At 41.8% G+C, this 288,358-nt stretch overlaps 8 protein-coding genes across 9 annotated transcripts; 4 read left to right on the forward strand and 4 right to left on the reverse strand.

The window, feature by feature from the left end:
- The first annotated feature begins 9,133 nt into the window (after window positions 1-9,133).
- EXPH5 (exophilin 5) lies at window positions 9,134-40,880 on the forward strand. The gene is made up of 6 exons (XM_072354788.1): window positions 9,134-9,252; window positions 25,547-25,704; window positions 27,847-27,991; window positions 32,324-32,372; window positions 33,682-33,808; window positions 35,411-40,880. Exons 1-6 carry the CDS (start codon window positions 9,134-9,136, stop codon window positions 40,693-40,695), a joined length of 5,883 nt encoding a protein of 1,960 aa, XP_072210889.1. The 3' UTR covers window positions 40,696-40,880.
- A 6,521-nt stretch (window positions 40,881-47,401) lies between these two features.
- Window positions 47,402-64,624, forward strand: POGLUT3 (protein O-glucosyltransferase 3). Of its 2 annotated transcripts, none has more exons than XM_072326618.1 (8): window positions 47,402-47,694; window positions 52,173-52,370; window positions 53,318-53,604; window positions 54,031-54,247; window positions 55,700-55,896; window positions 56,684-56,878; window positions 57,921-58,025; window positions 58,792-64,624. In XM_072326618.1, the coding sequence occupies exons 1-8, from the start codon at window positions 47,502-47,504 to the stop codon at window positions 58,915-58,917; spliced, it is 1,518 nt and encodes a 505-aa protein (XP_072182719.1). In that variant the 5' UTR covers window positions 47,402-47,501; the 3' UTR covers window positions 58,918-64,624. The 2 variants fall into 2 exon arrangements, with proteins under 2 accessions (XP_072182719.1, XP_072182721.1); XM_072326620.1 differs by lacking the exon at window positions 47,402-47,694 and adding an exon at window positions 50,807-51,647.
- A 16,203-nt stretch (window positions 64,625-80,827) lies between these two features.
- ATM (ATM serine/threonine kinase) lies at window positions 80,828-137,618 on the reverse strand. The gene is made up of 63 exons (XM_072326625.1): window positions 137,498-137,618; window positions 135,717-135,809; window positions 135,519-135,631; window positions 134,203-134,348; window positions 133,627-133,791; window positions 131,561-131,726; window positions 131,085-131,323; window positions 130,165-130,328; window positions 129,619-129,782; window positions 128,274-128,645; window positions 127,528-127,722; window positions 127,095-127,190; window positions 125,881-126,106; window positions 123,854-123,985; window positions 122,982-123,107; window positions 122,772-122,861; window positions 121,625-121,796; window positions 120,825-121,024; window positions 120,371-120,453; window positions 120,108-120,263; window positions 119,536-119,611; window positions 119,252-119,382; window positions 117,779-117,899; window positions 116,210-116,386; window positions 115,292-115,461; window positions 114,758-115,004; window positions 114,083-114,201; window positions 112,898-113,024; window positions 111,891-112,090; window positions 110,768-110,942; window positions 109,986-110,150; window positions 109,594-109,726; window positions 108,514-108,609; window positions 107,008-107,179; window positions 106,456-106,597; window positions 105,686-105,862; window positions 105,045-105,219; window positions 103,701-103,788; window positions 103,421-103,576; window positions 102,351-102,456; window positions 101,638-101,726; window positions 101,445-101,547; window positions 100,079-100,227; window positions 99,496-99,600; window positions 98,861-98,980; window positions 97,748-97,982; window positions 96,261-96,428; window positions 95,042-95,161; window positions 93,996-94,213; window positions 92,723-92,930; window positions 91,689-91,802; window positions 91,120-91,278; window positions 89,924-90,062; window positions 89,382-89,464; window positions 87,944-88,084; window positions 86,786-86,902; window positions 85,128-85,277; window positions 84,665-84,830; window positions 83,582-83,668; window positions 83,386-83,500; window positions 83,123-83,186; window positions 82,325-82,461; window positions 80,828-82,195 (listed from the first exon to the last, which is right to left on the reverse strand). The coding sequence occupies exons 2-63, from the start codon at window positions 135,786-135,788 to the stop codon at window positions 82,012-82,014; spliced, it is 9,201 nt and encodes a 3,066-aa protein (XP_072182726.1). The 5' UTR covers window positions 135,789-135,809; window positions 137,498-137,618; the 3' UTR covers window positions 80,828-82,011.
- Window positions 137,619-137,661: 43 nt separating this feature from the next.
- Window positions 137,662-157,836, forward strand: NPAT (nuclear protein, coactivator of histone transcription). Its single transcript, XM_072326626.1, has 18 exons — window positions 137,662-137,817; window positions 140,502-140,620; window positions 142,107-142,167; window positions 143,355-143,427; window positions 143,883-143,923; window positions 144,982-145,212; window positions 145,683-145,767; window positions 146,043-146,175; window positions 146,762-146,853; window positions 146,937-147,024; window positions 147,597-147,693; window positions 148,170-148,295; window positions 149,081-150,766; window positions 151,881-151,996; window positions 152,096-152,204; window positions 154,046-154,103; window positions 154,534-155,689; window positions 156,568-157,836. The coding sequence occupies exons 1-18, from the start codon at window positions 137,781-137,783 to the stop codon at window positions 156,643-156,645; spliced, it is 4,386 nt and encodes a 1,461-aa protein (XP_072182727.1). The 5' UTR covers window positions 137,662-137,780; the 3' UTR covers window positions 156,646-157,836.
- Window positions 157,837-158,926: 1,090 nt separating this feature from the next.
- ACAT1 (acetyl-CoA acetyltransferase 1) lies at window positions 158,927-170,493 on the reverse strand. Its single transcript, XM_072326628.1, has 12 exons — window positions 170,376-170,493; window positions 170,063-170,110; window positions 167,899-168,016; window positions 166,908-167,003; window positions 166,266-166,366; window positions 164,357-164,500; window positions 163,104-163,254; window positions 162,333-162,428; window positions 161,600-161,713; window positions 161,121-161,185; window positions 160,402-160,559; window positions 158,927-159,305 (listed from the first exon to the last, which is right to left on the reverse strand). Exons 1-12 carry the CDS (start codon window positions 170,427-170,429, stop codon window positions 159,185-159,187), a joined length of 1,266 nt encoding a protein of 421 aa, XP_072182729.1. The 5' UTR covers window positions 170,430-170,493; the 3' UTR covers window positions 158,927-159,184.
- A 6,107-nt stretch (window positions 170,494-176,600) lies between these two features.
- On the reverse strand, window positions 176,601-204,747 carry CUL5 (cullin 5). Its single transcript, XM_072326629.1, has 19 exons — window positions 204,586-204,747; window positions 198,839-198,948; window positions 196,426-196,525; window positions 194,996-195,172; window positions 192,083-192,224; window positions 191,309-191,454; window positions 191,152-191,232; window positions 189,879-189,972; window positions 186,596-186,726; window positions 185,735-185,842; window positions 185,073-185,137; window positions 182,977-183,109; window positions 182,342-182,473; window positions 181,612-181,735; window positions 180,723-180,898; window positions 180,443-180,604; window positions 179,634-179,752; window positions 178,573-178,696; window positions 176,601-177,423 (listed from the first exon to the last, which is right to left on the reverse strand). The coding sequence occupies exons 1-19, from the start codon at window positions 204,607-204,609 to the stop codon at window positions 177,229-177,231; spliced, it is 2,343 nt and encodes a 780-aa protein (XP_072182730.1). The 5' UTR covers window positions 204,610-204,747; the 3' UTR covers window positions 176,601-177,228.
- Window positions 204,748-212,946: 8,199 nt separating this feature from the next.
- RAB39A (RAB39A, member RAS oncogene family) lies at window positions 212,947-225,429 on the reverse strand. Its single transcript, XM_072326719.1, has 2 exons — window positions 224,981-225,429; window positions 212,947-216,383 (listed from the first exon to the last, which is right to left on the reverse strand). The coding sequence occupies exons 1-2, from the start codon at window positions 225,301-225,303 to the stop codon at window positions 215,957-215,959; spliced, it is 750 nt and encodes a 249-aa protein (XP_072182820.1). The 5' UTR covers window positions 225,304-225,429; the 3' UTR covers window positions 212,947-215,956.
- Window positions 225,430-238,713: 13,284 nt separating this feature from the next.
- SLC35F2 (solute carrier family 35 member F2) lies at window positions 238,714-256,365 on the forward strand. Its single transcript, XM_072344073.1, has 8 exons — window positions 238,714-238,939; window positions 243,831-244,006; window positions 244,550-244,677; window positions 249,247-249,406; window positions 250,593-250,749; window positions 251,539-251,591; window positions 252,220-252,374; window positions 255,008-256,365. The coding sequence occupies exons 1-8, from the start codon at window positions 238,812-238,814 to the stop codon at window positions 255,218-255,220; spliced, it is 1,170 nt and encodes a 389-aa protein (XP_072200174.1). The 5' UTR covers window positions 238,714-238,811; the 3' UTR covers window positions 255,221-256,365.
- The last annotated feature ends 31,993 nt before the right edge of the window (window positions 256,366-288,358 follow it).

Here is a 288,358-nt window from a genome sequence, read left to right on the forward strand (position 1 = left end):
AGCGCTTGTACATAAGAATACCTATGATGCATAGGACTGGCATCAAAGGACCTGAAGGGTAGACAAGTCCTTGCAAATTATATTAGACAAAATAACCATGCTAAATGTGATGCAAAATCAGTATTGTGCAATTTTACTAATTTGTTAATGACGGTTGTCATTCTGATTGTGTGGCAATGATCCACCATCAAATCCAGCCAAGGAGATGAACGTATTTGTTTTGTGAGCATACTATTCTCAGATAAGTCTCCTTGCCTTTAAAGTCGGGTATTATTAAGGCTTTGCCTTCTTGTTTTTGTATTTTTCATTTGTTTTTGAGACAGAGACTTACATATTGTTCACATGATCTTGTAAATAAAACAAGAAGCTAAAACTGAATAAGTTATTTTGAAAGCTCTTGTGCCACTGAAGTGCTTTTACTAGCATTATGCTGATGGTAATTAAGAAGCTGAAACTCAACCTACTCTCACAGCATGATAAAACCTGTGCAATTTTTTCTTTCTTCTGATGAAACACAACAGTATAATACAGAATTTATGGCTGCTGCTTCAAGAAAACAAGATCATATGCAAATTATTCAGTGTATAACCATACCAGAAGTTAGCAGAAAACACTGCAGTTATATGAATTAATATACATGCAGCCTCTCATACCTTCCCTGTGGATTATTGATATCATTTCTCTTTTTTAATTATTCCTTTTTAAGTCAGCAGTGGGTTACAAACCACTTTCACTTCTAATACACACAAACTTGACGTTTCTTTCAGTATGAAATACAAAGTCTGCGAGTTTAATTAACAAAGTGGTAACAGGAAAGATACTAATGTAACTGATTCAATTGGAACAGGAGTTAATCCTACATCCCTTCAGGACCCAGTGTTTCTATAAGTCTGTACTAAATGTCTTATATACAGGTTGACACAATTAGAAAAATGCCAGCACAGATTTGATGGAGAGGTGAGGAGCAGAGAAGCTGAAGCATCCCTAGCAGCATTACAAGTTATTATCTTCAGTACTTGCCATTAAAGAACTCAGCAGAGCACACAGTTCTCCTTCACATGCTTACACAGACTATCCACAGGTGGCTGGATTTACTCCTGCCATCTAAAGCAGGCAAGATGTTGGGTAGATGAAAGCTAGCAATGGGACAGTAAACAGAACTGCTCTGCAGGAGGACTGCTTGCTCAGTGGAAACCTCATTCCACAAGAACAGGGTTCACAGTTTCTTTCTAAACTGCCTGTATTTCTCCATCTAGTTAAATCCTATTCTTTTACTGCCAGGTGCCCCAAGAGTCCCTTCAGCCACTCCCATAAAACCCAGTTCTTTTAATTTAGTTATGTTATTAATATGCAGAGTTGCTACTTTCATTCTTAATGTGCTTAAAAGAAGCCTTCCACCTTGACCTCTTTCTCTTTTGCACTAGAGTTGTCAAACAGAGAGTGGCTGTTTTCCGCTGCTTGATGGAATTCCCTTTCTCCTGTTTTTCAAGGTCTCTGTACTAGTTGCCCATGCAAATCAGTTAACTGTGAGGCCAGATTTAGGGTTAATTGAGCAAGGAGAGAAAAAAAGCACAAATCACAGGGCTTCGTTTAGTGCTAGCAAAGGCTCTGTGCTATATGTCATGGTCACAGTCATGCAAGTGCATGCCCCATTCCTTCAGTTCTTCACACTGAGATCAGGACTGGATTACACCTGAGCTATGCAGTAAATCTTCAGTGGATCCATTCAGATCGCTGTTCATTTTTATCACCTTCACTAGGTCTCTAATGTTTTGATCAGACTTTCCAAATCAACCTCCACTGTACTGTGGACCTCTTAGCATCTGGGTCCGTCACTGAGTATCTCTGCAAAACCGATACAGCAAAGCAAGTTTCAGAGTTGTCACTTAACACCCTGCTGAAGTTTTAAATATATTACACATATTAATTAAAGGGAACTTCATCCTGTGGAAGAAGAAAATAAACCTTCTTCTTTGATGTTATTTTAATTACAATTATTAAGAAAGGATTTATCAGTACTGCTCATATATTTAATTTAAAACTTGGATGAAAAAAAAAAAAAAGAAGTTACAAGAAGTCCTATTCAAAGTATAATCCACATTTATAAAATATCCTTTCTCATTAAGCACTGAGTATCCATTTCTAATTGAATTTATTTAAGTATCCTTGATGAGAGACTAAACAAAACTAAGTGACAAGCCTCATTAAATTCCTCTCAAAACATACAGCTATTGACTTCAATGAGAGCTGAATCTAACCCTAAATTAAGAGCTGAATTGCTCAAGATTAAAATGACTTGTTTCAAAGCCTGGGGACAGCTCATTCATTTTTCATTTTTACACCGTATTGGCATTCTTTTATTATGTGTACAAACAGGTGGGATGGGATTCCTCTCATCTAACTTTAGACATTCGTAACATACAATTCTGAGCCAGCTGTGCCCGTCTCCCTTCATATTCAGTGCAGAGAAACAGTCTCTTTTAAGGCATGATTCATCTGACCTATTTTAGATGTCTACTTTAGAATTAGACAAATTGTGTTCACAAGCGCATGCTTTCTTCACTAAAAATAAAGGTAAGTAGGCAAAATCATTTCAAGAGAGCTGGCTACATTACACGTGTTTGCATTTCATAAAATAAATACTTTCCTCAGCAAATGAAGTCATTTAGACTTCTTGCCAATGTATGTAGGAGAGAACTACATACCCAGAGTTGAACTGAAGCCCAAATGTGTCTTTTACCTGATCTCCCAGGTGGAACTCACCTGCTGTAAAAAAAGCAAGAGCAGAAAAAGTCTTTTTAAAGAATAATACTATTTATATTTCTCCGACATTCTGTAATTGTAGTTGACTAAATCAATATCCACTGGTATTTAAAAGGAGGATGTAAATGTGCTACTCCTCCAACTATCACTGCTAAAGATATTTATGCAAAGCCAGTTGAGTTAGAACTAGACAGTATTATCCTACACAAAGAATTTTGCTTTCTCCTATTAATCCTCCTGCAATAACAGCACTCCTGGAGTTCTGCACTAATGAGGATCACAGAACACAGACAGTCTGCTTCTTAGCTGGAACAGAAGGCACTTTCACTCCACAATTGATACTAATTTTCCCTGGTATGTTCTCAGAGGCGTTCTGATTTCTCTATAACACAGCTGGTGTATCTCATCCTCTGAAACAGAGCAAGTGAGTAAAACCGGAGCTTTCTCTGGAGTATTAATAACTGTACTTGCTTCAGGGTTTAGACAAAGTATGATGTGCATTTAGCTCAAACAATTTAATTAAACATATCACCAAGTTTTTTGGTTTATGCAACTTTATTTTAGATGGTGAGATTTTAATGCCATTTTACTTATTTTAATTTCCTTAATGAAAATGAAATTAAAGTGATTATTTTGATTCATTACCTTTCTTCATCACCATGTATTGGATATTCTGAGATACAAAGGAAACCAACCATAGTTCCTCATAGTTTCTCTCTCTTATGATCCAGTGAACTGCAAAATTGTTTTGCAGACTTAAATGTGACATATGTGCTACAAACAACTTAGATTCACCGAACCAGGGACTGGAATGGACCTCAAGAGATCACAGAATCATAGAATTGCTCAGGTTGGAAAAGACCTCAAAGATCATCAAGTCCAATCCCTTGCCAAAGCAGGTGCCGTACAATAGTTTGCACAGGTAAGCATCCAGACAGGTCTTGAATATCTCCATAGGAGACTCCACAATCTCTCTGGGCAACCTGTTTCAGTTCTTCTGCATGTTAGTGTGGAACTCCCTATGTTCAAGTTTTAGGCTATTAATACTTGTCCTATCACTATGCACCACTGACAAGAGCCTGGTCTTATCCATTTGCCTCCCATCTCCCTTCATTGTGTTTATAAATATTTATCAGATCCCCTCTCAGTCTTCTTTTTCCCAGGATGAACAGACCCTGGCCCAGCCTTTCTTCATCTGGGACATCTGCTGACACCCTTCAAAAGGTCCAAGTAAAACATCCCCTTTTTTGTAGCCACATTGACTCTCCCAAGGTAACCTGTATTAACTCAGGTAACCACTTATTCTGCCCATTACTACAATTTCTACATATTTACCCAGAGGCTTGATGCGTAACCCTGTCATTCCTTCAATTCTCTGAAAACTGTTTATGGCTGATCACTATTTGCTCCACTCTAGTGCTCAGGTATCAAGGATTACAGTGAGCAGTTATAGACTAAAGTAAGTCTTCTTAGAATCATTGGATGAAATAACTTCTGGTACCGGTAATTTGGTAGCATTTGCATTTCTAATTTGTCACATAATCCTTTGCACGGTCACTTCAGTTTTCGTCAGATCTTCTGAAAAAGGATTCTGCCATGTGGGTTTTCCTAGTTTCTTCCACCGTGAAAACAAATTTCTGCTCTGAAAAGACCTTCTGCTCCCTGTAATTCTCCTTTTATATCTTCTTCATCGAACAAGCCCTACACATTCTCTGATGAGCTTTATGATGTGTTTGAGGAAGCATGTCGTACTGGTTTAGAGTTGATCTTCCCCACTCTTTCTTGGTGTGTTTAGTTTTATTTTCATATGTCATCAGCCAAGTATTATGAATTTTTCTAGTTTCATTTGGATATGACTTCAGCGTTTTGAAGGTTACCTTCTTGTTTCTAACAACTCTTCTTTATTATTCAAACATTCCCTTTACCTTTACTTAAGCCTGTCTTAATAGGCTGCATGCACTAGCATATACCCTTAATATATTAAAGGCATAATTTTGTCGTGTCCCAGGTATTGGCCTCTGGTGATTATATTTATGTACATATTAAAAGAGGAGGAGAAGGTTATAGTTTCTTCCATGAGAGCAGATGTTATCTACAACACCAGTCAATCGACAGCTCTTTCAGTGAGGATACCAGATACTTATGTACCCCTTATGAAACAGAAGGATCCTATTCACAATCTTCTCTTGCCTCCAAAGGGTATCACAAGTGAACTAGTCCTTAATTGGATCCTAGAAGTAAGGGAAGGAGAAAGAAGAGCAGACACCCAGGCATGAGCAAAAAGCAAATAGAAAGGGTGCCACAGAGTCATTGTCCATAGCTGCAGAAAATACTAGGAAAGAAGCATAATGAAGTGTAAGGATCAGCCACTATTTCACAAATCTTTCTCATGACGTTCTCACACATTTAGTGAAGCACTGGCACAGGTTGCCCAGGGAAGGTGGTAGATGGCCCATCCCTGGAGATATTCAAGTCAGATGGATGAGGCTCTGAGCAACCTACTGAGCCATAGGTGTCACTGCTCATGGCAGGTGAGCTGGACAAGATGGCCTTTAAATGTCTTTTCCAACTCTAATGATTCTATGATTCTGTGTTGCCCTTTTCACCATCATAAGGGATCATCAGTTCTATTTCAGCAGGAATAACTCTGTACTTAAAAAAAAATGAGGATCTCATAAACTCAAATAGACAACATATGAGGTAGGATGGCATTAGCATGAGAGGCAACAGAAGCCAGGAGTACTTGAATGATGAGAACAGTAGGCTGAAGTCTAAAATGGGGGAGGAAGAGGCCCGTGCTGTATGTACTGGAGGAAAAGAAGATGAATGAGAAAATCTGTGAGAGGAAGTGCTTGAGGAAATTGTGAAACAGAGCAGTGTTCAGCCACACAAGCTGCAAGAGGTGACTTGTGAGTGTGGTGTGCCTGGAAGATCAGCTTTCCCTGTAGGAGCAGGCCTACTGCCTGTGGCAGTTTCAGGGCGAACAAAATGGCCTACGCTCCACAGCCTGCTCAGCCCAGCCCTGGCTCCCTGCTTGCCTCACAGGAGGTTGTGTAGTGCACAAACAGCTGTAATAGCATGAACAGCATTTGGATGTTGACATCCAGGCAATCTTCAAAGCATAGCACTTCACAGCTAAAATGCCTAAATGAAAGTCCAAAGTGCTTTTGAAGTTGGAGCGGAGGGCCCAGTTGTAGATCCTGCAGGACGCTCCTCATGTGACCATACAGTGTAACCAACCCACTTTGTCCTTGGAACTCGGTGGGACTTCTCATTGTTAACTTAACATGAAAACCTCAATTACCACTATAGCAGTAAACTGAAATATAAATGATGGGATTCTTAAGTAGAGAGGCACTGCTTTTGATTTTCAGAGTATTTTTTTTTTATCAAACTACTTTGGACCTAGGTTGGTGCTGGAAATAATTAATTCAAACACAATAAGCAGATTTAATACATTTTAAATAACAGACGCTTCATATTTAGTCTCCACATTGCCATGAAGCCTCTTCCACTTAATGCAAGGAGTTAATTAAACAAGCCTTCACTAATCTGCATGACAATTTACACGGTTATTAGTTCAACAGGATTAGACAAGACCTTACAGTTCTTCCAAGGCTCAAGGCCAATTGTGATGAGATGCAATCAGCCCTGCTGCACATTCCCCTGTATTCTCAACTACAGACCAGCATATAGAAACAGCCCCTCTGGCTCTATGGAGTCCTACACTTTGAAATCCTTCACTGAGAGTAAGTGGAGTTAACATCACCCATTAGTACAACAGTATTTGTAAAATGGAGTTTTTGAAGAATTTGGCCTATAATTAAGGTATGTGTGTCAGCATCCCTTTTAGTGGCACTAGCAATTAACATTACTAATAGACATGCCTGATATCTGTAGCTTCTCCTGTGCTATTTGACCCTCTGTTCCAGGTTGCTAACCACCATGCTGTGCGGCAGCATCTTTCCAGAAGCCCTAGTGTGCCTGTTCAGCGTTCATCTAAACAATCCCATTACTTGCTTATATATGAAATGAACATCGAATCATAAAATCGTAGTATCACCAAGGTTGGAAAAGACCTCCAAGATCATCCAGTTCACCATTGGACAGGTGGACACAGTACTCAAGGTATGTCCTCACCAGAGCTGAGTACAGAGGGATGGTCACTTCCCTGCTCCTGCTGGCAATACTATTGCTGATGCAAACCAGGATGCCATTGGCCTTCTTGGTCACCTGGCACACTGCTGGCTCATGTTCAGACAAACGTCAACCAACATCCCCAGATTCATTTCTTCTATACAGTCCTCCTGCCACTCTGCTCCAAGCCTGTAGCATTCTCTGGAGTTGTTGTGCCCAAAGTGCAGGATCCAGCACTTGGTCTTGTTGAATTTCATCTCACTGGCCTCAGCCCAGCTATCCCTCTGTAGGGCCTCGCTAACCCCAGGCAGATCAACACTTCCTGCCAACTTGGTGTCATCTGCAAACTTACTGAGAGTGCACTGAATGCCCTCATCAGCAATAAAGATACTGAACAGGACAGGCCCCGATACCAACCCCTGGGGAGCAACACTCATAACCAGTCACGAGCCGAATTTAACTCCCTTCGCCACCACTCTATGAGCCTGGCCATCCAGCCAGTTCTTTACCCAGCAAAGAGCCCGAGCCATGGGCTGCCAGCTTCTCCAGGAGAAGTGTCAATAGCTTTGCAGAAGTTTAGGTAGACGATGTCAGCAAAATGTAGGTACTTATGAAGAAAAAAAAAAAAAAAGGCCACAATATAACCAATAAGCTCACTTTTCAGGCAATGGTGGGCATTGATGTGACCACAGAGACCATAAGGAATGCCCACCATCTCTTCTGACAACTGTCTGAAATCTGCCCTGTGAGCCATACACTGCTGCTTTTGAACTGCAATGTTTGGATCAAGTTTATTGCAGTGGATCCACAGAAAAGACTGTCACCACGGTTCTTCTCAGCTCTGGGAGAAGCTGTGAAGCACCATGAGCAGCTGCTTCCCATCCCCTGCAGGTGCCAGATGGAAAGGGAGAGTGCAGCCCAACCCTCTGACTGGGAGAGTCCTGGGGGAAACTGAGCTTGGCCTCTTCTGATGGATCACAGCCACAGGAGGCACAGAAGAGAAAGGCTGTGGCTTGGCATTCCTTCTGTGCAGCTACCTTCCCTTTGAAAGCGGAAAAGAAAGGCCAAGATGGCTGGTACGATGACTGAGTGAGTAATGAAACAATCACTCGATGCTCAGCACAACAGAACAGGGAGGGTAGGATGCTTACCCTAGGAGAGAGGTCTGCACTCTGTTAATGCACCAGTGATGACTGTGGCTCTTGCATCTGCTGAAATAACAGGTTTGAACCTTACCAAGAAGCACATTCTATACCCTAGTAGAAATCCACTGTGTCTTTTCTCTGTGGGAGACATTTTCTCTCTGCATCTTCTAAACAGCATAACTCTCAACAGCTTCCATTACATTTCCATCCATTGTCTGATAGCCTTATTTTTGTTGTTTTGTCACCAGGAATTGGAAAGTTCCTCTTTGGGCTGACAAGTGATGCCAGAAGCTATCCCAAAACAAGGAGCCTTCTGGAACCTACTATCCCTGTTGTGCTCTGAGGACCTTATTTCCACCTGCACAGCATGACTTCCCAGTGGGGGAGTGTTCCTCTGCAGCCTCACGTCAGCCCACTGTACAGAGTGGGAAGGCAGCTGCATGCATCATGCTGTGTTGATGTTCCTACTGCCTGTTTTCCATAGCAGCAGGTGTGCCAGCTTTTCCTTATTCCTGCTATCATGTCTACAGTTTGATCCTGAACACAGCCCTTCTTCAACTAATGTGTTTCAAGGTCATTTTAGTACTATTGTTTTGTATCTGTGAGGCAGGGTATTGGAGGGGCTGGGTTGATGGTTGGACAGATGATTTTAATGTTCTTTTCCAACCTCAACGATTCCATTGATTCTACTTCCGCGAGCTGCTCATAACACGCAGGTTAAGAACTCCTTGGCCTGAAAACTTGCAGCACTGTTAACACAAACCGTCGACTCCGGCCGGAGCGAGTGCCCGGGGCGGCACGGCGTAGCCGGAACAAGAAGATCCTCGCGCACAGCCCCACGCCGTCCCGCCCGCGGGCACCGAGCAGCACCTCCGGCTGCAGAGCCGCCTCCTCCCCGCCTGACCGGGCCGGGCCGGGAGGGAGGGAGGCGCGCAGGGCGCGGCGGGGCGGTGCGGCAGAGAGCCGCGGTGCGGGCGCGGGGCGGCAGCCGTCCCGTTGGGCTCGGCCATGCGGGAGTCGCGCCGCGCTGCGAGGGGCTCCGCGCCGCCCGCCGTCCTCCGTCCGCCCGCACGGAGATAAGCCAAACCATGAGCGCGGCTCCACAGCGGCCGGACCTCAGTTTTTTAAGCGAGGAGGAAGCCAGGACGATTTTTCAGGTGCTGCAGAGGGACTCGGAGCTGCGGCGGGCGGAGAAGGACAGAGTGAGGTACTGCGGGGCACGTTGGCGGCGGCGCGGTCCCGGGGAACGGGCAGCGGCGCCTCGGGGCCCCGCGTGTGGTGGAAGGCGCGGCTGTGAGGCTGCGGGGCGGCGGGCTCTGCCTTTGGCGTCCTCGGTGTTCCCTCTGGTGGGGGAACGCCGTGCGCGGCGACGGGACGGTGCTGCGGGGCACTGCGGGACGGAGGGTGCGTTCAGGTGCACACGCCCTTGGACGAGCTGTGTAGAACAGCCGCATGCCGTCACTGGCGGTCTCTGTTGACAGTGAAAGCAAGGGTCAAGGAACAAATAAAAGATAGGCTTATCGCTTAGCGTTAGACGTTATCATTTCCTACTCCGTAGGAAGCTCCCGGCACCTCGCAGACTGTGTGCAGGTGAAAGGCATCGTCCTGTCACTTTATAGTCATGGAATAGTTGGAGTTGGAAGGGCCCTGTAAAGGCCATCTAGCCCAACTCGCAGTGAACAGGGACACTGCAGTACCTGCACGTGAAGGCACTTCTCACTAACAGCACGCTCATGTCAGCTCTAGAAGGAACACTGACACTGTTTCTGTCCAGTACGGTGTTTTTAGCTGTTTGAAGGCTCAAGAAGGAATAGCAAGCTCTTGCATTCAGGGCTTCCATCTGCTGCCAGCTCTGTGTTTGTGCCTCTGTCGGTTGCTGGCTGGGTGTCATGGCTCAGCCCCATGCAGCCTTCTGCTGGCTGCCCCACAGCAGGATGGGGAGAGAATCAGAACCAGGAAAAAGTGCAAGAATTCACAGCTTGAGATAAGGACAGTTTGATAAGAAAGGGAAAACAGAAGAGTAAAAGAATTCTAAAAGCCACAAATGATGCACAGCGCAGTTGCTCCTTACCCACTGACTGATGATGCTCATCCAGTCCCTGAGCAGCAGCTGCCCTACACCTCCACTCACTGCTCAGGCTGCTGCTATGGGGTATCCCTTTGTCCAGTTTGGATCTGGTGCCCTGGTTCTGTCTCCTCCCAGCTCTGTGGGCAACACCAGCCCCTCTCAGAAGGGGGAGAAGGGGGAGAAGCAGAGGAATCTGACTCAGTGTGAGCACTGCTCAGTAACAGCTGAAACATCACTGTGTTAGCATCATTACTGTCATCATAGATCCAAAACACAGCACCACACCAGGAAGAAAATCAACTCTATTCCAGCTGAAACCAAGACACTATTGACAAAAAGTGATCTCTCTTCATGCAAAGGCTGATTAAATCAGCGGATGGCATAAGAAGACATTTCTGGTGATGCTGTACTGAGATGGAGCCTACTTTAAATCACTGCTGAAGAGACACTGGGAGAGATAGGCGAAGCATTTATGGTTAAGGCGGCATACTGAAATCTGGGTTAAAGTCCTGGATCTGCCAAAGGCTTTGTAAGTGTCTTTGGGCAAGCTCTTAATAGCACTATAAAAGTACTTTCTTCCTCACTCCACTTGTCTACCTGGTCTCACATAGCCTTTAAGCTCTCCAGGCCAGGGGAGACCCATCATGAGCAGACTTTGTGGTGCTGCCACTATAATCTAAGTAATAACAGTGATGGCCCTGGAGGGCCTAGTCCTGCTGCTCTTATATGGCCACAATGAGCTTCAGAGACTCCAGATAAAATCACATTTGCTCCTCTCTATCTCATATGCCTGCCCCCTTGGCTCCAATTCATTCTTATTACTATTCTGATAATTCCCTTTGTGCACATCTCTTTCAGCTCTAAGATGTTAAAATAATGCCTGGGCACTGCTTCACCTCGCTCCTGTGATGCTTCTGAAGTGTAATTCTCAAGGGTTGATTTATGCCATGAATTCATGGGAGGTGATGTGCATTGAGAGGAGCGGTTTTATCAATACGATTTCCATGCATGGAGGAACCAAAGAGAGGTGTGCCCCACTCTGCTCTCGGGCATGTTTATGACAGAGCAACCAGGAGCTGGACAGAGCCAGGGACAGCATTAACAACAACCTGTGGGCTCAAGTCTGCTCAGTGGCCTCCTCTGCTTACAGTATTGCATATTCCTGTGCAGACTAATCTGTCTGACAGATAGAAGGAATGAAGAGTTTCCTCATGGGCCACAAATCAGATTCCAACAACTGTACTGCCCTTATGCACGCTGGCTGGTGTCAGACAAGTGAGCACATAGCTGGCTGCAGATCTCTTGAAGGATCAATGAAACACTGAAATCCATTCCCAAATACAACTCACTCCGGATTTAAAAGAAAAAAAAAGGCAGAAACAGACTTTTGTCTTTTTGCCAACAGCTTTTGCTGTTCTAAGTTCAAAAGATGGATGTAGGCTGGCTCACCTTGTCCAGCAAATGACAATTAGAGGAGCTGATTGTCGCACAAATACAAGTGTACTGCAGTGCAGCATGAAATGAAATGTGTACAGGGGCTACTTTATATGTCCTTTGATACAGCCCTCCCCAGATCCCTTTCTACAACTCTCCGAGGGCAGGAAGCAGAGGAAGGTGCTGGGCTGTGATCCTGGGAGCTGATGGCATGATGGGAACAGCACAAACCTGCACTGAGGAGGGTCAGACTGGGCATTAGGAAGCATTTCTGTACCATGAGGGTTGGTCAGACGCTGGGATAGGCTTCCTGGAAAGGTGGTTGATGCCCCACAGCTGTCAGTGTTTGAGAGGCATTTTGGATAATGCCCTCAACAATATGCTTTAGCTTTTGGTTAGCCCTGGTCAGGTAGTTGGATGAGGTGAGCTTGGAAGGTCCCTTCCAGCTGAACTATTCAGCTTTGTGGCCTTTGTGTGGAGCCATTTTTGCCATTTCTGCAGCTGTGGGCTCTGCACAAGACGCAGACCCTGCTTGGCGCTCTCAGTTCCCATCCCTCCATCACACCTTCTGGTCACCTCCAGCCCTTTCTCTGCTCCTTGGAACGTGGCAGGCCCCACACCTCTGCGTGAAGCTTTTAGGACCTCTCAGTTTTGCTTTCCCTTTTATTCAGAAATGGACTGAGACCTGTCGGATCTCTGTATGTCCTTGTTCCTGATGTCTAGCAGAGCTCCTGCTGTGTTCTGAGCCGTGGGTTCCCACGGCTGCCTTTTTTTTCTCGCCTGTTTTCTCCTTTCTAGTGCCCTCCCGTGGCCATGGTGAACAATAATACCTTTGAGTAGCTACTGCTAACAGACATAGCCGAGCTTCTCCCATGAAACAGGCTCAGAGAGGCTGCAGCAGCCAGCTTTGGTGTAACTCATGTGACTGTACACACACTGCCATGTACTCTGAAACTAATACAGAAAATTAATAGTAAGTACTTATTGCGTAATTCAAAACAAGCAAACAAAAACTATTAGTTTTGGGCTTGGGTAATGCCCAACTTCAGTATTATCATTGTTCATCAAATCCAGTCTTATTCAAAATGCTTCTTTGGAGGAAAATTCATGTATCATAAGCGTTAGTGGAGGAGGAAAAAATGAATGGAATATGTGATCTAATCACAGTATTAAAAACAGAAAACTAACTCTGTCACAAAAGACTGTTTTACTTAACGTGGTTAGTGAAACTGATGCCTGTGGAAGCAGGTTCCTTTGCCTACATGCTCTAATCACAGCCAGATGCCTACAAGGAGGCAGGGAGACATCCAGCTTCTTCATGGCATGGCATTATGTTCAGTTGGGTCCCTGGTAGTTCAGTTTCCATAAGTACACACCAAGTGCTTGCAGTAGATGCAGGTAATGATACCACGGATCAGTTTTCCACACACAGTGGAATAGGCTTGATAATTATGACATAAAAGCACTCCAGATCTCTTTTGACTTCTGGTTTCAAGGCTTGAGGGTTCACCCAGACAAAGTTCTCATGCTTTATTTTCCAGCTGCTGGGGACAGAAATTGAAGAAAAAGATCTGACAGCTGATATTTGCATGTGGAGCCCCAGGTCCCAAAAGGCTTAACAAACCTGTAGGTGCTTCTCTTTTCTGTCCTTTCTCCGAGAAGCCAATGGCAGGGTAACCAGGGAGGCTGTTTCCAGTCCCTTCAGGACAGCACTCACTAGCAGCTTGTGAAGGGACTGGCAGGTGATCACTCATAAAGACTCTGTAGCAGTAGGGCATCAAGCTATGGAATACAGAGGTGGAGCTGCTGCCTTTAATCTCTGGGGAGCTCCTCCCTCTGCAGCTTGTGGAGAGGCAGGCAGTGCCCGAGCAGGTGTTCTCCCAAATAGCCATGGGTTGCTGGTATCTCCGGCTGCCTGAGCAGGTGCTCAGGCTTGGCATGGAAATGCTCCAGTGCTACCACTGAAACAGCACAGAGATCCAGGAGAGCAACAACTGGGACGAGAGACACAAGGAGATGTGGAGCTAACTGCTTAGAAGAGGCAGCAGGTAGGGGACCGTGGCATGGTGTGGTGGTAGCTGGTTTACTTGTATTAGGAAAAAAAATAAATGAATAGTTGGGAGTTACAGCACATGGGATATGGGTTAACAGAGGATAGATGTGAGCAGGCGGAAGTGTTCTGTATTGTTTAATTGCTAACTTTTAGGAGATTCTTCTCTATTGTGTAATACACTCCAGTATGACTACGTATGGTTTTCTGTATCTTTAATTTATTAACCTGAGAAAAAGGGAAACGCTATTATCTTGACTATCAAATGAGACATTGATAATAACAGGCAACTGAGCAGGGAATTGAACCCAGCTCCCCAGTGAGCAGCTTCCTGGCTAGATCGTGTTTCTCGAACAAACTGTGCGTGTATTGTGTGAGAAGTGGTTTTGTGTGTGTTGGGTTGGGTTGTTTTCCAGAAGGAATGGAAAAAAAAATCATTTGCAGCCCCAGAGCATATTTCAGGCATCAGCTGCTGCTAATGAATTAAAATGGAATAGAGAAAAAAAGGAAAAGGAAATTGAGCTTTTGGTCGAGAATAGCTCTCAGTCCTTTTGCTTTAATTTGTTTTGCTTATTTCCAGGTTGGTTTATGTGATTTTTAATTTGCATGTGTAGCACAGGAGAGGTTTGTTTTCATTTTATCCTCCCATTTAAAGATGAAAGCAAAAGAAATTAATTGAGAGAAACATTCAGCATTACTCACTGCTCCTCTCTTGGTGACCCATCGACAGCATATATTCTTGGGGGAACGTTGATTCCCCTCCTTACTTTGTCCTAGATGGTCTGTACAACAAATTACTTGGATGCAGTTATTTTTACAAGAGCACAGCTGTTCTCGTTGCCCTATGGCACATCATTTACAGCATCCGTCCTTTGCTGCAGCTGATTCTTCATTGTATTCTCCTGGCTGATGTTTTCTCTCATGGGCCTATGATAGAAGGTGGCAATAAAACACTGCAAGGAAAATGTATTTTTCCTTTTGCTTTTGTTTGCTTTTGCCATACTCTTGACCTCAGAAGGCTTTTATTGCAAAGGTGCAGCTGTACTCAGCTTCAGTTATTCTGCACAGAATTTATTCTGTCTTGCTTAACGTTTTGAGAGTTCTGACACTTCATTCTTTAACCCAAGGGTAATTTTGGCATATTCACAGAGGTGGCCTCTCCGAGAGTCAGAATTACTTACTTGGTGAAAGATTTAGATTAGGGCCTCAACTTCTCAAACTTAGAAATAGTTTTTAGTATCAACCCTGAAGTACCCATAATCAGCATGGGTGGGAAGAGCAGGATACCATGGCACCAGCACTTAGGAATACTGTGGCTTCATTGGCGCTCCCTCCCTGAACAAGGCATTAATAAAGACATTCTTTCATAAGAGATACTCCGCCCTTGATGTTCCAGGGCATGATTGCCCTATTGTGTCCTGTTTGTGAAAGAGATGCTATTATTATTTACTCCCGATAATGTGCCACTGGCATGGTTAGTGGTTTGTAAACACTTATGAAAACAGGTCCTTGAAGCCCCGAAGGGAGAATACGCTACAAGTGTAAATAGAAGCAAAAGTGGCAGAAAAACATTGCAATTTAAAAATGCTTTCTCAGTTTGGTAAACAAAAAAGTGTCATAAATAATCCCACTTAGGGACTCCTCTTGTTTAAGAAGGGTTGATTGCCATAAACAAATACACGTGGTTAAGTTGCTTATCAAAATGCTTCTAATTTTTTTCCTTATGGCTGTTTTTGAGTGATATAATATGTTGCAGAGAAACTGAAAGAAGAGGAAGGTGGCTTTGCATGAGCTGAGGAAGGGCAGGTGTATTGCTGGCTGTGGTGGAGTGGCAGGGGAACAGCTGCCATTTTCTGTTGCACTTCTATAGATGTGCTCTATTTAACCCAGTGCCTGATAATTTGTTTCATGTTTAAAGAGGAGGGTTCAGTGCTGCCAAGTCTCTGTTCTCCTCCGTTCATAGGGAACTTATTTCATCATTGTGATAGGTTGATCCTTTCCTCCAGAGCTGTGCACTTGTTTGTGTTGTTGGGCAGGAGGCTTTTACAGTATGCGTGGTGGCAGAATTGGGCCCAGGATGACCATAAAAAGGTGCGTTACCTTTGGAGGAACCTGTCTGGTTGGGCATCTGTGTGTGTCTGCCTTCCTCATGCTGTCCAGGCGATGTTCCCTGGAAACCAGGGTTGCAGGATCAATGGGTGTCCCCATGGGGCCATCAGGGCGGAGCCTCACCACCAGGACCTTTCCCAGCCCGAAGCTGGGGCAGCCCCAGCCCGTTGCCAGGTAAGGCCACCACAACACAGCAGGGTCAGGATCAGGCCTGGTGATGCTGGCTGGGGTTGGCTATGGCCAGGCAGGCTGAGGCTGACATGGCCAGCAGGGTCCATGCAGTGATGTCAGCCTGGGGTTCAGGCTAGGATCAGCAGGGCCGTGGCCTTGCACAGCTGTGACATGTCTGGTCTGTGGCTCAGGCACAGCACAGTGGGACAACCTCCACTTAAATGCAGCTCTCAGGGGAAGGAGGGACAGCCCTGGCTGAGGCCTCTGGCTCACTTCACAGGAGCTTTTGTCTAGGCCACCAACTCTGCCCTTCCCGGCATTCAGGCAGCCAAACCCACAGGAGTGGGCAGGAAGGGCATGCTATGGGCTCTTCCATCCAGGCTCATTCACACAGAGGCCTTGTGCCAAAATATGCATTGTGCCAGGGTATGCATTGAGTCAAGAAGTATGCATTTTCAAGTGATAAAGTGTAAAAATGAAAAACAAAATGATGGCAATTATGATTATTACTGTGTAGACCACTTGCTGATGTCAGCTGGAATGCCAGGAAGAAGGCATTTGTTAAGACGGATGAGACTTAAGCCTGGGGTCACATTTAAGCTTGTGGGCAGGTAACTTCTAAGTCCAAGCTTAATTAAGAAAGTATAATTAATTTGGTTTTGTCCACCTGGATAAAATGACTAGGTCACAAGGATAAGTAGATCATGTGAGTGACAGCAGTGCGTGCTAGTGCAGAACAATCTGATTTGGTTAGTTTTTCCATGGAGCTGTGAACCAGTTAAGGACTCATGCACCTTGTAGGAAGGCTGTTGCTTCCTAGGTTAGAGTTCTGTTGTAGTAATTTTTCCATGTCCTTTGCAGCCTCTGTCTCTGCTGCAGTTCAAGTCACTGGTACTCCAAAAGGTAATGCCTGTGAAGTGTAACCTGCGCTGCCTGTTGTTGCCTTAAAGAAGGGGATGAATATCAGTCTATGGTGAGCAGCCCTGGAAGGACATCAGAAATGTTTTCAGGTTCTGACAGTTTGTATATTCTCAGTGCCCTGAACAGCTTCAGTTCCTTGTTTATGTTTCAGAAATATTAAATTGGATACACCAGACAGTGGAAAAAAGTGTTGCACAGGAACAGGGCCAAGTATTGCACTAGGAACCAGGTTCTTAGTTGCTGGGTATCTCCCCCAATACAGGCAGGTTATGTGTGTCACGTGAAAGATGACAAGATGTGCTGGAATACACACCTAAGGGTCTCAGTGGGGTCGTGCTGTCCATGGTGGAGCCTAATTGCTTAGTTTGATGGGTTCTGATGTATGTAAAGTGAAGTCTTGGGCATATCTAGACATGTAGCGCTTGCATCTCTTATGGTTGTGGCATTTGGAGAAATCTGACTAACAGTTGGGAGCAAAGACCATTGGGCTGAATGTCAAGACTTGAGCTGACATTCAGTAGTGTCAGATCATGGAATCATCATAGATACTGTACTGACATTTGTAGGATGTTGGATGCATCTGTCTCCTTTTCACTTTTGTTAGTGATTTATGGATAACAAGTTTAATCAACCTTTACAATCATTTTACTTTCTGAACCTAATTTTCAAATCAAGTTGAGTTTCACCAAATGGAGTTTGAGCCTTTGGCACAGATACCTCATTTTCTTCTGTCTTCTATAACCTTTGCAGGGCTTTACAGTCTAAGGACTGACCTCATTTCAGGCTTTTCCTGTTCTGGCTTTTATGATAAAAAAAGATTTAATTTCCTAGTGCTGACAGTCTGAAACTTTTTGCAATACACAAATTTCATGTATGAAATGTAGTAAATAAAGCAGGGGAAAACTGGGGACATTAGGAAGAGATTTGTGCATCTATGTGTTCATATTAGAAGTGTTTCTAATCCTTATTTGTGGCTACACTATTCTGTTAACACTGTTAAATGTAATAAGCTCTACTTAAATGCCTGCATTTTCAATTCCTACTTGGATCTGTACGCTTTTCATCAGTCTTACCTTAAAAATAATTAGATGTGTGTATTGGCACCACAGTTGCCAAATACATCAAAAACACCAAATAAAAGCTAAGAGTAAATGATGAAAAGTCCAGTCTGTTTTTACTTTATCTTATATAAATTACACACGATTTAGTTTGTGCTTGGAATAATCACCCAACTGTATTACTTCTGCTAGCTTTATCTATGGATTCCTAGTGAAGGGGGCCTGAGATCTTAGAGCTACAGCAGCATGGCTGGAGGTCTTGGTGTTCTGTTCCTTCCTTTATTGTAGCTTTGAATGAGCTTAAATATATATTTGTATCTACTTAAATATTTATATGATCTATGTGTCTATGTTTAAATTACTAAAAGAATTATATGTTTACTGAGATGTGAAAAATAAGGAGATTCTAAGCATTCGTAGCAAGGGCTGTGTAAGTATGTAATATATATCAGTGTTATATTTCCAGATGAAAACGTCCATTCTGTGAAATTTTAGAGTTTCCATCCATTCTTATGACCTCATTCCTTAACTTAAAGCAGTGTAAACAAGGCTTTTGTTGTGTCACAGTAACACATAAACAAGATATGCCCACATCATAACCTTCTGTATTACTTTTGTTGACCAGACTCTTGCTTCAGGTCTGTGAGACTCTGCACAATTGCCAAAGGTTGCAAAAGTGTCTTTTCAGATCCTTAGGCTTCAAGATTATCCCTGTGCCAGCAGACATCTAAGCCTAGGAAATACTTTTCTGAGAGAGGTCAGGAGCTGGAATGGGCTGCTGGAGGTGGTGTTGTCACCGTCCCTGAAGGTGTTCAAGAAACATTTAGATGTTCTACTGAGGGACATGGTTGAGTAGGAAATATTGGTGATAGGTGGACAGTCAGACTGGATGATCTTAGAGGTCTTTTCCAACCCTGGTGATTATTTGATTAGATCTGTAGTCTCCAAATTTTAGGGGCCTGCCCAGGTCCATCGTCCAGAAATTTGTTTGTAGAGGTGGAACCTTTGTCTTTGTTTGGAACCAAGTTCCATTATTCAGCATTCTCATCTGGACTGTTATTTTTGCCTTATTTTCTCTTCAGTTTTGAATGAAGAAAGTAATGCAGTAACACAAGGAACGGCATCTACATTGTCTTTGTAAGGCAGTTCAGATTTATAGCTGAGCTGTAAATTACTTGCAGAGATGGCTGTCTCTAAGCATGCTATCAATATTTGTAAAAGGTCCCACAATCAACAAGCAACTCTGCCCTGGAAGAGTAAATAGGTTGACTGTTAATCATTACCTTCAAATTAAACTGGGACATCTAAGAAAACCTCATTCCCAGCCTCCCACCCCGTCTACCCTTCCAGTCTTGGTACTGTCTCTTCAAGCAGATTTGTCTCAGATTTCCAGACATGGATGAGCCCCACTAATCTGACAGTGTGATGAAGTACATTGATAAATGTAGTTAAATAGTTCAGAGATCTAAGATTCACTGCACATGTGGGACGCGTGATATTACACAGCCTGTGTAAGGATGCCAGGACAGAAATTCAGGAGCCCAAAATGTACTCCTGTCATATAATGTCTTTGAGATGACTTCTATCCCTACTATCAAATCAGAAACGTTGCATGGAGAATTGTACCCATTGCACATATTAGCATCTATTAATGCTAATGGAAATTCCTATTAATGAAGTCATCTTGTTAGAGATATTAATTACTGCAATTCAGAAGCTATGTGACACGCTTTGAAGGATGATGGGTAACCTTCCTTTCCGTTGCATCATTAGTTTGTTTTGTTATTACCGCATAATATTGGCAGGTAGCTTCTGAGTGTTGGCAACATAATAAAGAAATACTCTTTACCTTGCCCATCTGATCTGGACCTGTCATTCACAGACACTATAAGTCATCTGTAAAATGTTCTCAGATTGGAGCTTCCCACAGTTCTGCACTTCACATAGAGGAAACAGCAAAGAATCAGTCCAACAGAGAATGGGGCCTTGTTGATGGCTGTGGCATTATGGTGGTATTTGACCTCATTCACTCTTGTTGACCAGCTGCCTAAAGGACTAAAAGCTTTTATATTCTAAGTATTTATAAACTCAATGAAAATACATAAACTTGCAGCTTTTTCTGTTTGTTCCAATGGGGCTGAAATAATATTTTCACTATAAACAGGGGGAAGCTGCTGAAATAATGGTTAAAAGCAACATTTTGAAGCTTTGTTACAGCTTGTTACGCCCACAGCTGCTGTGATCTCTATTAGCAGTGCTCTGTGCTTTGGAAACTTCACCTTACTAAGACAGTCATTGAACTCCTAATTTTGAGGTGTTGAGAACTTCTGATTGCTGAGCTGCCAGAGCAGAGGGAAGGAAGGTTTGTGGTCAGTATGTGAACCTTGTAACTGCAGCACCTGTAGAGGTTTTGTGGGTTTGTTTGGGGTTTTTTTTTGCTCCAAAGGTGCCATTCTGTGTTCTTGCCCTGGGGACAGACGCTGGAGGTGGAAATGGAGCATTGGATTTGGTGAAGGAGAACAGCAGCTAAAACAATTCATTGTCTGTAGTTTCATGTAGTAAATTAGCACTTTGGGAAAAAGAAGTAGAACTTCTAGTCCATGTACAGCGTGGCTTGAGTTAAAAAGTGGCAACACTTCCCTGCCTTTAATGCACATATTCCTGTCTGCATCTCTGACACATATAACCAGAGTAACGTATGGCTCTGATGTCTGTTGTCAGTGAATTGCTCTGGGGACAAAATGACATCTGCTGTTTGCATCTGTCTGCTTAGTTAACCTTACTTGCAGCTTGAAAAGGTACTATAGAGTGTGGGTATCCAGGTTGTGTGCACAAGTGGTGTTTGTGGCTATGGGACTCCTTCATAAAATGCACAGCCTGGGAGGAAAAACTACGAAGTTTCATTCCCTTTTTTCTCTCTCCCCACTTCCTTCTCTTGGTTTTGCACACTTTCAGCACCTAAATATTCAAGGATAATTGTAGGCTGCCATCAGTCAAACTGGGATTGAGAAGATACCCACATAGTTCAGTCCTTAAGGTGAACCTTGCTTGGTATTTGCAGTTCCTCCTCTCCATCCTGACGTGTCACCACTAGGTGACTCCCCAGCAGCTGCTGAAGGCAGTGAAAGTCGGTCTGTTGCGTTTGGTGGTATTTGGGTTAGGGATGGACAGGCACTCTTCAGTCTTCCTTGTTGTGGCTACTGCTCTTTGCCCTTCCGTATGCTCACTTTTACTGGTTGGGTACTCAGGCAGATGCGACTTCTGAAGGCAATTTAGTGTGTTCATAGGTGTTGTGAAATCAGTGCATAGTACGTAACAGCAGCAGTCATGAAAATGAAGAAAGCAAGTATTTGTGGGAAGAGAAGATACAACCTATCTGATTGATTTCCATCAGCCTGAGTTAGATTCAGATGTTACTGCCAATGCAGCATTTTGTTAATCCAAACAGAGGAGGCCTCGGTTTTCCAGAGAATGCCTAATTCTGCACGCATAAAGGGCACTGGAAAGAACAAGTGGCTCTTCAGTTAGATCTTTCTCTGCCATCTTGTCACGTGTGCAACCAAAACGTTGGAGTCAGTTTTCCTCTCTGATTCATGTACTTCTTTGTACTGTTTTACATGTAATAATAGAGGCTGTTTGCTTTATAGACATTAGCCAAGTAGCAGTAAGAAAGAAAAACAAACAAAAGATTGCTTTGATGAGAGGAAAAAAAAATGCACACACTACAGAGAAAGCAGCCTGCCTTGGAGAATAGGCCTACTGTCTGTCTGACGCATTAGGAAAGAGTATCTGGGCTCTCTGTGCTTGTTTCTCTTCCTGGCGGGATTAACTTGATACAGAAGCTTCTTTGGGACCTTGGAAACAGCGTGCTGGGGTTCTTTGCTATGACATGTGAAATGGTGGATAATTGTTTTGTTTCTTGTAGTTATTTCAGCTCTGTTAGTCTTTGATGTCAGTAATATTTCTTTCTCTCTTTTTTTCCTTTCTTTTTTTTTTTCTTTTTTTTTAAAAAAAAAAAAATAAGACAGCAGCTTCAAGGTATGTCTTTAAATTATATTTTTAGAACAGTAAAAAGAGCTGTAAATAAGCAAATATTCTTCCAGGGCTGTGTTAACAGCCATAGCTGTCCATAGCATTGAGTGGCCATATAAATGGTAGAGATGTGAGCTCAGCCATGTGGCCTTAATGCCTACAGCAGTGGGAAGGTGGGAAGTTGAAGTGAAACACTGGGAAGTAACTGCTTCCTCTGGCCCTGTTCTTTAGCATCTTAGCCTTTTCTCACTGGCAAAGTGAAGAATATAGACAAAATCAAGACACAGACTTATTTTAGGTGACTAAAATATGGTTTGCAGATGGGCTGTCCTGCTGTAGTGCTAGCTTGTGCTTTTGGCCCTGGTTTTATGCGCAGCCCTTTCAGCTTTGTCTTCCCAGACTGAGGACTTGGATCTGGGGACCAAACCCTGGTGTGTTTGCAGTCCTGGTTTGGTGACCGCCCTGGCTCTGCCCTCTCCTGGAGTGTATGGGAAGAGTCACTGGGGACAAATCTTGCTTCTGCTGAAACTAACAACTTCTGCTTTGACAAAAGTGGGATGGAATTCCCACTGCAAACAGCAGAAATGTCTGCAAATGTCTTATTTGACAGTCTGGTTTCACTGCCTTACACATTTGTCTTTTACTCTATGTCCAGCATGAGGATGGTAGAGAAAGAACTTTTCCTCTTACAGCAGCAATGACAGCTCCTTATTATCTTAACAGGGAGTGGCAGGACGGCTGTGGCTCGTTTGACAGTGTTCATGATAACTCACGTGGAAGTCTGATGCATGCACCCGTGTAGGTTAACTATTCCCTAGAGAAGTCTGCATAAGAAATACCGGGGCATACTTGAGCCAAGAAGGAAGAGATGTTTTGAAAAACACTGTGGAGGAATTGCTCTCAAGTGTCTCATTGGTGTAGATGTTGCGTAGGCTCACTGATGGGAAAAGTTAGAGAGGCGCAGCCGCTGAGCTCACACTGGATTGATGCCTGCTGTGGTTTGTGGCACGGGTTCCTGGATGTCACCTGGGACAGGAGCTGTCTTTAATCCTGTGGCAGCTTTCTGGTGGTGTTGCCAGCCCTGCAGGCTGCCCTCTCTCAGAGAACATGGCTTTGTGTGAAAGGACAAGGACGGACAGAGCAGACAGAGAAGTAGGGTTAATGCATTTGGTGCAGAGGGTGCTTAGGTGTTCTGGCACTCCTACAGCACAACATCTCAATATGTAATTTGCAATCCAAGTAACAATAGCACTGCCTCACAGGCAAGTTCATTGCAATTTTGAATGCAGATACCATCTCCTGCTATAATTGTTCCTCCAGACGGGCTTCCCTGGTAGTTCATGGCCACAAGGGGCGTGCAGACCTGGCAGAGCAGGTACAGGGTGCAACGGTGTGGTTTGGCTGGGAGTCAGTGCAAACGAGAAGTGTTTAATAGTCACACGAAACTACAATTACACATACGTTAATACTATTCTGTACTCTCATAACTATATATATATATATATATATATAGGGTTCCATATGTGGGTGTGCATCTGTGTGTAAATAAAATTGCACAGGCAATTCCAAGGGTTTATTTCATGAGCTTGTGATGACAGCAGCGTTCAAAAGCAGCACGTGCAGAGGTGATGAGCACAGATAGTGCCAAACCTGTGCCAGTAAAGATTTTACGATGTTTAAATGTTAATGTCAGACTTTGTGCAAAGCTTCTAATATGTTTTTTGGCAGTAGGTTCAGTCAGTGCGTGGTATGATGGATGCTAGAGTAAGTGAGTTTTTTAATGTTTTTCCTACTGTCTGGAATGCATACGTATAGAAATGATGCAAGATCTGGGGAGCTCTCCCGGGACAATGGTGTGGGAAGGATACTGATGCAGGGAGCTGGGTGCACTTGGGGCTGCTGCTGTCAGGTGTCACTGCTAAGCACAGTGTCACTCTTCTGCCTGCACAGAGGTGCACTTAGTGCCCTCTGTAGATCACTTTGTAGCCTTTTCCCTTGGAGAGGGGAACTGTGTTCTGGCTGCTGTAGAGAGCTGTAGGAGGGGTTGGATGTAGGAGATGGTCTCCACCTTTGGGACCTCAGCAGATCAGCCCCGCACACTCTCCAGGCACTTACTCCGGCTGCGGCCGCTCCCTGCATACCTCATGCCTGGCTCCAAGTGCTTCTGCTCCTCCTGAAGTCCCGAATCCCCTTTGCTAAGGCTGCGTGGGTGATGTCATGCAGTTGGCACAGGAGAGCACTTTGTTCATCTCCTCCTCCTGGTTCCTATTAGTGCGAGCTGTTTTCCATGCTGCAGATGGCGTTCACCGCGCTGAATCATTCCCACAGTGCAGCAGTGTCGGTGATGATTAACATCTTTGCCTTTGTAATAAGTTTATTTGAAATGTCAAGCACTTGTGCCTGTGCCTGTTGGTCTTCTTCAGGGGAAATACTCATTTAGCAAAAATGTCTCTGTCCTGCACGCCTATCCTTCAGAGGCCAGTGGATGAGCAGTAGGTGCTGGAATGGACAGTGCTCAATGTATCAGCTCCAGATGGATGCACATCCGCTTCCAGACGAGACCTTTAATTTTCAGTTTGTTTCTTGAAGCGGTGTTGTCTCCAAGAGGGAATGAGGGTTTTTATGTAAATTGATAACTGGAATAACATACGTTCCTGGATGTGGGCTTTACCCATGAGAATTGACATGAGCGCCGCAGTAGAACATTGGCATTACATCTGCTGTATTAATGGGCTGTGCACAGCGTTCTGCTCTGCTGCCATCAGAAAACACTGGGTGTAGATTTGACACATTTGCATTGGTACCTTAGGCACTTGTGTGATGCAATTTGAAAACAAGCAAATTGCACTATCCAGACTTCTTTGCAAGTGTGCGTTATTCTTTTATGTCCAGATAAGCGGTGCAGTCCTGTGATCTCCTGGTATAAAAACTGAGCCTGCTCCTGAGCCGCTTCTTCATTTGTAGCCACGTGTGTATAGCTTCTTCAGTTCTCCTGTCTTCTTGTTAGAGCATCCATAGCCGTCATTAGCTGCTTGCATGCATATCCAACACAGAGAGAGTCACTGTGCAGCAAGGGAAGGGGAGAATGGGACAAACTCGTTGGACATGTTGCACAAATACCTATTAGCTGAATTCAGTATTCGCTGTTCTCCTTTACAGAAAAAGTACATGGTATGCACCCACTGCCAGGGCCTCGTCGAGCTTCCTTGGGAAAATCAGAATAGTCTCCGTAATCCTTTTGCTTAAATGACTGAATAAACGTTGTAAGAATTGATTTGTTACAGTATTATTCATTTTAATTCAATTATTGCCTGGATCTAATCTTACTTTCAATTAGTTTTGTAATGCTTATGAATTATTACCCCGTTTTACAAGGAAGAAGGATGCACTTGGAGGCAGAGAATAATGCAGGCATATGAGTAGTCCAGTTTAGCCTGTCATGGTCTCATTGGTAAGCAGGAGCACTCTGCTCCCACTGAAGTCTTCCATGTGGTTGCTGTGAATGCATTTTGTCCTTCTGTGTCTGTTTTCAGACATGTTATAGGGAGAAATACACGGCAAGTACAGAAATGAACTGCGGGAAGAATTCTTAATCGTGCGTCTGCAATGTCTAAAATGGATTTAAAATAAATTGTTTTATTTTGTTTTTCTTTTCTAGAAAACTCCTGGAGGAAAAGAAATCTGAAGCAGGGCTGCAAGGAGTGACTGGAGAATGGTTCGAAGAAATACAAAGAAAAAAATTCCAGAATAACATTGATGTCAATACAATGCTAAAACCACCACTAGAGCATCAACTAAGGAACAGCAAAAAGAGCAGTAAGCTGCATTTTCCCTGTTCCTTCCTGTATCACAATGGGCACCAAACCGATGTCTTAAGCATTTAAGAATGTAGTAGTTAAGGAGTTTCTGGTGTTGCACTGAGGTTCTTTTCACATCAAAGTTTTGCCAAAAATACGTTTTCCAAAATGAATGTTTCTGTAAGCAGATTCTTAGAGAGTCTAAGGCAGAGCTGCGAGTCACAACAGCGAATCCCTGATACTCTCATCCCAGAGTTGCTGTTATTACAGTAAATTTTAGTGGTAGTTTCCCAATTGAAGTACTAATATTTGCTTCATACAAAATCTGTTTCAGCCTTCCCTTGTTTTCTTAAAGAAACCAGAAACCCCTACATGACATGTGGAATAAGTAGGTAATCCAGGTTGGGCTGGGAGGTTTGGCTGTACCGGCAGGGACTTTGCTGGTAGCACTGGGCTCAGGGCATGCTGTGTTGGTTACCAGGGTGGGTGGCACAGCCTGGTGGAAAATAATGGCCAGAGATCTCATTTTGCAGCTGCTGTTGCCCATCCAGAATGGACATGCACAAAACTCATGGTATCTTTACCAATCATGGCATCTGTACCATCTTTTTCATCTTCCCCCCAGATAGTTTTCATGCACAATATATGCTTTTATTGCATTCACCTTTTTGCACTTTCTGCACTGAGCCTCATAGCAAGTAGAAGCAGAATCATGTGAAAAGAAATATTTCAAATGAAAGGTGGAGTTCTAAACATTTTGCTGAAACTACAGCCCTCCACTGGACAGACTTCTCTCTCTTACCAGGTTGTCGATCTCTCAGCATCTCCCTTAGCCCACAGCTATAAGCTTTGCACTTTCAAAGGTGGTCTGATCGTTGCATTGGCTAACCAAGCAATGCATGATTGTTTTCCCCTGATATTCGACTTTGGAAGCTGCTGTTTCTATTTCAGACCTGTGGAAGGGGCTGTACGCCTCAAATGCTTCTCTGCTATTTGCGACCTTATTAGTTTAACAAAAGGTTCTGCTACCCACAGTCTTGCTTTGCCCACATCCCTAGACCAGTCTACATGCAGCAGAGCGCTGGTGTTGCTCTTCTGATGTCACATTCAGTGGCAAGTCCAGCAATGCCACCACAGGATTAGGCTCTGAAGGGGTAAAGGAATCTCCAGCATACGCAGGGATTGTCACTGAAGTGAAGGCTTACACACAGGATTTAAATCACATGACATGCATTATTTGCTTCATTTTGAACTAAGTCCAAAACACTGCCTCTTGCTGGTTTTGTTGGTGACACTTTGCTCCCGTTTCTGTTTTTGCTTTCTCCTGTGGTCATCGGATAAGCCATTTTCAGACCGTTGTGTTTTCTGAAAGACATGATGTTGTAAATGGGGAAGAGAAAGAGATGTGGTGCCTTATTTCCTTATGTGCTTTAGATTCCTGTGGCACATTTCAGCAGCAGACACTGCGGTTCCTTTCCCTAACCTGTGAGGATACTTCTTGCCATGGACGGGTCCTCCAGGCACACTGGGTTTATCAGCAATGGCTTGTTGCAGTTGAAGAAATCAGACTGTAACCTTTTCTGAAGAAACCATCTGTGGTATTTTGCATTTAAAAGCAGTTTCTTGTAGGTGATTTACAGCAGAAAATACACACTCCAGAGACTTAGAGTGGCCCAGGGAATCCTATTGGAACGCAGTGTATAATACACAGTACTGAATTCCCCATAAGTAGTTGCATTGCAGTCTATGAATTCATTGTACATTCAGGGCTCTAGCATTTCTTACACAAGCGAAAAGAAAGTGATTAATGATTGTGGGTGCTTCCATTTTCAAATGTCTCATTTGCTTTTATTTTAAAATGTTTCTGCTTTTCAAGTGGTTGAGTGCTGTTTGCTTCCTGAAAATCAGCCTCATTTATCTCGCACGTATCACCCAGAAACAGCAGTACTTTTTGAAACTTTAGACCTGCTTATCTTTCCTTTGGCTTTCTAGTTAGTCATTAGAAACCAGCACGTCCCATACAGAAATGTCAGTAAAACTGGATTTTTCTAGTAAAAGAAGTAAGCAAAAGAAAATTCAGAAAACCTAACTTTTAATGTGCATTTCAGTACTGTTTATAAGAAGGATTTGAGACCACTCTGATTTTTATAATATTGTTTAGATCATAAGGAATTCAAAATGTCATCTTCCACAAATCCTCAAGCACAGAAGAACACGTCCTCTTCCTTCCTGGGGTTCAGATCACCATTTGCTTGGCTTTTCTCCTTCAGAAAATCAAGGAAAAACCAGACTCAGAAGCAACCACGGTGAGCTATAATAAAAACGTGCTTTACTTCTGACTTTTAAATGTCTTAAAAATCTGTGAATTGTTCTATGTTTTGCCCAGGAAACTTGGTTAGAGGTAATTTTCCTATGTCCTGCAGGAAGGCTGACATATTTCTTGGTCATGTAACGAGCGATTGTCTGTTATGTGTTGGAAGAATTAAGGATTAAGTGGCAAGTAATAGCTAAAGTCTCTTGGCTGAATCTGTTTTGTTCGGGCTTTGCCATAGAGGTTCTGGGTGTAGTGCAGTCTGTGGACATAGTGGCTGGGTTCTGTTTAATTCCTTCTGCAGGACAAGGTGCACAGGGACCTGGTGCCCGAAGCAGTTCCCACTGTTTCTAGCCCAGAGGCAGCTTAGAGCTGGGCCTAGAGCTCCATCCAGACTAATAGGGCAGCTCCTGGTTCTTTTGTCTCTGGTGCTTCATCAGAGCTTTGGGTTCAGCTGGAGCTGGACAGAGGACCGGCATCAGCATCAGCAGTGCTGGTGCTGCAGGGCTGGGAGGAGCATCCTTCCCCCTCACATTCACAGGGCTAAAGCCATTGCTTAGAGGATATGGGGGCTACACTCAGAACTGTTAGACTGTTTTCTCCTTATTTTGTCCCACGTGGTCCCTTTCTCCAGGGGCCACCATGAGCCAAATGAAATGTTACTCTTTTTGTGTACATCTTAGTTAATTTAAGTTCAGGACTGGGAAAGATAGGTGAACAGGCTTCATGCAGTGCTTTCATATCCAAGTATGAAGCTGTGAGATCTTTGGCGCCTAGAGCTGATTCTCACTGAGGGTGTTGGACTGGTCTCTGGGTGGTACAGCACTGGGACAAGGAACTGCTCTGGTAAACAAGGAAGGAGAGCATCAGGAAATGGTGATCAGTGGGATGCACAGGCTTTGTAGCACAGCTTCATGCCACTGTGAGGTGTTTGGATCAAAGCAAGTAAAGAGAGGCTGAGTAAAGGCAACAAGGTTAGCTTTGTGGATGTTTACTGGTAACAGTTCTCCTACATAGCAACACAGCATAGGAAAAAAAATGCAAAACATTGGTAGTTTTATAGCAGACACCTGTACGTGTCACCTGCTCCCTCCTCCTTCCCGTGGCAGGGACCGCCCCGTGTGCTGGGACTTGGTGCGAGGCTGCGGGTGCCCACAGTCCTTCCTGCTGTGCCAGCAGGCTCCTGGCTCAGGGAGCTGGAGCTCTTTGTGCCAGCGTGCTGATGCAAAAGGGTTAGGCTGGAGCTAAGCACTGGGATTGTTTCTTAAAAATATAAGTCACGCCCACTCATTGCATCATCTCCTCTAATATATACTTATCTCGCTATTCTACAGAAAAGCTATCCTATCTTAGATTCGGATGCCTTTGGTTTCTTGCAGCGCACAGCTTGAAAAATAAACAAGTCAGTCCTGACGTGTAGCTGAGCCGATTGCCACATCTTCAAGCCACGCCTCTCTGTCGAAAACTTCCCCCACCCTCTTCTAGGTGTTGCCGTGGCATGTGGTTTGCTTGATGCATAGGCAGAGCGCTGAAATAATCTGCCTCTCGCCAGGTAGACTTATTCCAGGGAGTCAGAGAAATACAGCAGTAGGCAGCAGGGTCAGTCCTGTGGAGAAGTCTGCCTGGCAGAAGCTTGAGCTAACTTAGTGCTGTTCAGAGGGTCCTTCTTGTGCTGGAGAGAGAGACAGTTTCATCAGCCGTGGTGGTGTTTTGGTCTGAAAATGGTTATGGATGCTGTGGAAAAGACTGTGCTTATGTGGAGATACAGAAGATGCTAAAAAAAGGTTTGTAGCCGTAGTTTGAAGGCGCAAAATGTTTGATTGGATTTGGTTCAAGGGTGCTCATTGTTCTTGAATTCATTCTTACTTTCTTCTATTAGGTGTTATTCATGCTGGGAAAGAAATGCTATTTAATTGTGTTTTCAACAGTTTGGAGTTGTGTGTGTTGCGTGGCTGGCTTCTCAGGTAACACTGATAAGAAGAGTACAGAAGAAAATGGATTACAGTCTGACATTGCTAACTTGGGCATGGCCTGGGGAAGACAGGTGCCACAGTGAAAATAGCAATTTGCAGCAGGTTTCAATTCATGGATTTATATTACTGTTATCAGTAGTGGTAGTTTAGAGTCCTACATTGAATCTTACATTCTGTTATCATAACATACGTATATACACACATGTAAGTGAGAATGTTTAACAGATAACTTTGCTTTTCCAAAGTCACAAGTTGGGTTTTTTTGATAGCAAATATTTTTGAGCTTGAGCAGAATTTAACTCGTTTTCTGATTGTGAATAATGTTTACAAGTGTGTGTGTGTGCATCTGTGTGTGGGAAACAATGTAAACATTGCTTCATAGCCTTAACAAGGAGAGAGACTGAATTACCTTTTCCTAAAATTAAACAATGATTCTCTGGAAGGAAACAAAACTCGTAATTTTTGAAAGGCTGAAAGTTAAGAAAAAAAGAAGGGGCAGTTTAGGAGGTGGAGAGATTGGCATGGGGAAGAGATTGAAGTACCTTGTCTGTGTTGCTTGGTGTGGAGGAGCGCAAGGCAGGATGCACTGAGCAGTTATTTTTCAAGGAACAGCGACAACAAAGATGTGGAGGGGTTTAGAATAATGCAGGAGGTGAACATGACGATTAGGTTTTTGCCTAGGCTGGCTGCAGAGGGTTCTCACTGAAAGGCCGGCTTTGTGTGAGCTTCCTTGCACTGAGCAGTCACTTTGCGCCCAGCTCACGGAAGGGGAGTGAGCAGAGAGCAGCTCTGCACAGCAAAGCTGAAGGAGGGAGCTGCTGGCCAAACCTTTACATTTTTGTTGCACGTAGAATTAAAATGAAGGTGAGTCGCCAAGACAGAGGTTTGTATTCAGCTTGGTTTGCAGGAAACCACTGTAAAAATTCTGGAATACGTTTAGGTCAGGATTTGTAGTAGAAGCATTAGAACATATTTGATGTTGTTTTACTTTAAAGGGAGAGTTACGTACAGCTCTGAGTCCTGATTCTGTAACTTCACAGGGAGAGGTCCCCCACTGGACAAATGGCTGTTCACATTCAGGGTTCCAGGAAAAAATGGAGGACTCTCAGATTGGGATTGCCTGGTCCAAAGCCCTCTGAGATCACCGGCCTTGTTTCCATTGGTTTCAGTTGAACCCCACGGCAGAGAGGAATCTTGGTTTTAAAGTTCACAATTACAGAAGCAAAAACAAATTACACCTTTCAACTGTTCTTCCCTGCCCGCAAGCACATTGCAAACAAATGACAAAGCACTTGGGGAGGAAGGCTTGGCCACAGCGAGACTGCCAACAAGCCGGTTCCTACTTGCTGCTGAGGCACAATAAAACAGTCTGCCCGAGCACGAGGAGGTTTTAAAAGCCTCAGAACAAGGCTGTTCAAAAAGGCTTTGAGACAAACAGGAATGAGCAGAATCTTCGTTCCCTCCTTCACTTTCTCTCGAGAACTTCCTGGGAAAAAGTTTCTGTGAACAGGAGGGGCGGGCAGCGAGCAGCCTTGGGGCTTTTGTAGGGTCTGGGTGTGCTTGTTCATAAAGCAAGGATTTGAAGACCAGAATGGACTCAGTGAGGTTGAGTGTTCTGGTTTCTTTGGTTCTTTCTGTGCTGGTATGCCTGCAGAGCTGCATGCCCACAGCGTGCAGTGGGTGCTGCTGGGTGTGCTCTGCTACCTGCACTGCGCACTGAGCAGTCAGTTCCCTCACCGTCCTCAGGGAATGTATTTAAAATGGGTATATGAAGGCTGTTCTGGATGAACAAGTTCCAAGTTCGCACCAAAGCCGATGCTTGGCTGTGTGCCCTCCTTGGTAGGGCAGAGCTGCTGTAGTGGTGGGTTGGACATGTTGATCCCCAGAGGACCCTTCCAGCCCCTGCGATTTTGTGATTCATTACATGGGAAAATATGGAAGGGAAAAAGCAATACAAATTTAGATGCAAACCTGTTACCGATTTAGTCAACCCCAGCTGCTCGTGGTACCTACTACCTTACTGTTGTTTGGAGAAGGAAGTAGCAATATCCCGTTGTAATACTGGATGTGAACCATGACTGCGGCTGTTGGAAGCACTGAGCTATCAGAAGGTTGAGTTCATTCTTGGCCTCACAACCAGAACATTTGCAAACTGACAAGGCCAAACCAAATGGTAAATTTCCTCAGCCTTTCTTTGTCAGCAGGATTTTTTGGCAGAGGCTGGGTTCTTCATGAAGCAGTCTTTCTTACCAGTGCCTTTTGGTAGTTGCTAAAAGGAAACTGCTGCTTATTTACTACCAGTTCAAATGATACTGTGTTCCTTTCCTAAGCCAACTAAGTTCTTCTGCCTACAGATATGATGACTCTGCAAGCACAGCTCCAAAGGTGGAAGAAATGGCAATGGTGAGTAGCAGATTGACTTTATTCCCAGCAGTGTTTCAATCCCAGGCTTTTCAAATGCTAATGCTCTTTGTTTGGGCCGTTGGGATAATACCTGTTTAAGTAGTGTTCTCCCAGTTCTTGTTTTAAACACTGAGTAAAACGTGTTGTGAATCTGTTGGTGGCATTGAAATGAAACTTACCCTTTTGTCTGAATGTTCCATGTTAGAAGCACAACAGTCAAGCATGGAAAAAAAAAAAACCAAACAAATTTATACGTGATGTAATTTACGTGTTCTCTGTTGAAATAAACAGATTTCCTCCAAGAATGATATTTGTTATTTTAATTACTTTATTGCCCTACATTACTAACATGTCTTTCCTCCTCCTCAGTTGTATACTAAAACCACAGAGGGGACTAAGAATGCGTACACTATATAATCAAAGGTATAGAGGTAAATTAGCCACCACCCTTCTCTCAGACTTCAAAAACAAAGGGATAATCTTTAGTAATATGTGACGGAGACAGATCTCATAAAGATTCATAGAATCCTGACTATTGTCTAAATAGTTTCTAGTTTCTTACGGCTGAAATATTACAAGTATTGAAAGCTAAAAAGTAGCAAGGGGTTTAGTTTAAAAAATGGGCAGCTAAGATAAAGCAGCAGTTCAGCAGCTGTCTGCGCTGTTCTCACCTGAGAACATGAGCTGAGAGAATTGTGGATGAGGCACGAGCCTCTCCAGCTTGGCACAACAGCTGGACTCAGACCTATGTGGAACAGGGGAACAGGGAATCCTGCTTCTAAGGTCATTTATCACAGCCTTTCAAAATGGCTTTGGTGTAGTACTTAAACAGTGCAATAGATCAGATGTGGAAAGAGGATATCTGCAATCTGAAAATTGACTTTGGTAATTAATAATTAAATTTATTTAGGGAGATCAACTTGTAAATTTTATAATGTGTTGGTCAAGAAAAACATACTTAGGAAGTCTTAAGTGAAGAGATAAGATGCAGAAGGGATGCATGTGGAAAAAAATAAGTAAACAGCACCCCTAATTATTCATAGCTGGTGTATCCATAACATAATACAATATGAGGACCAGATGAGAAAATCTCCTTCTGTGTGAATAAGAGCCTCAAAAATGGATGCAATTTTACAACAACTTGGTTGTATATTTTAATAACACAGCACTAGATCTTAAAAAAGATTTTGGACCCACAAAGAATTTACTGACCTCTGTGCTTTGTGATGTGCTTTGTGATGTGACAGGATGCTTGGGATTTGAACCCGCACTTTGAACTAAAATCACGTTGCCTTACACTTTTTAACAGGCTGAAATGTGTAACGCCCCGATGTCAGCTGATACAAGTGGTCATTCTTTTAATGTAAAACAAGATCAAGTGGTGGAAGAGAGCACCCAGGAGTGGAACGAACAGCTAGAGAAGGAGTTTTTCAGTGGTAAGTGTACATGCTAACGTTGTTCTAGTATTACTGTTGCCAGAGGTGACTGGTGACTCGTTCCTGAGATTTTCTGCAAATACATAGGCTGCAAAGATATGGCTCGTTACTTTCTAGTGCAGTGGCTACTTTTTGCTGACTTTGTCTACTCTGACATAAACACCAGGATGGGTCACCTTTCCCTCTTAGGCTGTGTGTCATCCTGTACGGATTCAGTTCAGAAGAATCACATCTGATTGCGTACATTTCTCTCTACTTAGGCTACTGAAGTATTTGTTGCTTTCTTTAGATGTAGACATAGTTACGGGGGAAGAATTTCATCCCAGTTTCCTGCACGTGTGATTTTGTTGATGAGTGCGCATTTATGCATTTAAAGCCTCAAGCTACAGAAGCAAGAGGCACTAAGACCTTCGATTGCCTTTCTGGGAGCTCTCACAGAATTATCATTTCTTGCTAGTTCTTTTTTTTTTTCTGCTGAGAAGTGAGGCAAGATCAGAGCCAGTTTACAGGAGTACTGTCACCCAGAATGCCAACAAGAGCTCACAGCTGGGACTTAGTGTGATCGGGAAGCAGTGGGTGAGCTGGCAGTGCTGGAAGAAGACAGCACTGTGTGATGGACTGTGGTTCTCCTGAAACTCACATAGCCATCACTGCTCCTGGGCATCAGTCATAACTGTATAACTCCCTATCAGCCATAACTCCCTAAAGAATAATTCCTCTATTTTCTTGTACTAAACTGGCTCTGTTAGGACTCGTCTCTCTCCTGTGTTAAAGAGAAACTTAGAAAAACAGAATAAACTGTTCCTTTTTATTCCACCTGTAAATCCCTAGCAGCACTTTCTTGATGATTTGATATGATTAGCAGAGATTTGTATTGGCTGATCAGTCAATCTTTTTATTTGACTGGGTTAAGAAATGCTGTAACAAAACAGCCAAATCCATTTGGTTCTGTCTTATGCCTGTTGTGTTTTCAAAATTTAGAAAGAATACAGTCAGCAAATGCATAATTGTTTAGAAAAAAAAAACAAACAAACTTAAATATGTTGTTGTTTGTTAATCAGTATATCCAGTCATGAGACTAACTGAGCTGCATAGTGTTTAATCCCTGCTCACGAGACTCTCTGAAACTACAGTTTTGTCGCTATAATAGTCCTAACTATTTCCTTATTTTATTTGGAAAATGCCATTTTCAGTGTTTATTCTGGAGTAATTAATAAGCAACAGTTTATTGAAGAACTTCCCCATGTGAAACAAACTGGTCTTGCAAGGCTACAGAACATGCTTGTTGCATGGCTTGCAGAATTTTGTGTTCCCTTCCACGAAGACCATAACTGTACGTTGTGATCACACAGAGGGCTCCATGCTTACTTACAAGCATTGTGAAATCTTTCAGGGCTATTTGCTTACAGACTGGATTTGGGAAGTTTGCCCATACACACACATTTAGCTAGTGAGAAAGAACTTTAAATAGTTTCGGTTTTCTTCTAAATAGCATAAAGACTAACATTTACATAAAACCAGTTTTATGTAGTGCTTTTTAAACATAAATACTCAGAAGATTATTGCAGAAAGCAAAACCAAGTATTTGTTTCTCTCGTGCAGTTCTTAGTGATCTAGATGACCAGCTGGCCCAGGAGCAATCCCAAGATCCATTGGACAGGACAGTTTCTACTAGCAGCGCGTCAAATGTGCAGTGCAGTCAAGATGCCTTCCCTACTCTGCAGAGGCACACTGCTAATCGAGGGCAACTCAGAAATGACTGGAGTGACATACCCAGCACGTTTTTCCCAGATGGACTGAGAACAATAAGAGCCAAAGATGAGCACAAGATCGTCATCAGACCAAGGAAATTGCACAGTGCATATATAAACTGGCAACAGACAGCCTTTCAAGATGATTTTAAATACAGTGATCCAGCTGATGGAAATTCTCATCTACGAAGCAGCAGGCAGCCTTCCTTTTCTTTTGGGCGGTCTTCAGAAGGCAGCTTGTATCCTCCTTCCATAACACAGAACAGTGGATTTAGGCACAAGAGTTACATGGACAGGGGTACAGCTGGCAGAAGTTACTCAGTATGTTCCCTTCGGAGATGCCCATCATCAGTATCTTCTGACCAACTATCAGCATCTAGTTTACAGTATCCATTTGCAAGGGAGAACAGCAATGGCTTTGTACCAAGGTTTGGTCGACAAAACCCAAAGAGAATTCCATTATCTTCTATTGTATGGAACAATACACCAGACTCTCCTGGGCAAAGATCAACTCAAGAAAAGATGTTTAGAACCCAGTCACTGATGGAATTTCATGTTACAGACCATGGCAGATATCCTAGCTCTTTGCAAGAAAACGAGAAATATGCCTGTTACCACTCAAAACGCCACTACAGGAGATCTATTTCAAGCAGTAATTGCTTCAGTAGAATTAGTTGCCCTGACAAAGCCACTTCTCCATTGTCCTTTGATAACTGGGAAAATTATCCGTTCTACCAATCGGAAAGTAATCTCTCTAGATCTTACTGTAGAGATATTTCTTCTCATGGCAAGCTGTATGCAAACCACAAAAATTCTCCTTATGGAAAGACAGAGAGCTATCTTTCTTGGACCGATATTCCTCAGTACTACAATGATAATGTGTTTATTTCTCCTGATACCAGTTTTGAAGTGATGATGGCTAATTTGAATGACCAGCAGTTGGCATATACAAGAAATGCCAAGTTTGCTTCCCAGCACCTGCAGAATGATTTTCACATGTATTCTCCAGAAAATATGAATATTAAAACATTAACAAGAAGTGCAAGTAGAGCTTTTTCAGAATTCGCTGAAGGCCATCAGCCTTGGCTGAGCTGTAACCCTGTAGTTTCTTCTTCTGTTGTCAGAAGTGATGAGTCTGTCTCACCGAATTTGAAGGACCAAACAAAGCCTATAGGACTGAACAGGACTACAGTCGTTACCCAAAGAGGCACTAAGGCAGGAGTTACACAACTAGAAAAGGCTGAATGTAGGAAACTGCCCGATGAAGTGGACACCACAGGCATTCCCTTACAGTCTGATTCTCAACAAGCAGATGCAAACTACATCAATACCCAGAGTTTTCCCTCAAATAACTCTGCTTTTGCTATGCTGCAGAGCAGTGCATCTCTCTTTAACACACTGAGATCAAAGAGGCAAACCCAAATAAGTGCCAGAACAGACGCTGCAAAAATGGATGCATCGAGCAGCAATACAAGAAATGTACAAATGAAGGAAAATAATTGCACACCCAGCAGCATATTCAGTCAGTCTCCCTGTACTTTGCCAGCTAACAAGAGCAAAAAGGAATCTTTTCTTCCAAGCCAGAAAGAATGGGAACATAATCTGCACTATGTGAGAAGAGGAGAAAGTGCTAAACAGGATAATCAGAGTGCAGAAGCAGTTAACCAAGCTGCTCCAGAGGGACAGTCTGCACAGCTGAATGCTGCTTCTGCTCCATCCACTGAAAAGCTAGCAATCTGTCATGGCCTGTCCTGGCCCCCTGACCGGTCATCTGGTTCCTCACAAAGTTCACCACCAGCACTTTATCACGGAGCTGGAAAAACAGCTCCAGTGAGCAGAAGGGGCGCTGCCAAAAAGACTTCACAGAAAACACAACAAAATACAAGCACTTTAGTTACTAAGAACTGTAGCGAACTATTTGATGCTAGTTCCCCACAACAGGGAAATTCTGGAAATACTTCTACACGTAGTTTTGATGGAGATCCCAAGACCCCTGAACATAATTTAAATTATTTTTGCCTTGAAAAAGAAAATGGAAGGATAGGGAATCATTCACCTTGTACTGAAAGGCTTCACAAGCAAGATGGCTTGCTCAGACATACCAGTAGCTGCAGCATCACTGGTTCCCCAAGGAGAAGCAGCCTCAAATCCTCTGATCCACTTGTTATTTATTACACTTTACCAAGAAAATCAGCTAGCATTGCTGGTAGTATTATGTCAGATACACCCATCTCTTTCCCAAGAGAAAATAGAAGCGTGTATGATTGTTTAAGGACTGAAACTCCAAGTGGTGCATATCCCTCTTCTTGTCAAAGAGATGTGTCTTGTTTAGATTCGAAACATTCCTTCTTAAGGTCAGCACCATTAAATGTTGCTACAAGTAACAAAGAGAAACATTACTCCAATCCTTTAACCAGAAGTCCTAATGATTCCTCAAGCAGCAGCGCATCAGCTGAGCTGACAGACAGATGTGAACATCTAAGCAGAAGAGAATCCTCTGTGTTTTCAGACTGTAAGGAAAGGGGAAACTGTTTGCAGAAATATAAAACTACAAGCACGTTTACAGTATGTGTTGATGAAGATCATGTCAAGTACCATGAGCTAGTTTCGATTTATTACACGTTGCCACGGAGGCATTCCAAAACGTTTTGTAACCTCTTTAGGGATAATGCAGAAGATGCAGATTTATCTCTTCCCAGCGAAAATGTTCAGTCACCGAGAATACGAAAAAAGAAGAGTGAAGGTCACGTGAGTTTAGCAAATGTTTTTTTCCCCAGTACTTTGGAAAAAGAGGTGCCTTCCTGTTCTTCTGACCAAGCACCTTCAGCTCTGGTCACACCTCAGAATGTAGAATCTGTAGTTCACCATGAAGAAGAGAATTCCCACTTGTCTCCTGGTTCTGAGAAGGTATGTACTTCCAAGTCAGTGAGCACGGTAAATAGTAGGAATGACAGCTCAACAGATCTTTCATCAACAGGTCGTGTACTTTCTGACGTGGCAACAAAAGACATTTCTTTAGGTGGTCCACAATCCATTGCAATAGTGGCTAACTCAGGTAATGGCCTTTCTGATGTGTTAAACAACCAAAATACAGAAACGTGCCCAAAAGAAAGGAAGAAAATTTCTCAAACAGCCACACCACAAACATCCACTCTGCCAACCCCTCCCAAACCAGGCAGACCTTTAGAGAATCCCTTTTATTCTGCTTCAACAAGCAAGAATAGCACACAGAAGCGAAATTCTGCAAACTGCTCTCAGCCTGCTGCAGTAAGTGCAAATAAAAATCAGAACAGTTTGCTTCTCCACACAAGAGAGAAAGGTTCTCGTGGAAGGATCCATGCAGAGTGTGCTAATGTGCTACTACCGCCCAGGGAAGACAAAGGCAGGGGTAGTACCAAAGTGAAACAGGGAGTAAATTTCCCACCCCAAACCACCCCTCTGTGTAATAACAAAAGTAGCAGACTGCAGTTAAGAGCTGGCAGTTCAAAAAATAACTCAAATAACATAAGCTCCTGTAGCAAAATGCTTTCAGAATCTCAGAAGAAAGAGTTGGAGATAAGCACAGCTTCCAGTGCTGATGCATTTCTTCAGCTGGATGAAGAGGTTAGCACAGATACAGGTGAGTTAAAGAATTCTCAGGTTAGAAAAGAGCAAAACTTGCAGAGTACTCAAACGGATAAGGGCTGCAGTGGTTTGCAGGCACTGGGGAAGCACAGTGAGGGCAGTCTGGACGTTAACAGTAAAGACAAAGTCTTCAAGGTTACACAAGACCAAAAATTAACACAGAATGTAGAAAATGAGAACAAGCTTCTCTCCGACTGCACAAGAGACAAAATCAAAGATATAGAAAAGAGGAAAAACAGGCCTTCAATTAAAAACAAGCTGGCAGCTGTTTGCAAAACAAGTCGAAAGTTTTCAAGTAAAAATTTACCTCCCAAACCACACATAAGTAATATTTTTTCTCAGAATGATGGAAATGCCACTTGTTTAGAGGTGAGCATGTCCCCCAAGTCACTGAGTTCAGCAGGTTGCCACCAGTCACTTCTGCAGTCTGAAACTGAAAATCAGAATGACAGTCTGGACTCTGCCAAGAATTCACAAATACCAAAAACAGCTGAGGTTAGTAAGAATGAAAATGTGAGTGATCCTTCTTTACCTGTTAACAACTTAAATTGGAGGTCACTTAAAAGCTCGTACACCCAGAAGGAGGCCACCAGTTCCAAAAAACCTGCAGCAAAAGTGGAAAATAGGCCAGGTCTTACAACCCTATCTCCGGATAAAGCGTTAGCCACAAGAAATAAGAATTTCCAAACACCCAATCTCAGGTTAGAGAAAACAAGCCAGCCCATCTCACCCAGCACTACTGCACTGGACACAACAGATGATGATAAGAGAGCTAGCAGCAGTGCCTGCACTCCTCATTTACCCCTTTTAACTGACAAAAACTCAAACACATTTATAAGTAACTGCTTGCAGGCAGACATATTTCCAAAGCAGAACTTGACTTCTCAGGCAGTGCTTACTGAGCATCAGAAAACCTCTGGATCCAACAGCTTAAGAAATGCGAACTTGCATAGCCAGCTGTTGCACAAGGCTCGTGCGAAAAATCAGCATGAACGTCACTTTTCGGAGAGTATTTGTGCTCAAGATTCCCACGAGACCTTTGCCTCTGGAAGCAATATCCTGCCAAAAGACAGCGTACATGGGAAGAGATGTAAATCTTACTCAGAGGTGTTGTCCTGTGATGAAAATGAAAACTGGGCATTGGATGAGGAAAGGTGCTACAGTACGAGGAATCTGATGTATCCTTCTGTTGAGTTTGGTATATTTGGCAAAGAACAGCAATTGGCTTTCCTGGAAAATATCAAGCGGTCACTCACAGAAGGACGATTGTGGAGACCTTGTCTTCTTAACAACCCAAGTGCTTTCCGAGATGGAGAGACGCCTTCCATAACCAGAACAAAGTTTTTTAGCTCGAGTTCTGCTGGAAGCAAGGTGTCTTCTGCTGCTTCATCGCCCCAGGAGCTGCCTGACATCTACCAGGATGACCCAGCTGCATACTCAGACTCAGACTCTGATACCACCACGGATGATGAATATTACCTGGATGAGATAGATAAAGAATCAGAACTGTGACTGCCTGTGGTACATAGATGGCAAGAGAGCTCCTGGGCAGGCAGAAACATGTAGAATACTTTGAGCCAGTTCTAGTGCTGCTATAGAACAGCACCAAAACAGATAAATTCATACTCTAGCTACATTTTCTCACAAGTCTCAAGAGGAAAACAACAGGTTACATTGCTGTTAAGCATTCTGCCAGCTCTCCTAGTTTACCCAACCAAACATAATAGTGCTGATCCATTCCACCTTGCCAGCGCCCACACAAAATGCTCTAGAAGTGAGTAATTTCACAGTAAATTTCACTGCTGGAAAACTGTGAAACTGCTGACACAGATGAGCATGGAAATGCCTTTCAGATGTGCATGCTGGGAGATGTGCAGCTGACACAGCTTTGGCTGCAGTTCAGCTGCATTGCCAGGCTTCTGCCTTTGACTCAGGAACACGTTAATTTGGATTAATGACCAGGCACTTTAAACCGTGCAAAATGTAAAAAGATTGACCCTGTTTATTTCCCACACAAACCCAGTGGTTTGAATCTGAAGCTGTCCTAACACTGGGAGAACAAACTCAACAGATGGCCCTGGGGCTGCACCAAGCCAGGCTGCGCCTGGTGAGCCGGTGCCACTGCTGCACAGTATGCACTGGCCTTGTTTTCCTACCAAGTAAATGCCCTTCACCCTTTGCTGAATTAATACCTCTTCCTGGCAGCCCAGAATTCCCACTGCCACCACGGCACTTTCTGTCCTTTGAACCAAAAAGCTGCAGGTGGTTCCCTGTGGCTGTTGGTCAGCCGCACTGAGAGACGTGGTGATACTCAGAGCCACAGCGCGCCCGAGGCCGTTCCGTTCTCACTGAGCTTTGGTTTGTTTCTGTGTGAGATCACAGCAGCTCGCTGAGCCAGCAAATAGTATTTTTAAATAACTCTACATTTGTTACTACTTTAATAATTTTGCGTGTGGTCTAAAATGCGGTTCTGTATTTTTGATACGCTTTTTAATTCGATAAAACTTCAGCAGGTCTTAATTATATTTTTGTAACTGGAAGGAGTACTGATGTAATATATGATAAACAAGCAGTGCTTGTCTTGCTTAATGCTATACGAGAAACTAAAGGATGGAAATATTATTAAAAGTAATTGGTATCCTTATTTTTTTATATGTAAACTTCGTTGAAGAAGTGGGTCTCTAGCTCAAATGTGTACTGACACCTAAGTATTATTGCTTTTTACTGGGATAATTTGTCTTTTGTTGTACATAAAAGGACTAATATAAACTGTGTATTTATAGTCGGAGTTTATGATATGTCTGTCTTGGAAGAATGCAAGCATATGCTGACATATGCAGTATTGGAAGGCAGTAACTACTGTATCACCGTAATCTTGTGAAATGGCCTGTTCTGAGGAGGAATTATGTTTCTCTGTAAGTGGTTCTATGTGTTCAGGATCCTGTAGAATAAAAGAGTGAAGCCAGCTGAGTGCCAGATGGCACCTTTCTGCAAAATCTTAATCTAACAGCTGGGAAGACCAACCTATGTTAAGTTGGAGGATAATAACACATCTTACAAGAGAATAGTCGTACAGTTTTACTTGACTGGGAATGGATGGCTTATAACGTTTTTCTTTGTAAATATTTCCCACTTCTTCTGTAGAAGTTGGATTAAGTTCTCACCTTGTTGGCATAAAAGATGTGTTTTTCATTTGCTTTGCTGTTTGTGTACAGGAAATGAGGTGGCTTAATTTAATGTAAGTAAATATAGAAAAGTGGCTTCTGGTAATAAATCAGTTGTGCAATAATGCATCCTGTCAAGGAGCTGTAATTGAATACTGACAGCGAATGATGGTATTCTGTCAAGCAATTGTGTGAGAAGAGGGAGGAAAATCCTTTGAGTAGCCATTAGTTCCATTCAGTTCGGCAGAACCAGATTTTGATACTTTCATTCTTCCAAGCTTTTTCTTTGGCAAAAGTACAGATTCTATACATGCACATAATTTATAGGATTTTCATATCTCAAAAAACTTGTTTGCAATAAACTTTATTTAAATGAATGAATATATCAGTATTGTGCTTATTCTGTCACTGGGAACACTATGGACTATTTATCCATTCTGTGTCCAGGCCTGGGGCCCCCCGGCACTGAAAAGATGTGGAGCTGTTGGAGCAGGTCCAGAGGAGGGCTACAAAGATGATGAGAGGAGCACCTGTCCTGTGAAGAAAGGTTGAGGGATTTGAGCTTGTTTAGCCTGGAGAAGGCTCCAGGGAGACCTCATTTCTACCTTCCAATGCTTAAAGGGTGTGTATAAGCAGGAGGGGGAGAGACTTTTTATGCAGTTAAATACTGACAGGACAAGGGGAGATGACTGTAAGCTTAAGAAGGGAAATTTAGGTAAGATATTAGGCAAATATTCTTTACTCAGAAGGAAGTGAGGCATTGGCATAGGCTGCCCTGAGAGGCTGTGGATGCCTCATCCCTGGAGGCCCTCAAGGCCAGGCTGGACAGGGCCCTGGGCAGCCTGATCTGATTGGTGGCAGCCTTGCCCATGGTGGGAAGTTGGAGCTGAATGATCTTAAAGATTCCTTCCAACCTAAGCCATCCTATAATTTTATTATTGTTGGCAGAGTGTTGCTAGTTGCGGTTGCAGAGGTTTACAAGGGTAAACCATTGGTCCATCACACCACTGTAGACAAGGTATCTGGAAGGCAGTGGGCCCAGCATCACACGCACCGGGACGTGATGCTGCTGAGATGCACATCTTTGCCTGCCGTGGTGCTGGTTTGCAGCTCTCAGCAGCTCGTGAGCATTTCAGTTACCAACTGCCTTTAGCCTCCTGCCATTTGATGAGTCTCTGGTATACCCTTTTCCAACAGCAGTAGTATTGTTACAGAAGACATGTTAATGCCTTATAGAACTGTATGCCTGTAGCTTACCTTGAGGAGATGATACTCCATGTGGTGTTTGATGAGTAGTTTTACAAGGCAATGAGATCCATGCGAAAAACACTTCAGACAGAATTAGACCTTGCTGGAGACTTCCTGCCACGTGCAGCGTGATGGCGTGTGAGACTCACTGCTGACTATTGACCTTAATTACTACAGCCAGCCCGTGTGGTACCCAAGCTCCGTGACACCATCCCTCAGCCTGGTTTCGTAAAGAATCACAGCTTCTGTGCTACGGTTGTGTTTATGTCTTTATCTTGCTACACCCTTTACATCACTCATATTGCCAGAAGACCTGTGAACTTACCAACAAATCCGTGATGCTGGAAGGAAGGGGCAGAGAGCCCCTGGTTTCATCACAGCCACGCTCAGACTGGGAGGGAGCTCAGGTCTCTGGCTCAGTCTCCTGCTCACAGTCAGTCAGCTTTGCGGTCAGACCAGGCTGCTCAGGGCAACGTCCATCTGGAGCCTGAAACCTCTGTGGATGGAGACTGCACTGCCTTTCTGGGCAGCTTGGGCCAGAGTGTGCTTGTGAGGAAAACACTTCTTATATCTGGGTTTATCTTCAGTTTATGCTTGTTGTCTCCCATCCTCCTGTCCCACACCACTATGAAGAGCCTATGAAAGTGCCCTTCTTTCAGAGAAAGGTTGTCTCTGCTCCAGGGTGAACTACCCACATCCTCCGGCCTCTCCTCACAGAGTTGGAGCTCCAGCCCCTCCAGCTCAGTGGTCTCACTTGAATTTGATCCACTTAATTGATGTCTTTCACTGGGGAGCCCAAAAGTAGCTGCAGCATCCAGATGCACCGCAGCAAGTGCAGAGTTGAGGGGATGACCACTTCCCTCAGCCTCTCATCACACTGCTCTTGGCTGTTACTGCTGTGAGGACTGGCTGCTGGCCCATGTCCCACTCACTGCCTACTGGGGTCCCAGGGCCTTTCCCTCAGAGCTGTTTCCAGTCAGTCACTCCCAGTCTGTACCAGCACAAGTGTGCCTCCATCACAGTCAAGGCACCAGGAGGCCCTGACCCTTTCTCTGGACATTTCCTGCCCACAGACCAGGACCCCATTTGAGCCCACCTAGGATTATTAATCCCTAACACAGGGACACCATAGGATGTTGATTTCCACTGCCTTGCTCTGCCTGGCCATGTGCCTAGCCAAGTCAGGTCCCACCTGCAGGCAGATGTGGCCCTGCAGTGTCACAAGGCTGGGTCTGACTCCAGTTCACCTCACCAGGCCTGATCTTGACCTACAGATTGATGTCCCTATGAGAAGCCTGCCCTAGTTACCAGGCCTGATGCTGGGGATGAGCACCAGGGAGGGATGCCATGCCGTTGCTGTCATCCCCAGGGATCAGCCTGCTCTTGCCATTCCCTGACACTCAGGTGCTGGACTTTGTTGGATGTCACAGAATCACAGAATCACAGAATCACAGAATTATAGGGGTTGGAAGGGACCTCTAGAGATCATCGAGTCCAACCCCCCTGCCAAAGCAGGCTCCCTACACCACGTCACACAGGTAGGCGTCCAGGCGGGTCTTGAATATCTCCAGAGAAGGAGACTCCACCACCCCCCTGGGCAGCCTGTTCCAGTGCTCCGTCACCCTCACTGTAAAGAAGTTCTTGCGCACATTCGTGCGGAACTTCCTATGCTGGAGTTTCAGCCCATTTCCCCTAGTCCTGTCCCCACGCACTACTGAAAAGAGACCAGCCTCGCCACTATAGCTCCCACACCTCAGGTATTTATAAACCTGGATCAAGTCCCCTCTCAGCCTTCTTTTCTCAAGGCTAAACAGACCCAGTTCTCTAAGTCTCTCCTCGTAGGGGAGATGGTCCAGGCCAGCTGGTATCTCCAGCCTGCCTAGGTTCCTTGGAACAGCAGCCCTGTCCCTGAACATGCCAGCTGGTCCCAAGGTTTGGTGTCACCTGCAGACTCACTGACAAAGCATGCCACCATCCTATCCCCAGCCAGGTCCATGTGGGACGACTCGTTATCAGCCCCCAGGTAGAGATGACCCATCAGCCGCAGCCTCATAGCCCAAACAAGCATCCAGACAAATTTTTAACCATCCAGACCATAACATCCTATCTTGGATACAAAACAATTTTGTTAGCCAGTGAAGTCTGCTAAGCTGAGGGCCTCAGGTTGCCCCACGGAAGGTTCAGGATGGATATGAGGAAAAATTTCTTCTCAGAAAGAGTGGTGAGGCACTGACACAGGCTGCCCAGGGAGGTGGGGGAGTCGAGGTGTTCAAGAAACATGGAGATGAGGCACTGAGGGATGTGGTTAGTGGGCACAGAGGGGATGGGTTGATGGTTGGACAGATGATCTTAATGGTCTTTCCAACCTTAATGATTCTATGAAATTCAAGGTAAATGACATGTGCTGTCATTTCCTCACCCTCAGCCCCAGCCATTCCATTGCAGAGGTGGTTGGGTCAGGCCATAATGGTTAGCCCTCGGTCAGTACACACTGCTTCCAGCCACCACCTCTGCCCAGAAATGTGGTGGAGAGGGAAAGGAAAGCAGCAAGCAGGGAGGGACTGGTTGGCCAATAAGCAAATAACTCCAAGAAAACACTATGCGTGTTTTCTCCTGCCCACTGGGATCGTCATATTTGTTGTGCTGCTGGAGGTCTGCGGTTACCTGGGGTGATGGAGCTTGGGAGACCAGAGACAAAAGCAAGGAGGAAACCAGACTCAATAACTCCACTTTCAAAGAACCTGTTTGTCATGGTCTGTATGCATGGAGACTTGAGGTTCATTATATTCAAAAACAAGCAGCGCTCATTCGTGCTCTCACTGCTTTGCATCTGAAAAATCCAGGCTGGTACAGAAGCTTCACTTTTCAGCCTGGAGAAGAGAAGGTTGCGGGGTGACCTCATTGCAGCCTTTCAATACCTGAAGGGAACTTACTCCCAGGAGGGGAGCAAACTCTTCGAAAGGGCTGATAATAGCAGGACTAGGGGAAATGGTTTTAAGTTAAAAGAGGGAAGATTTAGGTTGGATGTTAGGGGGAAGTTCTTTACTAGGAGAGTGGTTAGGTCCTGGAACAGGCTGCCCAGGGAGGTTGTGGATGCCCCGTCCTTGGAGGTGTTCAAGACCAGGTTGGACGGGGCTCTGGGCAACCTGATCTAGTAAAGACGTATGTTTGGTGGCCCTGCTAGGCAGGGGGGTTGGAACTACATGATCCTTGAGGTCCCTTCCAACCCGGGTCATTCTGTGATTCTGTGATTCTGTGATTCTTCACTTACCTTCCTTATAGTCTTATGAGCCCCACATCCACTGGTACCTTCACTTTCTCACAGAATGGTTTGGGTTGGAAGGGACCTTTAAGATCATTCCAACCCCTTATTATAGGCAGGAACACCTCCCTACAGACCCAGTTGCTCCCAGCCCCATCCAGCCTGGCCTTGAATGCTTCCAGGGAAGCAAAGATGCTTCTGGTAAAAAAAAAAAAATGCAACTTTAGGAGGCAAAACCATCGGGAGTGTTTCCCGTTTCCACTGTGTTAAACTTACAGAACTGCTTTGTTTTGCGAAACTTCTAATATTCTAGACAGCGATGCCACTTCCCCTTCCAGCGCTGACGGGACACAACCGCAGCACGCGGAAGGGCAGAAGCCCGGGTCACGCTCCGGTGTGCCCTGCGGCTGCCTTACAGGAACGGCGGTGATGGAGCACAGCAGACAGCTGCTGCTTCTTCAGGGAGGGGCCGCGCTGCCATTCAGCCGCGGGCCTCGCCCGGCCCCGGCGCCCTCGGGCCGCCCCGCAGGGCGGGGAGCGGACGGGGGGAGCGGGCGGCGGTCGCCCGCGGGGAGCGGGTGCGGGGCCCGCCCGGCCGCGCAGGCCCGGAGGAGGCCCCGGCCCCGCTCCAGCGCGGCGCGGCCATGGGCAGCCGGGGCTGCGCGCTGCTGCTGCTGCTGGGCGCCGCTCTGCCGCTGCTGGGCTCGGCCGCCGTCAGTCCCGAGCGGAGCCTGGTGTGGGGCCCCGGGCTGGAAGCCGGGCTCGCCCTGCCCGTGCGCTACTTCTACATCCAGGCGGTCAGCGAGACCGGACGCAACTTCTCCCGCTCTCCCCCAGGTACCGTGCATGTGCGCGGGGCTGCGCCGCGGGATGCGCGCCCTGCCCGGGGCGGCGGATCCGCTCGGCCGCGAGGAAGCGTTCGGAGCCGCCCGGCCGGGACCCGCGGCGCTGCTCCTCCCGCGGCTCGCGGCAGTCCCGGAGCCGAGCACGGGAATCGCAGCGCCCCATGCAAAGTGCTAAAGCATTCTCCTCGCCCCTGCCCACGCTAAGCTCGCTTCGGCTTTCTGCTCCAGCAAGCGCAGCGCTCCGCTGTTCCAGCGCTGCTCCGTTAGCAAGGAGCGCTTCCCATCTCCCAGTCGTTCAGCCCGGCGCTGAGCCGGGTGGGAGTTTTGCTGGCCAAATGCTTTCTGCTTCAGGTTAACCTTCTCCCGAGGGCTGTCAGTTAGGGGAAAAAGGACTTTTTCATCTGGGGTTTTGTAGTAAAGATACCTGAGATGATGAGCAAGCAGAGGGTCAAGGTGCTAATCTGTACAGGGCAGAGCTAATTGCCATGCGTGGCCTCTTGTAGCCATGTGGGAGCCTAGTTCCTGCTCTTGGTTACGGTGTCAGAAGGCTGCTGCTGCTTGGAAGGTCAAGGAATAGGCCAAGTAATTGAAAACAGCCAGCATTTACCTGAAGATTTCTCACATGGTGGATAACACACAGCGCGGGGCTGTGCCATTGGTCTAGCAGCAGCCCAGGCCCCTGGCTCTGGCCCCTGTAGCAGCAGGGTGCTGGGCTGCAGCGTGGCTCTGTAGCAGTGCCCCAGGACCGCACTCTGACTGCCAGATCAGGGCTGATCTCAGCCGTGCAGGACTAGAGCAGCAGTTCCTGAAGGTTAAAAAGTGTGCAGCTCCACTCGCTCTCCCTACAAGAATGAGTGCTGCGAGAGAAGCGGCCATGAGAACCTCACCGTACCCTCCGTAGCCTGTGTTTGTGCTAATGGAGCCCCTGGGAAGGCTGTCAGGCTGGGTGCCATCTGGCACAGGGTGGTGGGTCTGCAGCCACCAGTCCCGGTGCATGCGGGATGGCTGCGGGGAGCAGCAGTGCCAGCCCCACAGCACTGCCAAGGAGCACTGAGGAGAGCGCCAGGGATCCATTAACACTGGTGGTGCCATTGGCCACACTCCAGCGCATGAGCACAGTTTACTTGTGGGGTTACAACTGTCAGTTCTCTAATGAATTCTAACGTTCAGGTTCTATTCCTAAAATGTCAGTAAGGATGATAATTAACTGTATTTGTTGAGGCATTTATTTTCCATATGAGCAAAATACATCTCAGATGTACCTCTGCTTTTATAGTTCAGTAATGCAGTGCAGTACTTAGAGGCATCAGCCCCATCATGTATTGAACACTGTAAATCAGAAACCAAAATCTTATTGCTTCCAGTGCATAATTTCTATTAAATACTCAATCTCTTACCCCTCTCCCTTCTTTTGGGTGAGACTGGCTTTTTCCTTTCCCGGTGAGCTTTGTTATCAGGTCTCTGTTCCCTTATCAAATGCTTGCTGCATCTAAACCACCAGCAGCTGAAAATAGTGTCTGCTTTGGGGCAGCTCTGTACTTGCTCAGGTCTCTTGACCATTCGGTATATAACCAGCATGGAACAAAGACAGTCATAGACATTTCCTGTTCATGGGGATGAGGAGATGAGCCAAGTAGTATTTCATTCGTGATTTCTCAGTATTGACTCATTTTTATGATAACTGCAAACTTTGTTTTCTCTGGAAGGAACTCTCTAATAGTTGGTTATAATACTTTATAGAAAGGACAGAAAAGAGGCAAAGACATAAAACCAACAGAAAACCATTTTTTTTCTGTGATCCTACTTCATGACACGCTCTGGGTTTCAAGGGTGCTTCATCCAAATAGTGCTTGCTGATAGTCACAGCGAGAGGATGCACAGCTGGGGGCATCTGCCTTTAAGGAAGTTGGAAGAGGTGGTTGCGAGTGGTAGTGGTGTGTAGGCAGAGCGTGTTACTCACGGGATCTGACCAGACTCAGAATGGGAGGGACTCTCATATGAAGACCTCTGGCAGCGTTAGGTTACATTTCTGTGTTTCTATTATCAAGTGTTGCATTACACAACTTAATTTTGCACAGAGCGAAAACGAACTGAAGGATACATCTAGGAAGAACCTGACTACTGAAAAGCAACTGCCCTGGGATTCTTTTGTTGGAACAAATACCAGCATGTTGAAATGTAGTTGAAGCAGTCAAGGAAAACATCTACTAAAAGCTATTAAAATTACGTGTACAGGTTGTGATTTTTAAAGCCCTGTTGTCAGAAGTTTCTAGGAGGGGAAAGACATCAAGTTCAAACATATTTCTTTGTAACCTCGTTCTTCTTACTACCTTGCACTGTGCATTCCCTGCTTGAGGCAGTAAGACACTAGAAACAGAGCAAACCTTTGGTTTAAAGGTTCATTTTTGGTCCATGATCATACCGGCATTCTTATATTTATCAGTGCAGTTCTGTCTTGCTGGAATGTAACTAGAGGCGAGATATCAAAAATACTTGCAAGGAAACTGTATTTTGCTTCTTGTTCTCTGATAATGAGGCAGTTTGCAGATGCACTGAATCAGACTGTGGTGCTCCCAAGCAGTGAGTCAGTCTGTATGAGTTCTGCTCACATAGCTACAAGCTGTAGGGATCCAAGGCTGTGACAGACGTATAGATCTAAACCAGTATAACATCCATAGGAATTGTTCTGGAGTTTAAGTCTGTTAGAGCTCCTTGAGCTACTTGCCCAAGGAAATTTCATGCCGTGTAACTTCACTGCTAGTTTATCTTCAGCTTGCCACTTAAGCAAGCAGGGAGTTGGCCTCTGGTCCTTCCTCTGAAAAGGGTGGACAGAGTATCTGGAGCAACCCTGCTGTGTGTGTTTCTCAGAAGAGACAAATGCACTTTTGGAAGCCATTCTGGGCAGATAAATGAGGGCTTATTTTGTGATGGAGCTGCTAGCTACCGAAGACACAAGATTCGGCATTCCTGCTCTGGTTGTGCTGCTCACCACACTGATATTCCAAGGAAGATTGAGTGCTTACTTCATAATGATTTTATTTGTTCAGTGTGTTGTTGGATGAAGATATCCTGACTTGGTTTGTGGTATGTTTAGCTGACATGGACTTTGAACAGTAAGAAAACTGAGGGATGATTACAAATAATTTCTATCTTATATTCTTCCATTTGAATGCGAAGCGGAGGAATGTGTTCAGTCTCAAGAGATTCTTCTGCTGGGAAACACTGACCACATGGTAATTTATAGAGGGATCCACTCCGACAGCTGTATCTGGAAGAATCTGGGTTACTCAGGGTAACTGCAGTGGGGAACCATGACATCTGTTGGCAGGAGACACACAGCTGAAATCACAGAGATTCAGTCTCATTTAATGCGGAGACTCTTGCACGTGAATTGATTTCATTCAGTTTCAAGACCTTATGTTGTAAGAAGGATATGATTGATCATTAAGTGACTGCTGTACTTACATCCTGCATGTAAGATGTACTTACATCCTACATGTGGATGTAAATTGCATTCAGATAAGGAATGTACAGAAATAAATGTAACATCTCAGTCTTTGGATGTTGTTGGGACATATTCAGATTTTAGTAACACCGTGATTTTACTTGGAATTTTCCAGTTTATTTTCTTTCTGTTTGCTCGTTTGTGGCAATAGTCATCACATCCAATGCTTAGACCATCCAATGTTGAAAATAAACTGTTCTCCTCTTTTTTGAAGGACACAACTGACAGTGACCATGTGTAGCAAGATTTACCTTTATGTGTGCTCCTGTTGTCCTCAAAACATTCCATGCCCAGTTAAAAAGTGAGGGTGCATTAATGATGAAATGCTGGTGATCTTTAAGCGCAGATCAGATGGCCAAGCAATATCTCTGCTCTCTCTTATCCCTGCTTTTCAGTCGCTGGGACTTTAAATATGCAAGACAGTCAGCTACAGCCCAAAGGTGAGCGATTTGTATCTGACTCCTGCATGCTGCAGCTACCTTTCCACAAGCTGGCAAGTATTCCTTTCTCCTGTTTGCTTTTAGCTTGCCTTTCTCTTTCTCTTATTCTAGAGAAGATGATTGTTCCTTAGAGCACTAACTGGAAAACATAAGATTAAACCTAATCTTCAAAATTGTAAAAACTACAAGCTTCAAAATAGAATCATTGAATTGCTCAGGTTGGAAAAGGCCTTCAAGATCATCAAGTCCAACCCCAACCTAACCATACTATCCTGTTAGCCTTTCTGTGTTGTAATCACTTTTAACTTTTTCTACAGGTTTTCCATTTGTTAGCCATGTCATGATCAAGAGAAATGGCTACAGTGGCATTCTGTCACTGGAGGTGAACTTTACCAACTTGGTATAATCAAAAAATTTCCAGTGCAAGGTTTAATTAAATGTATGGATTTGCTCTCACCTTTATTTCATATGTGGGAATGTAGTAGCTTAAAGTGCTTCTATCTGTTTTTATTTTCCCATTTTCAGGAAGAACACAATTCAAGGTGGTAATTAAAGCACTTTCTCCAAAAGAAATCGCCAGAATTTACACTCCTCACCCTCTGGATAGAAATGACGGCACGTTTCTTATGCGGTATCGGATGTACGGGAGTGTCAGGAAAGGGCTAAAGATTGAGATACTTTATGGTGATAAACATGTAGCTCAATCTCCCTACATTTTGAAAGGTAAGGGTTTTTTTTATGTAATGTAACGTACATGTCTCTCTGTGATTTCTAAATGCTGTGATCCTTCATAAAAACAAAGATAATATTCCTCTAACGTGGCTAATATTTAACTTTTTTTTCTCATAGCCCAGTTTAATTCAATGCAGGTCTGTACAATTACATAAAAAGTATTTAAAAGCAGGGAAGATAAAGCAAATTTCTCTCATTCCAGATCTGCTTCTTTAACTTACCACTCTGTATCTGAAACGGACAGCTGTTCAGCAAAGGATAATAGTGAAGTTAATTTCCTGCAGAGCCTTGTTTCTTTTTAACGCTTGTTCTTCTAGCCAGAACTTGGCTGTGTTTTATTATTGTAAAATGTCTTATGTACAGACTTAGAAGCACTTTCAAGCTGAAATCAAACAGTCTTGAATCCTTAAGGTAACGGTTTGTCTTCCTTATGCTGATGGATATTTACCAGCAGCTATCATACTATGATACAGGACAGAACATGTTTTGAGTAGAAGTCTATGAAATAAGGGCTTTTATTTCGTGCTCCATGAGGGTCCTGTGTAAGCAGTCCTACTTCAGAAAGGTGGGAAGGATGGCTGATGGTGCATTAATGAAAGTACCTTGTGGTGAGATGAAGACTGCTGTATCAGAGTTCGGATTTAGATGAAAATTGAAACTAAAACCCGTGCTTTAGTAGATATAGACAAATAGATCAATTCTAACTATTCTCTCTGGCTGGCAGGCAGCACAGGAATGGAGCTTCATATGGCTGATGATTTATGCCCTCAACAAGTAACAAAAAAATCTGCTGTTTTCACTTCTGAAACGGATGTTGCATTTTTCTCATTTCTAAAAAGTGTCAGCCACTCCAATTTCTAGATTCCTGTGCCCACGTGTTTGGGGAATTGTGATTGATTTAGAATCACAGATACAGACTCAGTACTTGTTTTCTGCAGGACCTGTTTATCATGAATATTGCGACTGCCCCGAAGAAGACCCTGAGATTTGGCAGAATGTTTTCTCTTGCCCATCCCAAGAGCCTCAGATTACAAAGGACTTCATTTCCTTTCCCACCATTGACCTTCAGCGAATGTTTAAAGAAATCCCATCGAAGTTCAGTCAAACAAGAGGTGCTATTGTTCATTACACTATTCTCAATAATCACATCTACCGCCGTTCCTTAGGGAAATACACAGACTTCAAAATGTTCTCTGATGAAATGTTACTGTCACTGGCAAGAAAGGTATCAGTTTTGATCACTTATGCGAAACTATAAATCATACCGTGATGTAACAGCACTGTATTTATTGTTATAACTTCAGATTTATCGGTGGTGTAGTGAGACTAATTTTTTTCGTCAAGCTGACAGGATCTCTGTAGGAATCGTACTAGAACTAATGTGTGGGGTCAGAGTTTGATGTTAATTAAATTGATAGAAAATCTGTAGGTGCTAAGACCCAACCCTGTAGGCTTCCTGACCTCTGAAAGTGTCCCATTCATACTTACGTGCTGGGCAGAAATCTGAAATTAGAATCTTAAGATCATCTAAATCTGTAAAATCTTTGTGTATTGATTCTTCATCACACTAGAGCTGGGGGTTCTACTCAAGAGTGGCAAATAGCAGTGTGATTGTACCTGTGTTCTTATACTTTCTGGGGTATACGTTTAGGTTCATCTCCCCAATGTGGAGTTTTATCTTAATGTTGGAGATTGGCCAGTTGAGTACCGAAAAGCCAATGATACGCCTGGGCCTATTCCCATCATCTCATGGTGTGGCTCTGTGGATTCAAGAGACATCGTCCTTCCAACGTATGACGTAACCCATTCGACTCTTGAAACCCTGCGTGGTGTCACAAATGATCTCCTTTCTATTCAAGGAAATACGGGTAAGTTAGAGATTGGATTTAAAAAGAGAGCTTTAATTCCATCAAAGAAGCAAGCTGCATTTAAATAATGCTTGTTGCAATCTTTAGTACTCATGTGTCTTGGGAGGTCTCTTAATAGAAGCAATGTAGTTTTCACAGAGTCTGTACGCTTCCAACACTGCTACAAAGCAGGTGATTAATACAGATTTAAAGCCAAAATGTAAGAAGTCCAGTTCATGGTAATGGTGAATTTCAACTTAGCAGTATCCAGAAGATAGCTACTGAAAGTGGCAAACTAGTGTTATGCTGCGACCTCTTTCAACTAAAAGAAAATGTATAAAAAATAGTTCAGCATGGAATATGTTGAATTGTTTCTCTAGCTTCAGAGGAAAAGTCAGCTGTACTGACAGGAGTCTTTTTCCCCAAGACATCCATGATTTCTTAGGGATGATGGAGTTGACATGAACAATAGTAAAACTTACGAGAGATGTTTCTTTTCATTTGGATAGTTCGTGATCTTTTCTTTATTACTTTGTTTCTAAACAAATCAATTTAGTTAGTTACATTGTCAGTTGGAAGCAGTCTGTGTTTACTGATTTAGTAGGGCCGTTCTTCCAGTTATGACAGCATGATGGTCCTACTCGACTCTGGTGTGTCTTTAAGGGAAGTCCCAGCAGATTAACGAAGGACGCATATTTAGTGTCTTTAAAAGAAAGAAGGAAGCAGATAGAAAGTCTTCCAGGCTTTGCTAAATATCTCAAGGACACAGTATGGACATTTTTTTTTTTTCCTTTGTAAACCATCGAGTGACTTCACAAAGACCTAATTAGATTGCTGGGTGACAAAAGTGGATTTCTCTAAAGAAAGTTTTGTTATTGTGTCAGTCAATTATTATTTTACTTACCTAATTTTAACTTGTTATATAGAAGACGAGCTCTTGGGATGAGTCCATAGGAGGGCCACCAAGATGATCAGGGGGCTGGAGCTTGTTTAGCTTGGAGAAGAGAAGGTTCCAGGGAAACCACATTGTGGCTTTCCAATACTTGAAGGGAGCATATAAACAGGAGGGGGAATGGTTGTTTACAAGGTTGGAGAAAGGGAAGAATAAGAAAAGGGAGAATGGTTTTAAACTGAGACAGGGAAGGTTTAGGTTGGGCATTAGGGGGAAGTTTTTCACCCAGAGGGTGGTGATGCACTGGAACAGGTTGCCCAGTGAGGCCGTGGATGCCCCATCCCTGGAGGCATTCAAGACCAAGCTGGAAGGGGCTCTGAACAGCCTGATCTGGTTGTTGGTGACCCTGCACATAGCAGGGAGTTGAAAGTAGATGAGCATTGGGGTCTTTTTCAACCCAGGCCATTCTACAATTCTATGAAACCTACTGTATAGAATTTGTATAACAAGTTCCTATTCATAGCACTAACCAGAACTATCTCATTACTGTTCATTTTCAACTTATCACTTGATGCTCATAGGCCCATTCTGGGACAGCAAAATTGAACAAGCTTTATTTAGAGGTCGAGACAGCCGGGAAGAACGTCTCTATCTTGTCAAGTTATCCAAGGAAAATCCAGAACTACTGGACGCTGGAATAACAGGGTATTTCTTCTTCAGAGAAAAAGAAAAGGAGTTGGGAAAGGTTCCGCTGATGGGCTTCTTTGACTTCTTCAAGGTAGTAAGCAAATTATAGTCTCAGATTAACTTTGCTCTCAGGTTCTTACTGGGTAATACAACAAGGCCTACTTTGGCTAATTCTATTCAGTATACTAAACAATTGTGCTGCACTGGGAACACTGGTCCTTGCAGGGTAGCCATATCACCCATAGTCAAGGTCATTGCCACTACCTTTTCTTCGTGGAGTTTCTTTGATAAAGTTCTTCAAGATTATTTTTTAAATAAATTGAGAAATTTTAGTGCTCACCATCAGGTTTTTTTTTACATGGAGTAAATATGAAAACAGTGGGCACGATTTGTGTATAAAAGGTAAAGGGGACAGTTCTGTGAAAAGTAATTACAACACATGGCAGCAGAGATTCTGTTCCAGAGATCAGCGTATCAGAAGTGCTGGAGCAGCCAAGAGCATCTGGCCAAGCATTGTGTTTGGGGTTGCTCTTAAAATAATGAGAATAAATAGTCTGTTTTGAAGTGTAGGTTAATATTAATTTACTTACTGCTCTACCCCTTGTTCTGCCAAAGGACACTTGAATAGAATACACATCAGGAAGTCCATGTGACACCAAGGTTCCTGACTGTAAGTCTTGGGCTGGAAACAAATCTTTTTACCATTATGTTACCAGAACACCATGAAAATACACCTGCATTACACTAAAGCAGATTTAAAGATGAGAACTAGCAAACACAACTGTGTCTTACCTAGATGAGGAACTTTTGTGTAGCCAGTGTTTCTGTTCTGTTGCAAAATGTTTCACTTTTTGTTTCCCTCTCTCTTCATATTGCAGTACAAATACCAGGTGAATGTTGATGGGACTGTAGCAGCTTACAGGTTTCCGTACCTCTTGCTGGGTGACAGCCTAGTACTGAAGCAAGATTCCCAATACTATGAACATTTTTATACTGTATTGAAACCATGGAAACATTATGTTCCAGTTAAGAGAAGCTTGGAGGACTTGCTAGAGAAAATAAAATGGGCTAAGGTAATTCTCATTACAAATTCAATAAGTGAATGTGTTACGGTTTATCTTATCCCTCTTTTTTATCTTAGTACTCTTTTCCACATATATATTTTACATAAGCTCTCTGCTGAGATCCTGGGATAAAAGTACATTTTGTTGTTATTAGAGGTGGTGAAGGCCATAAGACAAGTAACCATCTCTATTCAGGGATATACTTGCAAGTTAATTTTAGGTATGTATAGAAGGGCTTTTGTGAGTCAGAGCCTTTGTATACTGACTAATGTGAGTAATTAATAAGAAACGCCCAGAACTGTAGTTACTACTTAATTAGTTCTATCCCTTTTTTCAGGTTCTGACTAGAACAGCAGTTACTGCATGTTTGTTTGAATGTACAGGAGAGTCTCTGCTCTATATAATCACTGCTCAGAATGAAAGGTTGGCATTCTGTGTGAATGAAAATACCATTTGTATTCTAAGCTTAACTCTTAGGTTAAAAACATGGCAAAAAATCTTTTCTGACAGTACTGTATTACTTTGTAAAGAATCCGATGAGAATACTGTAAGTTCTGAAATGCACGCCTCAAAGACTTGAGAACAAGTACATAAATTGAAATGCATATATTGGCATTACGTACATCGCTTTTAAATGTAAGCCAGACATTTCCGAAAGGAAAACTTATTGCACTGCTTAAAGGAGGCTACAGCTGTTTGTCTTGTGTGTAACTAATACATGTGGGAGATGTCGGAGCTGCTTTTGAAGAGGTTTGTGGCTTCAGCAAAACAGTGGAGCAATAGTCGACTTTGTTTTCGAAACTGTACAATTAGCCATGAAAGGTGTCACCGATAGCCCTGAGCTACCAATGGGAGCCATAAAAGCCAGCCAGGATTCAAACAAAAAGGCAAAAAAAACCAACCAAATTTAAACAGTGTCGCTTTGTGGTGTAACAGCAAATGTAAAGAATCAGGTTTGAATAGCCCCTGTGATGAAATTACCTTTGCTGGCAGGGCTTCAAGTAACTCACTGATGGTTCTGGTGTGTTGCTGTTTGTTCTCAATTTTCTAGGAAAATGATGAAGAAGCACAAAAAATTGCTAAAGAAGGACAGTCGATGGCAAGAGAATTACTTCAGCCTCACAGACTTTACTGCTACTACTACAAAGTGCTCCAGGTTAGTACAGTAGATTGCTTTATTACCTTTCTCAACTGCTACCGCTACTGATGCTACGCATTCAGTCGTTACATCAGGAGCAGACATTGTTTATATTATTCACAGCAGATCAGTGTGAAGAACTTTGCCAAAGCCTGTCATTAATGAGGCAACCCGACATAATGGTTGTTTTGCACAATGAGAGGTTTATTTAATTTTTTGCCCCCATCCTCCCAGTCAGATCTGTTTTCAGCGTCACTTAGTACATGGTTTGTAATAGAGGTAGGACATAATCTGCACACAGCTTTCCATGGAAAGGAAATTCTGGAAATACAGCTTGTGGAGTGGTGAGGGATGAGTGTAGAGTCACTGGTTCCCTAGAAGATGCCAATCTCCAGTGAAACTTAAGTTTCTGTTCATTGGAAATACTAATTGCTTTTTCCTCCTTTGCTGTACAGAGTTGGAGCTCAGTTTCAGTGGTCACAGGCTGACACAACGTTTGGCATTGTTCAGTGTTATCTGCATGAAGTGGCTGGAGGCACAAATAATGACAGTATTCAAATTGGCATTAATCATAGGATATGGGGAAACATTAAAAGAGGTTTTCAGAGGCAATGTAGCCTATTAGTAGGTGTGTTAAAAAGACACCTTGTAAACAGATTGTAAACAATGACATAGGGACTGTGGATTAGGGCAAGCTTGTCAGTGGAAGGGAGGAGGGAAATTCTGTCTCATGAATTATAGGTTTGTGCTTTCAGCATTCTTAAATGTTGTTTACATCTTTCAGAAATATGCCGAACGCCAAGCCAGCCAACCTGAAATACGGGATGGAATGGAACTCGTACCTCAGCCCGATGACAGAGACTCAGTATGCAGTTGCCACAGGAAAAAGCCTTTAAGGGAAGATCTATAACTGTACCGGATGGAAAAAAATCACCCACTTACAATGCAAGAATTTAAATAGGATTTAAGCTGTGAAATCCAAGACACTTCCACACTAGCAGACAGTCTTAGTTACGTATTCTTATTGTATTTACATATCCTTTTTCACACTGACTCTGGTCTGCAGCGTTGGTTCCCACAGTTTTGCCTCCATGACCACCAGAAGGCAGATACCGAGCCTGTAATGGGGAGCACTCAGGGGACTTGGTTTCTGTACTGCATTATCATGGAAGAAGAGTGGAGTGCTGCTCGTGATCCAGATGGGATCCAGATACCAAAGTTTTGTGGGGAACTGGTCATCCAAAAGAGATCTCCCATGAGTCAGGGCAAGTTAATCTAAAGGAGCATTTGCAACATTCTGAAGCAGTATTATGATTTTTTCATAAAGTTTACCTCAGTTTTAGATTATTTCTTGTATACAGAACAATTTTCTAACTGGACATAGAAAAGTAATATCTCAGATTTACAGATATCAAATCTGGTGTTGCTTTGAGATCATTTTGTGGTATACGGTGTCACAGAATAGAGAACACAGCTTTATCAATTTCAGTGGAAAACTGAGAGGAGGGGGAAAGATCAGAGTAGTGTTTTTGTAAGCACAGAATAATGGAATCAAAGGGGTTGGAAGGGACCTCTGGAGATCATCTAGTTCAACACCTCCGTACCAAACCAGGTTCCCTAGAGTTGACTGCACACAGTTGCTCTGAATCACCAAAATTAAATTCTGCTTTAGACTGTGCAGCTATCAAAGCCATCACAGTCATGGTGCTCTGAGTGCCAACACATCATATTGAAGTCCTATTCCTTGCTATTGACCACGTCTCTGAATATAGGTACAGACCCATAGAAGGATTTAGCAACTTCAGGGACAGGTGGAATATTAGTACAGTTACAATCTACGCTATTCTAAGCTACTTGAGTATTCATGCAACTGAAATTTGTTAGTAAAGTTTTAGACTACTTACTTAGGTTTTACTTTGCTGTAGGGCCTGTGCCTAAGTCTTCAAATGGAGCTTATTCATTTTTCTTAATTTAGATAAAATCTACTTAATCTAATATGGAGAGCACTGAATGCAGTGAACAGCAGATAAGCTACCACTGTTTTGGTAGAAAAACCTGTGCTGCAATTTCTATGTCACAGTTGAGGGGTTAGAGTCCATATTAAGCAGTGGGGAAGATAACTTTGTTCTTCTTGATTTGATTCAATAATGAATTTCCAAAGTGCCTTAGGTCCAGACAGGAGGTGAGTTCATCGAGTCTTCCACTGAAACTGTGTAGCCACAAAGCTAATTATAGAAAATTCATAGGGCCTGAAGGAGCTGGTCATACTGCAGAGATAAAATGTACCTTCAGGTGGGATGAAGGAAGGATCCTTGTCCTGGATGCTGCTCCCAGTGGCTCTGCTGATATTTACCCAAGAAAACTGTCTATTTCAAAATGAATAGGAAAGACCTATGGCAAACTTTCCTACTCCCACTGTGGAGTTCACTGACCATCAAGTAACATCTGGCTTCCAGACTCAAAGTCAGCTTGTAGATTTCTGGTAAAAAAAGCACATAAAGTTGGTAATTCAATTAAATTCAGATTACTTTTGAAATGCAGAGCTGTGAAAGGCAGAAAACAAATACATGTGAGTTCAACTGGGCTGAAATCATCCAAGGAAGGTAAGTGCTGAAAGCCACCTGCATCACCAAGTCCAATACCTCTCACCTCATTTGTGAGTTTTCTTCCAGGAGGAAAACACAAAGATATTTGGTGTTTGCACAGTGACAAAACTGCAGTAAGAAAAACACAAGTTTTCAGAATGCCTTGGCTTTTAACTCTGTGGCATCCGTGTTCTTCCTTCTCAGCTACACTCATATAAGGCCTTATTTGAATACCTAGTTCTCTTTGTGCAAAAACAAGTGGAAACATGATTGTAGACTTATCTATTCGCTGAGATGTCTGGAGTTTAGTGCTGTATGCTTCATACGGGTTTCATTCTTGCATATGACACTGCAACACTACAAGTTATCTCATAAAACACATGAAAAAAGATCTGTTCTAGAACAGGAAGAAAAACAAGATTTTCTGCATGCTAAATGTGGAAAGAATCTCAGGTTTCTAAAGAAACTGTTCCTCAGTTATTTATTGCACTATTCTGGTTATGACAAAAGACCTGAAACATCTTGTTCTACCCATTGAGATACTGTTCTAGCTCTAGCACCATATATATAAACAGTAGTTGTATTTTTATTTGGCATGGCAATCAGCTCTAGGACTTCATCCTATAAATATATGCTCAGCTTATCTGACAGAAAATCTCTGCATCAGAATTCAGAAACACAGCTCCACTGCTAAGGTGACACTCAAAACTGGGTGCTCCTCCTTCCTTCTTTTCTTACAGTCATTTTGACTGTACTATATGATCTGAGATGATCCATTATCTGCACTTTTTATTCATCGTAATTTATGAAGTGTTGTGCTCAGGAAAGGCAATTATGCATACCAGACAGCTGAAGCAAGGAAAGTTTCCCCTTGCACACATATTTCAAAGCAAAAATCCCCAAATGATCTGTTTATATTCTAAAAGCAGGAGGGAATGGAAGGAGTCATGTTACATACATTAGGGTTCTTTGCAAACGCCTGGGTAGAAAAGTTTGCCTGGCTTGAAACATGAGTGTTTCAGACTGGAAGAAGAAGCAGATAAAACCTATATGGTCATGAATATATTGAAAAAAAGGTGAATATTTTGACCTTTCTTTTTTTTCCCCCTCAAAGACAGGGGGAAAAAATCCTCTAAATTCTCTACCAAGAACTCCCCGCCAAGCCAAGTTTTTGACAGAATAACTTAAAGACGTTTTATAGCTTAGAGACAAGCAATACCCTGACGAATAGGAATACATTCATCTTGCCAAAATTAAAAGCAGTAGAGACAGTAGGGTAGAACTTCCATTAAATGTGCTTTGTCATTTGAGAAAGTTCTGGTTCAATTTATAACTACTGATCTCCCAAAGATGAAGGTATGGCCTCTCTTGTTTTCATTGGTGGTACCGTATGCAGTTTAAACTGTAATGATGAGCAATCACACCAATTGCCCCTCCGGGCCAGGAAGATGTCAGATCTATTTTAGTTTGATGACAGGATGATATTTACTGGCCTGGTGTTACAGGAATTGCTAAGTATTCAGTAAAACCTGTTCATGCAAATAAAGTGTAACGCAGATGTTGCACAGTATTTTGAGCTGCATATATACACTGGATTTTCTGTTATTCTCCAGTAGTTCTTGTACAGCAGAAAGTAAATACCTACTGCACCCAACAGTAGCTTCATACAGTGAATATTCCAGAGAATTCATCCCTTTATATTGTCCTAATATGTCTAAACACCCACATTTGGAAATACCCAACATCAATTTCATCTTGAAATGAGAACCAGTAAATCACGATCTGTTGACCAAAGCAGAAATATGAATTCAGCACATTTTTAGACTGTTTTTTAAGATTTCCCTTGAGATAACTAATATATTTGTTTCATGACAGTATTGTTCTAGATCTGCCTTGTAGATTCATAATTAAAAAGCCCTATAATCAAAGGTTGCCTGATGGAATGTTAGATTCAAGCATCCAAGCTGACGCCTGACATTTATTACATTAGAAAGTAAATTATTTAGTTAGGGAGGAGAGCTGATAGGGAAAACATCCATCACCTGTTTGAGCATGTTTGAGGAGCTCGCAAAGAAATGACAATAAGGAAAAGAAGCGTTACATAAACCTAGGATATTATCAGCTCCTTTGCAGCTTCAGGTATTCAAAAGTGTTCTGAAAGGGCAGTGATGAAGTCCAAGAGGTTGTATGAATACATTTTAGTTCACCAGGTTTAAACAATAGAGTATGTCTGTGGATATATTTTTTAGCATTTCAATGAGGTTTGTGTTACAAGTGGTTGATAATGTAAGAAAAAATGTGCTGTGGATGGCTATGGCACTTATCTTGTAATTTACTGCCAGAATAAGGATAAAGGGATTGTTTTGTGGATCTTTTTGATGACAATGGGGACATTTGTAGGACATGCCTTAATCCAGTCCCATTATGTGACTAATGATAAGCAAGAGATGTATTAGCAAAACATGGCTGGACGGTCAAGGGAGGTGTTTCTTCTCCTCAGGTTGACAGATGTGAAACTTCAGCTGAAGTACCATCTTGTACTGGAGTCCCAGTACAAGAAATTCATTGATATAAGTTAGCAGATCCAGCCAAGGACCAACAGGATGACTGATAAAAGGGTTGTGGCACACAGTGAAGCTGAGAGACAGGGTTAATTCAGCCTTCGAAAGAGAAGGTTATTACCTTACTGAACTCCAGAGGGAGAACGCAGAGAAGGAAAGCCAGACTTTTCTAAGAGTTGCACAGCAGAAGGCCTGAAAACAAGATGTAAGCTGCAGCATGGGAAATTCCAGAACTATAAGGAAAAAATCTTCACATTGATGTCCCTACCAACTTACATCACTTTTTTTGTGTGTATTTGAATGTCACAGCAAGCCTTTGTGTAGTCATGTAACAGGAAGATAAAGGCATTCAACTCCCGAGTGTCTCCAAGAGGCAACGTAGCCTTCTCCTGCTGAGCCTTTGGACACTACTCATCTTTATGTTTGGTAATATTGTTTAAGTTGTGTAAACATTTTAGTACTGGCTTACAAGACTATAAATCGTATGCTTACATTATTACCATATATCATCCTATACCATATTCATGAGTTACACAGAGGATTTGACAAAAATAGGATACACTGAGTTGGCATTACATTGTTGTCTGAAATCACTGGACCTGACTTCTTGAGAAGCTGAGTATAGACTTTACACATAGGAGACAATGGCAGAAGTTTTGAGCGCGGTTATGAATGCTCAAAGTAATTAATTTAAGGAAAGGAAATATGAAGGTCCTTTTAAGTTAGGTGAACACTTAAATGCCATCATACTCAGTGTAGGTCACTGCTGAGTGAGAACGATCTACCACCATCCTACTCCCAGTGCTAAGAGAATCCCATCAGGATCCATCTGTATCGCATATTCACGATGCAGCACAGAGGTACCTGAGACAGCCCAGAATCCCAGAGGGGCCTATGCAAAGTAGGATAGACCATCACCTGGTTACTTTCCTGCTATAAACCAGCAGAATCGATTATTCTGGATGGAAGTTGGGTAAAAGCTGATCAATTCTAGCTCTACATGAAAGACCAGGATCTCCACTACAGTGAATGCCACTTACTTAGAGATTTGCTTAGCATGAGTGGACGTTATTGCTTACCTTTAGGCCAACAATAACCACACTTCCAGCTACTCTCTTTTTGTCCCATGATGTCCAGCCTAGCTGTTACACCTCTCATCACTGCTGAGAAGTAGTATTGTACAGCCAGGATAAACCAAAATGGTTACACAGAGTTAGCACCCTTCAAGGTCAGTATTTCATCTTCTGTGCTATTCACACTAAAGTCCTCACTGTTGCAACAGAAAGAGATTTGGGTGTTGTATCAACATGGAAATCTGCTGACCGAAGCAAATGGGATGGGCTGAAAGCTGGGTTTGCTCTCAAGTGATGACGGTTTTGCTCCTACTGTCAAAATCTTGAGCTGTTACTTCAGGAAAACATTAATTTTATCAGTATTGCTTATCTCACTGAATGAATTACGTCTAGATAAATGTTTAATAACACCAATAAAACCCTAAATCAAAGAAAACAAAACAAAACAAAAGCTCTGGTGGTAAAAGTTGTTACTCTTTTAAAGAAAGATAAGTGATACAGATACTTTGGTGCACACTTTGTACTGAAGACATGAACTGAACTTAAGCGAAATAAGTTCAAAGGGTTCCTACAGGGATAATCTGTTCTGTGTTACTCTACACTTAATAATGAACTCCAACACCAGTTAACTCACAACAATGAAATTAAGAGTCAGAGTTACACACTAAAATTTCATCATCTAACTTATAATATAAACAAGAGTCAAGAAAACATCTTTCTTCTGACATAACCATTCAAGCAAAATCTAAAGAGAGATCCAAAAAGAGATTTAACTGATTCAATTAGGTGTCCATAAAATGGTTTACTTCTGATATTAATTAAAGTGGTGCATCTAAAAAATGACAAGAACTTACATTGCAGATACAATCTACATCTCTGCCAATTAATTCTGCTTTTCTCTGCCCAAAGAATGTAGCTAATTCAATGGGGACCCACCAAACAGATCCAGCATGCCTTCTCACATCACAGTTATTTCATCTTATTTACATACTCTGACATTTTCTCTTTTTCCTTTACACTGCTCTTTTATCTATTAGGCAATCAACAGCCACACTGACTCAAAAGTTCCTGTAACAGAATCTGATGAGCAGGTGCAAATTTGAAATACCTCAGTTGTTCTCTATGACAATTATTTTTTCATTCTTAAAAAAATAATAATAAAATAAAGAGTCAATTAAAGGCAGTACAGAACATGCAGATATGTCAGATATGTGCAGGACAATCAAGGGATGAGGCCCAGCCAGCATGGGTTCAGAAGTAGTAGGTCGTGCCTGACCAAGCTCATCTCCTGTGACTAAATGACCCATCTGGTGGATGAGGGAAAGGTGATGAGTAGTATTTCCCAGGGGTTGGCACTGGGACCAGTCTTGTTTAATTGATGATCACGATGAGGGGATTGAGTGCACACTCAGTAAGTTTGCAGATAGCACCAAGTGTGCAGGAAGGGGGATCTGGACAGACTGGACTGATGGGCTGAGGCTGATTGTATGAAGTACAGTGAGAACAAGTGCAAAGTCCTTCACTTTAGTCACAAGAGTCCCATGCAACTCTATGGTCTTGGAGTTGAATGGCTAGAAAGCTGCATGGCAGGTAAGGATCCAGGGGTATTAGTTGAAAGCCATCTGAATATGAGCCACTAGTGTGTCCAGGTGATCAAGAAGGCCGAGGGCATCCTGGCTTATTATTGCTGACGCAATAGTGCAGCCAGAAGGAGCAGGGAGGGGATCGTTCCTCTGTACTCAGCTCTGGTGAGGCTGAACCTTGAGTACCGTGTTCAGTTTTGGGCCCCTCACTACAAGAAAGACATTGAGGTGTCAGAGCATGTCCAGATAAGGACAAGAAAGCTGTGTAGGGTCTGGAGCACAGGTGTTATAGGGAGGGGCTGAAGAAACTGGGATTGTTCAGTCTAGAGAAGAGGAGGTGCAGGGGAGACCTTATCACTATCTACAGCTGCCTGAAAAGAGGTTGAGGCCGGGTGGTCTCTTCTCCCACATAACAGTAACAGGACAAGAGGTAATGGCTTTAAGTTGCACCACGGGAGATTCAGGTTGGATATTAAGAAAAATTACTTCTCAGAAAGAGTTGAGAGGTGTTGAAACAGGCTGTCCAGCAAGGTGATGGAGTCACTGCCCCTGGAGGTGTTCAAGAAACGTGGGGATGTGGCACTGAGGGATGTGGTTTAGTGGGTGTGGTGGTGATAAGTTGATAGTTGGACTAGATGATCTTAGAGGTTTTTTCATCCTTAATGGTTCTATGATTCTATGACTTTGTAATGTACAGTAAATGTTTGGCAATACTTAAATGTGCGTACTATGTATGTAAGATGTGCGATAATTCAAAGAATTCCTTATGAAATAGTATCTAAATTCTGATTACCTACAAGAAAGGAAATGTTTCTATGAAAGAAATGAAAAAGACCTTCCAAAGGATCCAAAAAACATGCTTTTTTTTTTTTTTTCCTGACTATTAGCAGTACTATTTATGTAGTGCCTCATTCATTGTAGTGAAGACAGTGGCTGTTACTGTACCTTTCACTCAGCATTGTTTTATTCTAATCATAGAAACACATACTAGCAATTGGATCTTTTATTTCAAAATGAACAGATCCACAGGAAAAAACTTAAACTGAACTGTAAAACTTCAAATAATCAACTCAGACAGGCAATCTGTCTGCTGAAGATCCCCATTTGAAGAAAGTCTCCTCTAGGGAGAGTTACTATCTTATGCCTATTCACACAACAAAGTGAAATGAGATCTTTCTGAAGTCCTACATGAAGGCACAGCTGTATATTCTGTTGCCAAAGTCAACCATATACTTGAATTTGATGAGCTGTAGGTGCTTTCTCCTATCCAGTTGCAAGATAAATTGCTCCAAAACCAAAACATTATATATATCATAAGCAAACACCTTCAGCCTTCTCTAGGAACTGTGGCCCACTGTCAAGTATGTTTGTTCCAGTGGTTTAATATAAATTACACCTAGCTTTGATGACACGCACTAATGTGCAATAGCTGCCAAACTGGATCTATTAAGTAGGTTACTAGGTGCAGTTGACATGGTTCCTTGATGGATTATCTTGTTAAGGAAGGCATTATAAAATCAAATGGGGAGTGCAAACAGTATTCACATAGAAAGGTCAATTTCCGGTCCCATTTGAGTAAATAGCATAGAACTTTTGTTCAGTGCATTTATATTTGTAAAAGCAAAAATAAGGTCTGCAAGGTTACGTGCTCCAATGAAAACTCCGAGGGAAAAGAATTTGTTGTTAAGAAATAAGTGAAAAAAGAGGCTCTGATATCTTTGCATTTGAGATGCAGGACATCTTCTGGCTATGCAGCAAGCTATCTCCAGTGACTGAGTACCTTGTAAAGTCATTCCCCAAACCAGTACCCTTGAATCACACCATCATTTGTCAAGAGTAGATGACAGCCTAAAGAAGTAAGAAGTGATATACAAGCTAATAAAGGATTAAATTTTTCTTCCTGCAACTCAGCAGTTTTGCTATAAATATTTTCTGATAAAATAAATATATTCTGTTAGGGCTCAAAGACTTAAAGTGGGCTTCCTAAGAAAGAAGACTGAACAAATTAGGGCTGTTGTTCACATAAGAAAGACTGTAATTCAATTAATTCAAAACTTATGAAGGTTTCTTTTATCTCTAGCTTGAAAAAATAATCAGCTCATGAAGAATAATTTCTCCACTAACTGCTGAAACAGGCTTTCATTTGAAATTATGAGCAAAGAAAGAAATCCTGAGCGGCAAGCTGTCAAATTACATTCTGACATCAGAGGAACACTTACTCCTGGCATGGGCTTCACAAACACTTGCTCTGTTAGCATCTCGAGGCCTAACAGCCATGGCAACTCCCCCGGCATTTCACTGTTCCCAGGTGGAATTCACTCACAGAAGAAAAACCAGCTCCTGCACTTTCAGCTAGGTTAGCACCCAGTATGGGTCCTCTCCGTTCTTTGAATGAATGTCACATGCTTATAATACATCTATAGCAATACATTTATATAATAATGTATGTATATTTATATTCTTCCTATATCATCAAATTAATACTTGTCTGGATTCAGTTTTGCATTTTAATTTAATATGAAATTACAAATAGTTACTTTCTGGAGTGCTGATGAAGGCCTCTGGCAAGACCTGGCTCTTCAAACTGGCCTGAGCACCTATTGAACACTATCTTGTGAGGTAGCAAATGTGGGTCTTCTTTCAAAGGGAATTCTACGCCTGGCACAGCTTTTTGATCACTGTTTCAAAGTCTTGGTCTTGAAACCAAGTCATAATGACATCAGTAAATCTAGGGTGGGTTCTTCCAGTCCTTTATGTCTTCTTCACCCAAGGATTTTGAAGCTTACTAAGTGAAAGACTTGATTAGCTGAGAACCTCCTGGCTTAACCAGGGAATGTATTCATTCCTTCTTTTGAGTCTGATTGTGATGGCACTCACTATATTTTACAGATTTAAATACTTTAGTTACATTTTACACTTGATGAATAATGTAGGTTAATATGCTTCATGATCAGAACAATTAACAAATCAAAATTAAATAGAGCCTCCAGTTTATCCAACTCATTTTAAAATCTCCATCACCCGGAACAGTATGAATACAGAAGTAATCTATCAGGTCTTCGTGTTATTGACAAAGAAAGTCAAAGTAGTATGGAAGTTGCTACAATATGTAACTGATCATGAGATGGACTGTGCTATTCAAAAATAAAGGGACTGATTAGCTCATCTGAAAATATCTGATTTACGCAAAATGAGAGGGAGGATACCAACCAGTGTTTTGCATCTTGAATGTTTATTATTTCATGATAATTTAAGTCATTAGGTTATATGGTACTAGAAGCAGCACACTAAGTATCAGATTGGCAGAAAAAAAGAGAAAGAAGAAAAAACAATGCCTTTTTACTTCTTCTGTTGACAAAGAGTCAACAGGAAAGTAAGCAAAAGCCCTAAGCACTGTCATCTCGCTTTGGTACGTGTTTAAAGAGGGAAGGAGAAATGGCAGTTCTGCCCTCCATGTTACCCAACAGTGCTCAGCATTCCACCCATTTCTTTGTAGTCTGTCTTTTGAAGAGCAACAAGCACACGCTTCATAGAATCACAGATTCATTAAGATTGGAGAAGACCACTACGATCCAACCATCAGCCCATCCCCACCATGCCCACTGACCACCTCCCTCAGAGCCACATCTCCATATTTCTTGAACCCCTCCAGGGACACTGACTGCACCACCTCCCTGGGCAGCCTGTGTCACTGCCTCACCACTCTTTGTGAGAAGGAATCCAACCTGAACCTCCCCTGTTGCACCTTAAGGCCTTTCCTTCTCACCCTATCACTGCTACCTGAGACAAGAGTGCTTTGTTTTCTGAAACAGTTGTCTTTCCTTAGCCCCACAGCTTTAAAAACCTCACTTTTGTGAAGAAATTCCATTGAGTCTCTCTGCATTTCCTTTCCCATCTGAGCCCTGTCATGCATCTGCCCCAGGGACACAGGGTGCTGTTAAGCCCTCTCCCAGTTGGCTCATGTTGGACCTACTGTTCCTATCTTGCATCTCAAGGAACCAAAGCTCTCTCTTCTTATTCTCCACTTATAAGAGAAATTGGTACTACTGTGAGCTGAACCTTTAGTTTGAAATGAAGTAATAAAGCTCTTAATTCCCCTGCCAGAAACCACTGTTCTTACAGGCTTAGTGTCCAGAGGGAAGTTTTACCCAATGACAGGGAACCAAAGCAGGCAAGCATAGGCCTCAGGTCTTGCAGCCCCTAACCCTGGAATGAGGGGCATGGAGAGGCATGGAGGGAGTGGGAGAAATCTCGAGGGCCCCAAGGAGGGGGTGGGAGGAGAGGGCCCAGAGGAGTGCACTGGGAATCCTTTCCCAGTGCTTTGAACTGGTCTTACCGAGGGAAGCACTTTGTCATGTAGGGGTATGACTTTCTGCTTCTAAAAATACCTCTCCAACAGAGTGAGGAGGTAGAAACAAGCACTGTGCAGAAAGAAATATGAGTTCAGAAAGGCAGTGAGGCACTGGGATAGTTTTCCATATTCTTGATGAAGGGTATTAAGAATTTTGGGGGAAGTGTCGTGTCTGATAAGCAAGAATCAGAGAATCATATCATCAAGGTTGTAAAGACTGCCAGGATCATCTGCTCAGCCATCAACCCATGCCTGTAGTCACAGCTCTGGACCATGTCTGTCAATGCCACATCCTCACGTTCCTTAAAGCCTCCAAGGATGGTGACTCCATCACCTCCCTGGGCAGCATGTGCCAATGCCTCAACACTCTTTCTGAGAAGAATTTTTTCCTAATATCCAACCTGAACCTCCTCTGGTGCAACTTAAGGCCATTACTTCTCATCCTATCAATGTTACCTGGGAGAAGAGGCTGACTGTCACCTCATCACACCCTCCTTTCAAGCAGTGGTTGGGAATGATGAAGTCTCCTCTGAGCCTCCTCTTCTTCAGGCTGAACAATCCCAGTTCTGTTCTCACAAGTCTGATGGGTGAGTAGAGGGATAATCCTGTGATTTTTCTGTAAATTTTGAACTTTTAATATAGGACAAACGTCTTTAAAGGAACCATCTTTTGTATATTCAAAACAACAGATAGAGATGAAAGGTGGAAGCCCCAGGTTTAAATTCTAGCTTTCCCTCTTAGGGCTTTTTAAAATGGATTTGTTGTTTCTGTTCTTATATACAGAAGAATCACAATCACGTCTTATTAAGGGAGCAAAGTGAGTGTGAAAATAAAATAAAGGTGCTGACTGGGGTTTTGCCTGAGAGGTGGATATTTTGATGGATGGTGACAGGCAGTGCTCCAGGCCTCAGCACGGTCAGTCACCAACCAGGAATACTCAGCATGGATGCAATCCAAGTAGCATTTGGGAATTGTTTTCTGTAGTTAATTTTTCACCTTTTTCTACAGAAATGTTTACACCTTGCAAACAATCCTTTCTCCTCACATAAATGTCTTGATCTGTTGGTTGCTTTTCCCTCACAGAATGAGGGTTATGTAAATATCACCACTTACGAGCTTGTTCGTCACTCACCAAAATGTGTAATCTCATTCGCAATAATGGAAACTGAGTTCATGTGTCAAAAAAGGAAGAGACCATAAGAAATCTAATTACAGCCTGTTATTAATTCTGTAGGGGCAGAAATGATGATGGCTTTTTCTTTTAACCAGAGGCTGTTTTTTGAGTTACTACAGAGGTAATAAAAGTACATTTTATTTTTATGAGAATTGTAACTGTAACATTTAGACTCCTAGAAGTCCTTCCAACCCACAGATACTGTGCCACTGATAAGGCAGATTTGCTCATTATTGGATACCTTTTCAGCCCAGGTTTTAAATCCATCAGGAAATTCTTTCATTTCCATTTTAAGCACTTTCTGTTGCTGCTTAGCTTTATTGCTGGTTTTAATAAGATTTTTTATTTTTCCTTAGCCCTTTCGTGCACTACACTAAGGAAGATGTATCCCAATTATGCTATCAATAAATCTGTATATTATTCTCATACTTCTATTTCAACCCTTCTGCTGTTCAGAAAAGAGGCACTCCTGCTGTGATTAGTTTGAGTGATATAAACCTCAGCCATTGGGTGTGACTGCAGACGGGGTCAGCACCACATCCAGCTCCATTTACCACAAGTCAGATTTGATTAGAAAGTACCTTTATGGTACTTTTATGTTCTTTTACGGGTAGGTTATCCATGTTCTTTCGCTTTTTACTTGCAGAACTCCTGGCTATCAGCTTAAGCTCTGAAGAATAATTCATACATCCAGGTAGTCTAAGCAGTAGACCTGATGATACAGCTTGGGTGAGAAAAGATTTTGAGCACTGTCCTGCTTCGTGAGTAAGGCTCAACAGTCCCAATCTGGATGAAGGATGAATTCCTGGAATCAGCTGCCTATTGACAGTGTCCCTTCTGTTCATGGAAGAGCAGGTTCCCAAGTGGGTGTGCTTTTACGTGTCCTAATTACAATGATTGTCTCAATTTTTCAGATAAAATGAAGTCAATGAAGTGCTTACAAAGTCTTCATCATCTCTTATGATGATGAGATTGTTCCAGTTATCAGTTTGTTTCTTCATGTTTCTTTACTGTCCTGTTTCTCATTAACAGTTCAAAGACACTAAAGAAATGGTTTACAGTGACACTTGGAACTGCAAGTCATGTGTCTATCCAAACTAGTTTGGTTGTACATGTTGTGGTGGAAGCCCATGGTAATGACTTGCTTGCAGTTAGGAACAACCTTTAAAAAGTTGGTCTTTCATTTCACTTTGTGCCAGCTTCTAACAAGTACAGCAGGCATTAGAATAACTTACTGAATTGTTGGTAGTTGTGGGACAGAATACATTGAGTCTATGTCCTGGTGAGAACTGTCTGGAACTGCTCACTCTGTCTTTTATTTGTAATTTACTTGGCATTATATCCACTGCTCAGAACTCACTGACAAGGAACAAGGAAGACAAGTAAACAATACTGTGATGTACTGCTCAGATGTGCTTCAGAACTACTCACAGTTCCACCAATGGACACAGGTTAGGAGTGGGTTGCACACCCTGCTGTCTGTGGTGGAATGCCCATTGCAGTGATGTCAGCTACGGAGGGACAGCCCATGTCAGGACCCTCAAGAGTTCTGAAGTATTAGAAGAAAACATGTATTTTCAAGCATCGTGAGTGGCTGATGATGGCTAGGAAGGGATTCAAGAAAGGATTTGGAGATGATGACCATATCTTAAGAAATAATAAAGTAGATGTTGGGTAAGATTTAAACCACATTTTTTAGGAGTAGTTCTGAAGCTGGAGAAGAACTCAGAACCAGCGTGGTAAGTTGAGGGGTTTGTGTATTTTGATACAACAGAGAACTGTTAGGCTCTACAGGAGCAGTTCCTTGTGTTCTGAAATGCTCTAACCCTCAGAGATAAAAGCTGCACTTAGTGCTGTGTTGCTGCTCAAGTTGCTCAGTACAGTGCAGAGCTGGGCACCTCTGTTGCTAAATGGTGTTGTAAAACAAGGCTCATTACAGTAATATAAATTAAACGGTGTTTTTGAGTGCCCCCAGTCTTCTCAAAGTCATGCAGTTATGGATACATTGTGGAGATGAAAGCAACTGGAACTATGATCCACAGGAAAACAAAGCTGAGCATCAAAGTGAAAACATGAAGAGCTGTCTTAGAAGTAAGTATAACGGGCTGGAATTCGTTTCTTGTGAGCCACTTGAAAGCTGTTAGAGAATTATAAGAATATTTATGGGTCAGGTTGACTTCCTTTGCGCATTCCTGAGATGATAAATATGTATTAAGCAGTGTTGCCTGCTTGCTAGGAACCTCATTATGTTTTGCATATTCTCTAGTGTCCCTAGAAAAGGACTCAAACCTGATCAAGAGCCTGTTTTGGCAAGTACTACCCTATAATTGAAATAGAGCATCCACAGTAGCATTCTGTTTCTGACTTCGTTTCTCAGTAAGATGGAAGCACTGCAGGTCAGTAGTTTCCAACTGGTGGGCAGTTTTGCCAGGTGTTGCAGCAGGTGCTTTCCTCAAATTCAGACAAGGTACTTGAAGCATCATTTTGCAGTACTTGATATTCATGGCATTTTCATTCTGGATGCACAAAATAGCTACAGAATGAAAACGAAATGTTTTTGCATGAATTAACTGCTTTCAGCTGAACAAGTCAAGGTGGATAGAACTAGATTCCCGAATCCACAATCCCTGCAGTGCTGAGCATTTCTCCATCTTTCCAACTCAGAGATGTGCGTGTGGTCTGCTCTTACTGAGAGCAGAGCTCAGGTTATTTCAGTGTTAGTTTTTCTGCTGATTTCAGAGGATCCTTATTTTTGTGGCAGATTTATCCCACCTATCTCAAGCCACTCTGCAGAGAGACATTAGCAAGAATCATAGCTTTAAGTCCTGGTGTAGAACAACAGGAAGGAACTGTTTACTCCATCTGGCTGTTAATATTTTGACTGCTGTGGGATTGCTATGGGGAAGTGCCTTTCTGTCTCTGTTAGCTACAGAGTGAGCTGATGGTATAGACTTCTGTGCTCAGAGAGGTTTGAGAAATAATATGGAAATGCTTAAACATTTGTTAACTTCAGAAGTCTTGGTACACATAACTGCTTAGACTTAGGCACAAAATACTTGCCATGTGGTATTTGATTTTTAACTAAGACCAAGGTAACAAATCAATTTGTTATATACAAGATAATCTCATTAAGTAAGAGCATGGAATTAACAGTGCCAGCTTTTTTCTCGTTTACAAAGTGATAGAAACATGGCAAAACATAAAGAGGAAAAACATGCTTTAATTTGTTACATCCTGTCAATTCATCTTGTATTCACTGCGATGTACTTACGGAAATACCTAATAATTTTTTCACATGTCTTTTCCAAGGGATGAGGGAAGTAGATGTGATCACTTTCGTTAAAATAATTTCCATCAGGAAAGACCGAGTCTTGGTACCGAGAGAGAACACGTGGTGTATTTAGCAGTGACTCCTCCAGTTTTCAATCTTCTCCCCATTTCTATCATGAAAGAAGTTGAGTCAAATGATTGCAGTCACACACTGGTCTGCTTTAAAGAAATGCAGGGGATGTGTTAGTGATATTGAAATACATAGGGGTGCCTCCCCTCTAATTCACTGAAGAATTTATTATGAATTCCCACATATATTGAATTCTTTCGTAAGTTTATTACAAATTCTTGGTCTTTTGAAGAATGCATCTGTTCAAAAAAAGCAAACTCCATCATCATCTAATGCAAATATTCCTCTACCCCAAAGACTGTGTGTAACTTACTCATAGAGCTGCTGCAAACATGCCTGCCAAAACCCAGCAGACTCTACAAAATGGAACCACTGGCAGCTGCTGCAAGAGGAGGCTTTTGGAAATAGCTGGGCGGATGCTGGAGGCAGCTGGGCAGGCGTACAGACAGTGACTTTTGGAGCCTCCTGGCAGAGTAAGTAGAGAAAAGCAAGCTATTTCTTCCCAATGGCTGTTTTTCCTCACAGTTTCCCCATGTGCCATCTGGACATGCTCTGTGAAAAAAGTGTCATGGATGAGATCCTTATCGACATTTGTCATTGGAGATGCATCCTCATGTATTCCTTGCAGCTTCATAACTGAATAACCCTGAACGAGAACTTGTTGAATAGCTCTGCAAAAGCCATGAAACAGATTCTTAACCTGGATTAGGATTTTGTAACTTACTGAAGGAAAAATCCAGTAAGATGTTCCTTTATTGTTTTGTTGTTGTTGACGTGGTTTTGTTAAGCAGGGTCGTAATAGAACCGTGTAGGAACTAAAATAAATGCTGTAATTAAGCTTATTTTGTTGTCAATTGTATCTTTTGAAGAACGTTGGCAATTTCATAAGAGCAAACGTTGCACTTTCGTTGTCTGTACATTTAGTACTACCAGTACTAGGAGATGTGTGTCATCTTGCATGTGGCAAAAAGGACCACAAAGGCCAGGCATCCGCTTGTAGGAGTGAGCCTATGTATCTTTCAGAAAAAACACCTGGTCCCCATCATTGCACAGTGATAAATCACCTTGGTACAGTAAAACAAACAGAGCCTTCCACAAAAGGAAGCCCTAATTCTCTTCCTGATAAAACATTTCTTCAGGAAATTTTCATTAGTTCATAGAAAGGCTTTGGAAGACCAACAGCGAAATAATGAGTTCTTCATTGATGGGATCTGTTAAATGCATTGCAGCAGCCAGTGTTCGAAGTAAATGACTTACACTATACACTGGGCATGCTGTGACAGCCTCTTCTTACAGGTAAGAAATCCATTAAATTCCTTGGTGTACAGATCACTTGGCTACAGACACATTCGTACCTCTAAAGATTAGTTGGACAACACAACAGAACAGAGATGCAGATTTTATCTTTTTAAGCCATCAGATTAAATTATTAGCATGATTTTACATACATACCCTTTTTTAAGCACTGCTTAATTTAAAGCAGCTTCAAGCGTGCCTTCAGTTAAGCAACAAGCAACTCTTTTACGGCAGAAGAATATAAAAAGACCCCTCAGCTACATCCTGAAACCACTGGGACAAGGACTGAAGGCAAGAGTTGGCAAGGACTGAAGGAATGGTGCAAACAGGGAGCCCACAAGATGACTTCCATGTTCCAGTGCAACCCTTGCTAATTTGGAACTGAACGATGACGGAACACTGTTGCTTTGTGTTATCATGGTATATCCTGAGGAGAGCCGCAGACTCAAAGGTCCTTGTTATCTTTCCATATATAAGATCTACCTTCACACAATACCTCATTTATTACCATTGCCTTGCGAGACCTTGCATGTAAATGACAGAATTCAGATGAACAGATAAGAGATCGTTGTAAACAGCTGGTGTGTCACATGGTGGTTTGCACCCGCAGTGGTTTTCACAGACCTAAATAAAAAGGTTTAGAACTGGTTTAATTATGCTGGTAGGGCTGCTCTGTGCTGATAGGGCATCAGTCAGCTCTCCTTCTGTGTTTAACATAGCCAAGGGGCTCTTCATGTGCCTGATGTAATAGGCATTGAGCAACGTGTAGGTGCGTTCACACGCATTACCGACTGATTGGAGGAGTGAGTCAATACAACACAACAAAATCAAAGAGCTGGATTCTGTTCTCGTTGACACATAATTGAAAGTGATGTAATTTAGGATTCATGCTGCTGTCTGGGAAAACAGAAGCCCAACAATCTGTGCTTAGAAGCCAAGCATAGTCTCATCTTATGAGAAATTATTTAACATCTGAGCAATATTAGGTAAAAAGGAGAGCAATGTTGGCTGGTTGGATGTTTAGTCTTAAGGACAGTTTATTCCAGCTTCATTTCTGTAACACAAAAGGCGTTCTCTCCTGATTTGATCATTTTTAAAGCAGTAATTTGAAGATAGCGTTAGAAGATTTGAGGCAGGTAACAGCAGTGCTTGTTTAAAAACCTAAATATCTTGGCTTGCATTTCCTCTCTCTTGCTTAGATTCCCAGTTTCTTAAGTTACACGGTGGTCCACGTCAGCTCCCGGATTCCAAACCACAGTGGAATAAAAATTCTCATTCCCTTTCCTCATAGAATCATAGAATGGTCTGGGTTGAAAAAGACCACAATGATCATCTACTTTCAACCCTCCTGCTATGTGCAGGGCTGCCAACCACCAGACCAGGCTGCCCAGAGCCACATCCAGCCTGGCCTTGAATGCCTCCAGGGATGGGGCATCCACAGCTTCCTTGGGCAACCTGTTCCAGTGCATCACCACCCTCTGAATGGAAAACTTCCTCCATCCTTGGTCTGAATGGCTGCTAGACAAAAAGGAAATGCAGACCCATGTGAAGGCAAGCAGAGAAAGAGACAGTAATGAAGCTGGTTAAATATTGCTTCACGTTTTTATGTCTGATTAGAGTAACTGACTTTTAATTGTATAAACTGATATTAATTCCACATTAAAGATCTGCATAATTTAAGAGTTATTTCAGACACCTTGGAAAGCTCCATGGAATGGTAACTTTAAAAGAGGAGTACCTGTTTAGTTCTGAAATGCCAAACACCTGAACAGAGCTCAGGAGTGCCGTAAGGGTCTCCCCTCCATGTAAGCACTTCATCTGGGAATTTCCTGTGAGAAATACTTATCTGTTTTGTTTCTTTACATATCTCCTGCAGTCGGCACAGAGCACTTCTGGATGAAGGTTCCAAAGCTGTCATTCGACAGTTGCCCCACAGACCTGAGAAACCCCTACAAATACATTCCTTGTCTTCTATGTTGTAATCATGAAACAAACTGGGAATCCTAAGTCTGTGGGCTTGTACGAGGGGCGGGTGAGAACTGAAAAGAGCAAAATCTCTTAGTATAGTTTTTTAAATGATTTTTTAAAGATGGAAACATTAAAAGTAGGTACCTCAGCTTCACCCCTTTTACATCACTTACTTCACTTCCAGAGCACACGATTTACAGTCTTTAAGTTCAGTTTCCTCTGTTTTTGGGAAACACTGGGGGGGCAGAGTGGGAATGTAAAATAGGAGCTTTGTGTCAACAAATGAAGATATTGAGAATTTCTACAAGGCAAATCCTCGCACTCTACAGCAGAATTTCCCCTTACTGGTCTGTAGAAGCGTACTTTGGCAACAGGGAGTTGGCTTCTTGATAACTACCACTCAGGATATGTGGTCTAGAAGGACAGTCAGACTGCATAGGACCCAGCACTGGGGACTGAAAGACTTTCTTCTGCAGCTATTAGAAAAGCACGTGGCCTCTCCCTCCACCCCCTCCTTCTCCCAGAGGAATATGCCCAGCATAACGTTAGCTCCTTTTTAATCACACACACAAAATGACACAAAGAAAAGCCCCAAACAACTGCCCATCTGTGACAAACTCAGTCAAGTTCTGAAAGTTAACCATCTAGAAACAAGCACCACTGAGCACCCTAACCCTGCTCCAGCCTCGAAGTGGCAGGAAGGCAGTGCATCATCACCAAGGAGTCCGCACAACAGCACAAGACTTCTTCACAGCTCAATCCAAACAGATGAACTGATTCAAAAGGGGGATCTTTTAAAGGAATTTGCATTCCCTTAGTTCCTGAAAACATGAAGCCTAGCATTTTAGTGTGCTCAGGAAGTAGCAGTGATGTAATGAGTGTACTTTATAAATTCAGAATCCCACAGCAGCGAACAGCAGTGACCCAATGTCTCGCTCCAATTTACAGGAGGGAGGCAAGATTCTTTTGATATATTATGCCCGGCGTGAGATTAAGAAGAAAACATTCAAATGTTGTTCCGACCAGTTTATTAGAAATAATAGTCGGCTGAGGGGATGGGGAAGGGAGAGCGGCGAATACCAAAATTAGGGTGATGGGGACAGGAAAGTGGGCGATAGGAAAGGTAGAAAAAAGGCAAGAATTGTGTAAAAGCAGGGATAGTCACCACCTGGATGCAGCAGCGTCCTGTTGCATGTTGCTTCGTTGGTCCGAGGAAAAAGGGCGTAGGGAAGAGCAGCAGCAGAGTGGCAGGTCACAAGCAGCAGATCCGTACAGTGCAGAGCAGGTGGTGGAAGGAGCAGCGGGGTCTCACGGAGCAGAATCTCAAGCAGCGCTTCGAGCAGCAAGCCCAGGAGAGTCCGTTGGTAGCAGTAGGCGAAGTTCTTCAGCATGCAGGCATGAAGGTGTCACGTAGTGAGGCATCTGATGTCAGAAAAACCTTAATTCATGGTGTGTCCATGCTCTTTTTATCCCTCTTCTTCTCTGCCTGCTGACTTTCCTGGGGGCTTGCATAAGAGTCACATGAGTACCTCTGAGATGGCCACCTTCCTTGAGATAAGCCCACACAAAAAGACCACTTTACGGCCATTCATCTGCATCTTATCTCCCTTTTGTAGCCCCTGGACTTGGGTCCATCTGTTACTCTCAGACAAAGGATTTCTCAATCCCTGACCAGGGCTGGTCTGGACTTGTCCATCTTCAGCAAACTTTGAGGCAATAGTGTACAAAGCATGGCCTCTTACACCCAACTCATCCAGGTACTGCAAAAACTACTTTCAGTTGTCGTTATCCATAAGAACAAGTGATATTTTCAGGTGTGCACTCACACAGATGGACATCCCAGTTTTACCTAAGTAGGAAGCAGCTCCCCAGGCAACCAGTCTGACGTGATTCCTATCCACGGAACGCTGACTGTGGAAAATTTCAGCCAGGTTGTATCTTCCAACCTGGATTACGTGCCGACACCCACACTGTTACACCGTGCACTGCTGAGGATATTTGTCCAACAGAAGTTACATCAGAAATGACCAATTTTAATCAGACAGTGTCTTCAACAGATCAGCACCCGTTGCAAAGCTCACCTCTGGATTGAATCACTGCTCATTTTTCTTAGAAGTGATCTTTTCTAGATGTGCTTCAAATTACTAAGATCATTTCCAGGAAAAGAATAATACTAAAATGCAACATAACGTGTTCTCCTGTGCCTGTAGCTTACTAATACAGTAAATGAGGCCCTCAGCTACCAGTCCTCCACCTTATCTTGAAAAGTAACATTTCTGCCAATGGTTAAGTTGTTCAGAATTAAAGAGCAGTCTTTGTTGGCTACCATTTGGCTACAGAAGGCTTTGCACAGGTCACACGACAATCTAGATACTAAACAGCAAGCCAACAGCACTGTAGAGGAACAAATGCATTGTTTCCTCTGAAGTTAGACTTTTCACAGACAACTGAATTAATATTAATGGTTTCAGTGTTTGTTTCAAACAATGAGGCTAAATTGCAGCCCAGCAAGATGAAAGTATTCCCTTTCAAGTGGAGCATCCGTAACTCCTGAAGGAAGGACAGGATCTGCCAAATGCTTTAATGCAACATTTGTTCGTGTGATCCGTGAGAGCTCCAACATTAGAAAATAAAAAAGCCCAAAGAACTTCTGCTGTCAGAAACATGAGAAAGAAACTTCAGGAAACGTGCCTGGATCTTCTTTAATCCCTGCTTAACAGTAAGACCTGTCCAAGAGCTCGTTATTCAGCCCTTTCCTAAGTTCCATTTCCAGAGACCAAATGGCGGCGCTCTGTAACTCCCCAGTGAAAAGGCACAGGGCACTTCTGGTTCCAAAGATCAACAGGACTTTATGTCAGCATCATGAAAACAAACGATCCTTCTCACTATGTTAACATTAACACAGAAAAACAAAGAGACGGCATAAAAACTCGAGAAAATACAATGCAATGAAATGTAGATGAGACCAGAAAGTCTTCGCCCAGGCTGCTGTACAAACAGGCCAGGTGGAAAGTAGGATGACGTGAGAGAACACAAAACTTCGTTCTCAATTCTAAACATAGGGATGATTCAGAAAGGTTTATTGGACGTACCAATGAGACTGTTGTTTGAGGAGACTCTTCTGTTGCCAGTATGCACTGATGAGCCTTTTTATTTCTTTCTATTTCAGAAGCAGCGATGCCATTTGTAAAAATAAGTGCAGCTACTGTTGTTTTCTGTACTCAAAACACAACGTCAGTGCTCCTGAAGGTACTCCAGGTACAGAATGACTGTCATAGAGGGACACCTTGTGTGCCAGCATAGAGTCAGCCTGTTTTACCACAGGACTTAATTACAAAAACAAATCTATGTACATGTATTTTACAGTATTATAGTAACGCTATAGCAAAATAGAAAAGTGATTTATAAAAACAAAATACAATCATAATTTCACCAGGAAAAAAGCAGCAGTACTGCACTTGGCTCAAGGGTCACATCCCATTTAACTAAGCTAAAAAGAACAGTCAGAATTTCCAGCTCATTAAACAGGAAGTTCTCTTGTTTTCTGTTACACTTCCACCAACTATTACTGTGGCGTTATCTTTAATGTATGTCCCCTTTCCCTCACCTCTGAAATGCACTCCACTCACTTATTTCATCATTCCTGCTTTTCAGATTGTCCATTTTGTACAGCCATGTTACTAGGCCAAATTATTACCTACAAAACCTGATACTGATCAGCTAGACAAGTGATAATCTTCAGGCTTTAAGAACATTATGTATGAGCAAGGTCCCTGCAAGCCACAGAGAACAGCAAAGCACTGCTTGCTTTTAGGCTGTATTGCAAAGATAAGTGCAGGAAGAAAATAAGGATTTCTTGCTAACAAGTTAATGAAAAAAATACCACCCAAAACCATCCACCTAATACTGATACATTTACAGTTGACCTGATCAATAAGGAAATACAGATCTGAAATGCTAAGACATTTGCTGCCGAAAAAGCTCCTTCCCAAACACCTTTGGATCCTTCCAAGTCACACCCAGGGTTTCCAGCCAGGAAAGAGGCGGCTCAGGTTTTTAGGGTCCATGGCCTGCTGTATGAGCAGGTTCACCTGCCCTCCCACGCTGAGCACTGTTCCCTCCTCAACGCCCTTCAGCTTCTCCTGAAGTCTCATCAGAACACGCTCAGCCACCTTGTTAAAGCTCTGGTCATCACTGCTGGCAGAAAAAAGGGAAACAGCAGCACTAGATACAGATTCTGAACAGAACGAGTAATGCTCATTTATAAAGCCGCAAAGCACAGCAACAGTGCAGTTGGCAGACCAAAAACAAAAGTAAATCTGGCACCTGGCTTTCCTTTTACATGATCGTGCATCAGCACCGAGAGTAGAGCTCATGTCAGTCTCATCCTCTGGTCTCTGCTGCAGATATAAAGCTTTCAAGGGATTCATGGTCCAGTCAAAAAGGGGATCGTAGAGTAGCACCTACATCATAAATAAGCATCCATTTAATTTCAGCTGTTAATTACATCTAGTTCAGTGCCCTAACAGAAAGGAAACATTCAGTTGATGCTCATGCTAACTATAATATCCATAATATCATGACTTATTGGGGAGGAGGAGAAAAAAACTGCTTAACAGACAGTGCAACAATAAAACCACATCTGATCACGCCAAGCATCTGTTCTTCATACTTGACTCAGTTTTGACATTCAGTCCCATCATAGCAACAAAGAGATCTTCTTTTTTCATACATTTCTAGGCACTAAATATCATTATTAATTTTTGATGCACAGTACTGGCTTCTTAAGAGTTGAATTCTTTTCTTTGTGACTTATGCAGAGTATTTACTTCAGTTGGCAGCACTCGTGCAAAGAACACAGCTCTGTGACTAGAAGACAGTCACAAGTATTTTAGATACAGAAGGGGGGAATCTATTTGTCTGTAACAAATAGTCCCAGAGAAAATGCAGACTGGGCTTGATTTTACTGAATTAGCATGAATTAAATCCGATCAACTATACCGAATGCAAATTCAACTAAGCAAACAAAAACCATACAAGTGTTTGGTGCAGTAACCTGTTCAAAGACCAGAAATTGAAGATACTGTGGCAGCTTAATCTTGGAAAGAATGAAAAAACAGTTACCTCCACAATAGTCAGCAAAGCTTCCTGAGAATTTCTCATCACAGCCATTGTTTTCTCACAGCATCTAGAAAATATTTTACTGTATTATTAAACAGTCACATGAATAACAGTGTGTCATTTAGAGCACTTAGATTTGGATATCATCAACAGAAATCTAGGTCTCCACTCAAGCACTGGGACTATTAAACTTAAGACAACCACAGTGCCAGATCTGCTCTGCTGCCTTCTTGCCCCACACAAAGATGCAACACAGGACCACTCACCTCCTGAAGACTCCTTCGACTCCAGTAATGCCCATTCCATCCACAATATCCCTGGTTAATCTAAATGGAACAGTCTCTGGTGTGGGAAGGATTTTACCTTGCTCAAAAGCAACTCCTAAATTAAAGATTAAAAACATGTTTAAAATCAAAAAATAAATAAATTAAAAAAGAAAAACAAAGGTAACTTTCCACTTACCCAGATCTATATGCACCAGTTCTGCAGTTTGTTCATCTATCAGGATATTCTGAACGTGTCTGTCTCCAAGCCCAAGGATGTAGCCCACTGAAAGAAAAAGGCAAGTCTTGAAACCATAAGCACATGCCACAAAAACCAAGGAAAATTTTACAACACGCTATAAGAATCGCTTTAACACACATAACAAATTAAGTGAGATTAATTCTTCCCCCATGTAAACATATGATTCCACTAAATAACAAAAGCCACTTCATAGATTTCCTATAAAATTCTGTCATCTAAATTCTGCTAAAGTGTAGATTTACTTAATTTTTCAGCAAAAAAGGGAGTGTATCATAGAATCATAGAGCACCATGGGCTGGAAGGGACCTCAGTGACCCTCTAGGTCCAATCCCTTCCTGCAGGCAGGTTTGTCAACCACTAAATCAGGCACCAGCTGAGGCAGCCCAGGGCCCCATCCAACCTGGCCTTGAGCACCTCCAAGAATGGGGCACCCGCAGCTCTGTGGGCACTTGTGCCAGTGCATCACTGCCCTCTCAGTGAAATATGTTCCCCTGACAGCTAATTAAGTGCTTATACCCTTAAGTGTATAAGCAATATGCTAATATCTAAAGCAGGGTATATTGCAAGGTATGCAATATGCTAACCAATCTTCCAGAGATTCAAAACAGAACTAATCACCCAGAAGTAATCCAGAACCTCTGTACACACACTTCCTTACTGAGACAGGGAACTCAAAGAAAAATGCCAAATTTAACAGTATAAGAAAAGTAAAAGATTAAAATATTTCAGGGTACAGATGAAATGAAAAAAACCCTTAAGCACAACAACAGAATTGTTGTTTAAAGACCACCTGAACATGAACACATAAATATTCTACAGTACAAATAAACAAAGAGGGAAAGGGGAGTAACCAGCAGTTTTAGTTAGAAGAATAGTGCTGGTGCTCTTGCTGGCATTTTTTGCCCCCTCCAACTCCCCTTTTCTGACACGTGACAAAACCAGAAAAGCCATTACCTCTGAAATGGTAAAACATTCTCATTGCATAATCAAAAAAGCCATGTTAGCAGATCAGTGTGATACCTATAGAAGACGTAGCCACGCTACGAGTGTACGCCAATCGTTTCTCAAACCACACAGCTGGATCCCGGAACTTTTCCATGCAGAAGTAACGAAACACGGGTTGAAAATTGTCACAGACCTTCATGAAGATGTTGTATTTCTCTTCAGAATGTTTCTTCTGTGCATCCTTTAAGCATCAAAAAAGTTTTCTGTGTTATCGATTGCTTTGGAAGGAAATACATTCCTCTTTTTTACTCTTTCCCCCACCCCTCAAATGCTGTTCCCACCTCCTTCTCTGAGCTATGAATGAATGTCTTTTAACAGCAAGCATTAATACACCCAGCTGTCTGCTTCACCGAGCACTAAAGGAGCTGGACCACTTCATGTTGTCTTCTGGCAATTAAGATAGTAATTCACCTCCGCTGCACTCTAACATCATATTCTCTGTGTGGCAGAATATTTTTATTTAATTATTTTGACTCACCATCATTATCTTCTGGCACTGTAAACCGGAGTAATCATGAGGCCTGTATCTCTTGTGGGCTCCCTTGTCAGTGTTCACAAGGAACTCCCCAATGGGGGTCGTTCCTGAGCACCATTCCAGCACACCGCTCTTCTGAGAAAGGGGAACGACCTGCACAAACAAAACCAGCGCTGCATGGGGGAGAGTTACACACACACCACAACTATACATCCTGCAGAGCAAGGTGGATGGATGCTTGCATTTGTTTAAAGAGACACAAAACCAAACATACGGCTGACCACAACATATGATCTTAATACAGAAGTAAACACATAAAATGAACACCAAACTTTTCTAGCAAATACCTGCACATTTTTCTCCTTAGCCCAGAGAAGCCTTCACTACATATTTCAGTACAACTTAACTACTCTGCCCAGTTTCCACGTTCGGATCAGTGTTCTAGAAGATGAAATGGGCCTTGAGAACCAACAGGCTGCTGGCCTCAGAGAAATAGTCCCAGCATGTTCCCTTCAATTTTCTTTCCTTATGGGAGTCTCCTTATCTCATTATACAACCCCCTCTTTCTTCCTCTTTGTTCCTGTTCCTTTTTAAACACGTAAAGCCATACATCTGTATTGAAGATTATTTTACAAATGTGAATCAAACTCCACCTGTGAACTCCTGGACTATGCTGGCAGTTCAGATACCTTCCCTGAGAGATTCTGGGATGCACGATTCTCACTTGTCAAAGACAAGAACTTAGACTTCTAGTGTACTTATTCAGGGTTCACCTCCACAGCTACCGCTATAATCCCTAACATATAAAAAAAGGAAATGGAGGAGAATTTCTGATGAAATGCTCTTTCTGCATTTACACTTAGAATTCATTGCCGTATTCTCAATTCCAACAGAAACAGATCTGCAATTCAAATCCCACCGGAACAGATTCCATACAGAACTTCTGGATTCTACTTCAAGGAACACTGAATGGCTAAAACTAACAAGCATTTGTGAATAAACTTGTATGCTCAAGTTTAATAACTTACAATTCAAAGGCTGCAAATGACTTAATTTCAGTTAGAAGTTCATATAAAGAAAGCTCTGAACAGTATCACTAGATACAACGAGCAGCAGCTTTCTAAGGGCTGGAAATAAAATGGTCTGTGATAATAAATTTATTTTGCACTTTAAGGCATAGGGACAGTTTTAACAACTGTATGGGAAACTGCTGATCACAGCCTGAACCTCTGATTAACCATCTGAGGCAAGCAATGAGTCAGCTGCAGGAGCACAGGTGAAGGTAATTCAGCTCTGCTACCGGAAGGGGTGGAGCTTGGCTCCACCTCTCCCAGATCTCATTTAAGGGCAGACCACCACTAAGGCAGGATTTCTTTCTCTGGAAATTGCTCCTTTGTGGAGTTTACTGTTACCCTTCAGCATCGGTGAGCATTTTCCATTTATCATAGATTATCTTTCTATCATGATAATCTTTCACACAAAACATCTGTATAACCTCTGCTTATCTAGTTACTGTATAACTGTACAACAACATATAAATATATATAAATATAGTTTATATTATCAAAAATAACAAAAAAAGGTCAAAAAGGGGAGGAAAATATACTTTATCATTTATCAGCAGTATTTTTTCCTCTGCTGCAGCAGTTGCCCAGGGTTACCTTGTATCTTCGGATGGTTAATTTTCTCTTCCTCGTTTCAGTGTTCTGCTGGAGCAACATATTACACATCTGGAAAACCTGCTGCATAACAGCATCTTGTCTCAGATCATCACGGCCCTTTTACATAAATAAGGAAAAAAAGAGTTAAAGAGCACTTTTTTCAGCATCCAACTTCTCGTTCTGCCACTCAGAATCATCATTAACTCAATCAGCTCCCTTTTCACAAATGCTATTCAATTAAGGTTTCAAACAACCTGTGTACCTTAAGGTACTCTTTTTTACAGTAGCTGCTTCTCTATATGCAGCAACCTGACATGCAGATGGGTACCATCAGTTGGTACTGCCCTTCTGAGTAGACAAGGTATGCCTGGAGATTCCCAGTTCTCCTTAAAACTTCTATAACTATCCAACTCTGAACCACCAATCAGAATTCTCACAGCAGCTCCTGAACGTTTACAGGGGCATCAGGGCCAGGCAGAGTAAAACCAAGGAAATGGCTGCAAGTTGTACCAGAAGAGGTTTAGACTGGACATAAGAAAGAACTTTTCCTCTCAGAGAGTGGTCAGGCACTGGAATGGCTGCTCAGGGAGGTGGTGGAGTCACCATCCTTGGCAGTGTTCAAGAGGCGCCTGGATGAGGAACTATGAGATATCGTTTAGTGGCTTGTGGTAGTAATGGTAATGGGAGGGAGGTTGGACTGGATGATCTTGTAGGTCCTTTCCAACCTTGTGATTCTAGGATTCTGAGTTCACTGAGAAATTGTTCAGATATGTAGGTGTCCCCACATGTTTCATGTTGTCCCTGAATCGTAATTATTTTTAGATGGGTGTTTAAAAAAACCAAGAGATGGAGTACACAAAATGTTGATGGTTTTTATTCGATGTGTGCTCCAGGCCAGTAATTCACACATGGCTGCATGAGTCAGCAGGCCTGGTAACAGCCAGGAAATCTATTTTATGCTATTGTATATTACATGCATTTTTTGAAAGATATTTACAAAAATATTGAATGTTACAAGATGTTCTGTGATTTCCTTTACTAAAGCATCATTAAAGAGGGAAAACTGAACCATGTGAAGTTAGCTTTTGGCACACAAGTGATACTAGAGAAAAATGACACAATGATTTAAATATTGCCACTACAACAGACAGAGCCTACCTTCACCAGCTGCCTCCTTTCTTTACCATCGGATCCTACACAATTTATTATTTTTGGCAGATTCAGACCTCCTGCTAAGTGAAATTCTGGCTTAAAAGACCTTATTGTCACCAAGTCTTCATATCTTCCTGTAGGATCCACCTGAAATTATAAAGTGGTTTAACATTAATAGAAGTAATACCTGCATTTGTCTTAGAGAAAATATTAATGAGATATTTGCAAACCACATTTTAAATATTACTATAAGTGTTCTGTTGTGTACAAGGAAAATACCCATAAAAGCTACAAAAATATGCTGAGCAGAGGCATGAGAGTGATTCCCGCTGGTTTGCCTCACTGGATGTGGTGCTGTAGACTTCTCAACAAACAATGACACAACTTCATCTAGTGCCAACTAGCATTCTCCCAGAAAATATTCATGTGTGGTCAGAGGACATCAGGCTTACACTGGGCTGCAAATGGATCCCATCTATGATTCTCAAACTGTCCCTATCTGTATGATATGTATCTTCAACCACCCTGCATATCCTCATGTTACAAAGCAACCCTACTCAGTTAGCTGTAAGGAAATTTGGATACATTACAGATCTCTTACTATTTCAAATCATTTTAACAGGGGAGGAATAAAAACAAAGAAAATAACAATTTCACCTTACAGATGAGCAACACCGGGGACCAAGAGGGCCCTACAGACACATGTGATTTAGTGTGAGTGGTAGTTTTGGACCTCTGAAATCGAACAGCCTCAGACAGTTCCCTGGCCTGCCTGTTCAGCTGTATAGACACAGCCAGAAGGACTTTAACACAGGGAAGTTTAGCTTCAAATTTAAATTTCAGATGGTTGGCCCAAAAAGCAATTCCATACTCCTGAAACTGCTAGGTTTCCTAGGTAGAGGAAATATGCCCACAAGTTTGGTATCTAAGGATACATGCCAGTACAACCATCAATTTACGCTAATGAGAATGGATCGTTCACCATTACTGAATGCTAAAGCATATAAACTAGTCCATTGGGAACAGTAGAAGAGGCAGACCTATAACACCTCACACTTTCTGAACACTGAATTCTGCCCTAAAACTCTGAGCTAGCTCCTACAGAATATGAGATTCAGATTCCCACATCTTAACTGTGGTTTAGGGACCTCATCACCCCTTTTGATGATCAAAGACAAACCAGTGCTAACAGTGGCAAAATCATGTTCATAAAAGAAGCCCATATCTAGTAAAGCTAAGACTTTGGGTCAAGGTCTTGTAAAGGCCTTCTAATGAGAAGTATCTCAGCTGGCATCTCCCACCTCACAGGGAACTATCCCAGATAAACTGACTTGTAAAGAACTCCAAAATTTGGTAAAGAGATGCACAGCCTGACTGTCATAAAAACTTGAAGGTAATCCTAAGATATAATATTATAACATATAATTATTCCAATTTCAGTCACCTTAATTTCCATGGTAGGAACAACAACATCCTCCAGGTTCTTCAGTTTAATAATTGGCTGGTCAGCTGGAATACTTATTCCTCCTGTAATTAAATGGAATTCATACCTTTACATTTAGAATTATAAACATACATTTAAGTTCACAAAAAGCAGCTTATGCTGCTTTTGGGACCCAAAATCCCACTGCATTCTTCTGAGCTGACGAAGATGACCAGAGGACAACTGGAGCTTTCCAGAGTTTAATATTCACAAAGTCCAAATCTTACCATGCAAACAATGCCTACAACTTTTAATCCAAGCTCAATTCTACATTTAGAAAAAGCACGGCAAGATCACAGAATGACCCAGGTTGGAAGGGACCTCAAGGATCATGAAGCTCCAACCCGCCTGGCCTGGCAGGGCCACCAAACTTCCACATGTTAGCACACTACCTCCTTTAACAAAATATCAGTATTTAGATTTTTATTTATTGAAGAATATGTACAACCATATATCTTCACTACTGAAAATGAAAATCATGGAATCATTTTTTCAAGACTTACCTCTTTGGGCTTTCCATGGAGAAGCATCTACATTCGCTAATGTGATGTAAGCATCACAAAGCGCTTCTACATCTCTAACCATGTGAGCTCTCCTCTTTCTTATGATGTTGATTATATTTCTAGCAGCCTCCATTCTGTCCTTAAATATAAAAATCAGATATTGCAAATGACATTTTGTTCAATTAAATGCACAATATCATGCAGCTACTTATGTACAATTGAGATCAAGTGTATGAAAACATAGAAAATTGCAGTAACTGACAGCTCTTTTGATATGAGCTTTTTATCTCTCAGATAAAGAGAAAAACTGAATATTATTGAGGGTAGAAATAGAGTAAATTTGTCCAGTCAAAGTGCAAGAAAACTGCAAAAATTCTTCAGAAAAGAAAGGGACAAGTCATTTTGGACGTTCTTTCCTCATCTTCCTGCTTCCATTGCTTAATCCCAAATGAAGCAGAAGCCTGAATACAAGGGAAGAAATATGACCATGTGTCCCTTCTGTACCTAACGCTGTCAGACTTAGTTACACCTGCTCCTAAGGGTGGGATGGCAAAAGAAAAGAAAGACACATACAAATGTGGTGAAAATTTGTATCAGGCGAGGGGTAAGTGGGTAATGACAAACAATCATGCCAGATTATAGTGAAGGGGGAGAGAAGGGGCATTAATCCAGACACGAGTTGATTCCATAAGCCGGTACCAGCAAAAATTAAGCAATCACAATATTAGTATGAAGCTGCAGTTCAGTATTACATATCATCAAGGCTTTTAACATTAACGTCATAGAAAGAAACAAAAGTACACTATGTAAGGCTAAACACTTGGAACAGATGTTACCACTTAAAGCAGAAAGATGCTCCATTCTGCATCTACTTTCAACAACAGATGTACTCAAGAACCTACTTAAATAACATAAAGGACATCTATCACAAAACGCTATGCAATAACTGGGGGTATTTGTTGCAGGAAATGTTAACCTTGCTTTATCTAACCTTAATAAGAACCTACTTCAACATTAATTACCAATTCATACACAAAGGAAGTTGTACTGTCACAAAAAAATACTTTTTTCCTCTCAGTTTTTCTTAACAAAAGTGAGCTGCTGAGCGCTACAATAAAATACTCCTTAAATCAAATAACAGAGATAGAATATTTATTACAGGACCGAATGTGACTAATAGAATTTTTCATAGTTACCACATCAAGCTGTGAAATTTCTTTTGGTGCATTTTTGATTAACTTATTTATTCTTTTTGCATCTGTTTTTGTCAGGAGTTCATCTTTGTTAGCATTTGCCAAGGCCAGTATGATAAACAGAGAGTGATGTGGGTGATCCAATGAAATCCTAGACATCAGCTGTCAGGGAAAAGCAAAAAGATTCCATTATTGAAAAGTGTATGGAAGAAAGAAAATTAATTAATTAACAGCATTCGTTTTTTAAGCTTCTAAAACTCTACACAAGAAATAAAGAATGAAAATATGAAGACATTACCTCCAGAATTGTAATGCATTCATAATGCATTTCTATATCTGCATAAGACTAGTTTTATACAACAACAAAACCAACAACGTAGCAATGTAAGAATCCCCAATCTTCTCCCTTCTAGATACCTCCCCATACTGAGTTTTCATCACTCATTTCAGTCAGCACTTATCACATCCATAACTCACTGGGCTACGACTGCACAAAGGAAGATGCATACTGTTGAGGAGAATTTACCACGACGCCAATCAAAATATCTTCAGAAACAAAAAAGATGAATTACATTATGCAGAACTTCGTGAAATCCTAGACCACCCATCATCTTGGTTCCCATTCGAGCAGCCAGCTGGTACATCAGAGGCAAAAACTTGTAAGAAGGGATTTTCTCTGCGTTTTTCTGTAGTGGAGAAAACGCAGTTAAAAAGTTGCATTAAACAACATGAAGTATTGTAATCATCATATATCAGGGAAGGGGGAGACATCTTGGTTTTGCTTGTTATATTTAAACCAAGTAATTATTGCTGTATGATGATACGGCAATTCAGTGAGAACCACAGCACCTTGGTTCATGTTCCTAGGCCTTGGTGACAAACAGTATTGGCTGTTCTATTAGAGTAGAGCATTAGTTCAGAATACCCCCAAATCTAGATTCACTAATTAAAAAAAACTTACAACTTATAATCTATCTTAAGACAATAAATAATTGGGTGTTAAAAATACAATTAAAGGAAAACTTACTGTTCTTCAAAGTTATCTGTAAGACAAAAGGAAGCAACAAATTCTGCAGTTGTAAATCCAGATCATTCATGTAAGAACAAAGAGATAACCTGCATCACTGCAGAAATTACAGAACCAACCAAAAAACAACCTTAACAGTCCTTGGTTAGTGTGTCTTACAGATAGCCTAGAAGAACATCCTTTCACCCAGTATGAAGTATTAAGTATGTACAGTACATATCTCTAGAACAACATACAGCCGTTGAAGAAAGAAAGACATAAGTAGTATACAAGATATGTAAGAAGCAACACTGGCAACAGTGAAGAATCATTGGATATGTTTCATCCTACAGCCTTGTCAAATTAAAATGCTTCATTAAGTTGAAATAAAATTGAAATGCAGTGAAAATGACAGCTGTCACTGATAAGCAACTCACTGATGAGCAATGATGACCAGAAAAGGCAAATTTTGATGGAAAAGTTAAGGAAATAGAAAGAGAAGCACACAGCACAGCAACATTCATCTTCTAGAAACAGGAACAGAAGAAAGATGGATAATGAACATAAGAGCATAATAAGGAAAAACAGTGGGGGATGTACCTTCATCATTTCATTGACTCTGTCAACTCCAGAATTTTCAAGCCACAGGGAACAGAGTCGGAAGATCCACATATCATGTTCCTCTCCACTTAGCAGACAGCTGATATAGTTCTCCACTGCTTTGCACAAGAAACGCTGGCGATCCTCAGTTAGGGCATGGATGGCACATTCATCCAGCTCAAGTTCTCGCTGAACCTTCACTGTATATCTATGTGAACAAACATTGTTTTTAAACAAGAAATTAATTCTCAATGAACTGACTGGGCTGTCCCTAGTTCTGCTGCTTACCAATTCATTTTATTTTTTTAACTTGTTTCATATGTACAGACACAATAATATAAACATCTGTGAAATGAAATGGTGGAAGCTATTCCTTTGGTGCCTGTCCAAACAAACCCATCACTCTAAGTAAATACTTTATGTCTTTTTTCTTTCTGATGATTTAATCTCAATCCTGGTATGAATGTGAATCACAGAATCATAGAATTACCCAGGTTGGAAAAGACCTTGAAGATCATCAAGTCCAACCGCAGCCTAACCAGTACCCTAACTCTAAAAACCCTCCACTAAATCATATCCCTGAGTACCGCATTCAAACGGCTCTTAAACACATCCAGGGATGGCGATTCAACCACCTCCCTGGGGAGCCCATTCCAGTACCTAACCACCCTTTCTGTAAAGAAGTTCTTCCTAAGAATGGCCTGTGTTGAAAAGAACCACAATTATCATCTGCTTTCAACGCCTCTGCTACCTGCAGGGTTGCCAACCACCAGACCAGGCTGCCCAGAGCCACATCCAGCCTAGAATATTCAGTACAGATCATTTGTGCATCAACTCCACTTTCCAACTGCTGAAGTTAGATTTCATCACCTGCTTGCAACTGCTCTCACTAATTCTTTTAATAGTTCTACATTAAGATGAATCATAAACTTTCACCAAATGTTTGATGGAAAAAATATGTCAAACTCACTTATTTTTACTCTGTAACATTTTCTCTGTCAAATGGGGAATAAATGTGAATTCTGGCTCATGATCATCCATACTTTTTAACCACTGCAAAGGTCGTTGGCTTAGTTTTGGCCCATGCCAACAAGAACCTTCCTAGACAATGTCCAAACACAGTTCAGTAACTACAGGTAGTGAGGATTACAGATTAAGGCACTGCTGTAGAGATGAGAGTCATGCTGTACCACTTGCCCAGATGGATAGAGAATTAGTGAATACGAAACCTTTAATGGCTCTGAAGTAACCACCTCTCAGTCTGAATGCTCACCTATTGGTCTGAACTCTACGCTCCCTCAGGAGGCCAACCTCCTCCTTGGCCTTCTTCAGTAATGCCTGCTTATTTTCAAACTCCGAGGATTTCATGTAATTCTCAATTCGCTGGTACTGATTATCAGAGAAACGAGCCAAAGACAGGAAAGCCTTTGTCTTTCCTTTCTTCAGTTCATCACTGTTGTCTCCACGGTGGCTTGCAGCAATTTCCACAGCCTAGAAGGAAAGTTACAATAATGGTAAGGCTGATAATGAGATACACAGTTGGCTACTGCACAGCACCTGACCAAACTACTATAACAGAATGGAAGGTACTCCTGGAGGTCGTCTTATCCAAACCCTTCAAGCAGGGTTCAAGCAGGGCCACGTGCTTCTCTGACCTAACGGTGTTAGTTAAGGATGCCTCTGATTGAAGATACATACATACAAAATAAAATCTATCAGGCTACTTTCACAACACAATCTATTTTTAGTGTAACTATGCATGAAGTTTTGCAACCTTGTAAACATAGTAAGAAAAAAATAGAAAACAGTCAAAAAGTGCCAAAAAGAGAAGGAAATGTTATGTGAAAGTCACTGATACAAATTACCAGAGTGATGAAACAATGTAGAAGGTGAAAGAGAAAGGCAGTTTTGCAGATTAGAAATAAAGAAAGGTGGGCACATTCGACACCTGGAATGAAACTGCTACAAATACAATCCCCATACAGTAAATACAACCCAGAGAGTGACCTGTCCTGAGGGTGAAAAGATGGGAATGGGGTGGAAGGAAAAAGGCGAACTTTAGAAGTCATTATCTCTTTTAAGACAATATGAATAGATGTTTCACTGTACATTCTAAAAACCATACTGTGAATACTTCATACGATTACAGTGTTACATAGTGCTATCTGAAACTATAAAGTTTGCTTTGTTTACAACTAAGAAACTCTGCTTTCAACCCAGAATAATAAAGGCTGAATTGTAAGATGTACTTGACATTTTAACAAAATATTTTACAACAGCATTATCTCAAAGACTGAGCACAGCAAAGACTGAACGAACCTTCTCTAAGTATTTCTGCATGATGACTGTAGGGTTTTCCAAACATGTTTCTGCTAACCAGGTTCCGCATAGCCTCAGACACTCTGTATACATCAGTTTCAGGCGAGGATCATTCTCTACCTTTACGAAAGCAAATTTGGGGAGAAAAAAAAGAAAAAAGAAAGGCATCAAATGAAGAAAACACGGACATATTAGGTAGACAATTTACAAAGTTTTTAACTCCTCTAAACATAATTCAGTCACTTAGGCCTATTACATGCAAGCACTTACACTGTCATTTACTCTCCATATACACAGCAGTCAGTAAGTTAAATCACATCAGAACAGTACATACGTCAAAGTATCTGACAGATTGAACAATGAAAATCTCAATAAAATAATAACAAAAACGAATAAAAATGAAATGAATTCAGAGTGTGTTTCCAGAACAGTTATTTCTAATATACCCATTTAATTTGAATTACCACTGTGCACAGTGTAGGGAGGACCAGGTGTTGTGATAGCCACATGTGATCATTACACTTTTCTGACATACATCTATATGGAAACTTGGTTAAAAAGTGCTCTGAAAAGATGATGGATTGGATTTCCAATGTACTTGCCTGCAGACTGGAAGCTCAGCTTTAATTCTACAGCAGGACAAGTTTCCAAAATAGTACAGGATACATATTAAAGACCACCTGACTGAGATGATAACACTGACTGTAACAAGCTGATGTGTATCACAGACCGTATATATAACTACACAATAACGACAAAGGATAAAACAAAGGATAAAATCTTTATCCTGTAACAAAGATGTACAGTATTCCCAACATAATATACTTAAATAGTTCTGCTTGGATATTATTCCATTTAATAAATGGCACAGAACAAGAAGATATACTTCTATCAGACAACATTGTACAAAACATGTTCACTTGCTTTAATGAAGGGAAATTGATATTAATTAATTGATGCCTGAATTTGAATAGCTATAAATCTCACAGTGGTGGCACTGGAAGCTGAATTCTGACACTTGCCACTCCTATGGATTCCCTTTGAAATCCCTGGTTACAATTTGCAATACAGATCTTTTTTTTTCCTTCACACATCCAGAAACTGAAAAGTAGATTTTGTAATACTGCAGACAGCCTTCTTTTTTTATTCCAAGAGAAAACCACGGATCTGATTTTAAATAAGTTAATTTCCGTAAGATCTCAAATTGTATAGCACGTACCTGAAACCAATTTGCATCTAATTTTTTTATCAACTCTTTCAGAATATTCAGTGCAAGGCTCTCTTCCTTTTTAGCCCAGAAAACCTGAGCTTCTTCTAGTTGCCATTCAGAAACCCCATATTGTGTTGGGTTGTGTTGTTTGATGTGAAACATAGCTCTTTCTGGAAGCTGGGGAAAAAAAAGTTAATCAACAATTCTTTAGGTCAAATACATGGATCTGATAGCAAATTTTGTTTCTACGCTTCATCTTAATTTGTTCTTTATGTGCAGCATATTCTGTCTATCTAATGCTAAGTACATATTTTGAGGAAAGAAACAAAGCAACAAAGCAATCTTTCCACAAACTTGAACAAAATCCCAGCTTGCAATGAAAACAGAATACAGAATTGAACTTCACAGACTCCCAAATTAATAACATGAATGTTTTAAACGTCACACAGTCTGAAAGGCACAAAAGTACGTCCCCAAAGTTGTTCGTGACCTATAACACTGAATAGACTGGAATGACAGTGTTTTCAGGCATGCACTGGCTCAGTATGTCAGAAGCTTTTAAACCCCCCCAGACAAAACATCTCAATTTTAATCCTTTTTTTTTTTTTTTTTTTTCTGTAACTAAAAATCAAAGTAAAAACCGTGCACTTCTATTTAGGCTCATACAGGACACTCCTCAGCAAAGTGTTAGTAGCTGGGTAGGTAAAAGATTTAAAAAAAAACATTGAGAAGATAATTTCCCAAACAGTTCTAGAGGCACTGAGTAAACAGCTCTATTTCATGAAGTCAAAGAGTTCTACTAATTAAACACTATTCACTGACAGATTTAGAAACATTCTGAACGCAAATTTTAATGTCCTTCCCCATACCAGTTAGTCACTTTCACAGGTTACGCATTTAGCTGGAACTACTTCCTACAGAAATTTCCTACATTCAAGGATACAGATGCTCTATAAATTATGGTTGAGTTACTATTCCAGATGCATTGGCTAGAATGAGCCAGAGTTGACTCTGGATCTTAAATGTTTTCAGCATGAGCAGCTACAGAAACCACCATTACTGCAAAGCCCATTAAACCATTCACAGAGATATTTCACACAGTACAATGGTGCTGCCAGCATATAAATCCTCAAAGATAACACTAAATAAACAGATGCAATAGTGTTCTTTCAGCAGCCTTCATCTGGAAAACCAGAACAATATTTTGCAAGTGAAAATGGATATATAAAACTCTACAAAAGAAAAGTAATGGAGTCATAAGAGAATTCTTTGATAAAAAATCATTTTAGTATTATCTTCTTCAGGAAGTGGCTTGTGGCTATGAGCAAAAATAAGAAAAAATGCCAATAAATACACCAAGTAAGTTCTACATATTTTAAGCCTCCAAAAACTCAATGGATGAACTTAGAATACAGTTTAGAGCTGCTGAAAAATCAGCTTATTTTACAAACTGAAAAACAACCCATTCATCACTAACTTTTCCTGTAATTTGTTACCTGGGTATTATTAGCAGTTCTTGCCAATTTAGAGAGCTCCACCAGATGTTTGGTGAGAATGTCTTTAATACATTCTTTTTTGGCACTTTCATTCTCCTTTTCAAGCAAGATCTCCAAAATTACAGTGCGCAGAGCCATGATAGGTTCCTGGAAATGGAAGTCACTGTCCTCAAGAAGCTGGGACTGTCTCTGCCATTTCAAATAAATATCATTCAGTTGTTGAGTTGTAGCAGGTCTGCAGCCGTTACCAAAATGGAAAAGACCTGTTATTAATTCTTGTTCTAAATACTTGTGAAATGCAAGATGAGTAACAACAGCAAAGTTCACAATCTACAGTTCAAAACCAAGAAACAGCCCGTAAAACCCAACTGTAAATACTGTTGATTAAGTTGTTTTGAAAACCATCGGCAAAGGCAATCACATGCACACAGGACTACTTGAAGAACTCCCATTTTGCTCCACAGGTCACACACAGATTAAAATAAGAACAAATTCAAATTCTGTGACATTGCAGCAGTACAGGTTTTCATTGCATGAATGATTTTCTAAGTTCATTAAGTACAAATACAAAGGTTCTTAGTAATCCCAACACACCAAATCACAGTAGAATGTCTGTAAACAACCAAACTCATACAACTACGGCAGAAAAAAGTGTGATATTAATGGCACTATTAAAAAGCAATTGTAAGAATTTATCTGGAATGCTGATGGCAATACTGAACCATGACAAAAGTGGTTCAAATTGAAGCAAATTTCAATAGAATCATAGGGAGAGAATACTCGGTTATTTCAGCACACCAGAGGCTGGGAGGCACGGCTGCTGCCCTGAGGTGCACCAGGGAACTCAAAACAAAGGAAAGAAAGTAGCTACATTAAAATACAATATGGGCACAGTACCAAATAGTTAAAACTAGACCAGAAATAAATTCAGTCTGGAAACAGAAAGTATCTGCATTTGTGTTCCCATTCTAAAGCTAACATCCATAACTTATTTAGGCGGAGTGTGAAAAGTTTAGGAATAAAATCTGGTGAGGTCATTTTGTTTGTTACCAGACCTGATTATCAAATTTCAGAAAACTGAAAAAGCAGTACAAAACAAAGCTGTAAAGGTACCTGGAAAATAGCAGACCTATATTTTCCAGCTCTCCAATGAGCTGTAATCTGCAAAGACTTGGATATAACGTATACACAGACTCGAGACTGCCTTTGCACAGCTCTTCTACTTCATTCACCCTGTAGATGTAACAGAGAAATACCAATATACATATATAAATATACATATTTTTGTAACAGTTTTAAGTATCTACAAAGAATTCCAAATTACCATGACATTTCAATATAGTGAACAGAAATTAAACAGCAAGTATAATTTTGTAGTACCATCAAAGTTAAGAAAAAAACAAAAAAGTTTGATAATGAATATGAAAAATATAAACAAAGCATATAAAATAGCTGACCCAAAAAAACCAGTAAGAACCTAAATCTATTTCAGAGGACTGCTAAATAAAGGATGCATACTACTGGAAAAATATCTCTAATTAACACTCAAATTACATATGCACAGGTTAAAAACACAGAAATTAATTCACAGTCCAGAAGAACTGATTTTATTCTATGAATGAGTATCAATTTAAAGCCACAGAACCTTGTTATAGTATTTACAAAGAACCTGTGGCTACAAACACACACATACACACACACGTGCACACATATTCTCTCCATCTTTTTTTTGTTTGCTTTGTTTTTACCTTGCAACCTTAAGAGTGTCATAAAAGGTAGAAAATTCTTTATCTCGTAGAGACTGAAGAGCATCATACAATGATTCATGGTACCCTGATCCACCTGTCTCACTCCTTTAAAAAAAAAAGAAAAATAACATAAAATTAAGGGGAAATCTGTGCAAAGGAGTCAACTTTGTCTTTATAATGAATATTCTATGAGAACATTATCTGTGGCTGGGTGAACTGCTGTTTCACGTTACAAAAAATTATAATGTAACCTTCTCAATTCTCAAAAACAACGGAGTTCATATTATGTTCACAGCACTATACAAATCTGGGAATGCCTGATTGACTGGGCAGCCTGGTCTGGTGGTTGGTGACCCTGCACATAGCAGGGGGGTTGAAACCAGATGATCCTTTTCAACACGGGCCATTCTATTATTCTGTGAAAAGGAAAATCACTTCCCCAGTTTTACTGGCCACACTATTTCTGATACAAGCCAGGGTGCAATTAGCCTTCATGGCTAATTATATTCAAACATCTTCTGTTTGCATGGAACTGAAACTACTGTCTTCCAGTCAAGAAAGTGAAAAAAGTAAGTTGATTTACTTGACAGATGAGATGCTGTCCCACTGCATATTCCTCCATGCTGCCTGGTAGCGTATTTCCTGTAGCTCTGCACACCACTCAGTGTTTTCATGTTCCAGTCCTTTTAAATACATGGAAAGAGTGTGGCAAAGCCCAAAATTCTGCAAAGCCTGCAATTAACAAAGATAATGAACGTTGCTTTTCCTCCTTAGACAATCTGAATTGTTTTTTAAAAGGATGTGTTTTACCTTTGGTAACAAAGAATCCTTTGCTGGTAAGGCAGAACCATAAATACTTCTCGACTCAGCACAAAAAGCTTTAAATAGGATAGCTATTAGTCACACTGTTAACACCGGCAAACTTGTAAAATGGTTTATTACTACTGTCACTGGCATTCTTTGAAATACATTTTTCATGATGTATTTGAAATGAACCATCTGCTCACATTTCTCCATTCCATTATTCCTGGGTATTAAGCCAAAATTCGCTTTACTGCTTTTTCCTGGGGAAGAAGCTTCCTACAACTGTTTAATTCCTATCCACCTGAAGGCCATGATGATGTTATAATTGTGATCACTTATCCACATCATATGTTTAGCCAACATGAATTGGCTAACGCTGTGGAAGATTAATAGTGACACTAAATAATTAGAAAATAACACAGCAAAAGTAAATGAAGCATAATGCAGGCATGCTCATGTTACTACAGAAGTGGTGCAAACATTTTTAGGACAAAAAAAAAGTAACATATTTTAACACATCAAAACAGGACAACATCAATTCCATTTATTGATTTTGTACAAAATACAATTTTCAGTAAGACAGTAGCCATAATGTATAGGTTTAAAGAATCAGATGGAAAAAATAACCAATTACTTTTTATATTCCATCATTTTAGAAGCTGCACAAAATTTGTATAAAATAAGATGTATTTTGAAATATTTGACAAAGTTCATGATCTGAGATAGAGATTATGGTCAAGTGACAAAAGGACAATAAGCATGGGTGTTTTCAGGATAAATACTGATCTGTCTTACTTTATATAGCTTGGCTACCTACAACAACAGAGGATCTCGATCACCAAAGAGGCCTCTTTAAGTCATCATATCACAGTATCATAGTATCGTGCGAGTTGGAAGGGACCTTAGAGATCATTGAGTCCAACTCCCGGGTTTCGAGCCCTCTGTGTAGCGAAGTGGCACTTCTACCCCTGCGCCACAGGGGGGATTCGAACCCGGGCCCTCCAGTGCCGCAGGCAGCAGCTTAAACCACTGCGCCACTGGGGGCACACCTAGATTGTCCTAAAACAATCTTATTTTTAGTATGAACGACCGAGTACAGCAGATATCAATTCCTACATTCATTTCCTATTAAAAAATAAAATTACCTCTATTATCCCTGCTTGGCGAGTAGATGGAGCGAGGGTTGCCTCGAGGTCATATGTCAAAAGAGCTTTATCCCATACTGCTTCATGCTCATATGTTCTTATCCTATTGTAAGTTAAAGTTTTAAATTTAAGTTCCTTACTGAGAAATGAAACCAATTACTTTAAGGAATGAAAGATCATTAACAAATAATACCGTGCTAATGGCTGTAACATTCTTCCTCCACCACAACCATAGAGACTGTCAGGCTCTCCAATACTTTTATATATGTCCATGAGAAGGTCCTAAAAAGTACACCATAAAATAAAGAGTTACATTTTTTGGAACTAGTTCAGGTGATCTTTATACATACCATGTACTTTCATAAAGACAGATCCCTTCCATGTAGTATGTTGTTACCCTTGCTTAATTGGCTTTTATGCAATATCTCAGTAATACCAGCACTGAAAGAAAAATCTGTTGCATAGCAAAGCTTGGAACTAGGTAAAGCTCTAGAATAATGAGCTAAGGAAGGAAGTATAATCAACAAGGATTTTATTAAGTAAGACTTGTATGAGCTCATGCTTTTGCCATTACTACAACTACACTAGCTCACTGATTTTTAATTAGAATTCCTCTATGACAAAACAGAAATGCTCTATTTGGCTGCTTACCACCATAAGGTCAGCTCTTTTGGGGAACAAAGTCTGCTTTGCTGTCATTGAACATTTGCCATCTAGTGAGTGTTTCATGTAAACAAACACTGCATTTAACGTGCCTGCCAAGGCCATTGAGTTCACTCTGAGCACAGGTAGAACTTTCAAACATAGCTTTTCAAGTTCAACTTGACTAGCTGTTAGCTCAGATGAGACTTAATACTAACAAATTTATACAAGAAGGCTCAAAGATTACTAAGCACAGACATATACCTGTAAACTTATGCCAGTTTCTTTACTCTTTTCATTCAAAATAGCAATAGTTGATTTTTCACTTTCTTCTTCAAATGTCAAACTTTTAGCTGCTTTAAAAGAAGACCTACAAGAAATGTTTGAACTGGTGAAGATCAGTGATCAAGTGATCAAGATCAAAATTTTCACACAAAGAATTAAATGATAAAAGAACACGTCAGAATTATGGCACATACACGAAATGCAAGAGCACTTCTGTTGTCTTTCCAGGTTATTTAAAACAGCTCTTACCAGAATAGAAAATAGATCAACTGAATTGCGAATATCATCATCAAGGGTGGTTTTTTTTTGCTTGGTTGGCTGGTTTTTTTGTTTTGTTTTTGTTTTTCGGAAGCACGTAATGTCTAATTTTTATTAAATCAAATTGCTAATTTGCTTTTGTGACTGCCTGAAGCAAGAACACTCTCTTCTGTGAAAAACAACCATAGAACATATTAATACCATACTCTCATTATATGTTCTGACTTAAGAGTTATCTGTGGGCAGAACCAAGCTAGCAAATTAGTTCCATACTTGGATCTTGCAGAAGTCAAAGATAATTGTGCATTATGTAAGAGTTCCCTCTATGGGGATCAGTAAAGGATCAGTTCTACGCTAGAAATTACGAATGAAGTTAAAACTACAAAATACTGGTCAGAATTCTGTAGTTTCTTTCTCCTCTTGGTTCACTTTTGAACATAATTTAACCACTGGTACACTATTAATTACTAGAAAGAAAACCTGAATAGTGCTGTATTTAAAAAGCAAGATTAAATCAAGTACTAGCTTTAGCCAACTTCCTCCAGAACACACATAAACACTTCCTGCTTAGTAATTACAATTACAGTGATTTCAAGTGTGCCACATCTAGCAAACTTGCATGGTTGGGATCACTTCAAAGGACTGGCAGAGGTATTTTAAAAGTCAGTACAAAAGACTGAGCATTTATTTTAAAGCTTTAGTGACTTTTCATGTAATAAAGCAATACTGGAAAACACAAAACACGATCAATCTTACTGACATTTCAATAAACCGCATTTCTCAAGGCTTACCTTTCTTGCTGTTTGTCTATATTTATCTTGTCTGCGTAGATTTCTGCATAGAGCAGGGCTGTGAAGTGAGCAGCACAAGACTGTGCTGCTACAGCAACCTCAAGATAATTCAGATCTAGCCAGAAGCTGTCATCAAAAACTGTACCTGAAACAGATCTGATTTTAAGAAAAGCCTTTAACACTACTGCAAGAGGCAATGTGTTTCTTTCTTAATCTAGACCATCAACAGATCTTAAGACATAATTAAAGCCGAGCAACACTTTGAAAAGCCATAAGTCACCTTTTTTGCCTCCTTAAGTAATCAACAACAGCAAGCATGGTTCGTCGAGATACTTTATCCAAACTTCTAGGAACATGGGTTTCTTGCTCTAGGATACATATTCCAAAAGAGAGAAAATAATCAACTTGTTTCTTAAGTATCCTTCACATTGCATTTATTCTCCAAGATCATTTGCACAGAATCACATTTGAAGAGACCTCTACCATTTTTTCACTCCTGTCCCTGAACTAACTGGAAGTTTATAAAAACTTATAGCCTGTCTTCAAAAGCAAGCAAGGATACTGATCTAGTCTTTATGGCCACGCTAGGCAGAATCTTTAAAATCAGCCTTAAATATATATACTACCATTAAGCTCATTTACAGAAATCTTAGTGTAAACTGAAACTTTCCCTTCACCTCTCCAGCAACCTGAAGCTTGTGTGACTTGCCTGTAAATACATTGTACAGACTCATTTCTTTAATGAAGGAGGAAATTGAAAGATATGGCAGAGTAGCTATTGAACAAAAAAAAGAACATTAACATGAAATTACTGTGTCCGTGTCAAGTAAGGACCAGGCTCAGCTAAAAGAAATACATGACTTCAGATCCCGAAAATCAGTTCAGTCATATTAGACCATTCCCACAGTCCAATAATGGAGATCTCTTTAGACAGATTTCTGCTCACTGCAACAACAATCTAATTTGAAAGGACAGTCGCCAGCTTGATTAGAAGGTACATTACAGTGAGACAAAGCAATTCAAAGTTATATCCCCAGGCTGAAAGAAAGACCAATAAATCTCAGCCTATTTCAATCTACCGGAATAGTACCTTCTTTCAATTGAAACTTACTGCCTTACTCAAACTCAGCTACAGCTCTTTTGGATTACAGCTTCCTTTCAATCAGCTGGAACAGAAAAGGCCCCTTTAATGTATAGGGAGGCCAACAGCAACATCAGGTGGATGTTCAAGCAAGAGTTAATTTTTTTCTAAGGGGAAAATCTGTGAGAAAATTGCCTTTATTCATGTTTTTTTTGGGGGGGAAGGCAGAAAATGAACTGCCACCTAGCGATATTAAGACAGTTCAAGTTTCAGTCTAGCAGCTCATCCCATCTGAATTCAACAAGTAAAAAATATTACTCAGTTGAGAATAAGGGAAGGAGCTATAGAGAAGAAACAACTTGGGTCTTGCCAATGAAAAAAATTCAAAATCACAGATATCTCTACTGATCAAATAATTGGACAAAAGTTCTTAGAATTCTGTCTGCCTACAAGTGTGCATCACGTATTTGAAGTCAGAAGATGGTAACTTTTTCAAGACTAGAATGCCTCTTTTCATCTGAAAGAAAAATATTGTGACGTTACCTGAGTCGGAATTTGGTGGTGTAGCAGACCTACTAGATGAGGCAAATCTGCAACAGGCAGTAAAAAACTTCCGTACATGAACTGACAAAATATTTCGCCAAGATTCATTTGAATCATGAAGAAGGATATCATGAATCAGGTATGGAAGCAAAGTTTGGCTCAAGTCCGTTTTCACCTAGAATACAATTAAGCACAGTAGTTGCTAAGAAAAGGAACCATAAGCCCTTTTTTCTCAGGTTATAACCAAACTCAAGAGCCTAAAGGCCTTTCTTACTTTCTTACTGAAAACTGAAATGTATTGACTCAGACACAAGACTGAAAACTATTCAAAACAAATACAAAATGCTTAAAAAAGAATAGGAAGTACACAAAAATACGCAAGCCTCAATAGGGCTATACTACCCTTCCATTAATATAATCATGTAGAGATGTAGAGATGATCTGATTATGATTCTCTCCCAAATCTTGTATTTCAAGAATGTATTTAATGAGTATCTACAGTATCTGACCATCTAATATCCAATTTACTGTTAAGAAAAAGTAGCAACATAATAGTAGAAATTACTATTTGATATCTAGTTGAGTAATCACATGATTTTGTGCATCACCACCCACAAAGGTCTGTGTATCATTCAGCTCACCTCACACAGTGGCTTCATTAACTGAAGAACTTCATTTTGTACGCCTCCACTGTCCAGTATTGAACGGGTTAAATTCTTGATCCAGGTTTCATGACTTTCCCCCACAGGAATCCAAAGGTTTGTGTCATCCAAAATTTCTGAAGAAGCCTCTGAATCATTAGCTGGCACTGCCAAAACCTGTAAGGAAAAAATATATACTGCTAATATAAATAAATGCACCATTTAAAAACAAAAAATCTGCAATCTGCAGAGATGAAAACATATTAAATATGGACTATGCATGAATTACTTTGAACACGTTTGTACATGCAAGTGTAAAATTACACAAGGAAATCTGAAAGCATTAAAAATAAAACTTAAACGATATCAAGGCCATATTAGATGCTACATTTACACAGCTACAATTACACAACCTTTTTTCTGACCTACTTTCCACCAAGATTTTGTGTCCAACAGTGGAATCCTGAGAAAGAACGTATTAGATTACAAAGCAGGTAATGAGAAAATGTTTGTCTAGTAACGAAAGCATGCAGCTTTCTCATATCATATTGGTAATTTCCTACATAAAGAAACCCCAAATGCTAAAATAGAAATGAAAAATAGGAGATGCCCAAAAGCAACAGCATTTGCAATCAGCAGATGAAAAGACCAGGCCTTGGATTCAATAAAGTCAATTTCAAAAAATATTTTCACATTTTCTCTTTTTTATATTTATTTCTATGCTTTCTCTACCCTTATGACATATAAATAAGGTGTATCAAATAAAGTACCTTCTTCTTAGGCATTCTGAAAGGCTGTAGATAGATTAACATTGGATCGCCTTTATTTTTGTAAACTTCCCAAAAGTCACTGCCAGAATTGGTAGCTAATATGTTTTTCAAACAGGAAACAGCAGCAGCTCTAACACCAATACTGAAACGACAGCAGAGAATATTATGATTAATAACTTCTTTTAGCTGTTTTACTTTCAAAGTCACCTTAGTAAATATGCAAGTCAAAGAATTTCATAATCTAACAACATGTGTGTCTAATGACAAAATGCTTGTGAATGTGATATGCCATCCCACATTTTGCTTTAAAGAAAAGCCTCAGGATAAACACTACAACATAACTAACCTCTTCTGCACAGAAGAGAATCTAACTAAAGAATCCTAAGTAGAGAATTTCCAACTTAACTGAGTATGTAATGTAAGCCTTGAGGAAGCACATGATTGGGTATTAACAGGCATGATCCAAGCACATTTGCAGATGCAAACAATATGTAACTTAACAGCCCCTACTAAACTTTGAACTAAATAAACAAAATAAATAAAGACACTCACCAATTGTCTGTTAAAGCAGTATTTATTTGCGTTAACATTATGAAGACCCATTGAAGCTTTCTGTCTTCAAGCAATTCCACCACTTTAGAATCCAGTGCACTTTCAGCATGCTGAAGAGCTATGGTGGAGAAATCCATGGGACCTATTTCTCCCAAGCAACCTCCAACAGCCTCTGCAATGAAGGTAGTTTTGTATTCTTACATACACTAACACAAAGTATTGTCGTAAAAAGTTGAGACAACTCAATCAGTATAAACCATTTCCAGAACTGAGACAAAAGCTGCATTTATAAATAGACACTTGAGGAGCTGTGTGATTAAAATCACATGTGTACAAGTTTCACAGCTTAAGACTCATCAGTAACATAGTTGTCTTTTCTAACTCAATTTTTGGATAGTATATATGGCTCTGAATTTTCTCTAATTTTGAATTTGGTTTAAATAAGGCACAGATTTTATTTTTGCTTGTGCCCAAATTACTAAAAGCAAAAGGTCACAATTGCAGCCACCAGGAGAACCCAATTTTCATTCACAAAGAGGATGATAAACAATCGCCTGCAATCGCAATAAGAATTACTACCTCCATTGTATTTTAAAATGATGCATCAATGTGTTTGTCAATTTATAGAAACACGTGACTGCATACAAGGAAAAAAATGACCCTAAAATCTTTGACAAAATAAAAAGGGATACTAATTTCCATCAGAAGGGAACAAAAATGTATTTCTTGCTCTTTCCTTCATACTCATCATGCTTCTTGAAAACACTTCATCTTCTACAACACTGCTTTTAACAACCAGAACACATAAAGAAAGAACTGAAGGTATAGGGTTGCATTTAACAAATCATCTAAGGAAAGATGGCACAGGAAAGCCCGAAAGATACAGCTTGCAGAGGTGCTGAAGAATGCTGTATGATACTGAAGAAAATGTGAGCTGCAATTACTCAGCATTTGTCACTTGTTAGTCTTTTGGGCTAAAATATACCTCACAACAAAAGTTCTCATTACATGTATACACTGCTGTTCTACACATCAAAACTAAGGAAACACTCCTTTCATGGAGGTACATCCCACTGGAAGAAAAGGGGATTTGGATTTTAGCTTCAGTCAAAACGCTTTTGGTGCTCAATGTAAATGGCAAGGATCATTTTAGTGATTCACAAGAGGCTTTAAAATGGACAACAATTTTAATTTTCTCTAAAATATGCCTTCCGTATTTTCAGTTCTCTTCCATCCTTCTTGCTGTTTTTCAGTCTATTAATTAACCCATATACAGGCAGACGTCTCTACTGAATACAGATGAAGCTGAGATCAAAACTGATGAGAGTTTACATTATTTGCAAAGCTGTTACATACAGTGACTGAAAATAAGACAGACCATTCTAACAAGGGTGACTTCTAACAGCTAAGGCAAAACAGCAGTGGGAAGAAATGTTGAGAACTGCTACTGTTTCAAGTCGGCTTGCAATGACAGCCCTAGGAGATCTGTGGGACTAATGAACTTACCCAGAACTGCTTTTTCACCTGCATGATTAACTGCCATCTTGGACAGCTGCAGTAAGCTCACCACAAGCTTCACCATTACAGAATCTTCTGGTTTTTCTATCATTCATATGGAAAAATAAGACAAGAAAAACATCAAAATGTCATTTTTCTTGTTCTTTAACTGCTGTCATGTAATTTAAACTGGCCTTCTACTGGAGTGTTAATGGCTGCTCCCTATTCAGCATTTCAAAGACCTCTTACTACTCAATCACTTTCCAAACTTACAAGGCCTAGATCCTAGATTATTCAGGCTCTCCTCTGATGCAAGTAGTTCCATGAAAGCTTGTTGCCCTGTTACTCCCTTTTCAAGCAGAATTTTGAGACTAAAACAGTAAATGATATTCAAGACGTAGAGACATAACAACGTTAGGTCAGAATACTGTTGTTCCTCAGATTTTACTCTGCCTTTATATACAGTGAATTACATCAGCTTTTTTGTTTTGTTTTGTTTTCCAGTGAGTGAATAAAACTAGCAGACGCAGACTTGATGTAGAGAAGAAAAACGAAATGACCTTGTTACAAACATCTGAAATCCAAAACAGAAAAGAGTCAGGACTGGACTGAGAGCTGAAACAGAACACTGGGATATAGCAAACTAAATCCAATCATTTTAAAAATTCTGTGAGGTTTACTATCTAACACACTAGGTCTTTCCAAAATCTAGCTTCATTACGTTTAAAGGAGCAGGGAGATTTATATATAACTAAGTTGAGCAGCCATAAAACAATAAATCTATGCTACACACTACCCCAGTCATTCACAATCATATGTGATCCCACCCCAAGAGCTGGATGGGCATTTTACCCTGTTAGTCTCATAATACTTCATTTAACATGTATAATACACTTTGCAAGAGGTGTTTCAGATCCTCTATCAATGATCTGTAAATATTCTATTTTACATGTGAAATTATAATGAAGTCACATTGTTAAACATACAAAAACTAGGACAAATAATTCACTGTCAAATTAGAATAGTTCTATTACTACACATCCAAAACCAGACACAAAAGAAATAAAACCCATAATCAAATATCTGTACCCTGAAAAATTTTCAGGAGGTCCTTCATCTGATCCTTATATCGCTCCAGTTGTTTGCGTAAATCATACAGTCCTTCAAGTCGTGTTAAGGGCAGTGAATCACAAACACTAACTGAGAGAAAGCGATTAATTTCCTGAAAAACAACATTTTGTTTTAAGTTCATTTAACACAGAAATAAAAACTTTAAGTAATGTTTCTCAGCAGTGCACAATATAGAAATTAATGCATGCAAGATAAGAATGGAGACCCACAGTCTCTTACAGTTTCTGAAACAGGCAATAAAAAAAATAACTCACATCTACTTTACATCTGTCTCAACTACACATACAGCTCAAAAACCACTTTACGAAGAAAAGTTTGTATTGAAAAGATATAATTTAAAATGCAGTTACCTCCAAAAGAGAATATGGTCCTTTACTGTATTTTATCCTCAGCTGACTTGTTCGCAACTCTTCAAAAGCAGGATGTTCAGGAAAAGGATCTAAGCGTTTGATTGCTTGGTAGAGATATTCATTATCCTTATTGTCTATCACCAGGTACTTCAACAAGCCTAAGACCTGAATGTAAAAAGCAAATGAAAAGCGGAAAAAAAAAAAAAGAAAAGAGAGATAAATTTGAGCCATATTTCTTACCTAGGTTACAAAGTCTGCATTTCCCTCAGATCCAATAAACTGCAAACTGTACAAAAAACTGCTAAGATTATCTATTTACATTATTAAAAACTGTAACATTTTTAGAGGCATACAATCACACATACTCTGAAAAGGAGCTTTTGCTATTGCCTGTTGCCTGACATCAAAGAACTTATTACCACAGCCTGCAGCTTTATCCTGCCTTTTGATGATGCTGATTTCAAGTATCGATCAGCACAATCATCACAATATTGGCTATGATTCAGCAACATGTTGCATCCAGTCATTCTGATCTAACTGGGTCACAGAATCAGTAACCCGAAATCCTGAGAAACACCTAAAAATAATGATTTACTGCCCAAACCATTGAATTGTGGCAGAATGTTTCGTAATAGATCGATAATTTAAATAAATACTTGTATGATGGACCATATAATCCTTTGTGAAAATGCTATTTTGTGCTGTACTATACTAACTACTCACTACCTACCTAACTGACAATGGACAAGGGATAAATACAAACAACAGCAACTCGAACTTACCTGTGGCTGAATCTTAGGCTGGTCCACAGCAAGAGGTATTAGTGTTCCTACAATAACATGAAGGTGGCTCTCCAGAGCGTCATTGCAACATGTAACTGCAGTGTGGCAAACACGCTGAAGAAGATCACAACAGAGTGTAAAGCTGCGCATGGATACATCTCTAAAGACAAGGGGTCTGCCACAGGAAACAAAAAGTGAAATCAAAGAAACAAAATTGTCACTGTCTCAAGTAATGATCCTTCATACAATAGGAAGGAAGAGAGGAAAAGGAGTAATACAAATAATCTTTAGGGGAGCGACCGATTCTAAACTTAAAGCTTAACAATTCAACAAGCTCTAACCAAGTTAGAAGTTGACTGGCTCACTGTAGTAAATGGAGTAAAGTACATGAAGAAAAATACACAATCAAAAGGAAAAAAATAATCAAAAAGGCTTTCAATTATTTGCCAGAACCATTTTGACAGAAACAGAACATTGTGGAAAACATACCCTCTGTGTTCTTCTCTATTTCACATAACCATTAGTTTAAAAAAAAAAAAAAAAGAAAGAACAAAAAAAAAAAGAGTTGGGTTTCAAAGGACATCTTGATATTATCTAGAAAATCTCTCTCTTGAAAAATAAGAATCCTTGTTCAAACCATAAGGCTGATGAAGAATAAGTTCTCCCTATCTGAAGACAAGCTAAAACAACATATACTGACATTCACTTACTTATAAGTGAGAATATAAACGTTAATATTCTTTAGAAATCCAGAAGACATTTGAAATGTGCTTTCTTTGCACTTAACTCCACAATTTGGATTTTTCTCCCACATCCTTTACATTCCCAAACACTCTTTTCACCACCAGAACCTCTTAACAGCTTTGATTTCTACAGTTTGACAGCCAATTATAGTTCAGAAATTCTGCAATATAGCAAACATTTAAATACAAGGATTGCACAAAGCTGTCCATATTTTATTAAGAGTTTTAGTCTTGAATTCCAAATTGTCAAAGAAAAGCAGTGTAAATTTGAGAGATTTCAATTCTTTCTATAAGTGAATTAACATCTAAGAGCAATACAGACATGAAAGGTTACAAGAACAAGGGAGCACAGACAACAAAGGTGTGATAACCACACTTACCTGCTGCTGATGTGGTGAATCAGGGTATAAATCACATCTCGGAGGACAAAAGCCCACGCTCCTCCTAAACCATCTTTTATTTCTTTGAGTAACAGACTAACAAAGAAATGATAAATTACAAGAACTCTGTGCTTCTTGTATATATTGTTTGTATCCGATGCATGCTTACAAAGGGCTAGCAGAATTTTCTGGAATGAATCCTAGAAATAAATAGAACTATTATGAATCATAATTCATAATGCCAAAAGAATTATACTTCATAGCAAGAAAAAAAACTAAGCGAGAGGGATATAAATATATATACACAACAAATTCCACTGGTTGGCAGCACTAATTTCTGTGCTCATACATTTTAGACAAATACACTTCAGAAAGTTGTTTTCTTTATTTTCTTTTTAGATTGTTGATGGATTGGCAAAGTAAGCTGAGCTTTTACAGCATGTGCAGTAAAACAGCACAATCTCTGAAAAGATACATTTCTGAGGAACTCTGCTAGAAGACAGGAGGATTTTTAAGATTTATTACAAGGGATGTGTAATTCTATATACCTTCCTATGTACTACTAATAATTAAAAAATAAAATGTCTAAAACTACAACTATTTCATTGTCAGTAAGGGAAGCTAATTTTAATATTTCAATTGTAGACAACAATTAGATACAACTGTCTAAAAATCATTACTTTAGAATGTTCTTCAAACACGTGTCAAAGAAATAATTTGCATCTAAATAGTGTCTGGTATGCACGAATGTCTCAGACCTCCAAAGTAACTCCAGTTATTCACTACTGTATAGGGTACAATTATACTTCAACCCTGGAATTTTAGTATGGTTATCACTTCCTTGTACTCAGAACTGGTCGGTTCCTTTGCAGAAGGAGAACAGAGAAGTTCCTAAGATTGGATTTTACCTCAACTATACACAGTGAAAGTGTCAGGTTAAACTAAAAAGTTTCCAGAAGAAGAATTTTATACTGTAAAGGAAAAATTAGACATTGTGACATACTTACAGGGCTTTTAGAAAGAACTGCAACGAGACTTTTGAGTTTGCTTTTATGACAGTTGCTAATGTGGTCCAGGGTTGCCTTAATCACGTAAGAAGGAAAATGAGGAGGATTAGGAGCAGGATCCAGTTCCCTGAGTGAGTAAACAAGAGGCGTTTGGTTTTTTTCCAAGAATCAAACCTTGTTTGTTAAATGAAATAAATCTCATGGAATAGATGCGTAACTCCTAGAAGATCTGCTCTGCTTTCAGTAAGTCAGAAGCTCCAAAAACATCTTATTTTGAACTGCCCGTTGCCCCTGTATGGCAGCATTCTAGATCTCTTCTTTTTTTTTGCAACGCTCCCTTATTATTTCTTGAAAGATTATACTGAAGATTATACTGCTAAGAAACCAATCATTATTCTTATCTATGGTACTTTGTAGGAAAATCGAATTGCAAGTCATGGGGTGAAGCTTCTGCATTTCTAGTTCTGGGAACAATTTGCCTGAAACAAACAAAAAAAAAATGACCACAAGAACCAAACAATTAAAGTCTCATAAAAATTAAGACACTTTTGACACTTGATTATTGCTATTAGCTAGGAATTAGTTTATTTGGCATAGCTTAAGCAATTTCTTTTCCAAAGGCAAGAGCAGCTGCAGCCATTTGAGGGAGCTTTTAAGACAAAGTCCGCTTTCACTTCTCACTGGCTACTAAACATTTAGCCCTATACAGGAAGGACATTAAAACCTGACTGATTTTACAGACAGTAAAATTCTACAGCGTCCAAGATTAAACTGATCTAAACAGGCATTGCCATAGTCCAGAGCTCACCAACATACAATGAACTTCTCTTGCCTACTTATTCAATCTTTCAATTAACCAAACTATTACACAGAAATTCTCCTTACTGCTGCTGGGGAATAACTATTTGGAAATTATGCACACAGCACATCATTACAACTGAAAATAAAGTCCCTTAATTCTCAAATTCAGAGTTATCAGAGAATCATACAATCACTGAGGTTGGAAAAAATCATCCAAGATCATCCAGTCCAACCACTCTCTACGATCTATAGATAATCCCTCACTAACTCATGTCTCTCAGTACAACAACTAAATGTTTCCTGAACTCAAAATACCTGAAGGGCAGATTTTAATGCACAATGTTATACAAATGTACAGCATTCTGAAAATCTACATATACATACCTAATGTATTTACTTAGATGAGATCCCTCTTCTGCCTTAGTGTTTGGTGGATCATGTAAGGTCATGAGCAGCTCAACCACAATCTCTGATAAATTATTATGAGATAAATTGTCGATTTGCTAGAGGGGAAAAACAGTGTTTTAGTAAGAAAAAAATGCAGTTAAAGTAATTCAAAATTTCTTGGAAATATGTCTAGGAAATATCTTCTTGGAAATATCTTCTTGTCTGGATTCTCTATTTACTAAAACATCAAAGTCAGTTCAGAAACAACTACTGCTCAGGTCTTATTTATGACAGTCAGAGACACAACAGTCAGCTTTTATTATATATATATAATTATTACATTATATATATGTATATATACATATATGTAATTAAATACTAAACCACCCTGAATTCATCTGTTACGTGTGTGTGTGTATATACATATATATATATATATATGTATATATATATATATATATATGTACATACATCCACACACACTTCAAGCCCACTGAAAGATGCTAATGAATATCTACTTGAAACATTTAGGATATAAATTCAACTCACTTGCTTTTATCACAGCAATAATCTTCTAAATTTAAACTATGTCCATTTTTACAGACTGTATAAAAACTTATTTCAGGCCTGTTCAAAGTCATACATCCCAATTTACACATTCCAAACAGATACCTGTTTCCCTAAGCAGTTTTCATCCTTGAGCACATCGTAGACTTTAGAAGCTGTCTCTCTTTGCTCTGCAGCTTCCCTCTGACCATGGCTTTGATTGGCAAAATGTGGGAGGATATTCACAAGTATCTTGGGAAAACAGTCCGCCAGAACTTGTCTCCAGTCTTTTCCAATCTTGCTACCAAGTGATTTCACATCTTCAAACTGACTTCTAATCACCAGGTGTGGAACCAAAGCTTTATAACAAGACCTACATGCAGCAAATACATTTTAAAAATCTCCTTGAATTACACTTGTGAAAAAAATCTCAAGCACAACATAGCAGCTATCATTTCTCTACTGGATCCCTCTATAATTAAACCTACAATAAATGTCTTGCTATTGATATACAAAAAATCTTTGTAGTGTAACTATGGTATGCAGTATACTTGGAACACAAGCTGTCAGTACCTTTTCCAACAATAAATGTAAATACATTTAGAAATACAAAGTCCTCTGCCATAATCTAGATAAACCATTTTTGTATAGAAAACTTACCTGTAAAATTCCTCAAGACCAGTACAGTTCAGAAGAACATAAGGAAAGGCAGACAGGCTATATCCACTGTCCTTTATTTTCAGCCACTCCACCACCAAATAGTCTAAGTGTGCTGTCATGAAGTCTTCTATATTCTTATAGCCAAAAATGTCAGATACTTTCTTCAAAACCTGTGCATTAAATAAGATACAGTAGTATGCATAGTACACAATATTATGGCATTCTGAAAGCACTACACCTCCTTGTCTTTCCCCTGCTTTTAAATGCATATTTGCTTAACTCAGTTCCTGTTTAGCACAGGCTATTTTTACTTCATTTTTTTAATTGCTGTATCTCTGAAAGAGGTAAACAGGAATTACATCTACACCGTGAGAAGTAGCATGCAAAAAAAAGGACAAAGACGTATACATTTTGCTGGATAAAGTCTGCACATAGTAGTGGTAATGAATAGGAAAGACAGGATAAAAAAGTGAAAACAGATACACACAAAAACCCAAAAACCAACCAGAGTGATAAACTGCAGTAGAAACAGTGACAATTTCAGCACACCTTTGTGACAGCAACACAAGAACTCACCAAGACACAAACCTTCTTCTAATACACTGCGTTTTCTTTACGTATTTTCCATTTTGGAAAATTCACTTTACTTTCACTGGGTAGAAAGATTTGCTTAAATGGGTGCTAAAATCTCCAATAAACAAAAATCTACCAGTATTTCAGATCTGTGCTTTTAAGGTAGATCACTACACAGATCACTAGATATAATTACAAATTTATTCAGATTTTTAAGTATCACGTTAGTCATACACCGCAATGGAAAATTTAACAACTTCTAAGACTAACAAAAGCATTTTGTACCACTACAATACTGCTTTCCTTAATTTACAACCTAAATACAACATGGAAGTTTTTACTTGCCTTTTTCACAAGGTGAGGTTCTAATCCATTCTCTTTCATAGACTGGCAAATAGCAAACAAAGCTTGCTTTTCACATACAGGACTGCAGCATAGAACCATGGTTATAAGCATCAGCAAAACTGCTTTTCTATTACATTGTTTGTCCAAAACATCTTCGGGGACTGCATCACCACTGAACTTCAAATAAGAAATAATGACAAAATAACAAAAATTCTGTTAAAGAAATCTCCAAATTAATAAATGAGGATAAATAACTTTTAAAGGGCACTGACATAAACACTTCAGAAAATCTTGCCTTGGTTGCTTAAAAATTACTTTCCTCAGCTGTCTGCTGCACTCCTCAGCAGGCAGGAGGAACCAGTAGTTGCTGTCTCCCACATCTCAGCACACATGCTTGTACCTCATATACTCCAGTTCATATTTAAGCACCAGTAACTCAAAATAAGGCAACATACTTCACACAGAAATGACTGAAGCATTAAGTCTCCTTATGTTTACCTGCAATATTTACTGCCTCCAAAACAGACACTGCAGCAAGATTTTCCTTGCATTTTTTAAAATCATTCCCCTAAAAATAACATGCATATTACCATGTAACAAAAAGCACAAACAACTGATGCATTTCAGAACTGTCTTGTTATTCAAATGCAATTCTTCACTCCTAATGCACAGTGTCGACAAGTGACACACACTGAATAAAAGCAACATTAATCTGCAAGCAACAGACAGCAGTTAATGAGAGATGACAGCAAGCTGAGGTGACAGAGCAGGGAGTTAAGGCAAAAGACAAATCAGATGAAACAGTGACAAGTTAGAGCAACTGAGAGCTGGTGGCAAGAATACAAAGAGGTTGAATGAGATAACAGAGGGATGAGGCCTCAGCAGCAAGTCCAAGATACAGGACAGCAAGTCAAACCAACAGAGAGAAAGCACAACCAAGGGAATAACATGCAGAAAGATGACAGAGAAACAAACAAAAATATGGAAAACATAGATGGCTTGGCATGATAGCAAGGAAGAGAGAAAACTAAAAACACCAATAACAAAAATAATAGAGGAATTCCTCAGTGGCATAAACCACTGTATTTCTAGATTCTACAACAGATATTTTTTTTCTGAATATTTCATTTTCTTAAGCAAATTTTCATTTTGTGGAAATCGCTGCTCTAGTACCTCTGGAAACATGATTTTACTGAAATCTACCACTCTTTTTTTTTACTGCATAACTGCATAATTTGAATTTACTTTGCCTCTTACTCACTACTTGTGCTGCCTAGAATATTATGGCTCCCTTTCTCTTCGATTCTTAAGTGTTACAGTAGTGAAAACTGCAACAACAAATAGTATAACAGAGTCTAGAACACTGAAAGAACCTAGAAACTTCTCATGTGGGCTAAACAGCGACTGTCTGTATGTATAAACAGTTTCTTGTCCACCACCATTTAAAAATCTCAGACTACCAAACATCTGGAAGAATGAATATTCTCAGAAAACTGAACATATCTATTTCAGAAATTAGCTTATTCATAACATGAACATTTGGCAAAGCTAACTACAAGGACTTGTTACCGGATTTCCCATTCCTTCTTGAACTCTGAGATATACATTCTCAAAAGCCTTTTGCTGCAGCTCCAAGGGAAGAGGTTTTGACAATCCAGAAGAATCTCTCTGTTTCACATCTTGAAACAAACTTAAAAAAAAATAAATATATATATATATTAGCATAACATATAGTTTACAGAATTACTGCATATAATGAATAGATTCTCCCTTTCTGAATGCTCTAATATTTTTCTTAACTTTCTTATACAGCAGTCCTTCTATTCTATCCCTCAAACATCAGTACCAGTAAGAACAACTGCTGGGCACAAATGGTGGTGAAAACCTTGAAAACCAAGCTTCCTCATGTCTGTCAGTGAAGAAATCCACACTTCAATTGCCTGCCACAGTAGAACCCTCCATGTCATGAAGTAAGTTGGAAATACAATTACTAAACAAATGTATAAAGAGATTCTCAAATAATTCTTAAATTCTCACTTCTATTTGCAACAAAAATTGCAACACAACAGTAGATTTGACCAAAAGGAATTCTAACCACTTCTAAACAAACAAAAGCAGATACCTAAGAAAGACTACCACATGCTCGCCTTATACATATTGAATAAATGGAATTGAACCATTGAATAAATGGTTATACTTGACCACAGAGGACCTATGCAGGTCAAAGGTTAGAGGTTGTTGACTATATTTAGTATCCCTCAATTATTTCCTCCTTCATGAATTTCGAACCCTTGTAAACTTCTGGCATCCAGACATATGAATGCAGTAGGATAACATTTGGAATAGGTGAATGTTGCACAAAGATGTAAACCATATATTCTTGGAATCTTCAGGGTGTTAGCTCTACTTGATGTCCTCCACTCTCTAAACTGGAAAAGACTGCCAAATTGGCTGACTGCGGTTGGACTTGATGATCTTCAAGGCCTTTTCCAACCTGGGTAATTCTATGATTCTATGATTCTATGATTCTAATTTAATTTTGTTCTACTTCTGTAGTTTTGTAATACGTCGTGCAATTCAACTCTTCTGGAGCAGGAGTGTTCCAATTTGTACAGTGAACAGATGTATGCAAAGTATTTCTTACTTTTGAACATTCCTTCTATACTACTTCCATTATTTTTGAGATATGGAGAAAAAACCATACATGGTACTCAAAATACAAGATCCTTTGAAGTAATCTTTATGCCTAAGAATGTAATCTATTCATAAACTATTTCATATTTGAGTTTTTTATAATAAAACCAGAGTAAAATTTACAATTATATACACATTTTTATACATATGCACAAATATATATGCGTACATTGGAAACAGAGATAACATTTGAACACCTTAACAAAGTAATTTGGTAGGATTCTATTTCTCTCAAGATCAGAGCCCCAGAACTACTGAAAACAGCAGCTATACAGTAGCAGAAGTAAGAGCCAGTTAAGTGAAATTCACTGTTCCAAACAACAACGATAACAAAATCTACATAATCACCTGGTAATTGACTTTGCAGCAAGAAGAGAAACTTGATGGTGACTATCTGCGAGAAAATGTGGGAAAACCTCGCTCACAGGAAGATCTTCATTTTTTATATTAAGGATAGCCCACTTCGAATAAGGATCAGCCTGAAGAAAATACACAGAATACTAAACATACATGGAAGGTCTTACAATGAAATGTACACAAATAAATGCAAAAAAACCTTCTAGATACTGTTTTCAAGTACATCTTAATTATGTACTTCACATGTTAATATATTTCAGTAAAGCTGGGATTACCTCAAGCAGGGCTTTCATGCAGTTTAAAAGTGCCACTCTTACTCGTGCCGTGCATCTCTTTCCTTGAGCTAACTTCCTAAAATGGGAAAAATTTGAATAACTGAAGAAGTCACCAATAATGTTTAGTAAAAGTCTAACAGGTTTCTTTCTGCTGCCTGTAGTTCACAGCTTTGTGCTCAGTAGACATGTTTGGCAGGATTTGATGATTTTATTGGTAATCTACAATTATGGTTGTTGAAGGTATCACTTGTTATGGCTACTTATCCAATTTGGACACAGTTCAGGGACACGGTTCAGTGGGCATGACTGTGATGGTTGATGATCGGACTAGATGATCTTAGAGGTCTTTTCCAACCTTAATAATTCTATGAATTCAGAGCACATTCTTTATTAAATACAAATATCCTAAGATTATAAAACTTTTAGATAAAAATGATGCAGAAATTATGAAAAGTTAAACTCTGGATAAATTAAATACATGTGGATTCATAGGATACCGATAGCAAGAAACACAATAGCACCACAAAAATGTTATGTCCAACAGAATTCTACATTAAATAGATAAAACATACCAGAAGGCTCCAACTACTGTCAAAAATCGCCCTTGTGCATTCCTTGCCTCTTCAGTATGTGCACTGGACTGGGCCAAACTTACTGCTATAGGTAGCAAATTATTTAGAATTACTTTGCAAACATCTTGGTCTCGGCGGTACAGAGAGCATACATCGCTGTGAAAGTAAGAAAACAAAAAAACTTGAACCACTAAACAGCCCTCAAACCCTCTAGCTGTTGAACTAGAATAACTGTAGTGCATGCTAAACAATTTCTCTCTTACGAAAGAGGTGTAAGAAGCTTAAGAACTTCATCCACAGGCAGGAGGTTTTCTTCAACAGGGAGCTCCTTCAAGAGCAACAAGTACTGGGGAACAAAAAAAAGGATAAGAAGTAGGTAAAAAAACAAAAACTATTACACACTTTCAGAAACTCTTATACAAAAACCTGGAGTAAGGATAAGTAATGTCAGCTCTTACATGCTAGAATCTGATCATCATTATCTATTTAACAAGTGATTAATGATAAAAGCAAGATATTTATATTGATCACCTTTTAATATTCTAGCTTACAACAAATTCTAACTGCTCATTCCCCCATCCCAGTGAACTTCAAAACATCAGAAGACAACATTTTAAGGTCTTCTCAGACAACTGAAGACAAGAGAAAGGCCACCAAGAATATACAACTTAGAAAACAGCACAAGAACAGAAGTTCTGTAACAAATCTTATACTCACCATCTGCAGATGCAAAGGCTTAGCACTATCAAAGATGCTGCCATCAGTGAGCATTAACAGCTTCCTTCGTATATCAGAGGCTCGGAAGCTCACTGTCTGAATTTGGACAGTAGTTGCACAAATACATAAGAATCTCAGAATTTCAAGTTGAAGTAAATCCTGCTTTGTCAACTGTTCTTCAGCTAATGGGCTCACAGCACCTGAAAACAAGACATGCATGTAAGAAATGCCTCTCCAAGGTTAATAAAAAAGATATACAATCTTATAAAGTTTATAAAAATAATTTATTTTCTCCAAATACACAGAGTACTAGCAACCTTTAAATTTTCTTTGTTATTGAGCAGATGACTGCATCAGTAACTAGCTTCTTGAATGTTTCCTACCTCTAAGCCCGCCTCCCAGATTGGAGGCTTTCAATACTATGTGATCATACATGTGGCTGATTTTCCTATCAGCACTACAAAGAATGCAACAGAACCATCTGTAGCTTTGTACTGCGTTGTTAGCCATTACTTAGGATACATTTTAAACCACAGACTCGAAACTTCCCTAACACTGAAACTATGACAACTGCCACTATATTGATATCTGTGTCTGAATTTATAATATAACCTCAAAGAAACAGCTACAAATGTCATTTTTGTGTAGAAAATGCAGAGTTCTAATTTTCTGCAAGCCCAAGCTCTTTAGAGCTATTTACTGAATTTCTGGAGATGATATTTCTAAGAACACGGTGGGAAAGACAGACAAGCTCTTTGTGGCAGTAATGCAGTAATTTAACATCATTAGAGAAAGCTTACCTGTTACATTCTGCATTTCACCAGACTCATTTGTATCACTGATGTCAGTCACTGAATGATCATCAAATAGATCATCAGATACCTGGTTATCTGTTTCCATTATACTCTCCTCGGGGTCATTCCCCACTAGGTCCACTTCTCCTAACTCACTTGGTTTTCCAGTAAAAGTCATCTGACAAAAATATCACGTTATTTTAAAGTTGGCTTTTAATGACATGACACAGGCATAAAGTAATGAAAGATAGTACAGCCTCCCAGTTAATTCAAACAGATCAAGAAAAAAAGGGATACAGTAAAGTGATGAATTTCACCCCTTGCGGTAAATCTGTCTTACAGCAAATGAGATGTTTGATTTGAACCACTTTCTTTAGGACACAAGCTTTCTAACACAAAAGCTCATCTTTGTGAGGGGGACAGTGACACTCGGTATTTGAAAAAGAATCCTCCAGAACACTCACAAACTTCCCACCGTTCCTCATAGTTACACAGAAGGGAAGGCAGAGGACCTTTTTGAAAACAGAGTAGCAGTAGTAACTACTCCCTCTACTAGATGAAAGTTAAAAGAAGATTCTCAGCTCCCCCTCACCTGAAAAACAGCATTTTCCCTACCTCAACCGGACTACTTACTATTTGCCAAAAACCGAAGTTTCAAGAGTTGTACTAAATGCAGTGACACACCACCCTATCACTCTTGTCAGTGAGAAAGGAGAGATAGTGAAAATATAAAGATATAGATATCTTTAGTAAAAACACCTTTATAGTGTTTTAAGGCACATAAATACATCAAACTATAAAAAGAAGCTTTCAAGATTTTAACTTGCATTGAAATTAAATGCTGTGTTTTACAGTAATTCGTGTTCAAAATACACAAATGCTAAATAGAAATGTTTCCAGTTACGAATCTCCATACAATTCAATATATTGAATTATGATTTAGAAGAGGGTTATTAGGGTACTATGGTTAGGCTGCAGTTGGACTTGATGATCTTTGAGGTATTTTTCACCTAATTAATTCTATGATTCTATGATTTTAGTTTATTTTTTCAATAAATAGTATGTCATTTTCTTTGCCCCCAAATTCCTACACCACAACAGATATTCCTCTCATAGAAGAGCACACATTTAAAAACATAGAGAATGTACTTACCAGATTTCTGCAAATATCTAGAAGATCATTAATAAATTTTGATGTTAATAAACGCAGGAATAAATTAGACACCATCTTATTAGCACTGTTCTGTAAGAAAATAAGATGTATAGGTAGGTTAATTTTGTTATTTCAAGTACCATTCACGTGACATCCAACTTTGTGATCTCATTAATGAAGAAAGAAGCACGCATTACTTTAGAGCTTTACCTTGGTACAATTGCACAAACACTTTGTACACAGCACTATCAAAGTTCTCAGTGAGCTGATCTGGGCGTCCTCATTTAGTTTTTTGCTTGAGTTAGAAATGCTTTCTCCAACGTAATGAACGAGGGACTAGTAAAAATACAGCAGTTAAAATACATCAGTTAAATTCCTTTATATGTTGGCAGATACACAGCACACACATAAAGATGCAAAGGACATGATTCGTGATTCCCATGCATCATTCATACAGCTTTGATACTTAGAGCCTGCATCAGCTGAGTATGGGAATATTTTTTGCTCTTTTCATTTTAACTATGTTTCACTCATTCTGCTGCAGAAATGACAAAAAGATGGCATAAACCAGCCTGAAACACTGATATATTCGGCACAAAAGAAAAATACCTCTTCATAATATAAGACTTTGGATTTTTGTATCTGAGAAACCACCTCAGATAATAACAAAAAATAATAATAGCTGTCTTCACACTGACACAAACCATCAAGTGATCTTAAAAATATCCCTGCATAAAAGACCTAAAAAATGAAATGCTTTGTTTCAATCCTAAATGGTCCTTTGTCTGCATGACCACAATTACTTTACCTTTTTTAAAGGGGATTACACAGGAAGGTATCAATGCTTAGAATTCTCTCCACTGTAAAACCAATATATTGGTATATTAACAGAAGTTCATTGACTGCTCATTTGCAGCAGCAGCAACATATTTAAACCTCTCTCAAATGCTTTTTATTTTATTTTTTTAAAGCAGAATTGAGGGGAAATACCAAATGTGTTGACATGAACAGAACTTTAAAATGATTTCATATTTAATGGTTTATTTCACTTTAAGTTGCTCCCAAACACAATTGTTGCTTACCTTAGCTTTCTGGAACAACTCTGATTTACATGCGTCCTCTTCTGTAAGTACACCAGTGTAGCAATAGCAGCCAAGAACACCAATCAAGAGACCGACACATCGGACAAGGTGTTCCGCAGCAACGAGCTTAGACTAAATCAAATACACAGTGTAAGTACCAGAGGTTCAATACAAAACGTTTCCAACAAAACACACAATTATTTAGTCTCTTTTTAACACTTGTACATATATGCCATACATAAATATTCCACCAGAATTAATGAAGCTTTGCATACTAGTGTTTGGCATCTTGCAGTTGCCTTATCTCCATAGCAAGTCCTTTTGGCCTCTCATGTTATTATTCTCTGAATGTCCGTTGGCCCTTATGCTTCTCCCCTTCACAACAGTTACAATTCTCCCACTCCTTTATGTTTCATAATAATAATGCTTTCATCACCCACATGTTTTGCTTAGCTGTTTTACCTTTCACTAGGATAACAATAACCCGTTCAGGAACTGCAACACATTCCTACTGCTGGCTCTTACTATCTTAGTAACTTTTTAAGTTCTACTTAGCACTTGCCATGTCAACAAATAAATGTTACAGAGAGATGTGTATGTATGCAAGCCTACTGGCAAAAATATTTTGCAGAACTATTGTACTTATCTAAATTATTTGAATCAATAGTAGTAGGAGAAACAACAAAAAAATATTTTTAATTTCTCTGGACTAGAAATCTAAGAGGACTGATACCACATTCCTAAAAAGGTACCTAAAAAAGATAGGTAAATGCATGTGTACACACCACTTTTATACATGCAAACCCAAGAATAAGTTTGACAACACTCAACTGAAGTGCCTCATTTCAGGCCTTGGCACTGCCTCTTTTGTATCATCAAATATCACAGGACTTTAACACTGAGTTGCAAAGGAACAGCACTGTATCAAAATCAAAGCTGGCCTGTAAAAGGAATTGGAAGTTTAAAAAGTTTGCTGCTCTTGTTTTCATCAGTTTTTCACCACTATGTGTCGGTTCTTCTCCAAGTTCTGACTTTTCTGCAAAGGAGAGATTCTGCTGTTTCAAGAAGTGGAGACTACAAAATGAATTACAGCATAATTAGTTCAGGTTCAAGAGGACCTTAGGAGGTTTCCAGTTCAGTCTCCTCCTCATAGCAGGTCAGAGCTGAGGCCAGACCAGGCTGCTCAGGGCTTCACCCAGTAAGGGCTTGAAAAACTCCAAGGATGGAGACTACTCAAGCTCTCTAGGCAAACAGTGCCCTGCCTCACTGTCCTTATTCAGGTAACATTGTCCACGTATCCACTGTGAACTTCTTGTTTCAGTTTACGCCTGAAGTGCCTCACTATGAAAAGTTTGGCTGTCTTCTAGATAACATCATGGACATTGGCAGACTTCCTCCAAACCTGTTAGTGCCTCCAGAGCCACCTCCGTCCCTGCTGAAGAAGCCCAGCTCCCTCTTCATCTCCTCAAAAGTCAAGTGCCCTGGATAACCTCAGCAGCCTCTACTGAACAAACCAAGGAGGCCCAAATCTGGATGTAGTATTCCAAATACAGTCTGAGGAGGATAATCCTTATATGTAACGTAAGCCTTACGTGCCCTTGTTAATTTAGCCTGTATTTGCAGCTTTCTATTCAAGTACACTTTTACACTGCTGTCCTTTTTTTCTTTTCTTTTTTTTTTAAACAAAATCAAGTTGAGATCCCTATGGCTCAGGCTATCTTGGCAGATGGGTTGCATTATAGGGGCACAGAAATTGAAGCAAATGTTTCGAAACACTTGAAAAACCAGGCTAACAATGATTAATGTAGCAACTTTAGACACACTTCCCCTGTGTTATTATGAAAACCATGGATATTTTGCCAATGATGTACAGAAAAAAAAAAATTCTCCATTTCATAGTACTGAAAACAGTTTTAAAATCCTTGTAGTTCATATTTAGCAGCAAAATGAGCGAAAATCTTCTTTTCCTTGAAAACATAATGTTCGAGAGCACTACTGTAAGGATGTAACAGTAATTTCTAACTCACCTTAGGAGCATAGCTACTTAAAAGCTTTTCTGACATTGCTAAAAGACAGCACTCCAGTGTTTCCCTAAGACTTTGGTTGATGACAAGTCTTGAACCAGTCACATTTTTATCTGCAACATTTACTGCAAAGTTAGTGAAAATATCCATTTCATCAAATGTTGTCTGCAGATACAGCTCTTCAACATCCAAAAAACTGCTTTCTTCTTTCCCCTGTAAATGCTGCGCACTTGAAGAGGAGACATTGGTTTTACTTTAGCAGCCAGTATATGACATACAAACAAGCTTCTAAAGCTATCAATTAAACACAAGAAATAAACAAAAGCAAAATAAAATACTTTAACTTCTTGCATTCCCTAACTCTCTTAATCTTTAATTTCTGATATGACTTTCACTGTGGAACAAATACAACTTTATCCCTGCCTGAAGAAACGATAATGAAAAACAATGTTTGAACACATGCTGTAAGTTCTACTGCAGTTCACATATCAACATCTGTTCGTGTTAAGATGGCTGAAGTCAACCTACTGTAAATAACTGCAACACACATTCATAAAAATCCTGAAAATAATAGTTTTAAATTCTGTATGTAGAAGTCTTCTCTTTCATTACAAGTTATATACACTTTAATTTCATTAAGACAAAACTGGATATAGTCCAGGAACTTCAATCTATCAGTGGAAGATGTAGTAGCCTTCACAAAATGACTCCAAGAAACTCAAGGAGCTTGTGACTAAGGCCACATATGTAGGTGGAATATCACAAGGACATGTGGGAAGTATTCACCTAACCTTTACAGATTTTCTGATCATGAAGATTCCTAAGATATATGCCTTCCTTTAGAACGGAAGGTTATATGAAAATATGTCAACAATCACGAATATACAAAGTTAAAAATTATTTGAAGAAAATACAATAGGAATGAGTTAAAAATACCTTAACAGAGTTACGTGTAAAGAACCAAATATTTAGCTGTATTGGTGAAGAGAAATGAGAAATTTTTTCCTTGTAAGACATTTTGCACAGTACCTGAACCTTTGACTTTGTTAGCAAAAGATTATTTCAACATCTACTTACAGCATCTTAATCAATTCAAAAGGTTCAGTATGATTTATAAAGACGTTGTGCAGAAAGACACAAAATAACTCAAGGAATTAATGCATCTTTCACTGCCTCTGCTTGCTTAAGTATTTACAATGATTGATTTCAAAACATACCATTTAGCATCATTTTGGAAAAATGTCATGGCGGCTCTACTGTTCTTCACTGTAAGGCTCACAAGAATTTTTTGTAATGTAAGATGAGGGAAATCACTGACAAAAAAAAGAAAAAAAGAAAGAAAATTCTGCATTTTCATCGAATCAGACACGTTCTTGCATTCCTGAAGAGTGCACAAACATTAACCAGATTCACTGCATACCCTCAAAGAAGCTTAAGCTTTCACTTAAAATTTCTAACACATGCCTTGTGCATCTGCTACGCTACATACAAATGACCATATCATGTCCCTATATCCTCCAGCAAGCTTAAAACCCCTCAGACTCTACTAACATATAACCTTTACACAATTGCGTAAATCCACTTTCCCCTGGCCACTCTTCCGCATTACAAAATGAACTTAAATATAGAAGTATGCCACAAAGGCCTTACCTGCAGAGCACAGGAGGCAACTCTGAACATTCTTCCATTTCTTCCTCCAAATTGCAAGAAAGTACCCATTTCATTATTGCCTCCTTTAAGACACAATCCAAATTTCTTTCACAGTTATTCTGTTCCATCCCTACATCCAAATGTTCTGGCACTGAATAAGCAGACATTGCTAATGCTAAACAACATACTGCAGAACTGCAACGGAAAAAGAATGTGGCATTTTTGAGAAAAAAACGAACAAACAAGAGGGTATTTGTTGATCAACACTCTAGAGCAAAGTCAGTATTTCTGCATGCCTGGGGAGCATCAAGTGCACCAATAATAAGCATGCATACCAGAAAACTCCATTATTACAACCTGCATTTTCAAATATCATGTTTTCATGTTACAGATATATTTTAAAGACTGTTTCAGGGCAACAATTTCAGAATCCAAATATATTTAGAAGAAAAGATACTTTTTAACTTAAAAAAAAAATAAAAATCAACCACATCTCTTTCAATCAGAGTTTATTTTTAAGTAGATTTAATATTTGAAGATGCTTGACTCCCCTATGCCACCTCTGCTTATAGATTTATGCTTGTATTTATGTCAGTTTCAAACGCTTCAAGCACCAATGCAGACATTTCTCAACAATTGCAGCCACAGCAACAACAACAATAATATTTTGAATAATTGAGTGATTTTGGTAATATAGTAAAAAGCAGTGAGAATCACACACAAAATATTACTGCTTCTCATTTTACCTTGAAGGTTTGCATGCAGGTCCTGAAAATATCTTCCAGAGTTCTTTATCAGTCGCAACAAGATTCCCTTGAATCATAGCTCCAAGTAATCCAAAGATCTCTGTTTCAATTTGCTGAAAACTTATACTACGAATAGTAAGAGACCAAATTTTTGACCATGTTCTCTGGAGTTCTAACTTGTGGGTGCTCTTCAAATCAGTTTTCTGACTTTGGCACAAAGCTACCTCTGTAAGACACTTCAGCACATAGGGGGTCCTTTCTCCTCGTCGCTGATGAGGCAGTAACTGGTGCAGGATATTGAGCAGCAGAGGTAACTCACGGTTAGGAAAACTCATGGGATATTTTGATAGTAACCGAGCTGTAATCTGTAACCTTGGAAATAAAATGTGAAGGATGTAGCATGAAACACACAAATTTGCATCTTCAAAAGTAAATGCACAATGTATTCTTTGATTGTCATTCCACACTTATATTTTCCAGCAGTTCTACTGCTTTTACTTTTAACATCTGCCTATCTAGCCTTACTATCAATAGAAGTTTCTTACAAGCTGACTTCACTGGTTTCTGACCATGAGGTAGGCACATTTCAACCAAGAATATTACTTTTGCACTTCTGCCTGTCATACACTCTGATCCAGGAGGTGACTTCAATGACGAAACTACATAATACCACCATCCATACAGGTAAGAACAATAAAATTCATCAAATGAACAAAAGCCGGAATGGTAAGTTTTGGAAGAGTCTTGCTCATAGCAATGAATGCAACTCTACAGTACTCAACAGTATTTCTTGGACACTGCTACCTCTCTACTCAGAACGGTGTGCTTTCAGTCCTAAACAGTCACTTTGTCTCAACACTGAGCAATAAATGCACACCCACTCAGCTCAGAGCCCAGTTCACATGCAGCTACACTGTACTAGTATCTTAAAGAGTTTTTAGGCTCAGAATAGCCAAACTGTTCATGGTTGCTGTTCAGTAACACAGTCAGCTTAAGGCAGTAAATCTCAACTTCATTCCCTAATCCTCATGGGCTGTATGACACATATAACATTTACATGAAGACTGACACAAAAGACAGGTAAAAAAATAAGAGGCAATAATACCTTATACTTTGTAATGCAATTTAACAGAACTCATTTGTTATTTCTTATGTAACCAAAGATAGTAAGTTTTTAAAGCTAGACTACCAAAACTCATTACTTTCCAAATGCTGTGAGAATCAAAGCTTACTGTAACCACAGCATGTGCAGACAACTAATCTGAAAGCACAGAGAATTCAAGAAAACAATGTAATTAATTCAGAAGTCTGTCAAGGCATTTACTTCACATAAAGATGTTATTACCAAGGTACGACATAAAAATCCTTCTGTGATCTTTGCAGGTTGTCTCGAATTACCTCCCAGCCAAGCTCAATCCTTCTGCGCTTGCTTGGTGCTGTGTCACCATCTGACTGTGTAATGGTGTACGACTGGGTAATTTCCAGAACTTTGGTATCCTCTGTAAACACCTTTATGAAAAGAAATTTAGAAGTGCACAAATTGAAGAAAGTATTTACAGGAAAAATGAAATGTTAAACTGAACCAGCCCTTTTTTTTTTTTTTTTTACCATGTTTAAAGACTTCTAAGAGGCAATAAGTAGTTTTATTTATCATTGTTTACTACAACTAAACTTATGCTTATGTTCTAACAAGCAACACTAGTGAAATTTAGTATAATTGAGGAATTCCATCACTTATATACAGCACAAAGGCTAAAAACTAACACACCATGAGCTACTAATAATTCAGGAAATGATTTTGAGTGAATGTTAAAATCTACATTGCTTTAAAAAGCAAAATTTATGACGTAAGTATACTTATCAAAATCATATTCGGTTAAAAATAGATTACCTGATGACAAATATCAGCCATTAACTCAATCAGATTTTCCTTTACAGCAACAGAACGGGAGCCTGAAGAATACTTTCCTCTACTACCTATGACGTTTATTTCATTCACCAGCAGATCAAACATGTTATGTAAGATACTTTGCCACTTTGCTGAGTTATATGCACCTGTTATATGCAAAAACAATGAAAAGATGACAACGTGTACCATCCACTTCATACAGTACATAAGCCCATCTACATGATACAAAATACAGCCAAAATCCCAGTAGAGCATACAAACCTTGCTAACAAACACAGGCCTACAGAATAACCCTTATAATGGGGGATAAAGTAAAAAATGTAAAAGAAAGTTAAAAGATAATTTAATCACTATATCAAGTAATAAGCACAGAGAAGAATTTTGAAATATACAATTATTTATCTAGCTGGCCAGAATAAAACTATATATAATGTGTAAGTTTGGAGTAATTATAAATTCTTTGCCAATTACAGTCAGAAATAACCACCTCATACAGAAATGTTGCTGTCACTGAAATAGGCCATGACAGGCAAACACAAATTACTGATTGATGTTCTCTGACCAGTATTATACACTAAGTCAGACTTACTAAAACTACAGCAGTCATTTCCTAATAGTCATGAGCATATTACAATGTGTATGGCAATTTAAACTCAATCTAACCTAACATTCTTCTTATCCAAAGACCTTGTGCTTTACTTCAGTAATTATTATAACTTCCATGTAAGAACAATCAAACTTTACAGGACTTATGCACTTCAAAAACTCATTTTCATTGTAATCTACAGTACAAAACTGCTGGCAAGCCACTGTCATTTTCATTAATATTTGCAAGACTCAGTAACAGAACTCAGAAAGTTAACACTACAATCCGAGCAATCACAGAGAGCTTTTAATTGTACCTTTTTCTTCAGACTTTGCACCTCTTGGATGATGAATATGTACTTGAAGAAGAAATAACTCAATTATTGATTCCTTCAAGGAATCTTTTGGCCTATATTGAGTCCATATATAAAGCACTGTAGGCAAAATTTCTTCCCCAATTTTACAAATCCGTTTGCGACAGTTTACAGCAAATGCATTAAAGAAGATATTCATTGCTGCAATAATATGATCCAGACCTGCAATATTTCTCTCCTGCCTGCAATACAAACCAAACATTCCAACTTCAGAAGAAATAGTCACTTTTTTTTTCAAGACAATTGCTAAAATGTAAATACTAGCATGCAGTTCTATTCTGAATATTATTTGCCCAGCAAATGCAAAAGTTATGAGTGAGGAGTTTACTAAAACAGCATTCAAGTTTAATCCCAAATACTTTAAACAGATATTATCTAAAAGCAGGAGTTAGCATAAAAATCAAGCACTTGCAACATACCTCACATACTGCATTGCTGTTGAAAAAAAGCTGAACACATCAGATCTCAACTCATCAGTTTGGAAGCAATATCCTGTCATCAGTGTGTGAATTATCCTTGCCACCAAGACTCTGTTCATCTTCCCAGAAGGTGTGAGGTAAAATTTTCCATACAGGATCAGCAGATCTACACATACATGGTGTGAATATGTTATAAATGCACAATTATATACAGATACATATATATTTAAGAGTACATAAAATGCCTGAAACAAAATATTACATTAAATATATAGAAGTCATCATTTTCAGTTCAGCTGCGTGTCATTATTCAGTGTTATTCAAGTTAACCAGGAGAAAAAAAAAACAACAAAGGAGAAACCATGTGTGGACCTCTGAACTGGGAGTAAAGTCAATTCATTCCAAGTTGCAACCTGCTTTGTGTTACACTGTGTCACAGATTGGAGTGACAGAGCTCTCGATACACAGGCAGGATCCAGACCTCTGAGGTTTCCTCTTAAAATTTCTTCTAAATACACTGTTTGGCTTCTAATGCTACCTTCACTGGGGCATTCTTAACTCTGTCCTCCTATTCAAAAGGGATACCAACATGTTCTTCCTGAGCAGGCAGAAGGCTGTTTGCAGAATTCAGGTGACTCTCTGTATTGTGGGAATCAGAGGTTGTTCATACATTACTGCGCTGTATCTAATGGAAATACGGGGATCCTAAGCACCAACTGTTCTGATCTGCTTGCCTTTTTCTGCTGCACCAAATTCTTTGTTAATGTGTATGCAACTCACAAGAGTAGAATTTATTTCCCTTCTCTGCCTTCTTCATTATCTGTCTACATCACCTATTGGCTTACTGTCTCATCCCCTATCTGCCTGTCCTCAGTTCCAACCTTTCCAGCCCTTACTTGCAGGCTGACAACCCCTTTGTCTTCTCCAGCTACACCAATGGCTCCTAGGCTCAGGCTGCTTCCATGTACAGTTCCAGCTTCCCCTTCAACTTCCAGTTCTACCTCCATGGCCAAATGGTACCACCTTTTTTAATTTCTCAGATCCTACTCTCAGCCTTTCCAGTTTTCCAGTCACATCTACTATCCAGAACTGTTCTAGATCAGTCTCTTTGCTTCGACAGCCTCATGCAGGTCTTTTTGCCTCTTTTCACTCACAGTATCATTAGACTCCTATTCTGAATCCTCTGCAAGTTTACTTCCACTCTGGAATTAAGCAACTCTCTTCAAGATACAGAACCAAGTATTTTCTCATAAAACACTTCCCAAAAATCAAACTTCAAAGCACCACACCGTGCAAATACAGTATCTTTATGCTTTGCTTCTATGCTTTCTTCAGAACTACACATGCAACATTCAACAAACTAAACTGTAGAACTTCTAATATCTTTTTCCTCCCACCAAATTACTGTGCTATTATATAAACAAATGTAAACAGTTAAATGAAGAAAACCAACCCTGTCCCAGCTGAAACCAAGACAAAAATATACATACTTCTTCATGTTAAATGAATTAACTGCTAAGAAAGTCGAATTCAATCCTCTGAAAAGTGGAAAACTGTTTGAATTTTCAGTCGTGGTTCAGGTTGCATGCTGTGTCTTTACTCAACTTCTTCATCTATTTTTATCTATGTAAATGTGGAACTTCCCAGCCTTTACTTTGTACACAGCATAGAACATACACGTGTGTATAACAAGAGTGAATCAATGCTTACAAACAAAACTAGGATAAAAAAACTTAATAGTAATGCATTAACTACAACAAAACTCTACCACCCAGTACCCAATAACTTTAAATAACTGCACACCAACACCACTGTAACAGAGGCAACTTCCAGCACACACTTTCCATGGATTCTTTCTACCTGTTAAATTCTTTATACATGTTAAGCCATGTGGAGAACATGCACATGCAACTACGTTTCAGAAAGCAATAGATAAACATTATATAAAGGTTTTTGTAGTACTTCACACAACAGGGTGCTGCAGGAAAAGTATCAAGCAATTAAAAGGCCCCTAAGCATACTTACGTACAAGGAAAAGACATTCTAGTGAAACTTGAATATATTACCTGGCCATTGCTGCTGGGAGATCTCACACCAGTACTTCCTTACTGAGAGGATATCCTTTAGGAGTATACTACTACAGTCCGATCCATAAGCAGCACAACTTGCTGGATCTTTTATAATATGCAAGACATAGTTCAGAAGTTCCTGACATTCCAGTCTGGGTCCTCCTATATGAAAAAAAATATGAGACTCCAATTAACTCACAGCATACCAAAAAAATCTGGAATTAATTAAATGTACAATTAACGTATTGGACTTTACTTAGAACAACTGTTCAGAAACAGTACTGTTAGGAATCATCTAATTAAAATGCTTCTAAGAATGAAAATAGTTATGTGAAAGGAGAGAATGTATCAGTTATAAGCACACTAAATTACTAGGAAAATGACACCGTGATTGTCAAAAAAGAGAGAGAAGGAGCACAAAGGACAGATTCACATGAAGATATTTGAATCGTAAACTTCTGGGAATGACCAGGATGGAACTCCACTCTGTTAACTTACTTTGAGTAAAACATTAAAGGTTAAAGCAAAGCACTGAAACAAAACACTAGTTATAAATGAATATTTATTACTCACTTCTATTAGCACGCCTGATGAAATATTTGACTAAACTGCCAATCTCCTGCATCCTATTTTGTTTGGAAGTCTGGGTTGAAGCAGATGCATTTGGTTTTGTCAGTCTGAGGTTTTCCATTTCCTTCTGAAAATATTTCTTCAGGACACTTCAAAAAAAAAACCAAAAAAAACAAAAAAACAAAGAGATATGAATCAGTGATCTGGAAACTTAAGTAAAACGGGCCAAAGCTTTAAGGTAGAAGATCAGTGCTTACCCTTTTCATAGAGTCACTGAGGTTGGAAAAGACCTTCATTAACCTACCACAACTGTTTCCCACTAAACCATGTCCCTTAGTACCACATTTCCATGTTTCTTGAACACCTCCAGGGATGGTGACTCTGCCACCTCCCTGTGCATCCCATTCCAGCACCTGACTGCTCTTATGGAGAAGAAATTTTTCCTAATATCCAACCTCAATACCACAATTCTAATTCTTAAAATTTAAAACCAACTGCAATATCCAACAGTCTAAGAAGGAAAGAGCTGTTAGTTTGTAGGATAACCCAGCAGCAACTTGAAGAGAAAACAAACTTCCCCATAAAATATGCATGACGTTAAACGAAAATATACGTAACTAGAAGAGGTTCAATACAAAGGCTTTTTATTTATGATGCAAAATTATACCACAGAATAATAAATACTCTTCATTGTTTGTCCCTTCAAATCCTATTTCTGAATCATTTAAAATTAACATACAACATGATGAATAAACAGACATTTTCACTGGTCTTATCACTGGCAATTAGCATAGCATTTCTGGCCCACTCTTTGTATTCAGTTTTAAGTCCACTTTTGTGTTCCTTTCACATTTCTAATATGCTATTGGCTATCTCAAAAGCAACACATAAAATGTATCAAACATTTTTCCACAATATTTTGAGTACAGCTATGAAACCAGAATTATTTAAAAGCTGTCCAATTAAAACACAATGGAAAGCCATCCAAACACCAGCCTATGAAAACTAATACAAACAATTCATTTTTCCAAGAAAAGCGAGCATCTAGTTAACTACCAATTTTCTTAGCATTTAGGACTATGCATCTTCTGTGCACACTAAATACTGCTCAGAGCCATTTAATGAATTTTCAGCTGTCTTAAATTTTGTTCCTTTAGAAGCTGATAGAAGTTGTTTCTTGTTCACAGAGAAGAAGTCTGAAAGCATTTGAAGAAAGGTACTTATTAAGTCTGATAAACAAACTGGTGATGTACCAGAGAACTGTAACCACCCACAAACTAAAAGAGCTGTACTTCCCTCCAGACAAGAAAGAAAACTACCTGAACACAGCATCCCAGTTGAGTTGGTTTCCTCTCCTAGAATCGGAGTTCCGATCCAGCTGGAGAACTGTTTCAGGATCACGGATAAGTCGCTTGAAATTTTCAATCTCATTCTGAAAAGGTGTATCAAGGAAAAAGAAAGTTATTAATGATTTCCCTCCTTAGCTTAGATGCACGTAGCAGAAGAAAAATCATTACCCTTCGTTCTGTAGCCCTCTCATTTTCAAGGCGACGACAACACATAAGCAGATCGTGCAATGCAAGACTCATGGTTCACTTTAACAGCCGTACCTGCAAATGGAAGAAAAGGGTAAGACAATAAACAATTTAATATAGAGCCGGTTCTCTCTTGGCCAGTCTTACAGGTCTCAAGACTGAAGGCGAGAATCTGAAGTTGAGAACAGTCAATTTCCACAAAAAAAAAGTCCTAGATAGTAACAGCCAAGATAGCTTTCACATCCCTCTGATTTCCCTTCTTTCTACAGGTAATAACAGAGCAGAGGGCTGACCAGATAATATTGAGTGAAGTACCAATGACAGTAGGATTACAATGACACAGAGACAATCAAACAGCACTGGTTTTCAGCAGCTAGTTGTTACCAAAAGTACTCTTAAGGTGAGGCTGCTGAGAGATGATAGCTTCTTCCCCTCTAATATCCTTCATTTCCCTGGGCATGCACAAGCATACTAGCTATCTTGGACTCCCCACACCAAAGGATGCTTGAGTACCAATCACATGGGGAAACAACAACAACAGTTTCCACACCTCTCTTTTAGGTAACACCAGAGATGTGCTGCTGGGGCTGCAATAAGACACTGGGTACACATGATGCATACCACTGCCTCCCGAGCACTGAGATGCGAATACAGAAATACCCACTTAGACAAATAAGGCAATTATAATAGCAGTCAGTTCTGCTGCCTTGTACTGGATTCATCTTCCTCAGCTTCAGCCCCCAGCTGAGACCAAAGCTGATCAGAAAGGGTGACCAACTGGGAAGAAATGAATAGCTTGGATTGGAAGAGACTGAGCTCCAACCCTTTTCCTGAGCTAGAAGCTCATATTCAGCCCAGGATGGTGGTAGTCTTCCAGGATGCTAGCACACACTGCTGGCATCAGCCCAGCTTTTCACACCTCAGGACCTCTTAGTCTTTCTCTACAGGGCTGCTCTCGGTGAGTTCTTCTCCTTGTCTGTATGCATATTCAAGACCACAAATGCAACATTTGGCCTTGTTAAACCTCACTAGGTTCTCATGGGCTCACTTTTCAAACTCGTGCAAGTCCTCTGACTGGCACCCCTTCCTTCATTTGTGCCAACTGCATCACTCAGCAAACTGCTGAGGGTGCATTCCATCCAATCATCTAAGTCACTAATAAAGATGTTAAAGGGTACCAGCCCCAAGCCACCAAGCATGACCAGCCTCCCCCTGGACACAGAGCCACTGACCACAGCTCTGGCTGTGTCCATCCAACCAACTCTATCCATTGAATACTCCAGCCTTCAAACCCATATTTCTCCTGCTCAGAGATAAGGATGTGGTGTGGGACCACATCAGCCCACATGCTCAGGTAGATGACATCAGTTGCCCTTCCTTTCTCCACCCGTGCTGTCATTCCATCACAGAAAACCACCAGATTGGTCAGGCACCATCTGCTCTTGGGAAGCCGTGCTTCCTCCAGTCACTGGCTCCTCCACATGAGTAGAAAGCAACAAGTAACTTTCAGAACATTCACAATCGGCTTCTAAAACGCTGAGGGACTGCGCCATAGGAACAACAGCAAAGCACCTCTAAGCCTGAATCCCTGCACTGCCCCTCCTGCTGTCATTCCTGCAGCCACCCCAACGCGACTATCAAAGCCGAGCAAAAACTCAGCCAAACGCAGCACGGCGAGCTGCTTGCTGCCCCGCAGTGACCGCGACCGCCGTCCCGTCCACCAAGGGCTCCACCAAACCCCGCACCACGCGCGGGCTCCTCACCTCGGGGCGGGGGTTGAGGGCCGGGCCGCCCTCAGGGCGCGGCGGGAGCGCCTCGGGGGTAACGTCCGCCCCGGGCTCCGCCGCGCAGCGCCGGGAGCGGCGTGTAGGGCTGCGGGCGGACCTGGAAGCGGATGCGCGGGCCGCGGCGGGTTCCGGCGGAAGGGGCCGGGCGCGGCGCTGCTCGGCGGAGTTTCCGCGCCTTCCCATCGCGGCGGGGCGTTCGCGGTGCCCCTCGGGGAGTCGCGCTCTGCTGTCTGTCTGTCTGTCTGCCCGCCTCGCCGCTATGCTGCTGCCGTCCGACGTGGCCCGGCTGGTGCTGGGTGAGTGAGGGAGGGAAGCGGGAGGGACAGCTCGGGTGCGGAGCCCGCGGCCGTCCCCCTGGCCGTACCCGGCTAACGCGGCGCTCCCGGCCTGCGCTGGGGCTGTCACTGCGCTGCCCGCCGACCGCGGGTGGCCGAGCTCGGGGCGGCCTCGGGCAGGTAGGCAGCTAACAGACGGTGCGTAAGGCGTCAGAGCCGACCCGAAGTACCTGATGGGAGCGGGTGAAGGTTTGCTGAGCTCCTTTTCCCTCCCCGTGTGTAGAGGCCGGTCTGAGAGCTCAGCCTCCGTGTTTGCAGGACTGAGGCAGCAGAGCTGTTTAAATGACCTTGTTGTTCGGTTAGTGCCAAAGATGAGAGCAAACAAGGTGAGAGCCACATTTTATTTGAGGGCAGTGGGGCACCAGCACAGCTGCCCACAGAACTGCGGGTGCCCCATCCCTGCGGTGCTCAGGGTCAGTTTGGATGGGGCCCTGGGCAGCCATTTAATTTAAATTCCACCTGAAATATGTATTGCTGCTATCTTGAGAACTGAGGCCAGTAAGGATGCGTTGTTTCTTTCTATTCTGGCAAAGCAACGGAAAGTTTCAAGAAACTCCGTGCATTTTGAAAGGAGGTCTTAAAGATGAAGATTTCTCCCTGAGCTTTGCCGTAACAAGTTGGTTGAGTTACACGTTCCTGGGCAGACAGCGTCTGTCAGGCTCACAGATGCTGTCACAGTAGAAAGTCTTGTCTACATCTCATGTACGAGGGATGGTCCATCCCAGCTCGGGTTGGCTGTGGCACAGCGCGTGCATCATGTGTGCACTGAGCTGAGCAGCTCAAGGTGTGGAGCGGGTGTTCCCTGCAGTGAGCTCTGCTCCCTATTAGGGATTCCTCCCCCATGAGGCATCTCTGAGCTGTGAGCTGGTAAACAGGCTGACAGTGCGGTGCTGCTGGCTGAGGATTTGTTTTCTCTGGCTTTCTGTTGATGTGAAGGTTGGTGGCGTTGGAGTTGATAATCAAAGCTAAAGATGAGCTCACCCAGAGGAAAACATGTAACAAAATGTATCTTTTTCTAAAGAATGTGAGAATCAATTGATGCTGTGAGTTGTTTACACTTCTTAAGTAGAGCAAAACAAGGCATCATTCCTAGTTCAAAAGGAACTCAGCATTTTGAGCTTTAATTTAGTTTTGGCAGTGTTAAAGATTGCGTAACATTACCTAATTATTAAGTGCATGCACGAGCAGGTAAGTTCCATTACACAAAGAATATTGATTCAGCCATTTCTGAAGACTGGGAGGCCTTCTTTGCAGGAAATGGATATACCTGGAGGTTCACAAGCGTTCAGTCATCCCTTGTGGTGATGTAGCAGTAGATTCAAGAAACTTCATGTGTCTACATGATTTGGATGGGGAGAACAGCCAACAGATCAAAGCCCCATCTGGCAGTACCTTGCCCTCAATCCTGGCCGACAGTGGATGGAAATAAGACTGACATATAATTATATTTTCCCAAAACACACTTTTAGCTTTTAGCAAGTTAATGGTTTGAGTGTTTTCTAGCAAAATGTGGGCGACGAATGAACTTGGGTGGCCCTTTCATTTCCACAGTAACACCACTAGGAGGTAAGCCAGCTCCTGCATTATGATTGCACCCATTGGTGGTTATTCCCAGACTTCAAAACGTGCTTATTGTTTGGAAACCAGAGTGGGCTTTCTGTGTCTGGAATGTGGTGCCCTTTCTGGATATGTTTGGATCTGCTAGAAGTTGTTTGTCTACATGCAGACTTCAAGTCAGCATTTTTCTGTAGGCATCATTGACCCGAGGCAATCCATGTGCGGGTTCTATGTAAATCCGTATGCTAATGGATATACATCCTGCATTGTATAATTAGGTTTGTATTTTAATGCTTCTTGAAAATATTTCATGTTCAGTTCTGTTACAGACAAGAAAGGAAAGGCATTTTCCTTTGTGGCTCTTTGTTCTCAGCTCATTCATATTGAGCTCTTTTTATCTTTTAGTGTTGGAGCAGTTGACAATCAAAGCAGGACTTGAGAGGCTCGATGAGAGCAGACTGTATTTGCTGAGGGTTGTATTTTGGAAAAGTAGATTTTTTTTCAGCCTGCGTCCTGCTCTGGTCACTGCCGAGTCCTGTGGTGTGTGCAGTGTGCAAATGGTACCTCGTGCATCTGTTCCAAGTGCAAGTCTCAGGAACCGAGTGAGGAGAATGATTTTATTCTGTTAACTTGTGCACAGCGTGTTTGTGGAATAAAGAAACACCATTCAATCAATTGCACGTTTTACCTGGTTTAGAACAGGAAGGTGTGCACGGAGTTATTGTTACCCAGTATTCCTTTTAATGAGGAATTCCTCTAGAATTTAACTGACAAACTATGCTGTTCAGCCCATGTGAGTTTCACGTTGTTGGTCTTTTGAGCCAAGGGTGAGAAGCTGACAGTAGTGCCCCCCTCCCAGCCTTGTTTGTAACCACAGTGGAGTATCAGTCATGTTTGGTGTCATTTCTGGTTTTAAGGGAGTATTTTGCAAGATGTGTGTTCTTTTAAACTAACTCTGCATCCTTGTCCAACATAGAAATCCTTAGCAGGTGGCTCACCATTGTACACAGCTGTTTGTGTAAATGCTTTGATATCCACTAAGGAGAAGAAATGTGTGAAATGTAATGGTTTTATCTGACTTGTTGCAGGGTATTTACAACAAGAAAAGCTTCTGGCTACCTGCCGAGAATTTATTTTAGAAAGCTCCGATTTGAAGGAATACGCAGAGCACTGTACAGAGGATGGGTTCATTCCAGCCTGCTTGCTGGTGAGTTTGTGCTTGCTGAACAGTAAGGTGAATGGTGTTCTTCCAATGAAAGAGAGTATTTAGGTTTTCCAATGTAACAGTTGTTTCTGAAATGATGTTTAAAATGACGAGTTTGATCATTTGCTTTACATTTGTATCCAGCGGGGTTAGCGGTGATTTGGTTCATAATATTTAATCATGTTCAGCAAAATGAATTCAGCCAGCCTTACAGCTTTGAGGATTGATTTATGGAATGGTGTTGTAAGGGTCTCATTGATTGCAGGGCTGCTCTTGTTTGTTGAAGATGGCTTGCTTATCCCAGATACAGCTTCCAGTAATGTGCCATTTCATGCGAACACTGATGTAACTAAGGCGCCTCCGCTTTGTCTGGCAGCACCATTTGCTGAGCAGCACTGTGTTTTCATTCAGCTTCCTCTTTGCACAGTATCACCTGCTTTGTCCCAGGTGAAATGTGGCACTTTGCAGGGGATGCAAGTAGAGCACGTAGCTCCAGGTGTGGATCTGTACGTGCAGCTAAAGCGTAACCAGACACTTGGTGTTTTTAACACATTCAAGATGAGACTCTTAAAATAGCATGCAATTTACAGCTTTTAGGTATTACTTTCTTTTAACCTTATAATGGTTATGTGTGCATCTTTGTCCAGTTTTCTGTTTCCTTTTCTTAGTATATCAGTTGTTACGTGGTCTGGGATCTTATCCCCAATATTCAAATGTGTAGGTTTTTCTTTTTCTGGTACCTGAGGTCTTGATGAACCTATTGAAAAACAGACTGATGGTCCTATTTCATTAACAAATGTTTTGTCACCTCTGCTGTGATGGGGGGAACTGAGAACAAAGCTCTGGCCAGCAAGACGTAGGGAAAAAAGAAAAGTAAATAGAGATTATGTAGATTCTTCCTTTTATTTTTTTTTAATTTAATTGGAAAGTGTTGATGTGGTACCTAAGGAGAAAGTTTCACTCATTGTCAGAATGCTTGGAATAAAAGGCTGTATTTTTCATGCGCGGTAGAATTCCTGCTAGCAGACAAGAAGATGCAGTAAATGATGGTGATAACTTGAAAATCTGAATTCGTTTTGTTTCACATGAAGTAAAAGAACAAGTAAATATGGTATGAAGGTGAATTTCATGTGGGTAGTATTAATTGTACTTGAGGCAGAAGTTCTTTTCACGGTGGCATCTCGATGCATGTTGTGTTCCTATATGGTAACCCGTTAATCTCTTAGAACTGTTCTTCATCTTCTTCTTGTGTCTTGATTCCGTAACACTAAATGGGAGTTGAGGATGTGCAGGTCTGACTGCAGATCATTCACTTTGAATTTTGTGTTTGTTGTTACATGAATTGCTCTCTACATGGTTTGACACAGCTCAGCACCAACAGCTGAGGGTCAGCAAATCTTCTGAGGAGCTGCTTAAATGTGATGTGATACAGCAGGTGAAGAGTAAGTTATTAGAGAAGGTTCTAAATCAGTGTGTTTCTTTTTTCCAGTCCCTGTGTGGAAAAAACTTGACAACTATTCTTAACGAATATGTAGCCATGAAAACAAAAGGTAAAGCTTCAGAGCAAAACTCTTAAAATCTTTCTTATTTCTCTGTTGTGAATTTCCTCGAGGGAGAGGAAGTTTCTCCACCTGCATTTGGATTTAGAGCAACTTTCCATCTATGCTGGAAGATTTCCCCATTATGCAGACAGCTGTGAATTAGAACATTGTTTTGTGAGCAAATTGTCTTTGGAGTTTCCAGCCTAGATGTTCTGACTTCATGTTTGAGTGAAGCACAAAGATGCAATAAAGTGTGCAGAACACGTAGGGTTGTGTTTGTTAAGTTGTCCTGTTTCCTGTGAGATAAAGAACCGAGAAGGATCCTCTGGTATGAAATGTTTCTTGTCTGGCTTTTAGAACTGATGAAAATGAAATCTGAATAAATTAATATTTTATATGAATAGTAGAACGAGAGCTAGAGCTTTCTTTGTTCAAAATATACAAGCAGTTACTGGGCTTCTGCATGTTGCCTAGTCTTTAACATTTTTAATGTATGTTCACGATCAGATTATAGTAGTGTTTAGATTCAAGACTTGTAGTTTAAGAAATGTCACATTTGGATTTCTTTTTAAAATATTGGTCTTTTCATGCTGTTTAATAGGAATGATAGCTTAGACAGAAACATACTGCCTTCATAGCAGTTTGACCTTGGTACCTTAAAAACAGTATGAATGAATCTGCTTGCTTCCTTTCATTTATGCTTGAATGTTCTGTACTCCAAGTAGCAAATGTTTTTACTTGTTTGTGCAGCAAAACAAAGCCTGACTTACAGAGGGCCATATGCCACATATATCTCAATCTTCAAAATCATCCAAGTGGTTTGGGAGCATAAATCCCACTTTCAGAACTGAAGAAGTTAATGTAGGTTAGGTTGTGTTTGCCAGGGTACCCAAACCATATGCAGGTTCCATTGAGAAATACCATCTTGAATGTCTTCCCCTTGGTTTCACTTAGGCTTATAAAACTGAGAACTGCTTCTGTGATGAGTGTGTATTCATATCAAATGAAGTTCTTTAAATTAGGAATTGGGGCTCTCTAATTAACAGAATACTGAGAAGACAAGTAGATACCTACACTTAAATGATGCTTGAATCATCCCATAATAATTAGTTTGACTGCGATTTTACTTTTTCTCTACGTGTTGCCTGTTGTCAGAGCTTAAAATGCATTTCTTATTTTGTTATGGTTTGCTTTAGAAACAACAAACGAAGTTCCAGCAATGATGTCATCTCTGTGGAAAAAATTAGACTATACGCTTTCTCAGATAAGGTAATGCAGTTTTGCAATCAAAAAAGTAAATTGTGCCATAAGATTGAGACCCTACATTGATCAGCTCTCCTTATTTCATGAGAATGGTTTTGCTGTCTATTGGCTCTGACAGATGGTGAGAGAGAGGTATGGGAGAGCTGGTAGTTATGTAGAAATTTCAAGATAATGCCCTGCTTGTCTGCTGTTATGGTTTTATATGTGGCCTTCCAGTCATAAGGCAATACATTATGAGTCATATAGAATCTGAAACCGTTGTGGTTACTTGATGAAAAACGTAACACGTTCTTCATCTGAAGGATCTTGGCCATTGTTTAAAAGCGTAAAAACAAAAATCAATACATAGAAGCTTTCTGAAGAAATGCTGGACTGTGAGCAGACTGATATTAACTGTACGATGCATAGTTGAGTGTTTCCAGTGTGCTCCATTCATTTATGTCACCTGCTTTATTTTCTAGGAGCATGCAGGGCTCCACGGGGTTTTCTGCTAATCAGAGGAGTAAGTATCTGAACCGTTCACGTGGGGTCGGTCAGCTTTATGTTCTAATGGTCTGTTTTGGTGCAAACCAAAGGAATGCTGCAGCAAGCAGTAACTCAGCCTTACTCTTAAAATATTGCCATCTCTCTACTGCAGTAGTTTTTAGCATATGACTGCTGTCTTCAGTACAGCCTGTGGATTACTGTGGTGGTCAGGAGACCAAAAAGAAAGGCTGAGCTTTTTGCAAGTGACTAAAAGCATCAACATAACATGTTCTGATCTGCTGAAATCTTTTTTTTACTTTTATGCCGCTCAAAAGTCTAAAAACTGCTGTTTGAATCCTGAAGCTGTTGGTTTAATTTGTGGTTCTCAGAGGAACTGAAAATGTAACCGGTTTTATTATGGCGTGTTTCCAATGGATGCCAATTTTAAAAATTATTTTCATATGAATGTATATGGAAGCAAAATATAAATATATTGTCCTTGATAACAGAAAAAAGACACTTGTTCTGTCGAGAATTGTTTCTTTCATTGCAAAAACTGCTGAGAGGGCTTTTAAGGGCAAAGTTATTTAACTCAAGAATGCATTTTCTACTTTGTAGCACTATTGAGTAACCTGTATGAGAAAAGAGAATGTGAAATAGAGATAAGAATTATTTTTGGATCTGAGATTCACTGGGTTGGAAGGTATCCTGTTGTTTGAATTTGCCAGGTTTGGTCTGATAAAGAAACACAACAAATAGCCTTGTCTTAGCTATTCCAGCTGAGGTCAGTTATGAGTTACATTTTATGTAGTGAAATGTCCTTTTGGTATGATTTGTTCCTGTAATTGTTTCAGCAGTGGTATGAACATGGTTACAGTGTCAATGTAAATTGTCTGTATTTGAATTCTTTTGGTTTGAGCCTGTAATGCAGAAGGCAAAAGATGAGTGATGCGTACTTGTTGAGTTTCATAAACTAGTTGTTGAAGCACAGAAAAGTTCCAGTGAATTACTATATTCAAAGACTGCTTCTTGGAAGTCAACATCCTTTTTAAGACCATTTATCACTTATTTTCATCTTGTCTTTGTTATCTCCAGCACGTACAAGAAGTGGAATTGTAGAAATGAAACGACAGAGAATGCTTCAGCAATCAGCTCCTCCAAATTCAGGACTGCTATCTGTAGCCCCTCAGCCAGGACCACAGTATCCCTCTTCTACTGTATCTCCTCAAGTTATCCACAAGCAATCAATAAACCAGAGTATATCCCAGGCAAGACTGAATACGTTGTTTGTTCACCAGCCACAAGCCCAAGAAAACAAGATCAGCAGTAAGTGTCACTTGTGGTTTTTTTCTTTGACACATTTATTTCTGTGAAAAGTCTGGGTATAGGTGAATATTTCTCTAGAATTGGGGCTGATCGTCTGCCACTGAAAAGGTTTTAGAGCATTCCAAGCTCTCCATAACAATTCAGGTGATTAAAATAAAGGGAGTGCCTGGAAGAGAAATGGCTCTTGCATCATTGCTTCATAACATGGGTTCAGAGATTAAAGTGCATCGATTTGTCATTTAATTATCAGTAATCACACTCCCAAGACACTTGTTGTAGCAGAGAAGATAGAATTTTTATCAGTGTATTTAAAAGGAGTGCTTCTCATTGCCATGATAATACCAAGCTGTTTTTGATGAATTCCATTGAGTTGATTGGAACGTAATAAACAATGTGAAGATTTTTATACTGCCTTAAGAATGTCACTGGACAAAATATTTACATTACTGTCTCTTTCTGACTTTATAAAGCAGGAGATTTCATACACATTCAAGTTCCAGCATCACAAGAACGAAAGCTTCACACAAACTTGCTTTCTCCAGGAAGGAGAAAAAGGTGACCACTTCTTCTAGATCTTGTAAAGATTTTGCAGTGCTGTAATCCTTAGTGTAAATGAAATGCGGTTTGCTGTTTATTCACAGTTTGTGTATATTTCTAACTTGTACAAAGTCAGACACGATGTATATGTATGAGATAATAAAGCAAGTGTAAGGAATTGGTTGCATTTCCAATGTGTGGTTGATTTTATGTTGATTAAAATCTTCCACTCACTAAGAAAGAAGAAAAATATTTGATTTAGTAAACATGACAAATTGTCCGGAATGTTTCAGTGAATCTCAGAAGAGGAAAAGTGTGGCAACATCTGGACCTCCTGCAGCAAGTAGAAGTACTCAAGATCCTGATGAAGTCGTAATAGAAAAAGAAAGTGAGCCACTTGAAGAGTTTATTGATGGTAACTTCCCAGTGAGTATATAATTATGGAAGGTATTTACATTTAAGAACCAAATTCAGACTAGAGAACTACATTTTTGAGTTGCATGTTGTAGGAATTACATTAATTAACTTTGGAAGTTAAATGTATTATTTTATGTTTGAACTTGCTCTATGTATTGAGCTTGGGAGTATTTAGGCAGAGTTTTTTTTGTTGTCGTTTGTTTGTTTTTCCCTTGATCTATTGACTTTGCTAAGACACATGTGAGCTGTTAGAATACTGTAATTTTTTAGCGAAGGAAAACCAGAAAGCACAGGAAGCCTTGCTGTACTTCAGGAGAGCAGAGCGAGACTGATGCTTGTGATGCTTTTCATTGAGTTGTTTTGCAGTCATGGATGAGCCTGGTGGAGAGGTAAGTCAGCTTATTCAAAAAGAGGAGGAGTTTGTAACAGCAGCACAAGAAATAGTTAAAGTAGAGTTTGTCATTGATGTCTGTTGTTTCAAAGAGTATTTTGTATATGGAATTGTTTGATTCCACAAATAAGTTGGAAATTCATTCTTCTTTTTTGGCGATAATAAAAAATAAAAAGCTGACTGCTTTAAAACTCTGCTTTCTAGCAATTGATTATTGAAAATGCCAGAGAAAAGATCCTGAGCAACAAATCTCTTCAGGAAAAGCTAGCTGAGAACATTAACAAAATCCTGGGCAGGTAATAGAAGAAACCTCTAAATTTCATCTGCATGCTTATTTGATTTATTTTTGAGTTCTGAACTAATAACTGTTCTGTTGCAGTGATGGCAACGTCACTCAGGCACCAAAACAGACAGAAAGTGGTCCAACAGAACAAGAGACATCAATTGATGAAATCCTTGGACTTCAGGTGGGTCTGGATTGCCCTTCTTACATTTGTGAAGATCAACTACATCAGAATGATTGGTAATGGAGACTGTGCTGAACCTGTGCTTACCTCTAATCTGGCATTGTCCTCCTCACCTCTTTCTTCTTCCCTTTTACCTTCTTTCCCCTTTTCTGTGAAAGATAACTAAGCCCATCTGACGGATAACTTCTGCCCAAGGGACAGTCCCACAACTTCCCTTTATAATCATCATCTCTTACCGAGTTGTATGGTGGTGAGCTGGTTCAAGGTCTGAACCAACAGGCTACTGATCTTTTGCTGGAGTTAAATTTTAGCCAGTTTAACACTGAATTCATTCCTAGTGCCTGTGCAGGGCAGTGGAAGCGCACAGCAGGACTGCAGGGCAGGGAAGTGGGACTGCTTCTGGCATATCAGAGTTATAGAGGACTTAGAAGATCTTTTGGAGTCTACATTTGTCTTCATGTTTATGTGCTGAACAGAAGTAATGGAACTGAAAACAAGATGGAAACGATTCTTATCGTTTTTCATTGAGCCGCGAAGGCAGTTGTCTAATAGTTCTACATGTCTTGTCTTAGGGTGAAATTCATATGTCGGAAGAAGCTATACAGGACATTCTGGAACAGACAGAATCAGATCCAGCTTTTCAGGCGCTCTTTGACTTGTTTGATTACGGTAGGGTGTATTATTGTGAATAATATATATATATAAAGTTGTTATAAAGAAAAGCATCATGAATTTTTTTCAGATGTCCCCTGAGGAAGCAAAGATAGTTCAGCAGACCTCTTTTGTATGAGAAGTAGACTGTATGGTATCTGTGTCCTGTAACTTGGAAATTAGATTCTTGCAAACATGACTGTAAAGTACAGAGGTTTCATTTGGCTGAAACTTCAGACTCTTCTGGTATAAGGGATGATAGTTCATGTCTGTTTTTCAACTCTTTTGTGTTATTTTTCTGTTTGATCAGGAATATCCGTGTGTAAAATACATTTCTGTACTATTGCTGGATTTATAGTGAGTACAGAGTTTTTGATGTGTTTAGGGTAGCATTTCTTATTTGAAACCTACACACTTCATTTAAAATGCATTAACTACATTTGCATTTAAAACAATATATTTAGTCATTCATCATACTCTTATGTTGAAAACAGGGAAGAACAAGGTAAACAAGAATTTGCCTGCTGGTATTTCTGGTCAGAGTGGGGTAGAAAACACAATCCTGGTAGATGCGGATAACCTGGAAACACTTGAAAGTTCTTTAGGAACAGAAGAAACCAGTAAGTATAGGTTTGGTTGTTTTTTGTTGTCTCTTGTTATTTGTTATGTTTTTTTTTTCCCCTCTATAATTCCTCCTAATCTATTCATTTTTCATGATTAAAGTATTTCCAGACAGTTAAATTGTACATCTCAGAACCTTAATATTTTTGGTGTTAATACACCATCTGATGCTTACATTGTATTATCATACGGATGCACTTAGTGTGTAAGAAAGTTTCTGGCTGTTCAGTTTTTGCAAGTTATGCTTGTTAAGCTCCTGCAAGAAAGTGAAATATCTGCAAGACTTTTCTCATTCAGAACAGAGATTCTATGCAGTTTTCATGGTATGCAGTTTTCACAGTAGAGCACATAAAGATAATGTTTTACATCTAACCTTCCTACTCTTTTCTATCTATTCTGTAACATGTTGGTTAATTGGTCCCCCAGATATCCTTAGTCTGGACAAAAGGTTTGTCTGCCCCATTCTTAACAACTGTCAGTCAGTAGCAGGTACTGAAAAAAAGCCGACCAATCTTTATCCTGAAATGTTCTATGAGCCACTGACTTCTTATGTGAATGATTATTACTTATGCTGAGACTGAATTACCAGGCTTTCCAATCTGTGTAATCTAACTGTATGTTTCATGTACTCTCCACACAGCTTGAAAGTAAGAATGTGTAATGTCATTCCTGCTTTGTTTTATGGGGATCAGCTTTCCATTGAAGTGATTAGTTAATTCTAAAACCCTGTAAAATTATCATCCTTCGTAATAATTGTGGAACCAAATTAGTCTCTGTTTTACAGGTGATAATTCTAGAGAAGTGCTGTCCTGTAAAGGTTTTCAGTTGGAAGAAACATCATGCGCCTTGAAGAACCCCATTAATGATGACGATATGGCAAAGAAAAATGCAACTGGTGAACAATTGCATGGAAACTGTAGGCTAAGGAAGGAGGCTGACGTACTTAAAACCATTACCCATGAACATATTGGCGAGCTGGAAATTGCTTTTGACTCTGTGCCTGTTCTGACTGAACCTAACAAGAGGCAGATTTCTGATAGTGAACATCATGAGCACAGTCAAGATTCTTATGGTAAAAAAGACTCGTCCACGCTGGTACTTGGAAGTGAAAAATGTATGGACATTGAAAGAGAAACACCAAGTCATAGTGCTCAAAGTAGTCCTAATTTGGAATATGTTCATTCTGGTAGTCCCCAGATTCCTTTGGTTTCACTGGAAGAGGGTTGTAGAGCTAGTGAGAGCAGAACACGGCCTGCAGGTAAATGTCACTTTTCACCACATACATCGATACCTGAAAAAGCACTCACTAAAAGCCCTTCTGATGGAAGTCCTACCCACAGCGCGGGGCTGAGAAAAAATAATACATCAATTTCTAGCCCATCAGCAGATTCAGGAAAAGAACAGGCTGTAACAAATGATACAGCTCCATTACTTAATATTTCACAGGAGAACTTGAGCCACTGTACTAACCAACAAGATCAGAGTGTGCAGTCAGACTGTGCTGCAAAATCCACAGTGAATATGTCGGACCTTGACAAAACAGAGTTGCAGCTTGAAGCCGCCGGTACTTGTAAAAAAACACAGTCAGGTGAGCAGCACACACTCGATAACCCTAAGAAAGATTTTAACCTCCCTTCGGGGCTGTCAAACTCAGAGGGATCACAAGCGGAAATGCAAGAAACTTCATCTTCCGCAAAAGCCAATCATGATAAGATATATTTCTCCTCTGGTGATGATACAGGAATTTCTGTAGCATCCACTGAAAATAACCTTACTACATCTGAAATGTGCCACTCTCCTCTCCCAGAAACAGCTTCCTCAACAGATGAATTGAGTACCGAAGCCAAAAGCACAGGTGGCGTATCATCTAGCAGTCAACCAATGGATGTTGATCCTTCTAACATCATGTCCCTCAAGATCATCATCAGCGATGATCCGTTCATTTCATCAGACACGGAGTTAAATAATGCTGTTTCCAGCATCACAGGAGAAAATTTACCAACAATAATATTGTCTTCTCCAGCTAAATCCCCAAGCAAAACTGCAGGCCTGTCCAAATGTCTGACTTCAGAAGACACAGAGAAAAGTGTGGAGACAGCTTTGGCAGAGCAGAATCTCCTTGTGCTCAGACCTAAGGATCCTGTGGTCACAGCAGTTAATACTCAGAATGAGGACTGCACTGTTTTTTCAGTTGCAAGTACAAGTAATCTGTCCAAGGAAGGAGGATTTATTCAGTTGATGCCGGCAACAAGCACAGCTTTTGGCAATACAAACAACCTGTATATAGCGACCTGTGTGACTGATCCAGCTGCCTTGGGCACGACTGTAACTCCTTCCAACTTAGTTGTATTGCCTGGCAGCTCTATGCCTCTTGCTGCCCAAGCACCAGCAGTCCAGCAACTACGGACTCCTCCTAGAACCAGCAGTACATTTGCGGGAAACCAAGCTGTCTCCCCAAGCTTCCCACAAGGTAATTTCAAAAATGATGTGTTTCATTCTTTTGTAAAAGTAAACTGAGTCTTTAAATGTTGCTCTTTCTGCCCCTTGAAACTCAAATCTTGGGAGTGTGTTAATTACTGCTAAAATTAAATAAAAACCATGGGGAGTCCTTGGCTGCTATGCAAAGTTCCATGTGATTGAGCTTAAACAAAAGGTATTTCCTCTAAACATCAAAAGGAACTATTTTATGTTCATATGTTCACCTTTGGTAAGTTCCTTTAATTCAAAGTTTAAGACTTAGGATAGCTACATTCGGCTTTTTCATTTAATTTTGAACCATTTCTCAAAAAAGGAGAAGTGTTTAATTACAGAAACCTATCAAAACTAGTCGTAACACTTGCTGTCTAATTGAAATGTATGATAAGGACCATGAATCAAAAACACAGAGATTTTCTTGACAGAGCTTTGACCATACACAATTCTAAGAAATTCTGTCTTGAAGCTTTTGTTTTCTCTTTCACATGTACGTAGGTCACTCTGAAAGTAATGCCTCTATTTATTTCAATGGAAACTACAACAGATTCAAAGAGCACCACTTGGTAGAGCAAATTTTCAGCTATAAGGCACTATTTTCAATGCAGTCACTGCCTTTAGCTCTGTGCCTTATTGACAGCAATGAATAATAGCCTGCATGCTACACTCTTAACAGTCTGCTCCAGTAGATGTGGCCAACTGTTTCACTGCTGCTATGACCATGGGCCATATTGGTGCTAGGAAATTGTTGCTGCCCACACGGTCTGCTTTTCACTCTGCTCACAGCCACTGCTGGTCTCCGTAAACATTCAGCAGGTTTTGATGGATTTCCATCGGTGACCTGTTTTCCACATGAAGCAGTTCAGTGGCACCTTTGATCCATACACACTCCCATGTCAGATGCCATTGTGTCAGACTGTCCTTCTCTGCCATCCGTCACACAGCAACAAAATGAGATGGAATACTGGTGGGAAGGATCAGTCTCTACTTCAGTCCTGCTAACATCTGCCTCTGACATCATGAGCCAATATCATAAAATAGGAGGCACTACTTCTGGAGCGGCCCTTTTATTTTTGTTTCTATACAGTTGTAATGCTGTGCTCTGTTTTTAGGTTCTGCCATTATAATCACATCTCCAGTGCAGCCTGTTTTGCAAGGAATGGTGGGAATGATTCCTCTCTCAGTAGTGGGACAAAATGGGAATTCCTTCTCAGCGCCCGCCCGCCAGGTAGCCCGTCACCAATTGGTCTGTCTCTTTTCAAAACTGAAGCTCAATGGATAAGATTTCTTTTACTAAGCTGTAACTGAATATTTTGATTCTTCAAAGGTTTTGCATATGCCTGTGGCTAATCCAGTGTGCAACAGAAATGTCCCAAAGCTTCCCATCCCACCCAAATCACAGAAGATTCCCGGAGCAAGAAACAAGACCAATGCAGGTATTCACTTGGCATTCTTGAGGAGGGCAGAATATAAGTGAAGGTTCTGAAGACGTATCAGTTCTGAGTAATAAATGTTTATAAATAGGTTTGTAATTATTCATGTGTGTGTGTGTGTGTATATATATATATATATACGCATATATGCATATGGAAATATTTAATAGAGGTGTTGCATGTTTATATATCTATTTTGAAAAACATTCTGCTGTTTTCTCCTTGCAGTTTCAGTTACATACTTCTGTGTATTGGTTTCATTGAGCTATTGCAAATTAAAAAAAGACCAGAGTTAGAGCCAGTACGTAGTATTGAGGATGGGGTAAGGAAATTCATAGTCAGAAATATAAAATAAATGTAGTTACAAGGTCAGGCTCCCTTCCGAATGCAATATCTGCTGGGATATGGACAGCTGCAAGCTGTCCAAGAGAATCCTCAGCTCCATTGAGGAGAGCCGTCTGGTTCAGGTTTTGGACTGACCCATCAGAGCTGAAGTGTTGCTGGATCTGGCACTCACTAACGTGGAAGAGATCATTAAAGAGGTTAAGACAGGAGGCAGCATGGGCTGCAGAAACTGCCCTGGTTGAATTTGTGATCATGAGGAATGTGGGCCTGGCAGAACTGAGTCAGAACCCTGAACTTCAGGAGAGTGAACTTCAGCCGTTTATGGAATAGTTGGGTGAGATCCACTGGGAAACTGTCCTCAGGGACATGGGAACAAAATGGAGCTGGCAGCACTTTAAGAACGCCTTTATGAGAGCACAAGAGCTCTCTATCCGCTAGAATAAGAAATCAGGCAGTTGAGGAAGGAAATCAGCATGGCTGAGCAAGGACCTGCTGGCCCGGCTGAGGAAAACGAAAGTATAAGCAGTGGAAGCAGGAATCAGTGCCCTGGGAAGAATAAAGGGGAGCTGTCTGTCCATGCCTGGGGCCCCAGCACAGGAGGGATGCAGAGCTATTGGAGGGATCCTGAGGAGGGTCATGAAGATGACCAGAGGGCTGGAGCACCATGGAGACAGTTTGAGGGAACTGGGTTTGTGTAGCTTGCAGAAGAGAAGGCTCTGGGGGGAACTCATTCCAGTACTTGATGGGAGCTTACAAGCAGGAGTGGGACCAACTTCTTACACTGTCTGATAGTGACAGGATGAGGAGGAATGGCTTTAAACTGAAATGGGAGATAAAATGAAATTTAGGTTAGATGTTAGGAGTAAGTTTTTCACTTATAGGCTGATGAGACACGGCTGCCCATAGGAGCTCTGGTGCACATCCCTCGAGATGGTCAAAGCCACATTGGATGGGGCCACGGGCAGCCTCTGCTGGTGGGGGGCAACCCTGCCCATGGCAGAGGGTTGGAACTGGATGATGCTTAAGGTCCCCTCCAACCCAAATCATTCTGTGATTCTGTGACAAATTGTGCATTAGCCTATCTACCTTTTTTTTAAAAAAAAAGCTGTGGGCTTAAGCATGAAAATAGAATGAAGTTGAAAATTAGGACAACATTAAGGATGGTGCAGTTAGTCTGCATGGGTTCTCTGATGGGTGACCGAGAGCTCCCTGTAGTTACTTCCCTTCTACTTGGAAATTCTGGCCGTGCATTTGTAAGTCCAGCTCCATTGGTTTCGTCATGCCCAGATGTCTGCTACCTGCGTGTAGATAGCAAATTTCTTGGTGGTGCCCTTTGCTAATCTGTTATTCCATATGTTTTAAAGTTATGAGAAAGTTGCAAGGCTTTCTTCCTATATTTTTATTGATTCTCTGCCAGGTAAAACATCCCTGTGCTAATTGTGAGATAATGTACTCCAAATAGTAGTGGTAGCCCACCAATGCTTTATCTCTTGTTCTAGGAAAGCCGGTACCGAGCGTATCTGAAACTTCAAACCAAGTAAATGCTCGAACACAAAGGTAAGAAGCACCAGGCATTAGAAGCTGCTTGCCTTCTCCTGCCATGATTTTCTTGGTGCAGCATTGCCTAGGAGGAAGGCGGCTTTTTGAACAATGGCATAAGTAGGATCCCCCATCTCTTTTCCCAGGTTGAAGAGTGGCAGCCTCCCTAATGGCTCTTTGTACAGGCACTTTTCTTACCTTTTTGTCGTCCCTTCTTGCCTCTTAACTTTCCAAAGTCATTATTCCCTATTCTCAGTATTTTGTGTGTTGCTCACATTTATTTACAGATTGAAGAGAGCTTTAACAAGTTGAGGAGGCCAAAATGAGACGATTTCATTTTGATGATATTTTTGAGTTTTCTGTTAATTCTAACAATCTCCAGACAGCTGAGATGAACTGGTGCAGTAACAACAAGTGTGTTGCTGAACTATTTTCACCTCTTTTTCAGGACTGGAAATTCAGACAAGCTTATCACTGCAGAGCTAGGAAGGAAAGCGGAGGAGAACTTACCTGCTGCACCAGCAGAGAACACAAGCTCAAATTCGAGACAAGGTGAAAGTCACAGGAGAGTGCTTTGCTTTGATAATATCCTACCTGCTGCAGGTGGAAACACACAAACACAGACTGCTAAGAGTTTGCCCCAAAAAGAAAGAAATGAAAACTCCTCGTTTGCTGTTGATTCGGCACCATCCTCTGCCAAAGCACAGGCAGCAAAGCGAGACAAAGATAAAACGTTGCCTAGGATTCTCTGCAAGCCAGAAATTGCTGGCAACAGAAGCACAGCTGTGAAGGAGCCGCAGCCCGAGCGGAAAGTGGTAACGGCTGGGCTTCCCTCTGATCCCTTCCACAAGGCTACAGCAAATAAAGAAAACGAATTGCGAAGAGATAGTGATGAAAAACAGAAGAACCAGGACCCTGCCAAACTGTCCAATGGCCAGCAGAGCGTTAGCTTGTGGAATGAGAAGACAGTTGCTTCGGTGCAAGAACTGAACAAGAAGCAAGGGTCGCTGTCAAATGGGAACAGCAAATCTTCACCGCCTGTTTCTCTGTCTTCAAAAGAGCCGAAGCGAGAAGCAGCTAAAGTTTCCAACCAAGGCCTTTGCCTGTCGAGTCCGTTCACCAAGCAGTGTGTGGAAATGTTGCAGGACATTCAGTGGCACAGCCCTAGTAGTAAAACAGTAGAAAATGGCGAATTGCCAGTACCCCGTACCCCATCCGGAGTTGGAGACAGGCATACAGATGATACCACCGATAGTGTACGAACCCCAACCTGCCGGCGTTTCAACGAGGACAGTGCAACCCCTAGAATCATGGTCCCTCCTGCCACACCAGACCTGCCCGCCTGCAGCCCTGCCAGCGAAACTGGCAGTGAGAACAGCGTCAGTATGGCTGCCCACACGCTGATGATCCTATCGCGGGCTGCTATTGCGAGGACTAGCACTGCAACTCCTCTGAAGGACAACACCCAGCAGTTCAGGTCTTTAAGGAGCACAGTAAAGAAAAGGAAACTAGAGGACTTGAATGAGGGCGAGAGAAATTCTCGTTCCACAAATAGGAAAGACCTCCAAAGCTCTCCAACGCCGTCAAAAAAGAAGAAAATAAAGGTAAGTACAGGCACTATTAAAACTGTGAATGTATTAGACATGCATATTGTTTGTAATGGTTCAGAGGCGTTAGTCCGAATCCCTGACATCCTATTTATGCTTGTCAGTTGCTAACGTTGCCTGTTGGGCCTCTTCTGAACTAACAGCTCTCTTAAAATGAGTGAACTCTTCAGATACAGAACTCAAAGAATCACAAGGTTGGAAAGGGCCTACAAGATCATCAAGTCCAACCAACTCCTATGAACTGGCCAGTCATACCTATGGAAATCAAATGATTTCTTGTAAAAATGGATGAGTTGGTAAATTCTAACTTCAGTTTCTAGATCAAATTTAGAAGTCGGGCCAATTTAGACCAGGGCTTTCTAAAATCCAAACTGCTTTTGCATCCTAATTCACTACTGGGGCTACAAGCCTACATTTGGTGCATTATCCCACTTTGTAGTCCAGAGAACCTTGACGGCTTAGCAAATAGCAGAGAGAGACACAGAGAGGTGATGTATGTCTGCAACCAAGAGGGAGGCACAGTATAATTTTGTTACAGCTCGGTATGGTAACCACATACCCCTGACATGTTGTAAATGAAAAGCAATCAGTTACTCATCCTGCACCTTAGCAGGGCTGAGAGGAGTGCCTGGTAGAAGTGGGGGGGAGGAGAGGGGTCTGCTATTGAAGTTGAGAACTGAAATGCTGCCCACAGACATGCGGTTTGTACGCTGCAGGTATCCAGAATTCTGTATGCGCTTTGGTATCTGATTTCTGAGTGAGCTTCGTGGAGTTTTTCTTGCAGAGCAAATGGAGGGAAGAGAGAATGCTTCCAGAATGCTTTGGTACCCCGCTTTCTCAGTATCTCACACAAGTGTTCTTTTCTTCTCCTACAGAAAAAGAAGCTCCCAAATTCTTTTCCAGCGGGAATGGACGTGGACAAGTTCTTGTTATCTTTGCATTACGATGAATGAAAGAAGGTGAACTGTGACAGTGTAGAGCTAGGTATCGTTATGCTGAGGTTTTGCATGAGAAATTAGTTCTGAAGGGTGAGTTGCACTTTCAGTGCACTGAAGTTTCACTTTATAGCAAAATCATGCTGTTTCTGAAGCAGGTTGCTAAGTGTAAATATTGAGTTGGTATATGTTTATTTTTGAGAAAGCACTTGCGTAATTATAGAGCCATTTACTTTGCAAAGTTGTACATTTGTATAAATGTAATGTTGAGTTGTACGTTTCCCGTTACACCACGTTGTCTGTGCTCTGCTGCATTCTCTGTTACCCACCAGAACTGCTCCGTCCCTTCGCACAGCCGTTGTGCGTTGGAAGGCGGCGTTTGTAGTTCCCTGTTCTGAGCCTCGGGTTGTTCACCTGCAGCTTCCCTGCCTTGCTGAATCCCATGGGAGTTTCACCTTTGGCTCTGACTGGTTTGGACTCCAAGCCTGTTCTCCTGGAACCGTCAGACCTGTGTTGTAAGGCTTGGAGGGAGCGAACAGAAATACCTGGTAACTAAACAGAAGGAAAAAAAGAGAAACCCACCCCAAAGCATTTCTCATCTTTTGAAGGTTTTCCCAACCAGGCCCTGAGATAAAAGGATTTCAGTTTGTGTAGGCCTCACGTCTTTACAGCATTTCTTACACAGGATGTCTTTTGAATGCAGAATTACTTCCAGTACGAATACTTACGCTGTAGCCACAGCTGGACAAGGATTTCAAGTGCTCTACAGCAGGGGTAAATTCTTTCATCCATCATTTGTTGAGAAGGCATTTGTTAGTATTTCTTATCCTGACCAGACACAGTAAGATTTGCACCGATCTTTGTGTTTAACATAGAACTTGCTATAGTAACACAAACTCTTCAGGAGAAGAGCAGCTCGACCTGCAATTTATGTACTGATATTAGCACGGGACAAAATGAGCACCCTAATCCTTGCTCTAATACCGCAGAATGCTCTCTTCTGGTGTCCTCCTTGGTTCTCAAGTTGTTGAAGTCTTAAACAATGCAAGTTTTCTTGTAAGAGAGCTGTACAGCAACAGGGCAATGTTTCAGATAGTATACAAGGATTCCTAAGGAACCAATATTATGCAGTAGATGTTTATATTAAACCCATCCAATAACTAAATACTGCATAGCATTTACAGCTTGAATAAATATTTTTGTTTTAATAACGAGTGTGTCCTGTTTAATGTTTTGTTTGTCAACCAAGGAGTCTGGTGGATATTGTATGGATACAATACAATACAAGCCACAGCCTTTCCTGCTTAGTAGAACTGAGCGCTGATGCATGATATCTGTAAATAATTTATTTGCCACTTATTTAAGGCGGAGTGTTGCCATTCCATAGCGCAGCCAATATCCACCATCTTTCATTTGCAGTGCAAGTAATGTGACTGAAGCCATGAATTATCACTGTGCTTATTTATGCTTTCTAGAGAAAGAGTTCCCAAGCTGGTGCTGTTGGGGCGGGTGTTGTTTAGAAGAACAGGTACCCAAGTGTGGATTTCTAAGGTTGATTTAATTCTTCCTGTGTACCATTTGAACCCCATTTTGTTTGCTGTCTTTTCAAGCCTGTTCCTTTGCAGAGAAAAAGGAAGAACGCCATAAAACCAGCTCCCGTCATAGCCACGCCGAAGTATTTGTCCCCCTTCCTTAGTGGAAGTAAGGTTATAAAGGCAGTCATCTGGGAAACATACGGTGAGGTAAGAATGCAGCTGTCCTCTATCACACTAAGAAATGTGGGAGTGTTTCTCTTCTGCAGCCAGTGAGTAGAACAGATGGCTGGAATTGCCCATTTTTGCCCTCTGCCATAAAGTGTTGAAGAAACTGCATCTCACGGAAGCCTCGAACAAGACTCACTCTGCAGGAAGGCATTTTCCTGTTTCCCCATACTTGCAAAATAAATGCGTAACTCAGTTTCCCTGAAGACGTAACTGAGCTTCTGAGTACAGCCAGACACAGGGCAGGGTTACTGAAGGAGGGAACTGTGCTTGCACAATTCTAGGCCTGAACCTGCCTCTGTTCAGAAGAGTATGACAGAAGCGTACACCACAGGTGGTCACACGAGCACAAGGGGAGAAGCAGCGTTTTGAGGTTAGGCCACCCTTAGGTGTGCTCTGTCAGTACCTGCAGATCTAAGTAAGTCACCCACCGTGGCTCCCAGCTTACTTCACACTAAGGTGGGCCATAAAAGCGCTACAGAAGGCAACGTGACTTGGAGAACTTGGTGGCACCTGAGAAACCGCAAGTGAGAGGAGCCACAGTTGACATCAACATTCTTTATTGTCAGTTCTCGATACGTTACCATGATTTCACATTTTTTGCTTGTACTGTATGAAAACTTGTGTTGAGGCAAAGGTATAAAAGCCCAGTTGTTCGCATCAATCATCAGTGATGGAAGTTTTAGAATAGCTGCTGAGGAATTCAGCCCGTTACTGCTAAGAGGTAACAGCTGCTGCTCCTCGCTTTGATCACAGATTTTTTTTAAGGCTTATTTTTTTCCAGCAACTGTTTGGGCCTACAGCTTCTCTATCAATATTGCAGAAGCACCTCCTCCTCCATTGCAAATCCCTGCAAGGCCATACTGCCCCTGTTTCAGCGCATGGACCATGTGGACGACAATTCTTGCTCCAGACATTCTAGATAAAAGAAAAGAAAATATCAACATTGTAGTTTGAAGAAAACTCTGAATTGGACTTGCATGAGATTGTTGGCAGAATATGGCACCGATTCCCTGGAAGGAAACAAAACCAAGAGCATGGAACCAACAGAAGATCCAACAACCCCTTTTGTGTACGTTTAGAAGCAACACAGGCTCCTTTTCTGCAGGGACTGCACTTAAAAGGGGAGATTTCATGCCTGCACAGCCACAACCTCCTTTCTTGGTAAAGGAAATCACCTCTAAGTACTCTGTGTTACGAAGTATCAATCATCAGCGATCTTTCAAAGAAGGTAATTAATACTAAATCTCTTCCACCCACAACCCAATCAATGCTCATTATTCCTTTCAGTTTCTTCTTTGGCTCCAACTTGACATAACGTAAGGTGGTGCACTCATCCAGCTCCCATAAAAGCAGACATCTGAATTCTGTCATACTGTAGCTAATCTCCCTTAGAGACAAAGGTCACATTTCTTTACCAGAGCTGATATTGTGAAGGAGATAACGGCACATCTTGAGGGATTACAGCTTGAATACAGCTTTGTCAGCAAACTTCTGCATCGTGAAATGCTGCTACTGATTCTTCATGTACAACGTGGTTACTCCTCATCTCTATTTAGTAACTGGAAGGGCTTTGTCCTCCCGGACACAGCAGCATGCTCACCCTTAGGGAGGATCACTGGGATGGACTTGAGCCACGAGCACTGTGCAGTGCTGGGGAACACAGCAGGGAACATCACTCCCATAACCTGAGGAAAGAACTTCAGAGCAAACATCCCCCAGACCACCCCCAGCTGCTGCATTATGTGACCACAGTGTTTTAGATCTGCTGCTGGGAGTGCTTGGCAAGCTGTCCGTAACAGTAGGTGGCAACTACATGTGAGAAGAAAAACGGGATGATGCTTTTTCCAAGGTACCCTGAAATGCAACACCTGAATTCAGTCAGCACGTACTTGAAAGCACATTGCTATTAACCTTCCTACTTGCATTAAATTCATTAACAGAATCACCTACATCAGCAGCATGTAGAAAACACTGCCTCTGTGCAGCCAAAACAGAGCGCTTGTATACATACCCAATTGGGTGCCCAAGAGAGACAGCGCCGCCATTAATGTTTACTTTCTGTGGATCAATACCCAGCATTTTAATATTGGCCAGCACCACAACACTGAAGGCTTCATTGATTTCCCACATTGCAATGTCTTCTTTTTTCAGGCCCGTCTCACTTAGAATCTAGAAACAGTAATAAAAATGATTCTTGCTGTGAAAAAAACTCAGAAGCTGAAGTGTTTCATGGAAATAATGAAGACTGTTGTGAAGTCAAACTGCAGACAGCAAGTAAAGCCCCCCCTACACTGTCTGCCAAGCACAGAGCTCACATCTCAGAAGCACTTTGTCAGATGTGGAAGGAGCAAAACTGAGGTTCTGGAGCACAAACCTGAGTTCTCACAAAAGAAGGAATGGAGATTGCTCTAGCCCAAGAAATATTTTCATCGTATTTATACTAAGTACATCGCCACACATTGCACGCTGATACAGTACTGCATACAGCTGCCTTTAGCTCCTCTCTGGGGCAATCTGTATTTGTATAATCACATTTATTTTGCCTTTTAGTCACAATTGCTTGAAAACCTTAAAAGTGAAAACAAGGCCAAAAGTTGGTGAGAGCACCCGAACCTTAATCCTCTGCAAAACCCATTTGATTTCAGTGCTACTACAGGAAGGTGCACTGGGGGCTGGTGCAGCGCTGGGGAACTTTGCTGTCTTTTGCAAAAGCAGCCGTTTTATTCCTACCTTGGGAACAGCGTGCGCAGGTGCAATGGGAAAGTCAATGGGATCAACACCAGCATCTGCAAAAGCTGTACAAACATTAAGGAAAAAGAAAAGTCACAAAAGCTGTTGTTTAAATGCCTCATTTTCACCTTACGTTATTTTCATTACTTTCAAGCTGTAAACCCAGGCAAGAGAACAATTCTGAACAGAATGGTCACTGAAAATAATAGGCATAGAACTCAGTGCCTTACATGCACAACATCACAATATTCTCAGGTGTTCAGAATTATTCCACACAGAAAACTCTATGATGAAAAGCCTGCTGCTATGGCACGTGACACCTGCAAGTCCGTACTGAGGAGATGCAGTCGTAGCACCTACATCTGTGTGCTCTCTGCTCCGTGCATGACAGATAACAGGACAAACGGGGCTGCCAGTCGGGCACACCAGCAGAATATTTTCCACTTCTCCATTCACAGATGAGAAAAGAAAGGCCTTACCAACTATCCGTGCCAGCGGTTTAGCTTTCAGTCTCTTGGCTGCCTCCGTAGTCATCAGAACCAAAGCAGCTGCTCCATCATTCAAAGTACTGGCATTGGCAGCCGTAACTGTTCCTAGAAAAGGTAACATGTTTTAACAGAGGGGAAGATGAGATACCTCAGGTAGATCCTGCAGGCCCTTTGGCCTTACAAGGTCTCGGTATAACAGCTGCTGCACTGTGATAACCAACAGTTGGTTTTTTGTGATACTTGTTTAATCAAACCAATTTATCACACGTATTCATAAGCTACATCTGAACAGCAGTTCAGACACCTTCCGCATCGGCAGCGCTGCCAGCATTAACACAGAACTCCAGCACAAACATGTCTGTGCTGCAACGCCAGCTTTGCTTTGGCCAGGTTCCTCAGCTACAGATGCAGGGAGGTAACAGGGCACGACGTGCAGGCACACCAGGAGCTTACAGCTGTGCTGACCAAATCCAGCTGTTTCAGCCTTTACTGACAATGCACAAAGCAGGTTTTCACTGGTGTGCAGATTCTTCTCATTCTAAGCCAGTTTGTGCTGCTGTGACACCAAGCTTGGACTTAATTCATGGGACCTTTCATTATCAGGCATTGAAAATGTCATAGATTACTGCTGCGTATTCAAGCTCTTGTGAACAGCACTGTTCATTCTGACAGAGCATTCCTGCACTTAGTCAAAGAAATAAGCATTTGATTTAACAATATTTACCATTTTCTTTCTGGAAAACAGCTTTCAGCTTTGGAACCTTACTAAAATCAACCCGCTTGTATTCCTCATCTTCTGTCACTTCTGTGTCTGGCTTTCCTGAAATTCAGATTCAGTTTAGTTTTATGTGCGCAGTCCTTTCTCAAACATTCTAACACGGTACATGCATTAAATGTTCTCTAACTTCAACTACTTATTTCAGTAGAAAATGTAAACCTCCTTTTGTTTTCATAAATGCATTTTTGGCATGCATAAGTAATTCAGAGAATCATAGAATGGCCTGGGTTGAAAAGGACCACAATGATCATCAGTTTCAACTCCCCACTATGTGCAGGGTCACCAGCCACCAGACCAGACCGCCCAGAGCCACATCCAGCCTGGCCTTGAATGCCTCCAGGGATGGGGCATCCACAGCCTCTTTGGGCAACATGTTCCAGTGCGTCACCACCCTCTGTGTGGAAAACTTCCTCCTAATCTCCTTAATGTCATTTATTCACAGCAAATCATTTATACTTATTGATGTGCAAATGAAAGGGACAAAGAACAGATCCTTAAGGTAATTTACAGAGAGATTCAAACACACAAGCAATCTGTTCCACCAGAATTTAGTACACAGTCATCCCCTTGAAGAAGTTACTGCATGTAACATTAAAGGAAAAGAAATATACAAGCAGATAGAGATGACTGACTGCTGCATAACCTGCACTGAGCGCAGGCCCTGTTACAGCTTTCAAAGGACAAACACAGCTCACTTCACCCTCCCCCCCCCAATACCTTTCTTAGAGACGGTGACAGGAACAATTTCGTTCTTGAGAACTCCCGAATCCCACGCTGCTTTGCTCTTAGTGTAAGAGCCGATGGCGTATTTGTCTTGTTCCTCTCGTGAAATAGTGAACTTCTTTGCCGTATTCTCAGCACAGTTGCCCTTGGAAAAGAAAACAGACATGTTACATCTGGCGTTCCAGGGGATGCAAATGAGAAACGTAACCAACCAGAAACTTCTGCCATTGGAACAGCACCTTCACATTCAGTAGACGTGTTCTGAATGCAGACCGTGACCCCACACGAGGGGTTCTCCCAAGTTAAAAAAAAATGCATGCAGAAGTTCTAAATGCTGACTAGAGACTGGAGAACACACAGAACAGTGTGTTCGCATCATCTTATGCCATTCTTAGTTTGTCTGTTCCAAAAAGCCTCTCAATCAAAAGCCATTCCAGCTGAAATGCATGAGTGGTGTTCAGCCAACAGCACAGGTAGAGTGCACTCTATTGATAAGAATAAAGCACACACAGAAGCATTGAAAGCAGTCATTATCACAGAATCACAGAATGACCTGGGTTGGAAGGGACCTCAAGGATCATGAAGCTCCACCCCCCCCGCCTGGCAGGGCCACCAAACTTCCATGTTTACTAGCTCAGGTTGCCCAGAGTCCCATCCAACCTGGCCTTGAACACCTCCAGGGATGAGGCATCCACAGCCTCCCTAGGCAGCCTGATCCAGGACCTCACCACTCTCCCAGTAAAGAAATTATCCTTTCAAACTGTTCCCTCCTGATTTCCTATCTCCATACCAGGTCAGTATTTTTCTGGCCCCTCCCTCAGTTTTGTCCAATGTATCGTGCTGATGAGCTAAGCAGATCAGCTGACTCAAACCTTATAACAAAAGATATGGGATATGTACACTGGGGGAGGGAAAATAAGCACCAATCTGCCGAAGCAGAAGAGGCCATCCCCAAAGGCATCGTGCAACCTGACTGCTCCCACCCAGCGAGACAGCAAAACCCACCCACAGGTGGAAGAAATCACGTCATTTCTTTCAACCCCTGCTCTGAGCTATTCAGACTTCAGAGAGAAAGAAAAATGAACACACCGCTTCCCACCCCATTTCAGCCTTCCATCGAGTCTCTCCATTACAGGTACATGACTCATTCCTAGGTTTGTTAAAGGATGCAGTTTAATAATAAGCAACTTCTTCAAAGCCGTGTGAGGCCAACGGTTGATATTTCAGAACTCTGCAGGAATATTTACCATATGGATATGGTTATAAACATCCGTAAGTCCATCTTTTACGATCAGATCTTGCAGATTGACTCCTCCATAAGGTGTAGATCCTCTGCTCATCGTATAGGGAACGTTGGACATGCTCTCCATTCCACCAGCGACCATCACATCCTGCTCAGACAAAAGGGTTTATCATCTGAAAGCACCAGCGTTTTTATGAGGGATGTTAAAACAATGAACTGGAATTGGGCTGAGCCACTGCTGGTATTTACAAACCAATCTGCTCCTCAAGCTGAGGCAGAACAGACAAAAAAAGCAACGCTACAAGGACCATAACACACCTGCTGACCCCAGGCTATCGCCCACAAAACACATCCTGGGGTGTGAAGAGTAGCTGTCCTTAATGGCACGGCATCTTTAAGATATAGATAACCAAAGGAAAAACGCAAACACAGCAGCATTATTCTTGGAGAGTCCAGCATTGCTGTTAATACAACCGCTACAGACCTTTGACATGGAAAAAGTAGTAGCTAGGTCTTTCAGTACAGGCTTGGAAAAAGAATGGCTTAGTTCAGAATAGATTTTAAACTAAATCCAGGAACGGCAGCATGTAGTAACAAAGGAAACAAAAACAAGGAGGCTGGAAACAAACTAGAAAGGCAGTAACCTGGAAAGGCAGCTGAGATATGGCAGTGATAGACCAGAGGAACAGGAGTCCCTGGCATTTCTACTCCATCAGGCAAAAGACTTGGAGCTAAGGCAACTGTTTATATAGTCCTTCATGTGCACTGACTCCAGCCTCTGGGAACTGTCACACACTTACACCACAAATATCTCCCAACCCACAGCCAGGAAAAAAAGGAACAAAAACCATCCAGAAAAGCCACAGCGTGGAGCTCTGAGGGCGTAATGGGCAGCTGCCGGCACGTGCTGAGCCGGTCAGCACTGCACATCTCATGGGCTGAGCTGAAAAGTCCACTTCTCTTCAGAGCACCCAGCAAACAAACTCAGAAAGTGACCGCTCCGATGGACTCAGCAGATGTCAGCTACTAAATCCAAGCAGAGCTGTTTGCACACAAGTGCTGGACCTGATTCAAAGTCCAGTGAAAAGCCTTGCACCGAGCGCAGCAGGCACTGGGTGAAGTGTCATTCTCTGCTTTGCTCAGGCCTTGCTACAAGTGGTTGCCCAACTGAAAAATGCCGGTATTTTCACATGGGGGATGAGAAAATCAAATATTTCACTTTTGCTCCTGCGTAAACAAGATATATAATTATTAAGTACAATTCCCACTTAGGAGCCATTGATTTTGTCAACTAAAAATACGTCTTGAACCGACAATGTCTTTACTTCAGAGAATCTCAGAATACAGTGGACAGAGATGAGTAATTCTCCTCCATTCAGCTCTTGAATGAAAACACAATTCAGCAACAACAGAGAGTTTGGAGCTTTTCTGTTGTTCTCAAAGAGGCTGAAACATCTTTAACGCACTTAGAAACAGCACTGCTTTAACACGTGAAATTACTTCATTTAAGTGATAAAAGCTGTGGAAGTCAAGATGAGATCTCTCTCTTCCAACAAACACTGAGTTCAGTTCTTGATTTTTTTTCGGATGAGAAAGCCTGAAAAATTCCCCAAATTTTATGGGGAAGGCAGTAGAGAGGATTTATATACAAAATAAATCCACCTTATTTGCCCAGCTCTGAAAATAGATCTGACAGTTCCCACACTACAATGCCTTTTCTTTGTCTGCGTCAAACCAAAACGTATTTAAATTACTGTCAAATCAAGGTTGCGTAACCTAAGCAAACCTCACTCATTAGCTTCATTATTGCAAATCAAAACAGAGTCCCAAATCCAAGACCACAGCCACCTCAGGACAGGATCCACAAGGTCAGCTGTGCATCCCTTCCATAGAGCAGCACTGACACCACATACCTGGCTGCCACACATCAGGCTCTGGGCTGCCATCATGATCGATTTCATTCCTGAAGCGCAGACCTTGTTGACAGTTGTAGTATCAGTGGAGATGGGTAAACCTAAGTCAGGTAAGTTGTACAAACAACTGCATTATTTAAAGGGAGAACATTAGATTGGTGTTTCAACAATATTTCATATGGGACTGATGCTACTTTAGCCAGAGGGTACAGCTCGGGCAGTTCATCTACTCTCACCCCTTGTTACTGTCCTTGGAGATTGCTGTTGCTTTTCCCCTTCAGGCAACAGACTCAAGTGGTAAGATGGGAAGCAAGTGAAGAATTGGACATAAGAAGATCACTGAGAACATCCATCATTAGTATGAAGTGGTTTCAGCCTCTCCAGGTTCTGCAAACACTGCAGGCAATAACATCCATTGTGCACACAACAAGTGATTGCTGAGCATACACCACATGGCTCACTTACACCACTACAGCACAGAGCGAGCCTTTGGCCTGCATGGGAACAAGTGTGCAGCCTGTCCTACAGGGAGGCTGGGCACCTCCGTGCTCTAACTCACAGCTCAGTCATCTACAGTTGCATTAGCAGCCATCCACGAGAAGAAAAGACCACCTTTAAACCCAGAACGGACACAATGCATACCTGCACCCAGAGCCGCCTGTCTTGCTGGAGCTTGCCCTTGTCCAGCCTGCAGGACATTCCCCATATACACTTCTTTCACTTCTTCTACAGGGATACCTAGAAAACAAGCGAGGTTTGATTGCGGATTCTTTGCACAGAAGGGATAATTACCTGCCATGAACCTTCCCATTACAGTTTCCTATAGAAAAGAGACAAAACGTGCCATGTCCAACCTGTGTGCTATAAGCATTCCAGATCTCCACCCTCATATTCACAGAACACGCTGAACTGGGGACCTCACATCAGAATTCCCTCGTCTGCTCTCAGATCAAGGTAAGTAAAGCAAACATGCCCAACTCTCCCCAGTCACCTGATCAACAGAATTGTTGTGGATGGTTAAAGGCACAGAACTTCCTACTTGTGACCACAATGTCCAAAGAAACAGTCCTGTTTGTTTAATGCGGAGCAGCCGCTGCCCACACACAGCAGAGGTGTGCGCTCTCTCCCTCTGCTGCCCACGCAACAGTCCTGGTGTCCAACTTATTGTAATGTGCTGTTTCAACAAGCCAAAGAAAATGAACACACCTCTCCTCCAAATGACTTCTTGGCTGATTTAAAGCTATGGACTATCTCATAGGGTGTCAGAGGAGTGCCATGTCAAAACAGGCAGGGAAAGGAAGGACTCCTGGTTTGAGCAACAAGCTGCCTTCATATCAGCTTCAGTGTGTCGTAACTACACCCAGACAAGCAGTCAGCATGTCCTATGCAGTTGGGAACAGCACAGACATTCCTAAGTAACATTCTGCTCTTAGAAGCAGCATTTACAGATGGAAGCAGAGTCCAACGGGCACCTTAAATACCATTTACGGATTGAAGCCTTAAAAGTTCTATGGGGGAAGGGAAAGAACACCAACAGAAAAGTCTATTTTACCAAACAACTTGGAACCAAATGACAGACTGATAACATTCAGAGCTGTCGGAGGTTTTCTCATGCAAACACATTTACGTGTACCTGCTCTGTCAATTGCTCCTTTAATTGCAATGGAACCCAGTTTAGTAGCTGGCAATGATGAAAGAGAGCCTTGGAAAGATCCAATGGGCGTCCTTACAGCACTTGTTATCACCACTTCCTAAGAAGACAAGCACAAAATAAAAGTCACGGTATCTTTACACACGCACACATACATCCCAATTTACTTATTTTATTTATTTAAAGATTATCCTTTTACTCTTTCATTCATGTCACAGCTCCCCTTTTATTCAGTAAGCAGCTCAGAGCACCAAAACTATCTTCATTGGCGCATGCAGCATGAAAAACAAAGACAAGGAATTTGGGACCTGTGCACCATTGTGGGAATATGACCCCGTCGGGATGGCAGAGTGCCACAGGACGGCTCTGAGGGCTGCAGTGATACAGGATCCCTAGGAAGGACAGGCTCTATGTGAGGGAACAGCTGGAATGCATGGAGCTCTGCCTTGGGATGGGTGATGCCTGAAGGAATCCCAGGGCTTGGAGGAAAGGGGGGCCCAAGCTGGAAAAGGCTGAGCTACTGAATGCCTCCTTCACCTCAGCCTCCAACAGCAAGGCTGCCCTTTGGGAATCCTGGGTCCTAGAGAGCAGGTTAAAAGGCCGCAGCAAAGAAGATGCACCTCTGGTAGAAAAGAATCAGCTGAGGGAATACTTGAGCCAGCTGGACACCCCTAAGTTCAGAGGCACTGGTGGGACACACCCACAAGTGCTGAGGAAGCTGGCTGTGGTCAGTGTAACGTCACTCTCAAAGATCTTTGAATGGTCACAACAACTGGGAGAGATACCTCAGAGCAGGAGGAAAGCAGGCATCGCTCCCACCATCAAGGAGGCTGCAGGGAACTACACACCAGTCAACCTCGGCTTGATACCCAGGAAGGTGATGGCACAGCTCATTCTGGAAACCATCCCCAGACCCATAAACAACAACAACATTATCAGTCAGCACTGATTCACCAAGGGGAAGGCACGCTTAACCAACGTGATAAAGCTTTGTGATGAAATGACGAGCCTGATGGATGCAGTGGGAGCAGTAGATATTGTCTACGTGAACTTCAGTAAGGTGTCAGCATCCCCTTAAGGCCCTCATAGAAGAGCCGGTGATGTACGAGCTGGATGGGCAGACAGTTGGGTCCATAAAGGCTAAAAGTCTGGGACCAGAAAGTGGTGATCAGTGGCACAAAGTCCAGCTGGAGATCAGTAAGTAGCCTCTGCTCGGCACCGATGAGGCCATATGAGAAATGCCAGGTCCAGTTCTCAATCTCTCAGTATAAGACACAGAAAGAGACCAGCGAAGGGCCAAAAAGTGATTAAAGGACTGGAATATCCAGCACTGCTCAGTCTGGAAGCTCAGAGGTACCTCAATGAGTACAAGTATCTGAAAGAGGGGTACAAAGAAGACAGAGCCGGGTTCTTTTCAGTGGTGCTCAGTGCCAGGACAAGAGGCAATGGACACAAACTGGAACACAGAAGGTTCCCACTGAACACCAGAAAGCTCTTCTTCACTCACACAGGTTGCCCAGAGGTGGTAAAGTCTCCTCCTTAAGGACCCACAAAAGCTCTCTGGAAACCATCCCGAGAAACATGCTCTACATGACCTGGCCTGAGAACTCTCCCATTGGCCAAGTCTTTGACTCAGTCCCACTGGTGTATGAAGGCACTGTACCAAGCGCCAGGGAGTTAAATGCTGTCGTACTGACATGGTCTGTACATTGCGGAAGGTACTGTCACTACAATTTAAGGAAAGTTTACTCTTAGTGAGTTAATAGCTCAGGCCTTGGGAGACCAAGCATCTCACCAGGCCTTGCCAGAACACCATCAGATTAAAGACGTGTAAGCTGTAGTTTAAGCCTGCGGGGACACCTGACTTCACAGCTGGCAGTCTCTCAAAACAGATGTCGTATTGTTTTGCCACTTGGCTTCAATGTGACATCACCGTGTCTACTTACTCCCTGTTGGAGCAGCACAGGGACTGGCAGCAGAAAGGTGAGCATTTGGGATCTCTGTCTGCCCTGAACAGCCCGAATAGCCGGACAGCCATTGCTAAGAACCAGCGAGTACCTCCAGCGGCACCAGAATGCAGACAGAACAGAACCTTAAGGAGGAGCAGACACTGACCCCCTGCAGCCCCACGGAACGTCACACTTACATTTAAGGTGCGCTGCGACGCGTAGCCACGGCTGGCGTACTTCAGAGCCTGCAAAACAAGCACACGCTCAGAACTGCGCGGCACCGAAGCCAACGCCACGAGGAGAAACAAGCCCAGGGCCGCTGACCCAGCAGCGGCCGCCACACGAACGCGGCGGCACCTCCCGCCGCCCCACCTCATAGCGGGGCCCACGCGGAGCCCGCCCGGCACCGTGACCTTGGCCGGGCCGCCGCAGCCCCGCACCGCGCCGGGCGTGCGGAGGGAAGGAACGAGGAAGGATCCCTCCGTGGCAGCGCCGGCCGCCCCGCCTCACCCGCAGCAGCCCGTCCGCCGCCCGCCGCCGTCCCAGCATCGCCACGGCCGCCATCCTGCCGCCTGCCGTCACCTTCACCGCCGCCCCTCCCTCAGCCTATAGGCGGCCGCGCGCCGTCGCCTCCCCGCTTCCTATTGGTAGAAGGGCTGAAGGCGGGACTAGTTCCGGCCCTGCTATTGGCTGAGCTCGAAGCCGGCCCGCGCTGTCACGCACCGCCTCCCCGCCCAGCCCCGCCGTCGCTCCTGGGCCGGGCCGTGCGGGGCCGCGGGTGTCGCGTCGCGTTGCGGGCCCTTCGCAGCGCCCCGCGTAGCCACACGGTGGGCATCTCGTAGGTTGTAGGTGTCCGAAAGCCGCCGGACAAGAGGTGAGAGCCGGCTGGGAGCAGCACGGGCCGCAGGTGTGGACGGGGAACGTCTGCAGAGAGTCCAGTGGATGGCAACAAGGATGTTCGGGGCCTGGAGCGTCTCCCTTAAGGCTGAGGGACCGGGGGGGGCTGGAAGAAACTGAGGAGGGATCTGATCAGTGCTTGTGGGTAGCTGGGAGTCAAACTGACGGGGCCCACCTCTCTTCATTAACGCCCAGCAACAGGACGAGGGAAAACGGGCACAAACTGCAATATAGGAAGTGCTATAAAACATGAGGAAGAACTTCTGCGAGGGTGACGGAGCACCGGAACAGCCTGCCTGGATGAGGTTGTGGAGGCTCCTTCCAGTCCCTATGATTCCATGATACAGCAGTGGTGTGTTACATCCCTTCAGAGACTGGCAGCCCCGAGCCATGCCGCTGCATCCACACCTGCAGCTGGGGAGCAGCCCACGTGCAGATCCCACCCACGGAGAGGTTCCCCACCACTTCGGTCCTCAGAGCTCCTACAGGTTTGTCTGCCAATAGAACAACTCTAGTCACTTCTTACCTACAAGGCGCTGTTTTTGTGGGGATCTGGCTCTGCACCTGTAGAGATCGCGTGCCTTTGGAGGTATCCTTGAAGCAGCGCTGTGAATGCTCACCGGAACCATTTCCACACGCAGTGGAATTTCCACAAGGAAATCCTGAGCAGAAGCTCTCAGCCTGTTCTTCATCCCCTCATGCCACAGCCCGCTGCGATTCTGCCAGCTGTGCCAAGTGTAACGCAGTGGGGCCAGCACTGATGTTCTCTCACCTGGAAGAGCACTTGGACCCCCAAACATACTGATTGAAATACCATTTATTGGCACTTGCACGAGGAAAAAGGAGGATGCAGATAATCTCATGTCCCTTAGGATGCTGGGAACCACAAGCTGTACAGACACCTCCAGCCAGGGAAGGACAGGTGCTTCTGAAGTAAAATAAAGTCAAAAGCGAGTCTTAAGCTGAAGAACTCCAGCACATGGAGAAGCCACGTAATGAAAAAGGAAACATCTCCCCACAGCATGTATTTCAGAATACAAGGCTTTTAACATCAAAAAACGCAGGAAGAACCTTCAATGGGCCAAACCAAAAACTCATCCAAGTCAGCTCCCCCACGTGCCTGGGGATGCAGCTGGAGCAGCGTCTCTGCTGGCAGCTTGGGCTGCACTTTCCCCTGGGAAGCAGGAGGGTAAATAAACAGAATGTTTACATACAGGCTCCCTGCCCTGACCCCACGTGGAGCTGCAGGACCACATCCTTACCAGCTGCCTCCTGACCCAGCCCAGTGGGCATCACACCGTGGGGAGGGAGGAAAGCTTTTTACCTTTCAGCAGCTGCAGGGATACAACAGGGGACAGCAGGAACTGGTTAAGGTGCTTTCCAGCCTTTTGTGGCTTTGGTCCTGTGAAACTCACACATCCTCCTCTTCTTCCTCCCCCTCCACCTGTTGCTTTCTCCAGTCAGCTGATTATTTCCATTCCCCCCCTTTCTCCCTTAGCTCTTTTTTTGATAGCTTGACGATTTTTTTAGGATAATTCCTATTCAGGAGAATTAAGAAGAGAGAGTTCAACAGGGGCTGCACAGAACAGCACCCCTGGTTCAGCTTGAGGCTGAGCAGGACAGCCACCGTGCTCTCTGGATTTCCTGACCACCTATCTTCACTGTTCAGTAATGGCAGAGGGTACGTCCTCACCTTCAATGGATCTGTCAGACATGTATTTATCTAACACACAAGCTGCATCTCCAGCAACCCCTGGAGACAACCCATGTTTCAGCATTATAAACCAATCTGCTGTTTTTTACTAAGTACTCCCCAGTGCTGATGCTGCAGGGCTTCAGAAATAGTTCTGCCCAACTCTCTGCGTTTCTACTTCCAAAACATCCATGGTTGTATTCTCCAGGCCATAGTTTTCCTACTTCTATGCCAATTTGCTTTCTATGCAGCTTTCCAGCACAGCACATCCTGCTGCAGAGAGCCCTGCATGCTTACTGAACTTGATCTGCATTCCTGCAGCTCCCTGCTGCTGAACCTGCAGGAGGTGTGCCACTTCCCTGAACACCTTCAGTCGTAGAAATCAATACATAGCAAATCCTGAGCTGTACAATGACGTCAGACCACAGTCTTCAATTAGAAGTACCCAGAAAGAAGACAGCACATCCCCTTCTTGAATTCTTTTGCCATCTCTTCACACTAATCACATCTATAATGTGTCCTAATCTCAATGTTGGTAATTTCAGTCTTTCAGTCTATTGACTGACATCACTGAGAACATCACCATTGCTAGAACCACCGAAACGATAAGCAGGCACCCTGCCTATGCACTGCTCAGAGAGGTTGCCATGCTAAGCAAAGTCAAAGGTAAAGCCAAGTTCTACACTTATCAGAAGAGTGAAGAAGGTTTGAAGCCTTCCACGTTTAGGTCACCAATCATACCTAAGCTGTGATCACGTGAAGTCATCGTGAAAGCTCTGCCAATAGGAACTGCCAGGTTAATAATTGCCATGTGCACTGTAGAGTCAATTTAAAAAAAAATCCTATTTATTCCATACAAACAAACCTTTGCACATACCAGAAACACAAAACATTGGGTGCACTAAAAGAAATAAAGGAGCTGAAAAGTAAGAATAAAATTCCCATTGAAATAGAAGGACAGTGAAGCCATCACAGAAGCAGCACAGCTTGGAGCAGCCAGCTCTTCCACACCGTTTGCTTGGTGCAGAACGAGGCACCACCAGTCCCATCAATGCGGTGATGGCACCACGAATGTTCAGCCACGGCCATTTTAAGTCATCGCAGAGACTTCAGTTCCTGAAGGCCCTGACAAGAAGGGAGCTGTCAGTCTTTATTAGTTATCTCTCCTCCCTCACCCCACTTCTTTTGCTTTTTATTTCCTAAACGTACACCGATCAAAACAGACCTTGGGACTTGGAATCCAGCCACTTCCTTAAACTGGTTTTTCAGGAGCTTGAACTAGACTTAAACCTTCAGCAGGAGAAAGAGACCAAAATATCTTGCTGATACATGCGTGGTCTTTTATATTACATTTTTTATTTTGCAAGAAAATAAATTATACAACTTAAAAAATAAAATTCAAAAATTAAGCAGTACATCAAAATAGTTCAGCTGGACTGCCATACAGAACTACCACCATTCCAAACTGTACAGCGTTATCACCTCGGGAGTGGCACACATTCAGAACTGTAAATACCGTACGCGGATAGATATTACAACTCAGGAACTCAAGTTTGCTCAACACTCCAGACTACATATAGTGTATATGACAGGAAAGCTTTCGTGTATTGTTTATTTCAGAAATCTGGCCTCCAAGGATTACAAAGATAACATCCCAGTCATCCGGATGAAATAGAAAAGAGTTTGAGTTTAAGATAGCAAATCGTTCTGTAAAACTATCAAATCTTTTTGCCAATTGTATTGTCAAAACGCGCCCTTAGCAGGACAATGGCATCCCAACACAAATCAATGCAATGCGTGAACATTCAATGCGTTTAGATTAAGTTCATAAAGGTGGAAACAGGAAAGTCACATTTCCTTTTGGAAACGCAACTGCATTACAGGCGTAACAAACGAATGAAAGATGAACAAAAATAGGAGCTAGGAACGCCAACTGTGGAAAGAGGAAAATGGAAGACTTCAGAATTGAAACCGAGATCCTCATCATGTTGTTGGGACAGAGAAAGTTTTAACAGTATTCCTTAATTAACCCCATGAAGAGCGATTCCCCCCCTCCCCCCAGCCTCATCTACAACAGGTTTTCTCCATAGCTGTTCACCGTGGCAGTGCGTGTGGCAACATGCTCCTCAGATGCAGCACCTCTTTTAAGCAAGGTCTTTGGACATGTGAATTCATAGCTAAAAACTGTAGCCTTAAAAGTGCGTTGTTGCCATATTGCAAATGAAGAATAGTTCATTTTCATTCAGAGCTGAACTCTGCCGTCCCCAAGAGAACATTCACCCCAGCTACCTCCCTGTGCCCAGCTGTTATGAGTCTAAGTGCATATTGGTGAAAGTGACCTGATGAAGGATGCTAAGCACGATTCTGCATCTGTAACAAATTTGCTGGTGTGATTCTCAGATTTAATAAAAAAACAACATCCATTTTCGGCAAGTATTTAAAGAAAAATGACCACGTCGTAGGCATATTACCAACTGTATTTCCACATCGCAGGGGTTGAGAAGTACATCGGTAACTTTGAGGTTATACTATTTCAAACTTATGAGTTGAGGGAAAACACAGTCTGTTAGATTTTAACATTCTGCTGCTTTCTGCACGCGCTCCAACTTCCTGAATGATTGCATATAAGACGCTCTCAACTCTTCTCAACCTAAGTCAATGGCTTCAGAAGCTGCATTACCCAGCACTCCATCTGTGTGTTCCTCTGTGGTTAAGGGCTGGAATTTCTTATGGTGGAGGCTGTGCTCAGACATGTTTAGAGCTCTGGGTTGTCAGTTTCTCCCAACTATCTCAAGTGAGCACTTACTGTAATTTACCTTTCCAATACCGAAACTCCCGTAGCACAAGGATTTTATTAGAATTTTGTTTCCTAATATTGGAATAGCCTTAGTGGCTAATTACACGGTGCACCACTTGCTTTTGATTCTGAATAGCAACACCATAGGAGAAGAAAAAAATATGCGTTATTTTTCAACAGCATCTACTGTTTTTAATCAGTAAAAGCATCGAGCTTAATTTGTAATGTGTAAATGCTAATTTGCCAGGTCTCAGTGTCTCTCCGTCTCTTCTTGTTCATGAAACCTCTGGCACTGCAAATTTCTCAGTCAAATAGAGGACCAAGTACACACCATATGCAGGCAGTCACGATGGCATTTATATTAATAAGCAGACCAAGCAGCCTGTTTAAGGGGGTAAACAGCCACTCTCGTAGTGAGTTTGCTTTCAAACCACTCTTAATTCACCCTTTACTGCAACCACGTAAAAATAAACTCCTCCTCTTAATGGGAGGTTTTCCTTTTTGACTAAAGTCAATCCTATCCTCCACCCACTTTCAATCATTTGAGAAGACCTTGAGATATTGTATTTGAACAGGTAAAATAAAAAGAATGCACACTTGCAGTTTATATACGAATATTCATACAGAACTGAGTAAGGCTCAACTTACCTTTTGTCCCAAGACAGGCACTCTGCTCCACTGATTCCTATTACAGCCCAGGACACGTTGGGACATTTCAGAGTAGCAGAGAGGCAAGCATTGCCAAACAACTACTTCAGATGATTGAAAACAGAAGAGGTAACATTAAGAAATTGAAATTCCTGGTGCAACATTGGCACTCTCTCCACATACATCTCACAAGGTGTTTTTCCTAAGCTTTTGACCATTTCTGTAAGAATTGTATTTCCCATTCTGACACTTTCAAAACGAAAAGCAGAGCATTTGTTTTTCATGGAAAGATGGTGACTTTCAAGGAACAAAACAGCCAACGTACGTTTAACCTTACATACATACATACAGAGAGAGCTACCGGTGAGGAATTGATGCAGGGATCTTTGAGCATTGCCTCCTTTCTGAGAATTTGTGCATCAATTGCTCTTTAATGCATTCAGATATACGGCATACTTAAATATCTGGCGTACAAATATTAAATGTATAAGGAAATACACTTAATATTTCTGTTCACTATAACAGACCCATCTATGGAAACTGTTTTTATAGTGGAATATCATTCAAGAAAGCTTTGCCTTCTCAAAAAGGATTGTACCAAATCATCTGTCCAAATAAAGTAACAAATAATGTATATCCACTTCTTTACAGAAAACAATTTAAAAACAACCATCTCTTGTTTAGAGACAAGTATCGCCCATGAGCTGGAATTGTTTTTATGTCACTTATGTGTCAAATATTAAAATCCAGTTACTAGATTGAAGCACTGCTCTAGCCAACAGATTTTAATGGTAACAAATATATATCAGTTTGTGAGGCATGTGTCTCTCAAATGTTATTACAAAAAGGATCAAAGGTGGACAGTACATGACTCTGCTGATCCAAAACACAAAAGTGAAAGTGCTACTTCTAGTCCTAATCGCATTAAAAAAAGAAAACAACAACAAAAACCAAAACAAAACTAGTAGCAGTTCCTCAGTGCATGAATATTTGAATATTTTTCCTTGTGCAAGTACTGGTCATCTAAAAACCCAAACCTGTATTCTTCCTGGTGGGTGTAAGTCAAATCTACTTTTAAAAGTTCACAGCGGGCTCTTCATGAATGCAGGTTTCCCACAAAACAGCATGCTGTTAAAAGTGTGCAACATGAAGGGAATGCCATCATGCTAGCTGAATGAGATTGGCAAAATAGAGTCCTCTTTAAGGTAAGGCAGGGATTTTAATACGTAATGAAAGTCAAAACAGGTCCTTCTGCAGCACAAACTGTTGCAGCTGTCTGTCCAAGCACCCTTCTGTTTATGTTCTCAGCATCTCACAGAGTCCTCGCGTTATGCCATATATATGAAGGTGTTGATATCCGACTCATCTCTTCTGATATATTTGTGCTCTATAAGCCATTCAATTTGCTCTTTTATCATTTTCTTTTGTGGTAAGAACATGTTTTTCAATATTTCTACCAGTTCAGTCTGAAGTTGGGCATTAGTAATTTTCTTCCTCATTTTCATTATTTGGATGATAGCCTCCTGGTGGGGAATGAGAGAAAAAACATTCTGAAATGTCTGGTGGAAACCACAAAGCGAACACAGCTTTAACAGGGGACTCCTGGTACAGCAAGGAAATAAATATTCTTCCTCAAAAATCAAATATAAGAATTATTTTGCCACTGTAAATACTGCACTTAAGACACACCCCAATTCAAATGAGGCAAGGCCAACATCTGCTCTTGCTTACATATTCCTGAAGTGAGGGCCAAACCTTTACCCACTTGAAAACAAGACACTCTCTGATTACAGCATTCTACCTTATGGAATTACAGCCAGTTGCCCACATTCATTATCATGACTAAACTTCAGAATAAAACAGTACAAAGATCTCCTGGGAGTTTCTATTCCCCTATGCTTACAATGAAGAACAAAGTAAATCAAAAATGCTGAAAAAGAAAACAAATAACACGATAAGCTTTACTTGCAAGGTCAAACCACGGCATTTGTTATCTTCCAGTTTGTGGCCAAGAACTCAATAGAACCCAAACCAAAGGAAACTGTACAAAAGGCTAATTTAGGATATGCTCACAGCATGACTGAGGTTATAAATCCATGAAGTAAATGGCTTTGAATTTGCCAGTAACGAGGTATTAAGTGTATTAAGTGCAATTCCTAAGCCTAAGTAGATCCTGAACTGTCTTCACAAAGAAGATGATAAAGCAACAGAATGGAACCCTGACAAGATGCACAAGAAATACAACTTGAGTCAGTGGTGACTCTACAGAATTTTATATCTAGAGAGTGAGCTAGTCACTAAAACCTGGTGTTTGTTCACCTGCCCATTCTCTGAGCAGAAGTCAGGGTGATCTGAGACATACTTTGTGAAACACAAGCTTAGTGTCAGAGTAGCACTTACAAGGTGTTCTCATTTGGTAAGCACATGCAGGCATTAACCCTTCAGCTAAAAGAACAGCCAGGGTGTTAACTGAGGGGAGACAGTTTAAAGCTTGGCTGTCCTGGAGTTAAATCTGTGACTACAAACGCACACAGAATGAGCTCTTCACAAAGCATCAGAGACATAGAGCAGAAATGCAAGTGGGATTAAAAAGCATTCATTTCATTCATCAACAATCAGAGGCTGCAACAACATAAGAAAAGAACTGTGACGTTCCTCTGACACACACTTACCTGGGTTCGTAGTATCCTTAGCTGGACTATTCCTTCATTCTCCTCTTCCCTCATTCTCTCTGTAGTAAGTTGCAATCGACCAATCAAATTTATCTTGCCCCTTTTCTGAACTTTAGCATTTTTTCTGAAAAAGTTGTATTGTATAAAAATAAGGCAAAAATACGTTTTCAATTACAGAATTCCTATTAAATTTAAATTACAGCAGCAAGGAGAACCATCGTGTATGAGACATTTATAGACTAGAAGCATTGCAGGACTGGGATAGCAGCTGACAAGTCCAAACTCAATCCCAATTCCTCCATCCAAAAAGCCCACCACCAACATCCCAGTGTTACCACAAAATTCATCAGCTGAAACTGACAGCATTCAAAATTGAAAGGTTACCAGCACTATTTTAAAGAATAGACTTCTAGAGAAATATATTCCAGTTTAGTTATATAAAACTAGCGTTCTTCAAAGGAGTTTTTATAACAATGTTCAGGAAACAGGACAAGTTCATTTTTCATCACAAGAACTGTCTGTATAGCATAAAAAACTAGAGGGAAAAAAACCAGACATCATAGCAGGCATGGCAAAAAGCCGATGGCATTCTTCATTGGTCACCCCCAAAGCTTCTGTGCAGCCTGTCTCTTCTGTCATGTGTTCACATCATTTCCCAAAGCTTGTGGATGACGAGAACAAATGAACCACCATGTCCCCGGGCAAGAAACTAAGCCCTAGCAGCACCAGACTTGTCATTTTCCTACATAAAGCCTCATGGGCTCATTAGTAATGGGAAGATGGCAGAGCCTCCAATTCTGCACCACATCCCTACAGGCATTTAAGAAATTTAACTTCACAGAAATCAGAACTGTACGAACACTTGTCTGAAGGGGCCGCTGGCGGTCATCTGCTTCAACCACCTATCAGAAGCACGACTATCACTACAAGTAAAGCAAATATAGGACAGCAAAGCCTGTGTCTAGCTGAATCTTGACAACTTCCAAGGACGAAGGTTAAAGTGAATTCCTTTTAACTATAAAAAAGCACATTGTTATTTTCATTTTCAAACATCATCTTACATTAAACTGAACTCCTGGTTCACCGAGAAGAGGGTTCCTTCTGTAAAGTCTTTGGGTGAATTGACTTGAGGTTCATACAATAAAACCTGACGTTTCAGCTTTGGAAATGCTACAAGAGACTACGGAGAAAAAGGGGGGAAAAAAGAATGAAAATAAAACACCAGATTTTCTAAATGGAAACAAGTACTATTTAAGAACATAGCTCACTGACGTGCAGACTGTAGTGAAGGAACCTTGACTGAAGGTGCCAGAGGGCAACACAAAGTCACTAGTAAAGTCAGGGATGGGACACAGCTTAGTAAAATGTCTTTCTCAAATGAGTTACCATAAGTAAAATAATAAAAAGAACAAATGCACAAACTCACAGCTACAGAAGTAGCATGTGGTGTTGCCTGATGTACGTTATTTCTCTTTTCTTTTGTGAGCTAAACTATTAAAAGACTGATAGAGGAAATGCTGCATTATTTTTAAGCAACACACATTTATCAAGAGTTCTTAGAATTAGACCAGTCCCACTCCACAAACCACAATCACAACTGCGTGCTTTAGGCTGTATATGGTCAGAAAGATCTTGCTGTTTCCAAAAGCTTATGTTATGTAATTCCAAGCATAGAGAACACATTAATGTAAAGGCTGCATGTGCTCAATAGTGATACAAGGAGCCAGCGTTACAATAGGTTAATTAAGAAATAAGGTGTTCACATTTCAGTTTTGAAGTATTTTCTGACAGCACTTTAAAAATACTAATTCCGTACTTCAGAGTACAAAAAAATTCAGGAAGAAATCTGTTTCGAAAGAAAGTGAAATACCCATAAAGTCCTCCTAAGTTCTGCATCAGGGAGTTCAGTTGCCAGTTTAAGATTTTCAAAGCTGATCTTCTCTCGGGGTCTTTGGTTCCACGCAAACAGCACAGCGAGCTGAAATGTTGTTACCTCCAAGTCATACTGGCCAACCTCATTCTTAAATGTTATCTGTGAACAGAATGACAACTCTGCTTGAAAGGCTTTCCGGATAACAAGCTTTCTTGCTACTATGAACACACAAAGAGCGCTGTGGCACTGAAACTGAAGCACCGAAAAGTAGACTTACAATTCCATTGGACATGAGGTGGTGCCAGTGCAGTTTTCTACCACTGTGATTCTTTTTATAAAATTCTTCAACTTCGGGGATGAGATCTTCCAGCTCCGTGGGCAGTGACACAAACACTTTCTCAGAACTACGGGACCAGGCACCAGCATTTAAAATTTTAATATTCACAGAGTCAGCTGTAAGACAATACGGGATTATATGAAACTGCAGGTAGAGCAGACAGACAAACAGAAGGCATTCTTCTCCTGTTCTAAATACAATTACGAAGGGCTGAATTTTCAGAAACTAGCAAGGTGGCTACCCATTAACGTACTCCATTTATGGACCACTGGCTTTCTACTAGCAATACTAGCTTTGCTTTTTTGTCTTCCCTCTGCAGAGCTCCTTAAGCAGTGATGCAGCTCTACAGCTGCTGTTGGTAAGCACCACTTAGGGGGTTTCAGCAGCAGCAGCCGGCCCAATGTTGGATGCTCTCAGTGTTTCTCATCAGGGAAATTTCTCTCAGAAATGCAATTCGAACTCTTAACAGTGTGCATCACTCTCTCCTACTTGCTGGTAAAGGAAGAGCACAGTATAAAGCACTAATGAAGAATGGGACATAAAGAAGGGGCAGTTAAAGCATTCACCTGGTTGGAGATGGATTCAAGCCCCACCTTGAATTTAGCTACAATTAGGGAGCCTATATCTAGAAGAAATACCCAATGACTTTCAGAAAGATATAGCTCAAATGGCAACTGTTAGAAAAGTGAAGTACAGACACTCCAATCTAAGGGTAGCAGTTCTCTGAAGACCGTTCAACCTGCAGCTGATATAATTTTTAACTCAAGGCTCAACAGCATTTTTTAGCAGCACAAGAAATGAAAACCACTAAATCATATGAAAACAATACCTGGTAAAGCAAGTTTATTATTTTTGTGCATTTCTTTGAAGGCCTGGTTCAAGTCTTCAGATACTTTGATATCCTGGAACATTCTAGCCAACTTGTTTACATAGTCTGCTGGCATACCTACTTCCTGTATAAACAAACAGAATGCTAAACTATGACACAGACAACTAAGAATAATAATAAACTCAAAAAAGAAAGAGTGGTACACAGACAGCATCACGTCATTCTAACAAACTTTGCTGTGATATAAAGTAGTTCTTTTGCATGTATCACAAGTAGTTCCCCTTAAGAGTATGATGATTCTTTTAATGAAATCCAAGTGCTTAAGAACATAGGCATGCATCAAGGAGTAAATGAATGAAGGCATTCAAATAATATTGTAATTTACATAAAATTTCACAATTAGACCACCAAATTATTTACATGCTTAAACAATAAGTACACTGCATTTTGCTCATTTGCATCAGGAAAATACGAAGCCTACAGATACATGAAAGATTTTAAACTATCATTATCACTCTTAGGACCAACAATCGTCTTAAAAAAAAAAAGCTCAGCTGTTCTACTTTCATAAAGTTTCATAATCAAATGGAAGTGTAAGACGACCTGCATGACCTGCTATTTAAAACAGAACCTGCTGAAGCAAGGAGTGGGAATTAAAGAGTTTAAGAGTGAGAAATAACACCACACGCAAGAGGAACAGCCAAGGAAAGAAAGACAAAAGGCTACTTACTCGGAGCCACTCCACCATATTCTCCTCAATTTCACTATCAGCTGATATATCTAATATCAGGCGCCTTGTTAAGTGAGCTTTGTGATATCGCATGAAAACATCTTTATTCTGTACATACTTAAGTACCAAAAGCTGTAAAAAAAAAGATTTTAATATATTTCTTTACACCATTAGACAAGTCTTTACATGCCCATCTAATGCCCTGTAGACTAAGAACTAGAAAAAGGCTACTAAAGGGTGACTGAAGAGGGCCCATGCTATGCTATCACAGCCACCAGCTGTCAATCTTTTATAACGCTGCACCTTCAAATTGATCTTTTGTCAGCCATTAGGAACTTCTCTTAAATCAGAGAAGACACTAACATGAAGCATCCCATGTTATTTCCTATACTAACATGACACACTACTGTTTAAAATGAGCAATAATTTCGCATATTAATTTGGTGAAGACAACCAACAGGTATGAAGCTCTGCATAGTTAATAAGATACAAACACACATGCATAGTGATATGAAACTCCTGTTCCTGCTGCTGCACTTCACATAAATATATTTGAAGATCAAGGCCTTGGCCCACAAATACACCAACCAAATTCATTCTTCAGACGAGTCAAGTAGAAGAAAGCAAGAACATACCACTTCTTTAAGCTTTGCTTCAATTTCTTCAGAGGTTAATTTTTTGCTTAGTGGTGTTTTTCTTAGCAACATGTCACAGTAATTAGCAAGAAGCTCAGGGCATTTGGATTCAGGCTGTGTTTTCAATCCAACACTAAATAAAGAAAGAACAACACATCTTCAAACTGAAGAGAATCTTGTTATTCTGGAGCACTCACACTGCAAACAAGACAGACCAAGCACTCCCCTTGGCACGGCCTGAGTGGAACAAGGGAATTCAACACTAATGAAAAACTAGGGGCAACTCCCTTTTCCTCTCGGAAGAATAAACACTATTAAGCACTTTCAGACAACTTCTACAGCTTGATCATTCCAACTGCTTTTCATTTCAGAACTCTGCAAGTACAGTTACATTCAAACTGTAGTTTTAATCAAACAAATACTTCATGGTAGTGAGTATTCCAGTAAAGACTGAGCAGATACCATAGCAAAACATTTCACTCATCAGTACGGCCTCTTGATAGCTCTTAAGAACAGCTTCCTGCAGCACATATTACAGAAGGAAAACCTGACACACTTATCATGTAGCAACACAATGAAATTATTTCATAGGAGGCAGAAACAGCAGGCTAATAGCTGGGAGATTAATACAGTTTGAAGTTGAACAAAGAGATGCTACAGTATACAGACTGAGGTTCTTCAAAAGGCCTGAGATCACAAGGTTGCATTCTGAACCTGCATCTACTGTTGAATAACACTGTTCCTAATATCAGGTGGTACCAACTTGTTTTCTAGTTTCAAACTGTTGCCCAACATTCTCTGCAATAGATTCCTTAGGAAAAACAAAGGCAGTGAGCAAGATTGCAGCTAGGAAGCCTTGGGGATGCTCAGGAATCCAGTGCTCTTGCTCATTCTCTCACCCTTACCATCTACAGTAGATGCTTGCTAAAAGAGACTGTAAACATGGGGAACTTGGAAAGAGCTTGGGAAATAGAATGCTGAACAGAAGACCACTGCCATCACAGTGGTCACTAAGAGATCACTACGTAAACTTGGCTTTTGGGAGCCAAATTCAGGCACTGATTTGCATACTCCCATGGGAAATCTAAACACAGACATAGAAAAAACTCCACCTTGCCTACATCTTTACAAAGTATGCAAAGCAGGGATCCAGTCTGTTGTGAGGGTGTTCTTCCAGTAATAAAACCAGCAAGGTTAATCCCCATCCTGCTTTACTATAAGTCCAAAAGCAAACAGCATTAAGAACCACATGCCATCTAGACACAGCCCTAAACATCCCTGCTTGAGCAGGGCTTGGGCCAGAGGGATCCAGAGCTCCCTGCCAACCTCACCCATCCTGTGACTCCATGAACAGAAATACCGGACAGGCTTCAATACCTACACTACTCCCAACTCACAGGTGCTAAATAATAAACTCTTAGAAGTAGAGCTTCATTATTCCTTTTCCCTAGGAAAAAGTTAAATTGATGACTAGTTATCAGGAAAAATGAGACATGATAAAACTGGAAATAGGAAAAATACAGGATTTATCCACACTAATAAAAGTGCAGAGAATCTTTTCAACTTGTACAAGTGTCTCGTGAGACAGCAGACTTAATTTTATCTGTGGCTCCTAGGAAGTGCAGACTGGCTTGCCAGAGAACACACATAACGTTGTGCACCCTGCAAATGTTCCATAAAACAGACAAGTGCTCAGTTTATAAGGAGATCCCAGCAAACAAATGAAAAGCATCTCTGAAACTCATTTTGGCATTTTTTTTTAATAATCTCAATGCCAAAAACTGTAGGAATGCAGTAAGCCATGCTCTAGCCAACACTCTAGCCATCAGCATGCTTTTCTCTCACAAGTCCACAAATCAGTTTAATCTTCTGCTGAAAGATGTTTAAGCTAACCTGGTTAACTTTGCACTGCAACTGAGAAGGAAAACCCACATGGGTCACACTCACAGCATGAGGGGATGTGGCTGCTGCCTCAGCATTCCCAGTATTTTCACATGAGTTTGGCAGTTTTACAGCTCAGTTTTTTGGAAGCAATAACCCAGGAAGGCGTTAATAAATTCAACTAACAAACTCACATTAAAGTTTATATGGCTTACCCCTTTTGCTTCAATGGCAATTCAAGTTTAAATATTGTAGCATCATTCACAACTGCTTTGTATGCCTAAAATAAATAAACACAGATAATCAGAGCTTCAATTTCTCTCTTTATGAAGTGAATCACAAAAGTTTTATCTGCCTTTTAAGGTTACCACAGGAAGAAATTAATTTAGTTCTTCTATTAGCTCAAAGACTGCAGATTGCTTTTCAGTATGAGAGTTCAAATCCTATGACTCAGTTTTCCATTAACTGATGTTTTACATTCTCCTTTTTTCTCTTAACACACCACCTTGAGCAACACCTTAGAGGGAAGGAATTGCGTGGAATGGGTTGCATACCTGAAATTGTATGACTACATCCAAATACATACATGAATAAACATAAATAAATCACTGAATCAATGTTAAAATTTACAGGTACTCAAAAACAGATCATCTTTCAAGCAACAAAGCTACACACAAATGAAACTTGATGCATTATTACACAACAAATTCGAAACAAAGCAGTTGTTAGTGAGTTACACCAACTTTCAGCCCACATATCAGACTAAAGCAGCTTCTAGATTTACTAGTGTGTGGTCACAAGGATTGCAGAGACATCATAATATTGCTTTCAATGATTCTTAAAAAGCTGAAAACAAATGATGAGTAGAAACACATACCTTATCTCTTGCAGTAAGAAATCTTGGATCATCTTGAAAAGCTTCTTTAACCAATTTACTAAATCGATTAAACAGTGTAAGCAATTGCTCTACGTACTTCTCAGAATCCTGAAGTTCAAGAGGCAACAAACAAATTAAAAAGCAGATTTCACAGAAGTTAGCGTGAGCTTATATATAATCTCTCATATTACATATGATTCTCTCATCTATAACCATGCAGCCTCCCCAGGGCTCCAGGGCTATGAAGGAGCAATTCATTTTTATTCCCTGTACCCAAGAGTTTTATAGCATGTAGGCCTCAACACAGACTTTCAAGATAATGATTCCTATATACAAAAATAAATGCAGAGAGAAACAAATTGTAAGTTTTAAATACTGTATGACAGCCTCCAGACGAAAAAAATGTTTTCAAAAGAGCATCAAAATGAACATCCTAATTGCTGTACATACCCAGGCTCCCTAGACCCAGAGAAAAAGATGGTAAGAAGCTGGAAAAGACTGGTGGAAAGCAAACCTTATAAAATTCCCACACTTAGAGCCATACCTAGATTGATAGTTGAAAGCATATCTCATATTTCATCAGGAAGCTAGAACCCGGATAAAACTGATTACGCCTATTTAATCCTAGCATATAATTAAGTATCCAGTCCACTTAATTTACAACCTTTTATTGGCTATAAATTCATCACTTAAAGAAACAACTGAAAATGCTAGGAATAAAAATAAATGAATTTCTAAGGATATTGCAAAGTTTCTTGCTTAGGCCAAGAATCTTCAATAACTATTTCCACTCATGCATGACCTACAAACTGCAGCATTCAACTGCCAGCTTTGTTTGTTTTTTAAAAGCAAAACACTTACAGTAGTAATAGTTTCAGCAGCTGCTACCATATCCGCGAGTCCAGCACTAACAATATGTTCTTCCAAGTCTTTCAGCATGGGCTCTATCCCATTTGGAACTTTATCCATCAGTGAAAACATTAAATGCAACTCTGAAAGATACAAATACTGATAAAGTCACTGGTCAAAAACCTTTCTTAAAAAAAATAACAAGAACAAAACACAGAAGCGCTGCACTTTTACCTGAGGATATCTCAAGTAGGAAACTGACTGTGTAAGGAACAGATAATTCAGTTAATCTATTAAGAAGGAAAAATGCTTTGAAGACTATTAGGCCTGACCCCACAAGGATATTCCTCCAAAGTTGGAAAGAAGTATCTGTTGTAAGGTAACACTTGCTTATGCACCTAATATAAAGCTGAATTTAAAAAAACAATGAGGTCAGCAGCAATTTCGATTAAATCCAGGTTCTCAGCATAAATGCCTTAAACCCCTGCCAAAAAGGGACCTCTTTCAGCTGGAAGTCTACAAGAGTTTGTGTATGGAATCATATGGATTCAAGACTTCTCTTTCAAAATTAAAGCCAAACAGAGCTCCCTTTGTTTGATCTAAGAGTACCAAAGTCTCAAGTAGTTTAACTGAGCAGGATAAAGAGCACTTTTTCCTATCTCTATCCCCAGAGAGTTCTTCTGAAAGTTACCAGTTGAAAAAGTTGAAAACCTCATGCAGTTTATCTTCTTTTTGAGAAGTCATTTCAACATTACAAGAAAATTAATATGTACTGAGCCAGCAATAACCACCTCCAGAAAGCCGGCCACAGCAAACACCTGGGTTAAGCTAATTTTAGGGAGGCCAGAGAGAGATAGACTAAACATAGCCAAGTTTGCTTGTGGAAGGAGAACAAACTGGTTGTGGATTCTGAATCTTTCTTGGATGGAAAAAAAAAAAAAAAGATAGATTTGCTTAGTTTCTCAATCTCACATCTACTGTAAACTAAGACAGAAGTAAGAGGCTCTGCTTATGTTTTCTCCCCCACAATACTTTTGTCAGCAATATCTGCAGGATCCTATCACCACAGGGGATGAAACGTTACTAACTTTTATATTCCAACAGCTGCTGCAGAACCAAACAGGAAAGCTCAAACCTCTCAGAACGTCACAGAACAAATTAAGGAATGAAATCCACCAACAACCTTCAAGAAAAGCTTGCGCTGCAACTAGAGACAACTCAGAATGGGCTAACCAACAGGATTTCACAAATCAGGAACTCATTAAGTCACAAGTACCCAGTGCTATTCAGATGTGCGGTAGGTGGTGGCAACGCTGCGCTACGCAGGGCAAACCCAAAAAGTTCACTCAACTTTCATTTGATCTTTTCAACTGTACTTCAAAACAAGGTGGGAGCAGGGAAGAGACACCAGAGAAGAAAAGGGTGGGAAGGAAAAGCTATATCAAAGGGCACTACTTTCTGCTTCTGTAAGACAGCAAGGGTATGAATAAGCTGAAGGAAAACAAAAAAAAAAAAAAAAAAAAAATCAATGGTCTCTTAGAATATGAGGAAGACTTCAGAGTCTTCAAAGACACATTTCAAAGCTAGAAGAAAGAGGAACATTTTAAGGAAGCATCTCTCAGAATGCACATGTTATGAAAACAAAAGGTAAAAGAAAATGCTGTCGTTGTAGGAGGCAAGTAAATGACTTTCACAAAATCTAGGCCTCCCATCCTTAATCCTACAAGCAAACAAAAAGACACTAAGATGGTTCTGAAGCATTTCCAAGTCATGACATCTCTGATACATTTTAGGCAGAAAACATTACGCATTGCTTCCTTTGCAGGGCATGTAAATATCAAATACATGTTACAGAGTATTTTACAGCAGTGCCCAGCTCACAGCCACAAACCCAGCCCATCTGTGTCTGACATGGATCAATAAAGACAAAAATCAACAAGTTTTCTGAGGCAATTAACATTAGAAAGACACACGCACAAGCAAAGAATAGAGCAAAGAATAGTATCAGACATACGTGTATGTTACTGTGTATAGTTCTAGTCTTTAAATGTTTAATCATCTGCAACTGAATGTTTCACTAAAGCATTTTAAACATCATAACTTGGGTCTAGGAAAAAAAGAGAGATGCTTGAACTGTTATACAGCAAACATAAACAGACGTACTTTGTAACCAAGCAGTAATTCAAGGCAGAGGCAGCTAAAGGGGAAGAAAACTGTGGGAAAACTTCACCAAATTTCTAAAGAAAAAGTGCTTTGGGTACTGTAGATGAAAATCTTCTGGAGCTCTTCATTTAGATAAACCTCTGCATCCTCCCAAAGGCCGTAACCTATACTCACATGAAACCGGTAGCTTTCTAGATTTAGCCTTGGATTACTGCCAGAACTCATGCTGCTACAGAAGCAGATCAGCACGACATAGTTTTGAGGGCAAATGTTCTCTGAAGTGCTACCTTCACAAATATTTCCTACACTATTTTAAGTTGTTTTTTTTTTTAATAACTGTTTTCACATTTGCACAGAAGTGAAAACATCACATAGATATTAAAAAATATTCCCTGTCTGCAGGACATTGAGCCTTCAAAAAAGGAATTATCATGTGATTTTGGCTTGATTTATGACATTTTAAGGATTCGTCTGGTTCATTTTATCATATCACAGGACTAACTCAAAACTTTTGAATTTGAACCTCCCAATTTCTGGCAGCGGAGCTAAAACACCTCTTGAAAACTTTAAAAAGGCACAGTGCTAACTTGCAGTATTCAGTCACAACCAATTGCAGAGATTTGGTTCACCGACCCATTGGTCCTGCAACAATAACTAGAATAAGAAAACTATCTCTGCTTCGCAGAAAAAAAGCTTTAAAAAGAGATATTTTGCTTTTTTTTGGGGTGCAGGGGGGAGATGAGACAACATGACACTACACATCTGACCTACTCGAATCGAGAAATGACACACATGCAAAATCAGTCAGTCAACATGAAGAAATAAGCTGTAGGAAGAACAAGGAACATAATTATAAATAGAAGTGAAATGAAAAGAGCTATGAAATATTCATTTAATTCAAGTAAGATAAGAGCTTATTCAAGTTAGGGTAGTGTACACACAGATTTCAGAAGTGAGATTAAAAAACACCAACAATCATTTCTGTGGGATAAGTTCCCTACATGGACTATCCCTAACATTCTATCTATGAGACTGTGCCACTATTAAAAACAGTAACGTGATCTACCAACAGATCTATTTTTACGCAGTCGGCGCTGAGTTCATCCCGCTCTGCTCCTGCAGCTTCACTTACTTTCTGTTTCATTTCGTTTGATCATGCCTTGGCATTCAGCTAAAATCGTCTCTTTAAAGGATGTCACCAGGGCATTGACACAGCACTCCATTAGCTGAAACGTAGTAAACACAGAATTAGCTCGTTTAGCCTTTAAAGTCTCATCAGTCTCAAGTTTCCTGTGACGCAAAATCTAGACCGTTCTCAGCACGTATGTTGCATAAAATAATTAATAATATGAATTAATTAACGTACAGAAGTAGGTGCACTTTTAAGAAAATCTACACGTGAAACCATATTTCTTTAAAACGTGTAGGTTAGTAAATGTGATAAGAACACTTCTGAGCTAGTAATCGGCTTAATATTTCTACTGCCTTTTTCCCCTCAAGGGAGCCATCGCTTCTGGAACACCAGCTACCCTACTTAGTTTCCAAGTATACAATCAAGAGCTAAGAATAGTTCTCATTCCAGCATACCCTATTTGGACCAGGCTGGGTGGCTTGAACAAGACACTACAGCAAGATCTAGCACAGAAACTGCTTGCACATGTCCAGACCATTTCTCTTTTGTCAGCCTCTTCATACAAGTTACAAGTTAGAGCTATACAAAATGAATGATTTACAACTTAACACAAGACATAAAATAAATTTTCATCAACTGCAGTAAATTCAGATTTAAGGGGTATTTATTTAAAATAACCTGTTTCCTGAACTGATTCCAAGATAGGCAATTACGAACTACACACTGCTGTTAAATCTTCCTCCAGAGTCTGAACTGTGTGAAATATTGCTCAACTGAGGGAAAAGGGTCACGAACAGAACATGCTAAATGGTCATATTTCAGCCTAAGAGGAAATCCAGAAGAGTTTCAATGAAATTTTCATTGCTCTTTCTGATTGCAGTGAGCAGTAACATTTTCAGGTACTTTAAATGAGCCTTCAGACACCCTTCACCCACTAGACTGGGGTGCTTGTTTTCAAACAACCTCACCCACTGTTAAGCATAGAAAAAATAAAACCCTGACTCAAAATGAAAGAGCAAAACTACATTTGAATGAAAACCTGCTCTTCCATTTGAACTTTAATTTACAGTTACAATTAAAATACCTGTAGAAATTGTAAATTGTCAGATTATAAATACAGGTTCTCACAAGAAAAGAACACAGTGGGTAATTCTTAAAAAGATAACAATATCGTAACAGCTTATTGCATTCTAACACACAGAAATGACAACTCATGGCTAACAGTAACATGTAAAACACAGAATATGGCCATTTGTCTACACACTGTACTTACTGCTTCCACAGAGTTGCATTCACGTCTTGTTTCTAAATACCGTAGTGCTCTTTTCTCTTCTTCCTTTAGTTTAGCATCTGCCTGTGCAGAAGTAGAACAGCCATCATTTTAAGTGCCGACATTTCCGGAACAAAATAACAGCAGAATTTGTACTTACATATTTCATATAATTCTGTACACCATTTTGTTGTAAATAAGAAGGAGCTTGTGTTCTATAAAATCTCTCAGTTGAATCCAAATATGCCTTTTCAAAGTTATCTCGATAAATCTGAAGCTTATCTTCAGGATTAGAACAAAGGTTAACTGCAAAGAGAAAGCCTAAACTTAATTCCTGGAAATCTGTGTGACTAACAATAAGCAAATCTCTCTCACTAAAGTAAGTTTCGTATTTAGAGGTTGCAGTGAACAATTTGATGCATCCTGCAAAGGTACTCTGAATTTAAGATAACCAATTGTCCAATCTTTGCTCCAAAAGGACTTAAATTAACTGTGGACAACCAGAAAAACAGGCTGCAAGGCTCTGAAGAAAAGGCAGGCGATGGTGAAATGGCACAGAGGTTTTGTTTAGCAAAGAAGGAAAAAGAGTTGCAGTCTCAGATGCAGCCTACCTAGTGCATCTTCAAACTGCCTGAAGAATCAGAAACAGTATGGAAAATTGCACAGGTGTAAAGTTATTTCTGCAACCTTGAAAAATCAAGCAGTTCACTCCTTAACAATATTGATTTTACAGAAAATGATACATAGCAAAATCACCTAGAAGTTAAAAGATACTTTGAACATAATTTAATCGGTATCACATACCAATAATGACAAAATCCAAACAAAATGCTGAGATAATCACTCCAACCCCACCACCACAACTGTCAACTCCTATGATGAAAACTCATTTACTTTATTAGGGAGGCAAGAGATCAGTCTGTGTAAGACATACCATACGATTCTCGAACTCCAATAACAAGCTGAGAGTCAAAAGCTTCTCCTAGTCTTTCCGCATGAACTAGCTTCATTGCACTGTCCTGAAGTCTATTTTTTATATTTGAAAATATGGATTCATTCCATGTATCTAGCATGAGCTGCACAACAGGAAGAAAAAAAAACTCTGTCAGAAAGGTGTATGCAGATCTAAATTCGTACAAAGAAATACAAGATATCAGAAACAAATAAAGCAAATGATAATGCAGTTTTCAGGTTATATAACATGAAGAGCAAGTTCTGTGGTAGTTACAGAGGTAATATTCAGCTTATATGCTAAGCTTACTTTATAAAACTGGACAGCTAAGGGACGCAGTGATCATTTGATTCAGGTATCATATCATTCTGTATTTTTCCCTATATCACTTCTATAGTATTCAATTGTTCTGTGTTATTTCTGTATTCAATAGTTTTCAACAATGAGCCAGGTAACACTCCCAACACCGGGATGTGTGAGGAGTTACAATACCAGGGGTACCTTTGAGTCAAACACAGCTGAGCATTTGGCAGGCTCAGTCTCCACAGCAACTAGAACTCAACACGGCACTTACATCAAGGAAAAGAAAGAAAAAGAAAAAAAAGATGGTTTTGGATTGCATTTCCCCAGCATAAAAGTTCAACGTGCAAGCAAAGCATATTCATCGTGTATCTTCCAACATGGCAATAACTACTCTGGATGCTCTTTAAGCACACCGATGATCAGTCTGCACTGGCAGAGGAAAGGAGGTCTGAAATGTGAAACATACAGATTTAAACTTTGCCTCACAGCTGTGAACAAGCGTACGAAAAATGACACCAGGAAGACTTGATAGTGAATGATAAAATTATGTGAGCCTCCATTCTTGCTTAGTACCTTTTAGATTTAAACACAACAAGAACCCGATAAAAGCCAGGTATCCTTTTCAGAGAGCCAAGGTGGCCTTTTTTAATTCTAAATTCCCTATTTTCCCAATTTCAGCTAAACTTCCACTTCAATTTTCCATCTGTATTGTTTAAAACATTGCGATGTTTTAAAAACAAAGCTTTATTTGATTACACTTCCTCAATTACTTTTTTCATTATCTTAACATCATTAATATGCATGTCGCAGTTGCACTGCATGATTACAGAATGGGCTTACAAGAGCTGAAATGAGTAACAAACGGAGAAGAAAACAGAGGACGTCAACCAACGTCAAAGGCACAGCTTCATCAAGGTCAAACTGCTTTTAGACATTATGGATAAAACCAATTTAATGGAGATATCTGAAGCAAAACATGCAGATCTTTCTGTGTGAGCACATAAAGAACTTTCCAAGCATGGGAAAAGTTTTCAATGGTCCTTTTTAGAAACTTATTGGAAATGATGCCAGGCAATCACTTTCAGCAGTACGTATGAAATAACATAGTTTAGAGACGGCTTTGATGACTCAACCATGAGATGGTCCCAGCTGAACTGCATGTCAGAGACAGACATCAGTTTTAGTCCTGAACAGTAACTAAACTGTTAGACACCAGTATTTTCCTCATTATTTTCCCTGCCCCACCTTGCTTTTTCTTTCCTTTCTTAGTCTCCTGCCACACAGCAGAGTTCAAGTCTGCCGCGTCTTGGAGAGCCTACTGAGATCACATGCTTGCTCTAACAATGAAAACAAAATAGGAAACTTGATGTGGTGATCTCTCTCTTCTGCTGCTCCTGCTTCTTTTCCTTCCAAAGGTACAGCAGACTACATGTCACAACAGAAGGTTGGAAATAAACAAACAAAAAAGTCACCCTACATAGCTCATTTGAGCTCATTTATTCTTCCTGTCCATATCAGGAAAGTTAAAACAATCTTCCATACCAAAAGAAAGAGTGCTAACAAAACTGTATTTCACTATCTATGCTTTCTGTGATGCAAAAAGATAACAAATGATATTAAACTGAAGAACTTACCACTCTACAACTGATATGCTTTGTTTTTCTGATAGCAAAAGATTAAAGCAATTTCAAGGACCTTTATTTATGGGACTCAGAACACTAAGAGCTCTGCGCTCAAATCCCCTAGACACTCTTTACCATTTTGATTTAGAGCCAGAGAGCAGTTTGTGTTGGAAGAGACCAAAAAGACAACCTAGTTCCTGCCATGGGCAAGGACACCTTCCACCAGACCAGGTTGCTAAGTCCCAACCACCTGGCCTCCATCCAGGGATGGGGCATCCACAGCTCTCTGGGCAGCCTGTGCTTCCCAATCTGAAACCTAAATCTCCCCTCCTTTAGTTCCAAGCCAGTATCCCTGGATTGATCACCACATTCCCTGACCCCTTCAACATGAAACAATGTATGAAATAAGATTTTACATGTACAAAACTGACTTTGATATGACTGAGAGCTTGTAGAAAATACAGGAAACTGAGATCAATGGCTGTATTTAACTTGAGGTGGCAGTGTTGCAAAACACAGACATGTGCCCCAGTTAAGATTCTGCCCTAGGGAAATAAACTAGGAGTGGAAACAATAATCTGCTACTCACTTGCATAGATGAAGGTGAGTATAATATACAAGTATAACAAACGTAAGCATAAAAAGAGTAGGGGCGAGTCCTCCACTAGCACTTAAATTAAAAAACCACAATTTATTACATAATAAATCAATCAAACAAAAACTTAAAAACCCTAAAAAACTGTTTTAATCACTTGAAAAAAATTGCTAGCAGCCAAAGCAAAACTACAGTTAAGTTGCCACAGAGCTTAAACCAACAGTTACACACTTGTTTTGACCCTCAAACTGAAGCAAAATGATACATCATATAACACCCTTTGCAACTTCATGCTCAGCTACAGAGTACCTTTCCTACCATTAACCCATGGCAGAACAGAGTGTGCAGCAGAACTCTTGAACACCGAGCACTTACCTTTCGAACAATACTGTCTTCTACATTAGATTTCTTGTTGCTGCCCTGCTTGCCCATTAAAGTAATCTCCAGCTGACAAAATGGCTTGGGCAAAATATCACACTGTGTGAAGAACTTGCGCCACTCCACTATGTATGCTTTTAGTAAAGCTGTATCATCTTGATGACTCAGCACTCTCTGGAGTTGGGGAAGAAGAGGATGTCATTGATAAACAAACAAACAAAGATAGACTGACTTTGCTTATACTGAAAATACAAAATAAACAGTTAAAGCAGAATGTCTACATAGGTATGTACCAATTAGCTTAAGGCAGCGGTTATCAACCCATGGCACATGGACCTTCTCTAACAGTAAAAGGTAACAGCAGTTAAGTTGTCAGTACCTTTCCAAGTGAATCACCTTTTGTTAAGCTATTTGCATGCCAAAATGCTTAGAACCTCAGGTGCTAAAGGCCTGCATTAGCACAACTACAGCTACCAAAGGGCACAAACCTGTAAGAATTGTGTTACATTATGCAGAGCAGTAAAGTTCAATTTGATGCATTTACTAACCTCTCATTAGGCCCAGACAGCTGATTAACCTGTATGTTCCAGTACTGCCTGGAAGCCTTGTACAGTACCTATCATAAGGCCTAAAGCAATGCCACTAAAACAACATCCAACACAGACCATACTGAAGGCCCAACTCAACACAGCATCTATGCGTGTGCGCTAGCAAGCTGAAGGGACTGAAATAAACTAATATGTATATAAGGCTTCAAGCATAAGAAATTGTTTTCCTTTGAACAAAGCTGCAGCGGTATAAATCTTGTCACTAAAGAAAGATTTTGAAGTCATTTTTTCTTCTTTCCAAACTTTTATCATGTAGTTTATTAAAGAAGAAATAACAAAATTAAAAAAAAATAATCTTGCAGCATCTTTTGCTATACATTTTAAAAACAGAAGCTTCCCTTGAATCTACTGATGAATTCAACTATTTGTTGAGAGTCCATTAAACTAGACAGCAAATCTTGCTGAGCCAATAGAACAGATGTTTCTAATATGCCATACATTGGACTTATTTTAAAGCCATTGATGAATACGTCAGCAAGCCACCGAAGCCAGACAAAAAGTATTTTCCAGGCAGTAATTTCTTATAGTAAATTTTGCCTCAAGAAATCTTCAAGAGAAAGAAGTTTCCATAAGTACTGCTGGACAAACAAAAAAGTGCTTTAGAAAAAACAACATTGCCTACAACAAAACAATGAGCCATGGCAAATGCTCAAGGCTGTCTTCTGTCTTTCAACAGAGGTTCACGTAGTAATTACTATCACCAGAATATCACAGCATTTCAGACAAAAAAGAAGTGCGTGTAGATCCAAAGAAAGTCAGAACTGTTTGGTTATTTTTTCTAATAACAAGAATAGGAGTCGTGAAACACTAAGAACTTACTGCTTGTGCTTGTTTAATAAAATCTAGGATGTCTTCCTTCAGAGCCTGATGGATTTTTGCTGGACCTTTGTCATCCCACAGGCAAACTGCGTGCACGTCTCTAGAAAACAATCCATCTTTTAGTAACAACCACTCAAACCTTAATCCTCTGATGTATGAGGCTGAGGTAGTTATAATTCTAGCATATATAAGAAGAAAAGAAATCTATGCATTTTGTTTATCACTTAAAAAAAATAACTGGTAAGATCGCAGTAACACAAACAGGAAAATGTGTGTGGAGAATAAATTAAAGCTTTAAGGAAGTGCAGGAAGCAATAACAGCAACCTGACTAGGAAAGGATTCTGCTGAAGGAGGTTTAAAGAACATGTAGAAGTCAATTCTGCCTTCACCACCTATCCAATAATCCCACTGCATTAGGGACAGCTTCTTAAAGCTTTTCTTTGACAAGAATGGAAATTACATGCCAACAGAAGTGCAGCTACCCAGCCCGCAGTCATTCTACAATACTTTAATATGCAGCATTTACTCAGAGTTGCACAATCCATGCACTACAACATCCTTCCACTGCAAAGGAAACCAACCTTGCTTCTGAGAGGTTTGAGATCAGGCACATCAGGTAATTTCAAGATTTAACTGGTATAATAAGATCACAAATATTTCATGACAGCGGAAACACATTAAAGTGCAGCTCAACTGCAGAAAAGCTACTGAGTAGCATCACAAAGCAAAGTGCTACTAATGCATTTCAATCAACATTCAAATACCTTCCTGTTTTACCTAGCTGTCAGTTCAGCAAGTGTGACTAACTTAAGTTCTATTTTCCTTTCATAGTAAAGAATAAAAAAGGCAAGTTATGCTCCTCAACTATATTATCATACATAATGTGGCCTACCAGTATGTTCTTCCTCCTTTCAATGATAAGGCCAAGTCTTTGCAGGAAAGTAATCACATAATCTACAGGATGGCTTTGTTCCTATTAATTCAACAGTTATTCCAATGCAAAAGCAACTTTATTGGTTTAACTGAAGAAACAAAACGTGCAAGATAAAGAGTTCCTTTTACTCAGAAAAAAAAAGTGCTGCCCAAGAATTGCCAAAGGTGTAGCTAACCTGTGGGACTTACATAGATTTCACAGGGAAAAAAAGTGTTAATGAACTTAGAATGCCATCAGGTCGTGACCAAAGTAAAAAGCAATGCTGGAAGATCATACACAAAGGTGAGGTAGAAGACACATCTTCTATACTTTTCTTAAAAAGATTAACAAAATCACTGTCCAAAAATAGGAACCTGGAAGAGTGGGCTCCTTTCCCTTAAAGGACTTAATTTAGCCATAAAGGCGCTTAATTTTAATCCATCAATTCAGCTACCAGCAAAATAATAAAGGAAAAAATTCAATACTATGCAGAATTACTGAACTAATTATTAAAACTATGAAAGCAATGACTCAGAACTGAATTTGTAACTGAACTACGCCATGTTTCTGGCAACTACTACGGCTGTGACATCATGAGATATTAAAACTCATTGCATGATAAACTACCTTGCTGTTTGGTTGGCAGAAAAGCATGACAGGTGCAGTAAGATGGCTCTAGGGAGAATCACTGCACTTTTCTTACTGAAAAGAGCAATAAAGATGCAGTCTGGAAGACAATTCATTTCAAATTAAACAAAATTTAGTGAGTCATTTTAAAAAGCAGACGAAGAAAGTGCAGCGTTAAACACCTGAAGGTGTTTGAGGGAAAACAACTCCAAGTTGAGACAAAAATAATCAACTTTTGATATGTAGGCTGCAGCTCACTTCCTTACTGTGCTGACAAAGGTGATATGATGTGTTTTAAGAAAAAAATCAGAACTGAACAGGAAGTAAATCCAGGAGTTTTGGAAGGAGGAAAATGCAATGATGTTTTTACCTTGAGAGAGCAATCCTCTTCTCTTAGCTTTTTAGAGAGTACAGTGATGCAAACAAGGTCTGAAAGATGTTATATGTGCTATTCAATTATTCAAATTACACCAGTTAATCTGCATTATCCTTTTACTTCAGTAGCACTTTTAAGTTGCTTCAGAAGAGAAGTATTTAAATCGGAATAATGAACTGCTCTCAAAGAACTTATTGCCCAAACGGCAAACAACAGTGCCTCTCCAACAAAAGCTTTGTGGGCAGGTGGAAAGCTTATTTACTACAACAGGCTGAGGGCTAAGCTCTGCTGTTCTTCACTTCATCTGCAAAGACCCGAATCTCAGTAAAGCAGTACTTTCGTACATTAATTCCGAAGTAGGCACACCTAATAAAGCGTAAGCTGCACTTCTGTCCTGTGTGCTCCCACACAGTCTGTGCAGCCTGACTTCTCTATCAGCAGAACCACAAATATCCCTACTGCAGAGAAGGATGCAGGATGCTGAAGAAGTACTTACGAGAACAGGTCAAACCACTGCTGTTTCGTGACGGACTCCTGACGAAGAAGTTTCAGAACGATAGGGCGCATGAAATCCCATTTGTCTTCAAACTGAAGAGAACCTTTATTCTAAAAGGAACAAAACAACGGACTATTAGTAACAGAAATTGTTATTCCAAATTACCTTTCAGGACTGCAGTTTCTACGGTTAGCACAAAAGTACCTTCTTGTCAGAGGTATCTCAGACAACCCGGCATTTGAACACCAGTCTTAGAGCTGAACAAGGCTTTTTACAGTAAGCATTACTTCAAAAAGCAGCAGAAGCAGCTAACCAACGTCTTCCTTAATGCCCCGCACTAGTTACAATGCAACATGTTCTGCAAAATGTCCTTCACCTGTTAGCACAGTTACACACGGACAACGTGAGTGCCACTCAGCCGCACTACTGCAGCCAAGATACACAACAACAGCCACGAGGCAGAGCTACATACCTGGCTGGAATAAATGACTGCAACCAAAGCAGCAGCAAGGATCCAGGAGTACCTGTGGGTGCTGTCATGTGCCTTCTTCTCTATTCTTTGTTTGGCACAAACAGCACAGAGAGGAAGGAAGCAGAGGAACATAGGAGCTGTTGTATCACAGGCCCCTTCCTGCGGCTCAACTGCCCCCAGGCAATTAGGCAGCCAACATTACAGTGGTGCAATTAAGAATAATTAATGCCAATAAATCTAATCCCAGGTGACTTTTTTCAAACTCGCTATACCATTTAAGAGGAAAGCTAAGGAATCCAAGAGCTCCCATCTCATTCTGATTGTCCCAAAAACCCTCACTCACTGTAGTATACAGGCAGACTGCCCTTACTGGAAAAACAGAACAAAACCACTTTAAGAGAGAAACGAGTTTCACCGCACACACACCTTGTAAACCTATTTGCTTACTGCTCCACATCTTAAAATGAAAATCTGCAATTAAAAAGATGAGTTGACTGGGAGCTGTGACAGGAGACTGCTGGTTATCTCTACTGCTAAGTTTACTTTTGACCAGGTCATTGTCTTGGCTAATCATACTACTACACGGGACCTAATTCACCTCAAACACAGCACACAATACAGTCTAACTATTTGAAACTCTGACAAGCACACTGTTCTCCACCAGCAGCTCTTCAGACAAATAAGCACAAGCAGCATGCTGCGTTCTCAAAACCATCTTCTTCCGAATAACATGTACATGGAAATTCAAAAATACTTCTGTTGTTCAATACTCAGAATAAGCGCAGTTCAGAACCCACACCCCCTGCAGCTCCCATGTCTCAGCTTTACATGATAAAGATGCAGCAGGCACCACAGTAACCCCAGCAGCAGCAGCATCTCGCCACTGCAATGGCTACAGAACGCGAGTCTCAAGCAAGCAGCCCCTGTCTGAGTTCAGAATCCTTCCAACATGTAAGAAAATACTGTACATTGCTTGTGGAATTCAGACAGATGGTTTTGCCCACTGTTCTTCCCCTGTAAAAAAAATAAGAGCTTGAATGCCTCATCTTTGAACAGCCAAGAGCAGAACACACACTGCTCCTGACAGGCCTGGCTTCACAACCACTTCCCAAACTTTGATGGCTTTCTCCCATCTTCTCTACTCCTGAGAAAGTGATTAACCTCTTCTTGCAGACGTTCATGTTCCCAGTCGCCCTCTGTGGGTTAAAAAACCTGCAAGATGAGCTGCTGTAGAGTTACAAGTTCCAGAAAAGGCATTATCAAATGAGCAAAACCAACTTCCTTCAAAGTTTCTCTTTGGAGTGAAACTTCAAATCTCATATGATTTCTGGTAGGGGTAAAAAGCCTGTTCTGCAGTCGAGCCCTGAACACAACAGAAGATAAAAGAATAAAAATGAATGCTATACCTTTGTTAGTGTTTCACTGTAAAACATGGATGAAGAAAACCTGTGTTTGCAAGAAGCATTATTTGTGAGATTTATACCCCAACTTCCCAGTACACTCTAAGAATCATAGAATGGTTTGGATTGGAAGGGACCTCAAGGACCACGCAGTCCCAAGCCCTGCACAGGCAGAGATGCCTCCCACCAGCCTGGCCCTGAGCCACAGCTCCAAGGGAAGGTAAGCAGGAAGGCAAGCGGCACCTCTAACTCAAGTTAGTCCGTGCATGAGTGAGGACTGATGGCCATACCCTGGCTAAGTAACCACTCCTGGAGTTTAAAATGTAATGCTGTGAGGAATGCCTCCACTTAAAAATACTCTGTGTTTCAAAAGTCACTTTACTGAATGCACTCACAGAGATTTAAAGTTCCATTTTAACACAACTTCACTTGAAAAGTATCTAGAATCACTACTATGTTGAAATACATACTACAGCTCTCTCTACCTAACTGTAACATTTTACAGTGGCAGGCAAAAAATCTCCCAGACCGTGTTGGCAGATATTACTTAGAATTAGTAAAATAACACAAATAATACAAACAGAGCAGCTGCACCAACAGCTCTCCTGACTTGGGTCCTACTGCATAACACCAATCTCCTCTGTGTAAAAATAAAGGTGAAGAGAAGCAGAGCAGGAACAGGCACAGAGCATGGAGTGAGGGCCTAAATAAATGCAGAACACAGCAGGAGCCAGCCTAGGGATGAGGAGAGCGAGGCTCCCAGGCCAGGCAGGTCCCAGCAGTCTCTGTGCTGCTGTTTCTCTGTACTCTGAACCACTGACTCAACCAGACAGTGCTTTTTACTGTGTACACTCAACATTATAGGCCACATAGAGTTGCAGTCCTGATCTCCATCAGATGCACTGCACAGTATTGTGAAAAAGCACCATCCTCCATCACTGAGCACATTTCAATATGTCTATGTTTTTACTACTGAGCTAAACAGACACTGTACAGTAAGGCTAATTCAAAAGGGATGAGGTAGGACAGACTAGGTCCTAGCCTACACTAAGCAGGAGAATTCCCATTCTGATTCCTCTCTGCTACCAGCAGCTCTAGATATCAGTGAGATGATCATAGCAAAGCTGTCACACAAAGCAGAAAGATAGCCATGGGGAAAGCTCTGCTGTGTAACTACATGGAATGCAGCATTCACCACAAGCTGCTCTAATTGGAAATAGGCAGGACAAACTTAACATATATAGGCAGGACAATCATAATAAGCAGGACAAACTTAACATATCTGGAAATATTTTAAGTTGAAGAACTAGAAAAGTGCAGAAATGTTTCCAGTTTCAAGTGACGGAGCACTATGACCCACAAAACACAGCTGAAACAAATGAAAGGTACATCATGGTTCTCACTTAAGCCTACTGCAAACCTGCTTGTTTTGCTCCTTCTTCCTTAACACCGGGCTCAGAGTGCGATTCAACTTGCTCGCACCAACTCCTGCATTTGCTGCCACCTCCAGCAGCTCCAATAAGCCCTACAGAAGCATCAAGACCCGCTCACGTGGGTACAGCTACAGGTTTCCTTTGCGCTGTGATAAGCTGAGCCGCTTTCTGTTCCAGGAGCTACAGAAAAACCCGTGTGCCTTCACATCACAAATCGTCACCGCAAAGCCAACAGCTGACGCTCCAACACCTGCCCTGAAAAATTAATTTGCCTTTCACAATTACAAAAACCGCACTAGCGCAGCTGAAGCGACGCCCTGTGAAGTGCTGAGAGGTATCGACTCAGCCAGGATTCACTACAAGAATAAGAAAGGAGCATTTCACTTCATTTTCTCAGCTATGCAGAAGGTTGAGGGAAGACAGGGAAAAGCAGCAAACTCTCGGTTCCTGTTGATCCTAGCAAAACTGAGACCCGCCTAAACCTGACGTGGGTTTGATCATGTGTTGGGGTTTTGTGGTTTTGTTTTTAATACCAAAGAACCTGATACGTTTTTACTACGCAGAGGACACAGCTTTCTTTTTCTTTTTTCTTTCTTTGCCCTAAACATGAAAGCAGAATTGCATTTCACAAATCTCAGTCAGCATAAGGCACTGCCAATGGGCAAAAACCTGCAATCAACAGCAATGGGAGCACACTGAGCATCACAGCTGGGGAACAAAAGCCCTTATCCAGTCACAATTATCTTATTGGTTTAGGGTGTCATTATAAACAAAGCCAAATCACTGTATGACCTTCTCTTTCACAGGGTAGCAGTCATAGTTCATTGTCTTTAGAAAACTCCCTAATTAGTAAGACATACGGCTTAGAAAATACTCCCAGGTGCTCTAAACACCCCTGTAGCATTGTTCCCAAACACACTGTGCACCTCTATCTTTCTGTCCATTTAAAATGCTAACGATTTAAAGGCCAACTGCAGAGATGCCACTACAGCAACAAAACGGCTTCAGATCAGTGAGAGCCATCTCACAAAAGCAAGGCCTTTGACTCTATTTGCACTTACTGTACACTTATTCTTCCCAAACAGCTGAAGAGGAATGCTGACAGATCTCACAGGCCTGTTTCTTCTAGCTATTACAAGCTACACAGCCACATCTTGTCAGAGCACACATAGGCCTTTCCAGAGACCGTCAGTAGTGAACTAAAGCAATAACAAGCAGAGACATTATCCAAGCTTGTCCAAGCTTTAAAACCACGCGCTCCTAAAGAAATCCCATTTTGCCCCTATAGCTCTGAGTGGGACGTGGAGCTTTTCTCCAGCAGTCCTGAATTCTTCCATTTGAGATTTTTAGTTCAGTCTTATCTGCTTTAATATCAAGATAACGGGGGGGGGGAACTGAATGAAAATTCATTTTTGTTACATGTCAATTTCAATAAATTTATATATATATATATATATATATATATATATATGAGTGTGTGTATATGTGTGTGAGGAAGACATGAGGCTATTGATTATTTCTCTTTTCTTCTCACTGAGTGTCTCAGAACAGTCCCAGGGCAAACCCAGACACCCAGCACAGGTCAGGCTGCGAAATGCAAGCAGTACCTCTTCAGAACTGTACTGAAGTATAATACATAGAGCCGGCCACACGTATACTTCTAAATATACAGCCATTTTATACTGCTAACTGCTGCAAGTAACTAAACCTGGCAGCCTTGTGAAGGCCTTGCACCTCAATCAGGCTGACGACCCAGCAGCACACCAGGAGCAGCTGTGTGGGGCAGGCCGGCCCCGGGCATGCTGGCACAGCCCCGGAGGCCACAGAGGGCCCGTTCCCAGCACACGCCACACAGCTCAGGACGAGCAGTCCCGGGCCGGGCACGGCCTGTGACAGCCAAAACTTCTGTGCAAACTTGGCTCAGTTTGGGGTGAGTGACATCTGCCACCAAACACCGGGAAAGGGGCTGAGAACATCTGACCCCCAAAGCGGAGCCGATTAAAGGCCTCGAGGAGTTTTTCCTTCGCAGCAAAGCGCAGCTAGCAAAAAGGAAAACGCCAGAACGCGCTGGCAACCCGACCGACGGCACCTGCTTGCGGCGAAGGCATTCCCCAACTCTTTGTTCAACTCAAAACTCTTTTTCTGCACCGCGGGGTTCCCCGAAATAAACAAAGGGCCGACCCCGTCCGGCAGCCCGGCGCGGCGCTGCTCCCCGCCCGGGCGGACAGAGCCGTTAGCAGGAGGCCACGGCCCGGCCGGGCCCCACGCCGAGCCCGGCGCCGCACACCCGAGGCCGGGCCCGGGCCGCCCCCTCCGCCCGGGGCGCAGCGCCGCGGCCTGCCCGTGCCGCCTCCCGCAGGCCCGGCCGGTGCGGGGCAGCCCCGGAGCCCGGCCCCGGCCGCCTCTCCCCGGGCGCAGGGCCCGGCCAGGCCCCGCTCTCACCTTTAAGAGATTAGACGTCGCCATGATCTCCTCCCCGCCGACGGCGGCTCCTCTCCCCGTGCTCGGCTCGGCTCTCCCCCGGCCGCCGCCGCTTTACATGGCCGCGGGCCGCCCGCCCGCCCGGCCCGACCCGCGGCGGCGGCAGTAGCAGCGGCCGCAGCTCCGGGTTCCCCTGCCCGGGGGCGAGGCCGGCACCGTGCTCGGGGCGCGCGGCTCTACCGGCTGGCTCCTCCGCACGCAGCCGCCCCTCAGAGCCTCATGGCGGCGTCCGCCCAGGAGGCGCTCGGCAGCAGCCCCGGCTCCATGGAAGGGGCCGGCCCACATGATGCGGCGCCGCCGAGCCGGCCCCGCCGCCAAGCGCGGAGGGAGGCCCGGGCGGGAGCTCCGCCTGCAGCGCCCCCTGGCGGCCGCCGCCCTTGGCGAGCGCTCCCCGACCTGAGCACGCCCGGAGGGGTGGGCGCTCTGCTTCACGGACCCTTTAGGTTTCCTGGCTTTTCTGTTCGGTGAGACACGTGTGGTTTTAGGCACCTTCTTGGTGGGATTCTTCAGCGTGTAGCTATAGGAGCCATAATTTTACTTTCCTGTTTAAAAAGGCATCCTTCATCCTAAACGTATCTTAAGGTAAACAATTCAATTTTCCCCCGAACCTCAGAATTCCTGTTATCCCAGCCCTGCCAGCAGCACACCATGTGCAGTAGCGCCTGCCCGACCATGCACAGAGGCAGGAGCCTGGGTGGCTGTGGCAATGCCGTGCCAAAGCACGGCTGATGTTCCTCTCCTAGCAGAAGTTGGAAAGAGAACTGGGCAGGCTTGAAAAGATGACCTACAGTGAGGTTCAGTGTGGAGTGCTGCCCCTGGGTTGGGGACATCCCAGATAGGAGTACAGACTGGGATGAGTACTCATTGACAGCGGCCCTGTGGAGAACGACTTGGGGATCCTGATGGACAAAAAGCTGTGCCTGATCCAGCACTGTGTGCTCACAGAACAGAAGGCCACCAGCACCCTGGGCTGCATCAGCAGAGGGGCGGCAGAGGGGAGAGGGTGGGGATTGTCCTTCTCTGCTCTGTCCTTGTTAGGCCCTATCTGGAATATCACCCCTGGGCCTTCAGGGACCTGGTACAGGAAGGATGTGGAGCTGTTGAATCGGGTCCAGAGGAGGGTCACTAAGATGATCAGAGGGCTGGAGCACCTCTCCTATGAGGAAAGGTTGAGGGAACTGGGCTTGTTTAGCTTGGAGAAGAGAAGGCTCTGGGGGGGGACCTCACTGTGGCCTTCCAGTACCTGACAGGAACTTATATGCAGGAGGAGGACTGACTTTTCACATGGGAGGACAATGATAGAAAAAAGAAGGAATGGCTTTAAACTAAAAAAAGGAGAGATTTAGGTTAACTGTCAGAAGAAATTCTTTACTCAGAAGTTGGTGAGGCACTGACACACAGAGCTGTGGGTGTCCCATCCCTGGAGGCATTCGGTGCCAGGTTGGATGGGGCCCTGGGCAGCCTCAGCTGCTGGGTGGCAATCAGTGCGTGGTGGGGGGTTAGAACTGGATGGGCTTTAAGGTTTCTTCTAACCCAAACCTATCTGTGATTCTACAGTTCTATAGAAGAACTGAGGGAACAGACAGACTTGTCTTGAAATTTTCAGCTGCAGGGCACCCCTGAGAAACGGATAGAACAGAATGGGATGAAATAGTTCATCTGGAAGGGACCTTAAAAGATCATCTAGTCCAATTGCCTACCCAATTCAGGGCTAACTAAAATTTAAAGCACATTACTGAGGGTACTGCCCAAACACCTTTTGAACACCAACAGGCAAGGGGCATCAAAAATCTCTCTAGAGAGCATGTTCCAGTGTTCAACCAACCTCTTGTTAGTGATTTTTTTCCTACGGCCCTGCCTGAACCTCCCCTGGTGCAGCTCTGTGCTCTCAGGACAGAGCCCTACACCTCCCTCTGCTTACCCTGCTCAGGGGGCTGCAGGGAGCAGTGAGATCATCTCTTGGCCTCCTCTTCTCCAGACTGGACACCTGAGTGTCCTCAGCCTCTCTCCTCACAGGACATGCCTCCAGCCCCATTACCTGTTGTGTTGCCCTCCTCTGGATGCATTCAAGCACCTTAACATCCATTTTATATTGTGGAGCCCAGTCCTGCACACAGTACTCAAGGTGAGGCCACACCAGCACTAAATATAGCAGGAGAATCACCTCTTCTGACCATGCTGTGTTTAATGACCCCCAAAAGGTGGTTTGCCCCTTGGCTGCTAGGGCACACTGTAAGGCATAGAGACCCTAGGGTGTTAGCTACATAGAAAAGCTACGTTCAACATTCAACAAATCTTTGCTCTCTGAAAATTTAAGTAGTGTTGACTAAATAAGGCCTGCAGCCATATTATATTAATAAATAGCCTAATGAAGGCTTTCTCCTAACTGAGAAGTAACACAGAGGTACTAGAAAGTTTCTTATTTGACAAAGTTTCCAATCTCAGAATGCTTCAATTAGTCTTTAATTTTTTGTTCTTTGCTGTTATATAGAATAAACATAACTTTCACTTAAGTATATATGCAATATTCATTGTATACATAAAACATGCAATTATACAATTGTATGTATCGTATATAACTAGATAATATAGATGGAAGTATATCACATACTGTCCATTGCGTACATGTTCCACAGCAGTGCTGATATTATCAGGTCTCTGGCAAGGTCAGTAGAATGTGTGCATTGTGTATGTGTGCATCAGGCACCGTGTGAGTACTGCTCTACAGGTACCTTTGTGAACCAGAGAAGCTGAGATACAGGCAGGTATTCTATAGGCTGTGGTGTGGAGGCAGACATCTCTGGCCACTGCCCCATGACCTGGTCCATCCTCTTTTCCTCAAGCTCTTTTAAAATGGGACTGTTTGCAATTATTAGACAGTGTTGAACTGAATGAATTTGGGCTGTTCCATAGCACTGAGTTTTAAAGTGATTTATTCTGTAATGTCACTTGTCTGTTATACAATATACCAGACATTTATTGTACCATTTATCCCTGATTATTTTTCTAACGTTATGTTCATTTCCTTAAGGAGATCTTAGGCTGCCCAAGGAGGCTGTGGATGCCCCATCCCTGGAGGCACTCAGGGCCAGGCTGGATGTGGCTCTGAGCAGCCTGGTCTGGTGGCTGGCAACCTTGCACATAGATCTCATTAGACCTCATAGACCACATTAGACCTCATTGCACTCTACAACTTCCTGAAGGGAGGTTGTGATGAGGAGGGGCTTGGCCTCTACTCCCAGGCAACAAACAGGACCCAAGGAAATGGCCACAAGTTGTACCAGAGGAGGTTTAGACTGGACATAAGAAGAAACTTTTCCTCTCAGAGAGTGGTCAGGCACTGGAATGGCTGCCCAGGGAGGCGGTGGAGTCGCCATCCCTGGCAGTGTTCAAGAGGCATCTGGGTAGGGAGTTAGGAGATATGGTTTAGGGGTTTTCTGTAGGTATGGTAAAGGGAGGAAGTTGGACTAGATGATCTTGTAGGTCCTTTCCAACCTTGTGATTCTATGATGATTCTATGATGATGGCAGGGGGGTTGAAACCAGATGATCATTGTGGTCCTTTTCAACCCAGGCCATTCTATGATGCCATTATTTTCTTCTGAGTGTTTTTGAACAACTTGATCAGCAACTGATGGCAGGAAAGAATCCTTTGTTCAGACTGCAGTGAAGCACTGGCACAGCTGCCCGGAGATTCCCATCCCTGAAGGCGCTCAGTGCCAGGTAGGATGGGGCCCTGGGCAGAACTGAGCTTGGGGAGGACAGCCCTGCCCATAGCAGGGGGCTGGAGCACTTCAAGGTCCCCTCCAACTGAAGCCATTCTATGACTCTATGATTTTATGATAACTGCAAAGCTCTGAGACAAGGGAGAGCAGTACTTTTAACTGATGTTAAAAATAATGATCATTTCATTTCACGTGCCTTACATAATGGCAGCATTTTTTTTTTCCCTAAAGATCTGTACATTATCTTCTGGGAAATAAAGACACCTCTGAGCCTCACGGTTTTGCTTTGTGGCATTTTAATGCCACTTTGGGGCACTTTGAAAGTAAAAAGTGTTACATAATCTTATCTCATTTGCTTTAATTCTACTGCAAATGGACTATTACTGAATTCTGTGGGTAATGAAGATATTAGTTTATGATTAGTATATGGTGCTACAATGGTCTACAGTTTTATATACTTTGCATGGACTGTAAAAGATGGAGTGAATGACACTTAATCCAAGAGCTATTGTGGGTTCAGAATGATTTGCAAGTGATAGCTCACTAAGATTTAGCTGATCAGTGAAATGAATAACCTGCATAATATCCTAGATGGCTTGGAGTGAATTGAGCCCAGGGGCAAACCTGCTGACTCCAAGCTGCATCAGAGAGAAATACGCACTGCTGTGCTTCCATCTAATTCCCTGAAACATATTTTCTTCTAATTTTCACTTAATCTATGATGGAAATAAGCATTTGATGGGTGATTAGTCAGTTTTATTCTCCTCTCCACTTGAACTAGATCCGCTCAGTAGGGATAATAAATCTTATGTTCTTTCCTTCAGCAGGTAAGTGTCACTGGTTGCTGCAATGGAAGGTCACAGCCCTTTGCATGGCCTATGCCATGGCAGTCTCTGAAGTTAGCCCTTCTAAAATGATGAGGACAGACAGACACCTGCACCTCTAGCTGAGAAAAGAAGCACTGCCGGTGATGAAACTTTTCACATGGAATTTCCTCTGTGTTTCTGCTTTAACAAGGCAAGTGCTTTTATTTCTGGTGTTTACTACTGGGGCTTCATATCACCCTTCCAGCTGATAACAGTAGCGTTGTGGAAGAATTGCCTGCCTCGTGGGAGTTGAGATGATTACTGTTGCTTTCATTTAACATTGTTTAAGATCTTGGTTTCTCGGCACCACCAGAATCACCTCTCCTGCGCATCTCACTATGAACCATTCATTCTTATGCTGACATTGCCCTTTAGATTAAATAACTCTATCCCTGATGTTTGTTATTCTCTGATACACTGTTAGACAACAGTGTTACTCCCTCACATCTTACTCAGTGGAAACCTTTGTGCTTTCTGCTGCGAGCCCCAGCAAAGTCTATGGGGAGTGCAGCAGAGCTGCTATCTGCAGAACCTGTGGGAGGGCTTTGCCAAGGCAGAGTTCTTCTTGGGGCAGGGAGAAGCACGCATTGTGCTCTGGACAAAATGTGGCCATTGCTCCATGGGCACAGAGCTGCAGAGAACTGCTGCAGGGAATTACATCTGATCTGATCTACTTTTTCCTCACCTATCCTTTTTTTGGGTAGGATACTATCCAGAACTTTTCTGTTTCACTCAGTGACTCGGGGAGTTAGAATTTGTGAAGCATGGTGGTGTGTAAGAGGATATAGCATGAAAAGTTACCATTTCATATGCTGCTTTTCTGACGTTCACTTACATATGTAACTCCTTTTTGGTGCTCAGTGAGCTCTGTCTCCCCTTTGTTTTAAGAATTCTCTGTGAAGCAGACACTGTTTACCACTGGGAAATGGCTGGAGAAAGGTCCCAGTAAAATGAATGGTGTTGCTATTTCAGTAGTCTGACTAACTGGAACAGAGACTTGTGGCCTCTAAGCTTCTGCCTTGATGTGACAAACAAGTTTCATTGTGTTTAACACTGCCCAGACATAGGGGAAATGACAGAAATGATCTGCATGAAGGAGGCTTTTTCTTTCTCTCTCTCTCTCTCTCTCTCTCTCTCTTTCTCTCTTTCTTTTCTTTCTTTTCTTTCTTCCCTGGATGCTTTCAAGGCTCTGAGCACCTGATTGAGCTGCAGACATCCCTGCTCATTGTGGGGGCTGGACTAGATGGCCTTTAAAGGTCTCTTCCAACTCTGAGGATTCTATGATTCTATTTGCTTGGCATTGAAAACCAAAACAGAGAGCCCTCACAAGTGCAGCAGAACAGTGCAGCCCTGCCAGTTTTTTATGACTATGATGGAACTATTTTCCTTAATCCCTCCCTTTAGTCTCAGTACCTTAGTACTTTAAAAAACTTAGTTGTTGCTTTTGCCCTATTTGCTGTCCCACCATAGAGACAAATATAACTTGTGGTGTTCCAACCTGTAAAGAAGGACCCGCAGGGGAGAAGATGGAATGGGAAGAAGTCTGCAAGGTGGGCGCAGTGTCTCACTGGTTGATACGCAGCCTCTCCTGGTGGCTGACTGGCCCTTGGGGAGCAGTGGATGTCTGCATTTCCTGTTCCAGCAGCAGCTCCAAGGAGAACAATTGCAGGGAGGAGCTCTGTGAGTACAGCTCTTCCATGTTGCTGCTTAGAAAAATACTTCTGAGTTCTCAGAATCAATGTAGTTTGCTCTACACAGAGGCAACATTCCCACTAATTAAGTATTGTGCAAGGCAAATTGTCTCCAGGAACCTGTACAACCTCATAGTCTTGATGTTACCCTGTGCTGGCATGTCTTCGGTCGCATTACTTTGGTAAGATTCGCACATATACTGGAACATGATAAACAATTCTGCCTTGCTCCAAAGTAAAATCCAGCTTTTCCACAGCTGTACTTGCTTCATAGAGAAGGAAATACTGCTGAGTGAAATGACATCATAGGTAGAGAAATGGTTTTCAGATGAAAGCCTCAAGCAACCTGTCGCTAAACTCAGGCCTTGAATTACTACTGGAAATGGGCTGGGACATAAATATACATGCATCCATATGATATATTCATTTTACTCTATGAAGTCGGTAAGATGATTTTATTTTTTTAATCAAGTCCTTCCAGTTTTAAATCCATTCAATGACATTATTATTAATCTTAAGAAATGTAGGGCTCTTGGAGTGGGTACAGATGAGGGTGGGCCTCCAAGGTGATCAGGGGGCTGGAGCACCGCTCCTATGAGGGAAGGTTGAGGGAACTGGGCTTGTTTAGCTTGGAAAAGAGGAGGCTCCGGGGAGACCTTACTGTGGCCTTCCTGTACTTGAAGGGAGTGTATAAACAGGAGGGGGAACGGCTATTTATGAGGGTGGATAGTGATAGGACAAGGGGGAATGGTTTTAAACTGAGACAGGGGAGGTTTAGGTTAGATATTAGGAGGAAGTTTTTCACACAGAGGATAGTGACGCACTGGAACGGGTTGCCCAGTGAGGTTGTGGATGCCCCATCCCTGGAGGCATTCAAGGCCAGGCTGGATGTGGCTCTGGGCAGCCTGGTCTGGTGGCTGGTGACCCTGCACATAGCAGGGGGGTTTAAACCAGATGATCATTGTGGTCCTTTTCAACCCAGGCCATTCTATGATTCTATGAAATACAGGCATTGTAAATAGTGCTGTATACAGCTAAGATTTACAAAGTATTATTAGAAACCTTTATTTTTCCCCCCTATCTTGTAGTCTTCTCAGAGAATTGTATCTTTTACAGATTCCTCCTCTAGAATTATAATTCCAATAACTTATATAAAAGATTGTCTTTGGACTCTGAGAAATGAGCAATGCAATCACTCGCTACAGACAATTGTGGTTTGATGTGTATTTTTTGAACAGCCCAGCACATCTGTGGTTGGTGATCCTCCCCTTTCCATGCCCATGCAGAGATCCTCAGCCCTCCTTTATTTCAGGGTGAAGAGAAGCTTCTGAGGTGGCTGTGCCAAGGTGAAAAGCAAGGCTGGAGTCTTGGAGGAGATGATGTTGCTTGCTTGGGTCTACAGGTAGGGAAAATTTGCTTCCCCAGACATTAATTAAGTAAAGAGAGAGCAAGGAATCATGTACAGTATGAGGGAGCTGAAACACTGGGACTGAAGTGCCTGTGAGCATTGTGGGTCTGCACATCTTTGCTCTAAGACAAGCAGTTTGGGTACCAGGTGCAGATTGGCTGTAGCAGAGGAGGTCTCAGCACAGCAACTCTGTGTACTTGACTGTTCCATCAAGCCTCTGCTCTTTTCTATGAGCACAGGGCAGCCACCAGGAATTTAATCATATACAGTGGACTTGCATCAGTAGGTAAATTCCATAATGAAGGCATAAATGAATGCTACGAATGTAAGTTACTTCTAAATGTTTTTCCTGGGTTGACTCTTAAGGAATATTGCTATACTGTGTTTTCTAAGCAGGACAGAACTATAAGCAAGCTAAAACATCTGAAGAATTCATGTGTAAGTATTTAAGTGAGCAGAGGAAGCCTTCTTCATCAAACTGAAAGCAATGAAGCTGAACATTTGAGGAGACAAAAACAGTATATAATATTACACCCGTTCACCTGCTGGGTCTGTGAATCCAAAAACAAATAGGTTCCTATGTTAAGAGGCTTTTCCTTTTCCTAACTGAATTTACCAAACTTCAGTTTGTAAAAGGGTTTTGTTGTTAATATTTTCTGTGTTTTAGCTTGGTTGCCAAAAGAGATTTCTTTAATTTCTGGAAATTTCATTCTGGTATTAACAGGAAGCATCATTTTGTTCCTTCCTCGAGGGAAAAAATAAAGCAATGCACTGAACTATTATCTCTTCTACAGCATATTCAAGCAGTTACTTACATAGTTATTGCAAAGCCTATGAATGCAAAACAACATATTTCAGCATGTAACCCGTTTATCAGACATTTTCATTAAGTGCAATGTGTAGTGAGAAGGCGCAGTGTTGGTTTAATACACCATCAAGATAGACAACATTTGAATGTACACATTAATCTACATCTTTAGGAATTACAAATAAGACAACTGTGTGCACAGTACTTTAAAAAGCAGTGAATTTCTTTTCTTGCTGCATTGGCAATACCAGCTCCTTACACAGTTGAATCTGGTTAAAATTCTACTCCCGCTGCGATAAATGTGACACTAGAGGTACAACATTCACAGCTGAGATCATTAAGGCTCCATTCTGGTGACTGTTGATTTCTCTGTGCATACCCCCTCTCCCCTCACCTCTTCTCCCAGTCCCTTCCCTGCCAGCCCCACACACACAGATATTGTTTTCACACAGAAAGAGAAAAAAGCTCAGAGTATTCAGGAAGAAACGTTTGAAGTAAAGATTTTAACATGAAAGTAACGTGAAATGTCGATTTGTAACAATAGCGATACCTGGTAGTTATAGAGCTGTGTGCATCTCTAGTTGTTTTTGGTATGGCAGAAAAAAGCAGTATCCACATCCCATGGTGCTGAACACTCTACAACAGATATCACAGACGGAAAAGAGCCCAGACCAGAGATCACACAGTCAGATTGGTTCTCAAAGGTCCTTGTGAATGCCAGGAAGAACAATTATCTCAATTTTTGAGATACAGATGAGGCACAGCAAACTTAAAATGCCTTGCTCAGAAACACACAGTGACTCAGAAGTAAACTTCGAGTCTATTGACTCCTAACCCTCCGATTTATTCATTGGTCCTTTCTCTATTCTTAAGCAACTAAAAAAATCTTTTGAGGCCCACAACATGGGCCTAGTATAATGTGATCAGTATCAAATGCACACAACCTGATTCTTCACTCACTTCTGGTATCTGTAGTCATTTACATTTACTTAAAGAGTGCCTGAACTGCCCTCAAATCAAAATGGAACTGGTGTAAATGACTAAAAAGCGTAGTTTAATAGAGAATCAGACTGACAGCAATTACTCTGTGGCATGCTGTGACTAGAATAAGCTAACTGTTTTAATTGCTAATGAATTAAGGCTGATTCCTGTTTATATTAAGGCCTCTGTACCCTCCTATGACAGTATAACTGGGCCTCAGTGCAAGTGAGACTCAGGCTATTGAAAAATTAACCTCTCAGTTCCTTTTGAAGTCGATAATTTTAGTGGCCCTAAATGAATAAATTAACTGGAATCAAACAACTTGTATTAGTGCCGTGGCATATTTACAAAAGGACTGCAAAAGTAATCTGAAGGAAAACTGATTCTGTGTTTGCTGAAGACATAATTAAGACTAGATAAACTTGTTCTCTGGTGTCAGAAAACAGAGAACTGTAGCCTGATATATCTTTATATGAAGATAACTGACTTAATAATGTTCAGAGGTTATGAGTATACCCAGATAAACTGTGGGTGCTTATCAACTCTGGAGGTCGAGTCATCATATTATAGTGCTAGAGATAAAAAAGACATAGACTTATTTGGTATTTAAGTGTTACACATACAGGGCACAGTTTGTGTAAAGCTGTAGTTCTAGAGAAGAAGTAGGAAGATGACCTCGAGCTCAGTAAAATGCTACACAACCACAGATATTTCCTATTATTGTTGTTATTAAAAGCTACTGTGTGTTGCTGTCTTAGAACAGTGCTTCTCCAGCTTTACTGTTTGTAGCCAAGTATTAACTTAGAAATCCTTTCCTCTTCAAACACTCTGATAGTTTTGGCTTTAAAACCTTTATTTACATTTACTGGCTGAGACCAAACTAATCCTTATTTTGCTAGAATTCAGACCCTGGAACCCCACGGGTTGCAGCACTTTAACATTTATTTTTACTTCTAGATCGAAGTAGTTCTATTTTTTAAAGCTAATATGGAAATTACTTGTGTAAATTAATATAATTCTTTAGGTATCAGTGTGGCAATGATCATTATCCAGCTGAGGATTTGGCCTCCAAAATGGAACTCAGGTAGCTGGGTAACCTGTTCTGTACAGGACTCAAAAAGCAGGCAGATCATATGTGAACAATGGAACATTTCGTTTCATTGGTAGTTCAGAAAATATTCAATAATAAATTTCATTGTTAAATTTCATTTTAACAATTTCATTGCTTCTATTCCCCTTTTCAATATACAAATAAATCACCTTTTCTAAAACATTCTTTTTCTTTAGTAAGGCTTGTATTCAGTCATATCAAAAGTGTTTGCTATTGGAACATTCAGCTTGCTTTATTTAGTTACTGTTCTTATGAAATTCTACAACATACTAAACTTAATGTTGATAAGCAGTGCTGCACTTGAGTAAAGAATCACACTAAAAAACTACAAGGTATGATATTTTCCTGTCCAAAACTAAGGCAGAATGAATGCAAGTAAAAAACTCGTCTCATCCTCACCTAACAAGGCCTGACTTTAAACTGTATTCAAAATACAGAGCCCAAGAGAGGATGTTGTCTTAATGATTATTGCACTTTCAATGCGTCTTGCTGTAGGATCAGTTTCCTTTAGCAATATTTCTTTTCCTGAAGACCACACAAGTTATTGTACTCTCTAAATAATCAAAGCAAAACAAAACCTTAAAATGTTATGAAGTTATGAATTAGACAGAAGGATACAAAAGCAAGTTACCATTCAGCGATTCAGCTATGCCATGATCTAACATTGTTTCAGAATTATTATTCTGGTTTTAGGATGGCGTCATCTTCCGAACACCTGATGTGCTCTTTGGCATGCTACAACCTCAGCAGACGCACTGTCTTCTGGGCTTTACAGCTTCCTCTGATGAATGTACAACATTTGGAACAAAGCCACTCTTAACACCTTCCCATCCATCTTGTATTGTGATCTCTCCTTTTTTTACAAGTTCATAGATGTCTCGTGTAAGGATTGTAAAGGACTCTTCGACATTCGTGGCATCTTTTGCTGAGGTTTCTATGTATTTCATACCACAGTCAGACGACAGTTTTTCTGCTTCTTCTCTTGTAACCTCACGCTGTGACACTAAGTCACATTTATGTCCTACTAGCAGAAATACAATCTGAAAGGGCTGTACGTGCATTTTTGCTTCTTCCAGCCAGTCTTTCACATGTTCAAAAGATCGTCGATTCGTGATGTCAAAGACCAGCAAGCCGCCAACAGAATTGCGATAGTAAGATCGTGTTATTGATCTGCAAAGAAAAGGAGACAAAAAAGGAAAATTAAAATACATCTTCACTTTATTTGTAAACAGGATGCTTTTCCATGGAGCTGTTTCTTTAAAGCCACTGTAAGTTTATAAAATATCTTTGCTTTTTTGAAATTAATTGGAATTTTTTAACTCCTCCATATGTAAATGCTCATTTATCATTTTTTCTTATATTCAAAAGCCACTTTCTAAACGTTCTTGAAGTGAACATTTCTAGTGCCGATTTTGAACGCTGAGTATTCTGAAAACACTTGTTGTTAGCAAACTGTTGCACGTGTTCACAAAATAATACTTACAGATAGTTTGTCAAATGTTTGTTAGCCTTAAACTCTGACTCATTCAGTTTCATGCAAACATTCATTTAACTTCATTCTAATACAAAATACGTAGGCCAACATCCAGAAACCTGAATCCTCTTGTATTCCGTATGGACAAACTGTTTGACCACAAGAACTGTACCGATAATCCCTGTTATTTGTGCTTGCAGAGGTCATCGGGTAACATGCTAAGAAATGCTCCCAGCAGCACTACACAAAATTGGCTGCGCTGGGCACACACTTGTTACAGCACGAACAAAACAAATTCTCCTTCCAGCAGATCTTTCATGTGGAGGTTGAAAAGCTCTTCCTTAATTGCATTTACTCTTTTTTGGCACAAAACTCCCAAGAGTAGTGACGTTTTCTACTCTTCAGTTCACTGTGTTCCAGACCATTCACTAGAATTAATTTTGGAAGGAGATCCTTCCTCTGAAAAGATTTTGAATATGTTCCAGAAGGAGAATAATAATAATGATAATAAAGATTTTAGGTCTCTAATCATCTTAGCAGTGAGGCAGGACGGAAAAGGTGAGAAGAGAGAGGTGAGATTTTAAAGGAAGTGATTGGCCTGCCTAGGACTGGACGCAAACATTAATTACATAAACATAGAGCAAGTGTGTATGCATACATTTTTCCAACTGAAACGAGACAGAAAATCTATATTAACAGTCAAGAACTAACTATATTTTATCATGTGAGTACGGAGAAATTGCAGCTTCAGAACATCTTGAATACAACAAATATCTTCCATTAAAGGAGCTCCCTCTGATTTTCAGTTAATCAATCAAATTTCGTGTCGCATTTTCTAACAATTTGAACACTGAAGTATAATTAGGAGCAGTGGTCACATTACAGAGAGGTGAGCACACAGATAGATAAGGCTTAGATTTCTCTGCATAACTTCATTTAGTCACAGCAAACTGTGTTTGAAATTGTCTTATTTAGGTAACAGGGAGACTTTGTTTTCCAAACGTTTCAGTAGGATTTTTTCTGCATTCCCAGCAACAGTCCATAGAGTATGTCTGCAAAGGGTTTGAACGATCAAACAGCCTGAATATGAAAAGTGACCATAAATAAAGGGCATTTTGTGAAGTATTGAATAAAGATACCACAAAGATCAGTTTCAGGTTTTCTTAATTGGTTTTTGTTGGTGTTTTTTTTTTTTCTTCTTTTCTTTTTTATTTTTTTGGCATAGATAAGTAAATCAAAATAACTCAAGTGGTTTTGGAGCAGAAACGAGTGACAAAAATGGGATCTGGTTTGGAACAGTGCAAAGAAGTCTAATTTTCAAGAAAAAAAAATCTCTGTCCTGACAGCATTTATGCTATAGAAATGTATGAGCAGTTGAAGTAAAGTTAGTACTGGAAAAGCAACGCATCATCTACTGAGCATTTTTATATGGTATTGTGTTGTATCACATGTCACTGAAATGAGTAGTGAAGATTTCACACATTACCACATGCTTATATACAGGTGTCTACATGTAATTTAGTTCCACAGAGCTATGTCAGTTAACAGTATGGTGATCCAGGTTCTTATTCCTCATGTATAAGTTGCCTGTAACAAAGATGGTTCAAAAGCACCCGGTAACTTTGGTCTGTACCTCAGAAAAACATCTGGGCACACAAACGGGGAAGGTTGTTCAACAGTATTTGACATATCCTACAGGTGCAAAATATTTGACTTAGATACAACAATTAGAGAAAAGTGAGAACTAGGCAAGTGCTTTTTTTTAGTGAATGTCAAGTTTTTTGTAAAGTGAACCATGTAAAGTGAATGTACCTTTGCTTACTCGTGATAGGTAGATCTAGTGGTTTTTTTTGTGTTTGCTTTTTGTTTTGTTTTGTTTTCCCTACAAAACTAAGTGCAAGAGCAGATTTTTCCTCATTAATATTGTGGCTAAAGATTATAGGACCCCTAAGGTGCCTTCAGCAAGGCTCAGACAAAACTGTAAGGCCAAAATCTAAAGCTGTGCTACACTCAACTGCAAATCTGACCATGGTGCCTAGGCAAGTTCTGCAGGACCCAAATGCTCTGCCTCTGTGTAGGCTGCAAGCTGCTTTTTGGGCACTGTCCACCCTACCCAAATGGTAACAGTTTGTGTGTCTGGGAGGGTCCTGTTTGCGAGGGCTTCCCAAGAACACACCTAGCACTATCCATGGGCTCAAGCTCCTCACAAGATGTAGGTGAAGTTTCAGTGATGATACCTACCATCCACACGGCCCACTAGTGCACTGCTTAGAATCACAGAATATCCTGAGTTGGAAGGGACCCATGAGGATCATCGAGTCCAACTTCTGGCTCCACACAGGACCACCCAACATTCAAACTCAACATTCAATCTGAGTGCTGCCCAAATGCTCCTTGAACTCCAGTAGATTGGGGCTGTGACCACTGCCTTAGGCAGTTTGCTGCATGCCCACAACTCTCTGGTGATGAACTTCTTCCTCAGACCAGGGGGAAGAGATTACCTTCACAAGATGCAGGCTGGGGTTCAGAGCACTTCCACCTTCAGAGATGTTACAGGTGTCAATATACTGTGTATGCATACTGATGATGAAAGTGCATGGTAGCCAGCAAAGGGTAAGGAGGGCTGGCTGTCATCTGGAAAGCTTGCTGATCATAGCCACTACAGGAAAAAAGGAGGAGCCAAACTCATCTAAGAAGCTGAGTGGAGGAAAAGAGGAATACATTCTACTTTCTTGTAGGATCTGTGCAAAAGAGAAGTTTCACGGGGCCAGTAAGCAGAAACATTATCTTACCTTAGTGGCTAAAGCAGGCTCTTCAAGGGGCAGTTCTTAAATGCTGAACCCAGGGATACTTCAGTATTTCATCCAGTAGCCATGTAATGCAAAATCCATAAAGGGCTTACAACAATGATTAGACTGTACAGCACTACCCTTCACAGCAAAGCCCTTAATCACTCATTTACAGCCATACTACTGCCTCTTGGCTCCAAAAATTCTGAACTCTTTTCTACGCAGCACCACCAGTAGGAATGAAACTGCATTGCACTGCTAGATTCTGAAAGATGCAGCTAAACACACTTCTGCTACTTGCATGAATGTTCTGTGTTGTTACTGTAAAGAAGCAGCCAGAACTGACCAGATACCAAAGTACCCAGACCTGTGGCAAGACTGTTGTATTGTAGGTTGCATAGACCGTTGACATACTCAGGGCCCTGATGATTATAAGGTCTATAGATATAGGCACTGATGCTCCACAAACAGGGATACTATTCTTCGTTCCCTTTTTCACCTCTGATCCCAGGAGGCGATTCCAGGCTGTGCTCTTCAAGTGGCAGAAGCCTCTCAAAGCGGGGTTGGCTTCATCTTCTTTCCGAGTGCCATCATTTCCCCCATTGTTATCCTGGATAATGTCCTGCTTGGATGGCTGTGATCAGTCTGTGTCTTTAGACCTTGTGAAAGGAACTTTCCTAATGCAACCATCCAGATCTCACTCCAGCAACCAGGCAAATAAATGCTATCTAGCCCTAGATGTTTTAGTAGCTTTTAAAAAGGCATTCCTCAGCAAACTTTATCTGGCAACTGAAAGAAAAAAGCCTTCAATATGAGGCACTTTTCTCCAATAGCATAAGCACCATCTCAGTGATCATAAAGACCAGAAAGCATGGTTTCTGAGTTGGCTACAACACTGCAGACTAGAAAAGAGAAGTCTTGATGGAGATATGACAGAGGTACACAAAACCATGAGTGCCCCAGACAGAGAAGATAAATGTCCACAGTTAACCTTCAAGTACAAGAGCCCAGGGCTGCCAAATATAGCTAAGAGTCAGATTCAAAACAAACAAACAAACAAACAAAGGGCTCTCCAAGCAGCAGCTGGTAGGCTTGTAGATCTGCTTGGGAAAGATGTTATGAATGCAAAGAGGCTATCTGTATTCCACAGCAGGCTGAACAAGCACTGAACAAGAGGCTGATGGGGTTTAGTAAATAGACAAACTGCATCACTCAGGAAATCCCTCAAATTGACTACAGTCTAGCAAAGTACTCTGGAGAATTCAAAGACTCTATCAGAGACAAGATACCAAGCACAGATCTTAGACGAAACCAGAACGGCCCTCTCTGTGTTCTTTCACAAGCAGAAAATCCAATGACATCATTATACTCTTTGGTAAATGCTGCAAGATCAGATTCTAACAGCAAGCTGAAGTTTTTAACTCCATTATTTGTCATTTTCTTAGGAGAAGAATAAACCTCATAGTCCTGCAAGTTCTTCACGTCAGGATGAGGTTCTGGTGACAGGTAAAGTTTGATGTTATCCAACTTACACATAAAGGATGTTCAAATTTCCATTGCTGCAATTATTTTCATGCAGATTCTAAATTATTCCAGAAATAATGTCTTCCTATGTACAGAACATTTTGATTCAGCTAATCAGTTGTCTTAAAACTAGCACTGTGGATAACTAGCATTGTGTTACCCGCGGCACCATAATTCATTGTCTGTGGGAAGGGAGGGAGAGTATTTCCTTTAGCAGAGTGACAGCCTTCGGCTAGGGACAGGGTGGGATCAGGGTGAAAAAGTAATGACAAAATAGCAGCCTTCCTTCTAAAATGGGGAAGATGGCAATGATGTCTGCATGCCCTTCCTGCAGGCCCTTCAGAGGAGATGCTGGTTGGAAATGGGAAGCAGAACTAATATGTATTAGGAACCTGGCAAATCTGCCTGTGACTTTGATTGAAAATAGACTGAACCCTCCAGCCCAGCCCTGCATCTGCCTTTATTCATGTGTCTTATCTTTCTGCCTAAAGCACTTTGTTTTTCTACTGCTGCTTTGAGCCTGACACTGCTGCCTTTTCTCCCTGCTTCTCTATAAGAGACTCTGAACCCTCCCTTCTCAAAGCTGTAGTTAATGGATGTGCCCAAACCAGCCTGTTTGTGTGTGCCTTCGTCAGAGGAGCAAGCTGATATTGTTTCAGAAGGGAGCCTGCCTTCTTCCTGTGGCTGCGCTAAGTGAAGGGAAGCAACCCTCCTGCTCTGTAGAGCTGAATGGAGATGTGTGTGGCTGCACACTCCTTGCGTTACACCGGGCTGTTCATGATGGGTGTGCTACAGTCCATGTCAAATACCTAATGAATTATATCACCTTTTTCTGATAGGTACAAAAATCGATACAAGCACTACTGAAAAGGTAATTATTGTTTTCTTATCACCCCCCTCCACCTGTACATAACATATCGGTTACAAAGTCCCTTTAACTTGGAACAGCACTCCTGTGCCACTGTTAAATACGAATGGCCACCGAGCAATTTAGTTTCTGTAAACCAATACTTTATATTAATCCTTTCAGTCTATGACTTTGGGGATGACTTCGACTCAGTCACGGTGTTTCTTCTCACTGTGATCTTACTGATCTTTACCAGACGAACCAAACTTCTTCTAAAAGCTTTATCTAATTCTGAATTACTTTTATTCTAATACTAAAGACTACGCTGAAATGGCAGTAAGTTTGAAAATACATGCAGCTTCCTCAGAAGAAAAAGGATAATTTTATTTTCAAGGAATGTTTTAGAAACAGAATGTACCTAGTTCATATAATGGTCTACTAAGGAGTGAGTTAATTTAACTGAAGTATCCCCATAATGGTCTGTCTCTAATTTCCTGAGATAAACTCTTTGCAGCACTGCCTCGTAAACTCAGTTCCATTCTTTAAATTAATTGTGTTGGATTTAAATACGGGAACGAACAAAGCATAGCAAAGCAGACGATGTGATACACATAGCCAGAGCAGTGGGCTGCTCTAAATGACAGCTAATCTCCGTCAAAAGAAAATGAATAGGGTGAATCCCCTATTTACCTTAGTCTCTCTTATGGACCTGAGGAGTAACCAAGTCTGCAGGTTCTTGTTCTAGTAACCTGTTGGAGGCACCGATCATTTTGTTGTCTGTACAGCAGCTGGCACAATGGGAGCTTCTGTTTAGTGATGCCTCACTGTCATCAAAGTAAATGCAGTAAGTAACTGCACTGGCAGAGCTCAGTATAAGAAAACTGTCCAACACCAGCATTTGCAGTTTGCTTACCCTTCTTGTGGAAGCATTAAGAATTACTTCATGTGATCAGAAATGCAAACAATGTGTGTTAAGGATGATTTCTAAGAATACACATGAAATCCAGTTCAAATATGGTGGGATCAGTCAATTGGACACAGGTAAGAACCTTTCCAAAACAATTTCCCTAAGAAAATAAGTGTTGTATTTTGAGACAACGTGACGGCAGCTTTGTCCCTCCTCACTTGTCCCCTGGGCATGTCCACAGTACCCAAGAGGTGGGAGTTATCACAGCCAGCTTTTTGCACTGCTCACTAGGAATTCCCCGAGGGGATTTTCAGACAGGTTTTGCCCCCATCTGAAGTACCAGCACAAGTGAACCAGAGCAGAACTGAGAATCTGAGCTGCAAACTGCTTTGCATTCCACAGAATGAGGTTACTTCTCAGAATAATTACTTCTTCCCCAAGACAGTCCTTGCTTGTGATCTGCAGTCTCCTCCATTAGCAGAGAACAGAATATGCAAGTTTTTAACCTGTAGTGTATAATTTAGTAAAATATTTATAGTTTTCTTGAGCAAACAGACCTCACAATAAATGCTATGGTATTTGCTACAACAACTGACAAGAAGCTCCCAGCAGAAAAGCAAACACAGATGTTTAAAACTGCTCCCTCCAGTTTGTAACTGCTAGGTATTAAAAAAACACAGATGTACACCAGAGGTAAATGTTAAAGCAGCTGAGTGCATGACTCATCACTGCATATCCCCCGAGCATTCACAGTGGCTATCATCTGAGTTAAAACGTATGCAAAACTCCATATTTGCATTCTTTTCAGCCAAGTGCCTTGTCATTGGCCATCCCAGCTATTTGTCAGCAAATTCAAAATGAAGAGATCGCACTTCCTTAGTCATTTGTTTACAAGAATTTCACATTCTTTGCTGGAAAGCACACTGAGGATGAAAAATGCTAAGAGCTTGCCATGATCACTGTCATTTCTTTGCTGACCCTTCAGAGTCCTGCCGGCACAGAGATATGGAAGCCTGTGACTCATGCCTGCCTGAGAAAGTTTTTTTGTTTCACTGTAGTGCTTGAACAAAAGGGTTCGCATCCCCTGGCAAGAGGCTGAAATCCCACCTCCAGCAGAGTGCCAGCATATGCACAACTGTTGCAGAAGAAGACAGAGAACAGAAAGGGCTCTTTTCTCATCAGCAAGAGACCCATTTCAATCGTATTGCTAAACCCCATAACAAGAGTGTGGGTTAATCATGTATCGGGATTGATGGGCTATCCTCTCGCCTGAATTCACATCTACTGAACCCTATATCCAAACTAAAACCCATGCAAAAATTACTGCCTGTTTGTGACAGAGAGAAGAAAGAAAAGGATTTGGTGCTCAGTGCAGCATTTCAGCTACACTGGAAATGACCTGAGTGTTATCAAAGGCTCCTAGCAGCCATCTGTGCCAGGCAGGTGCAGAAGGCAGAAGAAACCCTGGGAGGGGACTGTCTCTGGCTGCCCTGTGGCTTTGACAGTGCCTGGGCTGCACTGGTGCTCACAGTGCTGTGGTGCTGCAAAAGGAGCAAAGCAGGGAGGTGGCCTGGCCTCTCCAGTTTGCATGGGAGGAAGCAGGAATGCAGTAGGGAGGGTGAGTTCTGATGACAACCTAAGAAATGGATAGCAAAGTGGGGACTGCCAGCTGGAAGAAGGAAAAGGTGCTGGGAAGGGTTTGCTGCTCTAGGTTCAGGACTTTAGGGCAAGCCTAGTAGACTGAACTGTGAGGAGGACAGCTGAGAAGGGGAAGGTTGGGGAAGAAGGAAGCTAGGAGGGGAACCAATGGGCAGTAAAGTGTGAGCAATGGTAGGTAATAGGGTGAGGGTGACAGTAGGTGGTGGGGTGAAAACGATGGTGGGCAGTGGTGTAAGAGTAATAGTGGGCAGTGGAGCGAGAGCGACAGTGGGCACTGGAGTGAAGGGGATGGTGGGCAATGGAATGGGAGTGATGATGGGCACTGGAGTGAGAATGATGGTTTGCAGCAGGGTGGGAGTGACGGGCAGCGGGGTGGGGATACAGGCGGGTAGCAGGCAGGGATCTTTGAGGTACAGCAGCCGGGAGGCGAGGAGTTAAATGCACTGGGGGGACGGCAACGCCGCCGGGACGGTGTGGAAGGACGGGGGCACGGCGCCGGGGCCAGAGGGCGCCGGGGCTGCGGCGCTGGGCGTGCCGGGGGCCGGCGGCGGCGTCGGGATTGCCTACCTGAAGCGCTCCTGCCCCGCCGTGTCCCAGAGCTGCAGCTTGACCCTCTTGCCAGGCTCGATCTCCACCAGCCGGGAGAAGAAGTCCACCCCCACGGTGGGGTCAGAGTGCAGCGGCCCGGGGAAGCGGCCCTCGGTGAAGCGGTGCAGAAGGCACGACTTGCCCACGGTGGAGTCGCCCAGCACGATCAGCCGGAACTGGTAGATCCAAATCGCCGCGTCCATGGCGGCCCCGGCCTCGCCCGGCTTCGTCTCGGGCTTCTCGCGGGGGCTTCTCCGCGGCCGGTGCCTGCACCGCGCTCCGATCGCCCCAACGCCCGGCATGGGCGCGGCGGAGGGCGAGCGCGGCCCGGCCGGGGGCAGGCGGTGGGACTGGGGCAGTTCCGCCACGCGCGGGTGGAGGCCGCGTCCCCCCGCCCCGCTCCCGGGGCTCCCGACGGCCGCCCGCGCTCGGCGGGGCGGGGCGGGGCGGGGCGGGAGGGCGGTGGTCCCCGCGGGCGCTGTCCCTTCAGCACCGCGCCGCCGCGCTGGGCCCGCCCTCGGCCGGCCGCGCCGCTGCGGCGGGGCCGGGCCGCCCGCCAGGGCCTCCCAGCCGCGGGGTGGTGCGGCCAGCCGGGTCCGCCCCGCCGCGCAGGAGCCGGGGGAGGCGGCGGGTTGCTTCGAGAGCGGGTGGAGAGGGAGGGGTTGGTGGGCTGTAAGTGTGGTGGACGGAGCGGGGAACGGGGTCGTGCGAGCACGGGGGGAAAGGAGTGGGGCGGCTGTCCGCGAACCGGCCCGTGGGTGCGGGAGACGGAGGAGGGGGATAAGGGAGGGTGGGCTTGGGGGGAGGAACAGAAAGAGGGAGAGTCAGTGGGCAGGATGTGCGCAGGGAGAGCTGCTCACTGGCCCGAGAAATGATGAGCGCCAGAGAGGAGAGGGACGTGCGACAAAGTGCGCTTAGCGGGCCGTTGTGAAGTACCGCTACCTTTGTGGCAGGACCATACTGCCGGTGTAAGTGCCCGCCTGCGACATGTCTATGCCTCCGGGAACTCCAGGTCTCTGGAGCCCATAACACCAGCAAGCAGGCACCTATCGATGGGCACTTTGTTCAGGAAAAGGCAGGCAAAGCAAATGGGCGATGGTTTCTTTCATGCAACAGGATGTTTTCCTCTGTTATGTCAGTCACAGATGCAAATATAAGACTGACTGCTCATGGTGGGTGAGGGCGTATTTGAACATACGCTTCTCTTGCAGTTCTGTGGGACAGTAATCAGCAGGTTTCCCATATCCCAACTGGTTTGTTACTCTGATGCATTAGGCAGTGATAAGTGTGAAACCAGATAAGGACACAGCACAACACAAGCTTAGGTATTTTGTGCAGCTTCATGGTGTGGAGGAGTGACCCTTGGCCAGGTCTCACGTTAGAAGAGAGCTTTGCATGTAGCACTCATATCAGGGACTGCAGCCCCAAAATGAGCTGAGATGGGGTGTGCAGTGCAGCCAGCACTGGGACACTCCACCACACAAAACAGCTTATATAAAGATGATGCTAGCGGGGTTTATCTCTGTGCTCTCTGAGCTGAAGTTGTGGATGCTGCCTGCTCAAGAAGCCCGTATCTCTGAGGACCTTTGGGCCCAGCCAGCCCATCCCCAGGACTCCTGAGCCTGTGTGCCTGTGTGTCTGTGTGTCTGTGCGTGCCCCTGTGTGTCTCTACCTTTCACATTTCTGCCCTCTACTTCCATCAGCTACTCATGTGAAAAATAAATTCAGCGTGGCTTGTGCTAGCAGAGTTGCCCCTTTGAGTAACTCTTAAAATAAAACTTTGCTACCTCAGATCAGTCAGCCTTCAGCGTGGTGAAATTACACCTGTAATTGCAGGTTAAGGAGTGATGTGTTTACAGGACATTCCTAGCGATCCTTTCTATGTGTTTTGGCAAAAGTGGCACTTGGATACAAGAACTACTTGCTTGCGAAACAGAGGCGTGAGGTATGTGGTATCAGCAGCTTGATTCCCATTGTGTAGCACCCAGACCCTCCCTGGATCACCATCCCTGCTAACACCACCAGGCCTTCAGGCTCAGACTGCATGCCCTGATGAGGAGGCACAACAGGTTGTTGGCTTCTGCAGACAAGACTGGAAGAACCTCACACCCACGAGCTACACAGCTCGCTTCATTCCTATAGATGAAAGAAGTCAATTTGCCTACAGTTGAACTAGATGTGTTTCCAACTATTTGCAGGTTGCCAGGGTCTGGCCAGTCTAACTAAGCCGTAGAAGGACAGAAATTCACATAATATACATCTACCCAAATATGTCATCTGGGACCTTTTGAACACCAGATGTGAAATGCTACCTAAGAAACCTGTGCTATGTTTGATATGGAGTGGACAAAGTGGGTGAAATTCATCGCCAAGCCATGCACTTTTTGCTAGTTTGACAGAGAATGCAGAGGCGCTGACAGCACACGGCCTGTCACAGAGATCTCTGAGCAGCAGCTGAAAAGAGACGAGAAATTGTTTTGATTTGAGGAGCTGAAATAGTTAAAGCAGAGAGGTTAAAGCAGCAACTCGAACCTGACCTTCTTTCAATTGCAGCCATTATGGCACTGGCAACTTCAGTCTGATCTTCCCGAGGTGAATCAGACCTAAATTCTGGGAAATAGTAATAAAAATCCCTACCTCTAAATCTACTGAGTTATTAGGTAGGTGTGCATGAAAGTGTAACTCAGAACCCTGCAGTCTAAAAGTTACCGATTTCTCTTCACTTTTATTGACTTCATGTGGACTTTTCCTGACTTTCTTTGATGTGGGTAGGTCACCGTGGATTACAGAGGTCAGGATGCTGCTGAACAACAGGCACATGTCCTACAGAAACTTAAGGAGACATGAAGCACAGTAACTGATACACAGCCCTGGATTGGGACTGAGAAACTGCTTTCCAAAGAGCCTAAGAGAACTGAGGCACCAGTTTGAAAGTAAGATGCCAGGCCCATATGTATGACCTGGGTTATCAGCCTGGAGGATGACACAGCTGCTCGTTCCATCAGAGAAAGTCTCACTACGGATAAGCTGTTGGAAGATGCTGTCAGCTCTTTCTCCTTCAATAACGCAGTACCAGAGATGGGATACTTCCTACTAATGACAATGATCCACCTTCTCCTTCAGTGCCGTGGAGCCAGGTGGGTTTCACATGATAATGGGAAGGACATTTCTTAAGCCGTAACATTCTGGTAATGTTTCTTCACTGATTTCTTTGAGGCACACAAGGAAGTTTAGTATCTGAGTAGCACAGTGGCACTATTCTGATATGTTCAGTCTGCCCTAAAATCTCCTAAGTGTTATGAGAATAAATCTGCTGCTCTTCTTGCTGTTTGCAGTTGATAGTATTGGATGGGTTTCACACTTTCTCCTGTGGTGTTATTCAGTGAGTCACTCTGAAGCTAACATAAACTTCAGCTATGGTTTATGGAACCCTCTGCTCTCAGTAAGAAGCAGATATAAATATCCTGAAGTAATTCATTAAGGAAAAAAAACAAAGTACTAGAAGACGATGCATAAGACTAGGGAGTTCTAAGGAGTGAAAGAAAACAGAAACCCAAGTCAATGGTACAGTTTGATTAACGCGCTGAGCAAATATTCACCTGACCATATGGTGAAAAAACCCGCTCACTTTTGCACTATGAATATAGAGACAGTTCTGCAGTAGCTGCTGAGCAGGTCTATGCCTGCCTGCATCAGTGGAAACTGGGATTAAGTGCTAGGAGTGCTGAATGCTGATGAGGACAAAGCTGCATACAGCCACTCTTATTAGTGTAAACTAATACATTTTCTCAGTATCACTGAATTTGCTTACAAGGGACTCAGTGGCAAAGAGCGCATCTTCTTATTGGAAATGCTGACACTGATTCAAGCAGTCTCTTGTCTTGCAAAGGCTTGCCGTGCACCTCTTCTCAGAACTATGATTAAGGCTGTGGCAGTCAGTGCTCAGATTCTGTTTTAAATGACACTTGTTGTAGGATAGTTTCTGGCTGCAGTGAAGAAAAAACAACAAACGGTAAGATCAGAACCACAAGTCTTATGCCTCATTGAAGATGATGTTAAAAATGTGCTTTGGAAATAAAAGTTAGAGAAAGTCCCCTCAGGCATGGAAGTATCAAAAAAAGGAGTAACAATTATGTACTGCTAGCAATTTGCATTCTGATGAGTTAGGGACAGATAATTGCTGAACCCCCATCAAAGTCATAGGGAATTTATGTGAGAAATATCAATGTGGCCATATTCAGTGTGCTACAATGGTGTCTGCATGTCAAGAAGTAGAGCTGAGGCAACCACATCCAGGTTTGCTGAGTGAGATCACAGAGGCAACCTTTGCAGGATTGGAAACCACCTGCAAGCTTCTGGACTTAAACAATTCTGCTCTGTTTGTGTAACTATAATGTTTTCCTTGACCCTTCTGTTCTGTGGGGCTCAGCGACTCACAGGTGAATTAAAAAGCTAAACAAAAATGAGAACTTTCTGTTCAAGCCTGATTCAATTTCAGTTTGTGTGTAATGAGAGTTACGCTTTATTTTACATCTCCAGCACTCTGCAATGTCTTTTCTCTATGTTGGTTTGCATACAGCTCTCAGGACTGTGTTACCAGAATGCCAACATGTCTCTGCTTGGAAGATACAGACACAGATTGCGTATTCTTCAGCTTTGATTACAGCTCCAGCTTCAGACTTCAGAACAGACAGAGAGCAATGTTCCTGGAAATAACAAAGAAAAGCCACAGACTTGTGGAACGCTATTAAGACATGAGAGGCAAATTCTCATTAGGGATGTGTTAGCAGGAATTGAGGTGGTTGAGAAAAGAAACTAATGTGTCATAAAACCTCCATCACATAAAGGGAAATATGTTGGGAAAAAAAATTGCATTTATTGCTTAACACAGTCTTTGTTGTACGTTGCTGGAAGGTTTTGCTTGTTTGTTTGTTTTTCTGGTGCAGTGTTTGGAATGAGTGGAGCTCTTTACAGGCAAAGAAGAGAGGAAGATTCTAGGACAATGTAGTAGGAGTTATAGGCTTGTTTCACGTTACGGTATTATTAATGGTTTCCTGTATACATTTCACAATTAATCCTCTTAGGATATGTCCTTGTCTGATTAAGGTGATGACGTTCCTTATGTTGCTCAGGTAGATGTGTACAAACATTGTGGGGGAAGGGAAACTGCACAACTGAATAATCCAAATCAACGGGTCTTACATATACATATAATCACAGATCTGCCCGAGGCATTTTAATGGCTCTGCGAAATGGGTGCAAGTGAAACAACCCCTCAGCAGAAGGAACTCATGGAAGCAGTCAATAAAGAACAGAAACACCCAGATGGAGATAGGAGCACTTTAGACTTCTCAAACCAAATCTTCCAGAAGGAACTACATCATAATTTCAAAGGTAGGGAATTAAAAGTCATGGCTCTTAACATTAAAGCCTGGGAACTATGTGTTTGCTTAATGAATGCTTTATAACCAGTAAGTTGCTTCACAGGTTGCCAACTATCAGGCCATTCCTGTTCACACAAATAAACTACCTATACCTGATCCACAAGCCTGTCATCTGTCCCGCTGGACACCTCTCTTTGCCAACCATCTCCTCCCTCAAAATCTTATGTCTGTTTACTACAAATGTAATAGTATCTATCTCTACAATCTTGCTATTTTAGACATCACAGTTACTGAAGTACAATTAACTCAGTAAATTGTTAGAAAAAACACAGGAATCTATTCTACAGAAGTACTGAACTGAACTCGTGCACTTTGGCCTTGAGATGCCAGGATGGGGCCAGGGGAAGCAATGTGTGGGGTGCAGTGCTCAGCCTGGTGCTGGGCCATGGGAGTTAATGCTTGCCAGGGGCACCTCCTCATTTCCTTTAAACTGACTTTGGGGCTGCTGCGGGTTGTTTTAATTAATAACTCATGTTTATATGGTATCTGACACATGGTCTGAGTGATAGGACAAGGAGGAATGGTTTTAAACTATCAGAAAGGAGATGCACATTAGATATTAGAAGGAAATTCTTTATTCAAAGGGTGGTGAGCTGCTGACACAGCTGCCCAGAGAAGCTGTGGGTGCCCCTTCCCTGGAGGTGTTCAAGGCTGGGTTGGATGGGGCCCTGGGCTGCCTGATCTGGTGAGGGCAACCAGCCCACTGCAGAAGGTTGGAACTGGATGATCCCTAAGGTTGCTTCCAACCCAAGCAATTCTATGATCCTATGATTCTGAGATGCATAAGAATCTGCCTTTAGGTGAGAGTAAGGCTGCCATTAGGTGAGATTAAGAACCAAATCCAAAAATGGCAATTTATTCTACTATGAAACGAGTGAAGTATTCTCATGCTTTCCTCTTTGTCATTTGCCAATCTTATATCCCACTCACGTTTTCCATTTGTCATTTGGAATGACTCCTTGTGGGATTCCACACATTTTTCCGCATGATGAAGTCCACCTCCTACATCTTCTGTTTGGGAAGTGCCAGTGCATGAAACAATGCAGATTTCAGCTAATAAAGAATGTTCTTTGTCTCAGTGTTGTGCTATAGATCCTGTGAGTATGTTGGTCAAAATCATTACTATCTTTTGTAGTGTTGCATTACTGGAGGAACCCTATAATAAATTATTATGTCCCCTATTATGATTTTCTGTTTTTCCCAGATACTCACATTTGCCCCAGATGCATTCTGATAATTTCTGAAGAGGAATATTAGTTCTAATTGCCTTCCCAGTGTCTCTGTCCTATCCTGTGACTCTTTTTATGCTTTATACCATTGCAGGCCTCACAAAGGACAGAGAAGACAACGATATGTGATGTAATTGCTGAGCCAGGATGGGAAGATAACTCTCCATGAGCTTTTTGCAGAAATTAAACAAAGGAATCCTGTGTCTGTTAGGTGTCATTGAGTTTCACCTATCTGGAAGAACTGCCTGGACAAATGAGGCATGAATATATCTGCTGAGCTTGAAGTGACTAGATTGAGCCAGTATAATCTGCTAACACAGCTAATGTTTATTTTCTTGGAAATTATTTGGGAGGAAGACTGGAGGCTTTACTGAAGTTGCAGCAGCAACAAATTAATGAAATTTACTTAGTTAAAGCATGATCAACCACCTGCCCCTAACAACAGAGTGGTTTTTGTCTGCTCAGTGAAACAGATAGCCAGGATAGCACAGACGGCTGTGCAAACAAACCAGTGATCACCATGGATTGCAAAAGCATCCTCAATGACTGGAGCAACCAGGCAGTGACAGCAAATCGAAATGAAATGGCTTTACCATCAACAATGTATTCCTTAACCAACTCTGTAACTAGGGATACCGCAGGGTACCAGAGTAACTGGGTGTTTCTGGAAAGACTGTGAGGAGGAAAGACCTGTAACCAGGATCCACGATCATCCCTGCAACTTCTGGGGAACCCAGGGAGCAGAACAGAGGCCAACTGAACCTCATGACCCCTTGTCAGTGCAATATACCGCACAGCAGGAACCACCACACTGACTCATACAATCCCTCCAGGATTACACCATCACTTCCACAGGATGAGGAGCTTGTGAAAGAAAACACAAATCCAACCCACACGGCTCCTATGCCTGGTTGCACTACGGAATAGGGATGTCATGTAGCTTGTAAATTTGTATATATCTGCGTATTGTACATAATTTGCAAGGAGTTTTTATTTTTATTTTTTTATTATTATTTTTTATTTCTTTTTAGGAGGGGTTGCAGTGAGCCCTCTGTGGAAAGAGGTCAGGGGTACTCTGTGCAGAACCACCTCCCTGTGGCCCCTTGTAGGAAGGAAGGATTTCACTTTCACTACCCGTTCTGAGTCATTCTGTTACCATCAGGGATGTTACTGTCCCTCTAAACTAAACTGTTCTGGTTCAGAAAATACAGACAAGCCTTTTGTTAGTGAAGCCTCTTTGAGCACTGCTCCCGACCCCAGGGATGAATCTGAATGATTTCAGGGATGAAAACGAAAACTATTATCAACAGGTGAAACCCTCACACTTGAGGTTTCTCAAAGACCACTTGAGCATCCTTGCTCTCAGCATTTCAGCTCTTATGGCCCAGAAACTGAGTTCACAAGGAAAAAGCTCCTTGTTGGAATCAAAGATTTGTAGGAGTTCTCAATGCTCAAATCCCGTAATGCTGCTGCTCACATCCTGTGACTGCTTTGACACATTACGCTGACACCAATGGGTGCGTCGCTCTCTTTTTATCCACAACGTTATAATGGGCTGAAGGAAAGGCCATTACTACATGCGCATGCGCCCGCCTGCCTCGTGAGCGCGGGCTGAAAAAGGCGGGCCGCGGAAAAGGCGGGCCGCGATGGCGCGCTCGCGCTGTTCGCCCCTCCCCTTCGCTGAGCCTTGTGGTAAAGGCTTCATCTGAGCGCCAGGGGGCGCCCGCTGCTGCCACGAGTGGGGCGCTGAGCCTCCTCCGCGGGGGAAGGGGGGGAGGAGATGGTGGCAATCGGTCCTGAAGTCCAAGCAGGAGTGTTAAAAATTAATATTTTCACACGCAGTGGTAAAACTAGTGGGATATTTGGCCGCGTGTGTGAGAAACTAATGCATCAGTTTGGCTCAGTGGACATAACTGCAATTCTCAGTGCTCTCATCAGAGATTTCCAGTGAAAGCTGAGGAGTCTTCCAGTGCTTCGTTCTTGAAAGTGGAAAGGCAATGACATGGCTAAACACAGAATGACACACACAGAAAATGACAGCTTTCATGGAACAGTCATTTCGTAGTAAAATTCCTGTAGATCAGTCTAAGCATTCTTTTTTCTTCTCTCACAGATACAATAGAAAGTATTTATCTTGCATACTCAAACAGAATGACAAAGCAATGAGCACAGCACTCTGTTACACGGACATTCAGTCTTGGACACCTAACTTGTAGCATCCATGACTGATGGCCAGGAGCATTAAGGAAAGTTTTAAGAGAAAACTGAGCAGAGTTCTACTCAGTGTTGCAAGTTGAATGTCTTTGGATAAGACTGCTGAATTTCATAGAGCACTTCTTTATTACAGTGTTCTAAATGAGATAAAATCCTGATCCAAGGAGCACACTTCACCATGAAACAGACGAGCTTTTGGATATGAACATAGTTTATTTTGTAAAACCTCTCCTCCTAACAAGCCTCCAAGAATAATTCCTTCTTCATTAATTTGTTTTTCAATATAGTATTGATTTTACTAATGTTTTTATATGAAGACTGTGAGATAAAGAGAATTCTGTGATCAATTTTAGTTCCAAGAATAGGAAAAGGAATGCCTAAAACCACCTGATTGCATATCTTGATAGAAACGTATAGGAAAGCACTCCAGAAAGCACATAAAGTACTTAACGTTTTGCTAACATGGCAGCTAAGCTTTGCTTGGATGTCTGGAAGAGTCGTGTTTTCTGAGACTTGTATTGACCAAAACAAAACAAAAAACAAAACCAAACCCCAAACCAACCCTGATCATTTTGTGTTTTTCTGCAAGAACAAAAAAATATTGATGTTATGTTACATTGTAGGTACAAAATGTCTTCCAGTATCTTCAAACATGGTGAGAGTTCAGCTAAATTAATGTTATGTTAAAGGTGCAGCTCGCATCATTTACTCATTAGAAGAATGTCTTGCCAAGATTAAAACAAAGAGTGGAATGTGGTTCCACAAGTCTGGTTGACACCTAATCTCTTTAACTTTTGTTCTACTTTCATGTAAAGTTTTTCTGTTCTCTCTTCACTTAAAGAAAGAATTTAAGTGAACTTCAAGAAAGTGGACTTAGAAAGACAGCAGGACTTCTGAAAATTTAAAAAATAAAAATATCAAACCTAAAATCCAGTGATATCAGAACAGGCTTCTATTTACCACAAAATCTTTGGATACTTAACACTGAAATTGAATGTTCTTGAGAAAGGGTTTGGGGTTTTTGTTTTTGTTTTTGTTTTTGTTTAGGGAGATGAGACAAATGACCTCCAAAGATTCCTTCTAACCTAAATTATTCTGTGGTTCTAATTATACATATATATATATATTTAATAAAACCCAATAAATGCTTTGAAAGGAATATTCATAAGGCTGGAGCAGTTGGAGAACTACATTCACGTGCTTACCTTTATAACAATTAGGATATTTCTACCTACAACTCTTTCACTAAGGTGTGAAGAAAAAATGATAGTGCCAGTATTGTTCAAAACCAACCTCTGAAAGACTGCCCAATTCTTCTGTTAGATTGGGACTGGAGGCAGGAGTCTCATCTGGACAAAAGAAAGCCCCATGGAAGTATCAGTGTGGCCTCCTGATACTGAAGGGAGCTTATAAATAAGAGGGAGACTGACTTTTTATGCTATCTAATAGTAATAGGACAAGGGAGAATGGTTTTAAACTAGAAGAGGGGAAATTTGGGTTAGATGTTAGGAGGGTGATGCAGAGGCTGATGAAGCACTGACACAGGCTGCCTGGGGAAGCTGTGGTGCCCCATCCCTGGAGATGATCAAGGCCAGGTTGGATGGGGCCATGGGCAGTCTCAGCCGACGGGTGGCAGCCCTGCCCATGGCACCGGGTTGGAACTGGTTGGTCTTTAAGGTCCCTTCCAGCCTAAGTGATTCTATGGTTCTGTGATTCCTGAATAAAGTGCAACCCAGTCTGCAAACAGAAAACTCTAGGCTGTGTCTTTGTAAGCACTATTTTCACAGCTGTCAAAGTGATCAACTTAAAAAATAAAATAAAAATCAAAACTAGTTTGTTTGATTCAAAGAAGAGAAGATGTATGTTGGAGAGGCCTTATTATTGGCTGTACAGATGGAAGTGTTAAATGTTATTCCATGAAGCTACCAGAAGAATGTACTTCTAGAAAGTCAAAGAAATCTGCTTGAGGAATGAGGAAGAGTTTTCTTAATTTCTGGGTCAGAGCGTTTGGAACAAAGTCATGTTATCAACATGTTCTAAGAAGAAGCAAATGTTGATGATCCTTGGGCATTGTTATGTCTGTCTGTTCTTTCCAGTGAGGCTGTAATCTCCATCTGCCCCTTGGCTCTACTAGTATTATCTAAGATACTGCCAGGGCTGGAGGACTGAACACTGGTGTTTGAAGGTGAAACCAAGTGCTCTTTGAGATCTTGCTGACTATGATTGAAATGAACGCTCCTGTTGGTTTACTCAGGCCTCTGGGGCATTCTGCCTGCCACAAACACCTGACTTTTTTCCTGGGTCACACCTCAGATGAACAGGCCAGCCCCAGAACACTGATGTACTCAGAGATGAATGCTTGGGTTATTATTTTCTTGATACTTCTGCTCCTATAGAACAACTGTTTCAGGGTCTGAGTGTCCAACTAAAGGCAGCTGTGTTGCAAATAGAAACGAGGGACTGTCTTCTCATTTTCAGCCTAAAAATTAGTAAACTTTAAAATAGACATGCTTTTTCTTTACTACCAATCTAATTTATTTTTAAAAGTTTATTTCATTTCCCAGGGTTTGTTCTCAGTGCATTTTTGTCCACCCCAGCATCATTTACTAGTAAAACAAGCCACACTCCCATGGTCTCCTGCAGATCTTTTTGCATTTTTTGTACATTTGTCCTGAACACAACTAACTAGCGTGTACGCCATGTTTCAGAAGTCTTTCCGGGACTGCTGATAGGCAAATATCTCTGTCTTTATTCCAGCTGATCACAGAATTTCAGCATCACAGGATGGCTGAGGTTGGAATGGAGCTCTGGAGGTCACCTGTCCCAGCCCTTACTCCAGCAGGGACACCCAGAGCACAGTGCCCATCACCATGTCCAGGTGGCTCTGGTCAGCCTGTGCCAGTGCTCCATCACCTGCATGGCACAGCAGTGCTCCAGTGTTCAGAGGGAACATCCCGGGTGCCAGTTTGTGCCCACTGCCATTGTGTGCCCTTTGTGCTAATGCTAAATGTTTGTAGCTCACGGCCATTCAGAGAACAGCAAGTACTTCTTTGTCTTAGTTCCTAATTGTTTCCAAATAATGAGCACATACACCAAGTATTTGTTACTATTTTGCAGATAAGTGGTACCGTGTTTTGTAGAGATGAATTTAATCTCAGTCCTGCTACTCAAGTTCCCAAGGTTGCACAGTTCTTCCAAACAGCGTTCAAACATTTTTAACTCAGAAAAGTAAGAAGATAAATCATGAAGCAGCAGATAAAATCGGTGTTCAGTGTTGTTTGAAATGTATATCTTGATTTGGGTCTTTATTTTTTCTAAGAGAAAATAGGTTATGGTGAAGAAACAGCGCAAGTTAACGAAAGATTAGAAATGATACATGGGAAATTGTTGAACTAAAAAATAAAACGACGTTTTATTTCAAAGCAAAGCAAAAAATCTCTATTATAGTTCGAAAAATCCTTTGACTTTTTACCATAATAAGCTTCAGCACAGAGAATCGCTGCTACTCTAACATTATATTACAGTGCAGGAAAGAAATGTCTCTGTATCAGTAAGGCGGTAATCTTTGTATTTAGCACTCTTAAAGATCTATAGGAAAAAAATGTAGAAATGATCATCTGGCCACGGAGGACCTCTAGTGGTATAAATACTTTCAATGAAAAAAACCCTCACAATTCTGCTTGCTTGTAATTCTATGTGGAATCACTTCAGCAGTCTCCGATGAAGTTCACCCATGGTATTTTGTGTTTCCTTTTGTAGGTAAAGTAAAAGCAGGAAGCAGCAATATATGGTGTATATCGTCTGTGTGTACAACACAGCATTTCACTTCACTTAGAGCAGATGCTGTCAACATCCTGGAACAGGCAGACGTGGTCACACCTGAGGTGAACACAGAATGGTGGGAAAAGCAGGAGCCTGCAGCAGGACTGCCTTAACACACAGTCACATTTAGATATCTCAGGTATTTCTGCAGTCATGGCTGTGCCTATCCATAGGCCATAAAACCTTGCTCAGGTAGCAAAGTTTATCACACTGTGAATTGAACTTAGTCCCAAAGTCTAACAAATGTACCTGTGAGACACAGCCCACCTGCGCTGAGCGGTTCCAAGAGCTTAACTGGAGACAAAAGGCACCAGGGACTCATTTCCCACCTCTGGAGAATTATTAGATTGCCAATGTGTGACAAACACCATGAAGGCAAAGAGAATGGCACAGCTGTGGAGAGCAGTTCTGACCACACACACAATGTCTGCTACTTCAGCTTCAGCTTTGCAATCTTATTTGTATTCTAGACTATGGAAGATCACAACCAGCATTACCTGACTCATAACTATCACAGCTAATCTTGACAGATTGATTTCTTGTGAGAGTCACAGCAGGCTTTCTTTTCTCCCCCTTTTATTAGGAACCCGGGGTCTGAGCCCATCAGGGTGTCGTCAGAAGTCAGTCACTAAAACAACATCGTGCAAAATGCTACCAGCTCCTCCAGGTGAGCCGAGTGCTTTTTGCCAAGATGTGAGTGATGGCAACCAGGGCAGGATAAATCCTTACGCGTGGTGCTTGTCACCAAAGGTGGGGACCGAAGGCTTGGAGGAGCTCAAGGCTGTGTAGAAATCTGAGTAAAACCAAAGGGTGAAGGTCTGGGGCAACTGCGGGGACTGAGCAAGGATGGGACCCGGGCCGCTCCCACAGGAGTCGAGGCCAGGCCTCCCTCCCGGCAGAGCCGTGGACAGCTACGGCAGCGAGCCGCCGGGAGCTCCCGGGACGAGCCATGCCCCTCCCGGGGGCGGCCCCTCGGCTGGCACAAAGCTCCGCCGAGCGGGAGGCGGCGGCTCCTCCCTTTCTGCCTGGCGGTCGGGCTGCCTCAGCGCTGCTCCCGCTTCGTTCTGGCGCGGCGGGCTCGGGGTTGAGGTCAGCGGCGCTATGGAGGCGGCCGGCGCCGCTGAGGTTGTCGCTCAGGCCGCTGCTGAGCCCGAAGCGCCGCCGCCCGGCATCGCCCCTGCCGCTCCGCGCCGGCTGCTGGCGCTGCTGCGCGACAAGCTGTGCACCTGGTGAGTCCGCGGCCCGCCGCTTCCACGTGGAGCCGGGCTCTCATCCAGAGAGAACGGGCTCGGTAACGCGGCCGGGCTGCGCTGCGTTGTGCCGATGCGCCGGGAGCTCTGGGCGGGGAGGTCAGGGCGGGAGGGGGACCGGCGGGGCGGCCGCTGCCGGAGCGGTTCCGGCAGGCGCGTGTGCGGAGCTGCGGCAGGCGGCCAGGGAGCCGGCGGTGTGCGCGGGTTGGCGGAGCTGCGGGCGCAGTCTCACGGATCCGCTCATGCACCGGGATTGCTTTATTTATTTATTTATTTATTTTTAAATCTTAGTAATTCTGGCTTAATATCATTTTTCTGTTTTCGTCTCTGTCAACTTCATGGCAAAGGACGAAAGGGAAACGGGAGGGAAGAAGGTAACAGAACCAAATAGCCGAGAGTAAGTGTGGAGTCTAGAAGGACAGAGTTCCCCTTTCTCTGGTCTCCGGAATCAGCTCGGCGCTGAGTCCCACTGTGTGTATCACCACGGCACCACCGGTAAAGAGCTGCAAAACTGGAGGAAAGCAAGCGGTGCAGGCATTGCACGTGTCCCTGCACTGTCGGCGCTGCCTCAGCGAGTGCAGTCTGCCTCCTCCAGCCCCCAGCCCTCCGCAGCTGCCGTTCACTTACAAATTCAGTTTGCTTCTGAGGGAGAAAATAAATACCAGTTTAAAAGGCTCTTTTGGGGCTCTGGACGTAGTTTTAGGTAAGAACTGTGCCAGGCATTCCCCGCTAACAAAGAAGTGCTGGCTTTTGCCAGCATCGTGCTTACAGTCCCAGAGTATGATGGCTGGGAACGTGTGGGGGTCTGTGCTGGTCGAGTACAGACTTACTCCAGAGGGTGAAACCTGGCTCTCTTTTTCTGGCTACAAGTTTTCAGTTCCTCGTGCATTTCAGGAGTACTCCAAAAAGCAAGATGGAACTAGCAGGAACTGCTCAGTAATCTCACAGGTACTGGTGGTGTTGCCAGATGTTGCCAGAGGGCTCTATTGTTTGTCTGGATGCTGCTTCAAAGAAAATAGAGCCTTGGCTGTCTTCTCCAAGGGCTTCTCTGTGCTACTGAATTGAGTTTTAATTTCTTTTCTATGTGGTTGCAGGCTCAGCCACTTGAGATTTAGAGGCCAGAGTCATACAGAGGTTTAACACATATAGTAGATTAAATGGCCTTTGTTGTTGTTTTCCCCCTCCAGTTCCTTGCCTTTTACAAATTAATTGACCTCAGTTTCAAGGCAGAACATTGAAACACTGAAGAGGTTGACACTGGAAAAACCATTTTTCTCCTCAGCTCGTCATAATGAAATTGGCACTCATGTTTCCTGTGCCAATTCACATAACAGTGTGAGGCTGTTCAAACAAAGGTCTCTCTCCTTTCTGTTTCCCTCATTCAGGAAGGGTTCAGTAGCTGAAGCTGAGATGCAAGTAGAGGCTTGGTGTGAGGTCTGTTGCCAGTCTTTACCTGTTGCTGTTTAACTGGTGACATCAATACAGTTTTTAATTTCTGAATAATGGTATTTTTGTGGGGTGAAAAAAAGAATCACATTAAAATTACAGAGTATATTAAAATAATAACCAATAAAACTTAGCAGTGGCCCTGTTAGAGTTTCTTTAACTTTCTCATCTATGAACTGAATATGTTTTATCTTATGATGCTGAGAGCTGCATGCCAAGTGGGCTGGAGCAGCAGTGGCCATGGAGAGCACACTGTGCCAAATCTTCACTTGTTCCAAAAATGACTCTCAGCCTCTTCAGATAGGTTATATGGCCTGAAAGCGTACTGGTTTGGTTTGGTGATCTTAGACTGTTATTTCCAACCTAAATCAGCCTGTGATTCTAAAGGGAGAGGTGAGGTGATAACTGAATAGCCACTTGCCAAGCAGTTTAAAAAAGCCAGACCAAAACAAACAAACCAGCCCAGTAAAACAAAGCAAAAACAACTACCCAACAAATGAACACAAAACTAAAAATTCTGGCAACATCAAAAAAACCCCAACAACACCACCAACAAAAACCAAAGTATAACTAAAGGGCTGTCTCAGATCACTTTGCATCATCAGAGTCCAGAGTGATTTAGTCCTTACCAATGCATTAAAAAAGAAAGACCAATTTCTAGCATGGAAGAGTTAATTATTAATAATGTTTTAAAAACAAACAAACAAATCCAGCCTGATGAATTATTAATAGGAGTCACATTAATCAATAGCTTTATCATGAAATGAGTGGAAACAAATGTCTTGCATGTGTTTTCCTGATAAGAAATTGTCCTGCAAAATGTAGCCAATAGGATTTGGATTTTACCCTGGTATTTGGCAGAGGACAAAGCACTTTGTGTAAGGGTTTATCTAATTTGCTGTGTAAGTTTGGTGGGCACTGAACTCATGCGGAACAAGGAAAGCGCTGGAGCACAAGTTCCATGTGGGTAGACTTACCGTGTTGAACTTCTGCCTTGAGCACTGGGAATGTGCTGATGGCTTCTTGGTTTGAAGAAACTCATTTTGGCATGAAAATCCATGAGTAGGAGAAAAATAGTGAGAGTGACCCTGCCTTGCATTCGCCTTCAGTGCTGTAGAAGGGCACGCAGTAGGAGTGCCTTAGCATACATTAACCATATGGCAATCATTGCTGGCCTGGAAGCCACCGAGTGAAGAGCTCTGCTGCTCTTCCCATGGTAACAATGGGAAAGCATAATTCCTTGGGTGCTTTAAGCCGGAGAAACTTAGTTGTTTGGATAGCTGAGGGTCAGCCCTATTGAGAATCCTGCTGGTTTTGGTAACTGGTGGTTGAAGCTGATCAAGCAGATTTGATTGGCCGTAGATTTTCTTCTTGCTGAAGCATGATTGTTATCCAGTGTGCCAAAATGCTGCATATGGAGACCTCTGCTCTAGAGAAGTGCAGATGTTTGGGAGATGCCAGGGCTCCTCTTGTAGAACTTGTGAGAGTGTTGACCATTTTGCCTCACCGAGGCCCATGCTGAACAGGCCCAGGCCCTGCAGGTGGTTCTGCCTGTGCTGCTGGAACCGTGTTTCCCACTGCTCTAGTTTACCATGTTGTTCCTCCATATTGTAGTGAGGCTGCTCCTCTCATTGCCTACGGGGTGGCAACAGGAGTGCTGGGAGCAGTTTCAACCTCCTGGAGGGAGGAGGGAAATCTCATCTTTGAAAACTGAGCTCATCTGTGTTTTGTTCTTAATGGTGCTGGATGGCCTGAGTTACTCAGGTGAACATAGCAAGACATTTCTGCATCAGTCAGAAGGAATGGCCAGGATGTGTGCAATATATATATATATATATATATATATATATTTCAGCAGTCACTCCTTATATAGGTATGCCTTGCAGCAGTGTGTGTTCAGTTAGTTCTGTGCTACAAAGTAGTCATGATAAAATTCTAGCTGAAACACAGTCTCTGCTTACTTCAGCATTGAAAGTGCTGAAGATGAGGCTGCTTTCTCATGCACCAGAATGAGGCATTAACACTTCACTGAATCTTTCAAGGTTGTCACAAGATAAACTTGCACTGTGGATCTGCACTACTACTGGGGGGCTTGAAGCAAGCTGTAGCAAAATGTGGTACTTGTCTGTCTTGGAAGTGAAGTACCACTGGACTTCACTGTCTTATCTAAGTGGGTTTGGGGAAAAAAAGTGTATTCAGCAGCATTTTTAAAGTCAGGTGAACTTTGAGATCAGGCTGAACTGAAAATGAGTTTCATGCAGCTGAGTTTCAGTCGATGCAAAGAAGTCATGCTGTGTCCAAAGGAAGGCATGGTTTGAGTTGGCTTTGGCTTCCCAGTACACACCCTTTTTATAGATGACATTGGCAGCTGGATTACACATTGTAGCTGGATTGCACATCATAGCTGGGTTACCTGGTAATTACTACATTCAAGTCACACATGTTGGAAAAAAAAACAATGAGTGGTATTATTTTCTGGTAGCGTGTCTGGATTGACTTGCTCTTTGTTGTCAGCAGAGAGCTGTGGGCACAGGGTAGATGTAGAATCCTAATAAGATGCTCTTTCCTTGCTCAATTACTCTGTAGCAAGAAATTTCTTGTGTTATGAAGCCAGATAAATCTCATTGGTAGTCTTTAGAGTAAACAAATTAGAGGTGGACAGACCCACACAGGTAATACAGCACTGAGGTGATCTCACTGTACATTACTTGTGAGTGTGTGCGCAGTGAGTAGGGTGGTAGGACTCTGCATATCTTCAGTGGCAAGAAAAGGATATACAGCAAGCTTTGCATGGCCATCTAGGAACACCTAGGATAGTCACTTTATATTGTGTGAGGAATTGCTACTGAAAGAGCATGAGCTTTTCTTTTCCCCTGGCTGTGGATTGCACTTTAGCGTGATTGTTGGCACAGCTGTGCTCTTAACTCCATCCTCAGCTGCACCAGAATGTAACAAATTATAGCAGAAAAAATCCATAGTTAGTGCTGTTGCTTTTGTATTTCCATAGCACTGCTCATCTTAGGGACTCAACTCACTTGCAAAGGCTCAAGTCTCTTCTGAGATAACTGCGGTGCCACTGTTCACACTGCAGATTCCTGGTGACCAAAGTTGAGATGAGGCAGTGGAGGATAGAAGGTGTTACTCACGATCTTTTGTGATGAGAATAGATCTTTTATTGTGCTGAACCTGCCCAGCTGAGTTGTGTGGAGGTGCTTGCAGATGGATTGCAGTCTATAGTAGCTGATTTGGACCACCCTCACCAATTTTTGCTGGCTGTCATGTGGTCAAGACCTTCAGTATAGACACAGCACTGCTTGCTGGTGCAATGGAAGATCATTTTCCCCTGTAAAATAATTAATTATATATACATAAAAAGTTGGTATGTTTAATTCTAAGCTCACTTTGTTGTCTTTCATATTTACAGGCACATTTTGAAAACCATACTTCTGGGCCAGATGCTGTCCTTGTTTATCTGTGGGACTGCTGTTACAAGCCAGTACCTGGCAGAACACTACCAAGTGAATACTCCGATGTTGCAAAGTTTTATCAACTATTCTTTGCTTCTTCTAGTTTATACGACAATGCTGGCATTTAGGACTGGTATGTAAAATATGAGATGAAAGATTCTGCTTCATTGTTTAATTTTTTTTTCCCTACAGTTTGAAACCACAGAACTTACTCAATGCTTGGCCTAGTTTTTTGAAAGGTCCTGCTGAAATTACTGCCTTGCAATAACACACGGGAGTGAATTTCATTCTTAAATGTGCACATAACTTGCTTTCACTTCGTATTTGTTTTATATTGTTCTTTTTGATTTCAAGTCCTGTGTCATATTAGGAGAAAATAGGCATTGTTGTAAAGAAAAAATCTTAGTGAGAGCCTCTTTAACATTGTTGCTATATTGTATTAATTTAATTATTAAACATTCCCAGTTTATATATATAATTTCTTTGGAACAATGTCTGTGCTTTTCACCATTTCTATGGTCTTCTCCCAGGCTATACTTTACTTTTGTTATACTTTCCTTCAGCAGATGCAACCCAAATTCAACATCACAGTATTACTTACACTTCTTAAGAGCAAGATTCCTGTGCAATATTTGATTTGAAAGAAACACACTGACTGCTGCTGTCTTCTAAACAGGCGGTGACAGTCTTCTTCAAATTCTGAAGCAGAGGTGGTGGAAGTACATTTTTTTGGGACTGGCTGATGTTGAGGCCAATTACACAATAGTAAAAGCCTACCAATACACGACTCTCACGAGTGTACAGGTAAGGACTGCTATCTCTATTTTGAACTGCTGCTTTGATTGTGGTTTTGGATTCATTTCTGAAATGAGATTCATAGGACAGACATGGAAGCTATTTAAACCTGAAAAAGCCTTTCAGTATCTATTTTCTCTGCAGTACAGAGAAGAGCATCCTGCATCATGAGTAACATTTCCAGGAAGCAGAGAAAATTGGCTGATATTACCCAGTGCCAAATCTTGAGTTGAACTCTAATTATTTTGATAGAAAGCACTTCTGAGATTTTGCTGACAGCCACTCAGGGTTCTTTTTTTCATGATACAATATAAAGATTTAAGACCGGATAACACTGGCTCAGCTTGGGCTCTGTATGATGGGAGTGAGGCAGATCTGCCCAGAAGCAGTGGGAAGCTTTGCAAGATGTAATCCCACACTTGAGGACATATTGGAAGTCAGCTGGTGTTTCTGAGCATGCAGAGAGGGGGCAGCACTGTGGCTTTTGGCTGTGGCACTTCAGAACACTCTCTATGAGATGGGAGGGAGGTCAGTGTGCCAAAATATCAGTCAACAGTCATATCCTCAGCAGTGCCGGTGCTTGGTACTTCATTGTTGCATGAGGACTAATCTGTTCTAAAATAGCAACGGTCTGTGGCAGCAGATTTTGCCACTCTCCACAGACATGAACTATTTCTGCTAGGACAAAGGAGGGAATAGTGCAGAAGCAAGAGTGGAAGGTGATGGGGCTGTGCCAGCCTGTGCCTGCTCTTAACAATGGTGGTGGATCTGTGGCTCATGTCCTGGCCCCATTTACCTACATAAAGGCATAATATATCATACAAAATTAGCTGTTAGTTGAAAAGGAATGTGTAGATATCAGTGTTCTTGAGTCAAAGTAACAAGGGTTAATATTTAAAAGAAATACCTATAAAGCCATAAACACCTGTGGTGTGGGCTCCCTTTAGAGAGCTGTAGTAGTGTTTTCTTGTACTGCTAAAGGAATAGTAACACGCCTTATGGGTTATTCTTGTGGCATTGCCACTTCATAATTATGTATTATGGCTCATTAAGTCTTTAATTTACTTACAAATAATGCCTCAGAAATTACAGACTTAAGAATGGCTTGTTTCAGGATCAAGATCAAGCTAAGCTGATAATTGAGATGCTGTTTGATCATACGCTTTACAGCTGAAAAAGCCAGGACTTTGATCCTTCTCAGAAGTAGTAAAGCTGTTCCCACGATATCCTTCATGGACAGTAAGGAAGAATAGCTACAGTGGGTCATTGAGTCCAACTGCCAGATTCAAACATTTACTAGATGTGCATGTGATAATCTCCAGACTGGTGCTCCAAGTGCCAGGTCAGTGATTGTGAATTTACTGTAACTACCAGTTGCAGTCAGGTTTCTTGCATATTTTCTGAAGTTACCAGGTTCTCATCACTATCAGAAATGAGATTTAAGACAAAAAAGCCTGTAGTTTGCTACTGTGCAAGGCATTTGTTGTCAGTAGCCAGCTCTTCTGCAGCTACATTAGAATCTGTGGTTCAGAGCCTCTGGCTTCAGTAGTGGCTGTAAGTGGAAGCTCAGAGGGTGCAAGAGCAAAGCAGGGAGTATTCAAGACCTTCCTGAATGCAGTTTAATTACTATAGAAATGCTGGCTGGCTGGTTGGAGCTTCCCCTTAGCTCAGTCTTTTTGTTCAAAGATAGGTTTCCGCTCAGCAAGGGACTTCCATGTGTTTTCACACAAACACAGGAAAAAAAAACAAGCCCACCTGGTTTTCCTTTAGTCATGAAATGTCAGCATTGCAGGGAGGGGTTGGGAAGATTTTTATAGATAATATCAGGATGGCAGCTTTCCTTTCTCTGTAAATACAGAAAAAGACTTTGGTGCACAGCTGGAACTCCTGCTGGGCTGTGGCTGAGACTTCCTCAGTGCTGGTGTGCTCCAGGCTGGAGGGAGGATGTGGCTGTATTGCTGTCTGACTAAGTTTCATAGCGAAACACAAGCAGTGTAGTTACGGTTTTGTGTTGTCAAACAGCTGTTAGGCACAACTAGCATTTTCTCTGTTGATAATTCAGGTGAAGAAATTTTATAGGTGAATATCAGTTTGTGGAAGAGTGTGAACCTCAACAGGAGAATATACAGTCTGGGTGCTTGGCATTCAGCAGGGACCTAACTTGCCTGTTGGGAACCATGAGGGCGAGTGCGCAGAGTGAGCTGCTTAGCTTTAGCCTTTTAGCTTTAGTCAGAGCTGCCTGGAGCCAGCAGTTATAACAAACCAGTGACCTCCTGCAGTCTGTGATAATTGATTAACCATGTACTAAAGCATCTTTTAATGATTTACTCACTCTACCCTTAAAACCTTCCTATAAACAGTGGGGCCAAAGCCAGGCTTGGGTCAAAACGATCATAAATTAAATCAGCACTGTTTCCCCACCCCCCTCCATGTGAAAATACAGGCTGGGATTGAGTAAGGTGATTCTGCTGAGGCTCTACTGACAGTAGTAGTCAGTACCAGTGGTATTACTATAAATGTCATAAAGCCTGAATAAATAAACTTTATTCTTTTAAACAGTTCCATTGACACAATTCATTGTGATGTTGCACCTCTTTGATCTTGATCCTGTGCAGAAAAGAGTGTTAGAAAATCTTGTGTTATGAGAGCTGAACCGTTCTCGTTGATGGAACAGATAAATGACTCTTTTTGATACTGGTCAAAAAAGTCAAATTAGGAGGAAGTGCCAGATGATCGTAGGGCTTTTCTTTGTTGTTGTTGATAAGTTGATTTGTTCTTTTTGTTTTGTTTTTCAAGCCAAGACAGTGGGTGGGATAGAGAAAAGTGTAGAAGCTTGAGGAATGTTACTTTTTCAATAGAGCAAAGTTGCACTGAAGTATGTGGTATGATGTATCACAACTTGTGCGGTTCTAATGTCTGATAATACCGCCTGCGCAAGTGCCTGTTCCTTTGCACAGACCTCTCAAGCTGGACAAGCTGGAGACGGTCCAAAGAACAAAGACATATACATGGAAGGATTAGGGAGCACCATTAAGGTTTAATCTGTAACAACCTCTTTAATGCTGTGCTGGTAAGGCTTTAATATTTGTAGCTATGAAAGTTCAAGCTTGCAAGGCTTTATTGAGTGTTTTGTTAAAATCCGTATGGGCAGTGGCTGAACTAATAAATGCAAGAGTATGGTGGTAGGTAGAAGCTGGCAAAAGCTGGCCATGATAGGATTGCTGGCTCTTGCCTTTATTTGTAATGTTTCTACCATAGTCCTAGTGACGTGGCCCTCATCCTTTGCATTGTTTTTTAGGAGGCTAGGTTTTAAGGGTTTAAGACTAATTTGTGAGCAGACTTTGGAAGGCTAACTACATGTTCTGCTATAACCTGGTCCCTAATGTATGGCACTCAACTCAACTGAGGCAGGTCAGAAAATCCACTTCATTTTTCTATAGTCAAATTAGGAAACAGTGTCTATTTTGTTAATTAAATATTGGACCAATTATGTTTAGCTGAATGTTCTTGATATTATTGGGTTATTCTGGAGCATTATGTTCATTTAATGCTGCTACTCATTTTTCTGCATTAAGTATACAGCTAACTCTTGTTTAGTTTTTTCCACTGTGACAAGGGAGAAATGGGCACAGCGTGAATGAGGCAAAGATGTATAAGATTAGAGGAACACACAGGAAGGGAGTAATGAAGAAAGGAAACAGAAGTCAGTGTCATTGCTTGCCATGGAGTGCATGAACTTAAAAATCTGCTCAGGGCAACGTCTGCAAACACATCTGAAATGCTTCTGTGCTCCTGCTCTTGTGTGTGTTTGCTGCTGTGGCATGGATAAATCTCTGAATTACCTGTTTCTGATTGAGAGTCAGCTCCAGCAGAGTGATGAGCTGAAAAAGCGCTGTTGAATTGTACGTAATTTTAGGAAGCTGGGAGATTGGGAAGGTGACTTAAGAAAGCTGCTTTTCTCGTCTTGTTCTCCTTTCACCAATTTTGCACATGGCTTTCAGCACACAACCAGTACATTTTGGTAGGATCTGCTTGAAGAAAAAAAACCCAAAAAACTGCAGATTTTTGCCTTATTTGCTTCGTTCTAACATTGGATCATATGTATCCTTCAGCACTTTTGGATTTTAACGCTTTGTGAATGTACCCCCAAACTTTAGTTACAGATTTGAGGAGTGAAAGATGAGCTAGACAAAACCTGGAGGGGAAAAAAGGAAGAGACAGTGAAAAATCTCCTTGTATTGGTGTCACAGGAAGCGATGTAGCTTCAGTGCAATGTCCTAGCACTAATTTGTGAAGCTGCAGGGATTGATTAGATCTATCACTGCAAGAGTTTCCAGATTAGTGAGTTTCTTCCTGGAGTCAATGCCCCACCAGCCTCTCCTCACTTTTGAAATGCGTTCTATGGTAAAATATGGGTGTGATCCCTCTTGCACTGAAATGAATCAACAGGGGTTGTTTTCTGTCTTTCAGTAACATCTGGTTGCAACGGAAAATAAAATTCTGAGCATTTGGCTTCAGGATAGAGAAATCCAGGTGTGGAGTGGCCTTCTAATCAACATCATTTCTCTGTGCACACAGCTCCTGGATTGTTTTGGGATTCCTGTGCTGATGGCTTTGTCCTGGTTCATTCTCCACGCAAGGTACCGGCTGATCCATTTCATCGCGGTTGCTGTCTGCTTGCTGGGTGTCGGAACAATGGTGGGTGCTGACATTTTGGCAGGGAGGCAGGACAGTGAAGGTAAGGAATTCTGTATTGCGTAGGGAAAAATGGGGTCAAGGCTTCCACAGTGGTCCAACTTGCAAAGGAGGAAGAGAGCAAATGCAGGGACGATGGGTGTAGCATTATGTCATGTGGAGCTGTGAAATTTGCCTTGCTTATAAACTGGGGTTAAAAGGGATATACTGGTGCTAAATTTCTTTGATGTTTATCAGACCTAATGAAAGGTCATATTCTTGAAAGCATGTTCATTTCACATGTGAGATGGTCTGAGAAAAGATGTCTCCTCTCCCTACAGACCTTATCTTAGTTGCACTCTGTCAGCCTATGAGCAGACTTTTTCTAATGTGCAGCTTTCTATGTGTGCAAATAGCAGGACAGGAAAGTATCATTACCATAATCGGGCAGTGTAAAGCTAAGCCTTTTTGGCATTATTCTGGAACCTCTGCTTTAGGTAAGGTAGAAAGATAAATTCAGGTTAAGCTTTAATTCTGTGTGACACAAATATCTTGGCCCCAAGGGAGAAAAAGGCTCTTTTCCCCGCTGGACACCCGAGCATTACTTGGTGACTTGCGTGTTGTTACTGTTGGTTACCCTCATATTGCAGATATATCTTTGCAGTGGTTGCCAGCTGGCTTAGGGAAGGAAGTTTGAAATCGATTCAAGGTTTTAAACAACAGCAATAGCTGTTGCAGAATAGCTGATGCATGATGGCATTTATTGATAACTGTTGTATTACAGTGAGTCACCACCTGCATAGTACACACACATCACAGCATGACACGTGCTACCACTTATCTAGAGTACCTACCTAGATCTACCATAAACCTGAAAGCCAGTCCAGGTCCCACTCAAATAACAGATGCGTTTATGGCAAAATCAGAAGAGATACTCAGAAAAGTGTAGAGCATCTCTAACCTGGACTTTTCTCCAGTTTTGCTGCTGAATGTTTGCAGAATCAGAACTGGACCACACTGTACAGCAGTGGCTTGGTAGGTGTCAAGCTCAGCTCTTTCCAGACTGTGCCAGAGGTATGAGCAGTTAGCAAGGTCAGCCAGCAACCTGATTGCACATAGACATTTTCTTTCTCCCTACACGCTAAGAAAATAGGTGCTTGGAGATACATTTGCTTATCTATTTAAGGAAAATTGTTTTTAAAAAAGTGTTTGTAGCATTGCCCTTATTGTGGATTAATATTTCTGTACAGGAAGTGACGTGGTGATTGGAGATGTCTTAGTTCTTCTGGGTGCTTCTTTGTATGCCATATCTAATGTGAGTGAGGAATACATTGTGAAAAATCTGAGCAGAGTCGAGTTTCTAGGAATGGTGGGCTTGTTTGGGACTATTATCAGCGGTCTACAGCTGTAAGGATCTAATATTTATTTTAAAACTAATTAAGACTATTCTACAGATGATTGTTTGTCTTCAATGAAATGATGTTGTTAAATTAGTTCTTTGTTGCCTGTCCATTAGGTTGACACGGGACTCCTTCTATTTGAATTTTGTTTTTGTTGCTGATCAGCATTCATTTTGTATCCTTATTATTTGCTCTGCTGTTATTACAGCGATTCTAAAGCTCAGCTCCTGCAACTGAATACATATGATGCTTGGCTTTATTTTCAATTTTGTTGACCTTCATGAGGACATGCAGTACACTGAAGACTGCTTGCGGGAACATATTTCTTAATGGCTTTTCTCTGTGGAAAGGTTTAGGAGGTAATCGTTAGTGGTCTTCTGTATTAAACTTCAGTTTAAAATGAAGCCATGCATACTCTTACAAATAACTATAATAGACCACATGCACTTAAGCCTAACTAATGAATTTTATGTTCTTCATTTCTCATCATTATAGTTAATGATTTCCTCAAATGGTATATGAAATAAAAGTAAATCTCTGAAGGATGAAAAAGTCTGGGAAGAAGGCATAAGAATGAAAGTCAAGAGCACTTTTATTTAAGGCACTTTAGTTTTCAAGTCTTTTTTCAGACTTGTGAGATGTTGGAGTTAGTGCCATTCAAAAACATTTAAAACATAAATTGAGGGATTGTAAATCAAAATGTTTCCTATGTATTCTGCTTGTTAACTTCACAACTGGAATGCAAGAATGTTTGTTTATTTATCTTTTACTTGTTATACCTCTTCTCTAATTCTAGAGCCATTCTTGAACACAAGGATATAATGAAAATTCAGTGGAACTGGAAAATTGGTATGTGTGTGGCAAAATGAAGTGCATTTCAGAACACTGAAAAAAGTGATAATCATTTAGATTTGACACGCTGGTGTTTTCATTTTCTTTCTCTGGATTTTGAGCAACATTCCTGTTCTCTTGTCAGAAATTTATTTTCTGTGAACTTTGAAGTGCTCAGCAAAGAAGCGAAGATACAAGATGTGTAGGGTTGAACATGAAAATTTGAGTTCAGATTTTGCGTTTTCCTTCAGCTCATTTAATCACAAACTTGTTTGGCACTGGAACTGCAACATTTTTCTGTTGTCCTTCTTATGTGAAGTACTGGGAGAACTGGTTTTGTGACAAGTTTTGATCTCAACAGAACTGTTATTAGGAAACGTGACTCTGAATGTCTTCAGACAGCTGTTGTGTTAACTAGGGAAGAACAAGCACAATCTTGCATAGATACAATCATTTTTGCAGTACTGGGTGATCTCAGAAAAGAAGAACTTCTGTTGTGTTTCTTAAATTGACATCTACTTGTATTTTAGCAGTCCTTATCCTGAAAGATAAACATGTAGGGTTTTGAAACATCTGATGAACATCAGTGATCTTTAAAATTATTATTCTCTGCCTTAGGAGTAAATTGTCATTTTGTTTTTTTTAGCTTTACTGTTCATCGTATTTGCCCTGTGTATGTTTGGGCTGTACAGCTTCATGCCAGTAGTGATTAAAGTTACGAGTGCAACCTCGGTCAACTTGGGCATTCTTACTGCAGACCTCTACAGTCTTTTCTTTGGACTCTTCTTGTTTCACTATAAAGTAAGTGATTTCTCTCGCTATAGTTTGTTTTTATTCTAAAAAATATGGGTAGAGCGTTTTACAAGCCCTTGAACAGTTGTTTGAAGTTGTAAATTTCTATAGCTTGTATTAGTCATCATTGACAGATGTCGGTCAGGGCTCACAGTTAATTACCCAACATTGCACCATTAGGCAGTTAAGTGATGTTTAGAAAGAGTTTCACACTTCATGGGAGATGTATGTTTATTGAGAGAGAATAATAATTTCCCAGTGTAAGTGGTAGAGTTTTTGCCATGCTCCCTGTGCAGAGCTCTGTGGTTGATTTGGTTCATTTCTCCAAGCATCTAAAGAAAGGGTTTGAATCTGACTGTTTTGAAAGAGTAGCAGTTTGGCTTGATTTCCATAAATCAATATTTTCTTTTAGAAATGTATTGTGTTCATTACAAACGTAACAAGGAGAAGACTCAAGCTCTCAGTAGTGCTGAGGAGTGACTAAAGGAACTGAAAGACAGAAAAAAGCAAATATATTATTCTGATTGCTGTCCAAAAGGCAATCACTTGTACTGCTCCCTGCGATACTTTTTGCACTGTCTGTTCAGGCTTAATGACAGCACTGAAAATGTTTCATCCCACCCAACACTTTCCATCTGGAATCTCTTGTGGGAACATAGCAAATTACAGCAATTGGAATAATCAGATCAGTCACTCGGTGACTAAAAGGGCTTAATGAGAAGCTTGTGAACTTTGCTTAAGATAGTTAATTTGTATGTGGTTACTTTCTGTTCAGCATTATGGAGAACCAGTTTTGGAACGGTAAGACCCAATGACAGCTAGATTTTAATTTTTAGGAGACTTTTAACTCAGCTTTCCTCTATGTTTTGGGTTGCGAAACTTGCTTCAAACTGCTCAAAACTACAGAGCATCCATTGTAGATGAATGTAGGACATGAACTGTACTTACATTTTAAGAACTAAAAATATCCTTTCAAAGTCACTTCCAAAAATATATTTTGGAAAATATGAACTTTGACCTGTGTTTAGAAACAATGAAGCAGCCAAAAAAGGGAGCAATAATAATGCCACAACCCTCGAGAGATGTTAACTAAGGTCTCCAAATGTTTTTTATTGAATAAACTCCTTTGCAAAGAGTAAATTGAAAATGCAGACGCTAGATGGAGTTACAGTCCTCCAGTAACACCTCAGGTATTCTTTCAGCTTGGTATTGAATTAAGAGAGATGACCTGTATGGACTAAAATCAGAAGCAGTTCAAGGATGGGTTAATTCTCAGCACTGTGGAATCGTCAGCATCAAGTGCAGCCACTTCTTTGTCTCTCACTTTGTGAGAGGGGTCTGGCAGTGACTGTGACTTTCCCAGCACAAGCATATGGTGATATTCACTCATGTCCTTAGATTCTACCCTGGAAAAACTTTGCAGATGCTATGACAGAGACCCAAGGAGATGGGGGCAGATATCACAAGGTCAGGGTGCTTCAGCTTGCTTTTCCTTTTGTGCGGAGATTTCCAGGGATTCCCTAGCCAAGTGATTGCCAGCTAGGATGTGGAGTGAGTTAACTGTGGTTCCCTCAGTCTCTTTTGGGATCAGTCTACTGCTGTTTCAGCTCCATTCACTTCATCCAGCCTTGCTGCTTAACTAATATAACATATTTTTCAAGGAAATCTTAGGAAGCTGATGAGATTTGGGTGGGTACATTTTGGAATTTGTCAGGCTGTGCTGAAAATAGGGAATACTGCAACGTACTGTAGGGAACCTGCTTTAGCAGGGAGTTGGACTAGATGATTTCCAGAGGTCCCTTCCAACTGCTACAATTCTGAAGATGCATGATGTACATCATCCCACTCTTTACCTGTGGTTTGGCAATGGAGGGGCAGAAGATTTTCACAAACTTGATGAAAAAATGTTCTTGGCCTGCATGTAACTTGAGCACTTTGTATTATTGAATCTGGTGTTATGAAGAAAGCATTGATTTTCCTTTCAAGGTGGATGAATCTTGGCAGCTGTTTGACTTTCAACAGGCAACCGAGTGATAGTGAATCAAATGCCTGATGTACCTCAGCAGTTCGTGTCCTTAACTCACACAGTAACTCCTCACTTGCAGTAAGGCATACAGACACCCACCTTGTAAAAGTTGCCATGGTCATTCTCTTTTCAAGGACTTGCTGGATGTAGGGAGCAAACCAATTTTGGTTCCACTTACTTGGCCTTGCAGATGGTTGAGTTGTGCAGAGAGCCAGATGCTTTGGTGACTTGCAGTAGGAGGGAGAGGTTCATTTCTTACCAGGAGGTAAAATACTTGTGATGAAATGAAATTCTCTGGGGAGCAGCATTCTAGCTTTCAGATGTATAAAAGCTTTCCTTAGGTATCACCACAGTTAGGGTTATTTGTTCTTTTTGTTGAGATTCATGGATATCCCCTGCCCAACAATGTTGAGGAGGTGCAGAGGAAAACAGCAGCTCAAGTTTATCAGTAAATGGAATTGGTGAATTTTGTTTTCCAGACTTGAGCATAGAGCATGGTGATCAAGCTTATTAAAAATATGTCTAAGAGAAAGGGTGGCTTTTGCCTTCTTAAAAGAAGGTAACATTTTCACCTTTTTGCGTGAGAAAAGACTTAACACATCTTTTTCTCTGCCAGTTTTCAGGTCTTTATATCCTGTCCTTTGTCGTCATCATGGTGGGCTTCATCCTGTATTGCTCCACTCCAACTCGGACTGCAGAGCCCACCACCGTGCCACGCAGTGCTGGCTTGGACAATGCTGCTCTGAAGCTTGATGAAAATGACAGTGAAACACCAGCTGTTGCCGTACAGTTTACGAGAGGAGAATCCGTGGTGCTCAGCACTGGTTGAAAAATGGCAGCTTTTCAAAACAGAGCTTTTATTTTATTGCCAAAATTTCCTTCAAATATTAATCTGGAGAACAGTTCTACTGACAGAGCGTATGTTGTGCTGGGCTGTTTTTAATGCACTGAATAAACTTTAAAGGCCAGACTCTCAATCAGTGAAACCATATTGATTTTCCCCTGCAGAAAATCTGGTCCTTTGAAGAAGACAAAGTATTTATGTGGAGTCTCTACAAGGTGAGAGACTGTTATTTTTAAATGCTTAATTAGCTTAACAGCAAATGCTTGGGGAGGAAAAACTAAGCCAAAGAAAACTCACAGGTCACTAAATGGAGTAGATATGCTTTATACTGCATTAGGGACCTAAATCTGCAAGGTGCTGTCTGAGGGCTGCATGGTTCCCACATCTCAGTGCCAGGAACCCTCGATGTCTTGCAGGAGCCACTCATGGGATCAAGTGCTGCAAGACATGTTACGTGCACGCAGCTTCCATGTGCTGATGGACCTTATTAGTCCAATGGAGGCATTCGTGTCTTACATTCCAGCTAAATGTTTGTCTCTTCATATTGCTGCATTCTTCGTTGCAGCTGGCGCTGCTGCAGAGAACAAGTGTTTTATGTTCTATTTTATTTGTTAGGGCAGCTTGTGTATGCGTGTTTGTAATTTTTTCTCCCAGTAGCTTGCTGTTTGGTGCGCTCCCACTAGGCGGAGGAGTCAAAGTCAGTTCTCTGTTCCTTAAGAACTGATTTTATTTCTTCTGGATGAGACAGCAAAAAAAGGTTGAAATGAAGTTCACCTGGCAGCAAAGTTCTCTCTGAAGTGGGATGCATTTCTGCAGAAAGATTTGCTCAGAAGTGGCATTTCATAAAACAATTTAAGGCCTCAGCCAATCCTCATTGCAATAGTAATGATACAATCTTCAAAAGGTCGTGTGCTTCCAGGAGATTCATTGGTAGTTTTCCTCCCTTTTATTTTCAGTAAAATGATTAAAATACTTGAAGCTGCAATTTTAACATCAGTAAAATAATGTGAGGATCTTTTTTTGTATAGATCTTCACAGTTCAGGTCTGTGAAGCAACAGTGAATAAAGTTTTCAGCAGCTGAAGAGCTTAAGCTCAAATTTCTGTTATTGTTTAAAATAACTTTATTTCATTTTCTTTACCCAATGATTTATTTAATGACAGAATTTTATGGTAATGAGTTAATGTGACAGTTCCTGAAGATACTGATAATCAAATGACACAGACTGTGTGCTTTTGGTGTACTTCATTTGAGCAAAACATTTAATCAAAAATCTCACTCAATTTTATTCAGCAACAGCAAAACATTCAGCTGATACTAAAGCAACAGACATCTCCTTTTCACTGAGTGTTTGGTGCATGGGAGGGTAAAGAGGTACTGATGTTTTTGTGAAAAGCAGTTATCTTTTACTTTATAGTTTGGGTTAGATTCTGGTGATGGATTAAGGCACCACAGTTGGTGCATCTATAGATATCTGTACATCAGAAGCTGAGCAGAAAGCTGAAGAGCAGGTGGGAAAACATCTGGTGGCAGAGGATACCTGGGAGAGGCCATCTGGGTGAAGCTGTATTTCTCTGTACTTCACTTTTGACGCCTGCAATCTGGAACTAAATGCTACCCGCTGCTACCTGTGTCATAAGTTTACTGTGTGCAGTTATAACACAAATGACAAGTAAATTTCATAGAATCATTAAGGTTGAAAAGACCTCTAAGATCATCCAGTCCAACCGTCAGCCCATCCCCACCATTCCCACTAACCATGTCCCTCAGAGCCACATCTCCATGTTTCCAGAACCCCCCCAGGGACAGTGACTGCACCTCCCCGGGCAGCCTGTGGCACTGCCTCACCACTCTGTGAGAAGAAATGTTTCCTTATTTTCAATCAGAGTTTAAGCCATTTCCTCTTGTCCTATTGAATCCATAGGCGAATGCTCCAAAACTGCAGAGCTTTTGGCCTAGGGTAGGATTTAGCTCATAGATGTAGTTGGCTGTATGGCTTGTGTAAGACTTCCTGGGGTCTTGTCAAAAGGCACCCTATGGAGTCTGTGGCCTAGCAGACAGGAGCTGGGGTTGAGAGGAGGCCTCTGGCCTGCAGCAGTATATGGAAGCCGGTTGACGTGTTCTGGGTTCTCTGAGACAGCACTATAGCCTTTCCTCGGGCTGCTGATCATAGTATCATAGTATCATAGTATTGTGCGAGTTGGAAGGGACCTTAGAGATCATCGAGTCCAACTCCCGGGATTCGAGCCCTCTGTGTAGCAGAGCGGCACTTCTACCCCCTGCTCCACAGGGGGGGATTCGAACCCGGGCCCCCTGGTGTTGCAAACGGGAATTCTACCGCTGCGCCACCGGAGGCACACAAATGCTTCCCTGATGCTTCCCTGATGACTGTTCTGGGCCATGTGTGATCACTAAATATTTAATGTTGACACAGCTGAAACTGGGTGTGATGAATCCCAGGTGAAGCAAGCCTGCAGCCCAGTCTGCTGCGTTTTCTTTCTGTGGTCGCTGGGTGGCATTTCAGTATCTCTGTGGAGTTTGCTGAAGCAGCTGCGTATCTCTGGTGGTGAGATGGGCTGCATATGCAGCATGGCACGACAGCATGCACAGGAAAGCAGCGGGGTCCATTGCACTGACAGAGATGCTCTGAATTGTGGTGCAGCGAGGGAAAGGCTGAGGCGGCAGATGTGGTTGTAGCAGAGGTGTGACTGAACGTGCCTTCAGTTGGGCCAGCAGCAGTGAGCTGAAAGTGTGCTAACCTTGGGAAAAGGAAAAGTAAGTTAGCTCTTAAGTTGGCAGAGTCCCTTCTAATATTTCCCTCTGCAAGAAGACCGGGGGAAGATTCTCCCTGTGTGTCAAAAGATGGGAGTCAAAGGAGATGCTGTGCAACCAGCTTGTGTCAGCAGCCCCACCAGAGACTCAGCCAGTGTCCCTTAGTGGCCAAGTGGCAGAGCTGAGCCAGAGGGGGTGACAGCTTCCACAGGGGGAAGTTTACCTTACTGATGGAGAAGCTGCTGAGTTCCGTTGTCCTGAAAACAGAGTGCATCCTTTGCTCCCTGCTGTTCAGCTGGTGGCTGCCATGCTACCAAGTCGTGTTTTGGGTGAATATATGGAAATAATAACACACCTAGAAACGTAATGTACTCCACTCCCACAGGTGTGATCTTTGCTTTGTGGCAGTGATGGTGCAGGGGAACCATCTAATGAAAACAGTTCGGTGTGTGCATTACAAATGGAACATCATCCAAACTTCAGTAATGAAATGTGCCAATTTTTGCAGCAATGCCACTCGCTATTTGGAGTGGAGCAAGCCCACGGTCTGGGTGCACAGGTGTTTTTGCAGCTATGATCAGAGAGATCTTACCTGATCCGAGCATCTTTTAGAGAGATTTCCATGCAGGAGGTGGAAATCACACTGGGGTGAAAAAGACACAACTTCCTCTTTTCCTCATTGCTCACTCATTTTGTGCTGGGACAGTGACTGGCCACAGGTGGTTGTCTGTGGCATCCTACCCTTCTTTACTGCCTGCAGTCAAGAAAAGGAGTTTTATCAAGATAAAAAGAAGTGATTGCACTTGCTGTGTTGCCCATGTGTCCATGTGGCAGAACAGGTATTTGAAGCCTAGATTTGCAATGTCCGAAGCAAAAGGCACTGAGCCCTGGAGCCCGCTCTCTATGGGATGGGTGCTAGACTGTCCACTGTGTCCTGTGGGTAGGAAGGAAGCAGGTACAGGCTCCTTGAGAAAGACTTACTGCTTCAGAGCATAAGTGACAGCTGCATTTCTCCTGAGGAAGTAAATATTCAGATGACAGATCATCTGGAAGCTCTGAGAGAAGGTGCATGGAAGTTTCTTTCATGTGTGTCTTGTTAATAGTGGAGTAAGCTGGAGAAACAGTCCAGTTGTCACTCGTGTTAAACCGAAATATTTCAATAAGAATGTGTGACATCCAGCCTTCCTCCACAGTTTGGTTACAAGGACATCAGAAATGATTTGGCATCAGAATGTCATGATGTATTGGAAGAGGAAGGATTAGTGCAGCAGTAATTGAATGGTGACATTATCTGCGCTAGAATTTGAGGGAGACGATGAGCTTTTGGACATCAGCTATTTTAAGGTTTCTGACCTTTTGTGCATCACATGCTCAGTTCTATATGATGTGATGTCTGGGACAAGCGTATCAGCTCTTGCCAGCAGCATTCACTCTCATGTTATGTATTGTGTGCTGTTTCATTGAGTTATAAATATCTGTCTTGTAAATATCTATTTCAGTCAGATCCAGAAGTTTGACAGAGAGAAGTAGCACAAGTTACAAGATCAGTCATGAGCAATTTTTGACTAGCAGACAGAAGATTCCTAAATAGGCAAAGCAAAGTCTCCTGGGTCTGTCTTGGTCTTTCACCAAAATATTTGAGTTCTTGTCACCTTTAGTGTTAGATCTGATGAGAATCTGATGAGCTGTGATTTTTAACTTTAACTACACCTAAACCAGCATTTATCAGACAAACAGCGTTGGAGGTGTCAGAGCCTCACCATCCTGAGCTCTGTCTTTACAGTCCTTGGAGGGATCAATGCAGCTCTCCTATGGAGATGCAAATACTTCCTTATCAGAATTATTTAAGGTGTCTAGTTGTGGGTGGAACCAACCCAGGTCTGGAGATCCCAACCAAGCTCAGCTTCCCATTCTCACAGGCATTATTGTCTGTAGTAATGGACTACCTAAGGTAGGAAACTAACCATTTATGGGAAGGACGAGAGAAAGATTAGCTTAGCAGCTATGGGAAACCCATAGCAAGTTCAACAAGATCTGTGTGCACCCTTCACTCCTCTCTAGATACAATTTAGTTTTTGTCTTGTATAAGAGTGTTCAGATCTGTAAGTTATGGATTTTTTATAGGAAAGAGCCAAAGGAAAATTCTTTCTTGTACAACAGAGGTCGAAACATTGCAGTTGGTTGTTTCAGAATAAAATTTATTTTAGTTAAGCTGTAGCATCTCTTCAAAGTCTTGATATTATATTCCCAAAGTAATACTTCACCTTTTCTGGAAGTGGGAGAGTTGAAGTTTTTGTGAGCTGGCTTTTGATCATAAAAAGAGTGAAGAGCTTTCTGGGAGTAAGCAGCCTCTGGGAGCAGTTTCCCATGCCCTTCAACACTGATGTATTTTTGTTAAGCCACCAGTTAGGAACAGTTGTGATTTTTTCATCTAGGACGTAGGACCTGGGGTCAGTATTGGCAAACTCAAGGATCATGACATCGCTGTATTCAAAATAAACTTTACTTCTCTGCCTCATCTCCAGCTGATCTCTTTGGCTGTTGATACCAGCAGCAGAACTTGCACAACAAGACTGAGTGATCACTGCAGCTACAGCTGATGAACAGAGGGAAAACTGGGAGGGAAAACCATGGCACCTCACTGATTGGTGAGTCAGAGCACACTCCGACTTAAAGCCAGGAGTGAGGCTGCTTATAACCTGCCCTATGTCCCACCAGTGGTAGGTGGGCCAGGTGAAATGCATTCTTCATATTCCCCCCTGCTGTGCTACCTCATGCCTGGTCTTCTCCACACACCTGAAATGCAGAGTGTGTTGGATGTGAGAACATCTATATGTCAGCAGAAAGCAGTGAGATCATAGAATGGCTTGGGTTGGAAGGGACATTTAAGATCATTCAGTTGCAAACTATAGGCAGGGACATCTTCCTGTAGATCAGGTTGCTCACAGCCCCATCCAGCCTGGCCTTGAATGCTTCCAGGGAGGGGGAATTCACAGGGTCACTGGATGAGCTATTCCAGTGCATCATCACCTCACAGTAAAGAATTTCTTCCTAATATCTAACCTATTAATCTACCCTCTTCCAATTTAAATTCATTTCCCCTGTCCTGTTGCTAAATGCCTGTATGAAAAGTTCCTCTTCTGAAATCATCATAGATCACAGAGTCATAGAATTTCCCAAGTTGGAAGGGATCCACAAGGATCTTCAAGTCCAGCTTCTGGCTCCACAGAGAATCCAATATGTTGTGGAGAATAAAAAGGGTGAGATATCTGAATAAAGAAAGACCACTGCATAAATGTTCCAGAAGGCAAAAACAGAGAAACTAAAGGGATCTTGAAGATGCCTCCACAACCAGCCCATCTCTGGAGTGAGCGACTCCCGAAACACAGCACAAGCCCCTTCTCTAGAATAACTTTGAATATTTATTTGCATCAGGTATTGCTGGTTGGTTGAGACTTTTTTTTTTCTTTGGCCAAGTTTTTAAAGCAATAAATATATTTTACTTCTATGTCTCCAAAGACACATGAGATCTGGGAATAGCTAGTTGAAATGTTGTAATAAAAGTGTACTTTGCTTCCCAAAATCCAATTGTCAGAGCATTGAGAGTAACTCTGAGGGAGCAGGCAGTGAATCCTGAAGCTGTATTACAGATGGCTTCCCAAGAAGGCATTACAGAGGATGGCTAAGAAAAATAATGGAGACATATTATTGTACAAAATGAAATGGTTATGTTTATTTAATAATGTCAAAGTATCGTTACAGAAATACCAAGGCTTATTTTGCAATGAAGGCTGGGAACAGAGCAGTGTTTTCAGAATTACAGGTCACTGAATGTTCATGTAAACAGCAACTCTAGGAGGATTCTTGGTGCTGTGGCAGTTGAGGGCAATGTTGCTGCCTTTCATCTATCCACAACATATCCTGGTTCTTTTGGTCAGCAGCAGAGCACTCTGACAGGGAGAAGCGCATCTTCCAGAAGACTGCAATGTAACTCAACTGCACATAACCAAAGGGATGGTGGGAAACAGGTTAAATGTGGTCTGCATGTGAGCACGGATGCTCCTCAGTCCTACAGAAAAGGTTTGTGTTGCTTCAACTCATTATTCCTGTTTCTTTAAGGGTCTATATAGCCACACACAGATGTAACAATGTGCAGAATGTTTGAGATTTGAGCCTCGAACTATTGAGCCACTATAACACTCCATCCTGGAAAAACGAACCCAAACCATGACAAAAATCAGAAATGACTAAAAAAGCTTACTTGGAGTAGAAAGCCAACCAACCTTAAACAAGCCACCGCTTCATTTTGTGATGATAATATGCATGTGTGCATCATATTTGTGCCCTGAGAAAATCAGCGAGTACTTAAAAGCTGGGCCAGTGCAGGATAATACCAGCATTCTTGCTTTGGTGAATTATTCACAGCAGAGCTCCTTCAAATCAGTCGTGAGGAGACTGCTATGCTCCTTCAAGCTAAAAAGTCTTTGTAATTTGTCTCCCTCTGCCATTCGTGCCAATGCCTCCTGGACTTCCCCAAAGAAATTACTTTCATTTAATAAAGTTTATACATTGCATATGTTTTAAAAAAAAAAAAGAGATATCCCGCTGGGTAATCCTATCTCTTGTAACATCTGTAAATTAATTTATTTGTTGAGAGCAAGGATGATTTATAGCTCACAACAAAACTAAAGAAGCATGACTAAATTAAGGGGAGCGTTCAGGCAGTTGGAATGCAATTACAGCTTAAATGCACACGCTGTGTTAATGCAATATTAAGGTTATGAATTTTGTCAAACAGGATTCAGTGTGCACAAGTATATGGTGCTGTCCTCCCTATGATGTTTGTTTAGTTGTGGTAACATAAGAAATGTCTGCATTATCAAGAAGCAATCGGGCTATGTGTGGCTTCCATGTGTGCATACCAACATGCCTTCTTATCTCGGAACTGCACCAACTTGCACCTGGTAACACACACTGTGCTCTGCTGGAGAGATTTGGCTTTTATTCTGGTTGTTTTCCTTAATCTGAAGCACTGGGCAGGAAGGATCTGCTTGCTCTCCTTGCACCAGAACACCGCTGTGCCCACTGCAGCCCTGGCAGGAGCCACAGGGCCTGGCCCCAGCTGGGGCACTCAGTGGGAGGATTCTCTCCAGGTCTCAGCTTCCAGTTGTGGGTCATCTGTCAAAGTAAGATGCCCCTTAGGCTCTGCATTGGTGACCACTGCAGCAGTTGGGCTGTTGTGTGGGATGGGTCCTCCTGCCAAACTGGTCTGTGCTTGTGGGAACAGGGTGAAGGTTTGAGGCTCAAAATCACCTTTATGTCCTGGCCCATCTTCACTTTTGGAGTCTGCTTTGAAATTCACAGTGGTAAGTTTTACTGTATGGGATAAACTCCAGCAGGAAAGGCAGAGGGGAGGCCCATGCAATTGATTTGGGGCCACATCAGCCTGCTGTCCTACAGACACAACAAGTGGAGGTGCTCCTGGAGCTGCTAGGCTGCCCCAGCCTTATGGCTGTGCAACTACATACCATGTAATACTTATGGACCAAGTACTGATAACTAGAAGAAGCAGATTTGGGTTCTTAAGCAAATGGCACATCAAGGCCAAGACCCATATAGCTCAGTATTTTCATGCCCAGTGGAATGGCTGCATTGCCACTGCCTGCAGGGAATGGTTGTTAGCCCATGTTAAGCCCTGACCTGCCCCAGGAATGGAATGGAAGAGCCAAAACCGTGCCAGCAGCCATGACAGAATCTGTGGTATACTTGGCTGCAGGACACAGCCTGAGCGTGTGCCTTGGTCTGTTCAGTTTTTAGCACAAATGAATTGTATCCAGTGGGGCACAATGCTGGAACCTGCCCTTAAAAATGAGCTTTGTGCCTTTGCCTTCCAGGAAGAGCTGCTGGTCTGTGCTAGACCTCCCCAGATTTGTCTGGAGAAGACCAAGCAAAGGACAGGATCTGACAGCCTTTATTTTTAACGTTGTAGTGGGTGAAAGCTGTGGTAGAAGTGAGCTGCACCATTGAGTAGCTCAGGGGAAGTAGAAGGGAAGGAGCCAGCAGACCCTCCATGGTCTGGATGTGTGGCACACTCCTGCTATGACTCCATTTCAGAAGACCCCACCAACAGCCCAGGTGCCTTTTAAACATCCTTTGCTCCCCTCTGCTGTGTGGTTTCTGCAGTGAATTGTTTGGGTTCCAGGAACCCAAACCAAACCATCTGGGTTATAGAATCATAGAATCATAGAATTACTCAGGTTGGAAAAGACCTTGAAGATCATCAAGTCCAACCGCAGCCTAACCGGTAGCCTATCTCTTAAAAAACATCCACAAAACAATACCACAACAACAAACCTCTGCTAAATCATATCCCTGAGTACCACATCCAAACGGCTCTTAAACACATCCAGGGATGGCGATTCAACCACCTCCTTGGGAGCCCATTCCAGTACCTAACCACCCTTTCTGTAAAGAAGTTCTTTCTAATATCCAACCTAAACTTGCCCTGGCGCAACTTGAGGCCATTTCCCCTCGTCCTTAAAAAGTGTTTTCGAATCCCTTGCTATTGCAAGGTGTCTGTTTTCTCTACTTTTCCTACTTTGCAGATCCTTTGCAGATTTTCTGATAGTGCCCGAGTGACTGCTGAGAAAAAAAATATACTACGCTGAGGGAAGAGAATGATTTGTTTAAACATTAAAGACATTTCAAAAGACAAATACTCCAGCGCAGGGACTTAAGGTTAAGACTCCATTACCAGGATTATGATCTACTAAGAGCTGGCAACTATTTTAAAGAAAAGAACCTTTCATTTAAGTACTAAAAGAAGAGAATTTGCAGAACTGCTACTTTTTGTTTCTGCCCAAAGAGTACAGAAGCCTTTTAGAAGTATTAGAAGGCTGCTGGCAGAGTTTAGGGGCAAGTTTGTCGGTAGTGCTATTAAGTCTTTCACAGGGACTGTCTCAGTTTTTCCCTAGTTCAGTTGGCAGAAGTGACGGATCAGTGACATTCTATTAAAATGATCCAGTGTTCAGTTCTTATTGTAAAGTGGGGATGTTTCATGCTGGATTACTTGTTACTGGATCAACCTGTAGCCTCAGAGAAGAGCTCCACTGAGGTCTGTGCTCCACAACTTGCAGACAAAGCTGATGGGTCATTGTCCCTGAAGCCAACCCCTTCACACTCCTTCCATAAGGAGGGAAGAGAGAGCAGATGACAGCTGCCAATCTAATTTCTGTCAGCGAGGGATTGACCTAAGGATGTTTTTGCTGGATAAATTTTGGTCACATTGCTGGTCGCGTTCACTGATGTTGACTAAAATGAACTTGTGTGTGTGCTGGTCTCCCCTTACCATGATAGCAAGATCAGTCCTGCCTACACCTACTGGCTGAGCAAGCAGGGGCATCTGGGGTTGCTGCAGACATTATGGTCAGGCAGTGGGTTGAGGAGTGAGTGGCCATGAGTGGCCTCATGAAGGAACATCACGGGCACAGTGGTTCCTGCCACCTTCTGCCTTTACTGCCGAAGGCCACACAGACAAGAGCTGTTTGCAAGAACGCTGTGGTGAGATGGATCCATTCAGGTCACCCACCCAAGCCACTGCTCCCACAGCCAGTCCTGGGGCTGTGCCATGCACAGATGCACCTGGAGGCTTACTGGCACCTTGACATGAACACGTGAACATGGTGCTGTTGAACACCTGGCCACTCTTCTGCTGAAATGTAATCCTGCCTATGTCAGGGATAGGATGAGCTAATTAGAAGTCTTGATTATGAAGGCAAAACATTCCTGTGCATGCTCTGATGCTTGCAATGAGGACAGAGCCCCACAGCAACAATGCTTGACAGCTGCATTTGTAGGAGCTTGCACAGTTTCAGCTCTGCATGGCCCTTGGCACTGTTGGTCCAGCCCAGTGTGGAGATGCAGCAGGGCTATGTCCTTCTGGGACTCCTTCCCCTCCAATTAAGCTTCTACATATGTGACCTCTGTCTCACTATAGTAAGATGATCCTCTGGCAGGGGATTCAGTTAGAAATTAATTAGTGGAAGCAAAATGTTGTGAGTGCATACAGTGCTAATTTTTTATTCTAATGACCTAGTTAATAATTTCACTTCTTCAACCAAAGAGGGAAAGTAGTGTGAATTCCAGTGCTTTGATCATGCTGTGGCATATTAATGCTAACTTGCTAAGGGTCTGTGCTAGTAGTGTGAAGCAATAGCAGTCAGAAAGTCTTATGGTAGTTTGGAAAGAGCCCCATTTGAAAGGTGGGCCAGTCACCCATAAAAGACCCGTGTGCCACTACAACTCTGTTGAAGGAAGGCTGGCATGTTTCCCTGACCATGATCCAGAGCAGGAAAATGCCCCCTCTTACACCACTGCTCAGCTGAGGCAGAACATGCCCAGAAAACAACGCTTCTGCTCTGGGGACTGTCAACACTGCAGTTTTATATGCTTATTATCTTCATTCTTCTTCCCTGAAAATGTATCCAGACTTTATCTACTTACTAAAGAGCTTCACCATCTGCTAAGCGACATTCAATATTCTTTGTTTTTTGATTTTGAAATGGCCTAATTGACTCAAGGCCATGTTGCAGTGACAGGTCTGCAGGCAAGCAGACTGCTCTGAGTGTCTGACGGAGCTGTGGGAATCAACAGGAGCTCTTCCTTCTCATTTTGAAACCAAGATCACACACTTATGAGCATATAATGAGCTTCATCATTTACAGTAGTACTTACGTGAACCCGTTTAACATAAACAGCAGAGCACAGGAGCTCCAGCATACCAATGCCCTGCGTTTGTGTTCAGTGCTGGAATCTCTCAGCAGATAATTGCGGAAACAATGGATATCTGCGTTCAGTGCAACAGATTAACTGTGATCATCTGCAGGTTTACTCTAATAACGGGAGGCACTTTAATTCAGGTATTTTAAAAGTAGTTATTTTATGATGCTGGCACAAAGGCAAGGGTGTAGGAGGGTTTTTTCATGTCTAAGACTCTACTTATATGCTAGCAGTTACCACCTTTTTACCTTAAGGAAGATTATTATTTTTTTATTCTGTACTTCATTTTCCTCAGTTTCCTTTAATATGAGCCTATATTATTATTATTGTTGTTATTATTTAGGGAAATCCCTAGTGTTCAGTTCAGGCAGTGGGACACCTACTCTTACCAAGCTTCATCAGCAAGCAGCACAGAAATAATAGTGATGGATCAAGGGCTGTTGGAAGCAGGGGGCATGAGGCTCACAACAAAAGTTGCTCCTGGCCAAGTAGGATCATTCTTAGAAGAGTGAGCTTTGAGAGGTATTCAACTCATAAAGCTGGCACCAGAGCTGTGGCATTTGTGCCCTCTGCTTGGTGGGAGACTGAGACTGGAATGCTCCAGATTCCTTGCAGTGCTCTGTCATAAGCTGGTTGGAAACCTTAAATCTTTCCAAATAGGAAAACAATTGGATAAACTTTGTCTCATTTCCATGAATATAAAAATACTGTTCTAATTACCTGCAGCCACAAGATGGGCTCCAGAAACAGGGATAGTACTCATTTATTAGATGCCATCAGCTTTGATACCCATAAGCTCTTCCTAAATGGAAGGGATCTATAAGGAAAGCGATGCAGTGCAACTATTGTCCGTTTCCTCAGCAGTGCATCGAAGTGCTCTTAATAACCACTTTTTGTATTAGTTGGTTTGGAAATAATATCAATTACTGCCTCGGACCATCTCTGTCTATGCTTGCTTATTGCTGACAGCAGCGTTATGGAGCCAAATTTCTGGCATTTGTAAACAGCTGACATTAGCTGGTCAAACACTGAGCAGATCTGTTTGCAGTGACTTTGCAGTGCTCCGTTTTATCTATAGATTTTGCTCCTCAGGAGCGCTGCCTTGCTGACAGCACACTTTAGTTAAAAGTCCCTGTCTGGAGAAAAACTTTTGACTGCAAAGGTGTTAGTCTATTTTCAAAGCTTTTTTTTTTCATCAGAGCTAAGATCTATGCTTGCCTACAGTCAACATCTTCGAAGCAACATAAACAAAACAGAAGCCATCAACAAACTGCATTAATATTTTAAAAAAGGTGTTTAATTATTTATGGCCAAGCTTCAGAGTATTCTTTATAGAAAACTTCAGTGTAAAACAGTTGCCTTGAGATACATTTCTTCCTGATCAGCACTGCACCACTGGGAACAGTTTTTAGGGCTTTTATTTATCAGAGAATGCTGGCAACATTTAGTTAACTTAGAAGAAATACATTAAAGCCACTTTGCATAGTGGGGTTGTGGTATCATTTGCTTGCTGTTTGGGGATGTAGAAATCAGCACAGGCTTATTGGGTTACAGCCCGCAATACACACAGGCACAGAAGACGTGCCTGAAGTGTGGGTTTACTCAGAAAGCACGGAAATAAGCTATTTTATTACAACTTCTCTGATAACACAGCGGGTCTGCTGCAGTCAGGAGAGCCATGATGATAGCCATTTCCCCAGGAGCTGAGCCAAGAGGCTGTGTGTCACAGGACTGTTAGGTGGCTGAGGAAAGTCATTTGATCTTCCAAACTCATGTTTCTCAGGTATTAGAGGAGGATAGGAAGATATCAGCTTCCTCTGTAAATGCTTCTGAGGGTAGAAATGAGAAGTAACTTATGAGCATGATTGGCATAAGGGCAATCAAGCAATAAGAGCTTAATGGTAGTACAGTTTTGCAGGAGATAAAAAGTTTTCACAGAAACACTCCTCTGACCACCAAAATCTCCAGTCTGGATGCTTACCCCACCTCTCCATATTAATTTCTCCCTTAATCCTCAAGATCCTTAAAGGATCTTAGCTTTTTTTTTTTTGCATTCATAGCATTGAATTGAGATACATAATTCCCCATCACCGTCCCTGGGTATGTTTAAGAGCTGTTTGGATGTGGTACTCAGAGATATAGAGATATGATTTAGCAGAGGGTTGTTAGAGTTAGGGTACTATGGTTAGGCTGCGGTTGGACTTGATGGTCTTCGAGGTCTTTTCCAACGTGAGTAATTCTATGATTCTATGATCAATGGACTTTCTGAGAACCTCAGATTTATTGATGAAGAAGATGTTAAATGCTCTCTGATGTATCAGCAGATCATCACTAAATCCGGATCATCTTCTCAAGGTCCAGGCTGGTGTTCTCTTGCACAACCCTGGTGTCCTTTGCCTGCTGCAGAAGTGTACAGATGTGTCATCTTTTGATGACATCTGGGTTACTGTATGAAGTGTGCGGTGGTCTAAGTCCTGTTCTCAGGAAAGCATCATAAGCACCAGGATAGTTAGGTTAAAAAGGCAGAAGCACAGGCAGATTTACTGCATATCTATTGGTGTAGACAGTGCACAGAAAGAGAAGAAAGAATAATATTATTAATACAGACCGGTGTAGTCTTTCACAGTATTTGAACTAAAGGGAGTGAATTTCATCACTTCTGCTGGGAGTTCATCTTTTCTTTGACTTTTGTTAGCCTGTTCCTGCTGGGCATCACTTTTATCTTTGACTTCTGAAGAAGTTTCCTTGGCAATTTTTAAACTTGAAACTATCTCATAATCTAAGGCATTTCAAAGGGGAAAAAGAGATTATGGACTGACCTGCAAGGAAGCTATCACACTACCCTCTGAAAAATGGGTGTATGTGAAACAGAAGAGCACTGAAGAGCAGAACAGAAAACCAGCACTTACTCAGATTCCAGGTTTAAAGAGAATAGGAGCCAAGTCAATGTACTTGGAAACAAAAACACTATTTGGTGAGAAGTTAATTTAGCACTAATCTACCAATTAATAAGCACTAATCTGCAAAGAACTGGCTGTAGGATCAAACCCAGAGAGCGGTGGTTAATGACCCAATGTCAGTGATGAGTAGATGGTCTTGAGCAGTGGGCCCAGTGGACAAGCCTCACTATCAATGCAAGATGAGAGATGAAAAAAGATTGAGTACAGTGCTGCTGAAAAGGACTTGGAGGTACTGGTGAATGGCAAGTTAGAATGAGCAGCAGTGTGCTCTTGCAGCCAAGAAAGCCAGCCATATCCTGGATTGCATCAAAAGCAGTGTGGCCAGCAGCGCAAGGGAGGTAATCCTGCCCCTCTGCTCTGTGCTGCTGAGGCCTCACCTGCAGTACTGCATCCAGATGCAGAGTCCTCAGTACAGGATGGACACAGACCTGTTGGAGCGTGTCCAGAGGAGAGCCAAAAAATGACCCAAGGGATGGAACACCTCCCTACAAGGACAGGCTGAGAGCTGGGGCAGTTCAGTCTGGAGAAGAGGAGGCTCTGAGGTGACCTGACAGTGGCCTTTTGGTATAAAGGAGAAATACAAGAAAGAAAGGGACAGACTCTTTAGCAGAGTCTGTTGTGAGAGGACAAAGCAAAATGGTTTTAAACTTTAAGGGGGAAGATTTAGGCTGGATATAAGGAAAAAGTCATTTAGAGTGGGCATGGCGAGGCACTTCCACAGGTGAATGCCCCATCCCTGAAGACACTCAAGGTCAGGCTGTATGGGGCTTTGAGCAACCTGATCTAGCTGTGGATGTCCCTGTTCATTGCAGATGAGCTGGATGACATGACCTTTAAATGTCCCTTCCCACTCTAAGGATTCTATAATTCTGCGATTCTAATCTTTGTGATTTCTTAGGTACCTCGGGGTGCTTTTACACCTGTGGGTTCTGATGACCTGTGATGAGGTGGGATCTCACCTTTCCAAAAGAGTAATTTTCTTGCTCTTGAGCTTGCAGAAGAAATGTGATCCAAAGGAATAATAATGGTTTAACTCAAAAGAGATCAATATTTGCCGCTCTTTGAAGAAAATTATTTGTTTGGTTTTGGGAGGAACTGACTCATGGTATTTAAATATTTGAAACTGGCAGGACTAACTTAATTTCTTATTTCTGTGCTTAAAACGTTCACAGGCTCTCTGCAATCACAGTACTGCTGACGCAGGGCCCTGAGTCTTCCCTATTTGTGCATGAATTCACAGTAGTGGCACACCTTGGTGTTTTGAGAGCAGAATGAGAGGAAAAACAACGCTAATCTCCAACTCTGATTGTATGTTAATTATACTGGCTCGGAGACCTCCTGGTGATTCAGGGATGTAAATCCCTGCAAGAGCAGAGGACCGGGCCTGATGCTCTGAAGGTTTCTTCATGTATCAAATGAAGATCCAGCTCTTCTAGCAGCAAGTCTACTTTGTACATAGGAAATGGGAAGTTTCTCATGTTATTTTCAGTGACAGTAAAATGAAGGACAATCATTTGCCATTTTGCAGATAACTTACTTTGTTGATACCAAATGTGTACTGATAGGATTATTGCCACATAAATTTTCACTATAGTATCACAGTGAGGCATGGAAAGATCCAAGCTTTTTGAGCTGGCTTTTATTTCTCACATGGAAGGCCTATAGAGAGACTTGGTTTGGTATGGCAGTCTTTTTAGGTAAACTGAGTATGTATGTGAGCTCTTAGATGCTTCTACCGCACATGGCAAATTGATTAGCACTACTCTTCCAAAATAGCACTCTTGGTCAGCACTCCCAAATAAAAATCACCTTATCCATCCATACATGCGCAGGGAGGGGCAATTGTTTATTCAGTCTACACCTTGTGCTTGTGCCTGTTCACAGCAATTTTCTGCATGGGTGAATTTGTTCCAGAAGTTCTCATCATTTATGGTACAAGTTTTTAACCCAGTGCTGCTACTCCGTACCCAGCAGACATCCATGCACACCCACCTCAATTCCTGGGCCACTTTCTTCTTGTCTTCTCGTGAGAGAGAGCCTGATTTAATTAAAGAAAGGGAACAAGGGCATTAGCACAACCACACTTCAGCATTCCAGCAAGAAACCATTGCCTCTCTCCATCTCATCAAGCTTGAGTGGAGGAGGGGAGGTGTCTGTAGCTTGGCTGAGCTGTTGCAGAACATGGTGCAGTTTTTAAGGTTGTAAATTAGTTTTAATTTACATCAATGGTTGTGTGCGTCTCTGGCTTTCCTCTAAACTGCAGAAGTGAGAGCAATTAGTCTGATTAAGTGCATGACTGCTGAGCAGTCAGTATAGGCTCTAATAAAGCATGCATGCTTTTTCATTAAAACAATTTTCATAATGTAATTCTACAAAGGCTTGCTTCACTGAGCTTCATATTAATTGTTAACAGAAAGCAGAGCAAGAGTTTTAATCTTAAGGGCTTCCTTGCCATCTTTTTGATGTAAGAAGCTCACAGCAAAACACAGCGAGATGATAACACACATTTGGATATACCTCAGTGCAGACTTGCTTCCTGTGTTAGAAAGCATTCTGAGGAGGGCTATAGATGGGGAAGGGTCTGGAAGGCAAAGTGTGTGAGGAGCGGCTGAGGGCTCTGGGTGTGAGCAGAGCAGTCTGAGGTATCTTTAGACTTCTTTTGTTTCCTCATTCGTTTATTTGCATCAAATCACTTCTATATATATTCTATGTTCCATATATTTGTATTTTGACATTGAGAGGTTTAACTTCCTTGTGTTAGGAATGTTCTTGTTGTTATTTAACTGCTCAGCGCTTTTTCAAGTGGTGTTCTGATCTTCAGATACAACCTAACAAAATGTAATGATGAAAATGGTCGCAGTAAAATATAATGATAAAAATAATGCCTTTCAAAGGGCACGCATGGAAATGACTTTTTGGGAATTGTGAAGAACTTTCATTTACCAAATGGTTGAGAGACTTTATGAATTAGAGATTGCCATTCAGACTTTGAATTTATCCTCATGTACTTGAGGGCGTAAGGGGATTCCTGTCCATAAATCTGCAGTGCTCATTCAAGAAGATGACAATCATGTGTGATTCAAGTGATTTACGATATGTGAAAGCAGCAAATCACAAAGCCACAGCAGTTAATAACAGCAATCAGGTGACAAGGAACGGCAGATAAAAACGTGTTTCTGCAAAACATGTCTAATGTGAATGATGAGTATTAATAAATATCACATTAATAAATCTCACATTCTGCTGATGAGGGCTTCAGATTTTAAGTACAGTCTTTCCTTCTTGCTGTTGTCTCAGCTGTTGGGATGGATTTTTAGCCATGGCCTACCAGAATATGTGCTTGTCCACCTTGAGTCTCTACAAAGTAGTGGAAGCAACAAGAAAAAGGCAGAGGACCACCATACCCCACCTCCTGACATCAGGAGATCTGTGCACAGGGTCAGATAATGCTTTAAGCTGTTCTCCCAGGTGAAAAGCTGGTGATAGCCTTGGTGAGAGTCCTATTCATTACTGATGTCCCTGGTTCAGCTTCCATGAAAGTCCTGGCAGCACAGTGGGGATTTTCTTATCCAGGAGGTGTGTTATAATCCCAAAGGTAGGAAAATACTAAAATTATAACTAAAAAAAAAGTAGAAAATCAAAGACATTCAGCTGTAACCAGAAATCCTGCAAATGTGCTCTGGAACAAAACAGGTTGGCTGCAACTGAAAAGCCCCAAAGCTCTAAAACTGCAATGAAGTGATGGGAGCCATGGGCCCTGTCCTGCTCCCTGCTGGCATCAGGTGGGCAGTGGGGCAGGACCAGCAGTGTCCATGCATAGATGCTAAGTGGAAGTGCCCCATGTTTTGCCAGAGTTGTGTGGATGGCATAGGCTTGGGTTAGGAGTGTCATCCAAAATGGATGCACTTTACACATACAGACACTTCTGTGTGTTGAGGAGCCTGGGAAGGGAACAGGCTGCAGAGATGTCCAAGCTGATAATGAGACTCTAGAAACCAAAAATAAAGCAGACACGGGCATAGATTTCTCCTCTTTTGCCACTTCCCTTTCTCACTTTGCTTTACTAACCCTTAGGATGTGCTTTGTAAGGCCATTTGTAGGCACCAATCCTTTTAAAATGAATTTTCTTTCCCTCTCAATAAGTGAAACCTAAAAAAGGCAAAAGACATCTTGTAGATCTCCTTAAGTGGAAAACACCCTTAAAGTATGCCTGGTAGTGATCTCATGAGCAGCTGTCAGTCCTGGCAGGCAGCGGCAGCCCAGGACTTGCTATTCTTAGACCAAGAAAGCATAAGTAGGTCAAGTTACAATTGGTTCTTGTAAACACCAGAAATTGATCCAAGGTCAGAAATGTGTAATATGCTGAATCACAGAGATAAAACAAAGCAGGGATTTAATCTCCAAATACCCATCTTTTGGTTCATCACCATTTTTACCAAATGCTTTGTGATCTGTATGTTGCGTGTGGTCTGAGACCTTTGTGTGGTGGGGAGATGCCGTGAGCCCTCCACAGGGCCTGGCAGGAACAAGACGGTGGTACAGCTTAGGGATGCCTTTTTATTTACGTATCCTGTGGTAAAGTGAAATAGTTAATGAGACTAAAAAGGAAGTTGCAACTTGATAGTTCTTCACACTTCCTAATAAAACACGGGGTATGTGTGAGCAGGGTGGCTGTAGGCACAGAGCTGCAGTCCTGTTTTTCAGACCTGAGATGGATGCGTAGTTTATGCTGGCCAAAACAGGGTCCTGACTCCTGGAGCTCTTTGGCTCATGCTTCTTCCCAGACAGCTCCAGCTGCCCACAGGCCCTATAAGCTGGTAGGAGTGACCCTGCTGACTGAGTAGGAATTTCAGCTCCCATTCTTCCACCAAAACTGAATCTCCAGGCAGTAGGACATCAGTGAGTAACCAGAGGGCCACCAGGAGGGGCAGGTGCTTAGAACAGGGCTTCTCCTTAGTGCCCTCCTTCGTTCCTTATCTTATGAACTTGGGAGCTACTCACATCTGGTTGAAATCACACCCAGCAGCAGTGTGCAGCTTTTGTGGTGCGGATGGCTGGATGTAAATTCCCTGGGAAGGAGGGACAGTGCTGGGCAGCTGGGGTGGACCAGCAGGATGCTGCCTTGCCATATTCCTGCCTCCTTCCAGGGGTGGCCATGCTCCTGCCAGCATCCTCAGTGCTTCATGGCACCTCAGTGTGGTCTCAGCTCCACCAGAATCACCCCACCTGCCTCTGTCTTTTCCTCTCTCTCTTCTCTGTGGTGGAAACATTCAAACATGGAAGGAGCTCATCTGTAAGCTAAAAGGAAGCACTGGGCTAAAATGTGGTTTGTAAATCTGATGCAGATTGCAGTCCTCATTTATTTATTTCTAATTGCTCGATTTTATTCTCAGTTTTATTTGCTTTGTGGGCTGGCATTATAAATTTGTTTCAACTCTTATTCCACGCAGGTATTATATTACAGCTCAGGGGCCTCATCCACATCCAGCTGAACACTGCCTAATTATAGTTCAGGCTGGCCTTTAAACAAGCATAACACCTTTTTAAATAGCATTCTTCTCAATCAATTTTCTCTTGAAAACACTGAATGTGTGCTACAGTTGCATACAGTTACCTTGTTGGGGAACTGAGGCCAAAACATCTTTAGCAACATCAAGCTCACCGTGAGCATGAGAAAAAGTTTTGTGTTTAACTGCAGTGAAGCAGGAGGTTTCCAGACAAGCTGGTAGGCAGGGCAGCATGAGGAAGCTGATCCGTGAGCTCCCAGCATGAAAGACTGAGTCTGAAATATGCTCTGCTGAGTCTGAAATAAAAGATTGTCTTCATTCTGAGGCTGTCAGTGGACTGCTTTAATTCCTTGTAATCTTATTGTCAGCCAAAAAACAGGTTAAATCTTTAATAAATTGAGTTCTTAGTTGGGATAGACTTGCTGATACGTGTGATTTACCATGACTATCAAAGTGTTTGAATTCCTCCTTGCAGCTCCATCATCCAAAGTCACCCTAACAAACAAGAAAACTCCACTTTAACTGAAAAGCAAATGTGCATCTACTGTAGTGAGAAGAGCTTGAGAATAGGACTCCTAGGGCTTGAAACTATCAAGCAAATGACCTCCTTCTCCAGCAGTTGGTGTTTCATCTTTCAAGTCTTTCAGGCTCTGAACAAGGGGCAGCAATAATAAGACTGGGAAGTTCACATGTTGCTACTGGCTACACTGCAGCTTTTAGTGTGCAAATAAAACTGTAATTATATATAACTGACACAAGGTTCGGCAGCCACCTAGGTAAGTCCTACCTTTACATCCAAGTATACCTTACTATTAGCTAGGCTGTTAAAGATCTCTGTGATGGGAGTGTTAAGGAGGCTGACAAATCAGGCCAACCTTAAACTCTTCAGCTAAATTGCCTGCTAAATTCATTCATTAGCAATACATTTGCTAATGGGCAATTCTTACACAATATTAACCATCATTACTACATGAAGAAAACACTTAGTCCTTTACAGTCATGGCCTAAATTAGCTGTGATGGCACAGTACCTTGGAGCTAATAGTTTGGAAGTGGTCCCTGATCACTCAGAGTCACCAAGATCAGGTCTGAGAGTAGGAGAATGCTGGGCTCTTGTTTATTTCTAATGTTTTTATGCTGCTGCTCCTCTCCAAAAAGGGGCAGCAGGTGTCCTTTGCTCCTATGCTGCTTATCTCATTTGCTTTTGTCTTGCCATTAATGCTGCTTGTCCTACTTTTTCCTAGGCCCTTGTTCTTTTCTTGTATGCTGTTGATAACTACACTGTTTTATCATTCATGATGAAGGCACAATAATATCAGCTATATCCTGACCATTGCACTTCCATATGTGCCACAGGCCTCTATCTTGTCTGTGCTGTACTGAGATGGAGGTGATTTAACCTGCATGTTTAAGCATGCTGTTCTAAAACTGAGGTAGTAAAGAAGCTGACACTGCAGCAGATACCAAGTAATTAAAAAGCAAACCAACAAACAAAAAACAAACAACCAACCAAACAACACAAAACACATCAGAATCCAAAGACTCACAAAGAAAAAAAAGAATCAAGGAGAGGCTGAATCAGTTAGAAACCACGATCAGATTTTTTGTTAGCAATTTCAGCCTCCTCCTTCTGGCAAGGCCAGCCTGGCTGCTGTTTCCAAGGCTTAATGAGGACTCCTGGGAGCTTTATCTTTATGTGCCTTTCTGGAGCACTTTATCCTCGGAGAGAGCATTAGACTCACCTCTTGCATCCTCCTGGATGTTTCCAGTGGGTACCAGTGCTCAGGCAGATGAAGCTGTGGTCCAAATGGCAGTAACTTCCTTTCCTGACCCACCACCAGAATGGGGTGCCCAGAACGGAATCACAGAATCATAGGGGTTGGAAGGAACCTCCAGAGATCATCGAGTCCAACCTCCCTGCCAAAGCAGGTTCCCTACACCAGGTCACACAGGTCATCATCCAGGCGAGTCTTGAATATCTCCAGAGGTGGTGAGCAAAGGTGAACAAAGAATGACTTTGAAGCCCTGTTGAAAAATGTTCTGTGATCCCAAAATAATATCCTGCTGGCTACATGTGGTAATCATCATTGGGATCTGGAGAGGGGTTGAGACGGAACTGAGTCACCACAACCCAAAACTGAGACCTAAAGTGTCCATCCAAGTGATCCAAGTCATAACACAGTAAGTGCCTGTGCACTGCCCATGCTCACCAGGCTCCATACTGTTCAAATCCAGGGACTTTGGCTCTGTGCAGGATATTCAGGTTGGCACTTAGTGCTCTCCAGCTGTCTCATGTGGGTCCCTTGGGGATCCACACATTGATCTTTGCACCCACCATAAGGGACATGTTTCACTGAGCACTGTAAAGCAAGGCATTTGGGGCTCATAGAATGAGACGTGTTGGGAGAACATCAGGACAGTAATCCATGACAGAAGTGTCCTTCACCTGGCTTGACTAAATGTCTGATGGAGTGTGGGGCCAGACTGCTAGGTGACAGTGCCCTATTTCCTGCTCTACCCTTCCTTCAGATGATACCACGGCCTAAACATGGAGCAAGACTCACAGATATATGAAGGAAACAACACTGTACAGTGGTGTGTAGTGACAGGACAAGAGCAGTGGCCAACAACTGGAACACAGGAAGTTCCACACAAACATGTGGAAGAACTTTTTTACAGTAAGGCTGATAGGGCACTGGAACCGGGTTACCCAGAGAAGTTGTGGAGTCTCCTTCTGTGGGGATATTCAAGACCCATCTGGACACCTACCTGTGCGACCTACTTACTGTAGGAGAGCTGCTTTAACAGCGGGTTGGACTTGATCTCTAGAGCTCCCTTCCAACTCCTGCAATTCTGTGGTTCTGTGATTCTATGAAACCTTCAGCTGAGAGCTTGTCAAAGATTTCAGTAGACTTCAGTGCTTGTCTTCCTCCAGGACACAGAGAGGAAACACGTCTCACCTCAACAGAAGTGCTGGGAAGTGCTGAGTGCAGAATGATGGCCAGGCATTATTTTCCATTTGACCTCATACCTTTTCTGGATGAAACCCCTGACTGTTCCTTTTGGGAAGTAGAAAACTGAAAACACTCTTTCTTCATAGAGCACTCGGCTACTGAGTTCTGTAGGATTTCCTCCTGCTGCCAGGGCTGGAAGCTAAGGACAGCAGTGAGTTTCAGCCAATTCAGAGCTACAGCTCCTCAGCAAAGAAAGTATTAATGCCCTGACCCCATCCTGCAGAATGGGGGCTATCACTGTGCAGCATCCTTCAACCCCCAGAGGAGGGTCTGCTTCTTCAGCCTTGCAGTGTGGATCACAGGATTTGGCCCAAAAAGGTGGTGATAGAAAGGGTGATATCAGCAGTGAAAGAAGGTATTTGAGCCAGAAATCCCATTGGTTTCATCTCTTCCACCTGGTAAGCACAGACCCCTGCAAGTGTGCTGGGAAATACACTGCATACCCACAGACAACTGCATCACTCCATCCTTTCCCCTGCTGTCTAGTTTCCAAAATGAAGCATCCAGGTACATCTGAGGAGTTTGCAGTCCTTCTGTGAAACAAAATATACCAACTTCCCATCAGACCATCTGTGTTTCCCTTCAACGAAAGATGCAGCTTTTGGCTGAGCAGAGATATGCAGACAGAGCAGAACCGTGCGCTCCTTATTGCTACCATTTGACACAATGCATACACATGCAGCTTCCAGCTAACAAAATGGGAAAAGCTTTTAAAATATTGAGATCGGCTACACTTCAGCTGTATTTGCATTTACATTTCCCTGCCATTTCTTGCATTGCAGAGAGCTCCCCTATTGGCCAGTGGCAAAACCTCAAATGGCCAAAATAAGACTGATCTTTTTGTTAGAAAGGTCACTATTTGAATTTCACACATCCCCGTGACAATTTCCCTGGGGGCTGATTCATCAAAGCCCCTGAAGTGCTTTCCACTTTCTATGTGTGAAGAGCTCTTCTGAAATCAGCAGCTGACTCACGCAGAGTGAAGCAAGCACTTGAGCACTCCATGTGATGCTATTGTGGCTCAGTGCACAGCCAGGCTGGGGGGTGCATGGGTTGGCCACCTGCCAGACCTGTGCATTTATTTTGCTACTATAACTTTTTGCCACTGGGCAGAAAAGATGTTGGTATCAAAAAGCTGTTGAGCTTTCCTTCTCTTTCCTCAGCTTCCCCGAGTTCAAATAGGTCTGCAGCTCTCAGAAGGCACTCAAAAGAAAGAAGCTTTCTGTGGATTTAAATGCAAGCATTAGTGTCTGCTTGGCTGCATGCCCCCAGTGGGCTGCACTGCGCATCCACCTTCCTCCTACTGAATAATGAAGGTACCTTTTAACTGTCTTCAAACATGCTTTACGCTACGTGGAGAGAGTTTTCAGGACCAAACCACTTGTAGGGTGATTTTTCTGGTGTCGTTTAAATCATTTTCATCATCTGTGTCCATTCTGATGCTGCCTCTGCAACTAGACCATGGCTTTCTCTATCTTAACATAACCATGGATTATTTAACCAGCCCTCTGCGTGAGGGCTCATCTAATCCTGCTCAATGTGTTCTCTTGCTTTCCATGTCTGATAGAGTAAGGACAGCTGAAACATTATACTGCAGGATCCTCTCTGTAGAAATAATTCATCCAAACAAGTCCCTCTGAGATCAGACAATGCCCAGCCCTTCCTCTATGAGGTTTTGAAGCAAGTGGTGGCACAGAATGACCCCGTCTGCTTGGCTCACAGCTTACTCTGGCTGCACATTGTGCCTCTGTTGTTTGAGACTTATGAAACGCAACAATGATCTGGGAAACCTGCCAGACCTTAAGCCCATATTGGTACAGGGATGGTGTGAATATGTATATAACTATGTGCTGTAAGGGATCCTTTAAAGGCTGCTCCAGCAAGGACTAATGATTGAACAGCCAAACTCTCCTGGAATTTTGTGTCTATAAAGATTAGCTTTCATTCCTCAAAAAATTATTGCTTACCCGTCTGAGAACACCAAGGGATCCAGATTATCTGCGTCTGTGTTGAGCTCCAGGGCATTAGTAAAAAGACCCCAATCCATGAACACAGAAGATCATAGTGCTGATGTAATAGGGAGATCAGTGTTTCCAAGTAGTACAAGGGAAGAGAATTTATGGATGGTACGTTTCTTATTTTTAAAAACGATTTTGAAATAGATTGAAAAAAAAACAACATACAACTTTGTTAGATTACTACAGAAGATATTTACAGAACATGAAGCACATACACAATGCAAATACTTATTAACATAACTTTGACAAGCAACATTCATCCCTGCTGACTTGGGACTGCAGTTTTCAAACAAAATTGTTTCAGCCATTACGAAGGGGTTCACAGCAAGCCCTGCACAAACTCACAGCCTTCAAACTGAGACCTCCTTCTCTCCATGGCTGCCATCTTTCTGTTCTCAGGCAGGAAGCTCACATTGGAATATAATGTTTGTTACGTGCAGCTGAGGGCTATTTTTGTGCCGTTAGTGGTGTCCAGTCCTGATTTTCCTCTGCCTCCAAGAATAACAATAAAAATGACTTTTCTATCTTGGACTAATGCAGCCAGAAATTTGAATATCTTGGAATCATTTACACTTACACTACTGCCTTTTTTCTACTCATCTACATCTAAGACTGAAGCAGATTGCCTGTGAAGGCTGGAGATCTCAACTCGTGTTAAAGTAAAGCTATGCCAACCCTTTGACATTCTCAGGACTTATTCTTGGCTTTTCTGACCAACAGCCTTCTGAAACCTACAAATTGCAGCAAAACTCTTCATTCCTTGAAAATGCAAAGCAGGCAGGGAGCTTCCTATTCCTGTGATGGGCTTGAGCAGGCACCAGAGGAGCATCCCAAGGGCCTGGAGGTGAGACCCTAGCAGCCATGAGTGGTTGGGAGCAAGGTAGCCACGTGCCCACGGCATCACCTCTTTGTCCATCACCTCCCTGTGGCTGGCGTTCTGCATCAGCTGAGACCTGGAGCTCCAAAGAGAATGAGTCAGGGCTCCCCCTTCCACTGGCTGCTGAGGCATTTCACTAAGATTGGTCTCTGTGGGCCGACGATGGGCTTTGGCTTTATGGCTCTAAGCTTTAATCATGCACACAGGTGAGAAAAGAAAATATCACGCTGGTTTTCAGTGTGAATCTTTCTCATCTTTTTTGTCTCCTCTTTGCTCTGGAATTATCTAGGAATAAAGAAGCTCCAATGCTGCTGTTTCATTGTGTGCGAACTGTTCATAGCAGAACAGAGCTCTGTCTTCAGAGATACTAAGGAAACCTGAAATTCAAGCAAAGGAAATTGCTGTATGCAAAGTAAATAAATAGCGTTGTTGTTTTGAAGGGAAATAATTTTATCATTATTATTTTTTTGGTAGCAGTAGTTCCAAGTTTTCCTCTTTCTGTCTGTGCAATAAAAGTCCAACATCCTATTCGAAGATCTCTGTCCAAATGAAATAAGGAGACCCGAATATCTGTTCTTTCATGTGCATGTGTTTTCTTGGCCTGCAGGTCCATCCAAATTTTACAAGGGTGCAAGTGGCCCAAGAGATAGGCAGAATAAGCACTGCTTAAACCAAAGAGCATAGAAAAGCCTCTCTGTCCTTCCTGGGACTTAAGTCAGACCCTCAAGGGATGTTATTTTGCAGCTGTTTCTCCCTCAGCACACTGAAACTGCTGTTTGGAGCAAACATTAACTGATTCTTTACTGAAATGTTCATATTTAGCCACAAATAAACTACAGGAAAACAAAGTGGTGTACTGACAGAACAGCTGATATAAATGTGCATCACCTCTGTGAACAGTTCTCATGATGTGTAGTGAGAATTAAACTGCGAGTAATTCCTCCCCATCCTACCAAGAAGGAGAAGAGGCATTCTAAAATCTCACCTAAGGTGCAGGAGATTTTCCCCAGGGCTTTCTTAGCTCTAGATTTTAGCAAAATGAAGCAGTGTTAAAAAAAATAGTCTTTACCAACAGTTTGGTAAAGTTTTCCTTATGGGAAATGGTGCACTGGAAGCCCAGTGCAGCTAATTCAAGGCTTCTGATGTTCTCTGGTAGCTAGGATTATATGGGATGAGGCACTCACGTCAGCCCTGCAGGCATCTGGGGCACCATGTGTGGCAATGACCTCTATGGAGATTTATGTAGAATGCAGAAAAAGGGACACAGCCGTCCTCACTGGCAAGAAGTCAGCTTTATACCTGGACCTACACACACAATGTTAGTGTCTTATGAGCAACACCTATGCAGTAAAAGCAGAGCTCCCCTACTTCTTAGTACATCTTCTACACCCTTCTTGCATCACTTTGTCTGCGTCTTCAGACGCAGTGGCGTCAAGAGCAAATGCATTCATGTTTATCTCCTTCAGATTTGGGTGCAACAGTTTGTTCTCTTGCACATGCACCAAGCCGGTGAGCACTGATTTAAAACTGGCTGTTACAGCACTGAGACACTTTACCCCTTGAAAAGTCCCCTTTGTGTGCTGCTTACAAGGAACACAGGGGCAATGTTTGAGTTACTGAATACCTTTCTCCACTGGGGTGCTACACCAATAGTGTGGGCAGGTTCCCAGCCCAGTGGTACTTACAGCGCAGGACATAATGACACTGGGGTTGTGCCTTACTCTACCTTGTCTGCTTCAGCTGCGCTGATTCTAATATGTGAGTCCCTTCTGCATCTGTCTTGGGAAGGCTGAATACTAGCATGGGAGTCCGGATGAATCCACAGCTCCCCTTGGGAGGAGGCTCTTGTATCCTGCATGGGTGTATGAAAGTCAGGAGCATTCAAACTCCCAACGATTCCCTAAGTAAGGAAAAGACCCTGTCCTGAGTCTGTGCCAATGGTTTGGCCCAGTTCTGTGAGTAATCACACAGAATCACAGAATTGCCAACGTTGGAAAAGACCTACACGGTAGTTCTCACTAAACCATGTCCCTCAACACAACATCCAAACCTTCCTTGAACAATGGGCTGGGGGACCCATGGAAACACACCCCAGTGTGGGAAGTAGGAAGTGGGAAGGAGGAAAAGGAGAAAGGGTAGACAGATGGGCCTAAAAACAAAACCGGCAGCGATCTGAGGGGGAAAGATATTTTACTAAATATGATACCGGAATGCAGGATAATATAATACAATACAATATAATAAATGTAATTGGAATTGAGGCTATTAAATAAAATGAGAGTGTCCAAAACCAAAGGCCTTACCCTAATGCTGAAGATGAGTTAGCTAGGGAGCATGCACTGCAGATGAGCTGAAAGGGAAAAAAGGGATCTCGTGGCCTGCGAAAAGTTTTATCTTCCCTTCTGAATGGAAAATGTAAACAGAGCAGTGAACAGTCCTCTGGGATATGTAGTTCTTCTCTTCTGAGACAGGTATACCTGGAACTATCGATGATCCACAGAACTGGAGCACTCATGCTTTAACTCCCAGTGCACTACATGATATGATGTGAAATACTGATAACAAAAATCATAAAACCATGACATTCCACCCCTTATTCCTCATCACTATATCATGCTTGATATATCATATATACAAACGAACAATAATTAATATTCATTAAAAGCACACACATATGTATATACATATATACACGTGGAATTACTGACTGCACTCCCTGAGCATCGAGTTCCCTTGTACACATTGAACATCCCCACCTTTCTGCATCACCCACAAAGTGGACCCAGGCCCCTGAGAAAAAACAGTTCCGTGGAGAGTTTTGCCCTTTCCAGAAGCTGGAAAGGCCCAAATGACTTTTCCCAACACGTTATTTACATGTACCACAGGGACCTTATCTCCCTCTACAGTGTGTAGGGGACTGGATTGGGTAGGACCATCATGGTTGATAGCTCCTTGAGTACCGACCAATCAGGTGACTTCTGCCAAATGGTTCTCCCAGTGCTTAAATGTTCCTTCACCCATTGCTTTCAACATCATTCTTAACAACCTGTTGTACTGCTTGATTTTAGCAGAAGCTGATGCACTGGGGATATGATAAATCCACTCTACAGCAGGGTTATAACCTGCAGTTCTTCTGGTGCCCCATTAATTCCAGGAGGTGACATAATATTAAATGTTCTTATCACATTCCAGAAGTTTATTTTGCAAATATTTCATGGGTCATAAATGGAACAGCTGTTCCCTCACGGCACCATTAATAGCACAGATCCTCTTCGTCATGAGGCTTGTTCCCTGCGGTGCTATAGGACTGCCTCCACTCTGCCCATCCCCTGTGTTAGCAGTGAGAATCATCACAGAATCTTAGAGAAGATGTGCTGCTGCTCCTCCAAGCACAATTTTACACTTTGCTTTTTATTTCAGTCACAGAGCAGCAGCAGAATAATGGTCTGGGCAGGTCTACTGTGAGAGAAGCCAGGATGCATCATGGCCTGTGGATCTTGCCCAGATGTTATGCCCTTGATGTGTCTGGTTCTCAGTGCAGATGAGCCTTAGGGGCTGATGTGGAGCACAGAGGCAGAAGCATCTTCATAGCAGGGGAATGATCTCAGAGTCCCAGATTCACTGAAGTTGAAAAGACCTTTAAGATGTCCAACTGTCAATCCATCCCCACTATGTCTACAGTGTCCCATCTCTACATTTCCTGAAGACCTCCAGGGATGGTATCTCCACCACCTCCCTGAGCAGCCTATTCTAATGCCTCACCACTCTTGTGTAGAATAATTTTTTCCTAATATCCAACTTGAATCTCTCCAAGTGCAACTTAAGGCTATTACTTCTCATTGCATCACTGTTATCCATGAGAAGAGGCTGACCCCCAACTCATCACAACTTTCTTTCAGGTCATTGTAGAGAGCAATAAGGTCTCCTCTGAGCCTTCTCTTCTTCAGATGAACTATTCCCATTTGTTCAGCCACTCCTCATAAGACTTGTGCTACACTTTGCGGCTCTGTTGGCCTTTTCTGGACACACTCAGTGTCTTACTTGTAGTGAGGGACCCAAAACTGAACGCAGTACTTGAGATGTGGCCTCACCAGAGCTGAGTACAGGGGGATGATCAGAAGGTCTGAGGCAGAGCTGAGCTCCCACCTCTTCCTGCTCATCTGAGGCTTCATCAAGAAGAGGGGGAGCAGCAGAGGCTCAGGCCTGACAAACTGAGGGGTTGGTGAATCCTGTCCTGTTTTCTTTTTTAACTGGAGCTTAGTTAAAGTTTCATCAAACCTGCAAGCGAGGATTTGCACCTAGCCATAGGAAAGATAAAGGTCATGCTTTTTCCTAAAAATGATGCTAAAAATGAGCTGATGTTGCCAACTGATGCTATTGGTGTCACAGCTGGGCTGTCACATCAGACCTAACTGCTTATCTTGTGATACAAAGATGCACCACAATTTAATTCCCCATGGAGACAGGACTCAGCGGATGGCAGGTACCCCAGGGATGCTCTCAGGGCAGGTGCTGGGGATGCTGCAGGCAGATGGCTGCACTATTTGTCTGCATCATGCGCTCTCACTTCTCTATGTTCATCGTGGAGATCTGCCTCTCCCATTTAGAAATTACCACCCACTGATGATCTGTCTGCGCAGGTATCCTGACCTGCCCCAGGTCACCATTCTCCTCATAAATGGTGAGAGATGTGCACAAAATGGAATAATTATGGGATGCATCTTCCTGGCAAAGTGAAAGAATGGTGAGATGTGTGGCCAATTTTGCACTCTCAGCCAAACACAGATCCTGCTGCTGCCAGACAATCTGCAAAGAGTGTGTAGGGCATGGAGAAACAAGCAGGAGATATGCTCTGGAAACATTACAGAACCCCTCCTGCATACAGGCAACACACTGAATTGGTGAGACTAGAAACCCAGGGCAGTTCCCCTTAGAGAACAGGGAAGCTGCTCACAGCTGCAGGGTTATGCCTGTGGTCTGATCCATGGAAAGGAGGGCTGACAGCTGCTTTGTTGGCATCCAGGTAGGATGTCAGTTGTTGCCTAACCAAGTCCTGTGTAAAGCTCTTCAGAAAGGAACAAATGGCAGCGTGTCAATAGAGAACGTGATCCTTCCAAGGAACGTATGCTAGCTAAACAAGCAGTGCATGTCCTCATTTCTCCCCTAGCTGTACCACGCTGCAGTCTGTAGGCACAAGCGTAGGTGTCTGTACACTGCTCACTCGCTGCTCTCTGCCTGCAGTTGTATACCCTCAGGTAACACAGCCTCCATCTGCTCATGCTGAGATGTGTTAATTGCTTTTGTAGAAAGCAAAAATTGGATTTAACTGTTCATCGGTGAGGCATGAGGTGTGACTGCTAAGACAAGAGCAGGGAGAGAAATATTTGTCACAAATGAAAGAGGAATCTTAACCTTAGTGTTGTAGCATGTGAGTGTTAAGACTGCTCCCTGTGTGTTACTGGCCAGTAGACACGTCAAAAATCATTGTTTGCTCCTAACACTTGTCTTGCAATGAGTCCAAACAAACATGTCTAGCAAAACAGATAGGAGCGTAGCCCCTAAATGGCTAATTATGTGGGTTTTGGCCAAGCAAGAGGAAAGAAGCACTGGGGGAGACCAGACTGTGGGAGGCTGCTGATTTAGGATGCTTCATGATTTGGCTTTTCAGAACTTTGTTTCTGGGTCAGATCCTGACAGTGCCTCAAGCTCAGCTGCATTAGTGATAGCTGGGAGCGGGTCTGGGTCCTGGGTGGGAGGGGGTTTCTGGTTGTCTGTGTCTGACTTTCCTTTTATTCCATAATAGCACCATGCACCAAGATAGAATAACAGTTTATTTTCACTAGGGATGTACAAAACTCAGGTCTGCATGGTTTTATGCCAAGTTTTGTTTCAGTTTTGATTCCATTTGCTCAAGGTGATTGATCTGATTAGAAAGTCAGTAGAGACCTCTTGACTCTCTTCGGCTGTGTATAAATGCTTTGAAGACGGAAGGCTGTGTCAGTGCTGAGTGGGGATCTGCTCCTGCCCTCCCTCCCTGCTGTGTCACTGCAGCCCTTATGGGCTTTGTTTGTCCCGGAGAACACAAACAAGGCCACCACATGCTCAGGGCTCAGTCCTACCCCAGTTAAAATCTGTAGCTAGATTCCTCTTGAACCCAAGGAAAGAGAGAAGACTGAGATTCTCCATGGGCTTATTAACACCAAGCACACCTGGGTAGGAAGGAAAACTGATTAAGACTTGACTGCTTTAATTAAGGATATATTTGCTATTGTATTTCGTACTTTTCTCGGGAATCAACCACTCATTTGGGTTGCTATGGTTACTTAATACTGTTACACAAACCCAACTCAGCCTATTGCTGGAATGCTGGATGTTGGCAATTTGAAAAATAAATACCACAAATGCTGCATTAGTCATGCCAGAGCTTCTCCAACTGCCTCAAAACCATGAGAACAATACTGCTTGTACTGAGGGTTGTCTCCCACTTGGTTTTGGCTCACAGAATAGAATGTTTTGAGATGAGCATCATGACTTTTCTCACTGGAGCGAGGCTAATTTATACTGATATTGTATTTGGATCAATTAATAGCATAAAAATGTGAACATCAGCATTTCCCTGCAGAGGATTTTTATGAGTGTGGTGGGCCAGCAAAGGCATCTTTTAGCTACATTCAGTAGCACTTTATCTAATCTTTGCACTAGCAGGGCACACTTACTTACACTTGTAAAACAGGGCTTGCCTCATCCCGGGTATCCCCTGAGGAATTGGGAGTTATTGTCTACAGCATTCAGAAACTCAAACTGCTGTAAGAAACTGCCTTATCAATGACTGCTGAAGCACACTGACAACAGGGCTTATGCTATGACGCATTTATGAAGATAAATTTTCTCTTTGTCTTTGTTTTGCTTTTGTTTTTGTTTAAATTCAACAATAGTTCTTGTTCAGCTTAATTTGATTGCCTCTTCACCATTCAAAGCCTGGACATCATTCATTCCTGCACATCCCATTTGCAGACTCTTGTGTCTCCTTGCAGTGACTGTAGACTGACAATATGCGGCTTCCACCTCTGAGCTATATAATTCCAGAAGCAGGACTGGTGCTTTCTATCTGGTACTTTTTCCCCTGTGTGGGACCCAGGCAATGGTCTCAGCTTGCTTGCTCTGTTCATATGCTTCTCAGAGTGTTCCTAGAGCAGACT

Source organism: Excalfactoria chinensis, chromosome 1 (genome assembly GCF_039878825.1).
Source record: "Excalfactoria chinensis isolate bCotChi1 chromosome 1, bCotChi1.hap2, whole genome shotgun sequence".
In the NCBI taxonomy this organism is placed as follows: domain Eukaryota; kingdom Metazoa; phylum Chordata; class Aves; order Galliformes; family Phasianidae; genus Excalfactoria; species Excalfactoria chinensis.

Coding starts and splice junctions, on each gene's coding strand:
- EXPH5 (XM_072354788.1), top strand. CDS start 9,134: ATGAGCGCGGCTCCACAGCGGCCGGACCTCAGTTTTTTAAGCGAGGAG. Junction 9,253..25,546: donor GCGGAGAAGGACAGAGTGAG/GTACTGCGGGGC, acceptor TTTCTTTTCTAG/AAAACTCCTGGAGGAAAAGA. Junction 32,373..33,681: donor AGGTGGAAGAAATGGCAATG/GTGAGTAGCAGA, acceptor ACTTTTTAACAG/GCTGAAATGTGTAACGCCCC.
- SLC35F2 (XM_072344073.1), top strand. CDS start 238,812: ATGGAGGCGGCCGGCGCCGCTGAGGTTGTCGCTCAGGCCGCTGCTGAG. Junction 238,940..243,830: donor CGCGACAAGCTGTGCACCTG/GTGAGTCCGCGG, acceptor TCATATTTACAG/GCACATTTTGAAAACCATAC. Junction 250,750..251,538: donor ATTATCAGCGGTCTACAGCT/GTAAGGATCTAA, acceptor CTCTAATTCTAG/AGCCATTCTTGAACACAAGG.
- ATM (XM_072326625.1), bottom strand. CDS start 135,788: ATGAGTCTTGCATTGCACGATCTGCTTATGTGTTGTCGTCGCCTTGAA. Junction 127,723..128,273: donor CCTGCATGCAAACCTTCAAG/GTAAAATGAGAA, acceptor TTTCCGTTGCAG/TTCTGCAGTATGTTGTTTAG. Junction 89,465..89,923: donor TCCATGGAAAGCCCAAAGAG/GTAAGTCTTGAA, acceptor ATTTAATTACAG/GAGGAATAAGTATTCCAGCT.
- RAB39A (XM_072326719.1), bottom strand. CDS start 225,303: ATGCCGGGCGTTGGGGCGATCGGAGCGCGGTGCAGGCACCGGCCGCGG. Junction 216,384..224,980: donor GCGGGGCAGGAGCGCTTCAG/GTAGGCAATCCC, acceptor TTTTCTTTGCAG/ATCAATAACACGATCTTACT.
- NPAT (XM_072326626.1), top strand. CDS start 137,781: ATGCTGCTGCCGTCCGACGTGGCCCGGCTGGTGCTGG. Junction 145,213..145,682: donor CCAAGAAAACAAGATCAGCA/GTAAGTGTCACT, acceptor GACTTTATAAAG/CAGGAGATTTCATACACATT. Junction 151,997..152,095: donor TCTCAGCGCCCGCCCGCCAG/GTAGCCCGTCAC, acceptor GATTCTTCAAAG/GTTTTGCATATGCCTGTGGC.
- ACAT1 (XM_072326628.1), bottom strand. CDS start 170,429: ATGGCGGCCGTGGCGATGCTGGGACGGCGGCGGGCGGCGGACGGGCTG. Junction 167,004..167,898: donor AGGAGCAATTGACAGAGCAG/GTACACGTAAAT, acceptor CTTGTTTTCTAG/GTATCCCTGTAGAAGAAGTG. Junction 162,429..163,103: donor TGTCACCGTCTCTAAGAAAG/GTATTGGGGGGG, acceptor TCTGAATTTCAG/GAAAGCCAGACACAGAAGTG.
- CUL5 (XM_072326629.1), bottom strand. CDS start 204,609: ATGGCGACGTCTAATCTCTTAAAG. Junction 192,225..194,995: donor AAGACAGTATTGTTCGAAAG/GTAAGTGCTCGG, acceptor CCTGTTGTGCAG/CTCATGCTAGATACATGGAA. Junction 182,474..182,976: donor AAGCAAAGCTTAAAGAAGTG/GTATGTTCTTGC, acceptor TTTTTTTTACAG/CTTTTGGTACTTAAGTATGT.
- POGLUT3 (XM_072326618.1), top strand. CDS start 47,502: ATGGGCAGCCGGGGCTGCGCGCTGCTGCTGCTGCTGGGCGCCGCTCTG. Junction 47,695..52,172: donor CTTCTCCCGCTCTCCCCCAG/GTACCGTGCATG, acceptor TCCCATTTTCAG/GAAGAACACAATTCAAGGTG. Junction 55,897..56,683: donor GCTTCTTTGACTTCTTCAAG/GTAGTAAGCAAA, acceptor TTCATATTGCAG/TACAAATACCAGGTGAATGT.